Genomic DNA, 288,358 nt, shown 5'->3' with positions numbered 1-288,358 from the left:
TTCTGTTTCTAGAATTCCCTTAGCCAAATCTATGTCACCTTCACCACAAGAAATCAGGATATGGGAGAAATTTGGCATGTCTCAAATCCATGGGAAAAAAATGTGTCAAGTTTTAGAGATCTTTCAATGAAAAGGCCCAGTCAACACGCCCTAAGCTTCTAACCTGCCATCTCATGTCCCATTCTTAAACATGAATGGACAGTGATGAATCATCAGGCATTTCAAGAAAGTGCCCAATGTGAAAAAGGGGAACCAAAAGAGACAAACAAATATACAGAAAATTGAAGACAGAAAAAATACGGAATGGGAATTATAAAAATACTTCGTATGTTCTTCAAGAAATAAGAGGAGGTATTGCACCTGTCCTACATTTTAAAAAGAATGTGCTCCATGAAAGCAATAATCAGAGAATAAGAAAGGTTTCTTGAGAAATTACAAGAATTTAGTCAATGGCAAAGTGAACCGACAGTCCACAAAATACCCCTCTCACTTCTGAGATCAACTGCAAGTTCATGACGGTCCCACAACCACCCTCAGGTTTGATAATTTGTTAGAAGGATTCACAGAACTCATTGAAAGCTGTCATACACACAGATATAGTTTATTAGAGGAAAAGGCTACAGATTCACACCAGCCATGGAAAAAGCTCATAAGGCAGGGTCCAGGTAAAGTACAAAATGCCAAGTTTTTGATTTTCATAAATGCACTGTGGAGTCAAGATGCATTACTTTCCCAGCATCAATAGGTCACAATATGTATGGAGCTAACCAAGGAAGCTCACCTGAGCCTCAAGGTTCAGAGTGTTTATTGGGGCTCTGCTATGTAGACATAATCAGTCCATGAGGCTGATATTGGTCTTCAGTCCAAAACCCCTCCAGGCATGACCTAAAGCCTAACCCTAAATTACACTGTTGGTCTTTCTGGTGTGGTTTGTCCCCATGTTAAATATGAAAACACTCAGACTATTTGCTTCCCATGTACCCTTTTGAAGAAAATACTAGAATTTGTACTTTTGTAGAACTAGGAAGTAAACCAAAAAGAAAAAGCACATGTTTTAACATACTGAAAAAAAAAAGATGACAAATTCTTTACAGCTCTTTCTATCTTTTTCCCCACCCTTGAATCTGGGTGAGGTATTGCAAGTTTAACTTCATGAACTTGCAATTGATCTCAGAAGTGAAGGAGGAGTCTTTTGTGGACTGTGTCTGCTAAGTTGGCCATTGGCTAAATTCTTGTAATTTCTCAAGAAATCTTTCTCATACTCTGAGTATTGCTTTCACACAGCACACTATTCTTATAATGTATATATGAAAGACAAGTTCAATATCTTCTTTTACTTCTTAAAGACTTGCATCGTGACTTACCGTCTCTCTAAGCCTTGATGTTTTTGAAGAGTGCAGGCCAGCTATTCCATTAAATGGGCTGCAATTTCAATTTGTCTGATTTTTTCTCATGATTAGATCTAGTCATGAATCTTTGGCAGGAATATCACAAAAAGAATGTGAGCCTTTCTCAGTGTCATAATATATCCTTTAAAGAAAAAGTCAGTGGTTTTTTGTATACTTACTAAATTGTGCAACCATTGCCACCATTTAAATTTGACCAATAGAATGTGGCAGAAGTGACAAGCAATCCAAACCTAAGGCTCAAGAGATCTTTGTAGCTTCTGCTCTTCTGCTGGGAATTTTCCCATCACCATGTGAACAAGCCCAAGCTGGCCTGCTGCAGGCTGAAAGGCCATGCAGAGAGAGTCCCCAGCCACCATGGTCATGCAGCTGAACAGAAACTCCAGACATGGGAGCCTCAGCTGAGCCAGCCCAGACAAGAAGAACCACCCAGCTGACCCATAAAATCATAAGAAAAAATCAAAATCTTTGTTGTTGGAGATACTTAGTTTTGAGGTGGTTTGTAACCCAGCAAAAGCTAGTGGATAAATATGTGATCCAGCAAATAGGGGGCTTCTCCCAAGAAAGCTGGAAATAAAGAATTCCCACAGTGACAGCTGGGCCTACCCTTAACAATTCAGGGCCCAGGACAAGATTACAAATGAAGACCTACATACTTTATATCTAAATACTTACAAGACACAAATCAAGCAACACACAGTTTACTAAATATGCATACTCACACTTTAGCAAATACACTAGGGTAACAATCTGAAAGCAGGAGTCATCTTGGACTCCCACTTGGAGTTCTAGGTGAGATTGTGGAGACTTGGGGAGAGCCAGCCCCCAGCCCATTGTGGTGGTTGCTTTTATGTGTCAACTTTACTTGGCTATGAGAAGCCCAGAGAGCTGGTTACATGGAAGCACAGTAAGGGGGACGCCACCTTGCACTGTGCTTCCAGAGCAGCAGGCACTGCAAGACTCTTGACTGTCCTCCTGAAGCACGTTCTGTGTCCATGCCTGGGCCCCATCCCTACCTGTTTCCTCTGCCAGGTTGCCCTGGGTATTATGGGCAACTCCTAGCTGGGTATTACAGGCACTTATCTGGGCTTTTATATCTATGGTTAATCATAGAGTAGAAGTAGCTCCAATTTCCATAATTAAGTCAAGTCTCAGTATCTTTGAGTTGGAGCATACCTTCAAAATCACCTAGTCAAGGACATCTTCCCCCACTACCTCTTATGTAAAATAATGGCATGAGCTCTTAATTTCTACCAAGCAAGCAGGAGCTGTGCTGTAAGCCGCTTATTACATTTGAGGCATCAGATACACATGGAACTTCAGCTGTCACTAAGAAGTGCTGGCAAGGCAAGAAGACAGGGCATTGAATTGAGTCAATATCAGGGCACTGAGAGGAAAACACCTAATCACCTAATAGGTGAAGGGCCTCAGACATGGCCTCGATCCCTCTTTATTTTTACAATAAAGAGTTTTGTTAATTATTAAAATTATGTAGACAATATATGCTGACAAGAACATAAAACTAAAAGGGAGAAAGTAAAAATTCAACATTTGCATATAGACATTAACCTATTAATGATCGTCTCTTCATGTTTCTGTATATGAATGTGCACACTCACATACACAGATATCACATTTTACATACATGGAATACATCCATGCTTCTCATGCTGTAAATGCCTTTTATAAATAGTCCTCTTACTTTTTTCTTTTTTTTTTTTTTTTTTTTAATGAATGGGAGGTTCTCATATTGCCCAGGTTGGCCTTGAACGCATAGTCTTGCCTCCTCAAGTGCCAGAACAACTGGTTGGAGCCACTGCGGCTCCCCTTTTTTCTTATTTGCACCCCTCTGTACTAACAAAAGCTAGTTAACTGGTATGCATCCCTGCTCACCCCTCTTGGAGCTCATTTATGTATACATAAATATAAGTAGGGATTTGGGTCATTGTATGATAAAAGTAGATTTATATTCTATATTTTTCTCTACATCTTTCTCTTATCACTGAAGAATACATCATTACAATGTTTAATTTCATGTATCGACTTGACTGGGCCACAGGGTGCCCAGATAGTTGGTGAAAAATCATTCCGGATGTTTCTGTGAGGGTGTTTTTGTATTAAAATAGTGTTTTAAATCCGTGGACTTGAGTAGAGCACTTCCATGATGTGGCAGGCCTCATCCAATTAGTTGAAGGCTTGGATAGAACAAGACCAGCCTCCCTAAGCAAGAGAGAATTCTCCAGCTGTTTGCCTTCAGACTTCATCTGCATCATTGGCTCTCCTGCATGGCCCACACTGCAGGTTTGGACTTGCCAGTTTCCATAACCATGTGAGCCAATTCCTTACAATAAATCTCTTTCTATACATATATGTATCCTATTGATTCTGTCTCTCTACAGGATCCTTACTAATACAATCATGTTAAGCATAGAATTACTTTATGACCCAGAAATTCCAGTCCTATGTATATACCCAAGAGAAATGAAAACATATGTCTATACAAAAACCCATACACAATGTTCACAGCAACATTATTCATAATAGCCAAAGAGTGGAAATAACTCAAATGTCCATCAATGGATGGTTGAATAAATAAAATATGACATATCCATGAAATCCAATATTACTCAGAAAAAGCAGAAAGTATTGATACATGCCACAGTGTGGATGGACTTTGAAAATATTATGCTAAGTAAAAGAAGCCAGACAAAGAACCACAATTTGTATGATTTAATTAATGTGAAATGACCAGAATAGGCAAATCTATAGTAACAGCAAATTGGTTAGTGGTTGTCTAGAACTTAAGGATGGGATAATTGAGGGCAGGAACTATAGCTAGAGTTTGGGGTAATGGGGTTTCTTATTGGGATGATGAATATGTTCTAAAATTAGGTGGTGGTGATGGTTGCACAATTCTGTAAATACACTGAAAACCATCGAATTTTTTTTAAAAAGCATCATGCTACTGAGAAAGGCTAACACCCCTTTTGTGATATTCCTACCAAAAACACACAATCAGCACCTATCCATGAGGAAACATCAGACAAGCCAAAACTGAGAAGCATCCTACAGAATAACTGGCCTGCACACTTCAAAAACATCAAGGTCTAGAGAAAGAATAAAGGACTGAGGAAATGTCCCAGGTTGAAGAATATCAAAGAGACATGACAAGTAAATGCAATGCAGATCCTGGATTCAATCCTAGAGACCTACATTTTTTTCAGTAAAGGACGTCAGTGGGACAATTGGCTGTGAACTTAATAACAGTATTAAAACCAAATCTCATTTCCTGACTTTGCTACTTATACTATGATTATGTTTAAATATGACCTCACTTTGAAGAAATATATACTGAAATATTTAGGCAAATAGAAGAATAATAAAAAGTTAGTTATACCCAGAGAGACAAAGCTAGCACACAAACATGGTAAAATCTTAAGAACTGGAGCATCTGAGAGAGGAGGAATAGAGAAATTGTTTGCATCTCTTTTGTAACTTTCCAGAAGGTCTTCAATTATTTCAGCATGGAAAGTTAAAAACACATCATGACAATATTTCCTAGTCACTGGTATAAGTCTGACTCATACTTCCAGTGGCTGCATGACATTCTATTATCTGGATGAACGAGGATTTTTCAAACATTTTTCCACTGATGGACTTTGGTCTTGCATCCAGTTTTTGGCACAAGATTTATGTACATAAATCTTTACATGTTGATGATTTTATTTTCATTGGTATAGGGTGCCAGAAGTAAGATTGCTGGGAAGAAAGTTATGTCATGTTTTTATTTAGATTTTAAATAATTATTTAAGTTGTATATATTTGTAGTGTCCCATATGATGTTTTGAAATATGTATACATTGTTAATGGCTAAATTGAGTTAATTAACATGTGTCTTGCCTCACATACTTGTCATTTTTGTAGTGAGAGCACAAAATCTAACCTCCTAGCAATTTTTTTTTTTTTTTTTTTGAGATGTAGTCTTGCTCTGTCACCCAGGCTGGAGTGCAGCGGTGCAATCTCGGCTCACTGAAACCTCCACCTCCTGGGTTCCAGCAGTTCTCCTGCCTCAGCCTCCTGAGTAGCTGGGATTACAAGCATGCGCCGCCATGCCCAGCTAATTTTTTATTAGTAGTAGAGACAGGATTTCACCATGTTGACCAGGCTAGTCTCAAACTCCTGCAGTTTTTAAGAATACAATACATTGGCCGGGCGCGGTGGCTCACGCCTGTAATCCCAGCACTTTGGGAGGCCGAGGCGGGTGGATCACAAGGTCAAGAGATCGAGACCATCCTGGTCAACATGGTGAAACCCTGTCTCTACTAAAAATACAAAAAAAATAGCTGGGCATGGTGGCGCGTGCCTGTAATCCCAGCTACTCAGGAGGCTGAGGCAGGAGAATTGCCTGAACCCAGGAGGCGGAGGTTGCGGTGAGCCGAGATCACGCCATTGCACTCCAGCCTGGGTAACAAGAGCGAAACTCCGTCTCAAAAAAAAAAAAAAAAAAAAGAATACAATACATTGTTATTAACTGTAATCTCCATGTTGTAAAAAAAATGAGTCACTTGAGGCCAGGTGTGGTGGCTCACACCTATAATTCCAGCATTCTGGGAGGCCAAGGCAGGCAGATTGCCTGAGGTCAGGAGTCTGAGAGCAGCTTAGCCAACATGGTGAAACCCTGTCTGTACTAAAAGTACAATAATTAGCTGGGTGTGGTGGAGGATGCCTGTAATCCCAGCTACTCAGGAGGCTGAGGCAGGAGAATCACTTGAACACAGGAGGCAGAGGTGGCAGATAGCCAAGATCGCACCACTGCACTCCAGCCTGGGTGACCAGAGTAAGACTCTGTCCTCCCCATCTACCCCAAAAAAGGTCTCTTGAATTTATTCCTCCTTTCTAGCTAAATTTTGTGTTCTTTGACAAACATGTCTTCATGTGTGCCCCCCAACTCAGCCTCTGGAACCATCCTTTGATACTCTTTCTGCTTCTATGAGTTCAACTTTTTTAGATTCTAAAAATAAATGAGATCATGCAGTATTTGTCTGGCTTATTTCACTCACCACAGTGTCCTTAAGGTTTATCTGTGTTGTCACAAATGATGGGATTTCCTTTTTTATGGCTGTGTAATATTCCATTGTGTACGTATACACCACATTTTCTTTATCCATTTATCAACTGAGGGACACCTAGGTTGATTCTATATGTTCACATTTTTAGTTTTAATAGTCACTGCTATATTGCTTTCCAAAAAGTCTACACAATTCATCTTTCAGTGGTATATGAAAACTTTCCCCTAATTTTTGTCAATAATGGGTGTCACTCTTTTAATTTTTATAAATTACATTATTCTAATTTGCATTTCCCTGCTATTTATGAAGTTTTACATCTTTTTATATATTTATCAGCCTTTCAATTTGCTTTTGTGAATATGAACTATTAATGTATTTTGCCCATTTTCTACTTATTTACTAATTTTTTCTGGAATTTTATGTTGCTTTTAGCAATCTTTCAATGAAAACTTTCCTCCCTTCATTTTATCATTATCTGGTTGAATTCTACTTATAGTATAATTTGCCCTCCAGAAAATTTTGTGTAATCAAACATATCTGTCTTTTCTAATATACATTCTAGATTTGTTGTTTTGGCTTCAAAAAGTCTCTCCTATTGTAAAATATAATTGCTTCAGTTTTCTTCTATAATTTTTATTTAATTATTTTTACATTTGTGTTTAATTTAGCTGGACTTTCTTTTTAAATATGGAATAAGGAAGACGTTTAACTTTATTTTCCTTTGATGAGTGGAAAGGGTTGCAGCAACAAACAATAAATGAGTCACAAACCACCCAGAGGCACAGCTTGAGTAGTGGTTAGAGCCAAACAGCCTGATTGGCAATCCCAGCTCTGCCATTTTCTAGCTGTGTGACCTTACACAACCCACTTAACTTCTCTGTGCCTTACTTCTCTCATTTGTAAAATGGAGTCATAATAGATCCTGCTTCAGGGTTGTTAGGACAATTCAATAGTTAATAAAAGTGCTTATAACAGTTCCTAGACCATGGTTGGAGTGAAATTTAGTATTGCTATTTTTTCAACTGCAAAGCCTCTTACTTTACAAGTCTCTGGGTAGAGAAGTCTCAAATTCCTAGTCCACTCATGAGCTAGACTTGAGGCAGAAAGAGCAGCAGGTCCTCCCCAGGACTCACTCAGTCATCACTGACTCCACTCTGAGAGGTCCAGGATCTCCATCAACAAACTCTTTCCCTCCCACAAACTCTTTCCCTCCCACAAGGCCGCCCACCAGGACCAAGATCTGGCCCATCCCCGCCCACCTGCCAGCCAACCCTGCTATTGATGCTTGGCTCAAAAGAGGAAGTAGGTTGTTGGTAGGAGTGGGTGAGAAGAGCATTGAGGTCATCTCCCAAACTTCCCCTTCCCTCCAACCCTCCTCAGCTCTTCCTGGTTCCAGAGCCAAGTGGCCAGGGGATGGGCAGGGTGGGTGAGTCCTCCAAGACCTCAAAACTTGGCCCCCGTCTTTGTAGTGTTTTTTTATGAGACTGTGAGTATATGGGGCATATGTGCACCTGCATACACACTCTCTCCTGTGCACAATAAACCTCTGAACAGTTCTGTGAGGCTCTTTGTATCCTATGAAAAGATAGGTTTAAGGGCTAAGGTTAGGAATGAACAAAAGATAGTCCTTATAAATATTCATGTATTCACTGAAATAAAACAGTAATGTCCCAGGATGGAGGTGAGGGGGCAGTCACACAGGATGTCCTTTCCCTGACCTCAAGTAAGGAGCTTCTGCTCTAGAAACCACCCTCCCACCCACTCTCCACCTCCACAGAGGAAGGAGAGAAGCAAAGGGGTGTGGTGGGGCAGAGATCCATTGGTGCACAGCTCTCATTGAGTAGCTAGAACCTGAGAAATGGCTGCCATCACTGGAGAGTTGTCTGTGTTTTTGCCTTTTCATCCTAGTTTGGTGCCAGACAGTTATCCTGAGTGACATGCTTTGGCTCTGTGTCCCCACCCAAGTCTCATCTTGAATTGTAATCCCCATAATCCCCACACGTCAAGAGAGGAACTCGGTAGAAAGTGATTGGATCATGGGGGTGATTCCCCCTATGCTGTTCTCAGGATAGTGAGTTCTCAAGAGATCTGATGGTTTTAAAAGGAGCTTGTTCTCCTTCCCCTCACTCTTCTCTCTTGCCTGCCACTATGTAAGATGTGCCTCCTTCCCCTTCTGCCATGATTGTAAATTTCCTGAGGCCTCCCCATCCATGCAGAACCATGAGTCAATAAAACCTCCTTTCTTTATAAATTACCCAGTCTCAGTGTTTCTTTATAGCAGTGTGAGGATGGACTAATACACTGGGTAATTATGTCTGCTCTGCCGACCCTACGTTTTCCTCAGGTATCTAGAGCAGGAAGAGAGATCAGGGGCTGGTGCTGCTATTCTTAAGTCTTCTTGACTATAAAGTCAAGTTGTCCATGCAGAGTTGGAGGATAAATGAGCAACAGAAAGGAAGAGGCCTGGCACATGGCCCCACCTCTACCCAGACTTGCCATTCATGGTGCCCTGGTGCTAGGCACCTTTCTTCTGACAACTAAGGAGAAAGTTTAAAATATTTGGAAGCACTTTGACTCCAACATTAAAGTCTTCTCCAGCCCAAGAACAAATGAGAAAGAAGCCGTTTTAAGAAGGGAAATGGAAGAGCACCCAAGGGCTGAGATGATGTCCCCCGCCTTTCACTCCCTGCTCATCTCTGACTGCACAGTGGAATCACCTAACGATGGCGTCCAACTCAGGCAAGTACATTTGCTTTAAAGCCACCCAAGAGTTGAGAAAGCATAAATTCAACTGGCTGCCAGTGCTCAAACAGCAGAGTGGCATACCTGTTTTCTAATGAAGGTCAAGAAGAAGGAGTTCCTTCCAATCCCCTCCTGACACCCTGCCTGGGCACATTGGGGTCAGGCTCCTGTGAGCTGCCAGGAGACACATGGCCCATGCATCCTCTCCACATATGCTTCCTAGTCACTTAGTTTGGACTCAAGCCTGAACGATCCTGACAAGAGTCCACAGAGAATGAACACCTCCATCTACTGCAGCCCATAGACACACACACAATTCTGCCTTCTGAACAGCCCAGGTAAACAATTCCTTGGGAGACGCAAACTGTCCCACTGGTAGCAACATCTAAAATGGAAGAGGGGCCCACCTGTGACAGTCCCCACCTCTGCTCACCACCCTGGCTTCTCCCCATGCTCTGCTGACTTGAAGCCAGGGGCTTTGCTGCCTCCTCAGGGCTCATTCAGCAGAGCCAGCTCCAAGATCCAGTCACACAGCCTAGTGAGTGAGTCCCAGGCTCCCTGGGACTGCCCTTTGAAACCTGCTTTTCAAGTCCCAAAAACATTTTGCCCACAACAGTCTGGCTGTTCACTCCTCAGGCACCATTTCCCAGACACCAGAGACTGTTAATCAGCAGGGAATACCCTTCCCAATGGGAGTGGTCTGCTGTGGAGAAATTCTGGGAAACAGCAAATAGTCCAAAGGAAAACATCCCATTGTAACATGCAACTGTCAATGAGCATAACCTAACAGTTCCCAGAAGTCAGGTATTTCAAGGATTGATGTTCCTTTCCTGGAAAGAAAATGGGAGAAATATTTTATCCCCAGACTATATTTCCTAGATTCACAAAATACCTTCCTCTCATTAAAGCATGTGTGTGCAGAAGCTAATTTACCTTGCGCACTTAGTCTTTCTTCATGGTAGGACGGGGCATTTCACCACTTGTCAGTTTTGCTCCCCACATTGGTCATTTGAAACCTTTCCCTGTAAAGTATGCAAATACAACCCAGAGGCAGACACTGCCATCAACCACCCTGAAGCATAGAGCTGGTGCTCAGAAGTGATGCTGTCAAGAATATTGTCTCACATAGAAATTTTCAAAACATGTCTTCTTGTTCAAATTTAAAAATCAAGCGCCCAGATGGGTTAAGCCCTTTGCTCATCTCAGGCCCTCTCAGTGTGGCTGCCTTTGCCCACTTGGGCTGCTACGACAAAATGCCATAGACCAGTGATTTATAGACAATAGAGAGGTATTTCTCACAGTTCTGGAGGCTGGAAGTCCAAGATCAAGGCACTGTCAGATTTGGTGTCTGCTGAGGGCCCACTTCCTGCTTCAGAGATGGCTCTACCCTCAGGACCTAATCACCTTCCAAAGTTTTTCACGTAACCACTACACCTCCTAATACCATCATCTAAGGGTTGAGGATTTCAGTGGAGGAATTTTGGAGGGACACAAATATTCAGACTGTAGCAATGGCAAAAACAAATTATATGAGATGCTAGAAGAGCTCCAAAAATGAACTCTGTTACAAACCAAAGGACTCAATTCACCCAGTTTCAACCAAAGTGGAAGCTTCTCCACTGCAAACGATTGGCTAGAAGTGGGAAGTGAAAACAGGGGTGAGGCAGAGAGTGGGGAGTGAAGGAAAATGTAGCACAAAGGCCAGAAGGCAGGAAGGGAAGAGTTCACGGAGGCCAGCAGACAGAATTTAAAGAGACACCAATCAGTTCAGATGTGGGGTTTTTTGCACCCATGGTCCAATGCACGGGTGCATGGGAGGAGAGTTGTAATTGTATAAAGTGAGATGGGGCAGGGACTTGATTGTGTATGCAAGGTGGGGGTAAAGTTACTTACTGCATAGTTACTTACAGTAGTGTTGAAGCTTGGGTAGAATGGGAGAAAGACAAGTATGGCCCAGGGATAATCAAAGTTGCGATGGCTGAAGAAATCAGCTAGAAAGACAAAAATTGTAGTTACAGAGTTGGACACACAAAATGGAGATTATGAAGAATTTCTAGTTTTTCATATAACCACTCCACTCCTATTCCCCTACCATTTTACAGATAGGAAAATGGAAGTACAAAGAGGTTAAGTCAGTTGCCAAAGATCTCATGGCAGGGAAAAGGCCCAGCTAGGATTTGAACGCAGGCAGTTTAAGTCTGGCTATAGAACCCACACTCTGAACCATTACAGTATGCTACTCTTGAACCAAAAAGACTTAAGAACACTTCAAGATTTTCAAGTGCAAAAAACATACTCTAGAACTAAAACATATTTTCAAGTCAAATATTTGGTAGATGACTCCAAATTGTCTGTTAAAATTGCTGTTGGGAGAGAGATCCAAGATGGCTGACCACTAGCAGCTCAGGATTGTAGTTCCCAGTGAAAGTGCAGAGAACGAGAGGACGCCACGCTTTCAGACGAATTTTTGTTGCTCACGGACCAGGAGATTCCCAGTGGAGGAGCCCCACGGGTGGCCAGCGTGACTCTTGTGGCTGGCGCAGCGGTTTTGCTGGCACCTCAGCGCGGCAGTTCTTGGTGCAGAGTGAGTGGGACTGGGTCCCCTTTTGGCCGATCCCCGGGCAGAAAAGCACCATCAATCTTAACACCACTGTTTTGGCCAGCGCAGTGGATTGCTCGGATTTCAGCACTGGGAATCAACAAGTTGGATGTCCACTCAGAAACCTAATTTGAAAGTCAGAAATCACAAAGACGACAGGTGGATAAATTTACAATGATGGGAAGAAACCAGCGTAAAAAGGCTGAGAATACCCAAAATCAGAATGCCTCTCCCTCTACAGGGGATCACAGTTCCTCATCAGGAATGGAACAAGCCCTGATGGAGAACGAGTGACATATAAAGGAGCAGCCAGTATCAGCCTTTCCAAAAATATATCCAGCTAGCATCAAATGGCAGTATTAAACTCATATATATTATTAACTGGATAAAAAGCCAAAACCCATTGGTATGCTGTATCCAGACCCATCTCACATGCAATAATACACAAAGACTCAAAACAAAGGGACAGAGGAAGATTTACCAACCAAACAGAGAGCAAACATAAATAAATAAATAAAAAGCAGGAGTTGCAATTCTCACCTCTGATAAAATAGACTTTAAAGCAACAAAGATCAAAAGAGGCAAAGAAGGACATTACATAATGGTAAAAGGATCAATGCAACAAGAAGAGCTAATGATCCTATATATACACGTACCCAATACAGGAGCACCCAGATACATAAGACAAGTTCTCAATGACTTATAAAGAGACTTAGCCTCCCACACAGTAATAGTGGGAGACTGTAACATCACATTGTCAATATTAGACTGATCAATGAGATAGAAAATTAACAAGGATATCTAGGACTTGAACTCAGACCCAGAACAAGTAAACTTAATAAACATTTATAGAACTCTCCACTTCAAATACACAAAACATACATTCTTATCAGTACCATATCACACCTATTCCAAAAGTGACTACATAATTGGAAGTAAATCACTCCTCAGTAATCACATAGCATTTCATAGGTTTAAATGAAATATTGGTTGGCTGCTTGTTTGTTATTTTCTTCCTTTATTCCTTCCTGTCTCCATTGTTAAGCATAATTATTGGCATAAAAGAGGTTTCAATTCCCATTTTTAGACTGCATCCTAGCCTGGGCAATAAAGCAATACTCCTGTTCTCTCTCCCTCTTTCTCTTCCTTTTTCTTTCTCTTCTTCATTCTTTTTCTTTCTTTCTTTCTTTCTTCCTTTTTTTTTTCTTAAAAAAAAAAATTGCTGTTGAGGCCTGGAGCAAGCCAGCTGGTCACCACTGGTGCTGAGCAACATCAAATGGAGGAAAAAATAGGGCAACTATGGAGCCACAGTGCAGAAGGATGGCAATCGGGAGAGAAGCTGAGAGACCTGGAGGACAGATCCAGGCACTGACATGCAAGTGACAGGAGTTCCTGAAGGAGTTGGAAAGCAGCAGACTTTCAGGAGTGAGACAACAGACAACAGAGAGTCACTTACCTGAGCCAAGAAAACACTGAGTATGAGGAATGAGAAGACTTACGTATCCTATTTTAATGCCTTAATGTAACCTTATGCTTATTACTTATTTTGTTCTGTTGTTTATTATTTCCCCTCCTCGTGTTTGCTAGTGTGATCTCTTGGAGAAAACACTTGTTTTCTTTCCCCACTTTGTTAATTTGGGCATTCAGTTGTATATTTCCATTCTATCTGTTCCCTTTATCTCTTCTGACGTTCAAAATCAACTCTATTTCTTTATTATGTATGAAAATAATTTACAACTATTCCCTCTCCAGGAACTCCATTTCCTGTCTACTGTCAGCCCCCGGCATGAGACCTGTAGAGCACGTCATGTCCCTACTCTCTCCCTGTCGGCCTAGGCAAGATGTTTAAAGTGACTTACTTTCCCCTCTGCTTTTCCAATCCCTAACTGCTACATTTTTCTGAAAGCATTTAGTAATTATCATTTCAGAATATGATTGGAACTTCCCAGGAATACATGTTTCATATTTTAAGATTTATTGTGTGTAGACCCTATAGTATAAATTCTCAATCAGAGGCCAGGCACGGTGGCTCAAGCCTGTAATACCAGCACTTTGGAAGACCAAGGCAGGTGGATCACTTGAGGTCAGGAGTTCAAGACCAGCCTGGCCAACATGGTGAAACCCCATCTCTACTAAAAATACAAAAATTAGCAGGGCATGGTGGCAGGTGCCTGTAATCCCAGCAACTCAGAAGGCTGGGGCAGGAGAATTGCTTGAACTCAGGAGGCGGAGGTTGCAATAAGCCAAGATCACACCATTGCATACCAGCCTGGGTGACAGAGAAAGACACCATCTAAAAAAAAAGAAAAATGACAGTCAGACACACATGCACAGCCCCTCCAAAGATTTATTGATCACCACTGTTTCCCCTGTCTTTAAAAGCCATTATTCCAGCTACTGAGGAGGCTGAGGCAGGAGAATTGCCTAAACCCAGGAGGTGGAGGTTGCGGTGAGCCAAGATCGTGCCATTGCACTCCAGCCTGGGTAACAAGAGCGAAACTCCATCTCAAAAAAAAAAGCCATTATTAATGTGATGTCTCCTCCTCACATGGGATATGCAGGCGATAACACATCTTCCTCCTTGCTTGTCTCCATAGGCCACTCTGAAGAGTGGCTGGCATCTTAGCTGAGTGTAGGATTCTCCTCCTCCTTGCATATCTCTACAACACTTCCCCGAGTTATCTTACATCATTGCTGGGAGAACTGGTTGCCTCTACACACCTCCACTGGCAGAGGACACCTGGATTCCACACCATGCTCTTTTCCCTTTGTTGATTTTAATCACTCTCCTTTCACTGAGCCACAGCCATGAGTAGGACATATTTTCTCGTCCTATGAGTCTTTTTGGCAAGCTTCAGGACTGAGGTGGGCTTGGAAATCCCTGCATACAATAATAACATTAAAGATGGTTGAATTTAAGATTGCAAGTACTTAGAAGGACAAAAAGGGCAAAGTGAACATGATTGAATAATGAAGACAAAACATATTAAGAAGATTCTGCTGCTTTCCTATGCTGCTGTAGCAAATTATCACAAACTTAGTGGCTAAAAGTAACACAAATATATTACCTGACAGTTTTGGAGGTCAGCAGTTTTAAATTTGTTAAGAAATCAAAACAAAGTGTTGGCAGGGTGTGCTCCCTCCAGAGGGTCTGGTGAGAATTGGTTTCCTTGCCCTTTTCAACCTGCTAGAGGCCGCCTGCATTCCTCGGCTCTGGACTTTTCCTAAATCTTCAAAGCCAACAACAAATCATCGCCAGCCCTCTCATGTGCTTTCATCATCACATCACTATTTTCTCCTCTGTTTCTCTTGCCTCTTTTTTTGAAGACCCTTGTGATTGCATTGGGTTTACCGGGATAATTCAGGATAACCTCCCCATCTCAAGATCTTTGACTTAGTAATATCTGCAAAGTCCCTTTCATTAGACAAGGGAACATATTCACAGCTTTCGAGGATCTGGACATAGACATCTTTAGGGAACCATTAGCCAGTCTATCACGAAGATACAGTATGCTTTTATCAATGTATTCTAAACATGCATGAGAAAAACAGGTGAGGCAAAAATATTTAAAATGTAGGAGAGAAACAACCTAGCTGTCCATTAAAAGTAAAATGAATAAACAAATTGTATTTTATTTATATGATGGAATACTATACAAAAATAAGGATGAACAGAACTCTGCACTGAATGGAGGCATCTCACAAATAATGTTGGATAAAAGAAGTCAGGAGAAATTGTTACATATCAAATAATTCCATTTATATAAAGTTGAAAACAAGACAAAACTAATCTGTCATGTTAGCAAGGCGGTAGTAGTTACCTGTGAAGAACAGGAATAGTAATTGGTAGAGACACAAGGGATTTTTGAGTCACTAGCAAATTCTGATTTCTTGGTCTGAGTGCAGGTTACATGGGTTTGTTTAATTTGGGAAAATTTACCAAGCTGTATCCATAAGATCTGGCGTTTTTCTGCATGTGTGTTATACTTCAATAAAAGATCATACTAAGAAGTACAGGAGAACTTAATAAGTAAAACTTAATAAGTAAAGTAAGGATAACTTAATAAGATTACTGTTATGTTCTATTTCTGGGACAAGATAGTATAGTGCTGCTTTTCCTGCTCCTCCCATATAAATACAACTAAGTACTCTGGAGATAATTCAACAAACAATCATACAAGGATTCTGAAATGTGGAAAGAGGGTGGACTGAACAGGGTCCTCAGGTCTTAAAAGAACATCACTGAGTGCTCCCTGAGTTTTCTTTTTAAAAAAACAAAATCTTCCCCGTATCCCTGAACTGGGCATTGAAGAGGTCTATAACTCAGAACTGCCAATAGGAATAGACACAAAAATAATAAAAACAAGAAAATCCCATGCTATCTGGCCAAATAACTAGCAAAGGAAAAGCTCAGCAGGAACTTTGAGGAAGCACTTGTTCATAGTGGTGTGACACCTGACTCCCTGCAGCAGAGGGACCCAGCTCCTGCCCTACACAAGATGGCAGTAGGAGAACCCCTCCAGCTCACCAATGGCACCAGCAGGCCCAGTGTTTTCCAAACCTCCACCTAGGGCCAGAGAGCTTCCTAGACTCCATGGCTCCTGGCCTCTACCCAGTGGCAGAAGGCAGCCCAAGAGAGGCCTCCCTCCCTAGGAGTACCTGGAGAGATAGAGAGGGAAGCCCACTAGCACCAGTTGGCTTTAGGTCAAGGAAAATGTACTCCATCCTGCAGGTCCAGCATCCCCCATCCCACACCTAATAACACCAGAAGGACCAGGGAAGCACCTTTTGTTCCCTTGAGTAGGACCATTAGGAAGTTAACAGGAGCTCAAAAAGAACCAGAAAATGAATAGACCAGAAAAATATTGCAGGGTCTACACAAACTAAGTTGTCATTGGAATCACAGCCCACAAAAGTAGACCAGAATCTAAACATTAAACCAAACTAAAATAGAAAATTTAAGTAAGATCAAGACTCTCAGAAAATCATTCACTACACTAAAAACCAGGTAAGCCATAACTCAAGTGAATAAAAAAAAAAATCAACTGATGGCAATACTGAGATAAATCAGACAGTGGACTTATCTGACAATGATGTGAAGCTACTACCATAACATTGCTTCAAGTAACTACAAACTCATTTGAAACAAATTTAAAAATATAAAATACCACCAAAATAAAACAGAAATTATTTTTAAAATGAAAATGTTTGATATGGTTTGTCTGAGTCCCCACCAAAATCTCAACTTGAATTGTATCTCCCAGAATTCCCACATGTTGTGGGAGGGACCCAGAGGGAGGTAATTGACTTATGGGGACCAGTCCTTCCCATGCTATTTTCATCATAGTGAACAAGGCTTATGAGACCTGAGGGGTTTATCAGGGGTTTCTGCTTTTGCTTCTTCCTCATTTTTCTCTTGCCACCACCATGTAAGAAGTGCCTTTCACCTCCCGCCATGATTGTGAGGCCTCCCCAACCATGTGGAACTGTAAGTCCAATTAAACCTCTTTTTCTTCCTGGTCTTGGATATGGCTTTATCAACAGTGTGAGAATGGACTAATACAATGTCATAAGTGAAAAATATAATAACACTCACTGGATGAGCTCAGTATTAGAGATGAAAAAAGACAGATTCATTGAAAGAGAATTTATTCTATCTAAACAACAGAGAGAAAATAGACTAAAAAAAAAAAGTGAATAGACTCAGAGACCTAACATTTGTGTAATGAGCATTCTAGAATAAGAGGGGCAAGAATGTGAGATTGAAAAAATATTCAAAGAAATAATGGTTTAAAAATTCCCAAATTTTGTGAAAATCATAAAACTAGAGATTCAGGAAGCTTAGTGAACCCCAATTAGGATAAATCTTTAAAAATCCATGCCAAAAAAATCATAATTAAACTTCTGAAAATTAAAGGGAAAGAAAAATTCTGAAAAACAGACAGAGAAAGAAAAAATGTGAGCCACTGCCTAAAGAGAAACAATGATTTGAATGAAAACAGCTTTCTCATCTGAAGCCATGGAGACCAGAAGTCCTCAATATTTTGCAAATGAGTACTGAAAGAAAAGAAATGTCAACCAAGAACTCTATGTCCAGTAGAACTATTCTTCAGAAATCATGGGAGAATAAAGGTAAAGGAAAGGTAAATAAAACCAGGTAAAGGAAAACCAAGGTAATTTGTTGCTCACAGAACTACCATTGAAGACTGGCTAAAGGAAATTTTTTCACTGTGATTTTGATGGCATTTCCCTGATGATTAATGACAGGGAGCATATTTTCATGTGCTTTTTGGACATTTGTATATCTTCCTTGGAGAAATGTCTATTTAAGTCCTTTGCCCATTTTTATTTTTTATTTTTCTTTTTAGAGACAGAGACACTGTCTCTGTCATCCAGGCTGGAGTACAGTGTAATGATCGTAGCTCACTTTAGCCTTAAACTCCTGAGCTCAAGCTATTCTCCCACCTCAACCTCCTGAGTTGCTAGGACTACAATGTGTGCCACCATACCCTGGGTAATTTTTTTAAATTTTTATGTAGAGACATTGTCTTTCTTTGTGTCCAGGCTGGTTATGAACTCCTGGGCTCAAGCGATCCTCCAACCTTAGCCTCCCAAACTGCTGGGATTTCAGATGTGAGCCACTGGGCTCAGCCTCTTTGCCCATTTTTAATTAGGTTTTTGTTGTTGAACTGTAAGAGTTCTTTATATAATCTGGAAAACAAACACTTAGATATATGACTTGGAAACATTTTCTCCCATTCCATGGGTTGTCCTTTGTACTTTCTTGATGTACAAAATTTCTCATTTTTGATGAAGCCCAAATTATCTATTTGTTATTCTGTTGCTTGTGCTTTGGGTGGCATATCTAAGAGTCCATTGCTAAATTCAAGGTCATGTTATATCACCTTCTTTTTTCTTTCAAGAGTTTTATCCTTTTAGCTCTTAAATTTAGGTCTCTTATCCACTTGAAGCTAATTTTTGTATATGTTATGGGGTAGGGGTCTGATTTCATTCTTTTGTATGTAAAAATTTGTCTCAGCACCATTTGTTGAAGACTCTTCTTGCCCCATTGAAAGGACTTGGCACCCTTTTAAAATAAAACAATTGAACATAGATCTATAGGTTTATTTTTGGACTCTCAATTGTATTCCATTAGTATACATAGCTGTATTTATTTAATACCAACCACATCATTTTGATTATTGTAGCTTTGTAGTAAGTTTTTTTTTTGAGACGGAGTTTCGCTCTTGTTACCCAGGCTGGAGTGCAATGGCGTGATCTCAGCTCACCGCAACCTCCACCTCCTGGGTTGAGGCAATTCTCCTGCCTCAGCCTCCTTAGTAGCTGGGATTGCAGGCACGCGCCACCATGCCCAGCTAATTTTTTGTATTTTTAGTAGAGACGGGGTTTCACCATGTTGACCAGTATGGTCTCGATCTCTTGACCTCGTGATCCACCTGCCTTGGCCTCCCAAAGTGCTGGGATTACAGGCGTGAGCCACTGCGCCCGGCCCTGTAGTAAGTTTTAACATCAGGAAGTGAGAATCTTCCAACTTTGTCTTCTACCAGATTGTTTTGCTATTGTTGCCTTCAGTATGAATTTTTGGATCAGCTTTTCCATTTTAAGAAAAAGTAAAGGCTACTGAGATTTTGGGGGGATTCCACTGAATTCTTAGATCACTTTGAGTAGTATTTTCATCTTAACTATGTTAAGTCTTTTAAGCTGTAAACATAAAATATCTTTTCATATATTCAAGTGTTCATTAGTTTTTCTCAGCAATGTTTCATAACTTTCAATATAGAAGTCTTGCACCTCCTTAGTTAAATTTATTCCTAAGTATTTTATTCTTTGTTATTCTATTGTAAATGGAATTGTTTTCTTAATTTCACATTCGTATTGGTCACTTTTAATGTGTAGAAATAAAAATGACTTTTTTCATGTTGATCTTGTATCCTGCTACTTTGCTGAACTTGTTAATTAGCTCTTATGCTTTTTTGTGGATTATTTAAGATTTTATACATATAAGATAATATCATCTACAACAAGAGATAATTTTACTTCTTTCTTTGAAATTTAGATGCCTTTTATTTATTGTTAATTTATTTTTATGCTTGGTGGTGTTATGTTTCAAAAGAGAGTTTTAATTCATTATCCAAGCTGGAGTGCAGTGGCACAATCTCAGCTCACTGCAACCTCCACCTCCCAAGTTCAAGTGATTCTTGTGCTTCAGCCCCCTAAGTAGCTGGAATTACAGGTGTGCACCACCATGCCCAGCTAACTTTTGTATTTTTAGTAGAGACAGGGTTTCATCATGTTGGCCAGTCTGGTCTCGAACTCCTGACCACAAGTGATCCATCCACCTCAACCTCCCAAAGTGCTAGAATGACAGACATGAGCCACTGTGCCTAGCCTACTTTTTTTTTTAAATTATACTCTAATTTCTGGGATACATGTGCAGAATGTGCAAGTTGGTTACATAGTTATATATGTGTCATGGTGGTTTGCTGCACTCATCAACCTGTCATCTACATTAGATATTTCTCTTAATGCTATCCCTTCCCTAGCACCCCACCCACCAACAAGCCCTGGTGCATGACATTTCCCTCCCTGTGTTCAGGTGTTCTCATTGTTCAATTCTCACTTATGAGTGAGAACATGTGGTGTTTGGTTTTTTGTTCTTGTGTTAGTTTGCTGAGAATGATGGTTTCCAGATTCATCCATGTCCCTGCAAAGGATATGAACTCATCCTTTTTTATGGCTGCATAGTATTCCAAGGTGTATATATGCCACATTTTCTTTATCAAGTCTATCATTGATGGGCATTTGGGTTGGTCCAAGTCTTTGCTATTGTGAATAGTGCTGCAATAAACATATGTGTGCATGTGTCTTTATATTAGAATGTTTCATAATCCTTTAAGTATATATCCAGTAATGGGATTGCTGAGTCAAATAGCATTTCTGGTTCTAGATCCTTGAGGAATCGCCACACTGTCTTCCACAATGGTTGAACTAATCTCCACTCCCACCAACAGTGTAAAAGCATTCCTGGCCGGGCGCGGTGGCTCAAGCCTGTAATCCCAGCACTTTGGGAGGCCGAGGCGGGTGGATCACGAGGTCAAGAGATCGAGACCATCCTGGTCAACATGGTGAAACCCCGTCTCTACTAAAAATACAAAAAATTAGCTGGGCACGGTGGTGCGTGCCTGTAATCCCAGCTACTCAGGAGGCTGAGGCAGGAGAATTGCCTGAGCCCAGGAGGTGGAGGTTGCGGTGAGCCGAGATCGCGCCATTGCACTCCAGCCCGGGTAACAAGAGCGAAACTCCGTCTCCAAAAAAAAAAAAAAAAAAAAAAAAAAAAAAAAAAAAAAAAAGCATTCCTATTTCTCCACATCCTCTCCAGCATCTGTTGTTTCCTGACTTTTTAATGATCACCATTCTAACTGGCATGAGATGGTAACTCATTGTGGTTTTGATTTGCATTTCTTTAGTAACTAGTGATGATGAGCTTTATTTCATATGTTAGTTGGCCACATAAATGTCTTCTTTTGAGATATGTCTGTCCATATCCTTTGCTCACTTTTTGATAGGGTTGTATGGTTTTTTTTCTTGTAAATTTGTTTAAGTTCCTTGTAGATTCTGAATATAGGCCCTTTGTCAGATGGATAGATGGCAAAAATTTTCTCTCATTCTATAGGTTGCCTATTCATGCTGATGATCGTTTATTTTGCTGTGCAGAAGCTCTTTAGTTTAATTAGATCTCATTTGTCAATTCTGGCTTTTGTTGCTATTGCTTTTGGTGTTTTAGTCATAAAGTCTTTGTCCATGTCTATGTCCTGAGTGGTAGTGCCTAGGTTTTCTTCTAGGGTTTTTATGGTTTTAGGTTTTACATTTAAGTCTTTAATCCATCTTGAGTTAATTTTTGTATAAAGTGTAAAGAAGGGGTCCAGTTTCAGTTTTCTGTATATGGCTAGCCAGTTTTCCCAATACCATTTATTAAATAAAGAATCCTTTCCCCACTGCTTGTTTTTGTCAGGTTTGTCAAAATGAGATGGTTGTAAATATGTGGTGTTACTTCTGAGGCCTCTGTTTTCTGTTCCATTGGTCTATATATCTGTTTTGGTACCAGTACCATGCTGTTTTGGTTACAGTAGTCTTGTAGTATAGTTTGAAGTCAGGTAGCATGATGCCTCCTGCTTTGTTAATTTTGCTTAGGATTGTCTTGGCTATACGGGCTCTTTTTTGGTTCCATATGAAATTTAAAGTAGTTTTTTCTAATTCTGTGGAGAAAGTCAATTGTAGCTTGATGGAGATAGCATTTAATCCATAAATTACTTTGGGCAATATGGCCATTTTCACGTTATTGATTCTTCATATCCATGGTCATGGAATGTTTTTCCATTTGTTTGCATCCTCTTTTATTTCCTTGAACAGTGGTTTGTAGTTCTCCTTGAAGATGTCCTTCATATCTCTTGTAAGTTGTATTCCTCAGTATTTTATTCTTTTTGTAGCAATTGTGAATGGAAGTTCACTCATGATTTAGCTCTCTGTTTGTCTATTATTGGTGTGTAAAAATGCTTCAGATTTTTGCACATTGACTTTCTATTCTGAGACTTTGCTGAAGTTGCTTGTCAGCTTACAGAGATATTGGGCTGAGACATAGGGTTTTCTAAATAGACAATAATGTCATCTGCAAACAGAGACAATTTTACTTCCTCTCTTCCTATTTGAGTACGCTTGGTTTCCTTCTCTTGCCTGATTGCCCTGGCCAAAACTTCCAATACTATGTTGAATAGGAATGGTGAGAGAGGGCATTCTTTTGAGATACGTTCCATCAATACCTAGTTTATTGAGAGTTTTTAGCATGAAGAGCTGTTGAATTTTATCAAAGGCCTTTTCTGCATCTATTGAGATAATCATGTGGTTTTTGTCATTGGTTCTGTTTATGTGATGGATTACTTTTATTGATTTGCATATGTTGAACCAGACTTGCATCCCAGGGATGAAGCTGACTTGATCGTGGTGGATAAGCTTTTTGATGTGCTCCTGGATTCAATTTGCCAGTATTTTACTGAGGATTTTCACATCAATGTTCATCAGGAATATTGGCCTGAAATTTCCTTTTTTTGTTGTTGTGTCTCTGCCAGGTTTTGATATCAGGATGATGCTGGCCTCATAAAATGGATTATGGAGGATTCTCTTTTTTTCTATTGTTGGAATAGTTTCAGGAGGAATGGTACCAGCTCCTCTTTGAACCTCTGGTAGAATTCAGCTGTGAATCTGTCCTGTCCTGGTCCTGGGCTTTTTATGGTAGGTAGACTGTTAATTACTGCCTCAATTTCAAAACTTGTTATTGGTCTATTCAAGGATTCAACTTCTTCCTGGTTCAGTCTCAGGAGGATGTATGTGTCCAGGAATTTATCTATTTCTTCTAGATTTTCTAGTTTATTTGCTTAGAGGTGTTTATAGTGTTCTTTGATGGTAGTTTGTATTTCTGTGGGGTCAGTGGTGATATCCCCTTTATCATCTTTTATTATATCATTTGATTCTTCTCTCTTTTCTTCATTATTAGTCTGGCTAGTGGTCTATCTCTTTTGTTAATCTTTTCAAAAAACAGCTCCTGGATTCATTGATTTTTTTGAAGGGTTTTTCATGTCTCTATCTCCTTCAGTTCTGCTCTGATCTTAGTTATTTCTTGTCTTCTGCTAGCTTTTGAATTTGTTTGCTCTTGCTTCTCTAGTTCTTTTAATTGTGATGTTAGGGTGTCAATTTTAGATCTTTCCCACTTTCTCTTGTGGGCATGTAGTGCTATAAATTTCCCTGTAAACACTGCTTTAGCTGTGTCCGAGATTCTGGTATGTCTTTGTTCTCATTGGACTCAAAAAACTTATTTATTTCTGTCTTAATTTTGTTATTTACCCAGTAGTTATTCAGGACCAGATTTTCCATTTCCATGTAGTTGTGCAGTTTTGAGTGAATTTCTTAATCCTGAATTCTAATTTGATTCCACTGTGGACTGAGAAACTGTTTATTACAATTTTCATTCTCTTGCATTTACTGAGGAGTGTTTTACTTCTAATTATGTATTGACCACAGGTCAATTTTAGAATAAGTGTGATGTGTTGCTGAGAAGAATGTATATTCTGTTGATTTGGGGTGGAAAGTTCTGTAGATGTCTATTAGATCCACTTGGTCCAGAGCTGAGTTCAAGTCCTGAATATCCTTGTTAATTTTCTGTCTTTGTTGATCTGTCTAATATTGACAGTGGTGTGTTAAAGTCTCCCACTATTATTGTGTGAGAGTCTAAGTCTCTTTGTAGGTCTCTAAGAAATTGCTTTATGAATTTGAGTACTCATGTATTGTGTGCATATATATTTAGGATAGTTAGGTCTTGTTGCATTGATCTCTTTTCCATTATGTAATGCCCTTCTTTGTCTTTTTTGTTCTTTGTTGCTTTAAATTCTGCTTTATCAGAAACTAGGATTCCAACACTGCTTCTTTTTTGCTTTCCATTTGCTTGGTAAATATTCTTTCACCCCTTTATTTTGAGCCTGTGTGTGTCTTTATACATGCGATGGATCTCCTGAATACAACACATCGATGGATCTGGATTCTTTATCCAATTTGCCAGCCTGTGTCTTTTAATTGGGGCATTTAGCTTATTTACATTTAAGGTTAATATTGTTATGTGTGAATTTGATCCTGTCATTATGATGCTAGCTGGTTATTTTGCCCATTAGTTGATGTAGTTTCTTCATAGTGTCAACAGTCTTTACAATTTGGTATGTTTTTGCAGTGGCTGGTAACAGTTTTTCCTTCCCATATTTATTGCTTCCTTCAGGAGCTCTTGTAAGGCAGGTATGGTCGTGACAAAATCTCTCAGCATTTGTTTGTCTATAAAGAATTTTATTTATCCTTTGCTTATGAAGCTTAGTTTTGCTAGATATGAAATTCTAGATTGAAAATTACTTAAGATTGTTGAATATTGGCCCCCACTCTCTTCTGGCTTGTAGCGTTTCTCCAGAGAAATCTGCTGTTAGTTTAATGGGCTTCCCTTTGTGGGTAACTCAACCTTTCTCTCTGGCTACGCTTAACATTTTTTCCTCCATTTCAACCTTGGTGAATCTGACAATTGTGTGTATTGGGGTTGCTGTTTTCGAGGAGTATCTTTGTGGTGTTCTCTGTATTTCCTGAATTTGAATGTTGGCCTGTCTTGCTAGGCTGGGGAAGTTCTCCTGGATAATATCCGGAAGAGTGTTTTCCAACTTGGTTCTATTCTCCCTGTCACTTTGAGGTACACCAATCAAACATAGGTTTGGTCTTTTAACATAGTCCCATGTTTCTTGGAGGACTTGTTCATTCCTTTTTATTCTTTTTTCTTTAATTTTGTCTTCACACTTTGTTTCATTAAGTTGATCTTCAATCTCTGATATTCTTTCTTCCACTTGATTGATTTGGCTATTGATACTTGCATATGTTTCACGAAGTTCTCGTGCTGTTTTTCAGCTCCATCAGGTCATTTATGTTCTTCTCTAAACTGGTTATTCTAGTTTGTAGTTCCTCTAACCTTTTTTCAAGGTTCTTAGCTTCCTTGCATTGAGTTAGAACATGCTCCTTTAGCTTGAAGGAGTTTGTTATTACCCACCTTCTGAAGCCTACTTCTGTCCATTTGTCAAACTCATTCTCCATCTGGCTTTGTTCCCTTGCTGGTGAAGAGTTGTGATCCTTTGGAGGAGAAGAGGCATTCTGGTTTTTGAAATTTTCAGCCTTTTGTGCTGGTTTTTCCTCATCTTCATGGATTTATCTATTTTAGTCTTTGATGTTGGATGAGGTTTTTGAATGGGCATCCTTTTTGTTGATGTTGATGCTATTCCTTTCTGTTCATTAGTTTTCCTTCTAACAGACAGTCCTCTCTGCTGCAGATCTGCTGGAGTTTGCTGCAGGTCCACTCCAGATCCTGTTTGCTTGAGTATCGCCAGCAGAGGCTGCAGAACAGCAAAGATTGCTGTCTGTTCCTTCCTCTGGAAGCTTCATCCTAGAGGGGCACCAGCCACATGCCAGCCAGAGCTCTCCTGTATGAAGTGTCTGTTGACACCTGCTGGGAGGTGTATCCCAGTGAGGAGGGACCCACTTGAGGAGGCATCTCTCCCTTAGCAGAGCTGGAGCACTGTGCTGGGAGGAGACATGCTGCTGTCTTCAGAGCTGGCAGACAGGAATATTTAAGTCTGCTGAAGCTGCACCCACAGCTACCCCTTCCTCCCGGTGCTCTGTCCCAGGGAGATGGGAGTTTTATCTATAAGCCCCTGACTGGGGCTGCTGCCTTTTTTTCAGCAATGCCCTTTCTAGAGAGGAGGAATCTAGAGAGGCAGTCAGAGTACAGCGGCTTTTGGAGCTGCGATGGGCTCCACCCAGTTCGAACTTCCTGGCAGCTTTGTTTACACTGTGAGGGGAAAACCACCTACTTAAGTCTCGTAATGGCAGACGCTCCTACCCCCACCAAGCTCGGGTATCCCAGGTTGACTTCAGACTGCTGTTCTGGCAGTGAACATTTCAAGCCAGTCAGTCTTAGCTTGCTGGGCTCCGTGGGGTTGGGATCCACTGAGTTAGACCACTTGGCTCCCTGGCTTCAGCCCCCTTTCCAGGGGAGTGAATGGTTCTGTCTTGCTGGCATTACAGGTGCCACCGGGGTATGAAAAAAAAAAAAAGACCTGCAACTAGCTCAGTGTCTGCCCAAACAACCACCCAGTTTTGTGCTTGAAACCCAGGGCCCTGGTGGTATAAACACTGAGGGACTCGCCTGGTCTGTGTGTTGCAAAGACTGTGGGAAAAGCATAGTATCTGGGGCAGAATGCACCATTCCTCATGGCACAGTCCCTCAGGGCTTCCCTTGGCTACGGGAGGGAGTTCCCTGACCCCTTGCACTCCCCAGGTAAGGTGATGCCTCATTCTGCTTCAGCTCACCTTCCGTGGGCTGCACCCACCGTTTAACCAGTCCCAGTGAGTTCAGCCGGGTACCTCAGTTGGAAATGCAGAAATCACCCACCTTCTGCATTGATCTCTCTGGGAGCTGCAGACCAAAGCAGTTCCTATTCAACCATCTTGCCATCCACCTCCCAGCCTATTTTTATCTGTGTTTTTAAATGTTATTTTTGTTTAATTGCTCTGGCTAGAACCTCCAGCAGGATGTTGAGTAGAAGTGGCAAAAGGGGGCATTCTTGTCTTATTTATAATTTTAGGGGAAACTATTTCAGTCTTTCACTCTTGAGTATAAGGTTAGCTGTGGATTTTTCATAAATTCCTTTTATCATGTTGAAAATTTTCCCTTCTATTACTAATTTTTTGAGTGTATTTTAATCACAAAAAGGCATTGGAATTTGTCAAATTCTTTTTCAGCATCAATTGAGATGATCACATGGGTTTTTTCCCTTTCATTCTATTAATATCATTTATTATTACATGAGTAAATTTTATATGTTGAACCACCTTAGCATTCCTGGGATAAATACCACTTTGTCATCACATATAATTTTCTTAACGTGTTGATAGAAGTAATTTGTTAGTATATTGTTGAGGATTTTTGCATCTATATTTATAAGCAAGACTGGGCTATGGTTTTCTTTCTTGTAATAACTTTATATGGCTTTTATATTCGAGCAATGGTGGCCACATAGAGTGTGTTAGGAAGTGCTTCTTAATCTTCTATTTTAGGAAGATTTTGAGAAAGATTGGCGTTTCTAAAGGACAAATCAACTAGTGATGAACTACCTTGGTTTTTGTTATCTTGCAATATCTAACTTCTCCTCTACTTTTGAAGGATAGTTTTGCGGGATATAGAATATTGTTTGATGGGCTTCCAGAACTTTAAATATGTTATCCTACTGTTTTCTGGCCTCCATGGTTTCTGAAGAGACAGTGACTGTTAATTTTACTGAGGCTTCCTGTACATGATAAGTCATGTCTCTCTTGCTGCTTTCAAGGTTCTTTTGTTGCCTTAGTCTTAAAACAGTTTGATTATAATGTGTCTCATTTTGTATCTCTTCAATTTTATCCTATGGAGTTGGACGTGTAAATTCACATTTTTCATCAAATTTAGTGAGTTGTAGGCCATTAATTTAAAAAATGAACTCTTTGTTCATTTCCCTCTCTCCTCTTTTTATGAGACTTTCATTATGCATATATTGGTATACTTTATAAATTCCCACAGGTCTCTTGGGTCATGCTTTTACACTTCTGCCCCTCACACTTAATTATCTTAATTGACACATCTTTAAGTTTACTTATCTTTTCTTGTTTTTTTTATTTTAATTAACTTATTTATTATTATTATTATTTTAGAAACAGTGTCTCACTGTGTTGTCCAGGTTGGTCTTGAACTCCTGGGCTGAAGGAATCCTCTCCCCTTGGCCTCCCAAAGTGCTGGAATTACAGGCATAAGCCACCATATAGGACCTAAATTTGCTTGTCTTTTCTTCTGCTCAAATCTCCTCTTGAACCTCTATAGTTAATTTTCATTTCAATTATTATATTTTTCAATGCCAGAATTTTTACATGGTTCCTATTTATGGTTTCTACCTCTTGACTGACACTCTGGATACATTTATACTTTATGTTCCTGGTTTCCCTTCATTCTTTTACATGACTTCCTTTACCTTTTTTCACATTTGACAGAATTGATTTCAGATCTTTCTCTGGTAAACCCAACACCTGGGCTTCCTCAAAGATAGTTTTTATTAATTTCTTTTATTCTTTTTAATGGACTATATCTTCTTTTTTTTTCTTTTTCTCTTTATTTCTTTTTCTCTTTCTTTCTATTTCTTGGCATGTCTTGTAATTTTTTGATAAAGATCATGGGATTATTACTTGGTAACTCTGGAAATCAGATTCTCCCTACTCCCTAGGATCTGATGTTTCTTGTTTTGGTTATTGTTTTTTGTTCGTTTAGTGGCTTCTAAACAATTTTTGTACAGTCTATATTTCCCACGGTGTGTGGCCACTTATGTCTGGGTTCTGTTAGCTTACTGGTCAATTAGTGTTTTGACAGAGTTTCCTTAGATTCCTGAAGTCCCTAAAAAGAACAATTAAAAGGAAAAAAAAATCCCCGTCTTTAAAGATTAATTCTGTGTTGAGGAAGTATTTTAACACTTGGCTAGACTTTTTACAACTCTTCCTTAGCCTTCCTTTCTTGCTCGCATGAAGCCTGAAGGTGAGCTAGAGGTGAAAGCTTACTGTCTGCTCAGGCTTTTTCTGAGCGTGAGGTTAGCCCTGGCCTGCACATGGCCTTCTTGATTTCCCAGTGTATACAGGACATGTTAAAACCTTGTTCTCCCACAGATCTTCACTCCCAAACTCTTTTTCCCAGGCTGTCTATTCCAACTATTACCCTTGCCCCAGGCTGTAGCAGTCAATACTTTTGAATTTAAATACTTTTGGCAAATGCCGCCCAAGAAGTCACCTAGCACTGGGAATGCTCAAAGCTGAGTGAAATAAAGACAAGTCTTTTTACCAGCCCTTCAGGGAGCTGCCAAATAGGTCAAAGTACACAACCACAACTCTTGAGAATAAGCTTTGAATTGCTCCCCCTACAACCAGCAACCTGCACTAGAAGTGCAGGCTGCTATCTTCATGCGCAGTGGCCTCTGATCTGGTACTGGGAGATGATAGGTGGGCAATTTAAAGAGAGCCACCATGTCCTCTAATAGCAATGAAGCAACCTCTTTTTTTAATTAAGCTTTTCTTTGGTTAATGTAGGTTTTGAACTAGATTCCAGAGTTCTGGAAAAGTTGAATCTGACAGTTTTTGCCAGCTTATTAGTTGTTTTTGTGGTGAAATAAAGACTGGAAGTCCCTATTCCACTGTTTCTGGTGACACCACTCCTCAACATTTTTTCTTATGACTGTGTGTGAATGCATAATTAAATCAAAATTAAAAGTTTGAATTTTAAAAAATTAATTAAAATATTATCATAGAAGGAAATTCTAAAATGCGACTTACAAAATTGAATCACATTAGCACAAGTAAGAACATAGAAAAATATAATAAAATGATCAATGATCAAGAAAATCAATCAGTAGATGTATGTGGAATGTTACATTCCTCAAAAGAGGTATTCGTTTTTCCATTTGTCCATATAACACTGAAAAAGAATTGATGACATGTTAGACACAAAGAAAAGCTTAAGAAATTTAAAAATTAGGAATTTCACAAGCCATGTGTTCTAATAATAATTAAATAAAATTGTAAATCAATAATAAAAGGATAAATTAATTCCTTTAATTGGCAATTATGAAACAGAGCTAGATAAACTTTGGATCAAACAAAAATCAAACTAAAATTATAATTCATATGGAAAGTGAAAAAAATCAACAATTCTCCCTAAAAGTCAAGCATACGCAGAAGAAAATTTAGTCTTAAACACTTTCATTATTGAACAAAAAAAACTGAAAAAATAAAGGAATTTAGTAATTTTATTAGTTGACTAGACTGCCACAATAAAGTACCACAGACTGGGTAGCTTCAAACAACAGAATATATTGCTCCACAGTTCTAGAGGCTGAAAGTCTGAAATCAAGGTGGTAGCCAGGCCACACATCAAAGTTTCCAGGGAAAGATCCTTGCCTCTCCCAGCTTTTGATAGACCAAGCATTCCTTGGCACGTGGTAGCAAGAATATTCTAAGTTCTGCCTCCATTCTGCAGTATTCTCCCTGTCTCTCTGTGTCTTCACAGGGCTGTGTTTGTCTAAGACCTCCCATCACATTGGATGAAAGTCACCACCCTAGGCTAGTATGACCTCATCTTAACTAATTACATCTGCAATAGTCCTGTTTCCAAATAAAGTCACATTCTGTGGCCAGTGGTTAGGACTTCAACATGTCCTTTTGGGAGGACACATTTCGACCCCTAACAGTTCTCATTTTGAAAAATTAGTAAACGAAAGACAAACTAAACCACAAAGAATTGGGAGAGGAAGTCAGTAAAGATCAAGGCTGAAACTAATGAAATGAAAACTACGACACAGTAGAAAGGATAAACAAATCCAAAAGCATTTCATTGAAAAGACCAACAATGTAAACTTCTTAAGAGACAAATACGGGGAAAAAGAAACACAGTAAAAGTCTACATGAGTAAAATGAGAAAGTCAGATAATCCCAGACACAGAGAGAGGTAAGACTATTGCAAAAGATTAATACTCATGGCCAGGCGTGGTGGCCCACGCCTGTAATCCCAGCACTTTGGGAGGCCGAGGTAGCCGGATCACTTGAGGTCAGGAGTTCGAGACTAGTCTAGCCAACAGGGCGAAATCTCACCTCTACTAAAAATACAAAAATTAGCTGGGTGTAGTAGCACATACCTGTAATCCCAGCTACTCAGGAGGCTGAGGCAGGAGAATTGCTTGAACCCAGGGGCAAAGGTTACAGTGAGCTGAGATTGCACCACTTCTCTCTAGCCTGGGTGACAGAGCAAGACTTTGTCTCAAAAAAGAAAAGAAAAGTTGAACACTCATAACCCTACTGCAACATACTCAGAAATAGATGGTTTCCTTGCAAATATCAATTACCAGAATTAAACCAAGAAGTAGTAACCTTGAAGAGACCAATTACCACAGATAAGTCTGAAAAGATCATTTATACCATCAAAAAGGGCACCTGGAACCAGATGGTTTCATAACCAAGTCCCCGCTCTCAGTTAATTCCAGAGTCGTTTGATTTATTCCAAATGATAGAAATGTGACAATATCCTTAATTTATTTCACAAAGCTAGCGTCACTTTAATATAAAGTTTTATGACAATAATAACAATGATAAAAAGGATAGGTCAATATCTCTTATAAATATAGGTGGAAATATTTTAAAATACTAAAGATATGATTTAAACTGTTGGTCACCCTTGTGATACACAATTTGCCTACATAACAAACTGCACATGTACCCCTGAACCTAAAGTAAAAAATAAACTATTGGTAATGGAAAGTGCTAGCACAGTTGCACATTAGCTAAGGGGAGGAAACATGGATCTCCTAACTCACACCATATATAAAAATAGGTTTCTGATTAATTAAAACTCAAAAATATATATGTTTTAAATATCAGTCCAAGAAGAAAATCTAGGAAATTGTGCTTAGATACTGGGGGTTTAGGGGACCTCCTTAGGTAAGAACACCTGCCTTTTACACTGGCAGCTTGTGACAGCATATTGTGATAGATCATCGAGCTACTCGCACCCTTGCCTGGACTCTCACCAATCTCCTTGCTTTATGGCTCAGCTCCAAGACTGGCCAAGTGTGTCCTGTCCCCTCAGCCAGGTATTAGATAACATCTTTTTCTTGCTACTTTTACACAGGTTGGTTGATGTGGACTTGATGATCAGCCCATTTGATGGATTTTTATCAACTAAACAGTGAGTAAGGGGCCTCTGCTGGTGTGTCAGAGCGCTCTGTCCTTGATCCTCTCCTGTATCATGCATCTCATTTTGGGGTCTACCTCAAAATCAAAAGAACATATTTATTTCTCTTCCTAACCATGAACATGGAATGTTTCTCCATCTGTTTGTGTCCTCTCTTATTTCGTTGAGCAGTGATTTGTAGTTCTCCTTGAAGAGGTCCTTTACGTTCCTTGTTAGTTGTATTCCTAGGTATTTTATTCTCTTTGTAGCAATTGTGAATGGCAGTTCGTTCTTGATTTGGCTCTCTTTAAGTCTGTTATTGGTGTATAGGAATGCTTGTGATTTTTGCACATTGATTTTGTATCCTGAGACTTTACTGAAGTTGCTTATCAGTTTCAGGAGATTTTGGGCTGAGGTGATAGGGTCTTCTAGATATACAATCATGTCGTCTGCAAATAGAGACAATTTGACTTCCTCCTTTCCTAATCGAATACCCTTTATTTCTTTTTCTTGCCTGATTGCTCTGGCTAGAACTTCCAGTACTATATTGAATAGGAGTGGTGAGAGAGGGCATCCTTGTCTAGTGCCAGATTTCAAAGGGAATGCTTCCAGTTTTTGCCCGTTCAGTATGATATTGGCTGTCGGTTTGTCATAAATAGCTTTTATTATTTTGAGATACGTGAAAATGGCCATACTGCCCAAAGTAATTTACAGATTCAACGCTATCCCCATCAAGCTACCAATGACCTTCCTCACAGAACTGGAAAAAACCACCTTAAACTTCATATGGAACCAAAAGAGAGCCCGCATAGCCAAGTCAATTCTAAGCAAAAAGAACAAAGCGGGAGGCATCACACTACCATACATCAAACTCTACTACAAGGCTACAGTAATCAAAACAGCATGGTACTGGTACCAAAACAGAGATATAGACCAATGGAACAGAACAGAGGCGTCGGAGGCGACACAACCTATCTACAACCACCTGATCTTTGACAAACCTGAAAAAAACAATCAATGGGGAAAGGATTCCATGTTCAATAAGTGGTGTTGGGAAAACTGGCTAGCCATATGCAGAAAGCAGAAACTGGACCCCTTCCTGACACCTTACACTAAAATTGACTCCAGATGGATTAAAGACTTAAACATAAGACGTAACACCATAAAAACACTAGAAGGAAACCTAGGCAAAACCATTCAGGACATAGGCGTAGGCAAGGACTTTATGACCAAAACACCAAAAGCATTGGCAACAAAAGCCAAAATAGACAAATGGGACCTAATCAAACTCCACAGCTTTTGCACGGCAAAAGAAACAGTCAATAGAGTGAATCGGCAACCAACAGAATGGGAAAAAATTTTTGCAGCCTACCCGTCTGACAAAGGGCTGATATCCAGAATTTACAATGAACTAAAAAAGATTTACAAGAAAAAAACAAACAAGCCCATTCAAAAATGGGTGAAGGATATGAACAGATACTTTACAAAAGAAGACATACATGAGGCCAACAAACATATGAAAAAATGCTCATCATCACTGGTCATTAGAGAAATGCAAATCAAAACTACATTGAGATACCATCTCACGCCAGTTAGAATGGCAATCATTAAAAAATCTGGAGAAAACAGATGCTGGAGAGGATGTGGAGAAATAGGAACACTTTTACACTGTTGGTGGGAGTGTAAATTAGTTCAACCACTGTGGAAAACAGTGTGGCGATTCCTCAAGGACCTAGAAATAGAAATTCCATTTGACCCAGCAATCCCATTACTGGGCATATATCCAAAGGATTATAAATCGTTTTACTATAAGGACACATGCACACGAATGTTCATTGCAGCACAGTTTACAATAGCAAAGACCTGGAACCAGCCCAAATGCCCATCGATGATAGACTGGACAGGAAAAATGTGGCACATATACACCATGGAATATTATGCAGCCATTAAAAAGGAGGAGTTCACATCCTTCGTAGGGACATGGATGAACCTGGAAAACATCATTCTCAGCAAACTGACACAAGAACACAAAATCAAACACCACATGTTCTCACTCATAGGCGGGTGTTGAACAAGGAGAACACATGGACACAGGGAAGGGAGCACTATACACGGGGGTCTGTTGGGGGGGAGGGGGGATAGTGGGGGGGTGGGGAGTTGGGGAGGGATAGCATGGGGAGAAATGCCAGATATAGGTGACGGGGAGGGAGGCAGCAAATCATACTGCCACATGTGCACCTGTGCAACAACCTTGCATGTTATTCACATGTACCCCAAAACCTAAAATGCAATTAAAAAAAAAAAAAATTCAGATTTACTTAATCCCAGTTATATAATTTCTATACAGAAGTACATATGGGCACTATCTTTGAGTTACTCTGAGAAATGACTCCTTCAGGATATGCTGAATGAATGCATAATTTTTAAGCTGAGCACTATTTCAATAACTTTAAAATGCAACAACAAACAAGACAATTTGTAAAATATGTAAATATTTTAATAACTCTTTTAGGAGTTACAGTATGACCTATCCTTATTACCAAATAAGCAATGTGAAATGACAAAAACTTCAGCTTTTTAACTGGTTCAAAAGAAATGCAATGTGTTTATGTGCTCATTTGTGCTATGATATGTACATCCATGAGTATGCTTGCATACAATCACATATTTCAGGGCCAGAAATCTTTACTGAAAGGTTTCCAGGTGAACATTTTTTAGTGTCAGAACATCAGTAAGAGGAAATATAATCTAAGATCTGGAATTCTTATTCTCATCAGACATCTGCTGTTGACCACATAAACTTTTTCTTTAACCTTCTTCTTAATAGAGATTAATCAAAGGCAAGTAAGCTTCTCCTGATTTAGGTTTTTGTTTCAAAACTTTGGCAGGATTATTATTTTAATAATTATCTATCTACTGCTACAGTTAAAACTCCATGTTTAAATACATTTTATAATTCATATTATAATTTACATTACATTTAGTATATTACATTATAACTAGTAAATAATGATGTTATTGGCCAATTTGATTTATTTATTATGCCCCATTATTGAAATAAAACTTTGCATATGTTAAAAAAAAAAAAAAAAAAAGAACATATTTATTTCTCAAACGTGCAAAAAGTAATAATATGTTGGATGACAGGCTCAAAAGCAGGAACTTTTGTATGAATTAGGATTATGAACCTAAACTAACAAATTTAACAAATCCTGCATTTAAGATTCGACAAGCAAACGAAAACCTCGTAATTGTATCTATGACAGTTACAAAGTGTTGACACTGTTTACCACATGGTCTCCTTCAACATTTATTTAGAACAAATCCAAAATAATAAAATATATGCATAAAAGTAATTTATCATTTGTATAATTAGTAAATAATTCTATTATGAAATAGGGCTACATGCATCTAGAGATTATAGGGGCAATTTTTTTTCTCCACTTGTTTGCAGAAAGGATCGGAGAGGACAGCTTGAAGGGAACTGGAGGAAAAGAGCCTTGGGGATTTTGACTGACCCAACCAGAGATAAGTTCAGGTTGCATTATTGACACATTGTTCAGGTTGAAGGAAGGAAGGGACTGGCTAGCTGTGCCCTTCGCTGTTTGGAACATATCTAGGGTGGAGTGTCCCCATCACAGCAGGCTAGGGAAGGCCAGAGCAGCAGGCCAGTTGCACACCTTGCATGGAGCTCTGAGCTGCAATCAGGGAGGAGAGCTGTCTTCTGCAAGATGGGGCACCATCCCGGCATGCCACTGTCCCCACATATCCACATTGCTGGTCCTCAAGCCAGTGATCCTCTGGCTTGCCTCTGGGGAAACAGGCATTTGTGCTTCCTGATCCCCAGCATACATACCGACACTTGGCTTCCTCAGAGTTTTATTTAGGGCCCCTGATGGATGAAACTGCAATCAGACTACCTGGTTTTAGTAAAGAAAAAAAAAACTCAGAAAGTGCCGTTTCACTTGACGAAGGTGATTCTGGGCCTTCTTACTTCCTCCTCTCAGTACATTAAAAGGAAATACCTTCTCCAGAAAAGAAAACGCTTGGAAAACCTTTAGCTCCAGGGTAATTAATACATTTTCCAAGAAGGAAAATTTGGAGCTGCAACCACCTTACTGGCCTCAAATCAGTAAGCTTCAGTCACTCACTAGAGGTAACGAGTTGGATTGAAAAAAAAAGCTTTGTTCAACAGCCAATAGCAGCAAGAATTTTGGAAGGAGCCAATATCTGTTGAGATGCTTTAAGAAAGGAAGAAACAGATACCACAATTCAAACTGGCTTAAACCTGAAGGGCAGGTGGTGGGTCTTGGGCCTGGATGCCCAACGCCATCTAACCCTCAGGCTCTAGGTCAGCTTCCTGAGATCCTCTTGGGGACCACCCTATGTGCTGGCTTTATCCCACTGCAGCAGCAAAGTCTAGACCTCTCCACTTGCCACAAAGACTTCAGAGGAACAGAAAATGGCCATGTATTCTGTATTAGTTCATTTTCACATTGTTATATAAAGACATACCTGAGCCTGGGTAATTTATAAATAAAAGAAGTTTAGTTGATTCACAGTTCCACATGGCTCAAGAAACTTACCATCATGGCAGAAGGCAAAGGAGAGGCAAATACTTTCTTCACAATATGGCAGGAGACAGAATGAAGGGGAAGTGTCACTTTTAAACCATCAGTTCTCATGAGAACTCACTCACTATCATGAGAACAGCATGGGGAAAACGACCCCACAATCCAATCACCTCCCACCAGGTTCCTTTCTTGACACATGGGGACTACAATTCGAGATGAGATTTGAGTTTGGTCACAGAACCAAACCATTTTATTTCACCCCTGGCCCCCTCCCAAATCTCATGTCCTTCTCACATTTCAAACCACAATCATGCCTTCCCAACAGTCCCCAGAAGTCTTAACTCATTCCAGCATTAACACAAAAGTCCAAGTCCAAAGTCTCATCTGAGACAAGTCCCTTTTGCCTGTTAGCCTGTAAAATAAAAAATTAAAATTAAAAAAAAAAACAAGTTAATTACTTTCAAGATACAATGAAGGCACAGGCATTAGGTAAATATTCCTGTTCCAAATGGGAGAAATTGCCCCCCCAAAAAATGAGGCCCCAGGCCCCATGCAAGTTTGAAACCTGACTGGGCAGTCATTAGTTCTTAAATCTCAAAAATATATCTCACATCCAGGATACACTGATGCAAGGGGTGGTCTTCCATATCTTCAGGCAGCTCTGTCCCTGTGTTTCTGCAGGGTACAGGCCCTGTGGCTTCTTTCATGGGTTGGTGTTGAATGTCTATGGCTTTTCCAAGCGTGCAGTGCAATCTGCCAGTGTATCCAACATTCAAGGGTCTGGAGGATGGTGGCCCTCTTCTCACAACTCTGCTAGGCAGTGCCCCAATGGGGACTCTGTATGGGGGCTCAAAACCCACATTTCTCCCTCTGCATTGCCCTAGTAGAAGTTCTCCATGAGGACTCTACCCTGGAGCAGACTTCTGCCTGGACATCCAGGTGTTTCCGTACATCTTCTGAAATCTAGGCAGAGGCTCCCAAAGTTCAACGCTTGTCTTCTGCACACCCACAGGCCCAACATGTGGAAGTCACCAAGGGTTGGAGTTTGCACCCTCTGAAACAACAGCCTGAGCTGTATATTGGCTCCTTTGAGCCATGACTGGAGCTGGAGCAGCTGAGATGCAGGGCATCATGTCCCCAGGCTGCACAGAACAGCAGGGTCATAGGCCTGAACCATGAAACCATTTTTCACTCCTAGACCTCCAGGCCTGTGATTGGAAAAGCTGCTGTGAAGATCTCCAAAATGCCCTAGACACATGTGCCCCATTGTCTTGGAGATTAACATTTGGCTCCTCATTACTTAAGCAATTTTCTGCAGTTGGCTTGAATTTTGCCCCAGAAATTTTTACCACATGTATAGGCTTCAAATTTTCCAAACTTTTATGCTCTCATTTTCTTTTAAACGTAAGTTTCAATTTCAGATCATCTCTTTGTGAATGCATATGACTGTATGCTTTCAGAAAGAGTCAGGTTACATTTTGAACACTTTGCTGCTTAGAAATTTCTTCTACCAGATACCGTCAGTCATCGCTCTCAAGTGTAAAGTTCCACAGATCTCTAGGGCAGAGGCACAATGCCACCAGTCTCTTTGATAAAGCATAACAAAATGACCTTTACTTCAGTTCCCAAAATGTTCCTCATCTCCAGCTGAGACCACTTCAGCTTGGACTTCATTGTCCATATCACTATTAGCATTTTGGTCAAAACCATTCAAGAAGTCTCTAGAAAGTTCTAAACTTTTCCTCATCTTCTTGTCTTCTTCTGAGCCCTCCAAACTGTTCTAACCTCTGCCAGTTACCCAGTTGCTTCCACATTCTCAGGTATCTTATAGAAATGCCCCACTACCTTGGAACCAATTTTCTGTATTAGTCTGTTTTCATACTGCTATAAAGACATACCTGAAACTGGGTAATTTGTAAATGAAAGAAGTTTAATTGACTCACAGTTCCACATGGCTCAGGAAATTTACAGTCATGGCAGAAGGCAAAGGAAAAGCAAGCACTTTCTTCACAAGGTGGCAGAAGAGAGAAAGAGTTAAGGGGAAAGTGCCACTTTTAAGCCATCAGATTTCATGAGAACTTACTGTCATGAGAATAGTATGGTAGAAACCACCCTCCATGAACCAATCACATCCCACCAGGTCCCTCCCTTGACACATGGGTATTACAATTCAAGATGAGATTTGGGAGGTAGGATCACAGAACTAAACCATATCATCTTTCTATAGCAGCTGTTCAAAAGCTAGGACATTTTTTTCATAAGTCTCACAAACTTGCCTGAAGTTCCACTGCCCAGAGTTGGTTCTGTTCAAAAGCTAGGACATTTTTCTCATTAGTCTCACAAACTTGCCTGAAGTTCCACTGCCCAGAGTTGGTTCTGTTCAAAAGCTAGGACATTTTTCTCATGAGTCTCACAAACTTGCCTGAAGTTCCATTGCCCAGAGTTGGTTCTGTGCCCATTTCTGATCAACCACTTGCAGGTACAGGACACCCTCACCCAACCAAACCAAACCAGAGGTGACTGGGAGCAGCTCCTTCTGTAGCCATGGGCTGCCTGGGGTCACATACCTGAACCAAATCAGTTCAGTTTGGAAGGAGAAAAGGCAGTCAACGAGAAACCTCCTGTATTAGTCCATTCTCACACTGCTATAAAGAAGTACCTGTAACTGGGTAATTAATAAAGAAAAGAGGTTTAATTAGTTCCAGTTCTGCAGGCTATATGGGAAGTATAGCTGGAGAGGCCTCAGGAAACTTACAATCATGGCAGAGGGTGAAGGGGAAGTAGGCATTGTCTTACATGACCAGAGCAAGAGGAAGGGTGAGAGGGAAGTGTTGATCACTTTTAAACAACCATATCTTACATTAACTCACCCAGTTTCAGGAGAACAGCACCAAAGGGGAAATCCTCTCCCATGTGCCAATCACTTTCCACCAGACCAATCACTTTCTACTCACTTCTATCACTGGGGATTACAATTTGACATGAGATTTGGATGGAGACAAAGATCCAAACCATATCATTTCACCCATGGCCCCTCCCAAATAGCATGTCCTTCTCACATTTCAAAATACAATTATGTCTTCCCAACAGTCCCCCAAAGTCATAACTCAAAAGTCATTTTAGCATTAAGACAAAGTCCAAAGTCTCATCTGAGACAAGGCTAGTCCCTTTACCTATGAGCCTGTGAAATCAATAACAAGTTAGTTACTTCTAAGATACAGGCATTGGTTTAAAGTGCCCATCCCAAAAGGGAGAAATTGGCTAAAACAAAGGGGCTATAGGCCCCACACAAGTCAAGTTGAAAACCCAACAGGGCAGTCACTAAATCTTAAGCTTCAAAATAATCTCCTTTGACTCCATGTCTCACATCCAGGCTGCACTGATGCAAGGGATGGACTCCCAAGACCTTGGGCAGCTCCACCTCTGTGGCTCTGCAGAGCTTAGCCCCCATGGCTGCTCTCAAGGACTGGCATTGAGTGCCTGTGGTTTTTCCAGGAGCATGGTACAAACTGCTGACAGTGTATCTAGCATTCTGGGGTTCTGGAGGATGGTGGCCCCCTTCTCACAGCTTCACTAGGCAATATCCCAGTGGAGACTCTGTGCAAAAGCTCCAACCCCACATTTACTCTCTGAACTGCCCTAGCAGAGGTTCTCCATGAGGGCTTTGCCCGTGTAGCAGGCTTCTGCCTGGACATCCATGCATTTTCATACACCCTCTGAAATTCAGGAGGAGTCTCCCAATACTCAACTCTTGCACTCTCGGCACCCACAGGCTTAACACCACATGGAGCCACCAAGGCTTGGGGCTTGCACCCTGTGTAGCAGCAGTCCAAGTACCTGGGCCCCTTTGAGCCACTGGAGCTACAGTGTCTGGGATGCAGGGAGCAGTGCCCCAAGCCTGTGCATAGCAGCAGGGCCCTGGGCTTGGCTCAGGAAATCATTCTTTCCTCCTAGGCCTCTGGGCCTATGATGAGAGGGCCTGCTGTGAAGGTCTCTGAAATGCCTTGGAGGCCCTTTTCTCATTGTCTTAGATATCAGCATTTGGCTCCTCTTTACTTATGCAAATGTCTGTAGCCTGCTTGAATTCCTCCCCTCAAATGGCCTCTTTTTTCTACCATGCCTGGACTGCAAATTTGCCAAACTTTTATGCTCTGCTTCCCTTTTAAATATCTGTTCCAGTTTCAGATCATTTCTTTGCTCATGCACATGAGTTAGGTTCTAAGAAGCAGTCGAGTCATTTCTTGAATGCTTTGCTGCTTAGAAATTTCTTCCACTACATACCCTAAATCATCTCTCTCAAGTTCAAAGTTCCACAGATCCCTAGAGCAGGGCACAATGCCACCAGTCTCTTTGCTAAAGCATAGCAAGTGTGACCTTTACTCTAGTTCCCATTAAATTTCTCATTTTCATCTGAGACCTCCTCAGTCTGAACTTCATTGTCCATTTCAGTACCAGCATTTTGATCACAACAATTTAACAAGTCTCTAGGAAGTTCCAGACTTTCCCTCATTTTCCTATCTTCTTCTGAGTCCTCCACAATCTTCCAACCTCTAATGTTACCCAATTCCAAAGCTGCTTCCACACAGCCAGGGATCTTTATAGCAATGCCTCATTCCCAGGTACCAATTTTCTGTATTAGTCCATTCTCGCACGCTATTAAGAAATATCTGAAACTGTGTAATTTATAAAGACAAGCGGTTTAGCTATACCAGAAGCATAGCTGGGAAGGCCTCAGAAAACTTAAAATCACCGTGGAAGGTGAAGGGGAAGTAGGCATGCTTCTATGGCCAGAGCATGAGGAAGAGGGGCAGATGCTACTCATTTTTAAACAACTAGCTCTTGCCCTCATGATCCAATCACCTCCCACCAGGCCCCACATCCAACATTGAGGATTACAATTTGACATGAGATTCGGGTGGGGACACAGACCCAAACCATGTCAGTTCCTCCAGATCTACTATCCTGAGGAAATGTGAATGGATTTCCTTCTGTCTCATGAATTGCATGTGTATCGACTGTGGAAAATGTGGAAAACACAAAAAAGAAAAAAAGAAAGAAAAATCCACAACAAAGAAAGCAGCTTTGTAAATCTGCTTGTTTATAATTCTACAGACTTTGTTCTGTGAATATATGAACACATATGCTATACTTTCAGAATCTGAAATGTCCTGTGACACTGTGAGTAAACTGCCCTTCAATAAATGAGACAGAATGTCCCAAGAGTCCTAATGCTGCTTTCAGTTTTAATAATAGAAGTATCAATGTTATGAATTTACAAAATGGAATCATTTGAAAGATAAATTATTCAGATTTATTTTGCACTTATTCAGTTTTTTTAATTCAAAATAATAGACTTTAATTTTTTTGTTTCAATATTGCTGACTGAAGATGGCAAATATTGACCAAAAAAACAAAAGATTTAAAGTGTGTTATTCAAAATTCTCAAGTATTTCAAATGCATCGAAACAATCTTCATTGACTGAAACACTGCTATGAAACAAACGATTAATTGTTTTATATTTCAATTTTATCAGTTTTATAGTATTCCACCATAATTTATTTAACCAGTGTCTTATTACCAACTGTTTATGTTGTTTTTCCCCATATCACATATGACCTAAGTTGTCTTGTGGAAAGTGGTTTCATTGTAACTCAGTCTATCTTCTAAGGGAAAGGACTGTGGCTGTTCACCATGAAGTCCTCAGCTCCCAAGTTCCCTTCTTCATGCCTCACTTCCCCTCCCCTATTAGCCAGGACAGTGCCACTGTCACTTGAAAAGACCAGCTACAGGTATTTCCTAAGAAAAGCACAGTGTGTATACTGTATGTGGTAATGTGTTTTAAGGGAAGCCCTGGGAAATATTTATGCTGACAAATTTGCATTTTGAAGTAAAACCTATCTAACCTATTCTCTTAGTTAAATGTAGTCTGTATTCTCTCATGAAATGGAACTATAAAATGAATTGTTTCCCTGAGGTTTTTCTTTTTGCCATCAAATGTTTCATCGGGACACAAGGAATGTGGTAGTGATTAATTTTTAAAGCCAAATATATTTTTTCAATGGAAGCCCATGTAACAATGGTTTGAGGTCTGGGGAGCCTGTCCCAGTGTGGGATTAGACTCTGTATTGTTGATACTAAGTGATCACAGACATTACGTCACCATAGGTCAACACTAACTGTCATAGTGTCACGAGGTTTTCTGAACCATATTTTCTTCTTGAAAATACACTTAGATTATGGCTGTTTCTAAAACATCTTTGTTTGTTTTTTTAATTATTTTTGTAGAGATGGGGGTGTTGCTATGTTGCCCAGGCTGGTCTTAGAACCCCTGGCCTCAAGTGATCCTCTTGTCTCAGATTCCTAAAGCTCTGGGATTACAGGCTTGAACCATCCTGTCTGGCCTGAAACTTTTTGTTTAAGAGATGGGGTCTTGCTCTGTTCCCCAGGTTGGAGTGCAGTGATGCAGTCAGTTTACTGCAGTTTCTGTCTCCTAGGCTCAAGCAATCCTCTGACCTCAGCTTCTTGAGTAGCTGAGACTATAGATGCGCCCCACCATGCCTGACTACTTTTTTTAATTTTTTATAGAGATGGCAGCTCACTTTGTTGCCCAGGCTGGTCTTGAACTCCTGGTCTCAAGTGATTCTCCCACCTCAGCCTCCCAAAAATGTTAGGATTATAGACATGAGCTACCACACTCAGTCCCCAAAAACATTTTTTAAGTGATTTACCAAAGTTCATAGTGAAAGAAGGTTAAATTTAAGAGTATGGAAAGGAAAAAGAAGCAAATACGCTAATCGCAGAGACAGAGAGCTGTGCTGTGACTAAAGATCAGCTTTGACTCAGAGTTTCCTTGAGCAAAAGGGGAACAAGTTACATGGCTGTCTTCATCAGAAGGAAGAAGGTGCAAGTTCCACCCAGCCCTTCGCACAATTCTGAGACACTTGCTAAGTGGAGGGTTTTGGACAGTCAGGATCACAAGAGCTGATTTTTTTTTTTTTAACAGTATTGTGTAATAGGTGGAGACGTGAACTTTCTGTGCATCTGGTAAAAGCCCCTCCATAAATGTTTCTGTGTCAAATACTGTGGAGAAAGACTGGTTTCATCCAGGTGAAACAGGTTGATGCCTATGAGGCTTTGCTTTTCAGACATTTGGACAGGCAACTGCATTTGGTTAATCATAAGACTTTTGCTGGTGAAAAAACTATTAACATCCAGCAGTACTGGTGTTCCACAGAACATGTTTGGGAAATGCTGGATTAGAGGCTCTTCCTTTGGCTGTTTCTCTTCATCCTGGATTTTGGTCTGGATTACACAGCTGGCAGGCTGAGATCACAGTCTCTAAGGAGGCAGAGCGTCCTGCTCTTCCAGGGCAGAGGGATGATGAGCAAATGGGTGGCTGGCAATCATTTGTGAAAGTTCTGAAGCCGAACCAGTCTTCTTGCCCTGAAGAGAATGGAGTTGGTGGGTACAGTGACTCATGCCTGTAATCCCAGCACTTTGGGAGGCCAAGGCAGGTGAATCACCTGAGATCAGGAGTTCAAGACCAGCCCAGTCAACAGAGTGAAACCCCATCTCTACTAAAAATACAAAAAATTAGCCGGTTGTGGTGGCAGGTGCCTGTAATCCTAGCTACTTGGGAGGCTGAGGCAGGAGAATTGCTTGAACCTGAGAGGCACAGATTGCAGTCAGCTGGTATCTCGCCATTGCACTCCAGCCTAAGTGACAGAGGGAGACTCTGTCTCAAAATAAAATAAATAAAAGAGACTGGAGTTACAGGAGTACTAGTGATGCAAACCTGAGATTTCCTTGAAGAGGTTTTGGATTTACTTTACCACTCGGAAGAGTTGTTAAGATTTCACAGCCCAGAGCTTGTGAGCCCCAGGCAGCCTGGGCCTCAGTACTGAAACACGTAGTGGAATCAAATATCTTGCATGTGGAGATGCTGCCCTGGTGTTACTCATAAAGGACACAAGAATTTTTCTTCACATAGATTAATCAGCCTTCCCATAATCTCCTCAAATCTCTTTATAACACTGTGTCTAAATCTATTTCCACTTGGATGTTAATAGGACACTATAATTTTGGCAAACATTAGATTCAGCTAGTGAAAGAAGGATAAGTTAGAGAGTTTCATTTCAAGAGGGTAAACTGAAAACATCTGTTTTTCTCCACTCATCACCATTACATGTATGGAATGAATAGAGGGAGTGGTCTTTAGAAGACTTTACATTCTTCCGGGAGGAGAAAAGTGGTTAAGAGAATGATGTTGAAAGAAGTTGAGTGGAGGTAGCCGGAGACAAGTCTGTATGCAAAAGGGGCAACAGGGACCAGGGAGATCTTCCTGGAGAAACTCAGGAGCTCCGACTCAGAGGTGTTAGGTGCCAAGAGACTGGCCATCCAGTGTTTGTCACCAGGCAAAGAAGTCAGTGAGCTTGCCTCTAGAGAAATGGACCCAGTTGGGTGGGAATGAGATGGTGGTACAGGAATCCCGCCATTTTAGAGATTCCCAGCCAAAAGGCTGTCATCTGGCCATGTACCCAGAGTTCCCCTTTGGCTATGCCATTCAGATCTAATGACGAAACAAACCTACTTACACAACAGCAGAGGAAACTTACGTCAACCACCTATAAGCAATCTAATCCTAGGAAAACCTACACTCACCAGACATGTGTGGACACCAGAGTGAGAAAAGGTAAACAAAAAAGTGAACCTGGAAAATCAAGAAACATTAGTTAAAAGATCCTAATTTATATCACCATGGAGAAGACATACATCCATAAAACAAGAACTCAGTGCTATGTAAAAAGAATACAAGTCTATTAAGAGCTCAAGAAAATAATATATAATGCTTTTCATATTTTGTTGAAGAAATCTTTACCTGCCCCAAAGTCAAAATATATTCATTTGTCTTGTTCTTTAGGAGTGTTACTGTTTTATTTTTCACATATACAACAACACTGATTTTGCATACCATGTAAGATAAGTGTCGATATTTATTTTTTCACATGTGGATATAAAAGTGACTCAGTTTCATTTACTGTAAAGAACAGTCTTTCCCCACTGCTCTGGACTTTGTCATAAATTTAAGTGTCATACATGTATCAGTTTATTTCTGGATTTTTTTTTTTTTTTACTTCTTTGGCCCAATTGTCTATTCTTGCATCAACATCACACTGTCACTTTACAATAAGTTTTGATATCTGGAGTGAAAACACTCCAATTTTTCAACTTCATTATCTTGAATATTCCTATCTGCATCTCAATATACATTTTAGAGTCAGTTTGTCACTTCCAAAAAAAACATGTTTGCATTTTGATTGGGATTGCATTAAATCCACATAGATCAATTTGGAGTAAATTGATGTCTTTTACATTTTTTGGTCAAGAAACATAGTGTATCCCTTTGTTTAGATCTTTAAAATTCTTTAAAAGTTTTCTGTGTAGAGGTTGTGCACAATTTTCATTAGAATTACTCATAGGGGCTGGGGACAGTGGCTTTCACCTGTAATCCTAGAACTTTGGCAGGCCACAGTAGGTGGATCACGAGATCAGGAGACTGAGACCATCCTGGCTAACATGTGGAAACGCCATCTCTATTAAAAATACAAAAAAATTAGCCAGGTGTAGTGGCATACACCTGTAGTCCCAGCTACTCGGAGGCTGAGGCAGGAGAATCACTTGAACCTAGGAGACGGAGGTTGCAGTGAGCCAAGATCACGCCATTGCATTCCAGCCTGGGCAACAGAGTGAGACTCCATCTCAACAATAACAGCAAAGAGAATTAGTCTTAGGGTTTTGGATTTTTTTAAATCTCTTGTAAATAGTGTATTTATCTTTTTTTTTTAGTTTGGAATCTTTGCTGCTGAATAGAAATGTAATTTATTTTTAACTACTTTTTATCTTAATTACAGATTCACAGAAAGTTGCAAGAATAGTAGAGGGATCCTCTGTACCCTTCAAGTTGGTTTTTCCCATTCATAAGATCTTACCTAATTATAACACAATATCAAAACCAGAAGACTGACATGGGTACAATTTATTCAGATTTCTGTTTTACATGAACTTATTTGCATGTGTGGTGTGTGTATAGTTCTATGAATTTTGTTACATGTGTAGATTCATGTAATCACCCACCACAATCGAGAAACAAAAACGGTGTCAGCTCTGTAAAGATGTCCCTCATGTTTCTTTACGGTCACACCCACCTACTCCCACACCCTGGCATCCACAGTTTTGGTCTCCATTTCTAGAATTTTGTCACTTGGAAACTGTCAAATAAATGGAATTATACAGAGTGCGATCTTTTGAGATTGGCTTTGTTTTCACTCGGTATAATGCCCCTGAGGCCCATATAAGTTGTTGCATGCAACCATAGGGTCTTCCTCTTCATTACTGAAGAGCATTTCAGTGTATGTAAATATCACACTTCAACAATTCATGCAGGTTGTTTCAATAAAGCTGCTATGAACATTGGTGTATGGGTGTGTGTGTGTGTGAACATAAGGGTTTTTTTCCTTTGGAAGAAATGTTCAGAAGCTCAAGTGTTAGGTCATATGGCAAATGTGTGCTTTGATTTTTGTGTTTAAGAAATGGCTATTTTCCAGAGTGGATATAGCTACTTTACATTCCTACCAGTAATATAATGAGAGATCAGTTTCTCCATTTTCTCACTAGCATTTGGTATTGTTACTGTTTCGTATTCTAGCTCTAAAGATGCATAGTGATATCTCATTGTGGTTTTAATTTGTTTCCTAGTGACTGATGATATTAAACTTTATTTCATCTGCTTATTTGCCATGTGTATATCGTCTTTGGTTAAATGATTCTTCAGGTCTTTTGCCCATTTTCTATCTAACTGGATGTTAGGTGTTTTTTACTGTTGAGAGTTCTTCATGTATTTTAGATATGAGTTCTGTGCCTAATATATGGTTTACAAATATTATCTCCCATTCTGAAGTTTGTATTCTCTTTCTTAAGAAGGTCTCTCAAAGAGCAGTTTTTAATATTGATGAAGTTCAATTTACCAATTTTTTCTTTCATGGATCATGCTTTTGGTGTTACATTTAAGAACACTTCATCTAGCCCAAGGTCTCAAAGAATTTCTCTTATATTTTCTTCTAAGAGTGTTACTATGTTTTATATACACATTCACAATACATTTTGAGTTAACTTTTGTATAAGTAGTGTGGTTGTTGGAGAATTGTTTTTCTTGGCCTGTGGATGTCGAGTTTTTCTAGTATCATTTGTTGAAAAAGCAGATATTTCCATTATTGCACAGTTTTTGGTACATTTGTCAAAAATAGGTTGGGCAGTTATAATTGTGTGAATTGATCTCTAGGTTGTCTATCCTGTCCCATTGATCTGTGTCTATTTCTATGTCAACACCACACTGTCTTGATAACTGTAGCTATACAGAAAGTCTTAAACTCAGATAAATTGATATTTTATGCTGTTTTCTAAAATTATTTCAGCAGTTCCAGCTCCTTTGCCTTTCCATATTCGTTTTATAATAAGTTTGTCTATATCTACAAAAACGTCTTCCTGGGATTTTGATACAATTGCATTAAACCTAAATTTGGGGAAATGGGCATCTTTACTATGTTGATACCCTCTAGCTCATGAAGATGGTACACCTCTCCAGTTACTTAGCTCATCTTTGATTTCTTTCATTAGCACTTTATAGTTTTCAGCATATGAGTTCTCTACATGAATTGCTAGCTTAATTCCTAAGTACTTCCCTTTTTTGAGATTGTAGATGGTATTGTGTTTTTATTTTGGTTTTTGTGTGTTCATTGGTAGCCTAAAAAACACATTTGACTTTTCTGTGTTGATCTTATATCCTGTGACCTTAATGATCTCATGTATTCTGAGAATATTTTTAACAATTAATCCAATTTGTTTATTAGTTATAAGCCTATTTTAATCATCTATTTCCTATTCCATGAGTTTTTAGTAATTTGTGCAATTCAATTAATTGGCCTATTTTGTTCTAAAATATTGAATTATGTGTGTAGAGTTTTTCTTAGTATTCTCTTATCGTGTTACTCACTACTGGATCTGTGCTGATAATCCCGTTTATTTCTGATATTGGCAAGCTGTGCCATCTCTCTTTTTCTCTGTCAGTCTTGCTAAAAGTATGTCAGTGTTATTGATCTTTTCAAAGAACTAGTTTGTTTCATTGACTTTTTTCTGTTTACTGTTTCCAATGTAATTGATTTCTTGTCTTGGTTACTTTCATTCTTCTGCTTGCTTTGGGTTTATTTTATTTCTGGTTTCTATATTTCTAAGTTTCTAGCAACTTAGATCATTGATCTGAAATCTTTATTCCAGATTTATTTATTTATTTATTTATTTATTTATTTATTTATTTATTTATTTTTTGAGATGGAGTTTCACTCTTGTTGCCCAGGCTGGAGTGTAATGGTGCGATCTCCACTCACTGCAACCTTCGCCTCCCAGGTTCAAGTGATTCTCCTGCCTCAGCCTTCCTAGTAGCTGGGATTACAGGCATGCGCCACCATGCCCAGCTAATTTTGCATTTTTAATAGAGACAGGGTTTCTTCATGTTGGTCAGCCTGGTCTCAAACGCCCTACCTCAGGTGATCTTCCCATCTCGGCCTTCCAAAGTGCTGAGATTACAGGCATCAGCCACCGTGTCCAGCACTTTCTTTCTTTTTAAATGCAAACATTCACTACTAAAAGTTTCTTTCCCAGCACTGCTTTAACTGTTTTCCTCATAATTTAGTATTTTGTATGTTCATTTTTATTTTGTTCAATGTAGTTTTTTAAATTTCTGTGAGATGCTGGCGAGGATGTGGAGAAATAGGAATGCTTTTACACTGTTGGTGAGAGTGTAAATTAGTTCAACCATTGTGGAAGACAGTGTAGAGTTTCCTCAAGGATCTAGAACTAGAAATATCATTTGACCCAGTGATCCCATTACTGGGTATATACCTAAAGTATTATAAACCATTCTGTTATAAAGACACATGCACACATGTTTATTGCAGCACTGTTCACAATAGCAAAGACTCGGAACCAACCCAAATGCCTATCAGTGATAGACTGGATAAAGAAAATGTGGAACATGGAATACTACTCAGCCATAAAAAACGATGAGTTCATTCCTTTGCAGGGACATGGATGAAGCTGGAAACCATTATTCTCAGCAAACTAATACAGGAACAGAAAACCAAACACCGCATGTTCTCGCTCATAAGTGGGAGTTGAACAATGAGAACACATGGACATGGGGAGGAGAACATCACACATTGGGGCCTGTTGGCGGGTGAGGAGCTAAGGAAGAGACAGGATTAGGAGAAATACCTAACATAGATGATGAGGTGACAGATGCAGCCAACCATCATGACATGTGTATACCTATGTAACAAACCTGCACATTCTGCACATGTACCCCAGAGCTTAAATTAGAATTAAAAAAAAAATTGTAGGCCAGGCATAGTGGCTCAGGTCTGTAATCCAAGCACTTTGGGAGGCTGAGGTGAGCAGATCATCTGAGGTCAGGAATTTGAGACCAGCCTGGTCAACATGGTGAAACCCTGTCTCTACTAAAAATACAAAAATTAGCCAGGCGTGGCTAATTTTTTATTAAAACTATTCATGAAAATGACTTCAGCTACTTAGGAGGCTGAGGCAAAAGAATTGCTTGAACCCAGGAGGCGGAGGTTGCAGGTGAGCCAAGATCACACCACTGCACTCCAGCCTGGGCAACAAAGCAAGACAAAACTCTGTCTCAAAAAAAAAAAAAGGCCAGACACAGTGGCTCACACCTGTAATCCCAGCACTTTGGGAGGCTGAGGTGGGCGGATTACCTGAAGTTGAGTGTTCGAGACCAGCCTGATCAACATGGAGAATCCCCATCTCTACTAAAAATACAATATTAACTGGGCATGGTGGCGTGCACCTGTAATCCCAGTTACTTGGGAGGCTGAGGCGGGAGAATCACTTGAACCCAGGAGGCAGAGATTGTGGTGAGCTGAGATTGTGCCACTGCACTCCAGCCTGGGCAACAAGAGCAAAACTCCATCTCAAAAATAACAATAGTAATACTAATTTGATTATATGTAACAATCAATTAAACCATGGTGTATCCTGACAAGTTCAGGAAAACAGATTATACTCATAAAACTATGAAGTTTTAATATCAAAAATCAAAAAAATCTGTGAGACTTTGACCACCAGATTATTTAGAAGCATTTTGTTTAATTCCCAAATGTTTGGAGATTTTTCTGTTATCTTCTGTTATTGATTCTAGTTTGTTTATATCATGGTGATAAAACATACTCTCTATGATTTCAATTCTTTTAAATCAAAGAGTTGAAGTGAATTATCGAAGTGAATTTTACAACCAGGATATAATTTATCATGGCGAGTGTTCCACACTTTTGATAAAATTGTAGATTCAGCTGTCATTGGCTGGAGTATTGTGTACGGATTGATTGTCTCTTGTTGGTTGATAGTATTGTTTAGTTATTCTATATACTTGTTTTTCTGTGTATTAGTTATACCAGTTTCTGAGGGGGCTGGTGTTAAAATCCCCAACTATAACTGTAGTTTCTCTATTCTCCATTGTTCTCAGCTCTATCCATTTGTGAGTGAAGTATTTTGTGGCTGTGGTTTTTTTGGTGCATACACATTTAGGATCATTTTGTCTTCTAGGTGGGTTGATCCATTTTTCTTTATGTAATGTGCCTAATCCTTGCCCTTAATAACTTTCTTTGATCTAATGCCTATTTTATCTGATACTAACATAACTAGTCCTTCTTTATTTTAATTAGTGTTTGCATGTATATCTTTGTCTACCTTTTTCTTTCCACCTACCATTTTCGTTGCATTGGAGTGAGTTTTTAAAAAACACATATACAGTTGACCCTTGAACAATGCAAGGGTTAGGGACCAACCTAACAACTCTCACAGTTGAAAATCTGCATATGACTTTTGGCTCCCTCAAAAGTTTACTAATAGCCTACTGTCGACCAAAGCATTATCCATGACCTAAACAGTCAATTAACGCACACTTTGTATGTTACATGTATTATCTACTATATTCTTAATGCTAAAGTAAGCTAGAGAAAATAAAATACTATTAAGAAAATCGGAAGAGAAAACATGTTTACCATTTATTAAGTGGATCATCATAAAGGTCTTTATCTTTATTATCTTCATGTTGAGTAGGCTGGGGAGGAAGAAGAGGAGTTGGTTGTGCTATCTCAGGGGTGGCAGATGTGGATGAGGTAGAAGAGGTGGAAGGGAAAGCAGGAGAGGTCAGCACATTTGGTGTAACTTTTATTGAAAGAATTCACTTATAAATCGACCCACACAGTTCAAACTCATGGTGTTCCAGGGTCAACTGCAGTGGAGTCATGATTTTTTATACAATCTACCAATCCCCATATATACATCACAAATGATTTCCCAGCTCTTATTCACCCAGACTGGAGTGCAGTGGCATAATCTGGGCTCACCACAACCTCTGCCTCCTGGGTTCAAGTGATTCTTCTGCCTCAGCCTCTCAAGTAAGCTGGGATTACAGGCGGCCACCACCATAACCAGCAAGTTTTTGTATTTTTACTAGAGACTGGGTTTCACTATGTTGGCCAGACTGGTCTCAAACTCCTGACCTCAGGTGATCTACCCACCTTGGCCTCTCAAAGTGCTGGGATTGAATTACAGGTGTGAGTCCTGTACCTGGCCCTAGTCCCTATATTGTAATAGTACAACTAGATGATTTATATTTAAGGTAGTCATTTATATTAGAGCTGTTGTCTGCCATTTTATTACTTGCTTTTTGTTTGTATCCTCTGTTTCTCATTCCTGTTTCTCTTTTGTCATCATGTGGGAGATTTACAGTTTGTGTTTATATTTGTTTATTTTTAGAATTCAATCTTGACCTTTTTATAATGTTTTGAATATATCGTTTTGTGTAATTTTTTCTTAGTCTTTGTTCTGGTTTGTGGAAAGATTTTCAACAACAAATTCAATTTCTTTAGTAGACATAGGACCACTCAGGTTGTTATATTTTTTCCTGAATGTTGGTAGCTTTTGTCTTTCAAAAAAATTGGTTTTTTGAATTTTGAATTCAAAAACCCAAATTTGAAAAAGTTTTCAAATTTATGGTCATATATTTGGTTATAAGACTCCTTAATTATGCTTCCAACCTCTGTAAGGTTTCTAGTGATATCCCCTATTTCTTGATACTGATATTTGTGTATTTTTTTTTTTTGGTCAGTGTGGCTAGAAGTCTATACATTAATTTTTTTCAAGAGACCAGCCTTTTGCTGTATTTTTTTCTATGAGTTCTGTTTTCCATTTCACTGATTTCTGCTCCTACCCTTATTATTTCTTTCCTTTTGCTTTCTTTTGGTTTAATTTGCTCTGATATTTCTAGTTCAATAGGGTGGAAGAAACTTTATCTTTTTGAATAGAAGCTTTAACATTACACATTTTTTTCTCTAACCACTGCTTTAGCAATACCCATTTGTGATTAAAATTCTCAATAAGATAGAAATAGAGGGAAACTAATTCAACTTGATGAAGAATGTCTACAAATATCTACAAACAACATTGTACTTAATGGTGAAAGGCTGAATCTTTTTCTCTACAAGTAAGGTCAAGGTAAGGATATCCACTCTCACTACTCTTGCTCAGCATTGTACTAAAACTCTAACCACTGCAGTTAGGCTATAAAAGAAATAAAAGGCATACAGATTTAAAAAGAAGAAATAAAACTGTTCCTATTTGCAGATAACAGAGTTTTCTACATGGAAACCCCAATGAATCTACACTAAAATTTCCTGGGATTAGTGAATTCAGAAAAGCAGGATACAAGATAAACACACAATTATCAATCACATTTTTATATACAAAACATAAATATGCAGAACTCAGAAACAGAATACCATTAACAACAATGAGAAATAACCTCACACCTATTAGAATGGCTAAATCCAAAACTCCAAGAAGATAAACGCTGATGAGAATGTGGAGCAACAGGAACTCTCATTCATTGTTGTCGGGAATGCAAAATAGCACAGCCACTTTGGAAAATAGTTTGGTAGTGGTTTTCGTTTGTTTGTTTTTGTTTTTTACAAATTAAGCATTCTCTTACTGTACAATTCAGCAATCATATTTGTTGGTATTTACTTAAATGAGTTGAAAATTTATGTCTACACAAAAATCTACATGCAAATGTTTATAGCCACTTACTTTATCCATAATTTCCAAAAATTGAAAACAACCCAAATGTTCTTCAAGAGATAAAAAGATAAAGAAAATGTGGTCCATCCACACAATGGAATAATATTCCTCAATATAAAAGTGAGCTATCAAGCCACAAAAAGCCATAGAGGAACCTGGAATTATTGATAAAAGAAGCCAGTCTGAAAAGACTACATATTGTGTGATTCCAACTCTATGATATTCTGGAAAAGGCACAGCTATGGGATCAGTGATTTTCAGCAAATTTTTAATGATGTTTTCATGTGTGTTTTTCTTTGTTTATCCTCTGACTTAAGGATTATAGAGCTTCCTGAATATATCGCTTAATGTCTTTTATCAGTTTAGAAAAATTATTGTCTAAAACCTCTTCAAATATAGCTTTTGCCCCATTTTCATTTTCCGCTTTTTCTGAAACATCAGTATCTACCAATGTTAGATTTTTGGACTGTGTCTCATATGTCTCTTGTTCTCTTTTCCGTGTTTTCCACTCTTTATTTCTCTCTGTGATTCATTCTGTATATTTTCTATTGACCTAGCTTTTAGCTCACTACCCCTCTATCTTGCTGTACCTAACCTGCTGTTAAGGCCATCTGTCGAGTTGAGTTTTAAATTTTTAATTTTATTTTCTTTTTAAAACATATAACAAAATTTTTCATCTTAACTATTTTTAAGTGTTCAACAACATTAAGTACATTCACATTGTTGTGCAACCAGCCTCCAGGAACTGAAACTATAAGCATTCTATCCTTATCTTGCAGAACTGAAACTATAACCATTAAACAACTCTACATTTTCTCCTCCCCCAGCGCCTAGCAACCACCATTCTACTTTCTGCCTCTGTGAATTTGACTACACAAGATATAAGTGAAATCATACATTAGTTGTCATTTTGTAATTGGCTTATTTTAATTAGTATAGAGTCCTGAGGTTCATCCATATTGTAACATGTACCCAGAATTTCCTATTCCATTGTATGGATAGCCCACATTTTTTTTTTTATACATTCATCTGTTGATGGACACTGGGGTTCCTTCTTTTAGCTACTGTGAATAATGCTGCTATGGACATGGATGTACAAATATTTCTTTGAGAGTTTGCTTTTTATTCTTTTGAGTATGTACCCAGAAGTGGAATTGCTGGATCATATGCTAATTATATGCTTAATTTTTTAAGAAACTGCCAAGCTATTTTCTTTAGTGGTTGAACTATTTTACATTTCCACTAACAGGGCACAAAGATTCCAATTTCTCTAAATCCTTGCCCAAATTTGTTATTTTTTGCTTTGTTTTAAGAATAGCCATACTAATAGGGGTGAAGTGGTATTTTATTGTGGTTTGGATTTGCATTTCTGTAAAGATTAGTGGTGTTGAACACGTTTTCACATGCTTGTTGGCCATTTGTATATCATTTTTGAAGAAATATCTATTCAATTTCTTTGCCATTTTTTTTTTTTTTTTGAGACGGAGTTTAGCTCTTGTTGCCCAGGCTGGAGTGCAATGGAATGATCTCGGCTCACCGCAACCTCCACCTCCCGGGTTCAAGCGATTCTCTTGCTCAGTTTCCCAAGTAGCTGGGATTATGGGCATGTGCCACCACGCCCAGCTAATTTTTTTGTATTTTTAGTAAAGACGGGGTTTCTCCATGTTGGTCAGGTTAGTCTAGAACTCCTGACCTCAGGTGATCCTCCCATCTCAACCTCCCAAAGTGCTGGGATTACAGGCATGAGCCACTGTGCCCAGCCTTTGTGTATTCTTTAAACATTTTTTTGTTTGTTTCTTGTAATTATCAAAGTTTTTTGTATGTTCTGGATATTATCACCTTTCCAGATATGTAATTTGCAAATATTTTTTTCCATTCTATGGATTGTCTTTTCATATCCACAAAACTTTTAACAGTAGTTTCTGTTATCAAATTTCCATTTGATTCTATCTTATTGATTACATTTCTCTGAATAAATTTTCAATCATTTCACTTATTTTCTTTAACATAGTAATTGAATTTGAATATTCCAATATAACTCCAGTATCTGTATCACCTGCAGGTTTCTTCCTATAGTATTTTCTTTTTTTTTTTTTTTTTTTGCCATTCCTTGGGATATTCAATAATTTTTTATTGCATGCTGGATATTGTATATGAAAAATTATAGACAAAATTTAAGGTTCACTAATGTTATCTCCCTCCACAGATAATCGATTTTGGACCCTGGAAGGCAGTTAAAGCAGAGGTGGAACACCTTATCCAGTCTGAGATTCAGTTAATTTCAAGTTAGGTTTCAATTCTGAAGGAGAGCTCACCTTTTTCTGTCTTGCCCTTTAATCCTAGGTTGCCAACAGAATGGGAAAAAATTTCTGCAATCTACCCATCTGACAAAGGGCTAATATCCAGAATCTACAAAGAACTAAAACAGATTTACAAGAAAAAAACAAACAAACCCTTTCAAAAGTGGGTGAAGGATATGAACAGACACTTTACAAAAGAAGACACCTATGAGGCCAACAAACATACAAAAATGCTCTTCATCACTGGTCACTAGAGAAATGCAAATCAAAACCACATTTAGATACCATCTCAACCAGTTAAAATGGCAATCATTAAAAAATCAGGAGACAACAGATGCTGGAGAGGATGTGGAGAAATAGGAACACTTTTACACTGTTGGTGGGAGTGCAAACTAAACATTTGCAACCATTGTGGAAGACAGTGTGGCGAATCCTCAAAGACCTAGAAATAGAAATACCATTTGACCCAGCAATCGCATTACTGAGTATATACCCAAAGAACTATAAATTGTTCTGTTATAAAGACACATGCACATGTATGTTCATTGTGGCACTGTTCACAATAGCAAAGACCTGGAACCAACCCCAATGTCCATCAACGATAGACTGGATAAAGAAAATGTGGCACATATACACCATGGAATACTATGCAGACATAAAAAACGATGAGTTTGTGTCCTTCATAGGGACATGGATGAATCTGGAAACCATCATTCTCAGCAAACTAATGCAAGAACAGAAAACCAAACACTGCATGTTCTCACTCAGAGGCGGGTGTTGAACAATTAGAACATGTGGACACAGGGAGGGGAGCATCACACACTGTGGTCAGTTGAAGGGGGGCTAGGGGAGGGACAGTGGTGGGTAGGGAGGGTGGTGAGGAATAACACAGAAAAAAATCCTAGGTTGCACCTTTTTCATGGTACTTATAGGAAACCTGGGGTTTTTACCAGAGTCCCACCTTCTAAGTGGGCCATTTGCTAAAAGTTTTGCCTCCCTAGAATTATATGACTACCAAAATTCTTCATTATTTCCCAGGTTCTTAGTTTCTTGATTTCATACATCTATGGCAGAAAAAGTGGGAAAAAATGTTGGTTTATCTCAATTTGGCTTCTCTTTCTCTGGGATCTTAGACTTCCAAGTCTTGGCCTCCTTGGAATCTCTGACATCTACATTTTGTTTCCTCACTTACTACAAGGCTACTAAAAGCTGGCTACTGAAAGCTGAACTCAAGTTCCCAGGCTATTAGCTGCTATTTCCTGCTCTTTGGCCCATACCAATTTCAAATTAGCAAACCTCTCAAAAGTAGGTGCATTAAGGAATCTATATTCCTTAATTCCTTAGTGAGCTCTATAGCTCACTCCTATGCCCTTCCTTCTCTCTGGTAACCCCTTAAGTCTAGACTTCATGAGTGATTCTCCCAAAATAAATTTTGGGGGGGAATTTTTTTACAGCATTTCTAATTGTTTTTGGTGGTCTGGAACATGTAATTCAATCATTACCTTTTCCAGAGCTTAAAAAAATAAAATTATGATTGCCAAATGAAAACATAAATGAGTAGATAGGCTGAAAGTCAAAGTCAAGATTTTTCAGTAAACAAGCAGAAAGACAAGCCATAAACTTTAGTCAAAAAGATAAAGAGAAAAAGAGTCAATCTACCAGGTAGAACATCCAACTAATAGGAGATCCTGCAATGTCAGAGTCAGCGAAAGTAGGGATAGATCAGAAGACTTCAGGTTAAAAGAGACTACTAAATGTCAACTAGGATAATTGAAAAAAATCCAATAAATAAATCCAAAATGTGATGAAAGAATTCAGAACACCAAAAATTTTTTTAAAAATGTTAGATGCTTCCAAAGGGCAAAACTTCCAAGTACGAAGTAACGAGTCATTCTGGTAGGAATCCTCACATCAGCACCAATCAAGTGATAGAAGACAATGGAACAATATCATCACAATTCTATGGGAAACTTATGTTAATGTATAATTTTATTCCCAGGTAAAGTGTCAATTAATTATGTGAGATGGAATGAATATAGATATTTTCAGAAAGACAGGACTTAAAGTTTTCCTCCAATGTACCTTTTCTGAGGAAGTTACTCAAGGATGTGCTTCAAGAAAATAAGGAAGGAAAACAAAAAAGAGAAGGAAGTGAAATTCAGAAAGCATTTGAAATCTAACTCAGGTAGGGGGAGGAGCAGTGATCAGTGAAGGGAATTTTCAGAATGAGATCTGGTCAGCAGTTCTAGATAGCAACCAATCCAAGCTAGAACAGGAAGCAGCAGTGGTTTACAAGGGATGTTGCTAAAAAAAAGTGAATTGCATTCAATAAGGTAATATCAGTGAAAGATTGGATAATTCTGAAGATAAGATGAAGATATCTTTTTAAAAAGTACTTCAGGATTCTAGGAAAAACATGCTACTTAGAAAAACCACGGTTAAATGTCAACCAAGATTTGAGCAATTAAAATAAAGGAAAAGATCATTCATTTGATCCAGATATCAGATATATCTTCCTCTCAGTGGTATAGAGGTCATAATATTCAATTGTAAAGGGAAAGGTAATTCTATCAACTCCTTGACTAGGCAGAGAATAATATTTAGAATTAGAATAATGTAAATACTATATATCTACTTGCAACTTTCATATAAATAGCTTTAAATAACTTTAAATATAGTAACAACAAAATTCAAAAGTTATCAAGTGTCAAATCATAAAGATAGAATTTGAGAGGTGGAAGAGGGAAAGAAGTGGCAAAGGGTAGGGTGTGGTGCTAATGCATGCATCTCATTCCATGAAGAGTTAGCATAGGCTGACTAAATTGGATGCGACTGAAAAAGATGTCCATGCATTGTTTGTTTCTATAGACCTGGTAGTTACTAGGTACATGTTGTCAAAACTCATCAAAATGTACATTTAAAATGGTTACATTTTATTGTGTGCAAATTATACCTCCATAAAGGTGATATCAAAATGTTGTTTTAAAAATCAACCTTTAATTTATATTTAAAATAAAACCAATAAAAGAATAAAAATCTATAATTGTGAAAAGTTGGAAAGAAGAATAAGAAATGAGGGATAAATTAGGCAAAGCCTTGTTTTTCTTAACAGGGAGTTAATAAATATTTAAAGTTGATTAATCAAAGAAAACAGTGGTTTAAGATATAAAGTCCCTATTATTAAAATATTATGGCATTTGACTAATGAATGGAACAAAACAGAAGGTTCATAAATAGCCCCAATTACATAAATGTAGTACAGGATAAAGATGTCATCTTAAATCAGTAGTACTAAAATAGGCTTGCTAATATATGGTATATGCTATTAAGAAAGTCACATGGAAAAGATAAAATCAAATTTGTTCCCTAAACTTCATATCACAATTAATAAAATTAAACAATAAAATGAATGTTAAAAGAGAAAGAAAGAAGCAGTACCAATACCAGAAGCAAATATGAGCTAATTCCTTTCTAACCAGGATTGGGAAAACTTCTACTGACTCAAAATCTAGATGAAATAAATAAGGGAAAAGATTGATTGTTGATTACATAAAAACAAAATTTGTTTTATTTTGCATAAAAAAATTTTTTAAAAATAAAATGGATAAATAACAGACTAGGGTAACTACTTGCAACATATAACACACAATAAAACCATTACTGGAAGGAGGGCCTTGAGTGTCAGTTGTCCAGGTCCTTGGTGTTTTGAACAGAGAATTGGACAAAACGCACAAAGTAACAAAGGAACGAAACACAGGAACAAAGCAGAAAAAGAAAGGATTTATTAAAGCAAGAAAGCACACCACACGATGGGAGTAGGCCCAAGCGAGCAGCTCAAGGGCCCAGTTACAAAGTTTTCTGGGTTTTAAGTACTCCTTTTGAGGTCCCTGATGTGGTTTGGCTGTGTCCCCTCCCAAATCTCATCTTGAATTGTAGTCCCCGTAATCCCCAGTGGGAGGTAACTGAATCATGGGGATGGTTATCCCCATGCAGCTGTTCTTGTGATAGTGAGTTCTCATGAGATCTGATGGTTTTATAAGAGGCTTTTCTCTTTGCTCGGCACTTCTCCTTGCTGCCATCATGTGAAGAAGGGTGTGTTTGCTTCTCCTTCTGCCATAATTGTAAGTTTTGTAAGGCCTCCCCAGCCATGCAAAACTGTGAGTCAATTAAATCTCTTTTCTTTACAAAGTACCCAGTCTTTGGTATTTTTTTACAGCAGTGTGAGAACAAACTAATACAGTAAGTTGGTACCACAGGAAATGGGTGCTGCTGTAAAGATACTCGAAAATGTAAAAGCAACTTTGGAACTGGATAACAGGCAGAGGTTGGAACAGTTTGGAGGGCTCAGAAGAAGATATGAAAACGTGGGAAAGTATGGAACTTCATAGAGACTTGGAGGGCTCAGAATCAAGGAAGATGTGGAAAAGTCTGGAACTTCCTAGACGCTTGTTGAATGGCTTTGACCAAAACGCTAAGAGTGAGAGGACGATGAAGATGAGAAACTTGTTGGGACCTGGAGCAACAGTGACTCTTGCTATGCTTTAGTAAAGAGACTGGCAGCATTTTGCCCCCACTTAAAAGATCTGTGGAACTTTGACCTTGAGAGAGATGATTTAAGGTATTTGGCAGAAGAAATTTCTAAGCAGCAAAGCATTCAAGAAGAAGTGGAGCATAAATGTTTTCGGAAAATTTGCCTCCTGAGGATGTGATAGAAAAGAACAACCCTTTTTCTGGGAAAAAATTAAAGTCAGCTTCAGAAATTTGCATAAATAATAAAGAGCCAAATGTTAATCACCAAGACAAGGGGGAAAATACCTTCAGGGAATGTCAGAGACTTTCATGGCAGCCCTTCACATCACAGGTCCAGAGGCTTAGGAGGAAGAAATGATTTTGTGCATCCAGTCTAGAGCCCCCTGCTCTATGCACCCTCAGGACATGGTTCCCTGTATCCCAGCTGTTTCAGTTCTAGATGTGGCTAAAAAGGGCCAACCTACAGCTCAGGCCTTTGCTTCAGAGGGTGTAAGCTCCAAGCCTTTGTGGCTTACAAGTGGTGTTGAGCCTGAAGGTGCATAGAAGTCAAGAACTGAGGTTTGGGAACCTCCGCCTAGATTTCAGAGGATGTATGGAAATGTCTGGATGTCTAGGCAAAAGTTTGCTGCAGGGGCAGAGCCCTCATGGAGAACCTCTGCTGGGACAGTGCAGAAGGGAAATGTGGGGTGGGAACCCCCACACAGAGTCCCCAGTGGGGCACTGCCTAGTGGAACTATGAAAAGAGGGCCACCGTCCTTCAGACCCCAGAATGGTTGGGCCACCAATGGCTTGCACCATGTGTCTGGAAAAGCTGCAGACACTCAACACCAGCCTGTGAAAGAAGTCAGGAGGGGGCCTGTATCCTGTGAAGACCCAGGGATGGAGCTGCCCAAGGCCATGGGAGCCCACCTCTCACATCAGCGTGCTATGGATGTGAGACATGGAGTCAAAGGAGATCATTTTGGAACTTTAAGTTTTAATAACTGCCCTATTGGATTTTGGACTTTCATGGGACCTTCTAGACCCTTTGTTTTGGCCAATTTGTCCCATTTGAAAAGGTTGTATTTACCCGATGCCTGTACCCCCATTCTATCTAGGGAGTAACTAACTTGCTTTTGATTCTACAGGCTCAAGGTGGAAGGCACTTGCCTTGTCTCAGATGAGTCTATAGACTTGGAATTTTGGCTTAGTGCTGAAAGGAGTTAAGACCTTGGGGAACTGTTGGGAAGGCATGATTGTGATTTGAAATGTGAGGACCAAAGATTTGGGAGGGGGCAAAGATGAAATGATACGGTTTGGCTGCATCCCCATCCAAATTTCACCTTGAATTGTAGCTCCCATAATCCCTACATGTCATGGGAGGGACCCAGTGGGAGCTAACTGAATCATGGGGGCAGTTATCACCATGCTGCTGTTCTCAAGTTTTGATGGTTTTATAAGGGGCTTCCGCCTTTGCTCAGCACTCATTCTTCTCCTTCCTGCCATCACGTGAAGAAGGATGTGTTTGCTTCCACTTCTGCCATGATTGTAAGTTTCCTGAGGCCTCCCCAACCATGCGGAACTGTGAATCAATTAAACCTCTTCTCTTTATAAATTACCCAGTCTCTATAGCAGCGTGAGAACGGACTAATACAGTCCCTATGTGCTACCCCTTATCTAGATGAAGGATTTGGTCCGTGGCTAATTAAAGACTGAGGTGAATTGGTGCCCTATGCAGATGAAGGTATGGCCCCTGCTTGGCCCATAGCCAATTCACAGCACACTCCCTTTCCATCTGAGACGTGGTAGAAAGGGGAGGGTTGTAGTGAGAGTAGTCTTTGATCTTTTGCTACTTGGGTGTGGGGAGATGGGGTTTTTCCTTTTGATTTAGCTTTTGGAAGCTGAGGTTAATTTGCCTTAGCTTCCCTGCCCCCAGCCCCAAGTGTTTTCTCCTTTAGGGAGTTAGCAGGAATTGGCCTCAGATACCCTGCCCCCAGACCTTGGTGTTTTCTCTTTGGAGACGTCAGTACAAATGGACTTTGGATTCCCTGCTCCCAGACCTTGGTGTTTTCCCTTGATTCAGCTTTAGGAAGTTAGCACAAATTGGTCTTAAGTTTCCTGTCTCCAGACCTTATTTTCCTGCCTTAAAACTATTCCTAATGTATAAAGAGTTTCTAAAAATAATCAAGAAAAAGACTAGAGAAATGGACAGGAGATAGGAGCTGACATCTCTCAGAAAAAGCAAAATCTAGTCAGATTATTCAAGCTTCCCTGATTCCTCCAGTGGGGATGCACTTTAATGATTAAAAAAAAAAAAGCATCATGAATTTATACTGAAATTCAGGACAATATAATTTTTCTTTAGCTTGTTTCAGTCTCATCATCTGTATCTCCTTTCTCCCATCATGAGGGTCCTTGTTCCCAATAACAACACCAACATCATATGTTGGCTCTTAAGCTCGTGAAAAAAACACTCAACTTTCTTGACAGTAACATGAATGCAAATGGAAACTATACAGAGATACAATTTCTGCCGGGCGTGGTGGCTCACGCCTGTAATCTCAGCACTTTGGGAGGCCGAGGCGGGTGGATCACCTGAGGTCAGGAGTTCAAGACCAGGCTGGCCAACATGGTGAAACCCTGTCTTAAAAAAAAAATGGTACAGAGATACAATTTCTAAGTTTAACAACATATGCTGTTGGTGAAGCTGTGGGGAAACAGACACTCGAACATTTTTTGCTGGGAATAAAATACTTCAGAGGGGGACTTGGCACTATTTAGAAGAAGTACGTATTCATTTACCATTTGACTCAGAAACTCTTCTAGGAATCTGTTCCAAAGGTATGATGGCAAAAAGCAAGACCCGTGCACCAGGTTATTCATTGAAGGATTATTAAATTACTAATATACTAGAAACAGCCACATGCTCATCAACAGGCTGGCTGAGAAAACTATGGTACATCCACCCAGAGGGATACCATGCAGCTGTTCATTGCAGTGTGCAGAGAGAACAGCCCACTGAGATCAGAGGGTTGGCAGCAAAGAGGCAAGAAGGGCTTCCTGGATTGTGGCAATGCTGCATGACTCTAAAAATATACTACTGCTTATCCAGCTGGACATTTCAGATAAGTGAATTTCATGGTATGTAAATTTTACTTAAAAATGGTTTTAGAAAAGGAATGCAAAATATCTTTATACAAGGTGAGCAAGGGAGTGGCCTCCAGGGTATATTATTCCATAAACAAAGCAAGGTGGGGAAAAGTGAGGTCATCAAAAAGTGAAAATAAATATACAAACACATTTGTTTATATATTTTTTAAGTGGAAGGATAAACAAAGAACTAATAAAGATTGTTGCTTACAAAGATAAAGCGGACACTGGTGGAGGAGGGAGGGAAGCTTGAATACTCTCACTAGATTTTGCTTTGTAGATTTAGCTTTAGGACAAAGTAATATTTTACACAATGATGAAAACAGTTAAATTTATAAAAAGCAATCCCTAAAAAATCCAAAGCAACATGAAATACTCAGCTGGTGGTATAACCATTCTAAGGACAAAAGAAACAACAAAATCTAAACAAACCCATCTCATAACAAGCCTCAAACTGTTTTCAGTCATCATATTGTTGGTAGTTGGTGATAGTGCTGATGTTAGTTACCCTGAGCCTGTGGTGTACGTATTGTGATAGTGCTGATGTTAGTTACTCTGAGCCTGTGGTGTACGTATTGTGATAGTGCTGATGTTAGTTACCCTGAGCCTGTGGTGTACGTATTGTGATAGTGCTGATGTTAGTTACTCTGAGCCTGTGGTGTACGTATTGTGATAGTGCTGATGTTAGTTACTCTGAGCCTGTGGTGTACGTATTGTGAAAGTGCTGATGTTAGTTACTCTGAGCCTGTGGTGTACGTATTGTGGCAAACTCATGATGTTGGTGGTCTTATTGGGAAGAGGGATCTTCAGGATGGGAGAAAGGAGATACAGACAATGAGATTGAAAGAGGTTAAAGCAAAATCCTATCATCTCAAATTTCAGCATAAATTCATGATGCATTTTCTATTGTTAAAAAAAAAAAAATGGCCAGGTGCTGTGTGGCTCATGGCCTGTAATCCCAGCACCTTGGAAGGCTGAGGCGGGAAGATCACTTGAGCCCAAGAGTTTGAGACCAACCTGGACAACATAGTGAAATCCTCATTTCTCAAAAAAATTCAAAAATTAGCTGGATGTGGTGGCTGCGCTTGTAGACCCAGCTGCTAGGGAGGCTGAGGTGGGAGGATTGCTTGAGCCTGGGAGGTGGAGGTTTCAGTGAGACAAGATGCCGCCACTGCATACTACCCTGGGCCACAGAGGGAGACCCTGTCTTACAAAAAACAAAAAGAAAGAAAGAGAGAGAGAGAAAGAGAGAGAGAGAGGAAGTAAGGAAGGAAGGAAGGGAGGGAGGGAGGGAGAAAGGATAAAGGACAACACTTTACATTGAAAAGATGAAGAAAAATGACCTCTGCAACAGTGAGCAACACCAACACCAGATTGTGATTGCAAAATACCATTTCCCATGAAATGAACCCTAATTCCTGGAGAGGTGGCTGACTCCAGGGCTAAGGTGGGAAAAGAAAACAAAATGAGCCTGGAACTTGTCATACCAGAAAGCAAGAAAGCTATCACAGACTACTGTTGTCCTATCTAAAGAGCCAACGTGAAGAGGTGTCTACTGGCCAAAGCTGGGACCATTTGAGCATCAATAATCCTGATTTTTTTTTAAGAGAGATATATCAACCAATTACAATGTATCATATTTATTTAGATCTTGGTTCAAACATGTTTCAAAAAACCATATGAGACAATCAAGGACATTTGAATAATGAATGTTTACTAAAATTAAGAAATTCTTGTTAGTTTTTTAGGTATAGTAATGGTTGAGTGGCTTTAGAAATGAACACTGAAATATTTACAGATAAAACGCTATAATGTCTGGGTATTGCTTCAAAATAAGCCATGAGGATAGTGGGGTGGGAGAATAGATTCAAAAGATGGCCATAAATTGATAATAGTTGAAGTAGGGTGATGGATACATAGGGGATCATTCTATTATTTTCGTATATATTTAATTTTTTTCCGTAAGAAGTTTTAAAAAGTGCTATAAGCTTAGCCTACTATTTACATACACATTGTGTAGTAGATATGATCTTGCTCCACAACTTCAGGGCAAGAAGTGGCACATTATTTTTCAGAATCAGATCCAATCTGTTCCAAACCCCCACTGGTTATAATGTTGAGGAATTTAACCTACAATGTCTTTAGGGGACGGCTCCTTCCCTGTAGGGTTGCACCAGAACCTTTGGGGCTTTCGAGTTATCTGGAAACAGGAGCTAGGCCATGTACAAAACAAGCAGGGAGAGACAAGGGAGTCAGGTGTCAGTCCCCAATTCCTTCTTATTAATGAATTTTCTATTGAGGTTTAAGAAGTGTGGGTAAGTGACAGCCTGCACTCTCCCCTCTGGCAGTTCTGTTTCTGATCTTGAACTTGCCTCATATGGTTACACTTTTCTTAATGTATTTTCCAATGTCCTTAATTGTCCTGTTTCTACTAACAATTTCTATGGAACAGTGGTTCTCAAAGTGTAATCCCCATACCGGCCCTCAGCACCACCTGGAAATTTTCTAGAAATGCAAATTCTCCAGCCCCACGTCAGATCTTTAGAACAGAAACTCTGGGGTAAGCCCTAGGCATCTGCTATAACAAGCCCTCTAAGGAATCTGGTGCATGCTCCAGAAAGCTTAAAGGTTCACTCCTGGAAAGGGTATGCAGCCTTGCAGTTACTCCTTCTCGCCTGAGCCTCAGGCTGCACTGTTCCCAAGTGTTCCTCGCGATTCTCTATGCACTGTATCTTTTTAATTCCTTACAGCAAACTTCCTTTTGGAATCTGTGCTCAAATCAGACCCTCTTCCTTAACTTTTTACAATAACATCAGCATGGAACACAGTGGCTTGTACCTAGTGTGGTACTTCATATTGGTTGAATGGATAAACAAGTTCATGCTTACAATCATAAAACTTTTTTGATGCAGATCCTTTATGTTCAGTTTTATGTAGGTTTAAAAAAACAAGGATTCCAATAGTTAAACTTGATTATCTGAAATTAAGAGGAATGTTATCTAAGATAAGGTTCAGTCCTAGGTGATGGTAAGTTACTACTTCTGTTGGATTCCAGGATGAGCATCCTCTTGTGTTACTCTCAATTTACAATGATGGCTTCCCCATAAACAATGTGGTGGAAACACCTGCATCCAGCTCTCTAGACTGGCCAAGAAGCATTAAGGTTATAAACTAGGACAATGGGGTTGCACTTCAACAGTAGGGAGCTTTAGGCCTGGACTCTCCTAAGAGCTCCTGAGCTTTTCCTGCATTACAGAGTGATGCAGGAAGAATGGGACACTCAACATCCTGTTAGTCAAGACTAGGATACGTATGAACACGCCACGAGGGCACCAAGAGTTACTGTCACCTTTATCAGTTTCTACCACATAAGTCTGTGTTCCTTTCCTTCTTTGACATGTTACATGACAGGTACCAGTAACTGGACATAATGGTGGAGTGGGATTTTCCCCCACAACTATGAGAAGTCTCTGACAACTTCATTTCCAGGTAGGATGGCTCCAGCTCGCTCCCATCAGGTGACTCAGAGGTTGCTACCACCCCCTTCCCTGCACAAGACACGGCATCCTGTCTACAACACCCACTGCCTGCTGTGGGAAGTGCAGCCAATCAGCTGCATGGACCCTACAGCCTGTGGCATGTGACTTCTTGTGGGGACATGAAACACTTTAGCTGATACACCCTTTCTCACAGCATCGAGGAAATGAAGGAAACACGGTGCCATGTCTATCTCCAGAGGGGGAATGAGGTTTTCCGAGGCTCCAGGCACCACCACATTCACCCCCTCGAAGTTTGCAAATTGTGTTCCCAACACTTATCTTTGACTCTCTTGCATTTATTACAGGCAGGGAACACAAGCTTTATAGATTGGAGGGGTAGGGTGTAAAATCTATTTTCTAAAATCCAGGTTTCTTGATAAAAAGTGAATGAATCAAATGGGTCAATGGATTTATCAGGATCCCACCACAGCCTGCATTCCAGGTAACATTCGAATGGAACTGCATCTCAGTCAGCAAGCCTTTGACTCAAAAAATTAGTGTGTTAAAAACTCCTTGAAAACAGTAACCAAACTAATGTGCACTGAAGTACGTAAAAATCAGCCTTTAAAGATTAGCAGGCCAGGTTCTAATCCCGGCTCCTCCATTGATAAATTCTAAAACAACCTCCACCAGGTTATGTAACTTTTAGGAGCTCAGTAAGATGTAGACAACAATATTTACCTCCAAAGCCTCCAGCAGGGAGTAAACATAATAGCGTACATAAAGCCTCTGGCAAAATGGTAGCCTCCTGTGGCTACTGAGTGCTCAATGCAGCTAGTGGGACCTTGCAAATGCTGTGTAAAATACATACCAGGTTTCAAAATTTAGTATGAAGTGAAAAAAGTCAATTATCCTATTCTTTATAATACTGATTACATGTTGAAATAGTAATTTGGAATATATTGTGAATATATTACTTTAAAAAAAAGTGCACAATTATATATTTTATGTTATACTACAGACCAAGAAAAATGATAGCTTGTGTTGCCAGGTTGACTTATTTTTGTGCCTATCTTAAAAGTTTCTGCTACTCCTGAATCACTAAAAAGTATCCCCAGATTGCCGACTTCATGTACTTTTTAGGTTATCTTGCGAGGTTAACTATTTAAAACTTGTGATCATATACCTGTGGGCATCAGAATTTTCTCCATATCAGAGAACTAAAAGTTAAATTTGATATTGACATTGACAAATATTACCTATAAACTCCAATAGCAAGGCAATATCTATTCTCATTGCTTGACTTTTGAAGAATATTATAAATTCAAACTTAAAATCCACACTACTTCAATTGGCTTTATAGATGAGCACTCTAAACATTTTTTTAAATTAAAAAAAATATGGGCACTCAGCACTTAACGTTGTAAATCTGACAGATTTGGGTCTGGGTACATACAGCCATTTCCCTTTTGCCACCTGAAGGTTGACTACCTGTGGAAAGCTCTCCAGGGCCAGACAGAACTCTGCCTGATATCTGATCTAGAAAGATCTGCCCATTTCCTGTGGCGGGAAAGCCTGTAGATTTCCTAACCTGGTTACTGTAGGGTTCACTGGGGAGCCAGCCACAGTATCAGGAATAAAGAATCGAGTGTAGTCAGCCTTCCACAAACAGGCCCCAGAGAGGGCACTAACTGGGCCAGTGAGACATCCACATGTCCTGAAGAAGTCTCTACCTCTACCATAGCAGACCCCATTTCTGCTACATCCAGAGTCCATTCATGTTTACAAAGAATATCAAAGCCATTTAATGAGTTCAGAGGTGTTCTTAAGTGGCTCATGAATTCTCACACCACCTGCTATGGTTTGGCTGTGTCCTCACCAAAATCTCATCTTGAACTGTAGCTCTCCTATTTCCCATGTGTTGTGGGAGGCACCTGGTGAGAGATAACTGAATCATGGGGGCAGTTTCCCTCATACTGTTCTCATGTTAGTGAATAAGTATCATGAGATCTGATAGTTTCATAGGTTTCCTTTTCACTTGGCTCTCATTCTCTCTTGCCTGCTGCCACGTAAGACATGCCTTTTGCCTTCTGCCATGATTGTGAGGGCTCCCCAGCCATGTGGAACTGTGAGTCCATTAAACCTTTTTCTTTGTAAGTTACCCAGTCTTGGGTATATCTTTATCGGCAGTGTGAAGACAGACTAATACACCACCCTTACACCTATTTAGTCCCAACTTACCTCAAGGCAGGTGATACTAGGGAGTACTGAAGGGCCTTCAGATCATCTACATTCCATCAAAGTCTGCCTCAAGGTGCGTGGACCTGGCCAGCCACTGAAGTTGCCTGTTTCATCCCCTTGGATGACTCTGATTGTCTCTTTCATGCTGAGGCCAATTCTGCCCCTGGGGCACTCAACCCACTTTTCTCAGCTCTATCCTCTGGCTCCTGCATTTATATCTCTCCAAATAAATGCAAATTAGCAAATGGGTAGCCCCAGTCTCCTATTCTATAGGCTGAGAAGGCAAGCGTAAAAGCCCTTAGCACACAAGGCCTGGTGCATAGCAAATATACATAAAATCCCATTGCTATCATTGTTAATTACCCCAAAGCAGGATGGATTGATCAGTTGAATGATCTTTAAAGGAATATATGTTTGCTTCTACCAACTGTTCTCTTTTCTTTTGACCCATCTTCATTGGATCTAATCTGGAGCCCTGTCCTGCTGCGTCCCTCTCCTGCAATGAAGCCACAGGTTGTCTCTCTGTGAGTGTATCTAAGTGTGACCTGACTGGCAAAGGGGGTCATGATCTCTTACTTCACAATCCATGCAGTTCAAACCCACACCAGCTATTCTGGCAGCTGCATTCTGTTGTAGCTTAAAAGTGTAAGTCTCTTTTATACACACTTACTAAAGGCTCTGCTTTAACATCTAGAATATACTAAGCACCATTCCAAGTAACTCCTTTAGTTAATTCTGCATTTCTCCAAAGGAGCACCATACCTTAAGACTGTGCTCAGCACACAGTCTTGCTCAATTTGCTACACTGACCAGAACGCCACCAAGTTCCCAGAAGTTTACTAGTGTCTACACTTACTCAATGATGTACCCTGCAAAGGGCAGTCTGAGGAAATGTACTCTATGCCAGTAAGATGCATGAGGTGCCAACAGGACAAGATCCTTCTGAAATGTGACAGCCGCATGTGTTTGGCAAGGATCAGAAAAGGATCCCAGCTCAGCAAGGCCAGCTCTTATGTCCCTTCCTGGAGGTGAGCCCACTTAAGTTAGAGGGGACAACCTAAGAACACTGATTTAGGATCTGGACACAAAGAACGCCCACAGGTACCAACCTTTCTGGGTTGGAGGTTTGCTCTCCACAGCAGGCAGGGCCTATGTTGGCAACTGTGCTTCCAGAATGGTCCCCCATTCCAAAACTTGACCCACTGCATCTGACCTAAGATAAGCCTACATTTGGCACCAAGATTATCTGTGGGAAAGGAATGCCTGGGTTTCTAAGACCTTAAACTGAAAACACACCTAGCAGGAACCCATTTCTGGAGCTACTTTTTGGGCTGGTTTCCCTGAGGGGTAAAAAGATTATAACTCTGCGACTTTAGAGGCTGAGGACCCAGCTGACTGTCAGTGAGGTAGTTGGCTCTGAACCTGAAGTAGAAAACCAGCAACACAGATTAAGAAACAAGGATGGCAATATACAGAAATGAAGTGCTGACATGTGCTACAACATGGATGAGCTAAAACACACTGTGCTATGTGACAGAAGCCAGTCAAAAAGGGCCACACGGTGACTGGTTCCATTTCTGTAAATGTCCAGAACAGGCAAACCATAGCAACAGAAAGAGATAAGGGACTGACTAAAGCTTGGGAGGGGAGAGGGGAAATTGGAGGATAACACAAAGGGGTATGGAGTAGCATCTTGGGGTAATAAAAACTTGTGAAAATTGTTAGTGATGGTCAACTTTGAATAGACAAGCCACTGAATTGACTAAATGGGTGACTTATGCAGTATGTGAATCGTATCTCAATAAAACTGTTAAAGAATCAGCAAGTATTCAACACCATTTATTGTGGAACAGTTGCTTAATATTGGTTTCTAAGGGGTGTCGTTACATCAGGGTCCGAGCAGAACGGCCTTGCTTAGCTCTGTCTGTATCCCTCCACAGAACTCTGGTGAGCAACCTGCCTGAATTTTACACTTTCGGCCAAACTAGAAAAGCAGATTTTTAGAAAAGTTATTTTGTGCTGTAATATCGAATCCAAATTTCTTAGGACCAAGCAAACTAGGTTATTGGACTCAGAAATCAAGGGTCCTTGTGGTGTCATTCCAGCACCCAAGGGCACTGCAGCCTTCCTGGGGCCTGGCTACACCAGGGCGCTTCCCCACCCGTCCCACACTGCACTGTGGGGAAACGGGGGGGCTGTCTTCCCTTGGATTAATGGAGTTTTTATTTCATGCTACTTAAGCAAACAGCCAGTGAATTTGAGTGCCTGCTCTGTGCTAGCATAATGTGTGGTAGCTCGGGATGAACAGAGCAGAGTTTGAATTATAATAAGTGGTTAAATCTGAGAAACAATCTTGGTTAATATGTAGGCTCTGTATCCAAAAGGAAATAGTGAGCAAGATAACAGCATGCCAGGGCATCAGGGAATAGAAAAGGATATCCCCAAAGAAGCTGGGCAGGGCAGAGGCAAAGACAAGACAGTTTCCGGAAGAATTTGACACATGGATGCAGTCTGATTAACCTAAGAAAGAGGTAGACAAGGTACGGGAATGCAGTATTTGAGTGTCTATCTTCTCCCATAAGAAAATACAGTAACTACTTTCTCCAAGTTTTGATTCCTTAGCTATTTTACTTTATAGAATACATAAGCTACTTCTGCTTAAATAAAGCATGCGCTTTTTTTTAAGGTGCTAAGATGCCAGAGAATGCAGCAATTTTACTGTATTTTTTAACGTGATGCCAAAACACAGAGCTGGTGTTGGCTGAAGGGTCTGATTGGATCCCCATTGCTTCCTTTAAGTGAATTCTCAAACAGTGGATAAAGGTGGAATTGCAGGAATGCATGATGGTCCCAAGAAAACTCCACCCAGATTTTTATTCCTCGTCATCCACCAACTGCAAGGCATCAAGTAGGAAAAGAAAAATCTTACTCATCTGACAGCCTAAGTAGTTATAATTTTATTTTCACATTAGAGAAATACCATGTTTCTAGGATGAAGCACAAAGTGGTTTATTAACATACCTAACTGATGATGATGTAGCACAGGCAGCCCTGGAGGCTAAGGTGAGGTGCTGATACTGAGAGCATGGCCCCAGATCTCCCCGATGGGGATCATGCCTACCAGGCCTATGGGGAGTTATGGGGAACCCCAGAGCTTAGACAAAATGACCTTACATTGAAGGGGCTCCAATTTTTAGACCCAAGTTAGTATTTATGCATCAAATTGAAAAAGAGCTACTTTAATTGTCCTATTACAGGCATCATGCTGTTTACTTTTTGATCCAAATTCAAAATTTCAGAAATGCAATGTTATTTCCTTATTAGGGATAAGGACCAGCTTTACTCCATATTGGCTTCAGGAATATGGTGAAGGAGGTTCATCACCCATTTCATCTCTGAGATCTTTAGACAAACATTTGCTACTTGCATAATCTACACTCGGCGATCCCTTGGGCAAGCCCCTTGTCATCTGAGATAGCAGAATACAGGAGCCCTCTCTGGTACAGATAGCTCAGGGGAGGCAGGTGTGTATAAAATATGGATCCTCACATGAAGGAAACATTCTGAAGGGTCAGAACATATTTGAAACTCATGCCACATAAAACAGGTGTCATTTTTTACTTTATTTAAGGAAAAAAGGGTGGGGACAACAGTAATTTCATAATACACAGTAGACAAGTTAGCACTGCAAAAAAAAAAAAAAAAAAAGAGGGGGGTGGCTGTGTACTTGCCAGCAGTCTGCTTTGCAGCTTTTATAATTAGTAAACTTAATGCAGTTTGTCATTTGTATTACTATTTAGCAAATTAATAATTGGAAAAATTAGGGTGAATGTGCTACAACTAAGAAGAAAACCTAAATAACCCATAAAAAATCACTTAAAATAAACCATAAATATGTGGTGCACATTAGTGTAACAAAACCATTTTGTAAACATTTTCTTCAATATAACGTGCATGAGAAAAAAGTAAGCTGCACTCAATACAGAAAGGGTTACTCTGATTTTAGTACAGAAAGGTTATTACTTATGAAAGCTTTGACTAAACCTAGAGACATTTTTGTTTTGTTTGGAAGAGCGCTCCTATAATAATTCAATGTTCCATATGTAATGATATCATTACAATACTGTTTTCTTTTGTAATTCTGCCATATTGGCACTTCTGTGGAGAAGTCACTACCCTGTAAAAGGGGGGGAAATCATTCCTTTCCTAAAAGAATCTAAACACTTCAACGACTCCCAATCTTTTATGGAGAAACTTCACTGGGTACATGCATCAAGCTGTAGGCAACTAAATCTGGTTTACAAGGGGGTGAGGCCAAGAAGGGAAAGATAAACAGACCAGGAACCCCCGCCCCAGAAGGACAAAGGGCCGTCCAACTTCAGTAAGTCGAGTCCAACAATGGATTCAATTCAGTTCCCCACAAACACCAAGAGAGTGCCCACCAGGTGCCTGGACCTGTGCAAGCAGGGCAAGCATGACTCGGCATGAGCTCAGACCCCATTACCACCTACGGGAAAGCCAGTTTTCCTCAGGTTCTAAGTAATCGGTAATTCCAATGAAACACGACTTGCGTTCTTTGTATAACAACATTTGACTTACAGATATGGAGCTGCAAGTCTTCAGATAATGTAAGACCATCTTACCACATCCTTTGTTCTCTGCCTTCTCCCCCTTAACATCAGACATTGGGTATTTCTTCAAAGACATATGCCCACCTTTTACCATTCTCTAAAGCCAGGGAAGGAGCCACAATCACTTGTGCCTTTCTTTCTTCTCTTGATATGTACACAAGTGTGCTCACTGGGGCATGTTTCATATTATGAAAAGCCTAAACATGGATATAAATCACCAGCAGACATTTAATTCTAACTCAAGTCCTGTGGCAATGTAATCCAGCCTACCTCAAATCCCTTTAAAAGTGGGATAAACTTTTCAACTTTCTATACATTAACTACAAACCAGAAGAAGGCGTTGGCCTTTCAGCACTGCTTCAAATTCACACAAATGAAACATCCATTTCCATCTTCTTTTCCCTCCCCAAAAAGTAAGGCTTCTCAGTTTATCTTGTCTTTTAAGAGAATACACAAAACCACCAGCTGCTGTGTCTGCATTCATGAGTGGATGTACTTGTCTTACCAGATGTTTGTAGCTCAAAGGAGAGTCTTTTTCAAAAACACTGAACCAGGGGGAAGGGAGTGATAAGAGGCCAGAGTGGGTGCCAAGTTGGATGGGAAACAAACAGGTACAAATGGCTGTTGTGTTTAAGTGGGTGGGGGCAGAGAAGAATCCCTCATTTTCACAATATACAAGAAAATTAAACACAAAGGAAGAAGATTAAGCCTAGAAAACAGCAAGTTTCTTTTGGTGACCGAGGTTAAAGCAGTCGTAATGCAGTATTTTCACTCAGAACTCGACAAGAGGAAAGTAAGACGGCAGGACTGTGACATGGAGCCCTGATCCTTTCCCGAGACGGTAGCATCCTTAGGGGAGCTGAGTGATGACCATGAAGCCATGAAACAAATTCTTTCTCAAGACATTTATTACAAATGTCATGAATATATTCATAAAGTAAAATTGGTTTAAAAAACAGAGAACAAGAGAGCAAGTGAGAAAATGAGAAAAGCCAGGACTTCGATATTACACCTAAAACACAGAAGATGCCAACTTTATGAATAAGCAGAATTAACTACATTCTTAAAATAGTTTTAGTGCATTGCATTTTTAGAAAAGGGAAACTTCCCCGCCCCCAAGAAAAGGTTTCTGCAACACTGAACAGTTTGTGTGACTATTCTAATGTGACCACCTGTCTGCTACCAAACCCCCAAATCGAGAACAATGAAATCTCCTGTCATGGGCTACAGCTGCCCCATCAATCTCTAATGGTGAATCTGTTGAAAACAAAGCATTCTGCTTTCTAAACTTGGAAGTAAATTGCATCAGCCTTAAGGCTATTTTCCATCTTCATGGACAGTTCTTGTGCCTGCTGACTTGTGACAATAAAAGTCAAACTTCAATCTGATAGTTTTGGTATTACGATTAAATTAAACATTAATGGTTTCCTCCAAAAACATATAAACTAAATCACCTCTCAATGCATTAAAAACAATGAGGTAGGCAAAAAAAATAAACATGTGGTTTGAATTTTTTTTTTTCTTCTGCAAGTGCAGACTGTGGTAAAACTGTTGTTGCACTTCTAGGTTTAAACAAAAATTAAACCTTTAACTGAGGCAGTGCTAATACTGTCACACAACAAAGTTCTGGCCATTATACAAAATGCACACGTTTTCTTTTTTCTTTCTTTTTTTTTTTTAGAACCATCTGCACATGATTTAGGCAACCTGGTACACAGAAAAATGACTGGGTTCTTGGCCAGGACTCCCCCACCCCAAATCCAAAGAAACAAAATGGGATCCCTTAACCCACCCCACCCCATCTCCCAAGCCCCACCCCCAAAAAAGTTATCCTAGTAACTGTGTCTTTCACATTTTATAAATATTAACTTCTTAAACCTCCATCTTCTTCTTTGTCCACATATTGTCACATTACAAAAAAAGAAATGTCAATTAAATACACTGTTAATGTTACTATATTAAATCTGCTCTCTGCTTCAGCACTCTGCTCCGTTTACCACCACTTCTCACCTCCTTGTGCCCACACTGCCAATAAAACAAATGGCATGATCATCGTCGACTGTCAGACACCCACAAGACAGAGTCATTCAGAGACAAGGAATTCTGGAGCTGGAGGAAAGGTGTTTGCTTTCCAGTATGATGCTCAATCCCAAACACTTATAGCACCTGATGGTAGAATCGGAACAGCACCAGCTGCATTGCAGCCTTGATTTATTTTGGAATAAGGAAAAAAAAGAATGGGGATAAACTGGTAAAAGAGGAATAGGAAGGAGGGGAGAGAACCCAACACATGAGGTCTGCACACACAGCTGTCCTGGTCGCCCTCGGTGCAGCTCCGAGCTCCAGTTGCAAGGAATTCCAAGTTCTCAGGATCTTGAAGACTCTGGAGGCCAGTAATCCCTGGATCACACTACTTCTACCAGCTCAGAAGAGAAGTCCTGCCTAAGGTCATGAAATAAACCTGACTGCTGCCACCAGACCGAACAGAGGCAAAGAACACCTGCAAAAGCAAGAAAAGAGAGGCCATAATTAGTGTGGTCATGTAGCACTTCCAGCCAGGGAATCTAAGCCACCATCATCCTCAATACTGGCAAGTACATGAAGCTTAGACCCCAAAGAGCCTTTTCAAAAGAAACTCTGAGGCCAGGCGCAGTGGCTCATGCCTGTAATCCCAGCACTTTGGGAGGCCAGAAGTACCAGACCAGCCTGGCCAACATAAAAACACTGTGTGTCGTGGCGCACACTTGTAATCCCAGCTACTCAGGAGGCTGAGGCATGAGAATCACTTGAACCCAGGAGGCGGAGGCCGCAGTGAGCCAAGTTTGTACCACTATACTCCAGCCTAGGTGACAGAGTAAGACTCTGTCTCCCCCAACCCCTCCCCACAACAAAAAACTAGGACAGTATCAATTTATAATTGCAGGAGTGACCATCTGCAGCCAATTTTTATTACAACTCAGGCTTGTTACTACTAACTCCTTACACGTTGGCATATTGTGAGAACACAAAAGTAAAAAAAAAATGGATGTTTCTGAAGAGAGTTATTTCTTTCCACTTCCACTGTTAACACCTAAAAAATAAATGTCCTTAAAAAACACAATGAGCAAAAGGAAAGACTCCTTAACAACCTAATTTCTTTTTAAAAATCAACAAAAAATGTATTAATTACTTCATATAATCCATAAATAGAATTTTGTGCCTTTTATTAATAAATGTTAAAGGACATGACATGCATGATAAAAATATTAAAATGCCTGAAACAAAGAATCTTACAGTTACAGCTACAGTAAACATACTTAGGAAAGCATAAGCCGACAAAGCCAACAAGCTGACAAAATCTGAGGTTGTAGAGATTTTCAAGGTCACAGATTTGGGAGATATTCTGTAAGCAAAACTCCACTTGAAACAGAGTTGTAGGGTTGCAGAAGACAGTGGGTAGGGGTGAAGCAACTTTGTGTTTAGGATGTGTTGGGCAGGCAGGACCAGATGATGAGGACAGATGTATAGCTTCCTCTTTCTCACATTAAATTAGTGAATTTTTAAATCTGAGAACTCAACCTACTGGCTGACTACTAGTATGTCAATGTGAGGCAAAAGGCGGAAACATTCTTCAGAGCCAAGTTTCTAAGGCTTTGGTGTCTTGCCTCAGGTAGTCAGACATGCCTTTGTAAAGGGTAGGCTTGGTAAAACTCAGTTCCACCCTCAATGCCTTCACCCTTGGCAAATAGGGATGGGTCAATGCCCCTGGCCATCTATCTGCTCCACTCCAAAACTAGTTTGAAAGGGACTTCTTGGGAGGAAGTCACCCTACGAGTTGTCCCTGGAAGGGTATGGCCAGTTTTGAAAAGCAAAGGGGGTGTGATGCCATGGGATCTCACCTGCAGGAGGTACGGTATGTCTGTATAAGATGATTTTTACTGTGAAACATTTCTGACATGCAAACCTAGAAAGCAATTTCACTGCTCACAGACTAACAAGGGACATCTTCTTGACACACATTAGGTGAGAGGAACCTTTATATCTACCCAAATCACATGGGTGATTCCTTCCACTCACAAAAGGATTCCAGCCAACAAAACTGGCAGCTTTTATCTTCCCTATCTCTAAACTAATTATATCCTAGACAGGTCACCTAATAGGGTTTTATATATATATACATACACACACACACACACACACACACACACACACACACACACACACACAAACTTATATAGAGAAAAATATCTCTATCCCCTCATAGCAAAAAACAAACTATACCCCAATCCTCACGAACATGACTAAAAAGCAATATTTAAAACGTTCCTTATTATTTCAGAACCTATCAAAACTCCAAAGAAATTAATCATCAAACTCCATGGAAAATAAGCCATTACTAAAAGAAAGAGTAACTAAAAAGAATCCATAAGGAAACCATTACCTTGTCATTGCGTTCACACAAGAATTTTAGTCTCTGAGCCCTTTTGTGCATGAATACACCATCCAAGTGACCAGTTTCCACAGATCGGATCTCTATGGCCTTCTCTCCCCAGCCCATTGTCTGGTTGGATCGAATATATGCTTTGGGGGAGGGAAAAATTGCAAACCATTAAAGATAAGGAAACAGTCCTGAAAAGATGTTGCTTATGTGATAAAAATATATTTTCATACTTTTATATCTTTTTAAAATTTAAAATGTAAATGCCTAGCATTTAATTTGCTTTCAAGGAACTTTGCCTTTGTAATCACCTTGTCTATCCTGTGAAGTAGTTATTTGCATCAATGGTTGATCTATTTCATTTTCCTTAGGCCTTTCATGCTCATTTTGAGAAATGAACCACCAAGTTTAGAATTTAGTGCACATATTCTTATCATTCCAGTCATGAGAGAAGGCAGGGAAGAGACAGTGGCTTAATTACAAAAAATTCAAAATAGTTTTGGAATAAAAATACATGAAAATGTCAAATATCAGTCTTTATTACTGAATGCAAACTAGAAAACTACGCACAAGGCTGTTTATAGTCATGGCTCTACCATTCTCAAGAGCAAGTAACTTCCCTTTCTCTCTGTCTTCCTTTACAAATTCTTCACCAATTCTCTGTTTCCCTTTACAAAGTGCTCAACAAAAACATGTCCAATTTTTCTCTGGGTATTTTAAGGATTAAATGAGAGATTATGATAATAGGGTTTTTAAAATATAAAATGATTACTTGGATTTTGTTCTAAAATAGACCTATGACTATTTCCATGGCCTACAATCTAAGTTTCCACCATCTACTGCCAACCACTCTGTTCAATGGTGGCCAAAAGGTCTGAAGGACATACAAAATCAGCATGATAAATATATGCAGTCTCAAGCAAGGCTCCACTTTCACAACTGCTGCCTTTTCCCAAGTTCTCCATACCTACTGACGTGGGCATCTCTCCCCACTGTAGAACTACATCCTTGGTGATCCTTCCATACGTGTTTACATAAACCCCCTCATCTTCATAGCACACCAGAAGCTCCATCCCATCTGTGTTGGGGAGGATGATGATTGCATGGGGTTTGATGCTACACTGGATCTAGAGAAGAGGAACAAAGTACAGGGAAGAATGTCTGTGGTTATTTTCAGCCCTGTGAAAGTGCTCAGTAAGACTCTTGGTAAAGCACCGGTACCATATCCCAGGTAAATACATTTTAGAATACTTGTGCAATATATATCCCCAAGTCTGCCTTTTCCAAGTAATATACTCTACTGACTCACATTTTCTCAGGCTCATGAAACAAATTTGGATGCTGAGCTCCAACTGAGAACCACTCCCAACCCCAGGATGTTCTGGCCTGCCAGCAACTGCCCCATATCCATCCCATGTTAGTCAAAGCAAGGCCTAAGAGGTTTTCACGAGGGCTCCACAAAGCCAGGAAAGTGGGTTTCCATTTGTCTAAGAGCATGGAGCTATTGAAAATTGCATATCATTTAAATACTCACCCCTACACCAAGAGGAAATGAAGAATCCCTGCTTGTGTTAGTTCACTAAGCAGAGCAAAGAAAAAAGTCAAAACAAAATGAAGCCAGTCAACCAACCATAGAGTGTGGGTTCTTTCTTACGTGTGTTGGTAGATAAATGTCATAGACTGATCCTGAATCCACATCAACAGCATGGAATCCAGCACAGGATCCATAGATCACTTTCAACCTCTGGCCTTCCTCAACAGTGAGATCCACCAGTAATGGCTTATGTACCAATTCTCCAAATGACTGCAAAGAAGTCACAAGAGAGAAGTGGGAAGATGAAGGAGAACTTATTTCTAATAGATCAAACTAGAGAAGACCCGACATACTCAGTTATTCAATTACTGAGCCACACTGTCAACAACCACAAGGCAAAAATACTCTACAAAATTAGTCTTTATTATGGTTTTGCCTGTTAATTAGCATCTGGAAGACACTTCCAGAAGTTATGTTCCAAATCTGCCTATCCAGACCAAGATTTCTGCTCTGTCACTTACTGTGTTGGTTGTCTTGATCAGAAAAGCATGCAAAGTAAAATAGTGAGGACTTTCCTAAGCATACTACTCAACTATTCAAATGCACAGAGCGAGAGGCAGAGTTGTAGGAATCACACACTGAAAATTTTATCATTATTATTATATTAGTTGCTGTTTGAACTATAAAGATCTCTAACTTTCTGACTAAATCAAAATGGTGAAAAGGCTGTGTGGCTGTGTGTGCTACAACAGCCTGGACTGTGCTGGTGGTCTCCATTTTTCACTGACATCACTGACATAGTAGGACAATGAAACAGAGCAGCTTTAAGTAAGGTAATATTTATAAAACCAACTAGTACAGTGCTTGGTATATAAAGAATATCAAGGCCAGATCTCAGAAGATAATATAACCGTATAACCAATTATCTTTATTCAGTAACACTTGGACTTATTTTTTAAACAAATATTGTAACTCCATTTATCCTGCCTCACTGGGAAATCAAGCAATAAGCAATCCAAAAATATGAATCCTCCAAATAAATGAAACCTACCCCTTCAATAAAATATATCAAAACTATTCTAAAAAGTCAATCACCAGGCAAATGTGAGGTATATTTGTAATCACAATTCCATGAGTATTTGTGTGAACTCACAAATGAAAATAATCCTAGTTTTAAGACAAAGTACTCATTTACTTTCCTAAAACTTTATACATGCAAAATGGCAAAAACATCTTAATTTATATACATATTAGTTCAGATGTTATATCTGAGTTTTTATATTTAAGCAAAAATGAAATCATATTAAACATTTTAACTTGTTTTTTCACTTAATATATAATACATACATTCATCATTAGAATTTCTGTAATTTAATTTTTAATATTTTATGAACAGATATACCTTTAAACTGCCTGCTGTTTGACACAGTTTTGTTATCAAAAACACATCTAAATCTTTATACACATCCATGACTTAGGTGAAGGTCAGCCTTTTAACTGGAGGGTGGAAGTGGTGTTCTCTTTTCCTCCGTTACCATATTGCCACATTGATTAAAGTGTCTACTCAATATTAATCTTTCTCTCCTTCTTATTCTGTGGGCTTAGAAAGCAGATTAACTAAGCTTATTACATTACATCAGAAATGGTTTATTGTGATAAGGTTATATGCTACATTAGCACATAGCTTTTATATTAGCAATTTTAACAGTTCAGACTTTTTAAATGTATTCCCTGACTCTTGGTTGCAGCTTGCATGGCCAATGCTACTTTTAAATGTACTTGATGTTGTTACCTTAAAGGCCATAAATTTGTGATATGGCTTCGGTGCCCACGCATAGACTTCCACAGAACTCTTCAAAGCAATCACCAGAAATTTGATTCTTTCGTATTTTACTGAAAAACAGAAAATAAAGAAGCAAGAGAAGCACAGGTCAGTATCAACATAGCCCTCTAAATCGTTTTAATTGTCTTCTGCAAACAAATATGCCTTCTATTCATTCATCCAAACAAGCAGGGAAAAAATTCAGAGATCACACCTCACAGTTACCAAGTTGTTAATGTACAATCCATGCCGTTCCCATCTTTTCTGACTATCAATGAGTACTTTTGCTAATGATCCTAACCTTCTTATAATAAATTCCAAGATATTTTATAATCAAGGAAAATGCCAGGTACACCACCCTGAAGTGTTCAAGGGCTCAGTATTACTTCAAATAAATAGCAACATGATTAATCAACCAAGAGACTCCTGGAACAGAGAGAGAGACTGAAGTACTCCTTATAACTTTCCCTAGTACTGCATGGGGCTCACAAAGACTAAGGAAGAAAAAGAGCTTATACTAAAATATTCATGAGTCTTGAATTCTACCAACAGAAGTATCTGTGCACAAGTCCAAGTATCACTAAGACTATTTCCCGATCTACAGAATTAGTAAAACTGCCTCCTTCCCATAGCTTCTCTGGGGCCATTACTGCCAGGCAACTCTGCCAAAACAGGTACTCCGAGGGGTCCCTGACTACAGGTGACTTACTAGCCTGATGCAGATCCATGATTTCATTATAAGCTAACATCACACCACTGCTTGACTCCTTCTTTGTGTATGAGAGAGAACCTGTTAACTAGTAACCCTCCTTGTTAAACTCTATATATTACCACTGTTTAAAGAAATCAATAAATGAACATTAAGACACAAAGGTTTATAAGAGTTTGACAAAACAAGTACTGTTCCATAGACTTTTGCGATGATGGAAATTCTCTGTATCTGTACTGCTGATATAATAACCGCTACACTCATGGGACTACTGAACACTTAGAATGTACTAGTGCCACTGAGGAACTAAATTTTAAGGTTTACTTAATTTTTATTCATTTAAATATACATTTAAATAGCTCCCTGTTCTTGGTGGCAACCATAATGACAATGATTGAATGATATTACCCAAACTTATCTCCTGAAAATACTTGTGATTCATTCTGTAAGAGTGACAGGCTTGAAAGATTACTGTTTTGTTCTGGGGAAAAGCCCAACAGACTCTTAACACATCTGCCTCTTGCTCCCCCTGTAGGATAATCTATTCATGTACATTTCATCTGTTATGAGCTGTTTCATTACATTTATCCTTAGATGATTTTAGTTATGCCTCAACAAATAAAAATACTTCACATAAACACAACACAGAAAATCCTAATCCCAAAATCTATGCTAGGCAGATACTTCTACTTTCCCGTATCACTGGAATCGTTCCAGATGCTGAGTCAGCTCCCACAATCATCACAAACCAATGAGCTCATGGGTGCAGACAGACTACACAAACAAGACAATGCCAAGCATGACAACATCCCTGGGAACAGAGGAACTGATGACGTATATATTTTCATAAACATAGAAAAAAGAAAACACGCAAATAGAAACAAACATTCGATAAGTCTGTAACATTAATCCGTTTTAGGTATATAGACCAACTTCCTGTTTTAAATTCTGTGAGAATATTAACATCTTTCCTATAGAACTTTAATTTGGCTAAGGTCCATTATTTCCCCTGTATGTCTAACATTAGTCCCAGTATTTTGATTTTTTTCATATATATATATATATATATATAAATTCTTTTGATTAGCTGGATGTGGTGGCAAGCACCTGTAATCCCAACTACTTGGGAGGCTGAGGTGGGAGAATCACTTGAACTCAGTGGAGGTTGCAAGGAGCTGAAATCGCACCGTTGCACTCCAGCCTGGGAAACAAGAGCAAAACTCCATTTAACAAAAAAAAAAAGTTTTGGTTTTGTTCCTGTGAGATTTACCTCATGAGAATCACTGCTTCATGCCAAGGAGAAAGAAATAATACAATTGCCATAAAATACTGACTGGCCAGCTGGGCTCACTTACTAGTGAGGAGCACAGAGGCTCTGCATAGGCACTTAATTCAAAATGGCAGGCTGTAAGCCCTTGAGTCAAACTCTCAAATACTCTTTATCAGTGCCTGCCAAGGACCTTCATCAGCTCCCTTAGTGGAAAATAAGCCTGGCATGTAAAAAAGGACTCAAGTCAGCTGGCTTCCACTGGCAAGATTTCCTTCAAGAGGTTACTGTGAACCACATCTTACAGAGGGGAAGAATGTGGACTGTCAAAGAGGAGGAGTAAAAAGACTCCTCCTCTTCACAAGATGAACAGCGTAGGGGAGACTGAGGACGGAGTGAGTTGCAAGGACAAACTCTGTTACGCATATAGGTGCATAAAGGGAGTAAGGCAATGTCTAAATGAGACTTCAAGATTAGAACGTGCCTTGGAAACAGAATACCAGAAATGAGCCACATGTTTCAGAAACAAGTTTATTATTACAAACTTCAAAAAAACCTGTGAAAATTTAAACTTTAAAATTCAAACTGAACTCTAAACTCTGGAAAAACAAAACATGATGCTTCTAGAACTTACCAACTTTATAATGTACACATCCTTCCAAATCCCCTACGGTTGTCCATCCCTGCTTCTTCTCAACTTCTGGATCGTTGTGAAGTATTTTATTTCTCAACCAGGACAAATAGTAGACACGTAACTTATCCTTTTTGCCTAGCAAAATAAATATAAATATTTTACATGCCTATTCAGAAGCAGGTCTCATCATTAATAATAACAGTAACCAAAAAAAACTTCTACAAAGAGTAAATATCATTTCTTCCAAGAAAACCCCTTTGTATCAAAGTTTTACTAGAAACTCAATTCAAGTTGCTCAGATGGACTTTTGAAAATCCTACAGAATTATCAACGGATGTAGGCTGGGCTAGAGCGGAAGTTTTTAAAGAATAATAAACTCAAACTTATGTAGATGGACAGTATCAATAAACCACAAAGTAATACAAACACCTGCATAACAATACAACCAACAGAACTTATAATGTGCTTTCACATATATTATCCCATCTGATTCTCAAAATCCTTTACAGCAGTTACTATCTCCCATTTCAGAGATGAACACAGAAGGGTTAAATCAATCACTTAATGCCAGCACTTAAATCTAGTGAAAGGCAAGTCACAAGTTGGAGATGTGTATCACAGAAACAGCTGAAAAGGAGTCATAACCAGAATATGTAAAGAACTCCTATAAATCAAATAGAACAGGAGATAACCCAGTAGAAAAACTGGACATGCCACTATAACTGGAACTTCGCAAAAGAAAGTGATCTCACAGATACACAAAAAGGTGCTTGTTCTCAACAGTAATAACATGTGCTAAAACAATGAGATGATTTCATACACCTATCAGAATGTCTAGAATTTAAAAGACTGATGATATCAAAGGTAGGCAAGGTGTGGAGCAACTAGAAACTTTAGAAACCAGTGTTGTAAACTGTTAAAATCGTTTTTAAAAGTTTGGCATTATCTATTAAAGTAGGAAATGTGCATATCTTACATATGATCCAGTAATCTCTCTCCTAATACAAATATATGTGTATGCCCCCTAGTACATGAACAGGAACGTTCATAGTAGTATGGCTCCTAATAGCACCAAACAGGAAACATTAATGTCTGAATGGATAGTAAAATGAGTAAATGTATTATGCTGTAGTTATCTAAAGAAACAAAGAGAAACTACAGCTACAAGCAACAATAACAAAAAAAAATGATGGTGGGCAAAGGCAGCCACACACCCATATCAATAAGCTAAAGAAGAAAAATCACATGATCACATCAACAGATGCAGAAAATCATTTGACAAAACCCAACACTTACTCATGATAAAAACTTTCAGGAAAATAGGAATAGAGGGGGATCTGCCTCAATTTGACAAGCAAAATCTACCATAAACCCTTACAACTAACATCATACATAATGGCAAGAAACTAGATGCTTTCTTCCTAAGATAGAGAACAAGAGAAAAATTTCCCTTCTCATAACTCCTAGTAAATATTATATTGGGTGTCCTAGCTAACGCAATTGACAAAAACGGGAAGTAAAAAGTACAAGGACTGGGAAGGAAGAAATAAAACTGTCTTTCTTCACAGAAGACATGAAGTCTAGGTAGAAAATCCTGAAGAATCAACCAAAAAAACCCCAAAACCAACCAACCAGCCAAAAACCCTGCTGGAACTAATAAGCAATTATAGCAAGGATTATAGCAAGGTTGCAGAATACAAGCCTAATAAAATTAAAAAGTTGGTCACTTTCCTGTATTTCCTGTATACCAGCAACAAATAATTGGAATCTTCAATTAAGAATACAACACCATTTATACTAATACTTAACAAAGTAAAATGGGTATAATAAATCTAAAAAAATTAGCTCTTTGCTAGTTTTATTTAAGGAAAACTACAAACTCTGATGAAATCAAAGAAGAACTAAATAAATGCAGAGATACTTCCATGTTAATGAATAGAAGATTCAAAATTGTCAAGATATCAGTTCTTCCCAACTTGATCCAGAGTCAACGCAATTCTAATCAAAATCCCAAGTTATTTTGTACATATCAATAAGCTGACTCTAGAGGCAAAAGACCCACCAACACAAGTCAACACAATATTTAAAAAGAACAAAGTTGAAAAGCTGACAGTCCCTGACTTCAAGGTTACTACAAATCTACAGTAATCAAGACAGTAATTAGCACAAGAAGAGACAGATAAAAGGAAAATAATAGAGCCCAGAAATGGAACTATACAAATGTAGTAGTAATCTTTGACAAAGGAGCACAAGCAATTCAATGGGAAAAGGCTAGTTTTTTAACGAATGCTGCTGAAACAACTAGATATCCACATGTGAAAGAAAATACATCTACACAAACTTTGAAACTTTCACAAAAATCAATTCAAAATGGATCATGAACCTAAATGTGAAACAGAAAGCTATAAAGCAGATTCTAGAAGATAACAGAAGAAAATCTAAGTGACTTTGGATTTGGCAATGACTTTTTAGACATAATACCAGAAGCACAATTCATGAAAGAAAAAACTAGTAAGTTGGAGTTCACTAAAATTAAATACTTCTCTTCTGCAAAAGACATCATTCCACAGCATGAACAGAAACTGACAGAAAATATCTGCAAAACACGTAACTGATAAAAGACTTAGATCCAAATACACAAAGAACTCAACAATAAGAAAACAACAATCCAATTATAAAATGGATTAAAGATCAAATACCTCACCAGAAGATATACAGATGACAAAGGAAAAGATGTACCATACATCATTAAGAAATTGCAAATTAAAATAAATACACCTATTAATTCCTACACCCCTTCAGAATGGCTAAACTGCAAAATACTGAAAAGAAGTTTAGAAAATCTACTGAAAAAAAAAAAAAAAAAAAAAAAAGCAGCAGCCATCACCAGAACACATACTGTTTTACCACTATATAAAATCAGTTCAATGAAGGCAAAATCAAGCTAACATGTTCAAAGTCTGGACAGTGCTTGCCTCTGTGGGCAGTCCCTGGGTAGCTTCACAGGGCAGTTTGGGGTGCTGGCAATGTTTTGCATCTTCACCAGGACGGGGCCATCTGGATAGATTCTATGTGTGACGGTTCATTGAGCTGTATGTTTATCTGTACTTTCTATGTATTTCATACTTCAGTATGAGGAACTGTTTACAGGAAAATATTCAATATATGTTAAGAGAAGAAAAAGACAACATCGTTTTATATCTAATGTTTTGTTTCCATCTTGTGAGATATATTTACACAAAGCAGGAGAGGGAAATATAAAACATTAACAAGAATTATCTCTGAGATGGGGGTGATATTTTGTTTTATTCTTCTTAAGTTTTTTCTATTTTTGAAGCTTCCTACAATTGACACGTACTACCTTTATGATTGTGGAAACCATTAAAAGCTAATAAGGAAGGAAAAAAATACAGAAAAGTAGACCAAAAAATTATTACTGGTATCAGCTGATTATTTATTTATTTATTTATTGGAGACAGGGTCTTCCTCTTTTACCCAGGCTGGAGTGCAGTGGTGCTATCACAGCTCACTGCAGCTTCAACATCCCAAGCAAAAGCAATCCTCCTGCCTTGACCTCTCAGATTGCTGAGATTACAGGGATATGCCACCACATCTGGTCTGTTGATTATTGATCCCATGAATTGTCTTGCTTCACTGGATCACTAAATGTAGATTTGTTTTCTCCAACTTAAAAACCTACCATCCATCAGCACTCTAGTTTTAAGTGGCTGTTTTCTCATTTAAGTATAAATAATGAAATTTTTGCATTTCAAGAAACTCCTTTATTTAACAATCAAAAGCATATATGAGAAGTAAAATAACTGCAAGCAAGTATGTTACATAACAAGCTTGTACTAACAAGCAGATAATTAAATCAAAATCACTGAGGGTATCGTGATTATAGTATCATAAGCGACTATAATGGTGGTATATAAGACCCATTTATAGTCTTGCAATTTTGCATACCATTTGACCAAGCAATAACACAAATTATTAGGAAATTATGATCAATGCAACATGATATGTACCTAAAGGTTAAGTAAGCTACAAGGATATCCGTGAAAAATGTTTACATGTGAGGGAAAAAAAAGGAATATACCTACAGGGCAACAACAAAAGATAAATAAATACATTTTAATAGATCTATCTACACAAGGAAACATCCTCTAGCCATATAAAATGGAGGCCATGGAAGGATTTTCAATGGCAGGGAGAAAGCAGACTACTACGTGCTTTGGACAATCAGGCCTGGATGGGACACATCCCAACTTCAGGACAGAGTTCGCCATAGACTGGTAGATGGGGGAGGGACAGGGATGCTGACTGTATGTACAACAGTGTACTGTGACAACTGTTCAAACCAGCTAGTCAGTACGTGAATTCCTCACTATTATACCCTGTATGTTTGAAATAGTGTATAACCATTTGTATGTAGACATTTTCCCTAAAGTATGTAGTGAGTGTGGTGTATCCTTAAAAGAGTGAAAGTTAAAAGTTTATACAAGTTAAAAGATATGATCTCTGGATGATTTTAATTTTTATTTCTCCTAGTTGTTCTCCTGTGGTAGTTTATATTATACAATTTATACTAAGAAAAATGCTCTTCTTAAAGAGATATAATTATATTAATTGGCATAAAAACCATAATACAATACTTTTACAATAATGGCAAAGAATACTTCCTTTGGCATGTAAAAGTCTGTTGGGAAGGAGTAGACACAGCCCTATATATTGGATAAGGCAAATGAAATCTAACAAGCAACAGGGCAGAGAGGGCCAGTGAGAGATGCCAGTGAGAAAGCACACATTCATATGCTTCTCAAGACTGCTTTTGGAGGAGCCACAGATCAAATGTGCATGTGTGTGTCACATCTGAATACATCTTCAGCTCACATTATCAAGTCTCAATGCAGCTGTATCTTATTTAGCCAGTATATCAGAGAATGGGCTAATGAAGTTTAATGTGTAAAGCTACAATACTGTTAAGACAGTGTCACATATTCTGCTTTACAAAACAAACACTCACCAGATATTGTCACCAAGACATTCAAGCCCTCAAGTACATCCATTTGTTGAAATCGTCTTCGGTTGATCAGAGGATAGACCTTCCCTTGGCCACTTCTGTCCAGCAGCATCAGGCCACTCTCTGTACCCACTAGCAAATTCACTCCTGTTTCAAGGACAGAGAAAGGCCTCAATTTTATGCTGTGCTTGGAAACTACTCAGGATGTATAGAAAGGATGTCATCTATTTGGAAAAAAGTACAGTTTCCTAATTCACCCAGAAGAAGAAATGTTTACAACAGTCAGAGGTTAAATAGTCAAAGTAACCAATCCTGCAACACATCACCATGTAGCAGTGATGCTGACATACTGAAACATAAGAAAGGAGAAGGGAAAGACCAAGAAAGCCTCATCCCATTGATTTCCTTAATAATCCATTACTTTCCAGTTCTTCCTCAGTTCCTCAAGAATGTTATATGCTGACTATTTCCTGTCTTTACAATTCTAAGTCTAATTAGCCACATCACACATTTGAACAAACCTTCATCTGATACCATGGTCTTTTTGTGCTTCCTTATCTTTCACTGGCAAATCTCTGGAATGGGACATATACGGCCCTCAAATCCTTAACAGCTTATGATTTGGCTTCCATCACTCACATTTAAGCTTTTCTTAAAGATCACTTTACACCATCAAGAAACAGCTGCACTCAGTTCTCTTGTCCCTCCATTTCTTAGGACTATCAAAACATCGTGACCTCCCCACGTGACCCAACCTAGCTCTCTAACCTTGTACTGTCACGGTCTCCACACTCTTCTGATACGATGTGACATCCTTCCTTGTTTCCACACCTGCCCTCTGCTTCTTCAGTGGAGACATTTCCACTGCTATCTGGTGACACACACCTGCCTGTGCGTGAGCATGCCTCAGAACCAGTAAATCCTAACTCCACACTGCTACTTTGCCTCCTGCTTTCCACCCACTGCAGATCTCTACTGACACTATCCTCGTGACTTCTGCCATTTCTATCAATAGCTCCCAAGTTGCTCTGCAAAACTAGCTAAACTGGCCACTAGAACCAGATAAAACCTCTTCTCTGTCCCTCCTTTCCCTTTCCTCTACTCTCACAATTGTTCAGGCTTTGGCAACCTTGTAAGTGATGGATAGAGACTTTAATTAAGGTTGTTAAAGCAGCTTCTCTCCACTTTCTCATGAGGCAAATCCAATCAATCCTAATCTTGCTAAAATACTCGAGTCATGACATATCTTCAAAAACTACACATTCTATGTAGAAATTATTCCAAAAGCCCTGGACTGGCATCTAAGACTACCTGCCTTTGGGCCAAAGTACTTCTCCCTCTTGATCATTCATGTATTTACCCAAATGATCTTGTTCTTTAGAATCTTCAGTGTCAGAATCACCTTTGTAACATGTAGCACAGATGACCTTACACTCCTAGGGAACTGGGCACATACATGTTTGCACTGATTTCCTCAGTCATAAACTCACCAAGACAAGGAATAAACTATTTGTGTAGAGGGAGTGATGGCGAAGAATATCATGGTCATACATGTAGGCCCACACCCTATTTCCACAGAATTTGAAATGAATAACTGTGACAGCATCAAAGAACGACCCTTCTAGAGCCCCATCTCAGCTTGTGCCTGGTCCTTATTGAGTTGATTGAGTTGGGATTATCCCACCTTTTGGAGGAAAGTATCTACCCAAGCAATGCTTGTGAGGATAGTGACTTAATGCTTAGAGAAAAAAAAATGCTGTACAACTTAAAGATTATCAGTATAAGAAAAATAAATATGTAATATGTGATTCATTTTCATATAATTTTATTTTTGAGGTTAGCCATTCTGTCCTGCCTATATGCCTGTTAAGGTGGAATTTATTTGAATATTATGCTTAGTGTTTTCCTTGCATATACCTAGGCGAGTTGATCTAAACAGCTTAGAAGTTACTGGCAGAAAAAACACATATTTATTGATAGAACTGATGCCAGACAGATGCCATTCCAAATGTTCTATTTTATACAAAATTTTGGTACTTTCCTGGTCAATCTTCAGTATTAAGAAGATTTTTAAAAAATCCTATGTCAAGAATCTGGTAATAACTACACAAAATATAAGCCTTGTGAAGAAATGCTATTATTTGGTTATAAAAATAAACATATAAACATCAACTTCAAGACTTTACAGTGAGAAAGAATAAGGGAGTAACAAGATAATGCTGAAGACTCTTTTCAAACACACAAAAGCTACAGGTATTGTGGCAATTACACTCTATCTTCTACTTCTCCATGATGCATTTCCTAGTTGTATAATTGTACAGTTATGTAATTTTATAAAGTACTGAATGCCAACAATCAAAAGAATATACATAGTCACTGTAAAGTGCCTGGAAATTATGAGCATGAAAAATGAAAAACACTAGGTTGCATGTTGAAGTAAGTTTTTATAAATATACTTTTTCCACATTTCCACTGCTAGATATGATTTAATTTTATAGTGAAAACAGTCAACCTCAGGGTTCCGGGTACGATGTACACTATTGAGTACAATGTGCACTATTTGGGCTGATGGTTACACTAAAAACCCAGACTTCACCACTACAAAATATATCTACATAACAAACTACTAAAAATTTGTTTGATAAAAATAAAATGGAGATTGATCATTCCAATATCTGACAGCTAAAATGAGTGCAAGTGTATACATGTACCATACCAGTCTGCTAATATGCCACTCTGCATATGATAGCAGATGGGTATCATAGAAGTCTTCCGTCCTGTCTATCCGCAAACTATTCAAAGAAGTACTTCTCTAAAAGACCAGCCACCGCTCAGAGAAAAAATGGAAGTGTTGGAGTAGTGGCTAGACACCTACCCCATAAGGCAGCACACAGAATCTCAGAGTTAAACCTCTTCTTGTATTTACGAATCTCCGGGGTGTCACTCTGTGGCCTAGTGTTGGTGGGATTCACATTGACCACTGAGCCTTTCCGGGTAGGATCTTGCCTTATGGCTTCTGGTCTCATTCCATCACAGGAAAATCCCACTGAAACACAATACATTTGAAATTACTTTCTGTACACACACACACCATGCCTGTCTCCCTCCCCCAATATACTTCAAATAAATATTCATGTGCTATAACCAACACTTTGTCAAGGAGAAGTTTGTAAGCAATGTGTATGGAAAAAGGAAATGGACTCTGCAGCTCACTACAAATAAGGCAATGCAACTGGGATGGGAAGTTTCTGTACCCAAGGTCTGTGCCTGGGAACAACCATCAGCCACATAAGTCACCCTAAAGAGCAACTCAAAGATAAAGTCCCATTTGTCAGCTGCTTTCTTGTTGCTACTGTACTTACCCACAGAAGTCACTGTTGTTCCACTAGATGGAGAAATCTGTAGTAATCTGGGGTCTATAAAAGGTGTAAAGGAGGAGGAAGATTTGTGTTTCTGGAGTGTGCTACTAGCGGACTGAGTCTGCAATGTAAATTTCAATGTTATTAATATAACAGGCATTTAAAAAATGAACATTAAAAATATACATTACAATTTACTTCTATATTGCACTATTTCCCAATACTTTGCCCTATTTCTCTTGCATCATTTCCTAAAAAATGCTCTGCAGGGAGCTTCCACATGGCAAAGCAGCCCTCAGAGCAGGCTGCTTTACCTGGAACCACTGCAGGAGCCGTATCTCTACAAGACACATTGCTCGTCTACAAAGCGGTGCTGCAAGCGATCAACGAAATCTATACTTCATGTGCCTAGCTTTAAAAAAAATTAAGTAAATACTTATAATGAAAACTCCTAAAGGAGGTCTGAAATGTCTTGATCTCAATTCACCAATTTCTGAATTTATTCTCCTACCCAGAAGAGTCCAAATAATCTATGTTGGAATATTGGCAATTCTTAATAATTCTATTTATTTTGAATTGAGCCTCTTGCCAGAAAGCTACAGAAGCTTTGGCTACTATTGTTTTAGGTGCATCACCATTAAACCCATACCAAATGGGGTTCATTAGTGAAAGGTGCAAATGACAAAATAAGGCATATCCTTTTGATCTTTTAGGAGCACTAGTGTTTTGGTTAATAATGTAACTTAAGACAAAAAAACACAAAGAAAGTGAAACAAATTGTTAAGTGGAAATGTAATGACAATTAAAAACAAAACAAACAGAAAAATAAATTTGCTGGTTTAGTGAGTTAAGGGTTATAGTAAAATACTGCACATTAGAGTGAAATGGAGCAAAGTTTAAAATATAAATATAAGGAGGAATGTGAGTGTAGGCGGGATATATATCTTGGGAGAAAAAAGGAACATGTCTGATCAAGTGCTTTTGTCCTGTACCATTGGACCCCCTCCATGGACACCTGAGAGTCAACACATCCTAGAGCCCATGCCCTCCCCTTAGCTCCCCACTTGAACATCTGTCCCCTGGCAGCTTCCCTCCCTGTCCCATGAGTCAGTGGCCAGTCCAGCCAATGCCAAGCCTATCTAGGAAGCAGTCGACTTGCCCCTGCTCCTCAGGAGGAGAGGATTTTTCTGATTCTAACCTCCCTCAACTGGTAGACAAAGGCACTAAACCAAATCTCCCATGGAATCAAATCACTTGATTAATTAAATACAGGTGCTCAAGTGGGCTATGTCACTATACCTGGAGTATGACCCTGTTCAAAGAGCAAAGAATCACCCAGACTGAGCCAACACCCAGACCGAGCACCACAGCCAAGCCTTCAAAGGACTACACAGATTTCCCACACAAAATTTTAAATTAAAAAACAAGCTCAAACCTTTGTCCTTCTTGCTTAACCTAATTTTTTCTAGGTTTCCCAAAAATAATATGGCTTCTAAACCTCTGAGTGATTATAAATTTCAAAGAACGAAATCCTTAATAGGTTTGGTGAAAACAAAATCAACCAACGACCACCCCCCAAGAAAGAAAAAAAAAATTCAGCTCTGTTTGAAAGAGATTACTGTACAGGATAACAAGTTTGTCCAGATAAGGCCAACCCTGCTGAATTGAATTTTCCTGTATTTTATTTATTGGATAAAAAGAATGAAAAAGGCAGATTCCACAAATGAATATAAGAATTTCATGCCAAATACATAATGGGTCTGAGGACACAGCAATCATTTTACTTAGATTTTTAAAAAATAAACTAGATAAAGAAAGCCATGCAACTATACTTATCTACAGAACAGTAAACAGTGAACTGGCAAGTTTGGGGGAGCTGATCTAGGGTTAAGGGGTTTATATGCAGATCTGAAAAATGTTACTTGGGGTTGGGGAGAAGGGTAGGTGACAGAGAAAGCAGGGTGGGAAGGGAAGGGGATGAGGGTGTTGGAAAGGTCTCCTTTGCAAACTAACTCCTAGGCAGTGCTGGTCTAACCCCAGGAAAGCAGCCAGCTGTGGTGCGAGACATACCTCATTAGCAGTGAGCTTGTCCTGGGGTGTCTGTGGGGACATGGTGGGTGTCGGCTGGCTGGAGGATGGGGAGGAGGAGGTGGAGGAAGTGGAGGAGGAATGGCTTTGCTGTAAGAGATCTGGCAAGAGGTGAATGCGACCGGCAAAGCCATTGCTCTCATGATGGCTGGCACGCTTTTGGTCAACTGTACTCTGTAGAAAAAACAGGCACACTTGTCTCGCTCAAGCGCTGCTGAAATTGCCTATGGCCCTACTGATAACTGCTTCGTTTAAGGTGCTGTGTGACTTTTAAACTTTGTTAAATTACCAAGGAAAAATCAAATAAATTAGCCTGACTGCTCAAACTTCCTCACCAAATGCTTAACTTGAGCCAACAGAAATCAAAGTACCTCATCTGGTGGCTGCACGACTCGAGTAGTGAGTGTTTAATCTGGTTTACCTGTTGTGCTAGCTTCTGTTACCAAAACCAGTATCCTTTTTTGTTCTTTTTAAATCTTTCTTTGTAAAACTCCAGAAAGTACCTGTGGATTCTCTGAATCCTGGTCTTTTCCATGTTCTTCCTACTTTCCATCCGAATGCATTGCCATAGCATGAAACACACTTAGGGCAAAGTCCAAAATACTAAATAGGTGCCCTGTTCTATTTAAATGAGAAGTGTATCATTTTAATTAAGTCTAAGCTAAGAAACGAACAGACAGTTATAAAGTTTAGTGATCCAAACTGAGCATATCTGGGTGGCACACATTTAATTATTCAACAAGTGAGAAAACTAACATTTTGGAACATAGAAGAGAAACCTCCCAAACCCTTCTGCTCTCCAAGTCTCTGGGCCTGTGATGAGGCTCATCCTGCCTGCCTCACCCACTCCCGCTGTGGCACTGCAGACACTCAGAGCCAAGCATGCTCTGCAGAGCCATCGTGGCTGCTCTGCCAGACTCCAGACCTGCTTCCTCACTCTGCAAGCCTGTTTAAAGACTCCCTGTGGTTTCTCTCCCACTCAGACATAGACTGTGAGACTCAGCGCAGTGCTTGAATGAGGGCTGCCGCAGACATGCAGAGGAGCAGCAATGTGGGGTGGAGACTACTCACTACCTTCTGGGCATGCAGTACACACCTGCCTCCCTAGCCCCCAACACTCGACACTTGACCCTCTGGGACTTGTTAACATGAAAACAGATGATGATGGAGAAACAGCATGAGTGAGTGAATGAGCAAGTGGGTTAATGACCACAGGAGAAGCTCAGCCTCTGACAACAGAGAAGACACGGGTACCTGGCGGACGATTAGAGTGCCCTCCTTGGATGGGGTCATGGCTGGCTCACTTTCTACATCGTCATGGACAATCATGGTTTTCACAGATTCCGTTTCACCATTGCTCAAATTCAGAGATGACCTATGGAGATAAAATCCAGAAGTGAAAGGCCTTAATCTTTCAAGGAGTCAAGGAGATCCTGTTTAGGCTTTTTGCCTTCAAAAAATCAAAACATGAGGCTACCAGTATAAAGCCTCTTCCAAAAAAATAAGTGTTTGGCTTTTTCCCTTTAACAAAGAATTTCCTTCCACTGTCATTTGTTTCTGAGCAAACAATCAGAATGAATAATTAGGGCTAATTAAAGTAGTTATGCCAAACTGAAGTCTCCCTTGAATCACGTATCCTCAAATCAATAGGAAAAAATAAAGTATACACTGAGGTGCTGCGGGGAAGCACTGACACATGCACACACCAATGAAGAGAAAGGGAAACACAAAGTGGACTGCTGAATCCACGAGAACTACATGGTAAATGCTCATGCAGTCACGTAATAGTCTAGGAACAACTGGGTCCCAGCTGAAAGGAGGCTCCAAGAGAATACTCTCATCCTCTCTAAAAGAGACCAGGGACTGACGCTGCTCTGGTGTCCTCTGGTCCCGAGGTGGACTCGTCAGCTCCTTCCTGCTCCACATCGTCATCCTCCTCATCCGTCGTCCCCGACTCCTCACTGGATGAGGAGTAGTCCGTTACTTTGTGAGGTGGCCGAACATCTTCTACTGCTCGAAGCTCTTTGGCCAGTGCAGTCAGATCCTAAAGCAAAAGACAGAAAAGAGAGAGTAAGGCAAGGGGGGTAGAGGACAAGAGAAGATGAGAAGTTCTTTAACTATCAATAAATTGCCACAAAGTTAGTTTTGTAAAACTTTTGTAGTGTAGTGACCCAGTTACATATGAAAGTGAGCTCCTATGGCTTTTGATAGAAAAAAACAAAGTAAGTCAAGAGAGGGATAAAAAAAAAAAAAAAATAGAAGAGACCAAAAATAAAAAAGGTCAAAGATGTATTATACAGTTCAAATCCCATGACAATAAAGAAAAAACATAATGATATGCTTATGATAAGCTGATAGTAGTTGTTTTTTAATACGAGGTAAAATTCCAGATCAACAAATGTATATACACAGTTTTAGGCTTTGCTGTAAGGATATATCCCTATCTGACAAAGTCTCCTTTAGAGGATTCTATACCTAAAGCAAGCCTCTAGTTAAACAGGCCTGATATAAAAGGTTTTGAGGGACAAATTTTTATTTTACTTCAACTTTTATTATTAGAAACTTCAAAGCTCTAAGGGTTAATATTTAATAAATATTTATATTTACTATTTATAGGATATTTATCAAATAATAATTTAGTAATAAATATTAACATTTTAATAAAATCAACATTTTAGGTTTAATATTTTATGAATAAAATTTGTAGAAACATAACCTCCCTCCCAAAACTCTTTAAATTGGGCTTATTTAACTAGAGGCTTGCTTTCTGGACTGTACCCTTTAAAGAAGACTTTGTCATACAGGCAGGTGTCTTTACAGCAAAGTCTAAGGATCTGTGTATATACACATTTGTTGATCTAGAATTTTACCTCATACTGAAAAACAAAATCCTTCAAACCTACTTTAAAATCAGAGTGAAGTGAGCACTAGGACGCCATTTACATATTACGTGCCACATTCACAACCTGCCACATTCATGGACAAGTCCATGACTCATGAAGAGACAGCAGCGACTCTGCGTGCTGGGGGGCAGGAGGCTGTGGGCATCCCTATCGCCCTCCTTCAAGCCTTACCTACATCTCCCCATAATACAACCTATGAACAGGAACATCCGAAAGAAGAAATCAAAAGTGAATTTGTTCAAAGGGCTTCATTTCCCTTTACTCTTCCATACTGAGATGCTCTAAGACTCCCTCAATCCACCAAATATAATTTTCAAGAACGATTATTATTTATACTCCACATTTTCATATAAAACTCCAAATTCACCTTTTTATTTGGAAATTTAAGTAATCACTTTTTAAAAAGGCAATCTATATAGCTCTTTTTGTCTTTTATTTTTTGCAGTTCCAACTTTGTTTTCTTTCGTTTTTACAGTTGAGAATGTTTCTTTTCTTTGAGGTTGAGCCTCTAAGATAACAGCGATTGGGCTCTGAGTCTTGCTATTAGTATTTCATGGTTATAGCTGCAGTTTTTTAAACAGTTACTCAAAAAAGCTACATTTAATAACAAATACAGCAAATTTTATGTTAAGAAAGCTGGAGTAAAGTTTAAGGTTTTTAAATTCTAGAAAAGAACAAGAAGGCAAGCTGAGGAAGGAGCAGGACTGCAGCTCAAATATAAGCTGAGCTGACAGGTGGCCGGAGTGCTGCTCTGAAGTGGAACTTTCCAGAGATGGCGCTTACCACTTCGCCCTTCAGTACAGCGCAGTTTCATTGAGTCCGGGAACCCATCGTTGGCGAGGAATGCACAGTACGAGGAAGCACGGCAGAAAGAAAGGGAGAGGGAGAAGTACAGAAATCGGTTCAAGCAGGAAATGAAAACTCTGACAGGCTTAAAATTCTACAATGTGTGCACAATTATGCAGTCAGCTAACATCAGAGGGATTAAAAGTGAAGGGCGAGAAGTAGTCACAACTATCACCCCAGGTACCAAAAAGCAGAATGTAGGCAATGAGTGAATTTAAGAAAGTGATTTTTAAAAACTTACTCTAAAAGCCAGTATTGTAAATGCCAAACTCATGAAGAATAAGTAAAGGTTAATGCCAAGAAAGAGATAAAAAGGCTTTTCTTTCTTTTCTATTTTTTTTAAAAGCATCAGTTTCCTTAGAAGGAAATTTCATTAAATAAAAACTATGCTTTGCTCTGTGCAATTCTGTAAGACTAACTGTACACCAAGTGTGTGGCCAGAACAGTAGAAAAAAGGTTTAACACTCTCTTGAGACTTAATGCTGGAAAGGAGGTGACACCAATGGAAGGAACAAATATGTCTGGGGTTTAGGTCATTCTTCATAATTCTTCAAATCTGTAGAGGGCCCTTGCAGAAAAGACTGAAGGCCTCTCAACCACATATTTTTATTAGAAAGATCTCATTCAAGTCTGAAATAAGTAAAACTGATTCTGCACAATCCTTACAGCAGGCTTAAGGGGTCTGAAAACTTCCTTTTTATCTTCAGGTTTTTTCACTGCATTTTCCAGGCGCTGAGATGGAGAGCCTTCAGACTTGGATGACGCTGTTGGGTTCAAAAGGGACAAGACAGACGGATGCACATCAACATATCGATGTGTATTATGAAGCTGCCCTGCCCACCACACCCGCTCCTGTCTGCCCACTCATGGCAGGCTCTCCACATGCGGGTCTGAACTACAGGCCAGAGGGGGCCCAAGGAGGGCTCCAGCAGCCTTCTTGATTCTTTACTTAAACCCTCCATCATCACACTCACTTTGACACATGTCACAATGTATACTTTGTCATGGTGTGTCAACAACACAGTATACGGAATATTCACTAATCTATTATGAATATGTTAAAATATTCAATACTGATGACAGTATAGGCTCTGGAGCCCAGAGCGAAAGAAATGGGTTCAAATCCCAGCTCATACATTAGCCAATTACCTTGGACAAGTTATTTAATCCCACTAAACTGTAAAGCATTCACAGTGCTAGGTATATATAAAGCTCTAGCTCCTTTATGATTAAAATCAGGATGACTATTAGTGTCACTAGCAACCTATGCTAAAACTTTATTTTGTGATGTGCAGCTACATGCAAACCACAGGTCTTTTTTTACAGATAAGAACTTCCAATAGATAGACCACAGCCCAAAAACATTAGCAGGGAATGGGTAAAGGAAAGGCTGCCTACATCTCACTCTGAAGCGTTCCCCAGAACCAGTCTGAGACCCAGGGTGAGACCCGGGCTGGGATCCTGAGTTACTGGACCCTGAGGAGCTGCCACTGCCAGGTCTGGGCACCAGCTTTTCCACTCTCTCCCACAGAAGTCTGGGCTCAATACTGCTGTTAGAAAAGAAGAGAGAACAGTTAATGCATCATCTCAAGATGCAGTACCAACTTATAAACACATGCATGGTGTGCCCATCCAATGTCTTTAAAATGTAGGGAGGAGAAAAACAGTCTGTAAACAACACTCAACATTAAATTCACCAAAAGATATAATGACATTATTCATGGATTTTTATCTCATATGTTTTTAGTTTGTATGCTAAATGATATTCCACCATTAGTAGATCTAAAAATCATCAGGTGTGAGATATAACGCTACTGTTCAGTGTAGAAGTAGCAACCATTTCTGTCACAGCTACAATGCAGTTCTTAATATTAGGAAAACACTCCACATTTGTATAATTGTACACAAAATTATATTCTGTTTCTAGGCTGCTGCTCTCACCTGCCCATCATTATTCTCAAAAACTGACACTTACAAAGAATAGTCCTGTGTATGGGCTGTTGGAAATGGTACAGAAAGCATGGGCTGGGGTGGATTTCCTGCCATGGATGGACACAAAGCACACATGTGCTAGGTAAGAATTAATAACACAGACTTGGTCATGGAAGAACACCATGGCTCCCCTCCCATTAGCAATGCTGAGAGTTCTGTGCAGTTTCTGGGATATCATCCATCTGACACTTCAAGTCAGACCAAGGTTCCATGTGCAGAAGGCAACCTTTAGAGGTTCAGTGATGATCAAGAAATAAAACATTCAATATAATCATCTTTTCCTCCCTATGATAGTGCTGGCCAATGAAGCTTTCTGTGGTGATGAAAATGTTCTATATTTGAGCTGGATAATATCATAACCACTAGCTATATGTGGCTATAGAGCTCATGAATATAGGCAGTGCACTAAGGAATGAAGTTTCCATTGTATTTCATTTTAACTAAATTTAAACTTCAATTTAATTTAAATTTAAGGAGGCTTCTGTAGCTAATTGTACTGGACAGAGCAGCTCTAGAACCTAAAAGGGATATTATTTGGTTAATTCACTTGTTTACTGCAGACTGTCAGTCAACCAGTGACTTCTTTCGTAACCTGTCTGTGATTTTTGTTTTATGCCACAGGCCTTACAATATCCCTTAGATGAAAAGGTCCCTCTGATCACAGTTCTCTTAGAACCTCTCCCCCTTCCCTGCTGCTCCCTCCACTTACTCTTACAGAGAAAAGTAGTTTAAATTTCAGAGTTACTATAATACACATCCGGATTCAAACCCACTTTTTACTACACATCAATTTGATGTCATCTACGTTGATGGAGTTTATGGCAGCTTTTCCTTTTATAACTGATAATCTCTTTGCCCCAGAACTTCTGTGTTTAAGACGATTTTTATGAAACAGACAATGTAAGGCTGTGATAGACTGCACAGGAGGGCTGTTCTCAGTGTTCACTTGTCTTTTACCTGGTGGAGTTTCTCTGTCCTGCCTGGCTATTCTGCTGCCCACTGCCCTGCAGTGGGGAATCTCGACGGGACAGAACAGGGGAGCGAGATGTTGTTCTCACAGGAACCTTTGAGTAGAAAATATAGCAATTAAATTGTTGAAAACATGAGAAGGAAAAAAAATATTTCCCTACCAAATATATTTTAAAAGCAGTCCTAATATTTAAAAGCAGTCCTTCCTATCACCTTCACTCCCCACCCCTACTCCTTCCCTGGTCCTACACTGAAACAATTGGAGAGAAAATGTAGTCACAGGCATCCAAGAAGCCAGTACAAACAGTCTTTCTATGCTCCTAACATTTAAATGATGTTTGGACTGAAGGTTGATAGTAGGGACATACAAAGCATTTGCTGAGATAATATGAGAATCAGGAAAATAAGCTCAAAGAAACCAAACAATGGTCTATAAATGGATCGGGAGGAAGCAAAGACTGGCAGGAAGCAAGAAAATATTCAGAGGAAGCAAATTCCAAATGAGGAAAAATAAATTGATATGGGCTCTTTTGTTTAATTTCATCATTAAGTAAACACAAAAACAAAACAAAACCCCCTCCATTTAAAAATAAAATGAAATTTTTTTCTTGTAAGACCTTTTCTAAAAATTTTGACATGAGTATTATAAAACTGCATAGCTTCTGTATAAACATATAGAAAAACTGCTAAAATAAATTATGAATTTGTTTAAGAACTCTTTGTAGACTTACTTTTACATCATTTTGTTACCTTATTTAGAGTTAACAACAACAATAAAATGCTAACTGGCTACTGGCTAAATAAAACTGCCTAACTATGGAAATTTCTCCTCACCATTAAAAAGTCCCTTTGAAATTTCAATGCCCCTTTAAATATGGTGAAGTTGCCATACCCATAATTAAAATAAATAATCTTAAAAAAAAATAACAAAAAGGAAAAAAGCAGCACACATCTGTCTTTCTGCTCCTTACCCTTGGAGGCACCTCGTCACTGTCTGATCTAGACCAAGCCTTTTGGGTAGGGTCAGGCGCCTCTGACTTAGAGTCAGAGCTCTGACTGAGCACCTCACTGCGGGAAGGTGGACATGGGTCCTGAGAACGAAGATGGTGGTGTGCAAATTTGGGAGGAGAAGGGTCACTGAAGGAATGGGATCGCGAGACAGGGGAAACATTGTTCTTGAGAGATGCCAGGTGGGACCACTGTACCTTACAAGAAAACAAAACACAAAACATTCAATGCGTTCTGCATAAAACTGGCTTTTCTGGTCAATACCAAATCCAAAGCAGGAACTGGCAGAGGCAGAATACACACCGGGGTGGTACAGTGTTAGGTCAGTCACGCAGTGAAACAGTTATACTTCAAAGTGAAGAAGTGGTCTAGGAACACAGTATGTAGAAAAGAACAAATGTACATTTACAAGGAAAACTCTTTTTAATATCCAGACAAACATTACAGATAGCAGTTAATGTGAAGATTTTTTTTTTTTTTTACAAAGGCTGAGAGCTCACTGAAAGGGGGTACGATGTGTTGCATGCACATCCATGTCAAAGCAGAGACTGGAAAGGCAGAGAGAGGCAGAAAAATCAGAAGATAAAGAGCATTGCCGAAAGTGCAAGCCTACCTAGCCATCCTCACATTACCCGCAGTGTCAGATTTTACACCAGACCAAGTAACAAAACAGCATGTTCAACGAGCAAAGACAAACCCCTCATGTTTTGACGGACTATAATTATCTCAAGAATAGCTAATTTTTCAAATATACCAACAATTTTTCTTATTTTTCCCAAGTCTACAAACACCCATAACCTACATATCTCCATATCATACTAGTGATGAAAATAAAGAATTGTGATTTCTTTAAAAATATTTAGTACCATGGATTCTCTGAATTGACTACTGCTGGGGTATTCCTCCCACTTAGAGAATTACAAAAATATGACAATAACTTGTCAACTGAGTTTATCTGATTGCTTCTAAATTGGGAAAATTATCTCTGAAAAAAATCAATAAAATATTTTCATCAAATTATGTTCTATCGTTCCAAAATAACTGTTCAATATGGTAATTTAAATAATTATGGCTACATATCTATTACATCAATGTACCTGACAAAAACTGAAAATACTAAATTAATTTGTTCAACCCTTCCAAAAACAAAATGTGAAATTAGTTCTGGTGTATGATTTCTACAATATACAGGCAATATTTGTATAATACCAGATATTGGTATAATCCTAGACTTCTAAGATTTTTAGAGGTAAAGCATGTAATTCAAAAGTATTATCTGAAATTATAATAAAAAATGAGTTTTAAAATAGAGTCCTACATGAGAAAAGTTTCCCCCAAATAAAGAACAGGAGGAGGAAATGGGAGACTCTTTCTAGGCAATAAACAAATTCATGACAAACATAAAAATTAGTATAGCTAATTCAGAAACTAATATTTTCTAAACTATTAGTGGCCAAATAGATAAAGATTCTCCATTTATGGCAAGTTTAACTTTCAGTGTGAAAACTTTTATCCTATAAACTTCAAGCAGTACAAAGTTGGTAAAGAACCAAGTTGTCAGATCTATTCTAGCAGTCTCTCTTCTCTTCCCTTTTTAATTGTGTCCATTTATCCTCTCCTGCTTTCCTCTTTCTTTTCTATCTCTTCCTTTCTGGAGCTGCTCATCTACTAGCAGGCCAGCTCTCCTGGGACTCAAGAAACTGCTGGTCCTATGGAAATACCCACTCACCCTCACGTACCCCCCAGCCTCAGTCCTAGATTTTTTTTTTTAGATGGAGTCTTGCTCTGTCACCCAGGCTGGAGTGCAGTGGTGCATCTCAGCCCACTGCAACGTGCAAAGTCCACCTCCTGGGTTCAAGCCATTTTCCTGACTGAGCCTTCCGAGCACCTGGGATTACAGGCACCCACCACCATGCCCGGCTGATGTTTGTATTTTTAGTAGAGACGAGCTTTTGCCATGTTGGCCAGGCTGGTCTCTAACTCCTGACCTTAGGTGATCCACCTGCCTTGGCATCCCAAAGTGCTGGGATTACAGGTGTGAACCACCATGCCCAGCCCTTTTTTTTTAAACTCCTCTGGGCTGCAGATCCCACAGTTTCCTGTCACAAGAACATAAACTTTTGTCCCCCACACAGGCAAACACCAGTGAAAAGTAAACTCAAGCTTAAGAACTTGTTCCTAATATTCTGGATTACAGAGTGGCAAGTAGGAAAATGTCTAAAAGTCAGTAATTTTCAGCAAGAGAGTAGGAATCGGCATTTTAAGGATCTCTAAGATCTTTGGTGATAATCTTTGTTGCCTGCTCTCCTCTATGGACAGCACAGTGGGTTCTGCTCCAGCCATGAGGCATCAGCCCAATAGTTGCTGAAGCAGACCTAGAACGCTGCAGCAGACCCAAGGAGAGGTCATAGCCTTTTTCCCTGGCCTATTTCAGTGAAATCTACACCTAACCCACTGGATCTAAACTTTTTTGGATCTTGAACCCTTTGACAATCTGATAAAAGGTCATCCCACCCCCACCACCCCTACCCCCTGGAAAAATGCACATTTGAACAAATAAAGACACTTTGTGTGGAATTTCAGGGGTATCATCTAAGGCCCATTCATAGAACTGGCCAAGAGCAAGGGATCACACAGTAAAGCACTTACTTTTAAAATACTTGAGAGAAAATTTCTGGCTCTCCCTCACTAAACTAAAAGATCTTCGTATTAGAAAAAAGAGACCCTTAACACCTGAGGTTAGGGAAGGGAAATGGTTAGATGAAATCACTCAATACTCTTAATGAGAACACAAAATCTCAAAAAATAAAAAAGGAAAGAAAAAGATCTTTCCCTATCAACTGAGTGTATGTCTTCTTTTGGTCTAAAGTCACTCCTGCTAATCTCGCTTCTTTTTCCAATGTGGTGACAAACTAAACTGTGATGTTACAGCAAGCCTGTGGCTCGGTAAGCCATTGCATGAGTCAACCACAGCAAAGCTGGCTGTCACTACCTGTGGCTCCGCTGGTCTCTGCAGGACAGGATGCACAGACTCGGAGTTGCCATTGGAAAAAGACTCTGATCGGGAAGGCACTGGTGGCTCCAATACTCTGCCTGTCTGCTTAGACTGGGCTTCAGGGGAGCTGTGGTTAGTTTTCCTAAATCTATCTTCCACCTGTATCAGAGAATTAGAAGACATAACTCAGTGTTAGTAGGGGAAAAGCAGAAATATCAAAGAAAATCTGAAAGTGGAAGAAATCTAAAGAGAAGTTTTCTGTTTTCTTCTGCTACAAGAAAAGAGAGGAGCAGGTGGAAAAAAGAAGGTAGATAAAGCAGTGCTACAATTACATTCAGGAAAAAGAAAATACTTATGAAGATAAAAATTAGCAAGACAGTCTCTAAGCTCTCCTCTTTTATCAGAATTCTAAGACTGTATATGATGATAAAGTAGAAAAAAATCTGTCACAAGCAACTAACCAAACAGATTAAAAAACTACCATCAGAAATCCAGAATGCATTTCACTCCACCAAAAATAAAAGCACTCCAGAACAAACAGAATATTCATTTCTAGAATCTGCTGTCTGTGAGGGCAGACACAGGAGAAGGTTGTTGCCACCTGTGGGCCAGGACTCAACACCTCTGGAAACACACCTTTCCCCCACCCCGCACCCCCAAGCAGTCCCTGCAGCAGCCTACTCTGAGGCTCTGGCTAGCCCTAATGTACCAATCTAATAGTACATCCTGACATCTGCAAAGTCAGGAAGTTGAGCCACAGCCACACTTTAGCTTCATACCAGTTTGGGAGAATAGCTAACCAGACCACGATTTCTCTCATTCATATTTTTAAAAGTAACTGTGCTATGTCATCTTCTTTTTGTTTAGTTCCGTTTCAAGTTCTTTTGGGATATGTTAACTGAGGCACTCTGGTCCTTTATGGAAAAAGCACTGACTGGATATGAAACCTTGGGCAAGGCCCTCCACTTCTCTGAAATTCAATATCCTAGTTAGAAAATGAAGAAACTAGGTAATTAGCTGACCTCTATGGCCCATTCTAGAATTCATATGACACAGTTCTGAAGAGTCATTGTACGACTTTCCAGGACAATGTCTAAGTGACAAAGGAAAGAGGATACCTCTCGTGCTCGGTCGGTAGGCTCATAGTGGGCTTTGGGCTCGGGAGCATGGTAGCTTGGCTTGCTCCTTTCCTGCTGCGGTGGTGGCGGCTGCTGCGAGTGCTGCGGGTGCGGCCTCCTATGGTCATGCTGTAGAGACAGGAGATAGGCTTGTTCTTGTTGCAACTGCCTCTGGAGCCTCTCTGCCTGCCGGTGCTCCTCCATCTCCCGCCATCGGCACTCCTTGGAGAGGGAGAGGATAACACTAAATCTATGGGACACTGGAGAGCTCACCTCTTCTCTGGATTTGTTCAGCTTCTTTAAAAAAAGTGACCATACATTTTCCCTGTCTTTTGTAAGAAAGCAAAATGGCTGGGATTTTAAATAGCACATTACCTGTGGAAAAACCTGACAGCTGTTGCTAACCGTAATATCATGAACAGAGTAAGAGAGACTTCAATTAAATGTCAGGTTTAGTGGTATAGATACTAAGTAAAAATCCTGTGGCATGGGCTTTCAACCTACTGCCCTCAGCATTCTAGTGTGTTCACTGAGTGCCCAGTTCTGTTCAAAACCTTGTATCTACCAAAGGAGAACAATTAACTTATTAAAGAGAACTAAAGACCACCTTGCGATGTGCTAGCAATATGACTGTAAAATGGGCATCTCTTTTGAGCCTGGCTGCCCACAGCAAAACCAAAATGGTCTAGTGACCACCACAGCTTCCCGACTTAGGGGAGGGATGAACAAGCCCTGATGCTACAGAATGAGACAGAGGTGGGGCGTTACCAGTAACATGGCCTGCTCCTGGAGCAGTTGCTGCTGAAGGACTTCCAAGTGCCGCTGCTCCTCTTCTAGCTGTCGCCTGATATACTCCTGTCACACAAAAATCACCCAGCAATCAATTTATCCCAAAGAAAAGCATCAGAAACACCTAGAGGGAGCACCAAGAACTATTTGCTCCAATCATCTTTAGCAACGACTTACTTAGTGGTAAATACCTAAAGAAAAATCTATTGCTAAAGATTTCTCCAAGAACTTCAAATTGGCCAGTAAGACCTAAGGAGTCTAACAAATGATGACAGGCATTCCCATGATATACGTGAAGGTAGCGAAAAGTATTTCTCTTAGAATACAGTTGTTGCATACAAATGCAGAATTTTAAAAGACAATGCCATTCCTCTGAAGGTTGGTAAACCCCAGAGAAATCAAGAGTTTAATTAAAAAGAATCAAAACATTTTCATTAGTAAATATCTGTTTATTAGTCATTATTTATAACAAGTATGGATCACCAACTTTTGAAACCTAAAACCAAAACCTGTTTAGTATTAAAATACAACAAACATGATTCACGCTTTCGTTGATGATTCCAAAGGCACCTGGAATGATTACATTCTAAACTTGGGCAACTCTCCTCAAATGAACAGACCCAGGCTCCATGTTGAGCTTGTGTGTGTGTGTCAGAGAGACAGGGACAGACAAGGACAAGGGGAGAGGAGGAGGTGGGGATGGGTTGGTTTTTCTTTTCAATGAGAAGAGAATGATTAACTTTCCTAACAACGAAAACAGGTAAACACATCCCAAATATGTTATGGAGAGAAGTAAAACCCTATTTTGAAACTGCATGCATATTACAGCAGACAGGGATACCAGGAGGCCTCAATCCCTGTTCCATCAAGGACTGGCTGTATGATCTCTAGCATGCTCTAAAGCTCCCTTTTTCTCAGTGTCCTCATTCGAGAAATGAGAATCCAAAATCTCCTCTCCCAACTCTCAGGAATTTTTGTGAGGTTCAGACATGAGATTGATATGACATAACCCTGAAAAGCATAAAACATTTTACAAGCAGAAGAGGCATCCTTTCTTTTGGACAGGGAAAAAAAACTCTAGAAGAGGAGTGGACTAAGGACTAAGAGGAGACATTTTATACTGAAATTCAGATCCTGTCTACTGCTGACCATCCCCTTGTGTCATGGTGCACACCTTGTAACAAAAATAGCAATCAATATGGGCTGAATAGAAGTTTTAGTTAACCAGTAACTCTGGGAGAATATTGAAATTACAGCATATAAAAATCCTTAGAAATCCTTACTTTACAAAGAAAACTGAACCAAAAAGCCAATGAGAGGGGGCGTGCAAGGGCAGGGGCGGACTGGCTCAGAACACCTGGGGTCTACGTCTTATGTGTCTATGCCTGACCCTCCACGGTACATGCTACAGCAATACCTGCCCTAGCAAGGCTGCGTGGCCTTAACCCAACTGTGACTGAACAAAGGAAACTGACTTCCAAATCATTTTCTTTTTGAGCAAAACAGAATTAAATCATAACTTGAAAGATCAAGTCAGTACACTCATTTGTTTTCTGCTCTCAAACCACAGAGACAACTGGAAAAATCATGTCCTCTCCAAACCACAAATGTCCTAACACATAGGCAATGAACATATACAATACAACACACATCTATACAAACATACACACTTATGCTGAAATGAAATGTGTCCTACAGCGCTGTTAATACGAGGAATTACTATTTGACAACATAATTGGAAAAACAGAATAAAACTGATTTTAGAATTTTTTAAAAGAGGTGCCAAATACTTGCTATTCACAAAATTTAATGACTGCCATTAAAGCATTAAAGGCGACTTGCTACCATCATGCCTGCCTCTCATGATGGAATTGTAATCATTATTTCTAGGTGATTTAATTCTTAAAAGCTTAAATGTTTTCCTCTTTGTAGCCCCCAGGGATAAACATAAGTGCAGTGTTAAAACACTTGCACTATATAGTTAAATGGTTGATAATGGCCATTAGGTAACATAAAGAGCCTCACTGACATGCCTGGGAAAACACTGAGGAGCATGCAGACCCAAGGCTCAGAAAGCCCAAGGCATATGATTAGCATAAAGGAAGGCAGATGAATAGTCACATCTGAAAGTTAACACCATGGTTTGTAAGTTTAAAATACAGACACCAAATATTACTTAAACTGGTCCGCACATATCATTTTTTCTTTATTCCAAACTCATAAAAGATAGATCAATTCAAAAACAAGAAAGGCAAAAAGGCTAAGGGCAATTTTTGTTTGCACAGGTGGTTCAGCAAACAAAATTTCTAAAACTCATACCTGGCATTAATAAAATGCTGCAAATATTATTAAAACCTGGTCTTTTTTGGTTGAACAACTCATCATTAGTTTTTCTAATACTCCACATGTATATACAGAATTACATGCTGATATATATTACAATATTCACTTAGCCACTGGATATTCAAATATTTCTCATAAGAAACTTCTTACTGTTGGTTTTTAATTTCATTTTTTAAAAAAGTTAATTTATCATCCATGTATTTGGGCTCCACAGCATTTAAGCCAAGCCTGAGAAGATATATGCAGACATCTTTCAGGTATTATACTTTTTGGAGACACTTAACTTATTTCAAGAGGTTTCTGAAGTGTAATGATTTACAAACCCTTTTTAAGACAAAAGACTCAAGTTATTGGTGACATTCCAATTGTGTTTCACCACATTTATACATCTGAAGTTCTAAGTATACGTGTATATGCGTGTATGCATCACATGTGTGCGCTTTCTGAAAATCCCCCAGCTCTGCAAAGTAACATACTTTACAAATTTATGCCTGGAATGTTCTCTGTGAACTAACCTGTTCTCTTTCAACTCTCCTCTTTTCTTCTTCTGCCCGTCTCCTCTCCTCTTCTTCTTTGCGCCTTCTCTCCAATTCCTCTAGACGCCTCTTTTCTTCTTGTTCTCTCCTTCGCTGTTCACGTTCCTGCTGCCTTCTAGCTTCACGCTCTCTCCTTTGTTGCTATGTTAAGTAAAAATGTATAATTACCAGGGATCTTCCCTCCATGCCTCTCATGGTGCTATAGTTTGCTGATCAGTCAGTCACAGGTGGACACTAATGAGCTGAGAGGTTTATGGGCTCCATATCTACTGGCCAATTATTTCCACACTGCCCCTTGGACCCATAAGTAAGGGCTTCCTCATGAATACTGTTCAAAAGTATTGTGTTTCTGTGAATCCTTACAGGGTTTAGTTTCATTTTGATAACAATTATTCCCCACTGCTCGATGCACCACAGCAATTAGGGGACAGAAAATTCTTTATTCTTGAATGTCATTAACAGGGTTATCCAGGACCCTTAAGTCAGAATAAAAACACATTAGGAGAAAGAAGTAAAGGGAATTAGAAATACAGCAAAGAAAGGAAGACAAAGAATTAAAAAAAGGAAAAAAGGACACATCAGGAAAAGAACTAACATCAACAAGAATAACTAGCACTATAAAAGTATTTCAGAAACTGCCACTGAGCAAATGCTTACTATGTGCCTGGCACCAAGCTAAGTATTTGATATTTTTATTCCATTTATTTTACCTAATATAATTCCCTTAACAACCCAAGGAGGTCATTATTTCATCCCTGCTTTACAGATGAGAAAATAGCTTCAGAAAAGGTAAGTGACTTGCCCAAGTCACAAGCCAGCAAGTCCCCAGCTAAAAGAGCTGCTGCTCTGCCTCTACAGCCCATACTCTTAACCACACTCTACCCTGCATCCCATCAACAGATACAAAGGGTACTATTGAATCACCAGACTCACTCAGTCAGCCTTTCTCAATCCAGACTGTTCTATGTAACCCTACAGTACAGAGCAACATGACATACCAGATTAATGACAACTCACTCTTCTAGCCCAAGGCTGTCTGCCAGTAAAGCAGAAGCTAGACTCTGGACTCTCTGGGATAATGAAAATGTTCTATCTCTGCACTGCTCCATAGTCACGAGTCACAGGTTGCTAATCAGCACCTGAAATATAGCTAGTAAGAATGAGAAACTGAGTTTTTCATTTTGTTGCACTGAAGTTAATTTAAATTTAAATGGCCAAATGTGGCTAGTGGCTACTGGATAGCAACAGCTCTAGAGGATGGACAAGCCATCAAATTTCCCAGACACAGAGAGCCAATAATATTACCACAAACTTTATTTGTGACACTAAAATTAACCAATAGCAACAAAGTTTAGAGTAAAACTATCAGGGATATTAGACATGCATTTATAATGCCCAAAGTCACAAGCCAGCAAGTCACCAGCTGGAAGAGCTGCTCTGCCTCTACAGTCAGACTCTTAACCACACTCTACCCTGCATCCCATCAACAGGTATAAAGGGTGCTACTGAATCACCAGACACTCAGTCAGCCTTTCTCAATCAACACTGTTCTATGTAACCCTACAGTATACAAAATACGTATTTATTATAGTTTAATATTCCTTCTGGGTCTTCCCCCAACTCTCAACTAGTATTTAATCTGAAGCAGACGCTTAAAATGATGTCCTGGGAAATTTAAAGTAGTATCTTTCATCTGTAATAACTGGATAGCAACAATGATTTGGTACTCTGGTCTCTCTCAGTTTACTACTACATCCCCATTATTCTCAATGAAGTTCTGAGTCTTCTTTTGATCCCACCTCTCTTATTATATAGGTTTTCAATGAGGGAATCTTCTTTTCCCTGATTCTCTGCTCTACAAATTCAACACACAAAACTCATCGGCTTCCCATGGATGGGGATGGGGTCAGAAAATGAATGGCGCTTAGCCCAGAATGATGGTGCGCACCTGTAATCCCAGCTATTCGGGAAGCTGAGGCAGGAGACAGAGGCGGAGGCTGCAGTGAGCCAAGATCACACCACTGCACTCCAGCCTAGGTGACAGAGTAAGACTCCTTCTCAAAAAAAAAAAAAAAAAAAAAAAAAAAAAAAAAAAAAAAAAGAATGGCATTCCTGCTCTAGTGTCTAAACACTAAAACTTTAATGGCTATGACATCTTTATTTATCAAGGTATTATCAATTATCTCACTTTTTGTTTGTTCCACTGGGTTTCTATGGACCTATCACAAATAATCTATAAAGTCTCCTACACTACCATAACACTCCTTTCAACATGGTTAAACAAATCAGGTATTCTTTCTTTATTCTTGGAGACTGTTTTCCAGTCATTCTATATCTCTGTCCACCAACTTCCCAAGAATTTTCTTACTTTGCTGGAACACATCCTCCAGCAGCTTCTTGAGGAAGAGAAAAGAAGAGGTTAAAAAAAAAAAATACCTCTGGAACTTTGCAAAATTGTTGCTGTACACACAATTTTGGGTGAAGAAAATTAATATTCCCTCTGAGTTTCGAGAACACTACTATGTCATCTTCTAGCTTCTGATGTTGCTCCTAGAGATTCTGAGACCATTCAGATTCTTGATACTTAGTACAGGACCCATTCCACACTCCTCTACCTGCGCCCAGCTTCAGCTTGTAGGATCCTCTTTTCATCCTCAATATTCTAAAGATGATGATGTATGTACATTTAGGTATGTGTACATACACATGATGTATGTGCCTTTGTGTGAGCCCTTTTTCATTCATGTGCTGGGTACTCAACGAGGCTTTCAATCCAGAAACTTGTATTTCTTAGTTCTGGAAATTTTGCTTAAATGATTCCTGTATGTTCTTCCTATAGTATTCAGTTCCTAGAACATCTATTAAATAAAAGTTGGACATCCTGGATTGATCCTGTAAGTTTTCCTATTGTCCTATTACCCACCAACTTGTCTTTTCTTCCCCACTTTCTGGAAGTGTTGATTAAAAAAAAAAAAACTCAAGAATTCCTTCTTAATTTTTAAATATTCTTGTTCCATAAATATAGTATATTCTCTTTCCAAGGATAAGGTCTTGTGTCTGTTCATGTGTATATGTATGAGATGCTTTCCTCTGTTCCCTCACTGCCTCTATTTCCTTTGAGTTCTTTTTTCTACTTGTTTCAAAATCTTCCATGTTACAGATTTTCCTCATTGTCTAGTAATCTCAGTTGTCCATTTATATTTAAGATCCTAAAAAGCAAATTATAAGGACTGTATAGACAAATAGCACCTGGCAACTACTTAGTAATAGAGTAAGGTGATCATGATTCACCCTGATCATTTCACTGGGGCCTTATTTCCTTTGGCTGGTCAGTTATCTCCAGAGAGAAATCGCCACAGTATTCTGGGAATCCTTCCAATACCCTATGGGGTTGAGGAAAAGGTGGATGAAAAAGAGATAGCATTTGTAATAAGTGTGTCTGCCAGCATTTTGGGAGCTGGTGAAGTGAGCATGCTTGCAGTCACGCTGACTAGTATTTACATTTTTGACTTAACGCCCTTGTTTTAGTTCATCTCTTGCCACATACAGAGTTTTTTCCAAGTTAATGGTCTCTGTTGTTCACTTTTGCCTAGTAGTATATATCTGCTCCTGCTTGGTGTCGGGGATGCTCAGTAGACAAGCTGCACAGGACAGGGTAGTCTAACTGTGCATGTTTCTATGTGTGCATATCCTCTCTTTGTATATATGTACATTAATGTCAACATAATTACATTTTATTCAATTAACTAAAATGTATAAATTTAATTCAAAATATACTATCAAAGAAAAAATAGCAAGCAAACAACATCTTACCAACAGGATACACTATATAAAAAGTTCAACTGTCAATTGAAACCTTCTGAGAGGCTTTTTCTTTTTAATTTCAGGAGATACTACCACAACTTTGGTTACTAGATAAACACCAAAAAGACTCTAAACGTCTTGAGAGCAGGAACCATGTCTTATCTTTTTTGCCCCCTGCAGTAAATTTCACACATAACCTTCAGAAGAGAAATTCAATACTTTTTAAATTTGAATCTAACCTTTTTAAATTCGAATCTAACCTAGCATGTGACATCCAAACCAGAAACTTTTCTAAATAAAACTACACTGATAATAGTGAGATCTATTTAAATATACTCCACTGGATTTATTGGCTTCAGTGGAAACTAATAGATTTTGATAAACCAGTTAATTCTTTGGACTCCGCTATTTCCAAGAACTTTTGCGGTCACGTTTCTACATACATATACCATCAACCCTTGAGTATTTTTATTTGCAAGTTCTGATGAAGTCACAGTACAGAGCTATTTGTTTCTTCCCCATCTTTGGATAATAAATCATGTATGAGGAATTAAACTCGCTACAAAATTTAACTGCAAATATAACCAAACATAAGACTCGGATGCCAAGATAATATTTAAGAACTTATAAAGCCACCTTCTGCAAACCAACTGAGATGCTAGCTTGACAGGAAGCAAGGCCTTAGCTGTTGGGGCACTGGCATGCCAGGACACTATGATTACTGTATATATTAAAGCTGGAACTACTTTTTTAAGAAAGGTAGCATGTGCTAACATGTACTCCTGATGTTAGATACTACTAATGACTTGCAAAACAAAGGGCTTTTCTGTAGGAAAGGAAGACTGAGAAAATGGTTCCTATTTCTTCAAAATACATGGCGACTGCTGGAAAGTGCTTCAGAGTAAAAGAGTTCACTGCCTTCCTTCTAAATTTCAAAACCAAGAAATATACAATGAATACATGGCACAATTTATTAATTTTTTACTGAGAAACTTTTATGTTTTCCTAGTGTTATAATTTAATATCAATACTAATCCCATTTCACACAGAGTTTTTTTTCTCATGCTTCTCTTTGTTTTTAATGTCTTCTACTTCCACTGCCCCTCTAAAATTTTGCTTTGAGATTTGTAGAAATCACTTTGGGATTTTGTAGGAATGACAGAAATAAATGTTACTGTGTGTCCTCTTGATGGAAGAAAGGCCAAAAGAAACTGCTGCTGCTCACACTAACATTTACCCTCAGTTGAGGAAGTAGATTTTCCAAAGTCACAGGGATAAAGGCTTTGAAAGGAAAGATGTAAAAGATTTTTTAAAATACCAGCTAAAAGACTCTGAGACAGGAAAGACCTGAACATCCCATCAGGACGGTTCAAAAATAGAAGGAAAATTACAAGTAGCAAAAAATTAATCAGGTTTCTCCAGGACAACATCTTGTTTAATATTTTTATTTTCTTTCCTTCTTTTATCTTTTTGTTTTTTTATTAAATAGAGAGGGGGTCTTGCTATATTCCCAAGCTTATCTCAAACTCCTGGGCTTAAGTGAGCCTCCCATCTCGACCTCTCAAAGTGGCTAGGATTACAGGTGTGAACCATCACGCCCAGACTATTTTTATTAAACTTAGACAAAGAACAAAGAAAGCATGCTAACCAAATGTGTGAATGTCATGAGAGTAGAAACAGAAAAAGGATGCCAAATCATGATTCAATTAAAAAAAAAGAGCACAAAACTATTGGGATAAAATGACACCATAATTAAGTAAGCTTCATATTTCCTAAAAAGCAAATAAATACAGGATAGAAGAAAAGACTGTCTTATGAACAACATGAAAAAAAAATTTAGCTAGACCCAATGTCTGTTACGAGCCAAAGGTGTGATGATGCTCTCAATAGGAAAAGTAGTATTAAAAGTTTTTGGCTGGGTGCAGTGGCTCATGCCTCTAATTCCAGCAGTTTGGGAGGCTGAGGCAGGAGGAAAAAAATTAACTGGGTGTGCTGGTACATGCCTGCAGTCCCAACTACTTGAGAAGCCGAGCCATGAGGATCACCTGAGCCCAAGAAGCAGAGGCTGCAGTGAGCTGAGACTGCACCACCTCACTCCAGCCTGGGTGGCAGAGCAAAATCCTGTCTCCAAAACAAAACAAAATTTTGAGGGAGGAATAAAAGTATCCTTTTTAAAATCTGGATAATTTACTTAACCTGACAAAACATGAAGGTACCCAGAAGAGATGGACTCAAGGAGCACAGTCACACACATGAAGAGCAGCGGGGAGGGCCAGGGAAGAAGTGCTCAGACTCTCAGTATGAACTTGGCTGCTTGAGCCCAGCATTCTCCCCCTTTCCTCCTGGAACCATCCAAACAAAACAAGAAGAAAACCCAAAAACTTCATTTTCAGCAAAACTGGGAGACAAACTCCAAAAGAGTTAGTTGCAAGGACTTCCAAAGGAGATCCAGTTCACACAAGAGTCGAGGAGAAAGCAGAGTAGCAAAGGAGGGCGATAATAGCAGCAGCAGATTTCAGAGAGCACCAAGGGAGGTACAGGGTGGGAGCATATATACTTCTTAAAGATGAAGAACCTATGAAGGGCAAAAGCACCATCCCTTACCGCAAAGAGGGTGTAGAGACAGGAGTGTGCAGATGGCAGGAGAAATCCCCAACCTCAGTGGGCCTGGTTTTGTGGCATCTGCACTGCGTTTGCCCACAGCCTTGACTTTTTGGACCATGTTTTGCCAGTCTGCTGATAGAAAGTTTTCTCCTTTCTGTTTCAGTATCTTATGAGTAAGGCTGACCATCTTTACTTACTTTGTTTATCAAATAATCTCTGTTCTTCAAAACAGTTCTGACTAAATCCTTAATGCCAATAAAGGGCTACAAACCACTTATGGCTCAAATACAGTCAGCCCTCTGTCTCCACAGGTTCCACATCCTCATGGATTCGACCAACTTTGGGTCGAAAAATATTTGAAAAAATTGCATCTGTACAGACTTTTCTTGGTCATTATTCACTAAACAATACAGTATAACAGGTATTTGCATGGCATTTACATTGTATTCACTATTAAGTCATCCAGAGATGATTTAAAGTACAGTCATATGTTGCTTAACAACGGGGATATGTTCCTAGAAATGCGTCGTTAGGTGATTTCTTCATTGTATGAACATCATACAGTGTGCACACACAAACCTAGATGGTACAGCCTGCTACACACCTAGGCCATATGGTGTAGCCTATTGCTCCTAGGCTACAAACCTGCACAGCATGGTACTACACTGAATACACTAAGTAACTGCAACACAATGGTAAGTAGCTGTGTATCTAAACACAAAAAAAGTACAGTAAAAACATGCTATAAAATATTACAAATGCTATATCTCACCATTAATGGAGCTCGAGAGGCTGGAGGTTGCTCTGGGTGAGTCAGTGAGTGAATATGAAGGCCCTGGACATTACACTACTGTAGCCTTCATAAACACGGTGCATTCAGGCCATACTAAATTTATTTAAAAATGTGTTTCTTTCTTCAGTATTAATCTTAATGTAGCTTTTTCTGACTTCATTAACATTTTAATTTTATTCGTTTGTATTAATACACAAACAATTCATATAAATGTAAAAAATATTTTCTTTCTTTATTTCTATCCTATAAACTTTTTCCCAATTTAAAAAAAAATTTTTTAGCTTTAAAAATTTTTTTGTTAAAAAGTAAGACACAAACATACACATTAGTCTAGGCCTACACAAGGTCAGGATCCTCAATATCATTATCTTCTACTTCTACATTTTGTCCCACTGGAGGGTCTTCCAGGGCAATAACACACATGGAGCTGTTAGCTGTCATCTCCTATGATCACAATACCTTCTTCTGGAATCCTCCTGAAGGACCTGCTTCAGGTTCTTTTACAGTTAACTTGATTTTTTAACATGTAGGAGGAGTATGCTCTAAAATAATGATTAGAAAGTATAATATAGTAAATATATAAGCCCAGTAACAAAGTCATTTATTGTCATTATCAAGTATTACGCACTGTATATAATTGTATGTGCTATACTTTTATACAACCAGCAATGCAATACGTGAGTTTACACCAGCATCACCACAATCACAAGTAATGAATTGTACTACCATGTTACAATGGCTATGATGTCACTAAGCAATAGGAATTTTTCAGTTCCATTATAATCTTATGGGACCACCATCATACATGTAGTCTGTTGATGATCAAAACATTGTTATGCAGCATATGACTATATATGGAAGGAAGTGCATACGTTATGTGCAAATACTAGGCCACTTTATCTCAGAGGCTTGGGCATCTGCAGTTCTGGTATCCATAGTTAATGCTGGAACCAATTCCCCAAAGAAGGGATCACACTATTCCCAAAATAGCTTCCTGGGACCTGGAGTGTAAATTAAGCTTAACTACCCAGACTAATAATAAGCAGCCAGCTGACCAAAAATCCAAACCAGTGGATTCCACTCATGTGACTTTTCCCATTTCAATATTTTTTTAATCTTTCCTAATTATGAAAACCAGCTTAAAGAGATGACCCTGAGTTTCAACTTAAACAGAAAATCTGAAATTAATGAGCTAATGAAAACATGTTAAAGCAAAATTCTTGTTTTCACAGACATTCACTACCATCTACTTAGCTAATAAAACAAAATTCAGCTCTTCCCTGTGAGCCATCGCTCACCTTCACCTTGCAATCCTTACCACCTACCACATGCAAAGGCTGGATAATGGATACTCGTCTCACTAATGACAGCCTGAAAGATGTTTCCAAGACATGTGTTACAAATGAGCGCTAATTTGATCTGGTCCTTGATACTTCAAGTTATAAGCCACCAAAGTGATCTATGCCACCTGCTTAAGGAAAGTACAGGCTGGGATCAGAAAAGACAGTAGAAAACACCATTTCAAGAAATAACTAGAAACAGCTAAAGTCTCAAAACTCAAGCATTCTAATAAAATAAGTACAGTCAATATGCAACTTGAACAGATCTCTGAACCCATTCAAGATTTATTAGGTTCAAAGAACACTGTAAAGAGTCTTAACAAAAATACTACAGGGAGTTTGCAAATTAACTACAAAAAGCATTATATAAGCAGCAAAGTTGTCCCTACTACAGGGGAATGTATGTCCTGTTTTCTTTTAAAAGTCCTAGCTGAGTATTTGCAGGTTCCTTAGTTCAACAGGCACTGATTTTTCTAAACAAGGGGCAAATTATAGAGTGTTCAGAATCCAGACTACAAATACACAAAATGTAAGAAAGATTCCATGTCAAGATGTGCTGTTAAATAAGTTGGATAATATTTAATGGCATGTGTTGCTATTGAATAAATTAAATTCCATGGGATAATATCAATACAGGGCTTTACTGTTGTTGGGCCATTTTTCTGGAAGAAAAAAAGGTAAAACAGTAAGGTATGTGAATCAAATAAAAACAGAAATGACAATGAATAAGAACTTTGGGCCTGTGTACTATGCAGCAGGAGCCAGTCAAGAAAAGAAAATCAAAAACTCTTCTGATCCCCAGGCAAAATAGCCATGTTTTGGTCAATGAAGAACTGCATATACAATTGTGGTCCCATAAAATTATAATATCATATTTTTATCATACTTTTTCTATGTTTACATATACAAATACTCACCATTATGTTACAACTGCCTACAGTATTAGGCACAGTAACATCCTGTACAGGTTTGTAGCCTAGGTGCAAGAGGCCACACCACAGAGCCTAGGTGCGTAGTAAGCTGTACTATCTAGGTCTGTGTAGGTACACTCTATGATGTTCCCACTATGACGGATCACCTAATGATGCATTTCTCAGAATGTATCCCTGTCATTAAGCGACCCACGACTGTATAGGGAAATAATATATTTCTGCGCGTTAAAAACGTGAAAGCTGTAAGGTAACCACATTACCAATGTTAGTAATATTAATGAGTTAAATGAGCAGGTGGTGCAAAATGTACTTCTCCACCACAGGACATTACTACTTCCAGGTTCAAATTGTTTTCTGCATCCCTTACTCTTTTTTCCTTTCTTTTTTTTTTTTTTTGCTTAAACCTGTAGAAATTCATTTTCTCTCAGTTCTGAATATTGGAACTCTGAAATCAAGGTGTGAGTTAGCAGGGCCATGTTCTCTCTGAAGGCTCTTGGGAAGGGCCCTTCTTTGCCTCTTTCTAGCTTTGGTGGTTGCAGGCAACACTTGGCCTTCCTTCACTTGCAGACCACAATTCCCATCTTGCTTCCTTTGCCACGGCACACTCTTCCTGTGTTTCTGTCTCTATGTCCACATCTGATCTTCTTTTTTTTTTTTTTTTTTTAACCTTTAAGTTCTGGGATACATTGCAGAATGTGCAGGTTTGTTACATACGTAAACGTGTGCCATGGTGGTTTGCTGCACCTGTCAATCCATCACCTAGGTATTAAGCCCCGCATGCATTCACTATCTGTCTTCCATCCCCTACTCTTAAGTATACCTAAAGTTAAGGCATTTAGAGAAAAAAAAAATTTTCATATGAAAAAGTCTGAAGTTTCAGAAAAACATGCACATACAAACTGGGAACCAGAGGCTGAGAGTGGAAAAGCAATCAGGTCAAGCCTGAGCAAGCCAACTTAAACCATAATGCAAAGACTTCACAAAACTGGTCTGATGCCATCTTTGGGACATTTGCTCTGCATTTAACACAGTATGTTGATGAGTAACTGTGGGGTAGATCCCCAAAGTTTTTACAAGAAAGGAAAACATTTCTAAGGCCTCAAGGAATGCGAAGGCCTGACAGTCCAAAGCATAAGCTTTCTTTCATAAGTTATGTAAACAGCTGTGCCAGTGGATATGTGTTACACCAGGAAGGTACAGAGGATATTCCTTCGAGTGGCTCACTACCAGTGTAAATGCGGAAAGAGAAAAGACCAACCAACTTGGACATTTTCCTTTTGCTACCTCTTCTAGCCGTCGCCTCTGTTCTTTCTGCTGCTCAATCCGCTTCTGTCTCTCCGCCAGCAGTTGCCTTTTATATTCTTCCTGCTCCCGGAGCTGTTGCTCCTGTAGTAACTGTTGTCTCCGAAGAGCCTCAGAACGTTCTTTGTTCTCCTGCTGCAATCTCAGAAAATCTCGACGAAGAGTAGACTCACCAGGCACGTTCACAATGGAACTGCAGGAGAAAGTAGGGCTTTCAGGGGTGTGCACAGATCACACTGTCCTCTAAGTGAGACAGCAGCACCAGCATCCTATTCAATTTCTACATTCATACTCGAGTTCCTCTGACTCCAGAGAGGCAATTAATACATACAGAGAAATGACTACATCTACAAATAAATTGTTCCATATCTTCTTTTACTCATTTAGTAAATATCTTAAACGCTGTCCTAGACGTCTGCTTCACAAGACATTTCTACTTAAGATTCTCACAACAATTCAAACTCAGTAAAAGAACAGTTGAAATCACCTTCTTTTGCCACCTTATTTCTCTTCAGTAAACAGAACCATGAGACCACTTTTCAGTAGTTACACCATTCCTGTGTCTTTGTCTGGTCAACCACCAAGTCCTATCATGAATTCCTTCCCACTTTCTTAATTCCAGGTCAGCAGCTGAGCCCAAGCAGATCCTATGAATTAGCCACTGTACAGATCAATTAAACACACCCTTCCTAGCTATCTCCCCACTGAGTTACTTCTCCACTGCCATAGCATCCAGAGCAGCATGGCAAACATAGCTCCTTACATTGCCTCTTTCATCACACAGTGCTCCTCCTATTCAAAAACAATTATATTGCTCATGAAATCAGTTCAAATTCCTCTGAAATTCTTAGTCTAAAATGGATTAAAATCTTCTCCTACATAAGAAAAAAAAAAAAGGATTATGGAGTAGCTTCAATAAATTCTCTTCTCTCTCTTCCAAGTCCCATTCTCTGGCACATGGCTCCCCACAGTCTCTTGAGATGCCCTTCTACCCTCCCTTTGTTCAATTCATCAGCCACATACTGCAGCATGGACAACTGCCAAGCACACTCATCATTAAAATCCAAATATCCTCTATTCTCTGATTCATCAGTTCTTATGAAGTTCATGCAACCAATCTGACTCCTTAACCTGCTTTACTAAATCTTCGGAAGCCAGAAATAAACTAAAACACAGACCATAAAATAAATCAGGACACACATAGTCCTGCTGGTCCATGAGCAGGACAATTCTTTGTGTGTAGGCATGTTCTGTATACCACAAGAAATGGTGTTCAATGGCACCTTCACCATCTATGACTTCTGAAACAATAAATGCTGGGGTACTCTCCCTTGCCCAGGCCCACACATTTCTCAGTGATGGGGGGAGGGGACACAGTACAACCCTTGGTAAAGAACCACTGGGTAAGAAAATCCAGGGGAGAAAAATGTTAACAGGAATCTGCCAAGAATAGAGAAGAATGGAAGATAGAAGGCACTGTCTAAGTAATTTAAGATTTCTTGTACCACACAGGAGTCTTCTGAAATCCTGGTACAACATAAAGCTAAATCCCTTCATAAAGCAGAATATTAAACAGTGGCTTTGTGGTTACCTTGGCTCTCCTTCCTGTTCAGGCACTTCCTCCTCTTCTTCCTCACTCCCACTGTACTCATATTCAGTTTCATCTATGAAGAAAAGGAAAAGGTAAATGGGACAGTTCACAACTCCTGACACATGCCTGTTCAGACAAGCATCTTCAGGAGCATCATGGCAGAAAATAAACAAGTTCCCTGTGAAAACAGCATCTTGTATGGAGAACTTGGGGAGGAGGGGCAAGACATCACACTCTCATAGTGACAGCATCTATTCCTTGGCCAGCCTTACTCTCCATAGAAAAGCTGATTCCATGGCATTCGAGCTAACCTTGTATGGCGATGCACTGATGAGGAGGTGCAGGACCACAAGAGGGGGTCCAGAGCCCCTGACAAACAGGAAAAAAGACCTGAGGGCACTAGCAAATTCACCAAAATCCACTTTGATGCCAAAATTCAAAAAGAGATGTAACTGCTGAAACTAAAGCAACCAAGAGACTTTATTTGGTGATTGTTTGCAATTAGGGATCCACAGATAGTGCAGCAGAGAAAAAAGCCTGTGGGATGGACACAATGTGAAACATTAACTAGGTACAGGGAAAACAAGCCAAATGTACCCACAAACAAACCAGGCAAACCAGGGGAAAACTAATTAAACCATATAGCAAAAGAAAGACTAAAATTTGTTGTACTTAGGCCAGACTTCAAACAAACAAGCTGAAACTCATTTTCAGTTCTATAGGTTTTATACAAGTTTTCCCAAAAGACCATTTTACTGGTCCTTTAACTTAATGTCAATATCCAACTTTCAGTGAGCAATTTCACTCTAGAAATCAATCAAAAAACCAGAAAGGTTGAAGAGTTTTAAAAACAAAGTCCAGACACAAACACTTCTATTTTTTCAAAGACATATTATAAGACGAAAATCAGGCGAGGCACAGTGGCTCACACCTGTAATCTCAAGCACTTTGGGAGGCCAAGGCAGGAGGATCATGAGGTCAGGAGTTCGAGACCAGCCTGACCAACATAGTGAAACCCTGTCTCTACCAAAAATACAAAAATTAGCTGGGCATGGTGATGCACTGAGAAGCCTGTAATCCCAACTACTCAGAAGGCTGAGGCAGGAGAATCACTTGAAACTGGGGGGAGGAGGCTGAGTGAGCTGAGATGACGCCACTACACTCCAGCCTGGGTGACAGAGCAAGACTCTGTCTCAAAAAAAAAAAAAAAAAAGAGAGAGAGATGAAAATCAGTTTCCTTCACTCAAAATACGGTTCTATGCAAATCTGTCAGTCTACATATATAACATCAGTTCTTCTGCATTCTAGACCATCAAAGCTATATAATTTTAATATACTATGCTAGCTTCTAAGGGAAATTCCAGCTTAAATAATCTTCAGAATCCTTAAAATAGGTACTCTGCTATATTTATAATTTTAGACAACAAATTACTAATTATTGACAAGACGCTGATGGTATCCGGAAGGTAAACCTAAAGACAAAATAAAGAGGTCACTGTGACTTGAAGACTGAAATGAAGGGAAGGTGCTCTGCTCTTTCCATCTGCAAAATGTGGGTGATGAGGAAAATGTGAGATGATCTAAGTTTTCTGGCAAATGTTCCATGAATATTAGCTATTATTACTAAGTAAAGTCATGGGAAAACAATCCAATATGCAAATATTTTTTTCCTAAACAAGGCTTCCATGTCAATTGAGAGTTAAGGAAAAAAGTCTTGTTTTCAAGCTTTAGTTCACTTTGTTACAAGTGTATTGTTTTCAAGCTTTAGTTCACTTTGTTACAAGCTTTAGTTCACTTTGTTACAAGTTACTAAGCTTAATGTATAAAGCTTAATTACTTTTATAACTAAGCATATCAGAAGGAAAATCGTTATTCTGAACATTAATGATGACTACCCGTACAGGCAGAAAGGCCTCCAGACTTTGACCAATTCTTTTACTGCCTTGAATATGCTCTTTTTAGTTTCTTCTCTGACCTGGAAATTTGAATACCAAAAAATAATAGGAAACCACTTATCCAAGTGTTTTCTATAAAGTTATTATAAGGACCCACAAAAGAGAACGATCAATGTGAGCTAGCAGCCTCAGAGAAGGTGTTTTAGTAAAGATGGTGATGATGCTTGAACTGCACCTTGCTGGACAGAAGAACAGAGAGCATTCCAGGAAGGTGGGCGAAGTATGTGCAAAGACATAAAACAAAGATACTGGGAACAGAAAAACATCTTTACCATTTAGCACAAGAGCATGCTTGTGTTGTACATGCTACTAAAAGCAAAGTAGTCTGGCTACACATGTGGCCCATACCACCACACCACTTGTAACAGAGTAGAGCAGTAAAAAAGCCTGGGCAGGGGTTCTTGAGAAGGAGAATTATACAGAAACACACTGATGATGATGCTCACAGCAGACGTTAAATAAACTCCAGTGAAATACGCCATGAACACATCCATAATCAAGTAAAATGAGCAGCAACAATGACATGACCCTCAGGAACAAGAAAAGCATCCCACTGCAATACCTATGTATTTGCTACAAGCTTGGGGACACACGCCAAAGCTCTAGCCAACTCCACCTGAAGCCAGGCTGGAACCCAGGCCTAAGCACTGAACTCCAAGCAGAGAGAAACCAGGCAAGCGCTGGCCAATGAGCGCTCTCATAGCTTGGAAGGGAGTGGCCCTACTCTAGTTCACAAGACCTAAAAATAAAAATTTTAAAGGATGAAAACAAAAACAGGCTTAGTACCTTTCTCGCCTCTCTTCTTCCTGGTACGATCTATATGATCCTTAAGCTGGATTCTAACTTGCCTTTCATTTGGCTGATCCCTTATAAAAGGATGTTTCAAAAGCTGCTCTGTAGAGGGCCGCTGCATGTAATTCTTCACCAGGCACCCTTCTATAAAACTAAAAAATTTCTTTGACCTGTAAGAAGTGAAAAAAATCATCAAATTTCCACCACAAAGAGTAAAGATCCAAAATATGAGTAACTTACAAGCCTCAAAATAAAGAAGAGCTACATAATTCACTGTGAACATTCTGCAAATACATAGGAATAATGTATGAAATAAATAGGAACTTAGGACTGTTGAGGATCAGGAGCATTAAATTAACACAGTTTAAGTGGTGCATCATATCACTAACAACACACCACAAATAGGGATTTAAATGAACTGGGTTTAAATCTAATATTGCACATTAATCACTTAATTACATGAGTGGAGGAGGCAAGTGGGTAGAGGGAGGTCTTTGCTAAAATGAAGGCAGATGGGACAGATGTCTGGTACCTAGAAGACAAGGACAGACAATGAGATAAGAAAAGGAGCAGAGCCCATGTCCAAATACTGGGGCTCTTGAACCTGTTAATTTGACATTTCAATCTGAGTTCCAAACTGGTTGATTTGTCAGCTCCCTCTGTTTAATGTACAAAGATAGCAATTATAGTTGGTGCTTTTTTTTTAAGGGGTGAGAGAGAGAGATGAATCTGTCACCCCACACTTGCCATACTGGCCACTTTTACTTCTGCCTGTTTCTCCATGCTCGGCTCATGAGGACCACGGCCCTAGCCTTGTTCAAGACAGTCTTACCTATCCTATTTTTTGAGACTCATCTCAAGAATTACCACTTCTGGTAAATCTTCCTGGCAACACTCTGTCCTATGTGCCCCAAGTTAGGAGACTTTCTTCTGGGGTTATCTGCTTTTAACAGACTGCACACTTTATGTTTCTTTCCTGTTGCAAAGTTGAAATGGTACAGGCCAAAAACTGGTTCCTACATCTCAACCTGTAGGCAATGCTCAACACTAGGCATGCACACCACAATAGGTATGAAATAAATTTTTGTTGAATGAATGAGGTATTCAGTCTTTAAAAATGTGAGTTAGAAAATTAGTTCACTCTTTCCACTTACTTCACTGCTGTTTAAAAATCACTTCTATTGTATTTCCATTAAAACTTAATTTTTTTTCAATTCAACAAATATTTATGTATCAACTATTTGCATTTGTTTATATTAGGCTCTATTAACACATACACATAGGAAATAAAGTGGAGGAAATTTAGGTATACACAACAGCAGACGTACGTCAAACTTACAGAGGAGGGGAAAAAAAACCGTTACAGTGGATCAGACAAGAAGAAAAAGGAGGATACTTGACATTCATAAGGTAGGAGAGAGAAGACAACATTCCAGAGTGAAGGAATGATATGAACAAAAGTAGGGAAGTATTAGAGAATAATGAATTATTTTCTGATGCTAGTAGGAAATGTAAAAAAGAATGAAAAAATAGGTCAGGGTGAGGTCAGACAAAAGCCCTTAAAGTCATTCAAAGTAGCTGTTACTTTACTGTTTAATGAGGAACATAAAGATTCTATACAGTGTAGTGAAATACTTTAACACAGAGATTTCTAAGACCCAATATCCACAAAGATCATTTTGGGAGTTTATCGAAGATAAAAATACCTGAATCACTCCCCAGACCAGAAACTTGGAAACATCAATTAAAAGATTCCAAAAGGATTCCTATGCATTATATCCACAGACGAACATTTGGGAATCAATGACCTACAATATATTTTCTAAAATCAACAATCAAGTTCTACTGGCAGAAGGACACTGATCATCTTCTGAAAGCCATTTCTCAAAAAAGGGGAAAAAAAAAGTAGAATTTACATTAGGTGGATGATGGACAGCAATCACAAAGGAAGAGGGGTCTATAATTATCTCATCCTTTTAGAATACTCAGGTAACATGAGAACAGGGATATAAATGGATGAAATGTGTCATCTAATACAGTTTTAAAAAAAAGAACACAGGAAGCATTTATTGCTGTCTACCCCTGTCTGTTTGTATCACTGTATGTTGGACACACAGTGGTTAATACAAAACTGTAGCTAATGAACAGAATAATCAGAGTATGAGGTACCCTGAAGATACCATCAACTTAGCAATCCTTCCAGTATAGACTTCTGTCAACAAAATCTGACAGAGATAAATAAAGGAAAAAATGAGTACTACGTAGTTTAGCATGAACTGGGTAAAGAGTTACTTCAGCTCCATAGCTGATTCCTTGGCGATATCTGCTATACACATTGCGTTTCCCTACGGGTGGCCATCCATGGATGTCCAGAGTTATTATGTCTTAATACAGAAGACTGATTGGGCTAAAATCTCTAGAACTGTGTGGCAACTGGGGCTAAAATCCTTACAACTGTGTAGCAATAAAAACCATTCTAAAAACAGGTAAATGGAATTAGACAGCCATATGGAGCCATATGGAGTCAAATGTGATTAAAGACAGTGTATAAAAAATTTAGAAAAATCCTGCCAGCAGAAGATAGAGGGGAAAGAATGGTGAAATGTGTTGGGGGCAAGGACAGTGAGGTAAAGGAAGAAGTATGAAGAAAACTGGTGTGAAGATGGGTGTCAGTGTGCAACAATACAGGGGAAAAGAGAACTGCAAATCACCAAAAAGTGAGCAACCAAGAAGAAAATAGCAAACCAGAACAGTCAAAAGGCCAAATTCAGAATGGAAGCTTAACTGAGATGTTTTGCATATTTCAGAACAAGAGTCAAGAACCTAAGAGGAGGCAGCATCAACTGGAAAACTAGTAAGAACTGTTTCAAAAAGGAAAAAAAAAAAGCCATATACTAGGTAGTAATCAGTAAGATAGACGAGCCCAGAAAAACAGAAAGAGGAACACAAAAAGGAGGGAAGGCCATGCATGAAGAGCCAGAGTACAGACCAGAGCTAATGGGAAAGGACCCAGAAAGAAGTTCAGGAAGGAAAGAGGGGGTAAAAATCCTAACAGCCTTTCTCAGGGAAAGTCATCTTTCTCTCTCTCTGCAGGTATCAGTACTCTGTTTGACAAATGTATGCAAGTTACAGGGAGAAGGAAAAGTGACAGCAAAAGAAGATAGAACCATTCTGTGCTATTCTGCAGTGAGAACTGGTATGTCTAACTTCAATTAAAAAATAATAATTATAGTAAAAGCCTTCATTAATTTTAAAATCCTCCTTCATGGGAGGAACCGCAAGTCAACACAGCTTTCTTTCTTTAATGGAAAGATGTTTAGAAGTATATTACACTTAAAAGAATACCTAAATATTAAAATAGAACATTTGTGTTTAGCCATGTTATGGTGTTTCATATGGTCATTTGTCCCCATTTTGTAATTCAGAATTTATCAAGAAAAATCTCGTTTAAAAAAACCAATGCACCTTTTAATTGGTGTTTTGGAGAACCGGCTCTTGTGTTCCCCAAAATTAGAAAGGCCAGAATTTTATCTCAGAAGAAAGTATAACTAAAGAGAAACAATTAAAAAAAAAAAGGAAAAGAACAACAAAAAACCATATATAGCTTACCATTTTTTTGACTTCAGCCGGGGAGGAGGGTTTCTGGGAATGAGAAACAGTGCTCTCATTGGATGCATGTCACAGAGAGCTGGGGAGAGGAGACGGTTGTGTCAGTATGGCACTTATTTTACTCATTCTTGATTTCTAGGGCTCACTCATAAATAACATGAAATGCTCTGGCCCATCGTCTGACTGATATGCTTCATACCAAGCAGTCTAGACATCTAGTTATGAACTCCAGGGCATACCTTGAATGTCCCATTTAAAAATAGCAAAGTGAGAGGACAAGAGCAATGAGATGAATATACATTTTCAAAAAGACATTGGAAAGTTTTCATAAATCAAAGTCTTAAAGGAGCTAACACTTAAGTTGTTAAACTATCTTTAAGATTCCAATGAAAATGACTGTATTTTCATAGAGTTGCTGTTGAGATTAAATCAGATATGGCTTTCAAAGGCTTTCACACAATGCCTGGGAATAGAATGAGCATAGTTAGGCCCTCCAGAAATGCTAACTATTCATTGTTATAGCTAAAAATACTAGAAGGAACAAAAATTGAGTGTAAAATGGGATTGTTTAATTCTGTGCAATTGCTGTTTATACTCTTATCGCTCACCCAATAGAGGTCTATTAGGCATACATGGTAGGCATTACTATGTCACCATATGCAATGTGCATTTTCTTGTGTTTATTTACCTTCAAAAGACTCTTACAAGGCACCTGGGCAATGAGGAGAGGCAGATAATGCTATTCCCCTTGTGAACAAAAAATGAGACTAAGGATGAGGTGGTACTTCCCTGTCTCACTTCCTTAGAAAGAAGCACAAGGGAATGTATGGTGTTTACGGCAGATCTCTATTTCTGCATTAAAAACTAATTTTTAACTGTCAACAATTATTTTCATTCATTCAACAAATATTTATTGGGTAGCAACTATGTCCCATGCCACAGTTATACATTCTTTGTGTATACCTTTTTAAATGGGGACCAGCAGAAAATGCTATGTTTTTTTCTCTTTGTTCTCTGCAAATCTACCTCATCTGTGATCAGAAATGATTTATATCAAGTTCTCATTAATTGAATTCAGTGGAGAAGCAAACACAAAATTTCACTTAACACACACAAAAAAATTATACCATAAATAAAGTTATGCCTCCATTAGTTAAGTCAAACTTAAATAATATTAAAATTTCATGTGTTAGGACTAGTTTCACTGAATTATCCAATTTAAAATGTAAAAAGAAAACTTACTACTTACTATCTGATCTCGGCACTAGTACTTCAGGTCACATATGTGAGTACAACTTAAATAAAAGAAAATGTAGCCTATGGGACTCCTAGAGATCTCCAAAAGGAATAGTAACAGTGGTTGCCAAGAATTTCTTTTACATCTAAAACTTAACTATATTTATGATGCCTTCATCTAAACAGTCCACCAGAAATGCCTTTATCCATGGAGCTGAGCTGTTCTTTTTGAAGTCTTGGGAGGGGTTTAAGTTATACGTAACAAGTGAGCTAAAAAGAAAAGAAAATTACTTACGGGGAGCACCTTCTGCCATCTCAATGGCTGTAATGCCACAAGACCAAAGATCACTCTGCAAAAATAAAACAGTATGTATGGATACTAGAGTAGCTACAAAGCCACTAACTTACATTTCTGGCTATTTACACAACTTTGCTATATAAACCAAAAGGAAGTTTGCCAGAAAATTAAAAGCACAAACACATTTGTAGAACACTGGATGGATGGATGGATGGATGGATGGATGAACAGATGGATGGATGAACAGATGGATGGATGAACAGATGGACGGAAAGAGAAAATTGATTTGTTAATTAAAACCATTCACATCTATGAATGAACTAGAGTTGGTCTACTTAAAAGCCTCTGTCTAAATGTTCAGTGAATGGTCTACTGTTCAGTATGTTTCTTCATTTCTTCATAAGCATTTAATACTTTAGACTTCTGGCCCAGATTTATGTTTAATGTTGGTAATTCAAACTTAATAAAGATTTTAAAGTTTGAAGGCCAGAAAGCATTTTTTACAAAATGTTGACCACTGAATTCATAAAACCTAACATAGTTCACTAATTCAAATCATGCCACTAAGCATCCCCACCCCACCTGCAAACCAAACAAGTCAGCTGGTTTTCTGCACAAGGAATTTTTTTTTTCTGATTCACCTGAAATACTAAATTTAAAATTTGAATTAAACTTCACTTTTGCCCAAAAATAAGTTCCATGAAGGCAGGCGTTTTTGCCAGTTTTATTTACTTCTGTTTTGGCAGGTACTCACTAAACACTGCCTGATGTACAAAAGTCTTATCAGATGATATTTCTTAAAATCCAAAAAAAGACTTTTGGAAAGTAGTTAAGGATACTTACTGTCATTACTATATATTTGTTTATATGCTATCCTAACCAATGAATTAAACTTGCTCAGTTTAAGCATTTTTCTAAATAATCTATATTTACATTACAAAGTTCAGACACATATGTCTGAATACAACAAAAAGGAGAGATCTATCATTCCTCCCCTAAGCTTTCTATACTATTGGGGTACACAAAGGGGCTCATTATCCTACCCCAGTGGCCACTCCTGGCAACATGAGTGGGGGATGAGCAGTTCTGCATGCCGCCTGCTTTGAGGCAAAACAAAGCACCTCCACCTTCACCTCCCCAGTGGTGATCTTGCTTGACACAAATTAAGCCTTTCCAGTTTACAGGAAACAAACTAAATGGCATATAGAAGTAATGAGACAAATCTAGCGGGTAGAACATTAGATAACAGGTTCATCTAATTAAGGCATGGATTTTTAAAAATAGTTTTTATAAAAATAGTAACCTGAGAAATAAAAATAAAACCTGAGTCTGATAACAAATATAGATTTACATCTCAATTTTTTTTAAAGTGCATTATTGATTCAAGTCCCTAGAGGTCACTCTAATAATTTAAATAAATTTGTGTACCAAATCAAAGCTGTAAAGCTGTTTAAAAAAAATATATAAAATTTCACTCAAATGAAACTATTACTATAATTGGCAATATTTTAAAAAGAATAAATATTTGATTCTAATATATCCTTCAAGTTAAAAAGGACAGCAAATAGGAGCGAAAAGTTCTAGCCACGACAAAGTGCTCCAGACTGCTTTGAAACCAGTGTATTCCTTAGTGAGAACACAGTCACGTGATGCAAATGGACAAAAAAGATGGCATCTGAATACTGTCCTGGAAAATTTGCACCTGAAATTTTCCTCACTGAAGATCTTCCTCCCTGAAAAAGCAGGTAGACAAGGGGTGTGTAATTTGTAAGTAAAGCCCCCATCCCTCAGGCATGCCAGTGGCCCTGCAAAGGCCTATGGAGCAGGTGCCTCTTACTCTGTAATCATAGGTGGCATCCGGGTTCTCATCACAGGCGATCACCTCAGGAGCCATCCAGTAGGGAGTGCCTATGAAAGTATTTCTCCGCCCCACTGTCCTGTCCAGCTGAGCACTCACACCAAAGTCGACTGTGGGAGGAAGAGAAAGGAAGATAAAGTGAAACACAATTACAAACCAGATATACTTGGGGAAAACTCAAGGAGGAAATGTCTTCATAGTAAACCGAAACAGCAGTGCTTCATGAATATGCAATCCTCTTCAAGGTAGGCGACACTGGTCAGGAGTGCCCTTCCACAGTAAAGCAACCAAAACTGCGAGATCCTCTACCAAGTAGTCCAGAAGCTCCTGGGAGGCCTGGATCTGGCTGCCTCCCCAGCTTCTCCAACACTGACCAGCAGAGGGCCTTGTAAATGAACCACAACCTTGAGTGCTTTCAGAGAACTGCCACAAACAAGATCAAGTCACAGAGAGCCCCAGGTTCAGGAGAACTGACTCAGATGCACTTGACTTACCTTCTTAAGCAGTATACTTCTTATAAGTATATAAGAAATATACTTTCTTATATTTAATAACCATAAATATAAGAAAACCACAAATGTTTTCTTGAAAAGAACATAGTACTGAATCAAATAAAGAAAATCAAGCTAAATCACATGTTCATAAACACCCCCTAAAGCACCTGGGACTTCTGCTGATTTTTCAGTGACTTCTGCATCCCACCCAATTGGATGGTGGTGGTGGTCTAGAGGAAAGTTCAAAGATGGGAGGCAAAGCTGGCAGGAAGACCATGACCTCTAAGAGAATGCCTGCCATCAGCCGCTGCCAACGCTATCACTACACACACAGTCATTACCCCAGCAGGAACCTGAAAAGGTGGAGGAGCCCACGCTGAGATGAGTTACAGGGATCATAGATTCAATTTCTATGCACAGAACATGCTCAGAAAATGGCTTGTCCAGGGTGTGGACTCACTCACTGAGTGCTCCTCTAGAGACAGAGAAACACACAGGCCAGTCAGTGCAGGAACCAGAGACACATGGGCCAGCCAGTCAGTGCAGGAAGCCTAAGCAATCACAGAAACTTGGAAGACAATGGTAACCAATCACTAAGTGATCACTCAGGGACTATCACAGGCCAGGACCAGGAGACCAGTGCAGGGAACAAATAGCTCACTGAGTCATTTGGTAGGAGAACTGCTCAAGTGCTTCCTATCTTAGCCTTGAGGGGAGTTTCCAACTGGGCAGACTACTCCTCTACAGAAGACCAACAAACACAAACACTATGCAAGAAATTAACTATGAAGATCTTACTTTTACAGTACAACAGCTGTGCCTATGATTTCTAAAAGAAAGGTGGACTAGACCCATATAAATATAAAGAATTTTGTTGTGATGTATTAGTGGAAGAAAAATTAATACAAACTCTGTTTAAAAATTTGATACAACACTTAGATGAAAGTGATTCGAATAAGTTCAGACCCAGCTAAGGGAAACAGGGAATATAAAAGAACTCTTGCAAATAACTAGGAAAACACCGTGGGCTGTAATTATCTATCCAAGCAGAAATTTATCAAGCATCTACTACAATAAAGTCATCATGCTAGGTGCTGGGTAATACACTAGTTGCTGCATTCCCAGAACTCACATTTTGACAAAGGAGACAGTAACAGAAGTAAACAAACAATCATATATCTATAAATTGTGAATAATACTATGAAAGAAACAAGCACCAGGGCCCAACACAGATCAGAGGTTGGAAAGGCCCCTGAACATGAGAAAAAAAAACTGACTTCAAAATTTAAGTCAAGTCTTCCCAATGGGAAATAGTTATGCAAAGGCCCCAAGCTAAGTCCCAAGAAGTTTAAAAAAAAGAAAATAAGACAGCAATTGATGAAGAGAGAAGTAAAGAGGGACATAAAATGAGGAGGGAAAAGTAGCATGGGTCAGATCTTACATGGCTTTTTATGGGCAAGGGTGAGAAATGTAGGTTTTATCCAAAGTAAAGTAGGAAGCCATTAAGGGTCTATAAGTAGGAAAGTGGCATGGTCTGATCTGAAGATCAGTCTGGCTGCTGTATAGAGAAGGGGGAGATGGGCGGAGGGGTGAACAAACATACAAACATGGAAGTGGGAAGGCTGGAGCCAGGGTAAGCAATATGCTCGGTTCCCACATTCTTGAGAACAGAAATAGAAAACATGGGTAACAGACTGAACTTTTCACTAGATGGAAGCAGAGCTGGGAGCGCAGCTGGCTTGTGCCAGGTGCAAGTATGAGATCACGCAGCACATCCATTACATACCAAGTTTCACCTCTGCATTCTCGGTCAGTAACACATTCTGGCCTTTGATATCCCGGTGAATCACGTGATGAATGTGAAGATGTGCCAGTCCCTGAATAGAAAAGACGCCTAAATTTTAGTTTTCTGTTACTATAAATAAACAGCCAGGAACACACCTTTTATAAGAAAGTACATATGCGGATCAAAGGTTTTTGTGAGCTAATGAACATTAACTTCACTCTTAGCTAATTCCCAGGAAGATAGCACCAATACTACCACACACACAGAAAGAAGTCCTCCCCACCCTCCACATTCCCAGTAGGTTAAGTTCCCTGTGTGAGCAACATGACCACTTCTAGCTGTGCCTTTAAGATATACTGCAGATTACCATCTGCAGTTTCTCTGCTATAATTTGTGCTATTTGTGTACAGGGTGGTTCCTTTCCCACACTAAATGTCTAGAGGGTGACCCCATGGGCATATTTGAACTAGACACATCTCAGGGGAAAAGCAAAGGGCAAGAGAGGGTTTTGAAATCTGGCTCTTTAACAATGGCTAGCATTCCCAGTGCACAGTGACAAACTGCTAAGTGCTAATCAAACCCACCTTCACCCCAAGCATAAAAGGACTGTGCTGTCAGAAGAGCCTTGTGTTCAAATAAAATATCTTTCTTTCCCAAGGAAACAAACCTACTGGGCATATAACACTTTTTGATGACCTTGTATCTGGAATGAGGCCCAAAAACTTGTCTCTTATGAGAGGTGGTGGAAGAACAAAAACACATGTTGCATCCAAATATGGTCCATGAGACAGCAATGCATCATTCTCACAACTCATTACTTATTCTGTCCTCAGCTAGAGAAGCCAAACATACAGCTCACCTCCTTAACATACAAGCAACCCATTTACTCTAAAATGTCTCAATCCAAAAAGGGCAGATTACAAATAAGTGTTATTTGGTTTTTCCTGTTTACTCTCTTTTTTTTAATGGGGTTTATTGTTATCATTACTTTGTAAGATATGAATTAAATACAACAGCTCCTCTAGAATACTAATTTTTCTAACGGGGTTTCTAAACATTCATTTACTGGTCTGTCTATGAAACAGACTAGAGCTTATTTAACAGCTCTGTTTATTTTTCACAACACAGGATGTGCGGTATTATACCACAAAGCACTGACTAGAGAAAAAAGCACTAAAAATATATGGTACCTTACTGCTATAGTTAGGAACAAAGTCCCTCCTCTCAGCGTGGTATAACTTCAAACAGCAAAAGGAGAGACGCAAAAGCTAGCTTCCCTAACTTTTCATAATTACTTTTTCTATTACTTCACTTCATTTTTATTCTCTAACCTGCAAAACTTCCTTCTTAAACTTTTACAAGATTATCTTAACAACAAACAAAAGCACCCACATCTTCTCAAACAAATGTGGCTCGCATGCACTCTTTTGTTCATTACTAGCAGTAAATGTATGGAACAATGCCTGCTTTCCTGTCTATACTCTATAGGATCACTGCTTCTACAGGGAATTAGGTGTGTCTAATAGCTCTGCAACAATGTTAACTTGACTTATGATTATTCTGAACAGTAAGTACATTTTTCTTCCATGAAGTACCTGGGAGTGTATGTGTGTTCAACTAGTCCCATACCAGAAATGAGACCACAATTATCCTTCCTTAGCAGAAATGCCAAGTCCAAATACTCAGCGAGGAACCTATCTATCCTCAAACAAATCCATCAGTGTTTCTAAACTAGGAAATATTTTTTCCATAACTCTTTATCAGGCATTGTCACAGAATAAAAGAGCAATCAAAGGCTGTCATAGAGTATAGGTTACAGAAAGCTGTAAGTTCTCATATTCAATATGAAGTATTGATTTCAGCCAAAATGAGAAACTGCCATGTGGAACGTGAACATGGAAGTGGGCTGAAAAGAACATGCTGGTCTTGCTGTGAAGCCTTGTGGTTCAGAGGGTTATAGTGTTCTGGCCCCAAAAAGCACTTCCCTAATGGCTGAGGCCTACCTGCTTAGCACCCTCACCATTCAAAGGGTCTGATCATAAAAATCATAATGTCTAAATCCAACATCTAGTGAGAAATGAGGAAAGATTTTGCCACCACAGAAACTGTCTAATCCCAATCATCTTGAGAACACATGTTATCTGTCTGGGGGTGGCTGCATTCCTTTCTCATGTGACCTCACCTCCAGCTTATCATCTTGCCTTCTCTTTACCAAAGCCAACTCTTAGTAACCCCTATAATGAACACACACTACTGCATGACACATGAACTCTCCCTGAGGCATTCGTTTGTTTTAATTTAAACCTTTGTGACAAGGAAAATCTCCCATTCTAGATGAAATGTAGGCGAAGGAAGCTCATGTTTCAGATTCCCAGTGAGGCAAAAAAGATTTGCTATGTCTCAAAAATATGTCCATTCATGTACCACACTCAAGTTGGTTTAGAGGTGTTAAACAAGTTGGGCTTCTTTTAAATGTTACTGGAGATCAATGATGGTAAAATGGCTAAAGGTACATATTATACGTGATAGGTAAACAATGCTTGCCCAGGTATAGAAACACATTAAGTTGTCTTTGATGTCTCTGAAGTCTGAAATACATTTGATGTCTACGATGTTATGCTAAAAGCTAGTTCTCTGTTTGAGAGATCCCATAATAGAATTATATACAAAAAAGGTAGAGGTGGGGGTATGTGGGTGGGGATGTGTATGGCAGGGGAGTGGGTGTTTAAAACAAAAGAATAATGACAACAGTTAACATTTGCTGATAGGTAGTTATGTATCCACATACTACACTAAACGATTAATATACACTAACTCATTTCATTCTCCTAACAAAAGTAATTTCAAAGGGTTGGTATCTAAAATGTATAGATGAAGAGAAAATAAGTCCTGAAGGCTGAATAACACAGAGTGTGCTATAGGTAAGTAGCAGAGGCAGGACTCAAACACAGGTTTGACTTATGCTAGTTTCCAACCACTCAACCAATGTTCTATCCTGTCTACCATGCTGAAGAGTTTTAGTTATTAATAAATACATCTGGCACAGTACCTGACTTCCTTTACAGACGTATAAGGCAGGAAGCTTAGTTTCCACACTTAGGCTCTGCTTTCTATAATAGTCATAAAAGACCCTGATATTTTAATGACATTTGCAAGTGTTTATAAAAAGATGGTTCTCCTATCACCTTACCCCACCCCCCACAACTAGTCTTCTTAGGGGAATTGCCTAATTTCAAAGACTACATAAATATCCAAATAAATTTTAAAAAAATAACATTTCTCTAGGAAGTCTAGACATCAATTTTTAAACTTGCAATCCTCTATAAATCTTAAATATAAAAAGTGGGACAACTTTACTTATTAAAAAAATAAAATTAGTTACTTATAAGCCTTTTTTATTAGTAGGGGAAGCGTAAGAATTGGGTTTCAATTTAACTTCATAATCTTCATTTTAAAAATGTGTTAGGTAAATGAAATGCAACCAAGTAACGTCCGTGTGTAATTCAGGGATGGAGTACAGAGAAAAACTGTGATAGCCAAATGAAGGAACAGATTCACTGATAATATAACTACAAGCAACGCTCAAATATGAAATCCTAAAAACCCTCTGCCTATGCTGTCAACATGGCTTTTACTCAAAAGAACCATTTAAAAGCTGCTAAAACAGCAGTTCAGAGACTTACTCTAAGTTCATTAGCCAGCTTTCCAAATGGCTGTAAATAACATGAAACATTCGAACTTTACTTCATAAATATTATAATAGATTCTAGTAGCTAATGCCAAAGTCTTCAAGATGATTTTGAAAACCAGCATTCAGCACCATTAGTATTGATTTATAAGCATATATACAGGATTCCTTTAAAAACAACAGTTAGAGATTATTTCCCTTCCCCTCCACTCTAATTTCCTTTTAACTCAAAGGAAAGCTGCCAATAGGTATGTTGTGATGCCCTGGAAAGTAAATTCAGGTAAATACAGAAACACTATTTTTCTTAAGCCTACCTTATTTACATACTTGCCACCAGAGTCAAGTCATGATGTAGCTTAAATTACCGAAGCTATCTAGATATGTAGAACCCTTGACTGTCAAAGAGAATAACCTATATAGGTATAACTAATGCAAAGAAGTATTTGCGGCTGGGAAAAATAAAATGGAAGCAAAGGACAATGAGTTGGAGCACTGTAACCAGCCACTTTCCTTACCCTCAGGATTTCTCTGGAGATGTAGGCAATCCAGTCTTCTTTGAGTGTGTTCCCTTTGGTGTTCTTCACAAGGTCTGTAATGGACCCAGCCCCACAGAACTCCATAACAAGCTACAGGGCAGACAAGACACAAGGTGAGTAACACATCTTGGAGAAATTGGGAAAACCAGATTAACCACCATGCCCTCTCTTTTCTAAAGACCTGGAAATGTGATGCTCCTAAATAATTGATAACTTGGAGGCACCTAAATAACTGAAAGCTAATTTCATGGTCCAGTGTATTCACTCTGTATATTTGGTCCAGGAGACTGAGAGTCTCTGGTATTCTATGGCACACCCAAGTGCAGCAATTCTGAAGTGCTCATAGGCACAGGAGGACTATTTTGCTCTTCATCACTGCCCATTATCAAATATCTGATTCAAATATTCCCTAACATTCTTTTCATTTTGCCTCAAAAACATTCTATTTTTCACTTTTGATCCTCAAACTATTATATTTTATATTAACTGGGTTTAATACGAATAAAAATTGCTATTTTTAAGCACTTATACAATTGTTTTTGAGAAGGGAGTCTCGCTCTGTCGCCCAGGTTGGAGTGCAGTTGCGTGATCTCAGCTCACTGCAACCTCTGCCTCCTGGGTTCAAGTAATTCTCTTGCCTCAGCCTCCCGAGTAGCAGAGACTACAGGTGTGTGCTACCACACCCAGCTAACTGTTTGTATTTTTACTGGAGACGAGGTTTCACCATGTTAACCAGAACGTCTTGATCTCCTGACCTCGTGATCCACCCGCCTCAAACTCCCAAAGTGCTGGGATCAAAGGCATGAGCCACCACCCATGGCCTACAATTTTTTTTAATGCAATATTTATGGTATCTAAATGTTTGAACAATATGATCACAATGATATGTTTAAAGTACCTAGAAAATGAACTGAATTGAACTATTCTAAAATTTTAACTATGATCTGATTTGGGCAATGATAATAGGGGTAAATTTTTTCCCTTCTACTTAATTTTATAATGCTCTTTTAAAAAATATTGATAGAAAAATTATTAATCTATCTTCCTGTTTTATAAGTTCAATACCTTAAGCATAAAATAATGTGATTGTCACAGATCTGATGGTCATCTCAAGGTCATTATCTTGAATATAAATGTGTTCAAAAAGAGATAAGGTTGAATACGTCAATTCCAGAAATTTCCCTGGAACTGTTTTAATTAACTATTATCATTAATATTATTAATAAGTTACTGATAGAAGTTTGTTTCTTGAGATCTGTCTCTTATTTCCAACTGGTAAGCTCAATTGACTGAGCTTTCAAATTAATTTGGTTCCCATAAAAAAAGTTTTTATTGTACTGCTTTCAAGCTCCTGATTTCCTTGCTATTTGGTCACATTCCTTCTAGACGCTGCCATTTTACTTCTGAAACACAAAGTTAACTTTTTTCTATGCAATGTGCAATCAACATCAAAATAAACAACCAGTATATAGTCAACCCACAGATACAGGTCAAGGAAGCCTTTAGAACCTGCCAGCTACTTACCACCCCTCTTTGTTGTTTTTCTTCCCTCTCAGCCTCCATCCCAGCCATGCCCTTACAATATAAGCAAAATGGAATGACCATAAATGCTCAGGAAAGATCCACCTACCCAGAGTTGGTCATCATGTCCTGGAGGGCTCTTTTTGATGAAAGCACCATAATACGTTGCAATATTTCTGTGATGAGAATATTTCTTCAGCATATTTATCTCCAGTTTGATTTCTTCCTCTTCATCCTTAAGAAAAAATAAAAACAAAATGTGTGGCTACTGAATAATGTACATGATTCCCCCACACTAGATACAATAATGAAAGGAACAAAAGTTCCCCATCCTCCAGGAGCAGGAGCACATATACATTTGCTTTATCCTGGTGATAAGAACAGGGACCTTAGAGAATTCATCCTTTTAAGTGTGATTACAGGATGTGATGCATAGAAGGTAAAGACAAACACGGAGAGTAGCAGGGACAGTGCGAGGGGACTGCCCGGCCAGCTCTCCCACTAACTGTGACCTCAGGCAATGCACTCCACTTCTCTGAGCTTCAGTTTGTTCAGCTATAAAAATGGGACCAAAAAAAGGAAATGACTGATACTACCTGAACTTATCACTTGGAAAGTCTGTTTGCTTTGCAAACACAGATTATTTGGACCGTGTAAGTCCAGGAAACATTTACCTCTAACAGCCCTGCATGACAGCACCCTATAGTGAAGCCAAGGCAGAGTACTGAATACATAAATGCAGGCTAGTGGTATAGTCCATGACCGTGTGGCTCAGTGAGAATCCACTAACCCGAAAAGAGGTTCAGCTGAGTCCAGTGGGCCCCAATAACAAAACATCACTGAGCAGGTTGTTTCAGACTTGATTCCTAGACTCTTGGTTTACTGAAATAAGATGAGCAGAGGAAGAAACCCAGAGTTTGTGTGAGAATATTAGGGTGGGGAATGAAGGAAACAGATAGTGACACAGGTCTGGAAAATAAAACGTTGCCCTTGTGAATGACAAAGACTGAGAAGTCTTGTGATCTCCACCTCTCTCCCATATATACACCTGGGGAAGAAGCTGTGCACACCAGCCAAGTAGGCATTCTGTTCCTTGTTACATACACATGATATACTACCTGCAAATGGTTAAGAAAGATTTGTAGTTAGTACACAATGAGGGGAAAGCAGAGTTAAAGTGAGAAAGAAGAGAAACTGTGCAGGAAAGGGAAAATCAGCCTTGATTAGAAAAGCAAAGCGTAAGATCAAGCGAAATCTGATGACCAGATCTCCAGAATCCCCTATACCGTTTACATTTTCAAAAGGAAAAGATAACTAGTCTCCTAAAATGTCCTTACTTTTCTACACTGACACAACCATCCCACTCATAACTGATGTCCTTTTCTCTCCAGGGAAGAGTAGGGGCTCTGAGTAGCCTAGATGTGTGTGCATGCACACATGCAGGTATAATGCATGCACGCTCACACACACAGCTTGGAAGAACCCTACTTACTGCTTCTGTCTAGCACCTCTAGAACTACTCTTAAGGCCTTACAAGCCTAAAGGAAGTCTGATATGCAAATATTATACTTTAAGATAAAAGCTGCAACATCATTAATTAGCTATTAATGAGACCAAATGGAAAAAAATAATTTTTAAAATACAAACTTCAGTTGTACATTACTGCTTTAGAAAACAAATGTATAACAAGACATGTAGTCATCTTAGAACAGTAATTCTCAAGATGGTGGCTTTACAGCTTGGTTCCAAAATACAAACGTTACGATATTATAGTACAGCCATGCACTACGTTAATGTTTTAGTCAACAAAGGACTGCAAATACAACAGCGAACTCATAAAATTACAAATGAAGCTGAAAAATTCTCATCACCTAGTGACACTGTGGTGTTGCTGGTGTAAACAAACCTGCTGCACAGCTAGTCGTAGGAAAGTATTGTACATATAGTTATGTACAGTACATAATACTTGATAATAAATGACTATGTTAGTGGTTTGTTTACTAGACTATACTTTTATTGTTATATTAAAGTGTACTCCTATTTATTTATTTATTTTTTTAAAGTCAACTTACAACAGCCTCAGGCAGATCCTTCAGGAGGTATCCCTAAGAAGGTACTGTTATTATAAGAGATGACAGCTCTATGTGTTGCTACTGCCCTTGAAGATATTCTACTGGGACAAGATGAGGAGGTATCAATATCCCTGAAAACAGGGATATTGATAAGTCTAACCCTGCATAGGCCTAGAAGATATTCTACTCTATGCATTGCTACTGCCCTTGAAGATATTCTACTGGGACAAGATGTGGAGGTATCAATATCCCTGAAGACAGGGATATATAGTACTGAAGACAGGGATATTGATAAGTCTAACCCTGCGTAGGCCTAGGCTAACTGTGTGTGTTTGTGTCTTAGTTTTTACCACAATGTTTAAAAAGTTTAAAAAAGACAGAAAAAAAGCTTATAAAGATATTAAAAAGAAAATATTTTAGTACAGCTATGCAATGTGTATTTTAAGCTAAGTGATATTAAAGAAGAATCTAAAGGTTTTATAAAGTAAAAGAGTTACAGTAACCCAAAGTTAATTTATTATTGAAGAAAGAAAATATGTTTTTACAAATTTAGTGTATCCTAAATGTACAATGTTTATGAAGTCTACAGTACTGTATAGTAATGTACCAAGCCTTCACATTCACTCACTCATTCACTCACTGACTCACCCAGATCAACTTCCAGCCCTATAAGCTCCATTAATGGTCAGAGCTCTATGTGGGAGTACCACATTTTATCTTTCATAACATATTTTTACAATCCCTTTTCTATGTTTAGATACACAACTCCTTGCCATTATGTTACAATTGCCTACACTATTCAGTACAGTAGTATGTTGTACAAGTCTGCAGCCTAGGAGCAATAGGCCATATCAGGTAGCCCAGGTGTACCATCTAGGTTTACATAAACACACTTTCATGATGGACAACAGCAAAATTGCCTAATGATGCATTTCTGAGAACGTATCTCAACTGTTAAGCGATGCACAACTATATATTCTACAGGCACACTTGTCACGTGATTTTAATAGATGATGACTACAAATATGGCAGCAGAGTAACATGACCCAATACAGTTGATATAATTCTCATTCAAACCCTGCATATAGGAAAGTCCTACCAAATAGGTATGATTTCAATCTGAGATTTAAATATGACCATGTTGAAATCAGCAATGAAAAATGAGATACTCAACAACAGATAACCATCTTAATTCTAAACAAAACCGGTGTTTAGCTAGTAAAACACAGAAACACTTCTATTTGAGAACTTGTTTCAAAGGAACTTTATTCTAAAACAGAAAAGGGCAACAATTTTTATTATATAAAACATGAGAAAGCACACCCCAAATAAAAGTAGGAAACCTAATGCCTCAAGTTTTATCTTGTGCTCTGTGCACATACGTATCAACATGCATAGTATGACGAGCAACAGTGACCAGGGGTATGGGGCACATGGAGCCTGCTCCCTCCTGACTCACGACAACTCACAGTGGTATCTGGGGGTTTCTGAGAAGCCTCTTGACCAAGCAGTGAGTGGCCTGAGACAGCCCTAGTGAGGCTTGTCAAGTCGGGTAGGCTCCTAAAAAGAGTTAGCACATGGAAGCGGCCATAAACAGGCCCCGTTGAAAAGGCATGTGGTGTCACTCCCAGGATAAAGTCCATGGTTAAACATGTGCCCTAAAAAGCCAAACATCCCATTTTCCTTACACTGAACTGCAGCTGGGTGACCAGAAAGTGAACTAATAGTTTTTCATCTTTTATCCAAAAATCAGTAAATCTGTAAGGATTTGGGGTATTAAAACTACACAAAAACAAAACAACAATGTTGAAGTAGAATAGGGGAAAATCAAAATATTGATTTTAATTTTGTTCCTGTAATAAAACCTTCATACAGTAGTGAATTTTACTAGACTGTCCAGACTTGTTTTATTGATCCCTCCCTTACCCTTGCCTACCTCCAGTGCAGTGGCTAAATGCTTCGCAGGGTCATTGTTCCCTATCACACTCTGCCAGTAGCTTTCACTTCTTAACAGAAAGCAAATGCTACCTATGATTCTCCCATGAGAGGCTTCCTGCGTAATAATTAAGAATTACAAAATACTTAGACTAGGTTCCATTTACTTTTTTTCTTTTAGTGACACAAACCAATGCCTTCTAGGATCTAACCTGTTTACCACTCTATAAGAAAGAGTCAAGAGCACTTGATATTTTCACAGCTCACTGAGTTAAAAACCAAGCACACATTTTAAAGTTCTTATAGGCTTAAATTCAGTATTGTCCACTGGTATGAAAACTTCTGAAGAGGCACATTGATAAATACTGTTTGCAGATTACCTTGGCACAATGTATTTAACAGAATCTAAAGTGCCCCTGAATGGAGCACACCACTATTTTATGTCATGAAACCACGAAGCACTGTCAACCATAGAGTACACACACTACACCGTCTTCAAAACTGGGTTACAACTCAGAATCAATGATTTAGAAGAACAACTAAAATACAATCAAGTCTGGTAATAGCTTTTCTAATATGACAGAAATACCATTCAGAAATACAGTGATCACATCAACGTCACCTACCAGAATATTTCCCAGGTCTGAAAAAGTCAAATCCTGGAAGCATACACACATTAATTATGAAATATATCATAGAGAAATTATATTCTCCCCTTAAATTACTGTTTTAGAATAAAGTTGATATATACTTTGGACATTTCCTCACTTGATTTTATGATTTTAAAACAGATGATCATTAAACATCTTATGAAATAAAAAAGCAGTTATAGCACCACTAATTGTCATTTACCGTCTAATAAAGAGTGCCCACTTGGAGAAAAAAACACTAGAAATAGAGAATCTGCCAATGGCTTTGAGCCAACTACAACTGGAAATCTAATTATGACTAATGCTTATTATACAGTATTTTATGTTGTCTTTAGAGGAGGGTAATAATGATCAACTTCTGAGTTTCAGTCTCCCTTTGGTTATTATAGTTAAACACATGTTTGGTGGTCGCATCCCAACACTTAAATACATACATACCACCACCACCACTAGCACCACTAAAAACAAACACCTCATGTGGCCTGAGAAGATACAGCAGAAAACAGACTAGGGGCCTCTTAAAAACAACAAATCCCATATATAAAAGGAAAGTTGAGTTGGCAAAACTACATAGAGGAGGTTTATATATTCCATGTGTCTAGGCAGAGTCCAAGAAGCTACTGTGTCCTTCAGGCTCTTCTTTAGCAGGTCACAAGTATAAACAAATGAAAAACAAAATCAAAAGTAACTTGAGAAGAGAGAGAGGCATTTTTGGTAAGAAAGGCCCCCCTCCTTGTTATTCCAATAGTATGGCAGCTGCTAGCCCCCCACTTAGTGATTTAATGCAGCTGATGCCAATTAGCATTTTGGACTTTAACCAGTGGAAGCAAACTCTCAGAGAAAAGGCCTTTTGTCTCAGGCTGGGATCTGACCAGAAGATGAGTTTTTAGTCGACTTACAGGCTGTCAGAGGGTGGTATAGAGGTGGGGGCACACGCGGACATCTGCACAGTAGTGATTTGCACAAGCAGCAATGGGTTTGTCATATGACAAACCCTCCCCACTCCACCAGCTGAGCACACAGGAGTGCATGGTATGAGTGTTTTCTTGTATTTTAATGACCCCTTAAAATGCTGTTCAAACTTGTTACCTAAATTTTCTTTTATTCCATCAGTGGTAGTAACTATGTGAGGAGAGATGGGCAGACTTCAGAGAAGCTAACTGGAATCCAAGAGGACTGGACAATGTTCTGAGCATTTGCCAGGTGAAATGAAACATTTCATCTGGCATACTCTCTTTACAGAATGAAAAGTAGACTCAGTGACAGCTGGATTTAAAAAAGAAAAAAGGCAACTGATTGTTCACTCTATCTTTGTTAATTAGAGAGAGGCCTGATAAAATGAGATATACAAGTATCTCTGGAAGACTTCAGCACCAAAATGTACAAATGAGGCTAGGTGTGGTGGCGCACGCCTGTAATCTCAGCACTTTGGGAGGCTGAGGAGAGCAGATTACAAGGTCAGGAGTTCGACACCAGCTGGACCAACGTGGTGAAATCCCATCTCTACTAAAAATACAAAAGGTTTGGTGGTACACACCTATAATCCCAGCTACTGAGGAGACTGAGACAGGAGAATCTCTTGAACCCAGGAGGCTGAGTTTGCAGTGAGCCGAGATCGTGCCACTGTACTCCAGCCTGGGCGACAGAATGAGACTCCGTCTCAAAAAAAAAAAAAAAGTACAAATGAAAATACATTTAGAATAAAAATATCTGTTTATAAAAAACCTGTTTACAAGTTTGTTTTTGTCAACTACTACTGAACCTTTTCTTTATGTGACTGTGAACAGGTAGAAAAATAAGAACAGATCACTTTTTATCTGGTAAATCCCACTACATCTAAGAATATTATTCAGTACCACACCAATGAATGCAGCACAGAATTAATCAAATTTAATTTTTGTGGCCTCGAACAAGCACATCATCATACAACTTAAATTCACTGATTATTTAGCTCAACATAGATGAATATAACTATACAGGAAAGATTCCAGAACAAAATTAAGATAGGATCTGATCAAAAGGAAGAAATTACATGTTTCTTAAAATTAATCCGCCCCGCCTAAGATCAATCAGTCTCAGAATAAAAATCGACGGAAAAATTACAAAATTAACATAGCTAAAATGGAAATCAGACACTCATGACAGCCTGCTCAAGAAAAAACCCTGTTTTGAGCACATTTCAAACAAAAGCGTGTCCTCTAACTCTGCTACTGAACCAGTGAGCTAGTTCTGGGATTCCAAAGCCAGCATGCAATGGCCTAAAGCCCTGGACCCACTCTCTTCTCCATGGAAAGCACAACACGGAACTTTAACTATACACAGCAAAGCTCCCAGTGTGCCCTCTGGATCCCCTCCAACTTCGACAAAGTGACACCTGTTGAATTTTCAATGAGACTGCACTACTCAGCTGGTATCTAAAAATAATGTGATATAGAAGACAACTACACAATGACACCATTCACCTGGATGGATAAGAGTGGGGAGGACTTCAGATGCTGAATATAGTTCATTCTATTTTCCTCCACATCACTTGCCATCAACAACTTTGGGAGACTGGTGCTCGCCTGAATGATGCCAAGACCACAAGAAAGACAAAATACACCTCTATGACAAACCCCCACCAAAAAGCACCACATGGCAAATTAACAAACAATAAATTCAAATAAGATCACTATTTCCTCTAGGATCTAAAAAAACTATCAGATCTTTCCAAAGCTTCATGTCATCAACACCCAGAAATCCTAACAGTTGGCCTTGTCAAGCCCCAATCTGTAGACAAAATACCATGGGTACAAGTGTCTTCAATAATATACTTGAAATAGTTCATAATAGTACTTAGTTTAAATGAATGCATTGAGGAGGAGGGGAGAAATGTTACCACATATTACCTCTAGATTATAGCCTAACTTTCTACAATTGGCACATACTATTTTCCTAATTTGGAAAAAAAAAAATTAGAGTTTAGGATAGAAGAGTTTGGCCCCAAAAGAATTCAAAATGAGCTTTCTGGAACTCACAAGGTCCACCTTCTTCTGTCCCTGGACTGAGGGTCGTCTCCCCTCCTTGCTGCTCTAGGGTCACTGCCAATTTCCCAGCTTGGGCCACCAACGCCAAGGTCAGTTGTTCAGGGAGGCCTAGTAGAGCCTGAAGAACGAGAGCGTGGCTGTTTAAACTGCCTTCAACTGGCTCAGTGGCACCACAAGGCTCTCTCACCTTAGCCTAATGGTCATTTCTTCCTGTTTGCTACAATGTACCAATCCAGACCCACGACTTCTTAATATCGGCTCTTCCCAGACTTAAGTCATTTCCGGAGTAAAAGAAGGTAAGTGGAGACTCATCATCCTCTGTCTTCACTTTTCTGACCTGCCATAAGGTCCCTTAAGGAGAATCCTGCCTCAGTCTACTTATACCTTTCCCTAAGCCAGTGGTAAACTCCATGAAGCTTCCCACAGCACAAGGAGGGAAACATACATTGGACATACAACATACATTGAAAAGAGTGTCATCTAAAACCTTAAAAACAAGTCCAAAAAAAGAATGGCAATAACTAGTACAGCTCTAAAGGAGGGTGTGATAAGCAACAGTGTTTCTGCACTTCATACTGGATTCATCTAAGCATGCAGAGGCACCCAAGCTCATTTATGTATTTGACAAAATGTGTCTTCAGTAAAAAAGTATGAAGGGAACTCCGGCTCCTGGCCAAAATAAAGTATCAAGGACAGATGATTCATCCTCCCACCTGAACAACTAAAATTAGACAAAATACATGAAACAGTTTCAAAGACTTCAGGCCATAAGGACAGTGACCCTGAGGGTTGGGAAACACACGCAGACTCCAGCTTACTACCCTGACAGGGATTCCAAGCTGCAGCAAAGGGAAAGGAAACCCAAACGGCGCCCAGAGGAGTCTCTGAGTTGAAGAGACGGAACTGAGTCTGGGGAGGCCACAGCCGCTGCAGCTGGATCTGCAGTACAGAATACCAGAAGGAAGACAGCTGCACAGAGAGCAAGCAATCCTCCCTTGAAGACTCAGTAGCTCATTATCAACACATCCCTATGCAGAAAACACCTGAGGTAAGGGGGACAGCCTAATCCCAAAGGATTCCTCAGAACTGTACCCAGTGCTCAAAGGGATGGGAAGCAATGCCTCCTGCTGTTGGCTAGACTGGAAAAACTCATCTATGACAGGACTCAGGACATTCTGGCCTCGATAGTGGGACCGAACAAGCCTAGACTACATGATGGTACAATCTCAAAATCAAATCCTCAAAGGATCAAATTGTTCCCAAGAACTAACTTCATCCCAGAACAAAGGTCAAGTATGTTATAAAAAATATAAAATATCCAGTACCCAATAAGGTAAAATTAACAGTGTCTGGAATCTAATTAAAAATTACCAGGCAGCCAAAGAAGCCAGAGCACAGACCTATGAGAGAGGGGGGAAAGAAAATCATCTGAAACTCACCCAGGAATAACACAGATCACAGAATTTGCAAAACAAAAAACAAAAAAAATTAACGAAAGCTACAACCTACACCTCTATGGGTAAAAACTATTATGTCTTTTGGACATCTGCCAATGAAGGTACCTGAGACCCAAATTTGCTTTACATGGTCCATTAAATTGGAACCTAGCTCATTTAGAAAGAAATAACTTGGATTTAAAGATGTTTCAATCCTTCAACCAGAGTGGCAGAGTAAAAAGCCCCACATTATCATACAGGTCATCTGTTCCCACTTTCCCACCACTAGAAGAATATAATCATAATTTAAAAAAAAAAATTAAATCACACATAGGAAAATCTGTCTACAAAAATGATGTCTGAAATCAGCTTACTTTTGATCCAATCATTTAAATAATTTTTGTTTGATCTCAATTGCTATAAACAAGTTTTAATGTGTGAATCAAAGTATTGGCTGTCAAAATGAAGCTAGTACCTATTCCACAGACCCCTTGGAAAAGCACTGACTTCAGTGGACGGGCCCAATAGCTAGGATTTACACAGCTCAGTGACTTTCTAACTCTGAACTTGAGGACATTAGAAGCCAAGCACCAATTTCTGGTATATCTCATGGTTTACCTTACCCTTTCCCTCATTCTTCCTGTCTCCTTCACTATAGCTTCTTAAGCTCCCCCCCAACTCTTGCTTATGTATTATTCTCATATGTTTCATGAAACACCATAGTACGTGAGTAGAAAAAAGAAAACAGTGATCACCTGGAGAAAAGAAGTGAAATCTTTCCTTGGAAAGCTATCTTTCAAATGTCATGATATTAAACCAAAATCATCCTAGCTCTTGATGCTCAAGTCGAAATTTGCTATAGTGTACCAATATGGTAATAAGGAAATAAGCCTTAGTTTCAATGTGTATACACTACCACTTTGTTACTTTCAAATAATTCTCTTCATTGTGGATAATTTGCAAATCTGGAAAGGGATCCTATCTATCTTATAAAATGACAGTTTCCACTTCAAATACAATTGAGTGACCTCTGTATCACAGCTCACATGCCTGGAGAAGTCTCTGGAAGAGCCTCATGGGAAACACATATGAAAAACCATTCCCTTTGCTCTAAGAATTCAAAGATGCTTTCCACAAAAGTTACTCAAGAAGACCATGAATAAGTGTCACAGACTTGGGTAATAGAAAATAGACTCAAGATATATTAATTCCTAATAGACATCCTTCATTAAAAAAATTTAGGTAACAAAATTCAGGTACAAGCATACATTTGACAGTATCATACTGCATCTACCCACATTCTCTGAATGTGACAGCATGTATCTGGAGGTCACTCAACACTTCTCACAGCTTCTCACCTGTATGAATCATTTCCTAATACTGTGGTGTGGAAGAAAACTATAGGGTGGCACCAGTCATCATGCCTTCAGTAATTTAACATCACCTCCTACTTTTCAATTCCAACTAGGAAAATAATTTAAAGTCTCTCTCTCTCAATTTTCTCTACTTCTTAGAAACATATCAAACCATCTGGTGGGAGACAATGAGAGAAACACAAAATCAAAAGCTTCAAAGTCCCAATGGAAAAACGACTACACTTGACCAGGTTCTGAGAAAATCTGTCTCTCCAGGGCTACCATCTGCATTAAACTAGTTATTCAAACTGACCTTAACTAAACCCAAGGGGAAGTTTTGCTCTGAACCAAACCAGTATATTCAGTTCTAGCCCACTATGTAAGTGGTCCTTATGGGGAAAGTCTTGTTAGATGCTTTACACTTTGCCACAGAAAGTCATAAAAATGTGTCCCATAGCCTCTCTCCTAAACAACAATCAGCAATGTGTGTCCTAACTGTGCAAGCCATTACTTCTGTTCATTCAAGATAGTGATAAACCACAAGTGCTTCTCTTGGAAAAATGTGAAAAGATGTCAAAAATTCACAGATACCAAAAAGACTGAGGGAGAAGAGAACCAGTGACCTTCAATATGTGATTCAATTGGAAATAATACCAGCAGCTGCTGAGACTGGCATTGCTAAACTGTGCCCCAGAGTACTGAGGAAAGTGGCCACCATGGGCAGCCACACGCTGCAGGTCCCCGGCTACAGTGCCCTTTGTAGTGGTTTTCCTCTGAGACATTTACTGCTGACATTGAGAACTATTTGTATTTTATCAAAGTAACTTTTTTTCTTGAATGTAACTTTTAAAGATTATTGCTGAAAATACACATTTTATTACACACAGGAAAAAATGTTTTCCATAAAATAAGCCTAATTTCATAGTGGAAGTCTACAATATAGGATTAATGTAATCTAATTTAAATAGGTAACAGCTTCCTCAAATTTGAGACAAGTTGGTGCTATTTTATCTCACACTGCTTTTACTTCAGTAGAGTCCCCTAGCATCCCACCACCCCATCCAGCACCATAAGCATACTATATGCCAATTATTTACAGCAAAGATGCACATTTAAAAAAATAATCACCAGAAAGATACTGTAAGTAATTAGCAAAAGTTTTTTTCCTTTGGTTATTAATCAGTTTATACAGAACTTTAAGGTTGTCTACTACCTACACATTTCACAAAGCTATAATAAGTCATTGTGGTCTTAAAACAGCTCACTAGCTTGCCATTGTGTTCCTTAATCTTTACTCCATCTATATGCAAGTACACAGGGAAACACATACATGCCGTGAGGAGGTAAACTGGAGGCTGCAGGAGTGGCTGGATGAAAGACATGAAAGGAAGTCCTTAAGACAATACAGATGCCCTCTGTCTGCCAAGAGTCAAGCAACATCACTCCCTAAAAAACAACACAGTCCTCCCTGTCTTGTGATCATCATCTCCCTGTATTCTGAATGGTTATGAAGCAAAACACATGCAAAGTCTGCCTGGAGTCCTGAGTCAGGATGGCTAACTTGAAGCAATTATTTTAAAACTAGAACTCACACAGGGGGCAAGAAAAAGAATGTAGTTGTCAAAATGAAGGAGGATCATAAGCTACCACATACCTATCTTGTATGTAATGGGGGAACTAAATTTCTGCACAAAAGAAAAAGTAAACTTATTGTCGTCATGAAAATACAAAGTAAGTGTCTCAAGTGGTACCTGCTCCTCTAAGAGTATGTATTGACTTACAGAGATAGAGACAAAAACTTAATTCAGTTAATTATACATGTAGATGTCTCCAGGAAAGACCCTGAAAGCCATTTACCAACCCAAATTCACAAGCACAAAGGATATTACCATGTTGGAACCTGCCCAAGTTATCCAGCTCCAACCAACAATACAAACTGCCAAATTTACCATCTGCCATTACCCAAAAAATGAAGGTCAAGAAGTTGCCATCCCACTTTCCTTGGCAGATTTTAACAAGGGGCCCTTGTATAAATGCATTCAGTAAGATTGAACTGTGGGCCCACTTCATAGCAGATATCATGTGGGGCACCAGAAAGAGCGAGCAGGGGCAGGACAGAGAGACAGATGGCTCATCAAAGAGACACATGGGCCAATGCAGATACAGAGGCAGGCAGAGCACAGGGACAAGGAAACGCAGAGAGAAAGGCGGTCAACACCTGGGGGGGTGAGGAAAGATAATTCCAGGTGTACTTGGGCAGATGTCAAGAAGGAGCCAAGAAACCTGGGTAGAGTCAGCATAAAAGAAATCAGACAGAGAATGACACCAGACAGAATGAAGCCAGGGAGCCCAAGAACCAGCAAAACTACTTTCACATTCTTAAGCCTAGACTAACTAAACTTAATAAAACAAAACAAGTCTGTTAGGAGAAATCAAGAAAATGCCCTCATTTCCTGCCAAGCTCAGTATAAATTGGCAGCCTCACATCTGAATCTATCAGCAGTGTGCATAAGGCACTGTCTTGTGCATGGATGCTTATAGACTTGTGCACATTCAACAGCTAGTGTTTCTATTGAATACTAAGTCTTGGTCAAAAAGCTGGCACACAAGAATACTGTAACCTGTGCTTGCAGAATTAATTGGGTTTATCCATTTTTCTAACTAAAAACAGACACAGAATGGGAGAAGAATGAATTTAAAACTTAAGATTCTCCAAGGCTTAGCACCTTTAAAAAGAAAACCTTAAAACTAAAAGGAAAAAAAGATATGCCTTTTGAGAGCCCAGAGTAAATAATGGGTTAATTTGGGGCTTGCTATTCAGGGCTAAGATCCTTCAGTGGTAAATTTCACTGAAGACATCCTTAATTACTTGAGGAAAAAAAAATCATAAAACCTGCAGGATATAATAAGTAACAAATCTTGGAAACCTTTGTGCTTTAAAATGGTATTATGAATTTTTTCAGATATTTATAAAAATAAGAGCCAATCTAGAGAAGACTCTCACCCAGTGCAATTCAAGAGGCTAATGAGGCTACTTGTTTATATATTAATTATGGGTACAAATTAATTATAATATATAAATTCATAATATATAATGCAAATATAATTAAATACATAAATTCATATAATATAAATATCATTAAAATATGCACAGTAATTACCTATATTTTTTTAAAACCCACAGCAGTACTATGGAATCTTCTCTAAACATCCCTTAAAAAAATGTACAGGAGATGCTGAGAAATGCATCTTAAACAAAGCAATTCTTGCAAGATTTGATTCAAACCAAATTCACCCTGATGGTTTAGCCAAAGGCTTCCCTCCTGTTTTTGCTACCTATTATACCAAACCAGCCATTTCCTTCACTTAAAATGAAGAAAATTAGCATATCCATGGCATGTGATGTACTAGCACCAGACTAAGTGATACAAGTACACACCAATTAGACAATGAATCTTCCAATTCACTGAAATCTTTGAATCTGCATAGAAAATCATGCTGGGCTTCTGAATCACTTATGTGTTCATGTCAAGTAAGTATACTTGGCATTATCCCATTATGCACTAAATAATTTACATACAGTTGCAAGAGAAGAGAACTACATCTTTAGACCAGATGTTTTTGAAGTTGGTGCTGCCAAGCACACAAAGAAATCGCACAGCTGTGTCTATCAACCACAGACACGATGTCAGAGTCCAGCTTTGAGGTAGGCTCAGCAGCCGGCTCTCTTCCTCCCAAACAAAGCAACAGATGCTGACAATGATATAATAAAGAAATATTGGGGCTGAACCACCTTAACTAAGCAACTGATGGAAGATTTGAGTCAAGTTACCAAAAACAAGCAATCTATCAAGAGGTTTCAAATAGTACTTAAGTCTTAAACAGGCCTTTTCTAAGTAATATACTGCTTCCTTTCCCTAACTTTCAGTCATCAGACCTTTTCTAAGTAACATACTGCTTCCTTTCCTTAACTTCAGTTTTATTTATATTCAGATGAGTTAAAATAATAAAGACAATGACAAATTATCATTTAAGAAGCAACTATCAGTGAAAATATATTGATTAATCCACCATATGTACAGTGGTGATTAGCACCCACCTTTCAAGATCTTCTAAGCCAACAATAACAACAACAACAACAAACAAACAAACAAAAAAACCAAGAATAAAAAGTGCTTCTCTGTTCAAACAGACAGTACTATGAAGTTATTAAAGTGACCTGTTAAAATCTAAAAGCCACATTTTTCCAAGTGTATGATCAGGAAAAAAAAACCACTACATGACTATAACATATATACACACTATTCACAAGCTCAAAGTTGTAGAAGTGTACTGTGAAGTGGTGACTAGAAAAAAGTTGCATAAAGTATGTAGCTGAGACTAAACAAGATTAAGTAATTTACCATCTGAATTATTCAGGAGAAATCTTTCTAAAATAAATAAATACAAACTAATTTTTAAACTAAATGCAGCCACACAGATAAACACATTTGACCGGGGGCTTTCCCTGAGTGACTGGCAGCCCTAAGAAATAGCTTTATTCCACAAAAGACAGGAAACACACCAGAATGGAGGTGGGGGAACTGTAAGAAATTTTTTTTCCATTTTCCAGTTTTCTAGATGAGTACATTACTTTTACTGTTAGAGAAAAAATCTTTCCATCATTTTTTAAATAACTTTATCTACACACACACACACACACACACACACACACACACATATATGCAACTAGAAAAATATACATTAATGTCTTAACAGGCGTTAAGCCAAGGTGATAGAATTATGAGTGTCCTTTTTTTCATCTTTTTACTTCTCTATATTTTATCCTTATAACATATTTCATAGAAAGTAAAAATTAAGAAATACGATTTTAAAAGTCACTTAAATTTTTTGTTCCAGCAGCTTTACTCAGTTATAATTTATAAATCATAAAATTCACCACTGTAGGTATACTAAATTGGGGGGTGATGTAGCAGGGGGAATACATTTTAATTTTCTTACCATCCTGATAAGCAGAACTAACCAGTAAAGTCAAAGGCCCAAAAAGCCTTGAACTTTTAAACTAGCATAAAGAGAACAGTTAAGAAAACATTCACTACCTAACATGACCTCACTTGAAGCAGCATGCACCTATGAATTCTGCTGTGTTAGAGACAGAAGCTGCCCACAGTCACGGATTCTGGGGCTACAAGGAGGACGCAGGGTCCCTCACTTGCACAAAACCAGCAGTTCCTCTGTGTAAGGTCATAGGTACAAGCCCACACAGATAGTACCCACATCACAGAGCCCTCCCTCATCATGTGCCATGTTGGGTTAGAATACAGGTGAGATGGCCAGGAGCAGTGGTTCATGCCTATAGTCTTAGCATTCACTCTGGAAGGCCAAGGTGGCTGCATGAGCCCTTGAGCCCAGGAGTTTGAGACTAACCTGGGAACATAGTGAGACCCTGACTCTAAAAAAAATGAAAAAATAAAAAATCAGCTAGTTGTGGTGGCACATGCCTGTAGCCCCAGCTACTTGGGAAACTGCAGTGGGAGAATTGCTGAGTCCAGGAGTTCAAGGCTGCAGTGAGCTGTGATCACACCACTGCACTCTAGCCTGGGTGACAAGAGTGAGTGAGACCCTGTCTCACAAAAAAAGAAGGGTAAATGAAAGACTCAGAAAAGGCTGCAAAGGCTGTGAGCCAACACTACTCCACATGTGCCCAACCACACAGAATCACCAGGGCCAGCTAGGCCCAGGGAGGTGTGCTGCTTTAATTGTAGATCCAAGTTTTAATCTCTTCTATCTCAACGGCCTTCTTCCTCCTTTCCCTTTTGAACAAAAACATCTGTACAGTCACTTTCCAAATAAACAGTTTTATTCTGCTTTCCAAACAACTTAAGGAGGAAAAAATAACCAGGGAGTCTTCTTCAGTTCTAGCTTCAGGGAAGAAAAATCCAGCATTTTCAGTAAGTGAACAAAAGTTAAGTTCACCGGGCACATTAAAAGTGAAACAGCTGAAATGAAGGCATTCACTCTTCTCTTGTATAAACACCTTCCCTCACTCATTCAAGAAAGAAAGATCCCCAAGGAGACTCCGGGGAAGATGACTCATCATCAGGAAATACCACCTAACTAAAGATTCCCTCAACCAAGCAGTTACTGCTGTTATTGTTGCTCTCCTAGGTATGACAAAATATCATATCAAATATCTTGTTTTTAAAACATCCTTCTCGTTAAAAACAAGAATGAGTAGAACCTAAGAGATTTCTTACTTCATCATCTGTGAAGAGACAAAGTGGGGACAGGAGCAGGGTATAGTGGGTAGGGTGGGGCAAGAATGCAGGCTTGCTTGGAATTTTATTTATTTGGTTGTATCTCCCCATCTTTATTCCACCCCAAACCTATGCTACCTTAAGGGAGGAGGGGGAGCACATGCTGCAAGTGCAGCAGAGTCGGTAGGAAAGCTAGGCAGCCTCACTAACAGGGTGAGAAGGAAGCAGCAGTGAGACACAGGCCAAAAAAATCCCAAGGAGTGCTGCACAAATTCTTTGCAGAAGACCTGTAATGGGGAAACACTCTGTAAGCTAGCCAACAAAGATAGCAGAGAGTAAAGTTCCCAAGTCATCAAATGCTAGCAACTTTCTCAGGACTCTTGCAGTTAAGATAATACAATTAAGTCAGAAAAGAAGAAGATATTTAATCATGCCCAAACTATGAGAAATAACAGAAGTGAGCATTTTCCCTATAACCTGTACCTCAGCATCTCTTATCCATCACAGAATTTCCTAGACTAGGTAAATTCCCTTCTATCTCTGCAGCCATTCAATTCAGCACCTACTATATAACCAGTATTACAACAATGCCAGGAATATATTCACTTGGAAGTTAGTGGGACACCAATACCAGAAGCCCCGCAATACTAAAAGTGATGAGAATAAATGAGCTCTCCCTATATGCAGCCATATAGGTGGACCTCACAAACATAACGCTAACTGAAAGAAGGCAGACACAGAGTATCATATGATTCCATTTATATCAAGATCGGACACAGGCAAAAGTAATATATGATGACAAAAGTCAGGACAGTGTCACCCCTGCACAGAACAGTTAGAGACTGAAAGGGGCATATGAGGGCACTCCTGGGCCACAGCACCCAGCCCAAAATAAAAAAATTTAAGAGTTACTGAGGGTTGTATATATGAAGACACTTCTCCTGAACTCAGTGCTCATATAGAAAAAGGCAAGTAAACACAGCTACCCTCGGGAACTGGCTTCCCAAGACCTGTCAGCCATGCTGCTACAGCACAGGTATGTTAAGGAGAGAGAAAAAGTGTCAGAATGTCTAGACAAAAAAAATACGGGTAAAGAAAAACTGGCAAAAGGTTCCTGTGCTCAGAGAAAAGCCCCCTGGACCACTGGGGACTTCAGAGCCCCAAGGACATCATGATAACCATCAGATAACTAACAGACAGTGGCAATCCCGTTTCCGAGGCAGGTTTCTATCTAGGCAGAATTTGCACTCAGACTCGGAGACCAATCAGCACCTGAGAGTACTAGGGAGATGAGTCAGGAAATAAAATTCTTTCACCCCACCAGGAAATCATTTTCATAATTCTAAATATCATCTAAAACCTCTAACACATACTAAACTACATATAATGCCCAAGGTTCAACGGGACAATTGTTTTGCAATTAAAACAAATTTTTACATATAAAAAGAAGGAAGGGGAGACACTGTTTATTCAACAATAATTAAATGCCTACTATATGCTAGGCACTGAATTTGCACATGGATGATACGTCACTAAAAAATTAAAACAAATGCAATTAAAACAAAGTGCAAAACAAAATGCAAGCTTGTGGGCAGGTTCACAGCCAAAATATAATCTGGATTCCCTGTTAGTGCACAGAGTTAAAACCAAGGGAGAAAGCCTGACCTGTGGCACGGATAGATGTTGCAGGCTAACGTAGAACAATAGGACAGAGGGACTGCACTCTCAGAGGCTGCTCATTCATCAGAAAGCAGCTTTCTAAGGGGATTTTCTGCCCTTGGAGCAGAGAGAGCCTGGCTACCTGCAATGCTTAGGCCATTTATGAATTAACAGCAGCATACTACAATATGGCAAGTTTGGATGCTAAAAACCCAGCCCATCAACTAGCTGGCTCCCTAATCCCATTTTCAATCAAACTCACAGAAGTCAACTCTCTTGTCTATAATGTTAGTACAAAACTCAGAATAACTAGGAGATTTCTCACTAAAAATGTCTTTCCTTATGTCAGGGTATGATGCTGATGGGAGTGGAGGAGGGCGGGGATCCGTTTCTCTAACTAAACAATTAGATTCCACTGTCATATAAACGTTTAAGATCCTGCGTATGTTGTTACAATAGATTTTCACGAGATGTTGACAGACTAATAAAACAAGCAATTCCAGAAAGCTTTATCATATGGACAGGTTAGTTTAGGCTAGAATTTACACCCCAGTCCTATGAAGAGATGTAAACTTGAAAGCAGTTACTGTAATTAAATTCAGGGGGCAAAAAACCGGGCAGGGTTGCTAAAGAGATCCTTTTAAGAAACTTCACCATCTTAAATATTTCAACGGAATGGGCACAGGATATCCAAAACCTTTTTTTTCCAACTGTACTACTTCACCATTTTACCACATCTCAAGGGGCATGTCATTATACAATTAAAAGACAATTAAAACTGTTTAATCATCAAATAGTTTCATGGACAAAAGTGTGTGTGAGTACACACACACACAAAACCATCAACCAAGCATATGTAACTTACCTGAGTTTTGAGTTTTTTACATTTTATAAAAAGAAGGAAGGGGAGACACTATTCATTCAACAGTATTTATTAAATGTCTACTATATGCTAGGCACTGAATTTGCACATGGGATGATACATCACTAAAAAAACTAGCCAGGCACAGCAGCTCACACCTATAATCTCAGCACTTTGAGAGGCCGAGGTGAGCAGATCACCTGAGGTCAGGAGTTCGAAATCAGCCTGGCCAACTGGTAAAATGCTGTCTCTACTAAAAATACAAAAATTAGCCAGGTGTAGTGGGAGACACCTGTAATCCTAGCTACTCAGGAAGCTGAGGCTGGAGAATCGCTTGAACCCAGGAGGCAGAGGTTGTGGTGAGCGGAGATCACACCATTGCACACCAGCCTGGGCATCAAGAGCAAAACTCCATCTCAATAAATAAATAAATAAACAGACAGACAAAGACCCCTGTCACTATGGGGCTTATATTCTAGGAGGAGAGGCAGTTAGTGGCATAGTGGAGGCAGTGATATACATTAAGTAGAATAAATAAGCCAGTTATATATATATGGTGACGTGGATAAAGGAAACATAGGACTGGGCAAGAGTTTTAGGAGTAAGAAGAGGCCATTCACTGTGTCAAGGCATGAAGAAGGTGCGGGAGTGAGCTGGATGGCTGTGAGGGAGTGGCATTCCAGGCACAGGGAACAAACAGCAAGTGATAGGTCTCTGGGTGGGATTGGGTATGCAGGGTGGAGAAACAGTGAACAGGCCTGTGTGCTTCAAGTGACTGTGGGGAGAAGGAGAGGAGGGCTGAGAAGGAAAGGGCTGGGAGGCCAATTAAGTAGGGCCCTGTTGTGTCAGCCAGTGTAAGAACCCGGGCTTTTACTCTGAGCTAAGTAAGCAGCCTATAAAAAACTGTATTCTTTGTTTCCCAAGCTTCACTTAGCTGCTACAGTGAGAAGTGACTGGGGAACAAGCACGGAGGCAGGAGGCCCCTGACAGGGGCTACAGTAGAAATCTAAGCCACAGCGATGGCAGCAGAAACGAGAGGGGCAGTCAAGGGTGGCAGCACAGAGGCTGTGGTGAGAAGGGTCAGATTTGTGTGTGTTCATTCTTACAGACTCTCACTGACTATGAGGAGACCATCAGACTCATTAGAACGTATTATGAATTTCAAAAACACTAACTAGTAGTTACTAACTTGTAGTCAATCTACCCATACCCACTATCTACCAAGATTATTCTGACACAAATGACATTGTTTGAAGGCAGAACCAATAGGACTTCCTTACAGATGAGCCCAGCAGTACAGGACAGAAAGCAAGCAGTCCACCCCAAATGCAAAACCTTTCTGGGCCTGAGCAATGAGGAGGGTGGAGTTGCCACCAATTGAGAATAAAACAAGGCTCCAAGTGGAATAGGCTTAGGGGGAAGAACAGGAACTTACATGAGGCATGTTGAGTTTAGTCTATCAGACATCCAAGTAGAGATGCTGAAGAGGCAGGTGATATTATCAATGCAGCACTCAGGAGAGGTGTCTGTTTAGTCCTGAGGCCTGAAACCATCCCTAAAAAGGCCAGCTTGCAAGGGTGGCCTTAGGCTGACATCTGGATTCTGATCTGGGTAGAGTTTCTACCACTCCCAGAACTGGTAAAAGTGGCTCACTGTATCTAGAATGTGGTTTACATCAAACATCTATTTTCCTTTTGGAAGTCTGAAACTTTGGGTACATGCTAGGCAGAGGCTGCTTATACTGTCATCGCCAAATAAAAAATTCAAAGTACTGAGTCTCTAGCAAGTTTCCTTGGTAGACAATATTTCACACATGCCATTACAGCTCTGCTGAAGGAATTAAGCAGGGCCTATGTGACTGCACTGGGATAGGACTCTGGGAAGTCTGTGCCTGAATCCCTTCAGACTTCCTTCCACACGCCTGTTCTCTTGCTGATTTTGCTCTGGATCCTGTCACTGTACTATAAATCACAGCTGAGAGTACACCTATGTGCAGGAATCGAAATTGAGGATGGTCTTGGGGACCTCCAACATGACATTCTTTTCAATACATTTGGGGGAATGGAAGCAAAAATGGAAGTGTCAAGATAAAAAACAAAACTTTGCATGTATACCCCAAAGCTGAAAGAATAAGAGGAAGAAGAGGAAAAGGAAGAAGAGAAAGAGGAAGAGAAGGAAGAAAAGAGAAAGAGGAAGAGGAGGAGGAGGAAGAGGAAGGGGGGAGGGAGGAGAATAGGAGGAGGAAGAGGAAGAAGAAAAGGAAGAAAAAGGAGGAGGAGGAGGAAGAGGAGGAGGAGAAAGAGGAGGAGGAGGAAGAGGAAGGGGGAGGGAGGAGAAGAGGAGGAGGAGAAAAAGGAAAAAGCAGAAGCAGCAGCAGCTGGGGAAAGGAGATGGGATGGTGAAAGGACAGTATCCATTTTTCAAAACAACAACAATTTAGATTATACAAAATTTGTTGGGTGATTTTTTTTTATTCAACCATTTATTTTACTTTGAAAAAATGCCTTTAGTTCATCGTATAAAACGATGAAATTAAGAAAACTGTGGATGTTCAATCTGCTTGAAGAATGCTCGTTAATAATTACAAAGACCATCCTTTCACAGCAAGTTTTAATTTACCAAGAGATCAAGAATAGTCATTCCTAAAGCATAATTAATGTTTCTATTCTGCCCCAAAACTGAGAACAGTGTTTTTAAAACTAAGTGTTCAGTACTTTTTTAAATGAATGAATTAGTGCAACTCCATGAATAGCATTAAAAACAAAGAAACTACAAAACATGGTTTACACTTGCCATTTCCAGTCCCAGTGAACCAAAATTACATCTGAACAAAGCAATTAGTACTTAGTCATATTTTCAATAAGAATAAATGATGCGTCTCACCATTCCTTTTTAATATTTAAAACTAGCCTACAAATTAGTAAACGTATGATTATTAAAATAGCACATAAATATTAACATAAAGTCTGTCTCTAATCTTTTAAAAGGGACACTATACATATTTTTTGCTACTGCTTAAAACACTTTTGGAAATTCTCCTGTTAAACTGCCTTTTGGCCAGATGTGGTACCTCATGCATATAATCCCAGCACTTTGGGAGACCAAGGTAGGAGGACTGTTTGAACACAGGAGTTTGAGACCAGCCTGGGAAACACAGGGAGACCCAGTGTCTACAAAAAAATTTTAGTCCCAGCTACTCAAGAAGCTGAGGTGGGAAGATCTCTTGAGCCCATGAAGTTGAGGCTGCAGTGAGCCATAATCATATCACTGCACTCCAGCCTGGGGGATGAAACAAGATCCTGTCTCAAATAATAATAATAAGGAGAAGAAGGAACAGAAGGGAGGGGGAGGGAAGGGAGGGGAGGGGAGAGGAAAGGAAGGGAGGGGAGGGGAGAGGAAAGGAAGGGAGGGGAAGGGAGGGGAGGGGAGGGGATGGGAGGGGAGGGGAGGGGACGACAATAACAGCCTTTTGTCTTGAGGCATTCTTCAGAAGAACAAATATAAGCTAAGCACCACCCATGTGAATGAAGGGTGCTGTCATGAACCTAGAAGGGCTAAGAGAATCCTAAAAGAGAGTATGATCTGGAACAGAAAAACATACACATAAAATGAACAACATGTGGCCACTGTTCTCTAGTTAACAATTAAAATAGCAGAAGAATCAGCAGGGCTCGGTGGCTCATGTCAGCAGTCCTAGCACTTTGGGATGGCCAAGGCAGGAAAAGAGCTTGTGCCTAGGAGTTTGAGAACAGCCTGGGCAATATAGTAAGACCTCTTCTCCACAAAAAATTTTAAAAATTAACTGGGTATGGTGTCACACATCTGTAGTCCCAGTTACTCAAGAGACTGAAGTAGGAGGATCACTTGAGCCCAGGAAGTCCAGGCTGCAGTGAACCCTGACAGTGCCACTGCCCTCCAGCCTGGGTAACAGAGTGAGGCCCATCTCAAAAAACAAAAATCAAACACAAAACAAAAAATCCACACACACATACACAGGAGAAGAGAGTTCACAAGGCAAAGGTAGTTGTCAAAGGACCCAACAGTGATGGTTGTAACCACAGGATGAAGGAGCCTACAGAGAAGAAAGACAAGGCAAAGAGGATCGACACAGGCAAAGGGAGACAGGTAGGGAGTGGATTCTTTGCTCTAGTGGCTGAGGAGGGTATCGGGGTTTATAAAAAGTCTTCAGCAAAAGTGATATTTTTAATAAGGAGAAGGTAACAAGAAAACTCACATTTACCATGTAAAAACTAATAGACTAAATACTCTTAATATTGACAAAAGCCTATGAGGTAGGCATTATTATTCCATTTTACAGATGAGGAAACTGAGCTTTATCATGCTTAAAAATATGTATTGCTGTCTTGGAGTAAAAGGCAGGTTATGACTAATAAATAATGAGGTTGACTGTCTAGGAGGCTCATACACTATAAACTCACCTTGAAAATTATTTATGGGCCTCAAATTTATGTTCCTAGAAAAGATGAGAAAAAGGTTCAATCATTTTTATTAGTTCAGTGACAATTCTAAAAACAAAACCCAGAAATGTACTCACTCCTAACTCTCCTTCTAATAATTTTCTTTCCTAGAGGGATGAAATTTAAATATAAAAGAGGTCTTGCTATTATTTATGAGTAATGTTAGCATCTAAAATGTAAATATTTGTGATTATAAAAAATGACAGGGAAATTACAAAAAAATGAGAATGACATTAAACAATGAAACCAATATTGTATATCTACTATGTTTTCTCCAAGTGCACAGAAGTAATGCAATCACCAAAAATGGAACACCCCATTTAATTCATCAAATATTTGAGTGTCTACTACTTATATAGCATTGCTTCTTGTTAGGTACTACTACTTTAAAACCCAAATACAGAATACCACTGCTATACTCCTGTAGTGAACTGGGAGATGTGGTGTAATAAAACCAAGTCCAGGACCCTATTTTGACTTTAGAGAGGTCAGTCACCTCTCTGAATTCCAACTGTTGTCATCCATAAATTAAATGAAGGATTTTCAATATGAAAAATATAAAATATCAGAGGTATAAAACTAACCCAGTCTTAACCTTCCTCTACTTACTGACTTACTAATGGGTTAAAATAGCATGAGAGAATTTTCAAATTCCCAGTTTCAGAATGACATTAGAATGAATTAATCCAAAACAGAAACACATTCTGACCCAGCCAAAAGCAAAAAACCCTAATCTTTCAAGAAATTTTACTATGACATCATCACCAGTATAGCTATTCTTAAAACACTTCAACAGCTTATTTCTTGAACAGTTCAACCTTAACCCTAAATTAACTATTTATTACTTTGGAGAAGAGAAGAATAGAGGGATTCAGAAGAAAGAGGCATAAGCTGCACTATCAGAAAAACCTGGATTTCAGTCCCAGGATCTGTTCTTTCATCTAGAGAGAAGGGATGATAACATCTGTCTCAAACACTATTGTGTACCCTAAACTAAATGTGTGCACCATACCATACCTCACACAATGTATAGTGTCTAATGCAATGTATGATGCCTAAAGCATATCTTTACCAAAAAAAAAAAAAAAAAAAAAAAATCCAGTCTACACTTTCACAGTGAATCATCTCTATCCCTGAAGATTAATTCTAATATCTAGTGAATTTTTTAAAAAAAGAAAACATTAGAAATAGTAAAAATATTATTCTGCCTCATTTGTGAAACTTCACTGTGTTTATATCTCTCTATACCAAGTGTTCTCAATGGGGTCGATATTGTCCTCAAGAAGAAAATTTACTACTTTTAGGCATAAAGAAAATTTACTACTTTTAAGCATATACACAGTACATAAACATATATACAGTTATATACAGATATATAGTGTATCTATACTATTAAAATTTCATAGGGAATAATTAGAGAAGAATGCCTTAGGGCGGGTTATATGGCTCATACCTGTAAATCCTAGCACTTAGGGAGGCCAAGACAGGAGGATTGCTTGAGCCTGGGAGTTCAAGATCAGCCTGGGCAATATAGTAAAACCCAGTCTCTCTCAAAAAAAAAAAAAATAAAAAAATTATTACAGGTGGCACACTCCTGTAGTCCCAGGTACTCAGGAGGCTGAGGTGGGGGTATCACTTGAGTCTAAGAATTTGAGGTATGGTAAGCCAGGCTTGTGCCACTGCACTCTAGCCTGGGTGACACAGTAAGATCTTGTCTCAAAAAAAAAAAAAAAAATGTTTTAAAAAGCTTCATAGGGAGGAGACAGTGAAAAAAAAGGGAAGTTAAAAAACACTGCTGTAATATATGAGGATACAGTGGAACTATTCTCAAAATCACTATACTTGTTACTTCAAATAAATCAATAATTAAATAAAATGTAGTTGATTTTAACTGATTTTAAGAGCTTTTCTTCAAGGTCTTGTCTTGTATCAATATTTTAAAAATAAATAAATAAATAAACGTGTAGCCTTTATCTACACAAGACTGAGTGAGTAAGGAAACTAACCCAAATTAGGAAGTTAAAATTTAAGATCAAAGATCATTCAAACCAGGTTAAAAGCTGTCTAAGATAAGAAAATACCAGACAAGGAAATTTAGCATCCCACAAACATGGCACATCAATTTCTCTCTCAGTAGCTAAGGGAAAGAAGGACGTTCCTTTAAAAAAGCAGAAGATAAGGAGGGAGGGGTGGTACAGGAGGGAGATACAGATTGTCAAAAATTGATGCATTTCTGGCTCACCCTGACAACCTTGAATGATCCTGTGGTGAGTCTGTCAGAGTTATGCAAAGCAAAGGGAGAAAGTGCCACCAGCTGCCTAACACAGAAGAAGCCAGTACCAAGCTGTAAGGCTCGTAGCGTTTAACTAGCATCTGACGAGTAACAGTGCAGAACAACAGGTCCCACAGCCCACAGAGATCTCTCCCTCCCTTCCTTTTGTTCTTATTTTCAGTCTAGACAAAAACAACACATTCATTACACTGTGCTCCCCTCCAGATGAAAAAGGTAAAATTATTCAGTGTTACATGGCCTTGTGCTATCACTGGAATACATTTGTTTTGCTCCCTCATGCCAGAGCATGAACTCCCTAAGAGCAAGCTGTCCTACCCATGCATGGTCATAGCTCAGAAGACATTCAAAAACCTGTCCACCAGAAGTGACATATATTGCTAAGCTTCTTATATGGCTCTTGCCTTTCCACGTATGATGACAGGCAGAGGTCAGGTTTTTACTTGGCTACTGTAGGGAATTTCGGGGCTTTTACACAGCTTTTACTTCCACAGATCCATGGAATGTGGTTCTGGGAATACTAGAGGATGCTCAATCTACCAACTGGCTCCCAACAGATATCATGCCCAACATCTTCCTGTCCCCTAAGGAATATGACAGAATTGCCATTCACAAACACTGTAGTCTTAACACTAAAAGGAAGTCTGCTCTGACAAATCTGCAAAAACAAATTTTAGAAAGGAGAAATGTGGTAAAGATCCACCTATCCATTAAGGTTCAGATTAAATCAGCTCACTCAACAAGCTTGCTTAAAAACCTGGTGTTTGAAATAGTTATACTTTCACAAGTACAGTAAGTAGGGAATCAAAGATCCAGTTTCTAATTCCTACAGTGTCTAATTAGCAATGTACTCTGGACCAAGAAGTATCAGCATCTCTGAGCTGGAGTTCTTCACCCACAGACAGAAGGGAGTGGGCTCTTTCTAAGATTCCATTAAAAAGCAGGGGGTTTCAAACTTGAAGGTGTATTAGAATGTTTTGGAGGGCTCCAGTCCAGAGTTTCTGATGCAGTAATCTAGGATGAAACCAGAAGCTGTATTTCTAATAAGTTTTCAAGTCCTTTCAGCAGCTGCTAGTTCAATAGTTACATTTTGAGAATCCCCTGCTTTAACACCATCCTATGCCAGAGTGGCTGAGAAAAAGGACCCATTGTTGGAAAGACCACTGGACAGGCCAAAGACTAGACTGGATGCAGCTCTGCTACTCAGTGCTGCTGAAATGCAGTCAAACATCATTCATTCCAAAGAGCACTGTTTCATCCCCATCTGACATAAAACACCAAATTTTAAGTTTGCCTCTGTTCTCCATGCATTAATCTAAGTAATGTTTGTCCTTGATTTGTCCAAAGCAAAAAAGGCCAAAAGAAAAGAAAAATCCTAAACTTCTCCCCTCCATGTCTATTTTAAGTAGTAATACTGTTATAATACTGAAATGATTGTATGTTCACTGAACATTAAAATGTGTTGTTTTATTAGGAACCAAGATTTTCAGTATAAAAGACAAAGAAACATGAGATATACAAGATAGAATTTAAAAAAAAAAAACTCTGGTTTTTGAAACAAAATGTATTTCTTAGCTCTGCCTACTGAAAGGGCCTAGAAGCAATAATACCTCAGTAGCAATGAGCATACTTGGCATCCAGATACTAGTCTTTAAATACATTTCCCACTCAACAGAACTAAGGCTCCTCAGAGGAGAGCATTCTATGTCTTGGCAGGTGAGTTCCAAATATCTACTTGTCCCAGAAAACAAAGAAGTACTTAAAAACTAATAGGGGCATGTCAAAAGGCTACAGACTCCACTGGGGACCCACTAGTCCCCAGTGTACCGCCAAATATGGTACAACTTGATTATATAATAACAGCTGTAATTGATGGAAACACATTAAATAAAACCACCCATGTCCACAGCAATATCCAGAAAAAGAGAGGAGGGTAGGGAGAGGTAGGAGGAAACTCTTCTATAGACTGTTGTTGACTAATAAATACAGAAGGAAGAACATAAAATCATCATTTTGCAGTAATAACTAACCTAAGCAAGAATCATTAAATGAATGCCAAAGCCATTAATTGAAAGGCTGCTCTTGAACAGAATATTCACACAGTGCCGAAGTATCACCCTGGAGATGGATTATTTAGGAAATGCAAAACTAATAATGCACCCTTATGGTAGAGAACACTAGCAGTCACTTCTTTAATCAAGTGACCCAACTTGGCTTCATTAATAATGGGAAGGCTAGGAGTGAAATGGGCTTCACCTAGAACTGATGTACCCCCTGATATGAGGCAATATGAAGTACCTAATACCACCACTGATGTGCTCTTGCCAAAAAAATATTTAATCTGCATCTAATCAAACCTCTTAACATAATTCCAGTTTATATGAAATACAGGAGAGAACGCAACAAGTTAAAGCATAACATGAGGAAACTATCAAATCCAGAATACAGGATATTTTACAAAACAATTTGGCTGAACTTTTACAAAAGTCAATTTTCTTTAAAAAAATAAAAATAAAAATGGAGGCAGGAAGGTAAAGAAAAACTTACTAGCTTAAAAATAAGTTAAGCAATAAGATAATTAAGTATAGTGCATAAAACATTCTTGACACAATCAAAGATATATGAATGTAGACTGAACATTAGGTGAAACTTCATGACACGTAGAAGACTGTCTTTATTTGAAGACAAGCATATTCAAGTATTTTCAGGTGAAGTGTCATGGTGATAGCTGTAATTATTTTCAACAACAATACACATACAACACACATGAACAAAATGTTAACAAATGCTGAGTAAGTGAAAGGTTGAGAGTGTTCACTCTTTCAACAGTTCTGGATGTATAAACTTTTTCATAATAAAAAGTTGGGGGAAACTATTAATATGCAAAATAAAATTCTGTTCTCAGGGACAAACCTCTCTTAAAGAGTTTATGAACTCCAAGTTGAGAAACACTGGTAAAAATCATTTGCCTTGCTTTGTTTTGTGCATGTACTTAAGTTGTAATATTGTACTATTGTTATGCAAGATTTTATCACTGGGGAAAATCAAAGGGTACATGAGATCTCCCTATACATTTTTCTGCAAATCCTCTGACTCCACCATAATTTTTAAAAACACACACACACATTATAAATCTGCTGTCCTAGTGTCATTCACTTTGAGTACATCCTTAATCTGTTCCTTAAGCCTTCCCAAAACCAATCAGATAAAAGACATGCTTTCCTTAAAAAGAGCCTTTCAAAATCCTAAGGACAGTTGATTCTTAATACAAGTACTCACACACCAAATTTGAAGAGACCTTTACATCTCTTGCAAATAAATGCCTCCTCCCTTCCTAGACCCCCTGGTTTCCTCCATAGTCCCTTGTCACTTCACCCCAGGATGAAATCTGAATTCTCAGCTGGCTTTGTTTTCCAGATTCACATAATCAAGCAAAGCAAGCGAAGTGGGCCCACATCTTTGCGTTGTCTGCAGCCAGCTCCAGAGCTAGATTCCTTCAGCCTGCCAATAGCTGACAGCTCGGGAGAAGAGCAGCCACACCATTCAACTTCCCACACCTGCTGCTCTTCTTATTTTCTGGGCCTGAGGAATAACTAGTAGCCTGGTAACTGCCTCTCACTTTCACCTAAAGAGTCAGAACAAGTCTGTGATTTTTCCCCAAAACAAGTATTTGCATCTTTTTGCTTCTGAGATGAAACTAAGTGGAGGTAAAAAAAAAAAAAAAAAAAAAAAAAAACATAGAGAATCCTGTTCTCATCAAGAGAACCCTCTCCAACAGCCCCTCCTGCTGGAGTTGGAACCAGAAGCACATGCTGCAAAATCTCTCACTCGGCCTGCTCCCACTTGCTCCCATGTCCCAGCCAGGCCAATGCCTACAAGTGCAAAAGAGGAGCTCAGAGGAGCTTTGACATGCAGGCTCGGCAAGGGCATGTTTTCCAGGCTGCCTGCTGCACATGGCCCTCTATCCATAAACAACACTTACTTTGGGCACTGACGTGCCCCATGCTATAGCAGAGGTCACTGTATGAAAACAGCACAAAAGAAACATTATTGAGTGGCCAGTATGGTAAATGGTTGATTGGATTTGTATATTTGTTTGAGGACTCACCATCTGGTTTTCATTTTACCTGATTACATGGGTTTTGCAATAATTACTTTTAAAGAAGCCCCCAAAAATACTTATATCATGCATGTATCCAACATTGCCTGATTGATTCTTCAGGCAAGAAAATACCTTTTGTACACAACTCAACAAAAGTAGGATACAAAAGCATCCATTACACATAGCAGTACATACTTTATAGCTATGTTCACAGAACACCAAAGCACTAACAGCTATTATAAGGTAGCAGAAGGCCAGGTATGGTGGCTTATCACGCCTGTAATCCCAGCACTTTGGGAAGCCGAGGCGGGTGGATTGCTTGAGGTCAGGAGTTCAAGACCAGCCTGGCCAACATGGTGAAACCCCATCTCTACTAAAATACAAAAATTAGCTGGGCATGGTGGTGCACACCTGTAATCCCAGCTACTTAGGAGGCTGAGACAGGAGAACGGCTTGAACCCAGGAGGTGGAGGTTGTAGTGAGCTGAGATTCCACCACTGCACTCCAACCTGGGCAACGGAGTGAGACTCCATCTCAAAAACATAAAAATAAAAATAAGGTGGCAGAAGTATATGGATTTAACTTTTTCTTTACATTTTCCCATAACTTACACTTCTTTTTTTTACACTTATAATCAGAGCCAGGCTTAGGTGAAGAAGACCTCTACAGAGAAGGTAAACCCCATTTAGATTCCATTAAAGATGTGAAAGAGGACATATCCTGATCGGTCACAATAGCTATATCAGGGGAAACAGCACAGGTTGAATGACACTGCAAAGGTGAACACTCAGTTCATAAAATTCCAAAAGATTACATTTAAAATGGTACCTACAAGTCTGCCAGTAAACAAGTCAAAAAGTGGTAATAAAAATGCAAAGACCGTATTTGCCAGCAACACCATTCCCAACACAGCACCAGCAAGATAAACGGCATTCTGAACGGAGACTTTGGTAGGAAGATGTTATTGATCATTCTATTCACAGAGAGAGCACTTCATAAATAGCTCAACTATTGTATTTAAATTACAATAACCAAGAAGTTACTGTTTCTTCACCACTCTTTAAAATCATCTTAAATAATATTTAACTGGAAAGCATCCAATTTCCCACTGAGCAGTACACCAAGATAGGATCACTATAATACAACAGAATAGTCTACATCAGAGTATGTTAAGGAGAATCTTTTGGCCATTCAAGTTCGCCATGGTACATACTCATTTTAAAGCATCCATTAATCTGTTTTAACAGAGAAAAGAGGGTGGTCACCTCATAAAATGTCACATCTTCAAATATTTATGAAAGGCTCTATCAGCTGTCCCATGGTCCAGAGACAAGAGTGTTTTCTAATTCTTACTGACACATACTCATGAGGAAGATGACCATGCTGTCAGAGACCAAGCAGAGAGCAAGGCAAAGAAGGAGATTTTGCTCTCTGGATAGACACTGGAGATCAGGCTAGCCATTATCTCCCTTCACAGACCCCAGACTTGGAGAAATTATGGCTGGATTTAAAGTTATCCCAAGTCTCCAATGCTGCTGGTTAACTCTTTCTAGAATCTGTGAAATATGATGCTGAATCCTACTCATAATTAACAAGTTAGAGGCAAACATAAGCATAAAGTAAAATTTCTGATAAAAAGAATTTAAAATGAAATTGATTTAGTTCATTATAATCTATGAACATTTTTAAATAACTTAAATATGGGTTCGTGCATATATTACATGCACACACACAGGCACACATACACCTACTTTTTGTCTTGGTCAAGTTCTCCTCTTTCTCATCTAAAACTGCACAGTAAATGCTCATGCGACCATTTCAAGAACTATTTTTTGCTACTAAATTTTGCCAACAATTTGCTCAGCATTCTAGCAGATGTTTCTGTTTTCCAACCTCTGGGAACTTGGCTGGGACTGTTTTCTTCTCCCATGTTAAAAATAAAAGAAATGGCACAAATGTAGCCTAATACCCTAGAGAAGCTTTTCTCCACTCGAAACCCTCAATCTCCCTATTCATGTGACCTCCATGATCCCTTTTCAAATTTTTTCTTTTCCATTAGAGAAGATGTTTCCAATTATGGCCCATTACGTTGCCAAGGATGACATCACTCAGATGTGGGTGTGCACTGAGTGTATTCTGAGAAAATGCTACTGGCGTTTTGTTACGTGGAGACCATGTACAACAATTTAGGCTAACTAGTCCACTGGACCTACGAACCAACAATGTCACAGAAGGGCAATGTGTTCAAGCGATCAGATTTTCCAAACAGAATAATACTCTATGTTGTTGGAGGAATCCTTATCTTCCATCTAACATAAATTTAAATAAATTTATTTAAAAACATGTGTGACTTAATCTTACCTCAGTGACATCCATAACTTTGATGGCCGCCAACTGACCCGTTTTAACATGTCGACCCTGAAAAACAGAAAAAAATCAATTCGCACCAATTTTTATGCACAGCCATTAGAACAAAATGGCTGGAGTTTCCAACAAATTGTATCTCATCTACTTATCTCTTACTAACCAAGAGTGATGATGAAATAGTCCTGTGCTCTCCAATATAACAAAATGGTTTATAACGAACCACACTTAAAAAACAAGACAATTTTTAGAACAAGTGAGTTTTTGATAAAGCATCAATTGCTTCTTTCCTTCACAGGTTTAATTTACATAACATTATCTCCAAGACACTGTTTTTTCTATACATTAGGTTGGCCATCCTTTATTGTCAAAAATGGATAACTATAATTTTTCCCTTTGTATTCCCAATACCCATTACTTGATTTCACAAGAATCATATTAAAAGTTCTCTTTGAAGTTTTCCTGCAGTCCCAATGTAGGGACTGCAAGAAAGAAACAAGCTAAAGCATAACATGAGCAAACAATCAATCCATTTTTTAAAATTCTTTCTCTCTTCCCCCCAATTTCTTTATACAATCCTTTAAAATTCTGGGTTTTTTTTTTAAAGTATATCAAGAACTGGGGAGAGGAGGGACACAGGCTTCTTACAGGTGTATTATAATGTCTTACCTAGAATCTAAAACTCTGTAACCCATTTATATCATTAGATATCAGACATCATTCTCCTTTTACCTAGATAAGAAGTACTGGGTTTAATTACTGTCAGTCTTGTTCCTCTCTACCCACTCTTTGCAATGCCCTGCTGGTCATTTACTAGGCCAGTAGCAAAAAGCATCCACGTAAGCTGAGCATGATCTACTTAAGGACTTTGTGAGAAGTGGTCCTTCTGCAACAGATGTAAAACAGGAAGAACATCCCCATATTTTCCAACAGCGTGTCTCTCTTGTGGTCTCATGATTTAAAGAGTTGTGAACTTTAAAACTTCAAATCTGAGGAGGAGAGTCTGTGCAGGAACTCAAGTTACAACGTGGACAAAGCAATGACACTATATTACAACTATGACACTGAGTAACTGTACCTGGGCAAGATACCGCTTGGTGTGCCTCAGGCAACTGTCTGTATAAGTGAGATCACAGTGGTGCCCACTTCATAGGACTGCTGTGTACAATTGTGTGGCACATGGTCAATGGCCAAGCACATCGATGGAACCTTGTTTCCCTAAATTAATGAGAGCTCCTATCGTTGGAGCTAACAACTAATCAATTATTTTGTGATGAGGCCAGACCATGTGACAGCATCAGTCTTCATTATCACATACTAGGTCTCCAAATTAGGTCCATTTTAAATTTAAATTTAAATCAGAAAATCATCTGAGAATTCTGCCTCCCTCTTTTCAAACAAGACACTGAACCGGGAAAAATGAATTTGGGACCCATGTAGCCTTGAGCTCTCATCCCTTGTCCATCACCCCATCACTGTATTTCCTCAGGAAAGTTGCTTAACTTCTAGGAGTTTCCTAAGATCACTGGATGACCTCCTGTGTTCAGGTGCCTCGCCCTTGTTCTAGTCAGGCAGGTGGCAGATAAAGTACAGAGAGTCCGTAAGGCCCTGGCCCTGGCACACAGAGGGCTCTCAGCAGGGCTTCATCAATCCACTCCAACAAAGGCCCATGCCAATTCCCTGCTCCTTTTTCCTTGCAGACTGCAATTGTCTCAAATGTAGTCAATGTAGGCCCATTTCTAATTTCTGAAAGGAATGGCCAATATAAGGGGAGGGAATGGGGTTCTAAAATAATGTAGACAGGTAGAAAGGAAGGAAGGAAGGAAGGAGGGAGGGAGGGAGGGAGGGAGGGAGGGAGGGAGGGAGGGAAGGAAGGAAGGAAGGAAGGAAGGAAGGAAGGAAGGAAGGAAGGAAGGAAGGAAAAGGGCCAGGCGCAGCTGCTCATGCCTGTAATCCCAGTACTTTGGGAGGTCAAGGCAGGTGGATCACCTGAGGTGAGAAGTTCAAGACCAGCCTGAGCAACATGGTGAAACCCCGACTCAAATAAAAATACAAAAATTAGCTGGGAGTGGCAGCAGGCACCTGTAATCCCAGCTACTCAGAAGGCTGAGGCGGAAGAATCACTTGAATACAGGAGGCAGAGGTTGCAGTGAGCTGAGATCATGCTACTGCACTTCAGCACTTCAGCCTGGGTGACAGAGCAAGATTCCGTCTCAAAAAAAAAAAGCACACTTCTAAATTTGAAACTAATAGTAATCATCTATCTGCAAAGCAAACTTCTAAATTTGAAACTAATAGTAATCATCTATCTGCTGAGATGGGTCACCTTTGTATAATGGAACCAAAATGGCCAGCAAAATAGTCTTGGAAGAAAAACTAAAGCTAGGACTCAATGTACTGAATGTTCATATGCATACAATCGTGTGCTAAGGAAGCTACACAAAGAGTTTTTAAAAGAACAAAAGTTTGCCTGTCGTTTATTAAATAATACCCAAAAGGGAATATACTGACTCTTCTCTCCGGGTGCGCTATACAAGCTTAAGACTGCCCAAGCTGGGTGGCCCAACTCATGAGGGAGAACTTACCACGCCTCTCCTGGCATCTCTTTAGCTACAACACATGACCTTCCTTCATACCACCTGAAGAGTATTTGAAGAGAAAATGAAAATGTACTTAACCATAAATGTACTGCATTATGCTGGGAACTTAAGGACACAGAAAAAGGCATTACTCACTGACTTCTGGGGCTAGACACCTATCATATCAATTCCATTTTGGTCTCTACAATGTCTCTTAAAGGCTGCTTCAGGCAGCCTGCTCATTGAAGATGAGCAATATAATCATGTTCCTTCACCTAACTCTGGATTACTGGATCACTCTGGACCCACCAGATGTTGGATCACTAAACCACCTAACTTGTGCATGAAAAGATTTTGAGCTTAATATTTAACATGATCTTTTTTCCCTTGTATCATCCATTCTTAAAATATACCAGTAAATTACTCGTCAGTATTAAATATACATACCTATCATCCATGTTACTCTCTTGCCCTATTATCTACATTTCCTGGGCACAATATCCCATCCAGGGTTATAAAATGCCACATGGCAGAGATTAAAGATTCATGGCTTCCTTTATTTATACAGCACTATGTAAACATTAATGTGTTTATGAGACAATTACTGATAAAAAGCCCCCAAATACTATTCACATCTATTTTCTCAACAGATCCTAAACAACCCTATGAGGGCAACAAAGCAGGTCACAAGCCTATTCTACCGATAAGGACCTCTGAATTTTCTTCAGTTATCTGCCCACAGTATAATGGCAGCAGGATCCCCTTTCCACAGTGATTTCACATATATACTTCAAGAGAGGGATTCCTACTGTTTCTACTAACTCGTCAAATTCCTATCAAAATATTTTGTTTCCAAAGAAACAGCTTAAATTATTTCCCCTCTATGCTTTTAAGGGTTAGCAGACACAGCACAATTTAGAATTAAAATTTTCCTTCCAATCAACATCATTTCATATAGCTTGAATGCCTCAAATAATCAGGACCACTGTCCCCTTTGGTAGAGCAAGCTTCTTAGTTTCTGGTTCATTTTTAGTCTTTAAATTTCAGAAAAATGTATGTTTCTTTTTTTAAGAAGAAAACTCAAACTATTCTTAATAGAGGTTCAGGCTGAAGAAAATGGCCTGATTTTCAACTCTCTTTTATGTTCCTAACCAAGTCAAAATTGCCACCTCACACTTGCAAATATACGACGCATGTTCCTAGAAAAACCATCCCATGTGGTTTTAAATGCAGGGCACTATGGCAGCCTATCTGTCTGCCTCTAATGAAATCTGTCCCTGGCCCACAGAGAGGAGCTTAGAGGTAGAAGGAACAGCATTCAAGGGAGGCTTTTAAATCCCAAGACAGTGGCCGAATGCAGTGGCTCATGCCTATAATCTCAGCACTTTGAGCGGATCACTTGAGATCAGGGGTTAGAAACTAGCCTGGCCAACATGATGGAACCCCATCTCTACTAAAAATACAAAAATTGGCCAGGCGTGGTGGTGGGTGCCTGTAATCCCAGCTATTTGGGAGGCTGAGACACAAGAATTGCTTGTACCTGGGAGGCAGAAGTTGTGGTGAGCCGAGATTGCGCCACTGCACTCCAGCCTGGGTAACAGAGCAAGACTCCAACTCCAAAAAAAAAAAAAAAGAAAGTAAGAAAGAAAGAAAGAAAAAAGAAAAGAAAAGAAAGAAAGGGAAAAAAACAAAGATGGCAATGTTCCTATCTACCCAAATGTTCTACTATCACTAAAGGCTAGGTAACTTCATGCTGCATAATCTTTACCTAAATTCCAATTACCCCATTAAAACACATTTGAAGATTAAGTATGTTCATTGAGAGGCAAATTCCACTGGCCTCATCCATATTAAGAGGAACTTTGAGGAGTGAATGAATTCAAGAAATGAAACAGCCTTTGCCTCAGGACTCCAATCTGAAGAGATGGTCTAATACCAACCACTCTATCAGAAAGTTTCACCACTCATCCTCCAACCTTCCCTCACAGAGTCCTGATATTAAATGGTACCACCACCTCACATCTTAGCAAGAAAGTGCACATGACTCAACAGCACTTTTTCCATTCATAGTGCTTTCTCCCCTAAATCTTGCCTTTTTTCAGAATCATAACTTTTGTACTCATACAGCCTAAGAATAAATAGGAGACAAGAAAAATTTATCATGTTTATGACACTATGTCAGATATAAACAAACAAATTAGGAATAGCAAGTGCCTTCTTCCCTTAACAGTCCAGAGGGGTGCACACGCCGAGCCTAAACTCCAGCAAGCATATCCTGTGACACTGGAGAGCATTATAGACCTGAGGTGAGACTGTAAGAACAGGACACAGGCACCACATTGGCCCTACTCTCGAGAGTTAGTGAACAAGCATTTTATATGCATTGTTGTTTACTCCCCACACAACTCAAGTATCATCATCCTCATCTCACAGATGGAGAAACTAAAGCTTAGAGAGGGCTATGTTAGCAAGCTCAAGGGCCGCACCTACACTCGCTCTCTATACCAGGCTGCGTACCTGAAACAGAAAAGACCACAAACATCCTATTAACCAACTTACATAGGAACTGCCAAGTATTCTACTCTACAACGTATTTTAATTGATATAATCAAACATGGCAATACAGTAACCAATAGTAAAAACTTATTTTCAACCCCTGGCCTTTTTCCTCCTGTGATAAAGAAAGAACATCCAACAGGAATTGTTTAGGGAGCATGAAGGCATGTGTATGCACATTCACAAGCCACTCTAGTCCATGGCTTTCTGAAACTGTAATAGGCTTTTACTTGTTCCCATCTTTATCTCATCATAAATTAATGCTTCTTTTTATCTGTTGAGTTTAATCTGAAACAAAAATTTCAAAGTTAATTGCCTGGAATTGGTTTTTTATTTGCTTAATAGTAAAGCCTATTAATGCACATCTCAGTAAGCTGAAGACTACCTTTAACAAGTGCTCAGGACATGCGCCACACTGCTGAGGAGATAAAACACAGCAACCTGCCTGCAGGGAGCTTACAATTTAGAGAGGTGTTTAGGACACATACACACACAAGAAGAGGATCACAGAGATAGGAAAGAGGACAGTGTGAAACCAATTGCTCTGCTCTGCTGGGATGTGCAAAAGAGCTGTTAAGGGAGGAGATATTACTATGGGGCTAGTGGTGTGGACCCATCATGGAGGCTGCAGCTGAGCCTTCAAAGACGCCTGGATGGCGCTGAAGATCATCAAAGGACAGAACACGGATCTCTCAAGATGTGAATTGCCAATAATCCTTTCCAAATTCCAGCAGTTCCTGGACAGTTGAGGTAGCAACTAGCCAGGAAAAAAAAGGGGGAACACAATGATTCCCTTCAAGACTAGAAGCTGTGTCACAAAACCATGTCATATCTCTGCAAACACGCAAGGACCAGAGAAGCTTGTCATACACTGCACCTCAAGAAGACACCAGTCTCCGTCACTAAGTCAAAAGAGAAGATTCCATGGTGGTGTGATGTATGCCTACAACAGAAGGGAAATACCTGGCTGCTTCTCATTCACGACCAACTGGGAAGCTTTGTTTCTTGATATTTGTTAGTTGACTTTTTAGTGGTGTGCTGTTGGTTTGGGAGTGTCAATATTTTGGATTTAAGAGATTTATTGGGGGCAAAGTATACTAAGTTTTTCTATTAAGCATGTCAATTTCAGTAACAAAAATCACTCCCTTTCACCTGTGACATGCAGACTTCCAGGCTCTATCCCAGGCCCAAAGTTATATTCCAGTGTAACTGCAGTATAGGAATCCATGCCTTTTTAAGCCAGTGTTCTAGTGATTTATTACACACTCTGAAGTTTGGGAATTACCTCTTCAAGATTACAAGAAAAGTCACAAACTCAAGTTCTCTTTCCCCTTTCAGACTACATAGTATTTATTACAATTATATATGCAACTTACTGTCTTGGCTGGAGGTTTGGTGTGTGAAGGTTAGATTCACAACAAGTAAATTCTAACAAATATCAATTACGTTTTTTTGTTCCAGAAAAACACATAGCTTATGTTCTGAAATATCCAGGAATTGAAAGGACAGGTAAGCCTACTTCAACAAAATAAGTGATTTTACAGATTAGAAAGAAATTCCAGAGAGCTAGAAGAACACTTACCTGGTTAGCTAAGCCAAACCTGGTCGTCCACTCTCTCCCCAGAATGTCTCATCCACACCAATCACAGTTCAACTTGACAATTCCAATCTACTCCCCTTTCCAAATATTCTTATGTTTACTAGCAAATATGAAAACCTATGTGACCATGAGTTCAATGGAATGAGTTCAGCACTGGGAAATCTACGGACCACTCTTTCTATATCTATCCACCCAAAAGGCAAAGACCAGCTTGACTGGTTGTACACTGTGAAACCCGGAAACCACAGGCCTCATTCCAAAAAGGTGCTCTTTTCCAAAAAGTGTCTGCAAAAAATCCAAAATTACCAAAGTAGGAGAGCATATTAACCAGACAGCTCTCCAGGATCCATCTAAGATAAGAAAACATGTAATCAACCTGAGAGAGATGGCTCATTGTACTTCAGGAAACATCTCAGTCTTCTAAACATCTCCTGGTTGGTAATAGATGATCCCTTCAGACTGGAGTCCTAATAGAGCAGGAGTCAGGAAACATGAGCCCATAAATACACTGCTGTCCTCGTCATGTGCCTCCAGACCCCAAACGAAGCCTGAGGTGAGAGCGCTCCTATTTGTGCACATTTCATCCTCGTAACTACTATTTATCTACTTCTCCCTTCCTTCTATAATCAGGGTTGCGGATGAGCAGGCAGGCAAAGGAAACACATAAATATGTCTGTGCTATGAGATCAGTTGGGACTTTCCAAATAATAAGACAGGGCTTCCATTCCCTAAATAGTGTAAAATTAAAAAACTTAATATAGAATTATTCCTTTCTTAGGTCGCAGCTACCTTATCTGAAACACCACTCCCTTTTAAGAAAGTTATACCTCAATTGCAGGGAATGTGTAGACTTCTATTAAGAATGAAAGAGTCAAAACAGACAGTATGGTAAGACTCTACCTAATGCCACCACTCACTCCCCAAAAAATGAGTCATTTTGCATAGCTGCGTTAGCAGATAACTAAAAGTAAAATAAATTAGGTACCATATATTTTTTCTTTAAGGAGCCAATCTGGATGGAAATCTTTCTATACCCTGAATTCTTGAGCACATTAAAGGTACTTTTCTTAACGGCCCAGGGAAATCATTATGAACACCAATTACTATCCAGTCCTTGCAATTAAAGGATAGCCTCCGGGAATATTACGTCAGACAGTAATATTCTGACTCCAACAAAGAAAGAGCCCAGTCATCTGGGCTCTGCATGCCTGTTCAGTCATTTATAGCTGTGTTCTAGGACAGATGGCAGGGCGGGGGGGACCAGGCAGCAGGATCGGTTCCAATTTGATGAACTATCACCTGTAGCGAAAAATCATCTCTGTGTTAGAGAAATGGAGACAATTTAAGTGAACAGATAATGAAGGGTGCAAGAGAAGAAATCCAGCCATGAGAGTTTATGAGTAATTCTTTCAAAGGGGGTGCGCTACGGTTTGCATGTCCCCAAAGTTCATGTGTTGGAAACTTGATTGTCAATGCAACAGTGTTGGAAGCTAGGGCCTAATGAGAGGTGCAAGGCCATGAGGGAGGAGAAAAAAAAAGTTAATCTGAGAGGGGTTAGTTAGGTTCAGAGTGAGTTCATTATAAAAGGGGGAGTTCAGTCCCCTTCCCCATCCCTCTTAATATTTGATGGCTTCCACATAATGATGCAGCAAAAAGACCTTCACCAGACATCAGATGCTGGTCCCTCCACCTTTGGCTTCTCAGCCTCCAGAGTCATGCATGAGCCAATAAATTCCTGTTCATTTAAATTACCCAATCTGTGGTAGTCTACTACAGCAGCACAAAATGGACTAAGACAAAAGGGGAGGGAAGATCTGGCTGCGCAGTGGGTCAGGTGGGGAAAAAGGACAGATGAGTTTTAGAGATACCTGCTGAAGATGCATTAAAAAGGACAGCACTCCTTGCAAGGGTGGTAACAGCCTTGCAGTCTGGACTACATCATCAAGTGTGAGAAACATGTTTGAAGAGGGAACCTGACAAATTAAAAATAATCAACTAAAGGGTCCGAAAATACAAGGAAGGACAAAGGATTAGCACATGCTTTCTTTCATCAACAGTAAAAGGGCACTGACAAGTCTTCATGTCAGAGCATCTAAAACAATGGAGAGTTCAGATTCTAGAAGCACCTACCACTAGTATTTATTACACATATGCAGCTGCTCTTTGCTACTTGAAAAACCCAACTGTCTAAAGACTCAGCAACTTTTGTTTAATAGCAAGAAAAATTTCTCATTCTTTACTATAGGCAAACTTACATATAAAGTTATTCATTTATTTTAGCCAGTAACAAATACAGCATTCAACAGCCAAGTAATTAGTCAGTATGTTAATATGAACCGTGAAATTCAATCATATATATGACTGTCAACATATGTTAAAAATACTCTACTATCATTGAAGAGTATTTAAGTCAACATTAAATAAAAGATCACTAACTGACCAATGAGAAGGGAGCTCTTCCCAGGTGGCAAGAAAATGGACTGTGCCTCTTAGTGACCCAGTGGGGAACCCAGGTTACACAAGAAAACAGACACGTTCTGAAGCTAGGGCAGACACAGCACTGGAACCCAAGAGTCTATGATCCACATGACATCAGAAGGTATCATACACAAAATAACTGAGTAGATTTTAAGAAGCTTATTTATTTTAATGGCTAAACATTTATCTAGAACAAAAGACAAACACAGATTCTGTCGGGTCCCCTTCCTCAATCCCAAGAAGTTTCTCTACATTTCTCTCATGTGCCTTCACAGTATACTCGATTTCTCCTAATTATATCCACAGTGTAACTTCAATATTGAAATATCACTTCAAGCATCACTAAAACACTCAAACTGAACTCTTCTCATTGGCTTAGAGAAAAAAATTGAAAGTTTCATACACAAATCAAAATGCAAGAGATAAAGAGATGAAAGGGATTCAGATTCCATTCTGGGCTCCTGATCCACCCATGGTCCCTTCCCACTCACTACCAACTCAACCTTCAATTAAGGTTTCAAACTGTTTCCTAACTTCTTTCTCAGCACATGATGAAACTAACTCTATAATACACTGCCCATGAACCTATGTATATTTACACTATTCATATAAAGTCAACTCTAAGAGGCTTTGTGTGTCCCTGAACTATTGTAAAAACAAGTATATTCTGGTTTGTGTGTCTTGCAGCCAGTAGCACAGTTTAGAAGACATCATCTTTTCCTGCATGTGGTCTCTGACAGCAGTATTGGTTTTCCTTCTGGTATTCAATGTCTGTATGCAGCTCTTAATTTGCCTGTGCTGTATATTCACATTTCACTCATTACTCATAACTGTATTATCCCTCCTTAAAAAAAAAAAAAAAAGAGGTGAAAGAGAAACCCCATCTTTTGAGTTTTCTTTCGAGGTTACATGTGTTAGTATCCTTTATCAGAAATAATGCACCCATGCCATCAACTCACGTTTCCAAAGTCAGAATACTCTCATGCAAACTCATACCATGTCCATTGAAAATTTAACTTGGCCAAAATTAAAAGAAAAAAAAAAACTGAAGATAGAAATAGAGTTCTTGTCTCAGCATTTGAAACAGAAAATTCCCTCCTCAAAGCATCATCTTTTGTTAAAAATAATCAGTTACAAGTAACCATATTATTATTAAAACAGGATAAGTTTTCCTCAGTGTTATATAACCATTTCTTTTTGAGTAGTACACTCAATCCACATGGCTTTCTCAGAATAAGAATCACAAAGAAAAATCCTAATAAGTAAACAAAAGGGCAGCTTTATAGCTTTACTAAGGCTTAAATAATCTAGTGGTGTTGATAAAGTCAGTGCTCTAACCACCTTCCCTGACTACTCTGCAAAATGAGGCCATGCAATAATCACATTGTATAACTAAAAGAACAGGCAAGGGGAAATGTTGATGAGCTTTATGCTTCCCTCTATTTTTCAGTACCTTCCTCTTCTCCTCCTCCTTATCAATAAACAAACCTCCTTTCTCACTCCACAAAGGAAGGGCCGATAAAGAAGCACTCACTGTATGTTCATTCTCTCAACAAATATATTTAATGAATATGCATTTATTTATTGTGCCTGGCACATATAAGTGTACAAATACTTTAATACATAACACAGGAAGTCGTTGCAACCAAGTTACAATGAAGAAAAACATCCCTATTTCACAGAAAAAAAGTGGAGAGTCCATGAGATTAGAAAACTAGACCAAGGTCACACAGCTGGAAAGAGAGGCATGGCGGAATTCCGACTCAGGAGTGACTGGCTTCAAACCTCCAGGTACCAGATCACTGATTTGGACTGGCACTTTTCCTTACAGGCCACAGGAATTTAAATTCAAAATTTAATGTGTTCCAGAACCTGCTCCCATCCCACTCAGGCACTGACAACAGCCTGCAGGATGTAAACCCCGAGGAGTAAAAAGCATCGAGGCAGTCAGGGACTGGTACGTCCCTTCATATGAATTTCTGCCCTTCCTTGGGTGCCCTTCAGGCAGTCAGAAGCTTCTAGTGGCTGTTTTCTGAAGACCTTCTCCAACTCCTCTTAATTCTGTCCTTGCTTTTCACTCAATCCCTGACTCAGTTCACAGCCTGGGGCACCCGAGGCACCTTGAGAAGCCTGCCAGCTGCCAAGGAATCCTCCCAAATCAACTGCCCCCTACCTCACGAGACATCTTCTGCATGCTATCCACCCTGTGCAGGGTGGGGGCAAAGCCTGGGCTATCAGTGTAAACGAAACTACTAATTTCACAACTGCCTGGGGATTAGGTGGGGGCCCAGCACACTGTGCTGGCCACATGAATCAGAGACACACGCAGGTGAGCACTTACAGCCCTACAGAACTGCCCAAGGAGCTTCAGCATATTAAACTTCCGATGACGGGAGAAAAGCCAGTGCCACTTCTTCCCGGGGATTCAGAGCTCCATTTTGTGGTTCCCCCCAGACTCACAGGCCCCCTTCATCAACCTTTAATGAAAGGGAGTCTGTCTGACTTGCTGCTCCAGGGAAATCATTCCACTGAACCTACAGCCACAAGCATCCAAAATTAACCCTACGGAATTACTAGTAGGAAGAGAACACTGAATTGAAACTCTTCCAGCAGTAAGTACACCAAAATCAGTCTTCCTAGGATAAATCCATAATGTTAAAAGTAAAAAGAAATTCTGATCATGTGAGTCAACTGCTCTGCCACTAAAGTGACTGAAGAACTTGAACAAGTCTCTTAACTTTTTGCAAGTATGGCCATTTCAATATAAAATGATCGTGGTTCTGATGTCTATTCCCCAGGTCAACATTCTGATTTACAAGACACTGGTCTAGATGCTAGGGATACAACAGTGAACAAAAGTATGCAAAAGCTGTGCTCTAGTTCTTGAAGGGGTATATAAGCAAAATCAAGCAATACATCTTCTGCTCTTCTGAATATATTCTCATAGTTAAAAGAAAAAGGAAGGAAACTACAGGGAAAACCCCAGCAGAGCACCGAGGAAAGGAAATGCAAGAGACAGGGAGGTTGCATTTACACTGGGCGGTCAGGGAGGCCTCTCTGATACCTTGTCATTTAGCCAGAGAGCAGACAGAGGTAGTGAGTGACTTTGTCTTGCCACTTGCCCTGCAGGACTTCGTGAGCCAGAATTAATCTACACAGAAAAACTTGAACCAGCACTGAAGGTGGGCTACGTTAGCTCTACTACCTTTACTGCCTGAAGGTAATGTGGTGGCTCTGCTCCAGCTTCACGTGGACTCCTTTTTTTGACTCCTTCTTGTCAATAGCAGACACGGTGCCCAAAGGACACCCACTGCTATGTGCTGCTATGAAAACAGGCATTGCACAGAGCAGGACTCTCTGTGTGTGCATGTCCAGCCATTCCCAACGGCAGCTACTTCCTCACAAAAAACTCAAGCTTGGGTTTATAGAGAAAGAGCCATGTGAGGCTTTAGCTTAAAAGTGCTACTAGATTTCTCCATACCTGATTACAGATCCCTTCAGTAGTCACTTTTCAAACAGAACTTATATTCACAGTTAAGGTCTGAGGCCTCTGTTGGCAAAGCCTGGCTATGACTTTGTAATTAAGCACAGAAAGTAAAGTCTCCCTTCTTTCTGTAAGGACAACAGTCAGAAAAAGAAAAAAATGTATTTTTTAATTTAAAAATAAAATCCTAAATTTAGGTCCATACATTGTATATTATTATTTGATATGTAGTTACTTGGGTTAGGAGATTGCAAAATTCAATTGTGAAATAAATTAACAGAGCCATATTAAAAATAGCCATATTAAAAAAAGATTAAAAATCTCTTACAGTTGCACTTCTTCCACTTCAAATTACCCTGGCATCTGATTAAGGCACTTGGCTGTGAATTTACAGCCAGAAACTACTCTCTAGATGCTAATAAGCAGGGTTCTTCTCCCTGGTAATAAATACTCCCTAGTAATTCATTAAACTGAACACAGCATTTCCCATAGAGTTTTTTTTTTTCCAGGGTGGTGGCAGGGGGTAGGGTGCACTTTCTGACTTTCTTAATAGAACATTCCAAAAATTAGAAAGTCGTACATTTTTTAAAAACCCAGATTTCTCACTTCTCTTGAAAAACAGATTTGTTAAAGCTGAGCCTCTAGACTAGACCCCAGAAAACTATGTCCAGAGTCCAGCAGAACCTGCCCCTTTAGACCGGCAGGAGTTCTCCAGCATCCCCACAGGCCTTATCACTCAGAATACTCACACGTGAACCTGAAAGGCATGGGCTCGATATTTCTGAGCATAGAACAGCAATAGTTCTTCAACCTTGGCTGACAATCCGTCACTAAGAGAGCTTTTTGTTGTTATTGCTGGGAGTTTTTTGTTTTACTTTTAATTAAATATGTCTGGGCCTCACCCAGATGTACTGGACCAAAATTCCTAGGTGTGGGACCTGAGAATCTTTATCAACTTCTAAATAATTCACAGTAACTGCAACTACAGCTTGATGGGAAATAATGTCAAAAAGACTCCAGTACATATGGACCACCAAAACTCACATTCTCAATAAAAAATTAAAAGCCCTCCAAAACACCACCACCCTGGATCCTGTGTTACAGTAAGTTAGGTATCAGGCTGCTAATTAATTGCATATCTATCTCCTGGACATGTGAAAACAAACAGGTATGGCCCTGACAGCATGGGAGAAGCCCAAGTAGCAGACGCCACATAACACTCCAACAAAAATACAGACCTACAGTGAGCGGCTACGCAAGTACCCTGACTCTTTCCCCACTTCACTTGCCTGACCACACTAATCTATAATCCCAACAGGACACTTGAACGTGAATAGGGCACCGAGAGTATGCCAGGATAGCAGGTGTGAACCAGGGCTGCCTAGGGCACACAGTAGGTATGGTCACCCACCCTTTCCTGGGTTTCAGGAATTTTTAAGGAAAAAAACAAAACAAAGCAAAACAGATGGCAAGTCACTAATTATTGGATTCTAAGTTCTCACCTCCAGCACTAGCCCAGGGCCTGCACATAGCAGGCCCTCAGTAAATCGTTTTTCAAAGAATAATCAAGAGGCTAACAGGTGTTGTATGACAAACATATTCAGTAATTATTAAATACAGAGCTTTACAAACAATCTCAAATAGGAGGTACAACCTTCAAACCTCTCAGATGATCTCTCCTTTAAGAAGGCTTCCTGGCAAGGCCACCGCAGCAGTTACCCCACTTAAATAGGCCATTCCAAAATAAACTTGGTGAGATACAAATTTTTCACAGGAAATACAAGCAAATAGAGGAGGCTAAATATGACCTAAGAGTTGACTCACCAGCCTCTGCAATGGACAAGGCTTCTCTCTCTAGGGCCAAACACCCCATGTTGTTCTTTGTGGATAGAGGCAAGCTGCTCCCAGAAACTCATCCTCCTAAACTGTAGTAATAATGTCCCTACAAAGCCACTCAACAACAATACGCAGGAAGCGTGAAGGTTAAGACTGATGCAGGGATGTCCTGAAATACTGCTACAAAATCCATGAATGCCTGCAACCATCATTCAGCCACTTTAAAAAAAAAAAAAAAAAAAAAAAGAGGGGACAGAAAACCCTAGGTTTTCATTAGATTGATAAACAAAATGGGGGGAAGTGATAAAATAAGCAGGACGACCTAGATGGAGAGGCCTTCAGTCTGCCTGAGCCTCTCCAGGTCTCTAGAGAAGTCCTTCGGGGGCTGCCCAAATTCCACCACATCCAAAACCTACCTAGGAATGCAAGTCTCTTCAGTACTAAGACGTGCCTTTGAAATCAGAACCAAAAGGAACGGCCTGAGAGGAGCTTTTGGGGTGATGAGACTGTTCTGTATTCTGACTGTGGCTACATAAATCTATATACATGTTAAAACTATACTGTCAATGTAACTTTATGATAGTTTTTTAATCAAATAAAAAACTGAAAGAGACAGCAATGATTCAAAACTCAGGTTACCTCACAAGCACAGGCACCCAAAGGCAACATGGACAAACAGGACCACAGCAAGTTAAAAAGCTTCTTGCACTGCTTGTGTACCAACAACGTGAAGAGACAACCCACAGAATGAGGGAAAATATGTAACTATCCATCTGACAAGGGATTAATAACCAGAATATATAAGGAGCTCAAACAACTAACTCTATAGGAAAAAAATCTAATAATCTGATTTCAAAATGGGCAAAAGACTTCAACAGACATTTCTCAAAAGAAGACATACAAATGGCACACAGGTATATGAAAAGGTGCTCAATATCACTGATCATCAGAGAAATGCAAATCAAAACCACACTGACATATCATCTCACCCCAGTTAAATAGGTTATATCCAAAAGACAGGCAATCACAAATGCTGACAAGGATGAGAAGAAAAGAGAACCCTCGGCCAGGCGCGGTGGCTCCCGCCTGTAATCCCAGCATTTTGGGAGGCCAAGGCGGGTGCATCACGAGGTCAAGAGATCAAGACCATCCTAACCAACATGGTGAAACCCCGTCTCTAAAAATACAAAAAATTAGCTGGTTGTGGTGGCACGCACCTATAGTTGCAGCTACTCAGGAGGCTGAGGCAGGAGAATTGCTTGAACCCGGGAGGCGGAGGTGACAGTGAGCTGAGATGGCGCCACTGCACTCCAGCCTGGCGCCTGGTGATGGAGTGAGACTCTGTCTCAAAAAAAAAGAGAAAAAAAAAAAAGAAAAGAGAACCCTCATACACTGTTGGTGGGAATATAAACTAGTACAACTACTATGGAGAATCGTTTGGAGGTTCCTCAAAAATCTAAAAATAGAGCTATCATATTATCCAGCAATCCCACTACTGGGTATATACCCAAAAGAAAGGAAATCAGTATATCAAAGATACCTGTACTCCCATGTTTGCTGCAGCACTGCTCCCAATAGCCAGGATTTGGAAGCAACCTAAGTGTCCATCAACAGATAAATGGAAAAAGACAATGTACTTATACACAATGGAGTATGAGATCCTGTCATTTGCAACAATATGGATAGAACTGGAGATCACTATGTTAAGTGAAAGAAGCCTGGCACAGAAAGACAGACATTGCATGCTCGCTCACTTCTAGGAGCTAAATACGAAACCAATTGAACTCATGGAGATAGAGAGTAGAAGGATGGTTACCAGAGGCTGGGGAGGTAAGTGTGGTGGGGGAGGGGCTTAATGGGTACAAAAAAGATAGAAAGAATAACTAAGACCTAGTATTTAATAGCACAACAGGGTGCCTATTGTGCTATAATTATTAAATGTAATTATTAAAATAATTGTACATTTTTAAATAACTAAAACAATATAATTGGATTGTTTCTAACACAAAGGATAAATGCATGAGGGGATAGGGATAATACCCTATTCTCCATGATGTGACTATTACACATTGCATGCCTGTATCAGAACATCTTCTCATGTACCCCATAAATATATACACCTACTATGTATCCATAAAATCTTTTCTACTATGTACCCACAGAAAAATTTTTAAGGCAAATGTGGGAATGGAGAGCCCAGGTCGCCTCTGGGCCTTCCGCCTGTTTTCCTGTTTGCTCAGTGAGAGGCCCCTCAACAGACAGACACATCCGCTCAGGGATTTCGCTTTGTTGGCATTGTCTTTGTTCCCTCTCCCTTGTTGCCCTCCCTTTTCCTATTCTTACCACATTGTCATGCAAGAAAGTTGATTCATAGTCTCTAGTGATTTAAGGTCTTGAGTTGGGAAAATATGAATGCCAGAAAAGGTATAATTCCTGCCTCTGGTGCTGCAATCAAGAAGTGCTGCAATCAAGGAGGGGTCCATTAGATCCAAGGGGAAGTGCCGAGGGTCCACTAGGGCACAGAGAAGCCCAAGGAAGGGGGTCCTGGAGTCAGTAGCATTTACAAAGCACTACCCTACACCAATGTGAAGAAGCTGTACTCCACTTTCTAAAAGCCCAATGCAAAGAACCTGACCTGGTCAGCCCAGATAAATCAAGGAAGGGTAATATACCCAAAGGCAGTGAGCAGCATGGGCTCAGACAGAGAGGCAGTGAGGAACATTACCAACTTCCAGAGCCCAGTCCCCTCATCTGTACCCACATGAAGGAGTGAAGATGAAGACTGACATCTTCATGTGTGTGAAGTCTAGCACACTGCCCAGGTGCAGGGCAAGATAAAGAAATGTTAATTACCAAAAAAAAAAAATCAAGCTGAACAATGAAAGAAAAGAAATGTTAATTACCATAACATATGAGCAATTCTTTATATTACATGAAATTGATGAAACACTTTGCAACGAGAATGCCAAAAAAGGACTTCATTTAGTTTTGATTTATGCACACTTGTCCAGTCTAGCCAGAAAGTGAAGCACGCTACTATTCAAGACTAAGTGGATAACTGAGAAAATCAGCAATAACTTTTCTTTCTCATCCTTTCCTGGGTGAAGACACATAAATAATCTCATTTAGGTCTTTGGAAAGGGAGTCAAAATGGTCCACAATTTAAAAAGAAGAAAATTCATGTGGAAACAAATATTTCTATATCTATGCCCCTTTTCAATAAGCAGGTGTGTGCCTAAGCTGTTACTTAGATCAAAGAATTGTTCGCAGCATTCACTGAAGTTCACCAAGTTTAAAGAATTTTTTTTGGATATCCTTTTTCAGGTGTGCCAACTGCAACTTCACACACAGGCAGGGTTTAAAATGGGGGACACCTAACCGTAAGTCCTGGGGAGACAATTTGCTCTCCCAGGGAATAAAAACCAAGGAATTTATTTCTGTACGATTGTAAGGTGGCTGAGATGTTGAATACAAATCTGAGCTTCCAATATTCTCCATCACGGGCCATGCTCAAGTAGAGTCCAAGGACAGCAATGTTTATTTGAGCAATGTTCTTTCAACACACACTGAACCAACAGCCTTTTGAACCCTGGTAGAACAATCACACAGCACAGGGACAGTAGGGCTCACCGGAGGCCTGGCCTTGCCAGGCTGAGGGAGACTTGAGAGGCCCACAGAGAAACCCTGCTAATCCACCATGAACCACAGCACAGGACCACCAGCAATTAGATTTCCAAACCATCAATCACCAGTCATCAAGCTATTGTGCTTCACTCTTGGTACTTGGTATGTAGGGATTTTGCTTCTATTTAAAGAATGACAGTGAATAGGGTCAATTGGGAATCTTCTCATTATAGTTTCCCACTCTTCAAATGATGTGTCCATCTTGGAGCACTATGCAGCTCAACTCCTCATGTAAATGAGGGAACAGCAATGATGAATCTGGCCTCATTAATTGCTGGAGTCATTGTACAACTAAACTTCAGGTCTGTAAGTTGCCCAGGCTCCGTGCACTTAATAATATAGTGAACATAATGAAATTCAACTAGGAAAGTTGAGGGCTAGGAACAATGTTGAGTGAAAACATGTTCCCCCTTTTCTCTAAAAGGCACCTGAAAAATCTCAGTGAAGATTAAGGAGCTGGTTCAGAAGAAAACATATAAAAGAAGAATATGCTTACATAACTGGGCAGAACAAAAGGGGAGGTGCTGGTATGCTTAAAGGCAGAAGCATAAGCACAGAAAAGGGGAATGCAACTAACTAAAATGGCACAGTTCCACTGCCATCTTCTCATCTCACTTTAGATCCTGGTGGTCTAGCATATTTCTCCTTAGCATGTTAATCAGGACACCAAAAGGTTCAAGAAAGTTTGCTCTGGCTCCTTCCTTTTCCCATTCTGCTCACCCAATTTGGTATCCGCATTTCCTCACTACTATAGATCCAGGCTTTCTGGGTTTTATAAATAGTTCCCCTCTACCATCCCCCAACCTCAGGATAGGCTGAGAGCAGGAAAACAATGTGGAGAACTCAGTATGATAAAATCAAGGTGTGCTATTTAATGTGAACATGGTGATATATCCAACCACTACTTTATTACTTTTTTTTATTACTAAAAGCAGATACTGTTTTAGTTGTGTAAATTCCTGCCATGAGGCTGTAAGTGGGGTCCAAAATATTTGACTTATATGGTTACTGAATGAATCAATCAGGTAGAGCCTACACAACTGGCAGATAGGACACTTGAAAGGCATGGCCTGGGGGGCTACACGTGCGATACACATTCATCTGGATTCTGGTCACAATTTGGCGCCATCTGGTGACAGTTGTCTGCTCCAGCTTAAATGTTCACTGGGACAACTCTGGGTCCTGTGGCTGGCTGCCACACAAGACATCAACAGCAATTCCAAGAATCCCAGGTAAGACTTCTCAGTTCAATCCACTGGCAATAGGCAAGGAGAATACTGGAACATGAAGACCTACTCTCTATTTAAGAAACGAGGCTACAGGGAAGATGAGCCATTTCCATTATATTATTTGCATTACTGAGCTTTATATTATATATTTATATTCTATAAAATTTAGAACGAACAAAAGTATAATTTTTTTAATATTTAGACCTAAGACCAGTTTTAAATGTTCATCTTTGAAGGTGAAAGCTACACGTTAATGATATCTCCACAACTTCTTTGTTGAAAAAGAACAGGTGATATGATAAACCCACTGTAACTGAAGAGATACAAATGAAGCAAGCTTAACCTCCTAGTAAATGTTTTTGAAATATAATTTTGCAGATAAATTAGTAAAGGCCAGAACATTTACCTCACTGATATACCTCAGCTGTTAGGGTTGGTGGTTGTTCCCTATTTCCCTCCAGACTTTCCTTTAAATAGACAATCCCCAACAAATGGCTCAAAATCACGACTCAAGAAATTTCTGGGCCGGGCACGGTGGCTCATGCCTTTGGGAGGCCAAGGCGGGGAGATCGAGACCAGCCTGGCCAACATGGTGAAATCATGTTTCTACTAAAAATACAAAAATTAGCTGGGCATAGTGATGAGCGCCTGTAATCCCAGCTACTCGGGAGGCTGAGGCAGGAGAATTACTTGAACCCAGAAGGTGGAGGTTGCAGTGAGCCTAGATGTCTCCACTGCACTCCAGACAGAGCGAGACTCTGTCTCAAAAAAAGAAAGAAAGAAAGAAAGAAAGAAAGAAAGAAAGAAAGAAAGAAAGAAAGAAAGAAAGAAAGAAAGGACGGACACATTTCTGGATGAGCATCATAATAACACACTCTCATTACGGCTTAGTATCCAAACATATGAAAGAATCAAATTCACTTCAAATAAACTGTAGAGGTACATATTACAAAAATCTTGAGTAATTTTCCCACTCTACCCCACTCCTATTAACTTATCCTTATTTCTTCTCAAAATTCTATCTGTCATGACCACTTCTATCCCTCCATTTAAGAACAAATTTTCCTGTCTGTAACAGGATACCAGGGACCTTACCTTGCTGAATTTTCACTATTACAGCTCTAGAACCAGCTAATAGTAAATTACAGTTCATTAACTGAAATTCATTCTACCTTTTTATTTAAATAATGACACAAGAACAAATGACACTATAATAATCAATCAGTTAATTTTCACATTTTAAAAAAGCCAAGTCACTTAATGACAATTTAACAGTCAATGAACTGCAATTATTTCCAAGAAGTGATATAACAAACATGGGCACAAGATTTTGGCAAAAGCAAAAAGCAAAGGTTTTCTTTCTCATCTAAAAGTCACAAAATTCACACACAAAAACAATCCCAGACCCTCACAGATTCTTCTTTTAGCTTTATAAACTAAACACCACTACAGTTGCAAATTAGAAGACTTTGAACAGGCTTATACCAACTGTGGCCACTGACATCCTGTGCCTATTAAGAACTGGAAGCTTTTCACCACAGAGCAAATGAAAGGCATTTGTGCCTTCTGCTAAAAGATGAAGAGACAGCACTGAAAGAAACACCAAATGAGGGTATCTTCTTACCACTTAACTAAGTAGGCTCTTAAAACCCTTAGATTGTTCAAGAAGTACCAACATAACTGATACTGGCTGGAAACACCCTTTTCTTTGGAACAAATCTAGATGCTCACCTAACCCCACTTACATACTGCTCATTCCACTAAAAGGGGAAAAAAAGACACTGCATACACTATTATTTGGAGTATGGGTAAAAGATAAATAACTGCATTATCTTAAGGTCTGCAACAGAAAAAAGGAGACTGTGGGGTTAATATTAAGAAAATGCATACAAAACCACAATGTCAGGACTATAATCAAAAGCATATAACACCTAAGCAAAATCTTAATCAATACTGACAACAGCAATGTGGTGTTTTAGAACTGCATGGAGGAGTCATTTGCTCCTTGAGAGCTTTGTCTTCTCTTAATACAACGCTGTGTTCCTTGGTAAAAGCAGTTAGTAGTATCAAAAGAAAAGCAATATGTATTAAATATCATGATGCTCAGTTATTTCCCAAGCCTACTGGGGTCAACTGTAGAAGAAATAGATCAAAATTTTACTGAAAGGGACATGGTATACCCCTTAATTAGATGCAGAAATGCAAATTTTTAAGTCCCTTTATTTCCCCCGACTATTATATATTAAAATATTACTATCATTACGATACAAGGTAATCATATACTTAGGCAGCTGAAGTAATCGCAGTAATAAGCTGTGTGTAAAAAGGAAGTATACAAATAAGTACAATGAAGAAAACAGTAAGGAAAATCTGTGTTCAATTACCTTCTCCAAAAGACTCCTGAAACCTAATCTTTCATTTTGGAACAACAGTATCAACTTATAGTAATTCCAACAAATCCAAAAGGCCATTTCATTTGTGGGAAAGTAAGGGGGGAAAAAAAGAAACAGATCTGAACACAAGCAACAGAATATTATAGTTCATTCTAACCCAGTTATTAGCAAGCTAAGCAGTCACAGCAATTATTAAAGCAAATTTCCTACCTAATTAAAGGCCATGACAACCTGCCATAAACTCCACCTGGGTGTGAGAGGGGAACATTTCTTTCTGAGAGGAGACCAGTTTAACTCTGCCTGCTGAGGACCCTGAGCTGGATAAAAACAGAGGCAGACTCATGTCCAAAGATGAGACACTGGTTCACACCAAATGATTAGCACTGGTGTACTTTCTGAGTTCTTAGAGTTAAAGGCAAGGTCACTCTGGAGATAAACAGATCATAGTGCAACAAAAGCCAAAGATACGCCAAAGCAAGCTGTCATACAGAAGGAGAGGCGTTGTGTTCAAAAGCTCCCTCTGAAATTCCTAACTGAAGAGCTTTGAAAAGACCATACTTAGGGGAGAAGAGATAAACTCTTCACAATTCTGAGATAATAAAAAATATTCTAATAAAAGCCAGGTTAAATTATAGGGCCTCTCTACCCAACTCCCAAAGAGGTAATATATTTGCAAGTATGTGTGGCTCTCGGTTTGCTCTTCCTAAAGGAGGATACCAAACATGTCACTGTGGCTTCTTTCCACCATACTGAGCCACTTGCCCATTGTTTCCCTTAGCTATCCCCTTTTCATTGTCAACAAATCCCTCCAGTGGAAAGTAAGGCAGGAGAATAGGTTGCACTCCACAACCAATCAGAAGTTTGCATAGGGTGTAACTTTGTAACTTCACTGCAGCCTCTGATTAGTTGTGGAAAGCAGCCAATCAAACTGACTGCAAGCCACTACTTCATTTACATATGGTGTACACCAAGTAACCAACAGGAAACCTCTAGAGGGTATTTAAACCCCAGAAAATTCTGAAACCAGGACTTTGAGCCTGCTTGCTTGAGCCCGCTCCCACACTGTGAAGTGTGCTTTCATTTTCAGTAAGTCTCTGTTTTTGTTGTTTCATTCTTTCCTTGCTTTGTTTGTGCGTTTTGTCCAATTCTTTGTTCAAAGTGCCAAGAACCTGGACACTCTCCACCAGTAACAGAAAGAAGGTACCTCAACCTATGCAATAGACAAAGTTTGAAATAATTATTTCCTAGGACAGGAAACATAAAGGGAAATGAGCTTAGAGATGCCAAAGCCGGAAACAAGTTAGGAAAAAACATCCAGTGTTTAACTTTTTGTAAAGAAAACTTTGAAATAAAAAAATTTAAAAAATTTCAAGACAAAAGGCTCTAAATCTGAATAAAATTGGAAATTGGTAGCTTAGGGTTTATTTCCTCCAAAATCACCCAACCAATACAAATCACAAGTGAACTGTATTTACATTGCTGTAAGGCAACTTTTAAAAGGCCACAGCTACACCCCCAAAGACTGTGAGCCAGGGCCTGCTCTAGGTCTCCACAGTCCTCCCATGGACCACCTATAAGACATTTATAGTAACGCTTATCTTAAAGCAGAAATCCAATCAACTTATTTGATTGACCTAACTTCTAAAGCAGTGACATCCTTTCCACTAAGTCCGTCCAAGTGACCACCACCAGTTTAACTCCTGTCCAGCCCCCAGCACTTATAAAAGAGGAAAAACCACACCAGTCAGTTCATTTTTGTGCAATTTCAGATATTCATAAGATGTATGAATTCTTACATATGGATGCACAGAAAGTGGTACCAACATTAGTTCAATTTATCAGGCAAGGGATAAAATTTTCTCAGAAGTAGTCAAAGATAAAAAGGGTCCCTTAACTTTGGTGAAGGTAAAACTGGGTCTGTGAGATGGCCAGGGCCAACGAAAGTGTCCATAAACACTTTCCATCCACCCATGTCTTTGTATGGGTATAGTAACCTTTCTTTATTTCCATTTTTTAAATTTTTTTTGAAATGAAGATGAAACAAGCAAGCTGAAAAGAGGCAAAGTTTACTATGGCAAAGAAATGCCTTTAGAGAAATTCAAGTGGGTCTACTCTTTAAAATATACCTCATAGAGTAACTGTCTCGGAAATGGAAATACTATTTTGTCTACTTTTAACTGTGTAATTTCTAAACATACAGAAAAGTAAAAGGAATGGTCCTAAATGAATATCTGATTACTTAATACCTAGATTCAATACTTGTTAATATTTTTACTAACTTATCTATTTCTCCTAATAAGATTTCATCATTGAATCATTTCAAAAAAATAAAATGCAGAGATCAAGATACTTCATTTCTAAGGCCAGGCAGAGTGGCTTACACCTGCAATCCCAGCACTTTGGGAGGCTGAGGCGGGTGGACTGCTTGAGCTCAGGAGTTTGACACCAGCCTGGGCAATACCATGAAACCCCATCTCTACAAAAAATACAACAATTAGCTGGGCACAGTGGCACAGGCCTCCCAGCTACTCAGGAGGCTGAGGCAAGAGGATCACCTGAGGCCAAGAGATGGTGGCTGCAGAGAGCAGAGACTACTGCCACTGCACTCCAGGTTCAAAATAAACAAACGAATAAAAGATACTTTATTTCTAAAAACAGTTACGAGTAACAAGCTATTATCACAGCTAAGAAAAACAACAATCCGCATATTACCCAATATCCAGTCTACATTCAAACATTCCCAATACCCAATCCTCCCTACACACATTTTTTTTTTTTAGCTTGTTTCTTCAAATCCCCCTTTGATTCCATAGTACTGACTTTTTAAAGAAACTGGCCAGTTGCCTTATGGAAAAGTCTCACAATTTGAATTTATCTGATTATTCCTTTGCATTATTTACATTGTTAATTTGTTCGTCTATCCTCAAGTTTACCTTGTTTACTTAAATTCTGATTAACATTTTTTGGACCATCTGATAATGGTGTATTATCTACAGCACTGCAAGGGATTACATAATGTTAGTTTGTCCAGCTAATAATGCTCCTAAATTTCATCACTTAAGTAGGGATATAAATATTTTAATCTCAGATTATTTCACTTAAAAAAGTATTTAGGATTTCTAGGGATATGTTTATAAATGAGAGAGAATGCTGGAGAAAAGAAAAGGAAAATATTAGCAAAAATAAGAGAAACAGATGAGCCAAAATATCAAAGAGGTCAGGTCTTGGTTATATTACTCTAGGTTATGAGCGGCAAGAAAGTGCAGGCCTTGTATTAATTCAAGAATAATCTGCTTTAGAGAAATCTAAGAGTTTTAAAAGCAGACACAATTAGTAGATGATTAATAACAATGCAAAACTATCCCTAAAACTAATTCCTCAGGTATCATTAAAATAAAGGTTTGAAATGTAATACATATGGCATACCATCTTCTAAGTCATTACATACTTTTCAAACATGTCCTTGCACACAGTAATATATTCATACAATGGATCATCATAAATCAACCTCAGAGAGGTAGGCAGAATGAGAATGTTCTCGTCTTAATTTTACCAATGGGAATTTGGGCTCAAGGCAAAGATTCAGCCAGGAACAGTGTCAAAACTACGGTTAAATTCCAAGTCATTTTACACTCAGTATAATGGGCTTTCTAATAAAATGAACTATGAATTTAACAGCAAGGTTCAATTTGGGTACAATTTTTCAGAAACAACTTTATGTATAACATTACAGTGCAATGCTATATTTGTATGACACTCATATTTTATAAAAGGTAGACCCTTATGCATATCACATACATACATGCACAATCTTTTTTTTTTAACATCTCAGTGTTTCCTTATTTGAGGAAACAATATTTTAAGTATATTAAATCCTCCTTAGGGAGCACCAAACCCACAGACTTCCCTGTAAATAAAGTTGTGTCACTATAGCTCCACATGACAAAGAAGAAAAGATGTGACAGCACTGTGGTCAATTCCTATTTCACAGGCAAAATCATACTTAGAGCCACACTGCATGCACCCTGACCTCTCAGGGTCCTCTCCAGCCCGCTCTCCAGCCACAGCCTTGTGATGACACACTGATCTTTTTTTTTAAGTCAGATTATGTTGTAAATGCACCTGGAGAGAGCTTTTTAAGTTAAAGGCATTTCCAAAATTACAAACTAACTCTATTTAACAGCAACATTCACATCAGAATTCTATGAATTCCTCACCTTTGCTTCTCACAGAAATTGTGATAAGACACTCTTCAAGTTACTTCCTCTCACTGAGCTGCTATTAAGTCTAGAGTCCATGAATGCCAAGGCCTTCTGTGCCAGCACGGCTGGTATATTTAAAACCTTCTGGAAATTGTTACTTCACTCACACTTCCTTTTGCTACAAGATGCAAGGAGGACTTGTGGACATATCTGGACATTCTCATAACAACTCTGGTTATTCTTCAATCAAGAAAAAATTAACTTAAAACTTATAAGCTCACTAACTTGGCCGCTAAAACCCTAGAAAAATCACAATCATCAAGATAAAGCTCAAAAGAAAATGATATGTATATACAGTATCCAAAGTCATCTGACCTGGTCATGACTTATAAAGTGGGTATATATTAATAACTTAACTGTGTTTTCTTACTCTTTGCAAAGTGGTTCTGCCATAAACTAACTCGTGTCTAGCTCTACAACTATCCTGAGAATAGTGCCTTCATCAACTGCTGGTGTGGTAGGTAAGAATAAATGCTACACAAGTTCTGCTTCTTTTGTCTCTCAGTCTCACCGATTCTTGTGTCTCACAGGATTCTTCCCTGGAAGCCTGTGCTAAGCATAAAGTAGACTTACATATCCTACCCCACCCAGGTGCATTGCCCGAGGTCACAGCAGGGGCTAGGAGCAGTAGAGCAGAGGTCTGGCCCTGCATCTGCGGCTGCAGAGCTGGGGCCCTTTGCAGCTATGCTCTTCTGGCCTCACATTCCTCCCGTCTAGCTACCTATCAGTTGATGACATGTTGTCACATTTCAACAAATGGCGGCCACTCAAATTCACCACCACACACATAACACCCCAGCCCCCACCAGCAAAACAGCTGCTAAAAACTAGCAGAAAGCAGACTATTGCTTTCCATAATCCTTTCCTCTCTCAATTCCAATTACACCCACACAGGGAGGGCCAAGCACTAAAAAGCCTAGGAGGAGGGATTTTATCAAGTCAGAGAGAGCTTCACAGCCCTCTGCTAGCCCCAATGAGACAACAGTACAGCTTTGTGCAACACATGCTTGGGGGGGTTTCTTCACAGCAATTTCGAATGAGGAAATTCCATTTATTGCCAGATTTTTGTTAAAGAGCTCCCATTTAGATGGCCATGCCCTTAATAGTCTTCCCCTGTGCCACTTAGCTGTTTTACCTCCACAAGAGCTGACAACTCAGCAGATGGTATCAAAAGTACTTCTGTACTCAGAGTTGAATGGGAGTATGAGGGCCTGGACCGGACAGAGGTTCTATTCAGAAAGGCCTCCTTTGAAAACTCCTCGGGCGTTCCAAATCCCAGGAATTCAAGTCACTGCAAGGGAAAATCTTCACTGCCCAGAGGGGACAAGGGTGCAGGGGACACGACCAACTGGACTACCTATGCCAGGCATGGATTTGTCACGACAGCGAAGATTAAGGGTAGATTAAGCATCTGCCTTACTGAAGTGCGGCAATTTGCCAGACTCCATATTCTCTTAGTGAAAATTTCTTCCAGACATTTTAAATGAGGTGCCTCTAAATGCGGGATACACAATTTCTGATGCCAGAAGTCATCGCCAGGATCACAGCAACACCATCTACTGAATACTTAACTAAAAGTTAGTTCACTTTCCACCCATATACTTTCTAATCCTGAAAACAATGCTGCTTGGAAGAGACTCCCAGCTCTATTTTTTCAGACAAGAAAATAGACTGAGAGGGGTTATGTGAGCTGCCCAAGCTTACAGACCTACCTCAGTCTACCCAGGTCTACAGACTCACATAGCCTAACTCACTGTTCTCCAACCATGTCTGTGCCCTGACTAAGCACCAGCGCTGAACGTAGCTCGGTGAGGGTGGCAAAAAGGACAGGATAGGGATTAAAATGCTCCCATACTCAGCCGGGTGCAGTGGCTCAGGCCCATAATCCCAGCCGTTTTGTAGGCCGAGGCAGGTGGATGACTTGAGGTCAGGAGTTCGAGACCAGCCTGGCCAACATGGTGAAACCCTGTCTCTACTAAAAACACAAAAAATTAGCTGGGCGTGGTAGTGCACCTGTAATCTCAGCTACTAAGGAGGCTGAGACAGGGGAATTGCTTGAACCCAGGAGGCGAAAGTTGCAATGAGCCAAGATCGTGCCATTGCACTCCAGCCTGGGCAACAGTGAGACTATGTCTCAAAAAATAAAAGATGCTCTCCTACTCCCGGTAATCTGTAATTGAATTACCTGCCTGTAAAGTGAGAGAATCCTGAAGGCAAGAACTCTCCTCTCTATATATCCCCACAACTAGTGTGATGCCAAACACACAAAACACACCAAATTAATGTGTGCTAGATTCCTGGGCCCAAGCAAAACCTCACACAAGTCACTGGAAAAGATCAACACTAGCTAAACAATCTACACCACATTAAAAAAAAATTTTTTTAAGGAAAAATATATCTAATAACAACAAACCTGAAAACCTTAATTTCCATAATTTTAAATATGAAGTACTTCATTTATACCAAAACCAAGTGAAAAGAAAATCACATGACTACAATAATATCTTTAACTTCTATAGCAAGTTCACAAAACACATATGATTCACTTTAAAACTGTGGTTATTATAGCCTTGACATTTTGTTCTACGAGGAACTATAATTCCACATTTTTTTAACTTGGTTCTTTGGATTCAATCTAGTCTTTTTTATATAAACTGCCAACATGTTAAACACTCCACTTTGAGCTAAAAAAAAAAAAAATTATATTATTCTAACAGAGAGTAGCTTACCTCTGCCTCTCACAACTTTATTTTTTAAATAGGACATCTAGTTCAAATACAAAAGTCTCAATATGTACAGGAGCAAGTTTAAGAACCAAAATAGTGTGAGAACAAAAAAATATTTTAAAGACTTAAGTTAAACATATTATAAATCTCAAAAAAAAATTAAAGAAAAAGCTGGCTGGCACGATGGCTCATGCCTGTGATCCCAACACTTTGGGAGGCCAAGGCCAGTGAATCCCTTGAGGTCAGGAGTTCGAGACCAGCCTGGCCAACATGGTGAAACCCTGTCTCTACAAAAAAATACAAAAGCTTAGCCAGGAGTGGTGGCACACACCTGTATTCCCAGCTACTCGGGAGGCTGAGGCAGGAGAATCGCTTGGGCCCAGGAGGGAGAGGCTGCAGTGAGCTGAGATTGCACCACTGCACTCCAGCCTGGCTGACAGAATGAGACCCTGTCTAGATAAAAAAAGAGAGAGAGAGAGAGAGAGAGAGAGAGAGAGAGAGAGAGAGAAAGGAAGGAAAGAAAAAGCTAATTTCACTTATGTTACAGCTCCCCTTCACAAACGAACCCCTTCCTCTTGGTTGGGAAATTCAGGACCGCCAACTCAGAGGAAATGCCAAGGAGATAGATGGTGTCATGAAAGACTCCTTAAAGAAAGGAAAACAGTTAAGAGCTCTTTCTAGGAGAAAAATGACCAAGGAAAGCAGAGGAAGCAAACTTTGTTCACAGAGAGAAAAGCCTAACTTAATTGAATGACCCTTTATAGTCTACTGAAAACTAAAACAAGAACCCCAAAACCAAATGGCAACCCTACTTTATAGTGGCCAACACCCATAAGAGAGCAATTTCATTTTAACTGCAAGAAAGCGTGCCACCTGGGATGTGAGTGTGATTATTTCTAATGCCTATATTCCTGACCTTTGCAAAATTTCTCATGTTTTTTTTCCTTTCTTCAGATCACATGCTTCCTGCTAAAAGGAAAGCTATGGGATCAGTCAGGGTTATAGTTATCAAAGGGCACAGCTGGAAAGCTAAACTTCGTACACAGTCCTCCTTTGGTAGACTTCGGGGAATGGTTCTAAGACCCTCAAGTATACCCAAATCCGCACATACTCAATTCCCATAGATGTTTTGTGGAACTCACCTATAGGAGAGAACTCACCTATAGGAACTCACCTAAGGAGGAGAGTGGAGAGTTGCTCCTCCTTATATACAGGTTTCACATCCTGCATATACTGTATTTTCAATCTGCGTTTGGCTGAAAAACATCCGAGTGTATATAAATGGACCCACACAGTTCAAATCCACGTTGTTCAAGGGTGAACTGTACTATACTGCCCTTGGTCATGGACCTGACGTGAGCCACATTCAAAAAGGGAGTAAGACATCCCTCACGATGTGTCCTTAAATCCTTCCATAGCATCCTTTTTCAAATAAAAAATGTAAAATAGCTACAGTAACCACAATTTGATACAGATAACTTTGCTTTGTCATCTTCCAAGAACAGAAGGTTCCATGACTATATTCATTACTATAAGATAGACAATAGCAGTACCCTCCTTACCTGAGGTTTCACTTTCCATGGTTTTAGTTATGCACAGTCAACCATAGTCCAAAAGGATTATAAACAGTAAGATATTTTGAGAGCCCACATTCACATAACTTTTCTTACAGTGTATTGTTACTGTTTTTGTTTGTTTTTTTGAGACGGAGTCTCCCTCTGTCACCTAGGCTGGGGTGCAGTGGTACGATCTCATTTCACTGCAACCACCATCTCCTGGGTTCAAGCTATTCTCGTAGCTCAGCCTCCCGAGTAGCTGGGACTACAGCCATGTGCCACCATGCCCAGCTAATTTTTCTATTTTTCATAGAGATGGGATTTCATCATGTTGGCCAGGCTGGTATTGAACTCCTGGCCTCAAGCAATCTGCCCACCTCGGCCTCCCAAAGTGTTGAGATTATAGGCATGAGCCACCGCACAGTGTATTTTTGTATTTTATTATTAGTTTTAGTTGTTAATCTCTTACTGTACCTAATTTATAAATTAAATTTTAGCTATGTATATATAGGAAAACCATAGGATTCAGTACTATCCTCAGTTTCAGGCATCCACTGGGGGTCTTGGAATGTATCACCCATTGATAAGGGGGGGACTGTGGTATTTTTAAAGTTTTATATACCCATTGAGTCTGTAGTAAATAATCTGTCATTATTATTGTATTACTGTATGTATGGCTTATTTTTAAAAATTTGATCTGGATTCAGATCTTGACTTCTACCATTTGTGAGCTACAGATCTGACTGGTTTTTCATAGATCCAATCTATTCACTATAGTATTTACCAATGATTTGCTAAAAAGGTGTTCTCAAATTTTGTAAAAAAAAGATAAACACAGTAATACAGATTATATATACTATTTCTGAAACCTGTAACAAGTGTTCCAGAGTTACCAACAGAGAATGATATAAAAGTATAAAGTTAACATATCATTATTCCAAAAACCACTTGTCAAACTGTAATTATTTCAATGAGTTTATAATAGCACTGTAATTGTATAAAAAAAAAGTCCCAAGGCTCTTATGCCCCAAGCCTCCCAGGTATACACAGTTCTGAAGCAATTTCAAGAGCTGAATGAGACCTCAGAAGTCCAACAAACCCTGTACCACTGTGCTCTGCATGAAGCAAAATGAAGAATCAATAACGGTGTTAAAGATCCTTCCTAAACACAAACCCCCAACAAATACTCATGTGAAACCTTTTCATAGCCGAGTAATTTATTTCTAAGTGATGGAGGTCATTCTGCTAATAAAATATCCCTGTATGGCTAGGTGGAGCAGCCAAGCCTATAATCCTAGCACTTTGGGAGGCTGAGCCGGGCAGATCACTTGAGCCCAGGAGTTCATGACCAGCCTGGACAACATGTTGAGACCCTGTTTCTACAAAAAATACAAAAACTAGCTGGCCATGGTGGTGCATGCCCATAGTCCCAGCTACTCAGGAAGCTGAGGTGGGAGGGTCACCTGTACCCAGGAGGTCCATGCTGCAGTGAGCCATGATCAAGCCACTGCACTCCAGCATGAGTAACAAAGTAAGGCTGTTTCAAAAATAAATAACAACCAAAAAAACCCATACCTGTAGTAAAGATGAACCAGACCCCAGAGGACACAGGTCAGATTCCAGTCCTGTCACTAATGACCTGGGTGTAACTCTGACCTTCAATAATATATCAACAGTATTTTCAACTACTAGAGAGCAAGCACTGGTAGTCCTAACTGCAAACTAGGAACAGGTTAGAATAAATGACATCTACTCAGCTTCCAGATTCCCTCTTGGCTTAATTCAATTTGTATTAGCACCCACAGTAAAATCTTGCAGGAGGGTCTGGGCAGCAGCACTTGGATGCTATGACTTCATTAAGATCCAGGGATTGTCCTGGTTTTCTGAAACACAGCTGACTCAGAAATAGGGAAGGGCAGTACCCATTATTCTGCTTTTACATTGGCTGAAAGAGAGCATACCTTTCTACTCAAAATTGTTCACTTTACTGAGCTTTCTTTAAACCTCATCAACACACTGCCTCTCCTCACCCCACTCCCACCAAGAACAAAACAAAACCTCCAAGACCAGCAAAGTCCAGGAAATTACCTTCATGTGCCCAGGAAGTCTAGGCACACAACCTACTCAACACAGTGAACAGAAGGCAAATCCCCACCCCACCCACCATGTGTAGCTCTAGCACGCAAGCGAAGATGGCACACTATTAAATCCACTTCACAGGGAAGCAAGGACAAAAGGGATACTATCTGGAATTGCTTCATGTCTATCTCAGTTAACGAACAGGAAAAGTGCCAAGAATTGTTACTTCATATATGTGCTTACAGTTCAGCACCAAAGCATTCATAATGGCAAATATTTTTCCTTCCAACAAAAATGCTGAGTTGTATTTTAATAGCCCTTTTTCCTACTATAGAAAAGCGATGTAAACTAAGAATGTCCTACAATCAATTCTCAAAAATTCATGACAAAGTTCAGAGACTTGCTATCTGATTTAAGGTTACAATTCAGTTTTGTCCTTTCACATTATTCTCATGATTTAAAAAATCCTTCTCAAAAATGCAAACCATTTATGAGCCTACACTAAAAATAAACACTTTATTTCTTACTTAGAAATAAACATTTTATCTAAAACTGCTTAGAAGGAAAAATAGGCAATACAGAGAAAATGTGTCTGAAAAATTGATAAACTGTAATGTGGTCCTGGTGCAACAGATTGCTGATAAACAAGTTTCAGAGGACTAGCCAATAAAAAGGGAACCAACTCAGAGAACCTGTAACATAAGATTTCATACTATAAAGTTTCCCTGCATGCATCAAAACACATCACAGCTACTATAGACAGATGTGCACCTACTAAAGTCACCTAGTGAAAGAAAAAACGGGCAGTAAACACAAGTACCTGTTTGCACAAAGTACCCTGTCCAAGACAAGCCCATGTAACAAGGCAGGGGCCAGGCCTGAATCAGCTATTGATCTCAAGTTCACAACAATCTACTCTGTCAAATGGAAAAACTTAAGAGGCCAATGAGGAGCAGAAGAGAGCAGATTAATGCATAAATAAATAAATAAATAAGAAGAAAAAAAGGGGCAGCTGGCAGGAAGGAGAGAGGGACAAACAGAAAGAGACCAAAAACTTTTCATCTGTCAGACACAAAGATGATACTCAGAGTATCATTTTCTGGAGTTTCTGTTCCTTCAACAGTTGTCTCAGGTCGCCCACTAATTTCAGTAAAGCTTTTTCTTCAACAAGAGTTTCTCTTGGGGTCAGGAACTCAGGGTGGGAAATAAACAAGCATGAAAGGAGTAAGAAGACCAGCCAGCCTTTCCCTTTGCCGTGTTTAAGCAGTTATTTATTCCCTAGCAGTGGTCATGTGAATTCGGACTCTGCATAACAGACAAAGGGCCTTTACTAGGAAGTCCACAAGAAAATCTTTAAGAATTTTAGCCCAGAATACAAGAATTTTTCACTCTGCTTTTAAGGCAAAAAAAAAAAAAAAAGCAAGGAGGGGGCATCAAAACAACTAAATTTTTAAAAAGTATTTGACAAACATTGTCATTCTTAGTCATTTAGTGATTCCCAACTCTAGCAAGCAAGGTCAATTCCTCGTTAACTTTTCTTAGCTTATATAAATGAAACACCTGCCCGTATAGACCTTAAATTATTTCTAGAGCAAGGCACAGATAAATAAAAACAAATATTTACACTTCGTCACATCATGTTAATTCACCATTGTGAGACCTTGTACAACTCACTGGGTTTCTGTGACCATGATCAACACCACTCTGGACTCTTTCCCCTAATCTTCACACTTGCCTCCCTTCCATCTTCATGGCTTTCCCTCCTAACAATTCATGAAGCAAAAAAAGCCTTTCCCGCTCCAACATGGAGCTGCTGAGGACTGAGGAGTTGGCATTTCTTTTACTGCCAGCCAATAAGCCACCTTACATTCTCTGGGCATATTCCTGGGGCTATGTTTGAATTACTCTGCTTGATGAAAACTTACATCAACAATGCTTCCCAACTCAGCCGGGCACAGTGGCTCACGCCTGTAATCCCAGCACTTTGGGAGGCTGAGGCAGGCAGATCGCCTGAGGTCCGGAGTTTGAGACCAGCCTGGCCAACATATAGTGAAACCCTATCCCTATTAAAAAATACAAAAATTAGCTGGGCATGGTGGTGCACACCTGTAGTCCCAGCTACTTGGGACACTGAGGCAGGAGAATCGCTTGAACTCGGGAGGTAGAGGTTGCAGTGAACCGAGATTGTGCCACTGCACGCCAGCCTGGAAGACAGAGAAAGATACCACCTGTCCAAAAAAAACAAAAACAAAAACAAAAAAAGCTTCCCAACTCAAAGCTTCTAATATAATAGAAAGATGTCATAATGCACACCTTGAAAGTAATTTCCCAGTCTGGCAGAATCTGGTCAGTACTATGAAGACATGAAAACATACAGACTGGTAAGTGATGCCCTGCAGAATCTCTCTCCCCTTGTAGGCATTTCACATTCACATATAACAGAAGATGCAGACAGTACTAGATTAATATTAACTAGTGTCTAACACTGACAAACAAAAGCAATGTCATTATTTGATTGAGCCATTCCAACTAACAGAAAGAAAACCAAATGCCACATTCAGCTTGTCAATCATCCCCTTCACTTCCTTTCACTGGAAATAGCCACTACTAATAATCAAGACCCCAAGGGCTAGCTGTCCACCCTTCTGGACAGGGGCCATGGTGGGGGTTGAACTTTAGTGGTTCCTGCAAAGCCCACAGAGAAAGCCAACCTGAAAGAGCCATTCACACCAAGATGAACTCTTTACGCCACAAAAGACTGAAGTAACTTTCCTAAAAGTGCATTACTGGTTAAATCCAAAACAGTCACCAAAATCCCTTGGCAGTTTCTATAATGAACACTCCTTGAGACAAATGAACTGTCTTCCAGACTAAAGCCTGGAAAGGTTTTTGCTGGGCTAAGGAAAAAAAAAAGTGAATACTTCTGGACAAAAATGTCTAAAAGGATAATTCATAAAATGCTGAAAATGGTTCCCATACTTGTTGAAATCCATATCTCACTGTGTTTCATAAATCAGAGCTAGATGGGATCTTAGAATGCCACTGACTTGATTTTTTGGACTCCAGGACCTCAACAAAAAAAGATGAGTATCTACCCTATTTTGCTAAATCCTCCAGGGAATGCATTTCCACAGCCTCCTGCAAGCCGCACAATGAGAATGTTTATGTTCAAAATGCCAAAGGCACATTTCGAAAACTATTTCAAACAAAGATTTTCTTTGAAAATGCATGTCAACGGAGAAGGGGCAGGTGGGGAGGGTGGCTGTAGAAACTGATTAACTCTTTTAAGCAAAGGCAAATTTGGGGAGGCATTTAATCTTAGCAAGGAAGTCAAATCACAGCTCTGCTACTGACTAGCTCTGTACCTATACATAGACAAACTGTACAAATACCTCTAAGCTTCAGTTTCATCATCTTAAAAATGGAAATAAAAACAGTGCCTGCTTCATAGCATTTGGGTGATTAAATGAAATACTGCATGTACAAGTATGCTTCACAACTCCTGAAGTACATAAAACACACAATAAATGCTGACTATTGTTACTGTCATCATTTACTCTGCAATAAACACAGAACTGGCATTGTCCTGCAGTCTGCTTTTGCCTTGAATGCCATGACTATCTGTGTAAGGCTGCCAATGCTCCCTACAGCTGGAGCCTGGCACCAGTAGAAATAGGAACACGTCTCCTGAGCCTGACACGGTTTCATACACAGACGTGGACAGTGGCCGGTAGTGATAATAATGTGGAATGTGGACACAGCCAGTAAAATTCTTGGTGCAGTTTTATGGAATAAGCTTGAATTCCAAATCAGCACCTCCAATCTGTATGACCAAAGGCAGGTAAATTAACCTTGCTAGGTCTTCGGTTTTTTCTTCAGCTAAATGAAAATATTGCATTATCTCAAGTTCATCCTCACAGGTGAAAGCACTAGCACAGTGCCCAGCTGAGAGCACCATCAATGTCATCCTCTTTCTTTCCCTCCTTTACCCTGGAACTTCCTAATGCTATGTGACTTCTGGCACACGGGGTGAGCTTAGCTGTGATCATCAGAAAATGGGCTAGGTGCTATATGAATAAGAACGTGAGAAAATGCAAATTGATATAAGGAGTGGCATTCTCTCATGAGCTAATAATGAACCAATTCTATTGAGATAATGGCACCCTTCATTTAAGAACATCAACTGCTGAGAAACTAAGCATTCTGTAAGAGACAAGCTGGTGTACTGTGAATACAACCTGATAAATTTAAAACTGTATGACCAAGTGTGTGATTGCTATGTTACTTTATTTTCACCAACTTTCAAGAAATCTTTCATTCACTACCTTGTTGTGAGCTCATTTACCCTTGGGCATGTCATAAAACTTTCCATTTTGATATATAATTAGTTTTAATCCACTTCACAACCCTGGAAAACCAGGGAAGTTCAGAAGAAACAGATAACAAAAAACAAATAGGGAACTGAAACACCATAAACTTTGGAAAGTGCTGCTCTCCCCCAGCAGCCCCAGAAGACGTTCACATGGCTCACCCTACAGACACAGAGGTCACCTGCTCTAAGAGAATCAGAATGCTCAAAACTAAAATGTAAAACATTGCTAAGGAAACAGTAGAATGACAGCTGACACCTCCCCCTGAATGATGAACACTGTGCTGGCTCCTTTGGAACTAAATTGAGACAAAACAGTATAAAGGAAAGCAACCCCAGTACATACATAAATGTGACACGCTGTCCAGACCATAGCAAAGATTCATACCTTGAAGGTATGAAAGGTGCAAAATACTTAGTGTGTGAAACACAGTTTAAAGGGATACTTCTGAATCCATTATAAATTTATTCTCCACTGCCTTTCTCCTTCCTCCCTTCCCCTCTCCCTCTCCCTACTGTCTCTCTTCCCCTCCCCCTCCATCCCACTTCATTCCCCAAGTTTATCCAACTCCCTCCTAACCCATTTTAGAGAAGCTAGGTTAGAAAGAACACTTTAAAATACTATTTTCAAAAAATTAAAAGACCCTGGAAAAAAGAGATGACTTGTCTATTCCATTGACCATTTCTCCCAAGTTCTCCCAAGAAGGAATACACTTTAAGAGGTGTTCGTCACAGGCGATACACAAGTACCAGGCCAGGAAGCTGGTGTTCAGAAGAGCCAGAGGACATTTGCAGTGATATCTTGACCACAGTCCAAACTCAAGCTGACAAATGGCATCCCTACCCAACCCCAGGTTATTCCTTAGAAATGTGCTTCAAAGCTGTGCTATTTAAAGCCTTAAAAATAAGAATATGGCAGGGCGTGGTGGCTCACGCCTGTAATCCAAGCACTTTGGAGGCCAAGGCGGGTGGATCACCTGAGGTCGGGAGTTCAAGACCAGCCTGACCAACATGGTGAAACCCTGTCTTTAAAATAAAAAAATTTTAAAAATAAGAATATATGAACATTTCATAGATATATGTCCACAGGCTTGGGACAAGAACACCCCTTTACCCACATGGATTTATAGGATTATGGAGTGAAACATTTTCACTCCCAGTACCTCAACTTTTATGACCACCAGACAATTTTCTCTGGCTAGAACTATCCTTGAAGCTGTAAAAATGTTCCCCAAGCTGTACAACTTCAAACCTCAAATCAAACAAACAAAAAAAGCTTTTAAAAAATGTTCATTAGCTAAACACTAACTGGCCTGACACTCAGGAAACGAAGAAACCTCAAAAGTAGCCTGGACAGACAGAATAGGACTGGCCAACCGTGAGAATCCCAGCAACACCTCCATTTTGACAGCACATTACCCAGAAACTTCAGATGCTGGAGATCCAGGGCATCCAACTAGGATTGACTCACACAGTCAAAGCTTGGTAGGGGCTTGACTACAGACATCTATAGAGTGCCTAGTCAACCCTATCTACAGGTGTCTATAGTCGAGACCCTACCAACTCACCTGTCTTTAAATGAAGGCCAGTTTCCATTTTAGCACCTCCTAACAGTTCCTTAGCTTACATATCATGTAATCATTGATTTAGGAGCTGTCTGCTTAATGCTCGTCTTCCCTCTCTGCTTCTTGAGGTCAGGCAGAGGCCACGCCTTTCCTTGAATACATGGGAATAGCAGCAGTGCCTAGTACTCAGTATGTACTCAATAACGTGCTGAATGAAGAAAGGCACCTTAAGGTTTCACCGCCTCTGGCCTTTTGCTGAGTCCCGTTTTACAGATGAGACATTGAGACCCTAGGGTACGCTATTTGTGTTCTCAACCACAAGCTAGGACTTGGGAGCAGCACTGGGAAGCAGGAGAAGATCAGTCTCCTGTCTGAGTATTCTGCCTCTCTGACTACAGACACCCGTAGATAGGGTTGACTAGGCACTTCATAAAAGTAAAAGGGGAGGAGAAAGATCATTTCTACAAAGGTGGTATCCTAGTTAATATGTTCCACTGAACTTTTACCAGTTTCTTCAGTGTATTTTCTCCTTTCCTTTTAGTTAATTTCGTGCTTCTTCACCTGATAAGAATGTGTGTATGTACAATTGTTAAACACTGAATTCTTTACAAAAATGCAATCACAGCTGAAAAGCTGTTATTAAAACCCCATCATACTTTCCCGACACACCAACAGGGAGATGGAAGTGGCACACACATGCACGTGCGCACACACACACCCCAACAAAACAAAAAAGACTACCTCGCTTCCCAGAGGCAAGTGCGGGGCCTGGACTGGTCCCCAAATTCAAAACAAAAGGAAGTGAAATTTAAAGATAAAAAGGTAGAGAACTTACAGCAGAAGCAAACATTACCTGGACACACAACCTTCATGACCCCTCATTCCTTTGTGAGATCATCCTGCTAATCCTAGATATGTCTCTTCATTCCTTCTTTTTTTGTTGTTGTTTTTAACACAGGGTCTTGCTCTGTCACCCAGGCTGGAGTGAACTGACAAGATCTTGGCTCATTACAACTTCCACTTCCTGGGCTCAAGTAATTCTCCCACCTCAGCCTCCCGAGTAGCTGGGATTACAGGCCTACACCACCACGTCCAGCTAATTTCTGTATTTTTTGTAGAGATGGGATTTTGCCATGTTACTCATGGCTAGTCAGTCTCGAACTCCTGGGCTCAAGTAATCCACCCATCTCAGCCTCCCAAAGTGCTGGGATTATAGATGAGAGCCACCGTACCCGGCTTCATTCCTTATTTCTAAAAGCAGTCTTGTTGTATTCCAAGGTCAGAGTCAAGAAATGGGAAATAGAAATCATGTGGACACATAAAAGCTCTTCAATAAATTCATCATCTGACAGAAAATCCTGCTTTCCCAAAGCAGAACAGTGGAAGCTGTTTTGTTTGGCTTTCTTGCTTTTAAAAGGCAAATACCAGAAGCATTTGTTACTTCCATATACATACAGAGGCACATACCCACACATACTTTTTTGAAGATGTGCAAATGGAAATCTATTTAGGGTGCTTCCTTGCTTAATCAGCTTCACTTGGTAAACTTTAGACTATTCTTCAGAAGCCAAAAAGCAAGGTACAGTATTTACAAACAGAGCCAGCCAACATTCTCTCAAAAAAAAAACTCTATGAAATACTAAAATACTCTGTTTTACACCAGAGACTCGGGTTGTGGCTACACCTCTGAATAACAGAATATAGAAAACACACTACAGTGTATACAACTGATATTGCATATCAATATGCTACAGACATTAAAAGTCATTCTGCTTATCTGAAGGAAAGAGCTCGACCCTTCACTTTGATGGTGCTATTAATCACAACTCCAGTTCCTCAAGTACCTGAAGAGCATTTCTTCACTAGAAGCACAAGAAATGCCAAAAAGTGTAAGCAGTTTACCTCCTTAGTATTTCCATTTATTCTCAAAGGCTGCTGCAAAGATTAACCAAGTCTATTTCATTGTACCAAACCAGACACAGTATTAAAATGATATTTGGGATCTGTTTTGTTTGCTAATTTGTTTCTCAGACAACTTTTCTAATCTCTATCTAAAGCTAAGACGGAAAAAAAAAAACCCTTGGAAGGAAAAAGAGATGAATAAGGCTGTTGGGACATGACATCCAATCTTCTGTCCCCACTGAGCTGTTTTAATTTGTGGCCACTTGCAGTGCAGATCTTCTCTAATTAGAAGGTGAGAATATCTATTCCATTAAAAAAATCTTTTATTACTCTACCCTTGAAAATTCCTAGCCCTGCTACGGGGACCAGATACATCACTCTCCCCTTCTCAAACCTAGAAGAAATACACACCATACGGACATAAGGCTAGGCACGGTGGCTCACGCCTATAATCTCAGCACTTTGGAGGCCTAGGCGGGCAGATCACCTGAGGTCAGGAGTTCAAGACCAGCCTGGCCAACATGGTGAAACTCTGTATCTACTAAACATACAAAAGTTAGCTGGGTGTTGGGCACCTGTAATCCCAGTCACTCAGGAGGTTGAGGCAGGAGAATCGAATGGACCCAGGAGGCAGAGGTTGCAGCGAGCCAACAATGCACCACTGCACTCCAGCCTGGGCAACACAGTGAAGACTCTATCTCAAAAAAAAAAAAAGAACATGGATACAAAATCAGTCCCAGGAGAAGCCCTCAGATGTCTCTCTCCTGGTCTTGTCCTAAACTCTCATAGCCAACTCTACCCTAAGGATACCAGAGGGAAAAGAGTAGCAGGACACAAGGGCAAAATATTTTGTCTACCTAAGACAGTTGCTAAGAACTCTTCCTGTAAAACCTGGGTTCCTCGATATTCTATGTTTAAGCAACAATACATCCTGGGCTAGAAATCACAGGTTTCTATAAAGAATTTGGGGCAGGGTAATGACAAAACCTACCCACCAAAGTCAAGGGAGAAAAAAAAAAAAAACTTAAGGAAACAGGTCCACATTTGGCCTAAAAATCTTTTTCCCAAAGGGCTGTACTGTTCTCTGAAACAAAATATAACTTAGTTTTAATGTGAACTTAAAATCTCCTTAAATAAATATTTACAGTTTAACACATAGTCCAAAAATGTACAAGATCCCAAAGACAACATTTTTATAGCAAGGTCTCATTCTACTATAAGAGAAGTAATCCCACAAAATTAAAAATTCTAGAGGACAACAGGGAGAATCAGCTTCCTGTCTGGGACTCAGCTGTGAGAGGTAGTCAATTCTCCTGAATATAATATATATTACCATGGCGGAACAACAAATCCAAATCCAGCACAAAAAAAGCCATTTATTAAACTTACAAAACATGAAAAAATTAAGTTTCTCAATAACAGGGCACCCATGTTCATTCATCATACCAAAATTTAAAAATCAGTATACACTTATATTTCAAAAAAAAAAAATCAGGGCCAGGCACAGTGGCTCACACCTATAAAGCCACTGCTTTGGGAGGCTAAGGCTGAGAACCCGCTTGAGCCCAAGAGTTCAAGACTAGCTTGGGCAACACAACAAGAGCATGTCTCTACTAAAAATAAAAAATTAGCTGTGTGTGGTGATGTGCACCTGCAGTCCCAGCTACTCAGGAGGCTGAGGTGGGAGATCACTTGAGCCCTGGAGTTCAAGGCTGCAGTGAGCTATGATCACATCACTGTACTCCAGCTTGTGTGACAAAGCAAAACTCTGTCTTATTTTTTAAAAGATTAAAAAAAACACACACGAAGGAAACAGGATTTCAAATAGCTTGTTCTGAGTATAGACTGACAGGTATCAACCACAGCAGAGAACCAGGTGGGGGCCAATACAAGTAAGAAGCTGAGTAGCAGACTCATTTAAGGAAAATAAAAACAGTAGGCAACAAACTTTGTAAAGGGTTTATTTACATTCTAGGGCAGTGTTTTGCAAGCTAGTGGATCCAGAAATAATTCAGTAATGCACAACCAGTCAGGCAGTTTTAACCACATCTTTACACACTGATGTTCGGCTGGGCACTTAACAGCTTATAGATGGCTGTTTGCACACATTCTATGCTAATAACTAGAAGGCACTTCAGACTCAATACTCTAAAGGGCCCCCAAAAGTGTGTGGATAAGTATGGCTGTGGCATTTCAAATAGACACATCAGAGTTACATATGCAATAAGAAAAAGCTTAGAACTGATGGCCCAAAGATAGCTATAAAATACAGTCGAAATTTAGGATTTATAGTCAGAAGATGTAGATTCTATTACGTTTGTTTTTTTACCTGGGGGCAAATGATACTACACTTGACACTGTATGTAGAAATCACCAGAGACCAGCCACTATGCTTAAATAGTATTATTTGGGAGAAGCGGGGAGAGCAGTATTATAGAGGGAGAGGTGATATTTTCACTTTTTTCTGTATTTCTGATTCAATTTATTTTATAATATGAAATTTACAGAAGAAATCTTGTGAAAATCTAGAACCACACAATTTTATAGCCTGCATACACATATGCTCTATTTCACCTTTGAAAATGATGCAAATAAACCAAAGGAATATGCCATCGAATACTTCTTAACAAAATCAAGTCCCAACATCATCATTCTATCTATATTCAGCTCTTGATCTCACACTTTTAAATCTGCTACACTAGCTACTCATCCAGTGAAGCAGAATATTTAAAAGGTGATACTGCACCATCAACAAAGTGAAATTAAAATTTTCCACCCCACAGATGACAAAAGCACCTAGAACACTCTTTGAACTCTTCCCACCATGAAAGTTACTAACCCCTGGTGCTTAAAAAGAGTTGCTCTTTGAGAAACTCTGGCTATTCAGAATAACTCATTTCCCGCCTTTATTAAATAACAGCGGCTTTAGAGGTTTGGAGGTTTGGAATTATAGGCTAGCTATACTTTGTTTCATGCATTTAATTTTGTTTTTAGGAAGAACAGATCACAAAAGAACAGCTGGTCAGAAAATGCCCCTGCACCCCGTGTCTCCAAGTGAGGGAAGAGGCTGGCAGGTCTCTGAGAGAAGGTAAAGGTCAACTCGCATAGGCCCTGCCAGTGAGGTCCGCTGGCCCCACCCACTCCTCACACACCCCCACCCAAGGAGAAAAGACCAGACCTGCTCAGGCCTCCCTATGTCTCCCAAGCACAAGAGACATCAGAACCCCTTGTGCTGGTCAAAAGATAGGCTCTACAAATCTAACATCTAGAATTCAGTAACCAGAAAAAAAAGAAAACTAAAATAAAGTTCATTAATTACTAAGAGTAAGCAATGTCTCTTAACCTGCTCTGTTGGATTTCAAGAGCCATTAATCCACATGTGGCTAGTGGGCACTTGGATAGTGATGGGTCCCAACTGAGGTGTGCTGTAAATGTATACTACACACTGGATTTCAAAAAAGAACACAAATTGCCTAATTAATATATGTGTTAAATGATGTGTTGAAGTGACAGCCGTATGGCTATAATAGATTAAATGAAATCTATTCTTAAAATTAATTTCACTTCTTTCTTTTTAGGTTTGTATGTGTACACTAGAAAAGTCTGTATGTGGCTCATGTCAGTTCTAGTGGGCAGTGTTGCTCTGGGGGCTTTAAGACTTCCCTGCCATTTTGTTTTACAAGTTTCATGCTAATCTTACACTCAGTCTTTAAAAGCCAGATTCCTCATCGCCCCTAGCAGTCAAGAGAAGTACTAGAAACAGCTTAAGAAAACAGGCAGTCCTACCTTCATCACATTTTTCTTCTTAGGCATGGTGGCTCACACCTGTAATACCAGCACTTTGGGAGACTGAGGAGGGCGGATCACCTAAGGTCAGGAGTTCAAGACCAGCCTGGCCAACATCGTGACACTCCCTCACTACTAAAAATACAAAAATTAGCCAGGCAAGGCGGCAGGCACTTATAATCCCAGGACGGTTATACAAGGGGTGGGGAGGGGGTGGGGAGAACAAGAAAAAAAAGAAAAGAAAATGTGGGGTGTTTTCCCCCCAGCAAAAACCATGTCTGAAATGGGGAGGGCAGAATGGAAATAAAGGATGACAGCATCCTGTCAGTGAAAGGCAACTGCCCATGAAAAGCTCAACGTGGCCCTGTCACATGAATAGGGAACAGACAACACAGACTGAAAAGGATGGCTATTACTGAGAGTTAAGGCCTTAACAAACAGTCGATCTAAAAATGAATGGCCCAGTCAACGCTATTCTTGATTATTGAGTTAAGGGTCATAGTTCTGTTACAGAGAACTCTGTCATTTTGTTCCTTTTACTGTGTTAGGAATATTGCTTACCAAATGTAAACCCCCAAAAAAGCCACAAAACAAGGCAAAGGAGAGCGTTAATCAACATCTATCTGCTCAGGTCAGACAGACGGAAGCATCTGAGTTGCCCTGAAAATTAAGGCAGCCCACCTTTCCACACTCCCCACAAGGTATGTTAACATGTGTTTACCCTACCTTCTGCTCACACATCCTTAACGGTCTTTCATCAAGAAAACTGAGTGTACCTTGCTCTAGTCTCACCAGTCCTCTCAAGCAGAAAACCTGAAGCCAAGATAGAAGTGAATATAAACAGATTTCTATTTTTAGGAATTTATTTAAAGCAAATAAAATCTCTTTCAAAAGGGAGAGCAAGATGTATGCCTGATAAAAAGCCTCTCCCTTCAGAATTTAAAATCTGAAAAGAAATGGGTTTGCTCTTTCAGACTTCTACATATAACCGACATGCTTGGGGAGAGAGGTGGAAGCTAGTTCTTGCTACCCTATTTATGGAGATATTAGTAACTCATTCTTCTTTCTCCCATTCCAGGAAATACAATTAGGAGTAATATGTCTACAGATCTTAAGTAGTCAATAATCTCTCTCCTTTACCTGCTTGACCCTGCAATGAAACCACGGCAGAAAGAAGGTTTGCGACCAAGACCTCCAGCTGAAAAACAACTAGAGACAGGACTTTTTCATTAAAAAGAAAGTGGGGCCAGAGGAAGTGGGAACGCAGTGATAACTTTAGTTCTCATTCATTTTATTCAAGTCAAACTTTAAGTCACAGGGGCTTCACTCTCTGGCACACATTTATTTGTAAACATCTTAGAGGGAGAAGTTAGACAGGCACAAAGAGGCTGAGAGAGAAGAAAGCCCAGGGTGGGCAGGCAGGCAGCATGGCTCAGGGAGCCAAAGAGCAGGAGAGAGGCAATTTATTCTAAAGGCTTAAGGAAAACAGTGCCAGTCCTAAGAGGCCACTGAAGACAAAAGACACACCCTAGGTTACCAATCCGCTTTGAGTACAGCTTTGCTGCCTCCTCAGTCTGCCTAAAGGAGTCAAGGTCAGAACCTGCCCGTATCTGCCTGGGAAGACTCCAAAGGAAATCTCAGTTAGGGCTCAGATTCTCTCTTGGACAGCACTCTGCCTCCAGAGTCAGTCTGAGCCCAACCCAAGATTGCAGGACTCTGAAGGGTCCTGTACAATCCTTCCTCCTGCCCAGATGACCCGCTGGAGCCCAGGGGCCCTGGAACCAGGTCACACAACCCTCTTGTACTTTTGGCAACAGTCTCTTCCCAACCAAAGAGATACAAAGGACGTGCTCTTCACTTACAGCCCTCACTAAACCATCTACAAACACACTTACCTTTCAGCCCCACTATCTAGCACAGCAGCATGGCATTCCTAAGAGCACCCAGCCCGAAGTGAAACACTTAGCATGTACTATTTAGTTCCCACAACCCCACTGGTTACGACTACTGGCTCCATTTTTCAAATAAGTACACTGAGAATCAGAAAAATAACTTTCAAAAAGGCCCTTAGCTAGTAAACGCTAGAACATGGACTCAAACCCAGGGCCTGCTGACCCAAAGCCTATGCTTTAAACACTAAATCAGTGGTTCTCAAAGTTTTTAGTGTCAGGACGTTTTTGCACTCAAAAAAATTGAAAACTTCAAAGAACTTTATGTTTAGGTGTATTATATCAATATTTACCACATTAGAAATTAAAACTGAAAAATAAGGTTTGGGGCCGCAGGGGTGGAATAGAGTAAAATGTCCTTGATCTAATTTAGCAAGTGGGCAAGGAACTCCTCCTCATTAACATGGAGTCTGAGATATCCTTAAGAAAAATACCTACTACTTTCCACACTTCCCCACGTACAGCAGAGGAGAGTCAAAATTTCAAAGTTTCTAATACAGTAGTGTTCCGGCCAGGTGCGGTGGCTCACACCTGTAATCCCAGCACTTTAGGAGGCCGAGGTGGGCAAATTACCTAAGGTCGGGAGTTCAAGACCAGCCTGACCAACATGGAGAAACCCTGTCTCTACTAAAAATACAAAAATTAGCTGGGAGTGGTGGTGCATGCCTGTAGTCCCAGCTACTCAGGAGGCTGAGGCAGGAGAATCACTTGAACCCAGGAGGTGGAGGTTGCAGTGAGCCGAGTTCATGCCATTGCACTCCACCTTGGGCAACAGAGTGAAACTCCATCTCTAAATAAATAAACAAACAAACAGTAGTGTTCCAAGAGTCCCCAAGCATCACAAAATTGAATTGGATACTCAGATCTACTTTTTACCTCTTTATGGCCTTAAGTAATAAATAACCTCTCTAGACCTCAGTCTCATCATCTGTAGCAGGGAGAGTAACAACTAATGGAAGTATTTTCAGGGTAAACACTCAGTCCACGGTCTGTCTCATAAACATTCAAATATTGACTGTAATCATTGCTATTGTTGTTAGCTACAGAAAAGGAGAGAAGGACCAAGGAGAGAATTTTCCACTTCCACAAAATTTAGCAAGGTTTTCTCAACAGACTTGCTTCCTTCCCTTACTCTAAAAATAAGGGTTTTTTCCAAAGCGAATAAGGGAAGGGCTTTGCTTATGCTGACAGTGCAAACTGAGACAACTAAACCCTATCTTCAAATATTTATTTTCCCATTTGAATGTCAACATTCCTTTCTGTCTTCTCAGCAAGCTTAAAAAGAATAGTTACTGCGGACATCAAGGTCAAAAAGCATGGCTTCGAGTTTTGATTCTACTGGAAACAGCAAATGACCTTATTACTGTCGAATTCCAAATTCATATAATAAATTAGAGGCATAATACAGTAAGGTAGGCTTTGAATTATGATGGTGGCAGGGGGGGAATATCAAGATGATATAAAGCAACTTTGAACCCAAAGAAAAGGACAGATGTTCTGATGAAGATTCAGTAGTATTTTCCATCCTCCCAGGATACTCAACATCTGCATCTCTGGGGCCTATGATCTGTGGTCAACATGCCCAAAAGCAAAAGTGTCAACAATTCTGCATAACCCTTCCTCCCTTTAGTGTAAAATAATGGGTGGCCTTCCCCAAAGCATAGGAAGGGCCAGAATCTCAGACATAAGGAGGGATGAGAGTGACTGCCCTACTAACAAAAGATTCATAGGGTCTGTCTCATTTATAGGTTAACAGGCAGAAGCCATTCTGATGGTCCCAAGGTTGGTTCCCTAATAACTCTATAGCTGACTACTTAAATAATGTTGGCTGAATAAAGAGGTAATTAATAACTATAGTCCGAGTGAATTCTGAATTCATTTCTGGAGTTGAATTTAAAGATTCACTGGAAATTACCCTATCTACCAGTTGTAAAGGAAACAAGTTATCAGAGTAAGCATAGGGGTTTTTAATCTTTTATTTAGTCAATAGAGTTTAAAAAGTAAATATATACAATAAGCCCTAGTTCAATTAGGCACTGAGCGCTCAGATTTTTCTGAGAAGGTAGCTGACAACCTCTAGAGCATTTAAATTACAACCACTAAGAACCCAAAGCCCAGCATACCAACTATTACAGAAGTATTGTTCTGCTTTGTATTTCTTAAATTGTAAGAAAAGTAAATAGAAAGAAGCTTTAGAATTAAAATGCTATTTTAAGGGGGAAAAAAAAGACCTTAAGACTCCTATCCCTGAAGAAAATAAATGTTTCCATTTATATACTAAAATGACTTCATAAATGTTTTTACTTTGGGGTCATCCACGCTATAACTTGAAGGCAACTGAAGTAACACCTTTGGGAATTACTGTCCACATTTAAAGATCTGTTTGTTTTCTGAACATCAGCTGTGTGCAAGGAAGAGAAGAACTGTGTTGACTGCCAGCTTTATTTGAGTCAACTGCAAAGATGCTTGTGAACCGAGTAGGTTCGCCTCCTATCCTGCCTACCATGCCCTGTACTCTTGGTAACTCACAGATTCTACCTTCTAGAAATTATGTGTAACAGTAAACAACCATGCAAAAAGAATAATAAAGCAAATGCCTTACCAGAGGTACCAAGGAATAATGATGGCCAACAACAACTGTATTCATTTGACCATTACCTATGTGTCACTTTATGAATGTTGTTTCGTTTAATCCTCACAATCACCTCATGAAATAGGACTATTATAAACAACCCTAATTTGCAACTTAAAAAAAATGGATTCTTAGGTTCAGTCACCACCAATAGGGTGGCAGCCAGGCAGACAGTGATCTTTCCACCACTGTACTTCCCTTAAACTGCATAAACACAGGGACAGGAACCCAGAAAGCAAGCAGACAGCAAGAAAAGAAAACACAGTCAGCAGATATGCAAGGAAGTAACACCTGAGTCAAGGTCCTCTTACAGCAATCCAAAGCATAGGAGAATAAGACAGACACAACATGTCTTCAAAAAATCCCTGGGCCAAAAAAACCTTCTGCAGATCATTATTCTATTTATTTCACTCTACAAATCTCAAAACATTAAATCAACTCCCAAAGGCAGTAACTATCAATTCTGTTCAACTCAAACTGACTTCAATTGCCCCATATTAAAAAAATTTTTAAAGGCATCCTATTGCTTTTTTAAAAAATCTGCGTGTAACTTACTTCTAGTACTGACTGAAGGCATTTCTTTCTCAACATATGCTGCCTAAAATTGTTTTACCCCTCAGGTTCATTGGCTCTAATGTTCACTGAGAGTCCAAGTCGATTTCTGATCAGAAGCTGTTTACCTAAATTTTTTTGTTCAATGTATTAAGAGAGAAACCAGATATGTGTAGATACTCTTCAGTGTTGGAAATATCCCAGTCTTTACCTAGGAATGTATTTTTGTGACTTCAGAGAAGAAAAAGTGAAATGGGCTTCCTCTTCTTGGGGGCGTAGTTGGTGGGGGGTGACTTTTAATAAGACAGTTTCCCCTTGGTTAAACCAGGATGCGATGAGAAAGCACTGGAGGCAATATAGTCCAGAAATAGGTCCTGAGTCAATCTTGGATTCAAGCACATCCCTGCCACCTACAAGCCATATGATGCTAGCATGTTAGGTAACCTCTCCGAATCTCAAAATACTTCCAGAGCCTGCCACAGAGCAGAGGATCAACAAATATTAATTCATGGCATTCCTCAACATTTCCATTCATTCCTGACCAACTTTTAAAAAGAGTGGTGAGAAAGTTAAAGGTGTCAGGTGCCTAAGTAAGGGAGAAAGAAGGGGGAAAGAGTAGAGAGGAAAGGCAAAATCTGGACCCTGAATGATAATGAGTAACCAGAAAATGACAGGGTTTTTTTCCCCCTTTTCAAACTTTATTTCATCTGAGTCACCTATTCCAGACATAGGATCCCAGCCTTGAGCAATTCAAAAGGAGTGGCAGAGAATGGAAAGGAAACAGATTATCTTGAATGTGTACATTCATCAGTATGGTTAATAAAACACTAAGCAGCCCTACCTCCAGCCCTATGCCAGGCCTGTCTCTTTTCCTGACATTAATACGTAACATTTCCCAATCTTATACTTTGATCCATCAAATGAGACAACAATGACTAATAGTAAAAAATACACACACACATACACATATATATATAGAGAGAGAGAGTATATATATATATATAGAGAGAGAGAGAGAGAGAGAAAGAGAGAGAGAGAGAGACCTCACAATAGGTAAATCCTAACTGACAAGTAATCTGGAGCAATACTGTGCATTCACAAGTTCTTTGGAACCAGGTAATCAGTACAATTTATCAAAAAATTAAAAAGAAGGCATAAGCCTCATCACCAAAATAAGGGTGGCAGCTTATTAGTGCTGTAGAAAACCAACAGCCCTGGCCCCATTTTCAGGTCTCCCAGAAACCACACACCCATTCACAATCTCTGACCAATGTAAGTACATACACACTTGACTGACTTTAAAAAGCACTAAGTGTCAGAATGGCAGCTCTCCCAGGTGACAAATAATTTTAAAAGATTAAATTTTACTAGAAGCTTTATCATCTGTGTTTCATGGCTTTGTCATAATGACTAACTTTTCATAATCAAAACTCCGATTGCCCAATAACCCCTTTTTCCTGTATATGGACAGCTCATGATAACAGAGCAAGTATGTAAGTAATACTGTGATAGTACAACAAATGAGTTGTCAAAAAGAGAAAGGAAGCAATGAGGCAGGAGGGAGATTGATGAACACTTGTGTTTCCAGGGCTTTAACTGCTTTAAATTTTAACAGAGAACTTTCTAAACTGTTCTTTTAGTCAACAAAGTTATTAAGTACCACCAGGTACCAAGTGTCAGAAGCACTAACTCTGCAACCCAAAACTTAAATTCTAGCAGGAAGAATCAACAATTACTTATAAGAAGAGGTGAGAAGTGTTACAAAGTTAGAACAGGGTCCAGAGGGTACAGTGCAAAGGGGCTTACTTGTATAAGACAATCAGAAAAAAACATAGTGAATATAACATTTTTGAATAAGGGTCAGCAATAGAACAATTTATTATATTCAAAATACATAAGGATCAGCTACGTGCCAGGCACTGCAATAAGCAAGTGATCCCTCTCCAACACTAACCAAAGACTGCATAAACAAATGTAAAAACACAACTGTGCCAAGTGCTATGACAGCAAGAGACACAGTGCTCAGAGTGCCTGTATTCATGACCAGAACCCAGTTGGGGAAGGCAGAGAGAGGTGTACAGAAGTCCTAAGTGCCTGACAGGCAGGAGATGGGCAAGAAGCAGGGGCTGGCAGAGGCCAGTGTGGCAGCAACAAGGAGATAAAGAGGGCCATGCATTAGGTGGGCCTAGAGCTGTAGTAAAGAAATATCGCAGAGGCTGGGAGTCAAAAGAGCTAGGCCCAGTTAACTAATGTTTTGACTTGTTCATGGGCAGGGTGTTGTTGTTCAGAAGACAATGAGAATGCACCAGACTAAAATTATATTACCTCCCCTCTCACTGGTTAGAACTTAAATTTATCTGGCACAAAAGCCCTTTATTTTCCCTTAAGAGGCTTAATCCTTGGCCTTTATCCTATCAGCAATCGGCAACCACTGAAGAAAGGGAACTGTTTTGGACAGATTGAACTAATTTGGACAGCTGAAAGGTAGGGAGCAGATCAGATGTAAGGGCCAGCTAGTGTGGAGGCTATTGCAGGGGACTGTGTAAAAATAAATAGGAAGGAATTCTGACTGCAGCAGCAGCAGCAGATCTCTGTAATTTTTAACATTCAAAGTATTTGATGTCAATTTTGCTTTTGGTGGAATAAAACACCTGTAACTAGTAGGCTTCTGGAAAGTTTAACATGGAAAACACCATCAGTAAATAGAAGGCTGAAGGAAACAGATGTCTTCCCTGTGGAAAAAGTATCACTCATATCATTCATCCTGAGAATATCTGTTAGCAACCATTCAAAGCCATTCTGAGACTTTTGTGTCCCCATCACAATTTGACCTGTCAGCCAGAACTTACTTATACCCTTCTATCTACTTCTATTTCTATTTTCTTTTCTAGCTCCTAATCCAACGTCTTAATTGCTCTCCTTCACTCAGTCATACTCTGTTCCATGGGACCTACCCCACTGTTGCTGGAGTGGTCTTCACAAACGCAAACTTCCCTCTCCTGCTTCAACAAATTCTTCATCCTCAGGCTTCAGAATGAAGCCTGAATTCCTTGGTTTGAAAAAGAGGGCCTCCCATGAGCAGGCCCCAGCCCGCCTTTTTGTCTTGACCTTGGTCACCCCCAACAAATGACTAAGAAGAGTGAGTTAGAATATTCTGGGAGATGTTTACTCCAAAACCTACAGATGTTTTCATATGATCTTACCAGAAAACCCTAGTACAAAAATAAAGCAGGCCAGTGGCCACTACTTGGTGCCCTGACTGGGCATTGAACAGAAGAAAACTGCTCAAACGCTGTCCAAGAAATAAAGACCATTGGCCCTCTGACAACTTCCAGCTGTCTAGTACAGAGATGAAGATAAATAGGACTAGCCTTGGCAAAAATGGTTAGTCCAGAAGTTTACCGTAGGTAACCATTTGCCCTGTAAGAAAGCCCCCACATACTTTCTACACCACCTTTCTGCCCTAGCACCAGAACCTTCCTGCTTTTCTGACCTAAATCCTCCTTGCCATGTGTGGTAACAGTGATCTCATTTATATAACCACTGAAACTCAGTCACCACACTGTATATTTGCATATTAAGCCTCTTAAGGGAAAATAAAAGGCTTTCGTGCTCGACAAATAAATTTTATGTTCTAACCAGTGAGAGGGGAGGTAATACGATTTTAGTCTAGTGCATTCTCATTGTCTTCTGAACAACACCCTGCCTGTGAACAAGTCAAAACATTTGTTAACTGGGCCTAGCCCCTCTGACTCCTAGCCTCTGTGATATTCTTTTCTGAGTCTTAGATGCTGAGGACTTCTGAGTCCATTTTCCCAAGTGCCTTCTCTCCTCCACAATCACCCCAGGCTAACACTCCAGCCAAATCCCAGCATGGGGATGGTGCTGCTCCCTGGACAGCAGGCCAAGAGCACAGACCCAGGATTTCTACTGCCTCAATCTCTCTGCCAAGCAGCAGCAACAAAGGCAGGCAAAGAAGAGCTGGCTCATAGAGACAAAGCAGCCAACCCACTGGCCACCAGGCCATGCACAGGCTGGAGTGTGGGAAAGACAGGCCAGTTCTCACAGAGCAACACACAGGAGCTGGGAGTTCTCTGATGTGTGCACAGGTAGATGGGTAACAACCAAGCACTATCTGTCTGACAAACTCATGACGGCTGAACTGGTATGTATCTGCTGATATGAAAAAAATGTAAATTTTTAAAACTTTGACTTGCAGTGTAATAAGGATAATTACAATCTTTTAAGTAAACTACCTGATATCCATACTAAATTACCACTCAGCACAACAGTCATAATATAATTATGTACCTCAGATTTATCTGAGACGTTTTAGTTTTGTTTTAAATACAGTAGTAAGTTCTGTACACATAACAATCAGCTGCTACACAGTAAAAGACAAAATGAAGTGAGGGTGCACACTTTATCAAGTTACTATATTCTTTACATTTTCCTTAATACTTTACAGATTTTCAAGTAAGAGTAATTCCAGAACTTCAACCTTTTCTATTATTAAAGAAATTGCAGTACGATACCTTGTATAATGGATAAGGAATCAACTCACTCATGGGATTTCTTTTCTATCAATAGTGTTAATAATAATGGAAAAAAGAAAATGAAGAATTCTCACCAGACACTTGGGGGGTGCGGGGAGAACCAAACTCTGTCGAATTTATGAAACGTACACCAGGTGCCACATAGTGTGCTAGGTCCCTAGTTTCATCCCCTAACCTTTCAGGCCAGGACTACTGCGGCCAGGCTGTGGTTCAGGGAACAAGGCTCCAGGAGGTTAAATGCCTTTTTCAAGGTCACACAGCCCCTATGTGAAAGCACTAGCTCAGAAACATCAGACTCCAGATCTGTGCTCTTCCTGTAACAAGGCCTGACACTCCTCTCACAGAAAAGCTGCCCTGGAGCCAGAGAGCCTTGGAAAAGGAAACCACAGGCTAGCACTACGGGAGGCCACCTGCACACAGAGCAGTTCCTCTGAGTAAGGCTTGATGGGTTTGTCTGGCTCTGAAACCCCCGTTCTTTCCAATGCCCCATGCACGCTCCATACATTCTGCCCTTTGGTCTGACAAGGCGAGAGCCTCAGGGAGCTGACAAGCCAAGCAGCTATATCTCCCCTGGCTCTTCTCTTCTCCTTCAATTTCAGAGTGTCTGTGGTTGCTCCTACAACTACCACCACACCTAATGGCCACTGCTCATCTCCCGCTGTCAGGGTCAGAGACCCAAGTTCTAATTTTAGACTTGATGCTAACTTGCTACAGGATCTCATGAAAGAACTTCACCCTCTGGGCCCCATGCAGCTAATGGAGCAGCTGACCTCTCAAGGTCAGCTGTAACAACAGCCTTTTTGCTCAGTGGCTTCCTGATATCCTTTCCCTTTCATCACACTCTCAAAGAGTCAGGTCTTTCCTCATCATCCCTGCAGTGTCACCAGCAACATCGCCATTTCCTTCCTCAGAGTCAAAGGCTCAGGTGCACCCTGCAGGACTGGGGCCAGCTGCTTTCATGTGTCTTCAGACACAGAGACCCCAGGCCAGGGCCAAGCAATCCATAAGCCTGTGAGTGACAGAGGCTGGCTCCTGGAATATCTCACAACACAGGTAGGTCATCGGTTCCAATACAGACCTGGAAGCCAACTGAAAAGCTTCTTAGGACATAGTAACACTGGCAGAGAGGCCAAGTGACACATGGCTCAGGCTGAAAGGACAGCTGCTAAACCCTAAATACATGAAAGACAATGCTCCCAGAGACTACATGTACATCTTTCCAAATCCACCAGCACTTAAAATGGGAGCAAGGAGATGACTAACAGGTACTGGAAACCATGCTACAAAACTAAGAAAGGAGAGGCAGCTTTCCTTTCTCTCAGCACAGAGGAGGGGAAATGCAGTTGCCTGGGGCTAGGGGACGGGGAATGAAATCGGGTAGAAGGAAAACTCCCCTGAATTTTATACCATCCCATTTCACAGCAGCTAAAACTTTAAACATTACCCACCTCAAGATGGTAAAATCACTTTCTGAGACAGTTGCCTGCCATTCCTTTGGCCCCACCTCACACAAGCCCATCTTGATTACACTCCTGAGAGGTAATCAGATCTCAAAGGAATAAAATCAGCATAACCTAAATAAATTCTGGAAAGTTTATGAAGGAAGGGTGTGTGGGTTACTTCAGCCCCAGGGCCATGGTAAATTACACGCCAGCTACTTCTGTGGGTTTTCTAAGCCCATTTCATCTCCCGCAGAGTTTATAAATAATAATAAATTATATTAAAATCTGTCCCTACTCCTTCAGTGCTGTTTTACATGCATGTTACCACAAAAACTTGCAGAACCAGCTTCACCTCTCCAACTGAAGAATAATTCAAAATTAAGGAAAGGTTCACAATATTGGTAAATCCACACAAAATTATGGGACTTTTAACAATTTTCCTAGTTATTTCTGAAAAGAGAGAAGAGAGATATCCACTAACAGGAACCAAAACTTTTACATTTAAAAAGAATCCTGAATGATGAAAAACATGAACAGGGTGCATTATTCTGGCTTATTTTCAAAAATCCTTTTCTTTTCCCCTACTCCTCCCCTCCATCTTTTTTTTTCCTTTGAGACAGGGTCTCCCTTTGTCACCCAGGCTGGAATGCAGTGGCACCAACACAGCTCACTGTAGCCTTGACCTCCTGAGCTCACGCAATCCTCCCACCTTAGGCCTTCTAGCAGCTGGCACACCACCACGCCAAGCTAACCTTTGTATTTTTTTGTAGAGATGGGGTTTCACAGTGTTGCCCAGGTTGGTCTCAAACTCCTAAACTCTAGCAATCTACCCACCTACCCACCTTGGCCTCCCAAAGTGCTTGGATTACAGGCGTGAGCCACCACACCCAGCCCATTTCATTTTTTAAGATGATTCTCTGCTCTTTGCTTTACAGTTTTTTAAAAATTACTGTCAGCCAGGGGCAGTGGCTCACACCTGTAATTCCAGCACTTTGGGAGGCCAAGGTGGGCGGATCACTTGCGGTCAGGAGTTCGAGACCAGCCTGGCCAACCTGGTGAAACCCCCATCTCTACTAAAAATACAAAAATCAGCCAGGCGTGGTGGCACACACCTGTAATCCCAGCTACTTGGGAGGTTGAGGCACGAGAATCACTTGAACCCAGGAGGCAGGAGTTATAGCAAGCCAAGACAGAGCCACTGAATTCCAGTCTGGGCAGCACAGTTAAACTGTGTCTCCAAAAAAAAATTTTTTTTTTAATTAATGTCACATTCAAATCAATGTAAATATATACATTCAACATATGTTTACGTCAATGTGAGTCACAGGAATTAAGTTTTAAGGATTTATAATAGTCTTGAGGGGGAAAAAAAATCAAAAACATATACTTAACCCTACTGAAGCCATGTCAATGTGCTCTGCAGAAGACGGAAACAGCCCCTGACTGAGCACATGTCCAGTGCTGCTGGGCATTCACACCACCGGAGCTCTGTAGTTAGTGACCTGGTGTCTGATCTGCAACAGTGGCCCATGGGACAACAGGGCACAAGCTCCTTCTCCCACCTAACCTTCTTACCTAGGCATGAGTTTAACCTCTGCCTTCTTTTGCTATAAACAACATATAATCTGAAAAATTCTCTTCCACAACACCAAAAAGGAGAGCAGGGCAAGACAGAAGGTATGCCCTTCAGTCTCTAGTCATGGGGACCTGGCCCCCATTTACAAACTCCTCCACCCCAGACTCATGATCATATCACAAAGCAGGAAAGGAGTTTTAAGTCATGAATATAATCCCCAAAGACCATCTACCAACTATTTCAGAAACCTGACACAATGCCATACAGCCATTTCAAAGAAGGAAGACTAAGAATATGAAAAAAGGATTCAGATACAAAGTACATAAATGAAGCAGAATCTAAACTTTATAATAAGCCTTCCCTTTCCCCCATCCTAGGTCCACAGACACATCTTAAAGAGCGGCCCCCTGGACCAATTCTAGCTGCCCTAAGTGTTCTGTCTCATGCTGGGACACTCATGTAGGCCCCATGGAGCTGTGGGAGGAGACACGAAGACAGCTTCCTGGCATCTCTGCACACCATCTGATGTTGTGCTAAGGGTTGTAGGAAACACCAAGAATGAAACCTGCCCTCAAAGCTAGTTAAGATAATCCTCAAGACAGGAAAACACCCAGAGTACCAACAGAGTACGTCACATGGAAAAGACAGGAGCTGTAACAAGATTCCAGAGAAAGACCTCTGGCTTGGAGACAAGGAATGCCAAATCAAGGAGCAGGTGGTAGGGGTCCTTGATTAGACACATGTGGGCAAGAGGAGTTACCTGGAGGGATACAGCCAGAGTGAGTCCCTGAGCCAAACTAGAACAACACGAAAGGATCACACTAGAGTTAACAGTGGGCAGTATGGCTGGATTTCATTTGAAAATAAATGTTTATTCAGTTGCTTAAAAAGTATATATTTTTAAAACCATTCTTCACTTTTGCTAAAAGGAACCTAGCATCTCCCAGTACAGTAGCTTTCAAACTATCTTGACTGCAGCCTATAATAGAAAATACATTTAAAACCACCACTCAGGACACATATTACATGTATTTTTAACCAAAATAAAGGTTTCACAAAACACTCTTAGCGCATGTGATGCACTCTACTTTCTATTCAATTAAAAGATGCTAGTCTTGACCAAATAAACTGGCTATACTACACACAAATAGATTTCACCCTACAACTAGAGAAGCACTGTCCACTTTGTGACAAGCAGGCAAAAGTAAAGGGAAGAGACTGTAAGCATAATATTAAATAAAAATTATATTTTCTGAATATAATGTCTTCTACAACATCAAACAAAGAAATTCCAGGGAAGACCTTCCAGGAAAAAAGGATAGGGAAGGAGAGTGGAAGTGGGACACACAACACACACACACACACACACACACTCACTCTCTCTCTCTCTCTCTCATCATTTTCTGACCCATAACTCTTAAGTTGCTTCTGCTTTCATCTGTTTCATTCTTAACATCTTCACAATTTCCTGATAACTGAGCATTTGTGTGACACTCACCAATTTTTCTTCATGTCAACAGATTGATTTTATTCTTAATTTTGCCAGGCTTCTGAATACAGTTTCTTTCACATACTCCAAGACATAGGAGCATCTAGAGCAGGAGTCTCCAAACATGTCACACATTAAAATCAACTAGGGGACTTGTTTTCAAAAATACAGGCCTGGGCCTCATCCCAGATTAATCAATGGGGACCTGAAAAGATTAAGTTTTCAGAAGTTCCCAGCTGTGATGACTGTGTTCTGTATTTTGACAGGATTTTGGATTACACAGGTGTTTACACTGTCAAAACTCATCAAAATTTGTGTATTTCATTTGTTTTATTTTCCCTAAAAGAGAAAATAAACTGTAACTAAACATGGAACTCCATTTAATGACAGGCAAGTTAAAATGTATCCAGGTAAGGGATACTGATTTCTGCAACTTACTTTGAAGTACTTAAGAAAACAGGACAGACTGACAGATAGGCAAATAACCATGTAAGGAAGCCAACCTAAGAGTGTTAATATAAGCCAGACGCAGTGGCTCATGCCTATAATCCTAGCACTTTGGGAGGCCGAGGTGGGTGGATCACTTGAGGACAGGAGTTTGAGACCAGCCTGGCCAACATGGTGAAACCGGTCTGTACTAAAAATACAAAAACTAGCCAGGCATGGTGGCACATACTTGTAGTCCCAGCTACTCAGGAGGCTGAGGCAGAAGAATCGCTCGAACCTGTAAGGTAGAGGTTGCAGTGAGCCGAGGTCGCACCACTGCACCCCAGCCTGAGTGGCAGAGCGAGACTCCATCTCAAAAGAAAAAAAAGAATGTTACTATATAATTTAGGAGGTGGGTATTCATTTTATACTTCTCAACTTTACTACAGCTTTGAAATTTTTCATAATAGAATGTTGAGAGGAAAGCTTCCCAGGCAATTAAAATGTACGACATTATGTCAAAGTGTGGTCTCCAGACCAATAGCCTCAGCGGTGCTTCATTATTTGTTAGAAATGCAGATTCTCAGTTCTACCCCAGAATTACTAGATCAAAAACTGTGGGATGGGGCCCAACAATCTATGTCTAACAAGCTCCCCCATGGGAGAGGAACCACTGATAAATATCTTGCCAGCCTGCTGCAGAGAAATATGCTAAAACAATTTGTACTTTGGGATCCAAGCTTCAACAGTGTTCTAAACTGGGAAATCAGGATATTACTTAGGCTGTAATCTTAAAGTCAGGTAACCTAGGTGTTTCCTCAGTTATTTAATGAGAACAAGTTTACCATGATAACCTTCTAACTCTGATGCTACACATTTCCTCCCTAGAGTCCTTAGTGGGGTCTTATTTGGTCTTACCACCTTCTTTTGAGATGGAGTCTCACTCTGTCACCCAGGCTGGAGTGTGGTGGCTCACTGCAACCTCTGCCTCCCAGGTTCCAGCAATCCTCCTGCCTCAGCCTCCTGAGTAGCTAGGACTATAGGCACATACCACCACACCCAGCTGATTTTTGTATTTTTAGTAGAAACAGGGTTTCACCATGTTGGCCAGGCTGGGCTTGAACACTTGACCTCAAGTGATCTGCCCACCTCGGCCTCCCAAAGTGCTGGGATTATAGGCGTGAGCCACTGTGCCTGGCCATTACCACCTCCTTTCTGTTTCACAATTTTTAACATGAGAGATAACTGCCAAATCAAGAGACAATTGCCTATTTATCTTTCATTTTATATCAATCTGTATATATTTCCCCAAAAAATGTTAAAAGTCTAAAACACAGACTCACAGGCCAATCACTAGGCAAGCTATGTTGGACAAAAATCATTTTATTTCAGAGAAAATTGGCTTTATCTTTAAGGTGTTCTGCAATTACAATCAAAAGACAACCTCACTAACTATACAAGATTCTTTATACTTCCGGGTATTTTGAGATATTAATAGTATTTGTGGAAATAATAATTTTGTATTATTGTATTGTAATTTTGTATTATAATAATTCTCACAGGAGCTTTAAAATATAGTCCACTAAGTTTTACAGAAGCAAATCCTTTTCTTTTTGAAGATGGTACTACATGAGTAAATGCTAAGTGTTTTCACGGTTTGCATTTCTACAGATCATCTGTATACCATCCAAAGATATATCATTAGAAAGTTATGAGAGGGTATGATGGCTTGAATATGTCTCCTTCAAAATTCATATTGAAATTTAATCCCCAATGTGGCAATATTGAGGTGGGGCCTTTAAGAGGTGACTAGGCCATGAGGACTCTGTCTTCATGAATGGGTTAATCTATTCATGGATTAATAGGTTATCATGAGAGTGGGACTGGTGGCCAAGAGGAAAGGAGACATGAGTTAGCATGCTCAGCCCCCTCACCAGGTGATACCCTGCACCAGGACTCTGCAGAGAGCCACCACCACCAGGAAAGTCCCCCACTAGATGTGGTCCCTTATTCTTGAACTTCTCAACTTCCACAAATGTAAGAAACAAATCCCTTTTCTTTATAAATTACCCAGTTTCAGGTATTCTATTATCAGCAACAGAAAATGGACTAAGAATGTTAAAATGAATTCCTCTTCTCATGTCAAATGATCCAGTCAAACGAACCACAAAACATTTTGCTCTTTCTCATGTAGTTTAAGGAATATATTCTACACTCCTGTCCATTAAAAGGTTCTTTAAGTCCAAAATAAAGTTAGGTCTAAGTAAAACTTGAGGTCTTGATAATGAAATATAAAGCATCAGCTGAACTAGGCCAACATCAAGAGAGAAAAGTAAACTGAAGACTACTTACTAACCACTGAAGGCCTGAAACTAACTCAGATAATTCATGAATATTAGCTGATATTTAACTAGTAATAATGGACTTTTAGTCAAGAAAATCAAAACTAAAATACTAAGGAAGAAAGAAGGCTCATAAATTAATTGCTGGCAGTTCTCTGTGTCACAGTGTACACATTTACCTGTCTACCCACCCGTGACACACTACTTAACCTGTAATAGTGCAGTGATGCTTACATCAGTTTTTAAACCCACATTAATTCAGAAGCAGTAATCAAAATTCTGCAAAAGTCCTTGAACCACTAGAAATAAGCGCTAAAGACTCTTTATAATTCTGAACTCTTAAAGTTAATAGTTGCAAACAGCTTCAAAACTCCTAAATTTGTAACTAACACATAAATCAATTTGATTGGTTTAATCTTCACAGTAAAGAGTAAGAGATGAAATGGCTAAATGAGTTATCCCAAGCCAAAGTCCACATTCATTCTAGCAGCAATACCCAACCTAAGGAAGCAGTGAAGCTAAAAGACACTCCACATAAAGGACCCCCCACAAGGGGCACTAGACATGCAGGACACTCCTAAGAACACTTAGCTTTTATCCAGATTTCTACCAAAATAAACATGAAGCAGCCACAAAAAAATAGACTATAAGGGGAAAACAAGGTGGGTTTATGTGAAAGAGATGGAACCCACCACATAAACTACAGAGCCTGTCCTTAAGAGGACAGAATGCCATCTGAGACCACAATGTGCCCATGGGCCTTCTGGCCCCTCTTCAAGTCACCAGCCAAACATGCACCTACCAGAGTGTGCCTGTCACACCCCAAAAGTGTTGAGATGCTGACTTTGGCACAGGGCATCATGTGAGAGAATGTCTAGTTTCATGTTATCTTATAGACTTGAAGCCAAAATGGTGATGGCCATCATGACATTCTACTCACCCAATAATTCAAGTGTACTGCACAGAGCCAACACAGAGGCCAAAGGGAAAGGCTCAATTATCTAAGGGATGTAATTCAAGTCAGTCTTAAATGAGATGAATATGGTACATACCTTACCATTTAACTTTTGTGATTTAAACACAATAGACAAGAGTAAATGGTTTCAAAAAGTAAAACACACGGCTTTTTTGCTTATCTTTTTAGTCTGGAAAGCTTCAAGCATACAACAAAAGTAGACAGTAGAAGATGAACCTTGTGCATCTATCACTATAGCTTGACTAATTATAAAAGTATGGCTACATCTATTTCATCTTTATTCCTACCCACACCTCTTCCTTGTACTGAGTTATTCTGAAGCAAATCCTAGGTATACATCATGCTCTTTGCAAATACTTTTAAAATCAGTACAGTCACATCTTGCTTGACGACAAGGACATCGTTCTGTGAAAGGCAATTTCATCCATGTGAGAAGCATCACGTCATAGAGTGCACTTCCACAATCCTCAATGGTATGGCCTACTCCACACCAAGGCTACATGGTCTAGCTATTGCTCCTAGGCTACAAACCTGCATAGCATGTCGATGCACTGAGTACTGTTTACAATTTGTGTATCTACACATATCTAAACATAGAAAACATACAGTAAAAAACAATATTATCTAATAGTACACTATTATCTAACAGTACCACCATCATATATTAGGTCCATCACGGACTAACACATCCTTATATTCACGTAACTATACTTCCCAAACCTGGCTATGCAATAACTTGCCACACTTTTTAAAGAAATACAGATTTCTGGGCCTCATCCATAGGTCTATGTAGGAGTAGTACTAGAATCAGTTTGTTCTATAATCTATCAAGGTGAATCACCCACAGGTGGAAGAGAACTACATATTTCTTAAGTTCTAAAAGCAAAGCTGATCCTGTTTTCATCCTCTCCAAAGAGACAGTGTGGCAGAAACACCAAACCAAATGACAAATGAAAACTTAAAACACCGTCTGCTGTTAGCCTTCGAGTGGAACCAGGTGCCCAATAAATCCCAATCACCTTCTATTAAATCCATGTACTAGAAGTTTCAAAAATAGCTGCCTTTTGAAAGCACTGAACATTTTAAAGAGGAATGAGAGCCCATACTGACCCACTCCTCCCTTTTGTATAAAAGGAACCTGAGGCCCAAACAGATGACATAATCTGGCTCAATATAACCAATCCTGCTGGTGTACTACTGTGGAAAATTCCTCCTAGCCCCTTAAGAAACTGCCACTCACTAACCTCACAGCTTTGCCTGTTTACCTGTCATCCTAGGCTGTTCCACTGTCCAGAACTTGGCAAGCAAGTGCACAGGACACTGCACACTGGCTGGCTGGAATGCTGGGTCCATCTCCAAGCACCACCATTTTTAAATAAGTCATCATCAAACTAAAGTATATCCATAAGTATCATGTAAGACAGAAAAACAAGACTTTTTTTCTGTAAGACATAATAAGAAAGAACCAAAGATGCTCAAATTAAGCTAAGAAGCCTTAGAGAAACATGACTGAGGTCTTCACTATCTGGCTAGTCATCACTTACTACAGCAGAAGTTACAGGGAAGGAAATGTCAGACGACCTTCCTAACTGTGAGTGATGTAGTAAACAATGGTGGCCAGGAGCCCCAGTCCCTAGGAGTTTGCAAGAGAAAACGGCAAAGGACTGGCCTGAGATGCTATGGGAGGGTTTCCTGAACCTAAACAAGAAGTTTGGCTGGTTAACCTAAAATCTCCTCCACCAATTCTAGGCTTAAGAGCTTACTTAACTCCACCAGACCAGCTTATGGTTTCTTCTCAATCGCTCTCGAAGTGTAGAAAACAAAGCAAGGCTGGCAATAAAAAGCATTTAAAAACAAGTAGTTAATGCTTCAAACCTTCAAAAGATCATTTCTAAGCTTCTTAAGGTGAAACCTCCAGTCTTACTCATTCTTACTGAGAACTCACCTGGATTCTGGCCCAGGAGCTCAGCCACTCAAGGCACACAAGCTACACAAGGGGAGAGGCTTTCTTAAGCCAAACCCAACAGAAGACAGTGACTCACAGTTCTCCAGAGGTTGGTTACTTTATCCACCTTCTGTGCTTACCCAAAGCCTATTTTTCTTACCCTTACTATGTAAGATATGCATCTAAACATCTTCAGCAACTCCTCCACTTAGTACAAATATTTACAATACGTTACTAGTGTATTAGTTTATACAAAGAGATGTTGCATTATATGCAAAAAGGAGAGGGAACATCCTCAATAAAACACTGATATGGTTAGGCTGTGTCCCCACCCAAAATCTCATCTTGAATTGTAATCCCCGTAATCCTCAAGGAAGAGAGCAGGTGAAGGTAACTGAATCATGGGAGTGTTTTCCTCATGCTGTTCTAGTTATAGAGAGTGAGTGAGTTCTCACAAGATCTAGTGGTTTTATAAGTGTTTGGTAGTTTCTCCGGCATTCATTCTCCCTCGTGACACCTTGTGAAGGAGGAGTCTTGCTTCCCCTTTCCCTCCTGCCATATTTTAAGTTTCCTGAGGCCTCCCAACCATGTGGAACTGTGAGTCAATTAAACCTCTTTCCTTTCTAAATAACCCAGTCTCAGGGAGTTCTGTATAGCACTGTGCAAATGGACTAATACAGATGCTGTAAATGTCTACTACAGTGCCAATGTTTGATGTATGCAAGATCAACTCAACTACGTGTGATTCTGTACAACATGGAGAACATGGAGGGGAAATAAATTCTGAAAACAAAATTTTAGTCCTTAGCCTTTTGAAGCCTCTTCCTCCAAAAACAATACAGGTATCCTTTAGAAAGTGTCCCCTAGTAAGGTTACGCGTAAAGTTGTATTTATGAGATAAAGACTTTACAAACTATAAAAACTAACAATACACTCTCAAAGGAAGAACCTCCAACATAATCCTAGTTGAAAACTTTAAGCTAATTAGAAAATCAACTGTAACTCATGACCTTTCCATCCTGGGGATGGGGGAATGAGGGAGAGAAAAGAAAAAAGCAGACCTTTATTTACCTCTTTCTCTCAAATGTAAAACTAGCTAAGAAGCAAATTTCCACAGTGAACTGAATCTGTTTTCCAAAACTGGGCTATCATAAATGAAGGTAAAAGAAACAAAAGGAGAGAAAAATGTACAAAAAAACTTCCAAATTCACCCTTCATCAGAGTTACAGGGCCAATTCCAGTAGACAGATGTTGTCCAAACTCAATGGTTTAAAAGCTCAAATGCGCATCAGAATAATCCATGAGGTTTTGAAAACCCCAATACCCAACGCTAGGGTTGCAGCAAAGGCATCAGTTTTTGTTTGTTTGTTTGTTTGTTTGCCTCCCCAACTGACTGCAACTTACAGACATGGTTAGGACTCTCTGCTTTAGAGCAAGACTTTAAAGCTCTCCAACATATACCAAGATGAACCAGAGCTGACAGCCTCTGCCACACTTTTCCTTCAGATTTCTCACTCCTACTGTCTTCCTCTACTGTAAACCAAGGTCAGGTTCAAGGCTCACGGGAAGGTCTCAGTAGGAACTCTGTTAATCAGGTGTAGCAGGAGCTACAGACTACAACTAGCCAGAGAAGCTGCTATTAGCTGAAGGTGGCCTTATTGTCTTGCTGGCTTTTTTTTTTTCTCGTTTTTCTTAAGTTTAATATCACAAAAAACTTTCAAAGTCTTGCTGGCTTTTATTGGGTTTAGGGGATTTGCAGGGGCTCTGCTCTAAATACTGCATTTGCTAGGGAAAGCTGAAGAAAACATAACCTTGCTTTTTAATAATTCTTGAATTCTGAGCCAATTACCACCTCCTTCTGAGCAGGTGGGTTGAAAGGCTTTAGTAAAAACAAAAAGCAATTTCTGAGCAGGTGGGTTGAAAGGCTTTAGTAAAAACAAAAAGCAATATACTACCCCCACCTTTAACACGCTACTCAAAGATATTTCAGACAGGCTATTTCCTCCGGTCTTCTTTCCTGCCCAATCAGCTATCCCTACTTTACAAAACTTAGGCAATCTTCTCTCCGGAAATGGTTTTTCACACTGCCCTAGAAGAAAAAAAATGCACCTCTCCAAAGCCATTCAGATGTGGATTTTGAATTCTCAAGTCTGCTTTAAGGGATTACCTCTGTATCAACGTCTAGTATGATGTATTGACAATTTTTAGTTATCAGTTTTTATCCTTTTTTAAACCTCATAGTCTACTGACATGTTTATAGTAGAAATTAAATTATAAAGGCACATTTGCAAAATGAGAATGTTATTTCTGTACTTTAAAATAACTCGACGATCTGAATTAATGCTAGTAAAAATCCTATGAGTAGTGCTAAATGCCATTCAGCTACAGTACAGTGCTTTGAAAGGACAAAATTTTAAATGCGGTTTTTATTAATGTGACTCATAGGAAAAATGGAATATTAAAAATGTTATTCTCTAAAGACTGACCTGATGCAACAAGATGCAAAATGTGATACCAACTATGCCCAAACCAAAAATTCAGCAGTAATTCAACTTGTTTTTCCAAATTAAGACCTACAACAGCTAGATCTAGTAATTATTCCCCATCAAGAAAACAGTAACAAAAGATTACTTAATTTGAATTTCTGAATTTTCGGAAAGCACAATCTAAAAATCAAAGAAAAATGTGAAGGTCCATTTGGCAGTCTACTATATGCTGACATATCTTTTAGACAGTCAGTCCCTCCACCTCACTGGGTCCTTGGAGGTTTCTCTAGGAAAAACAAGAGAGATGCATAGAGGCTCTCCTAAGTTCCTCTCAGAACTATCATTCTATAGTCTAGGGCTACAACATAAAAACCACTGACCTTCAGGAGTTCAAAACCAGCCTGACCAATATGGTGAAACCCTGTCTCTACTAAAAAATACAAAAAAGTTGTCCGGGCGTAATGTTGGGTGCCTGTAATACAAGCTACTCGGGCGGCTGAGGCAGGAGAATCGCTTGAACCGGGGAGACAGAGGTTACAGTGAGCTGAGGTTGCGCCACTGGGCGATGGAGTGAGAATCCATCTCAAAAAAAAAAAAAAAAAAAAAAACACTGACCTTACCCACCACTGCCCCAAAAAACACAAACACTTAAGTACAACTGTGCTATACAAATCTCTGTCCAGACTGACTATTTTCCTTGTTTCTTTCTCAACAGTATTTTAAAGTTTCAAGCTCTTCCTGCCTTCCATCCACTGTTCTCCCCGTTTTGAACTCTTATTCTCACAACCAGACGCTTGAATTTTCTACTCCAACAATGACACTTTTTACTGCCTGCTTTCCTAGGTGCAAGAGAGACCACAGAATCAAGAACCAAAAAACTTGCCTAAAAGTATTTCCCCAGTTTCTCCCTGATTGTATTTATAGCCGCCCACTTACCCCCTCTTTCCTGTGGCCTCAAAACACAGCTGTTGCCTGAAAGCCTGCCGCTGTCTGGGTCTGCTGCCTTCTCCAAAACACCACAATGGTTGTCATCTATTTTCGCTAGAAACTTACTGCCATGACTTAGAGGCAGTCCTGAACTCTAACCCATTCTATGAGCCACCCCAGAAACCAGCCCTTTTATTCATTCACTCTCTCGAACACTTACTTTTGTTCAGGAAATGCACCACAAACTGAAATGGAATATGAGAATCATAATCCATTTATGACCTTGTCATGTCACCAAATCATCAAATAGTAGGGGAAAGGCAGTAGCACTTCACTGCACTGCCTTCCAACCCAATCCAGACAGACGGAGAGTGAAAGCATAAAAGAGACCAGATCTGCGACCCTACCTCTGACTACACCACAAAGTCCCTCACTCTCTGTAAGCTAAGGGGTTGAGCTATACGTTCTCTAACACCCCGTCCTACATCAACATTCTGTGAGCCTCAGAAAGACTATAGTCCCAACTGAAAGTTATAATCTATTCACAAAATCATCGATTTGAAGACACTTTATGCCACATAGATAAGATATAACCCTAGCCCAAATAAGCCACCCTGGCAGCTGTGTTCCAGTAAACTACCAACACTTCCCATGCCAACTTCTTTGCCTACTACTCCTTATTATTCGAAGTATGGAATCACAGTAACATCACTAGGGAAGCACATTAGAAATGCAGAATCCCAGACCCAGTGAATAAGAATCTGCATTTTCACAAGCTCCCAAGGTGACTGAGTGCACATTAGAATTTGAAAGGCTCTGTGGAAGACACAGAAAACTACAGAAAAAGGAAAGGTTCCAGAATGGCAACTTCTGCTCCTCTCAGAACCTCCTATGCCTCTCAATCCCACCCTAAATCCATTCACCCCTTTCCCACTGGCAGCCCTGGCCCTAAACCCTCACAGCCTCTCTCTGCCAAATCACATCTTACCTACCAACCAAACCTGTTGATACCCTGGGAAACAATGTAGCAAAGAAGAGCTCAACTTAGAAGTCAGGACTGAAATGCCTCAACACTTGATTACTCCAATTGCTTCCTAGCTATGTGTCTTTAGGCAAGTTATTTAACGTCTCCATGCATATGTAAAATAAAAATTAAGGTGAGGAAATGTACATAAAAGAGATCAGGGACCATGTCAGTACTCAAGATAGCTTTTTTTTAACAACACACGGTCAAGGGCCTAGTCTCCCACTCTTTACTAATTCAACTATATGCTTATTCAGCTAACAGCTGAAGCACATTGATTGCAAAACTCTCACCAGTCAGTCTAGCTGCCAGTGTCATCCTATTTTCTCTATGCTCCCGAGTCTTCACCCTCTCCATTTTTGTTAAGTTATATAGTCACATTATCAAAGGCTAATGAGTCCTCATTGAGCTTAGCACATCCTAATTCTTTTCTAAACTCACCAAAATCATTGTTTGCAAGACACCCACACCTCAGAAACAAATGGCTTGTGTACTGCAGATGGCACACCACAGACGGTCCCATGTGTCATCCACTAAAGCTAAAAAGTCACCTGGCAGTGGAGTTCAGGCCAATGTTTCCTCTAGTGAGAGAAGGCTATGATTTTTTAGAATAACTGACTGATTCAAGGCAAGAGTTTGTTCTTTTCCCAACACAAAAGAGCCTTAAACTTAGGCACTTAAACCTCAAATCTCATCATCTGTTGTATTGGTGCTAAGAACTAAAACTCATCTTCAAACTTCATCTTCCAATACATAAACAGCAGATTCAATATAGTTTACCTGTAGGTATATCTCATTTCCTCTTCATTATCAACATTTTGGGGAAGGAGATGAGCTTCGTTTGCTCTCCTAAACAACCAATGAGAAGGCTGCACACTGAGAGCTGGGTATGCATGACTTCCTCTTGCCCAAGCCCTACTCTCATTTCCTGTTGAGCTAAGAAAAGCAAGTAGAGTGCTGCCATCCATGAATTCTTGTGTTTGAGCACCAAAAGCCCAGGCAAAATTCATGACTTATTTATCATTTTGCTAGTATCACCCTACCCAAATAAGTGGAGGCAAAACCCTAACTCCCAGACATAGCAGGGCATGCTATAACATTGCGATTAACAGTGATTATAGATTCTTTTGTAAAATGAAGATATTAAATGTTCATATTTATCTCCATTTATTATATCTCCATCTCAATCCCCAAAAGTTGAATCTTTTGTAATATTCAAAACTTTTTTTTTTTTTGAGATGGATTCTCACCCTGTCGCCCAGGCTGGAGTGCTGTAAGCAGTCTTGGCTCACTGCAACTTTTGCCTCCCATGTTCAAGCGATTCTCCTGCCTCAGCCTCTGAGCAGCTGGGATTACAGGCACTTGCCACCATGCCCAGCTAATTTTTTGTATTTTTAGTAGAGACAGGGTTTCACCATGCTGGTCAGGCTGGTCTCGAACTCCTGACCTCGTGATCCGCCTGCCTCAGCCTCCCAAAGCACTGGGATTACAGATGTGAGCCATGGTGCCCGGCACTCAACACTGTTTAAATATTCCTTAACGAACCACAAAGGAAGAGAGGAGACAAAGAAAAAACTGAGAAAACTGAGAAAAGTCTGCCAACCCAAGTCACATCATGCAGCCTCCAGTTAAGGGCCAGCTGACTTCAGCTTCTGGAGGGATCCTAGAAGAGATCGACAGAAGAGCCACCACACTACCACACTGAATATGCTCCAATCCAAATTAACTGACCTATGAAAGTATGAGCAAAGAAGATGATGCTTACACAACATTAAGCCAGCAAGTTTCAGGCATGGTTTGCTACCCAGCAAAGGCTAACTGATTTATTACCACCATCTGATGGGTTTACTTCCTGTCTTCTTAAACCCCATGAAAACATAAACTTTATTCTTTTTTGCCAATTCTGTATCTCCGTCATCTAGAATAGCATCTATAGTATTTTCGTGTTAAATGAATATACTCATGAATATGCTATATATCTGATTAGAACAGCAGTCGCAACCTTTTTGACACAGGGACCAGTTTCCACAGAAACTATTTCCACAGAAGTGGGCGGGGGATGGCAGTGGTGGGAGACAGTGACAGATCATCAGGCATTAGATTATCAGAAGAGTGTACAACCTAGATCTTTCATATGCACAGTTCAAAACAGGATTCATGCTCCCATGAGAATCTAATGCCACCACTGATCTGATAGAAGGTAGAGCTCAGGCAGTAACGCGAGCAATGGAGAGTGGCAGTAAATACAAAGCTTCACTCCCTTGCCCGCTGCTTACCTCCTGCCTTGCGGCCTGGTTCCTATTAATTAGGTCAAGGACCAGTACTGCTCTGAAGCATGGAAGTTGGGGACCCCTGGATTAGAAGACCCTATGTATGTTTTAGTTTAAAAAAAAAACAAGGTTTTCTATGAGAGCTGATGGTAAGGAAAAAAAAAAAACAAGGCTCAAAATTTACACGATGAGTATCCCTAATCCAAAATTTGAAACCATCTGAGCATCAACATGACTCTCAAACTGAATGTCCACTGAAGCATTTCAGATTTCAGACTTTTGGATTAGAAATAGTCTACCATTAAGTATAATGCAAACATTCCAAAATCCAAAAAAATCTAAACTACTTCTGGTCCCAAGCATTTCAGACAAGGGATATTCTACCTGTATTAGTTAATAAATCATTAGCACTTTAGGGCAGTCTTTAGTACAAGAAAAACTTTATAGTATTGTTATGGGCTGAAACCGTGCCCCCCAAAATTACTGACATGTTGAAACCCTAATCTCCAGTTCTTCAGAAAGTGATCAGAGTTAGAAACAGGGCCTTTTGAAGAAGTGACTGAATTAAAATAAGGCTGTTAGAGTGAGCCTTAATCCAATCTGACTGCTGCTGTCCTTGTAAGAAGAAATCTGGAAACACACAGACACCAGGGAGGGCTACACAAAGGAAAGGCTATGTAAGAAGGTAGCCACTTGCAAATTAGAAAAAGGAGGCTCAGGAGAAACCAACTCTGCCAACACCTCAATCTTGGACTTCTGTCCTCTAGAACAATGAGAAATGATTTCTATTACTGAAGCCCCCAGCCTGTGACATTTTGTTATGGCAGCCCTAACAGCCTAATAATGCAAGTATGGAGTTCACATACATTTGTTCTTGAGGGTCTTGAAGCCTCATAATTTTACCACATTCTCTGAATAGCGAAAAATTGAGAGACTCGTTTAGAAGAAAAGTTGAATGGCAAGAATTTCTTAAACTGGGTTTTTTTACCTAGGAGAAAGTAGGTTTTAGTCCCATTTCGGTGACTGACAAGTTCTGTGATTCTGGAAGCGGTCTGCTATGTATGGAACAGATTTTAGATCCATTCTTTTACCAGAAAGTTTGAACAAGACAATCTTCAAGGAGGAGTCCTAGTCCTAACATTTACATATCAGAATTTACATGGAAATTATCAGAATGTTCAAATAAATTCTGCACATAATTTATAAAGGAATGTTAATTTCCATTTTGATTCAGAGTTGGCTGGTAACCGTGTTGAACTTCTTCGGAAAGCTGGTTTTCTCATGGTTTTTTGATAAAGGGGAAAGCAAGATTCTTAAAGTTAGTTATTTGTGGAAAATAAAATTACTATGAATAGTTATATGATATAGTTGTAGAATCGATTTCTCACTAAATAAGGAGGGGTTTTCTAGCTGTTTTTGTCAAACAACCTCTTTTGAAATGTAAGATAATTATGTTTCTTCACTATATAAATATGTTGCATAGAGATGGCATAACTTTCTCAAAGCTAATTTCTCAACAAGTTTCTTCACAAGTAGAGGAAATGCATTTTAGCAAAACCTTCCTTCCCTATAATTTATTCTAAACAGGTTGCTTGGATAAAATCTGTGTTCGGATAGTTCCTCTTTTACTAACATTTAATAAATAGTTGAAAAAAAATTAAATGAAAATGGTTTTGAAAGTATAACTATTAAACTAAACCTGAAAAGACTTGATTGTTTAAGCTAGCATTCATGTAGCACCATCAGACGTCCAACCTATCTTAAAAGTCAACACTGTTCCTTGAAGCAATGCTCTGGATTGGATTTGAGGTTTGTCTCTATTGTATGAGTGAAGTCAGTCATCTGAGTTTTCAGATTGTAAATAAAATGAAAAATTCCCTGGGTATTTGTTATTTTTGGTAGGGTCAGATGATGGGCGATTAGAAATTCTTTTTTTTTTGAGATGGAGTCTCGCTCTGTTGCCCAGGCTGGAGTGCAGTGGCGCGATCTTGGCTCACTGCAACCTCTGCCTCCCAGATTCAAGTGATTCTCCTGCCTCAGCCTCCAAAGGAGCTGGGATTACAGGTGCCTGCCACTGCACCTGGCTAATTTTTTTTTTTTTTTTTTTTAGTAGAGACAGGATTTCACCGTCTTGGCCAGGCTGGTCTCTAACTCCTAAACCTCGTGATCCACCCACCTCGGCCTTCCAAAGTGCTAGGATTGCAAGCATGAGCCACTGAGCCTGGCCAATTTTTGTATTTTTAGTAGAGACAAGTGTCGCCATGTTGAATTCCTGACCTCAAGCAATCCACTCGCCTCAGCCTCCCAAAGTGCTGGGATTACAGGGGTGAGCCACTGTGCTTGGTCTTTTTTTGTTTGTTTGGAGACAGGGTCTCACTCTGTCACCCCAGGCTGGAGTGCAGTGGCGTGATCTCAGCTCACTGCAACCTCTGCCTCCTGAGTTCAAGGAATTCTCATGCCCCAGCCTCCCAAGTAGCTGAGATTACAGGCATGCACCACCATGCCCAGCTCATTTTTTTTTTACTTATCGCAGAGACAGGACTGCACCATATTGGCCAAGCTGATCTCGAACTCCTGACCTCAAATGATCTACCCGCCTCGGCCTCCCAAAGTGCTGGGATTACAGGCAAGAGCCACCGCACCCAGCTGGAAGATTAGAAATTTTTTGATTGATCACTGTCAAACTGGAACTCAGGGGGATAATAAAGTACATTTTTACTTAGATTAAATATTTTAAGCACAATCAAGATTTTGGTTTAAGGCCAGAAGCAGTGGTCCATGTCTGTAATCCCAGAACTTTGAGAGGACGGCAGACGGATCACCTGAGGTCAGGAGTTGAAGATCAGCCTGGCCAACATAATGAAACCCCGTCTCTACTAAAAATACAAAAATGAGCCAGGTGTGGTAGCACACGTCTGTAATCCCAGCTACTTGGGAGGAGGCACAAGAATCGCCTGAACCTGGGAGGTGGAGGTTGCAGTGAGCTGACATGGCGCCACTGCACTCCAGCTTGAGTGACAGAGTGAGATGCGGTCTCAAAAAAAAAAAAAAAAAGTTTTGGTTTAACAGAAACTTTTCATTAATCCTTGACATTCAAGGTGAACTATTTCTTAATGTTTCAAGGTCAAGGTCTTCGATCTTCCTTAAGAAACAAATTTTTCAGCCGGGCACGGTGGCTCCCAGCACTTTGGGAGGCCGAGGCGGGTGGATCACGAGGTCATGAGATCGAGAACATCCTGGTCAACATGGTGAAACCCCGTCTCTACTAAAAATACAAAAAATTATCTGGGCACAGTGGCGAATGCCTGTAATCCCAGCTACTCAGAAGGCTGAGGCAGGAGAATTGCCTGAACCCAGGAGACAGAGGTTGCGGTGAGCCGAGATCGCGCCATTGCACTCCAGCCTGGGTAACAAGACTGACACTCCATCTCAAAAAAAAAAAGAAAAAAAGAAAAAGAAACAAATTTTTCAGCCTGGTACAGTGGTTCATGCCTATAAATCCCTGCATTTGGGGAGGCCAAGGCGGGTGGATCACCTGAGTCCTAAGAGTTCAAGACCAGCCTGGCCAACATGATGAAACCCCACCTCAAAATCAGCTGGGTGTGGTGGTGGCCGCGCCTGTAATCCCAGCTACTCAGAAGACTGAGGGAGGAGAATCATTTGAACCCGGGGCAGGGGAGGTTGCAGTGAGCCAAGATTTCACCACTGCACTCCAGCCTGGGCAACAAGAGCAAAACTCTGTCTCAAAGAAAAGAAAAAGCAAATTTCTCTATACTTTTGTGATGACAGGTATATTATCTAGGAATGAAATTTCTACATATTCTGAAATAGACATTATTTTTAACAATAAGAAATTATTGATCTAGGTAGAGTTATTCTGCATCTAGTATTCTTGGTGTGGTTCCTTTTCCTTAGGTGTTTTGTGGTTCCTTTTCCTTAGGTCTTTCATTTATTCCTCTTCTGTACTATATGGTCCTTATTTTACAGCACCACTAAGATTCTGAAAGAACCAGTGACATTATCAAATTATTTCTTGATGTATTTTCAGGGGGAAGAAGATTTGGGAATGTCTCCAGATGGTCCTATCATAAATATGTGGGAGCCCCCTGTATCTGTGATATGTACATAGGTATAAATGGACACTAGTCTGCAAAATAGTAGAGACTTTAATTGTGAGAGGAGTAAGTACCAATTCATAAAGCTTTTGGCAACTACAAAAGAAAAGCTCCTTAAAAATGTGTTCAGATCAGTCGTTTAAAAAAAAAAAAGCAAAATCAATAGGTTCTTCTGAAGAACAAAATTGGAAGGCTCATTTAGACTTCCTAATTTCAAAACTTACTACAAAGCTACTACTGTAATCAAGACAATATGGTACTGGTACAGGATAGATACAGAGATCAATGGAACAGAATTAAGCATCCACAACAGGCTCAGAAGCTCACATCTGCAATCCCAGCACTTAGGGAGGCAAAGGCAGAAGGATCACTTAAGCCCAGGAGTTTGAAACCAGCCTGGGCAACCTAGTGAGACCCCATTCAACACAAAAAGGAAAAATAAAGAATTACAGTCCAAAAATAAAAGAAAAAAAGAGTCCAGAAACCTTCACATTCAAGGCCAACTGACTTTCAAGTACTTTATGTCAAAACAATTCAAAGCGAAAAGAATCATCTTTTCAATAAATAGGTCTGGGACAACTGGACATCCACATGCAAAATGAATTTGTATCCCAACTTCACAACATACACAAAATTAATTCAAAATGGATCAAATAACTAAATGTTAACAGTCAAAACTACAAAAGTTTGTGGAAAACATAGGAGTAAATCTTCATAACTTTGGATTAGGAAGTCATTTTTTACATGTGACACCAAAAGCACAAGAAAAGGAAATAGATCATTTGGACTTCATTAAAATTAAAAATTAATGTGCTTCAAAGAATACCATGAAGAAAGTGAGAAGACAGCCAGAAGACAACAAATAAAATGGAAGAAAATTTTTGCAAATCATATACCCAGCAAGGAACTTATATCTAGGACACATAAAGAACATTTACACCCCAAAATTTAAAAAACGTTATCACCCAATTTTAAAAATGGGTTAAAGAGATTCAAATGACCAACAAACAAATGAAAAGAAGCTCAACATCATTAGTCACTAAAGAAATGCAAAATGAGACTTCATACCCAGTAGGACAGTTCTAATGAAAATGATAGATAATTACAAGCATTGGCAAGGATGTGAAGAAACTGAAACCTTCATGTATAGCTAGTGGAAACATAAATGGTACAGCTGCTTTGGCAAACAGTCCATCAGTTCCTCAAAAGGTTAGACACAGTTACTATATAACCCAGTAGTTCCACTCCTGCATATATACACAACATAATCCACACAAAAATTTGAACACAAATGTTCACAACAGCATTATTCCTAACAGCCCAAAAGTGGAAACAATCCACATCTCTATTAGCTAATGAATGAAAAAAATGTGGCATATTGAAAAGTGTTATATTATTTGGTAATAAAAGAAATAAAAAGTACCAATACACGTACAACATGCATAACTTTTGAAAACATTATGCTAACTGAATAAGCCAGTCACAAAACATAGTTTGATTCTACTTATCTGAAACATCTACAATAGGTAAATCTACAAAGACAGAAAGTAGATTAGTGTTAGCCTAGGGCTGAGATGGGGAAGGAGGGGAGGTAGTGACAAGAGGATTAGGGTATGGGGTTATTTTGTAAGTGATGAAATGTTATAAAATTGACTGTGGCAATGGTACAAAATTCCATGAATATACTTAAAGGTATCAAACTATATAACTTAAATGGGTGAATAGCGTGGTGTATGAATTACATCTCAAAAATCTGTTACTGAAAAATGTTCTTTTAAAATCTAAGGTTGTTCTCCTTCTTCCCATTACCCACATCAAAAAAAGAAGAGGGGACTGCTTTCACAGAAACAGATTAAAAACGGCATTGGACTTCCACTTCTGCCCAAGATGAAGTCAACTGATTTAACTTTCCACCTGAAACAGAACAAACCCACACAATATTTATGCAACAATGGTTTTCAAGAAACTGAACATCAAGCAATGAAGAATAATGATCCCTCAGAGACAGGAAACAAATGAGTCATCTAACTACCTAGGCTTACTCCCCTTACAGAGTTTTTATTTAGGCCATGGCACAGGGAGAGGAAACCCAGGCACAATCAAGCAGACTCCCTTAGCTGAGGAGAGGAGCTGAGAGTCTGGACAGACCAAGAGGGCTAAAGTTCAAGATGGGAATAAAGAGACAAGAGCTGCACAAAAGAAGAGAAGGACTCCACAGAGATGTGCAGATGAGCCTCTGTGTATTCAGCCAAGTACTGATCAGCACCCACATGTGACAAAACCCACCATCTGAGGCTGGAGAGGAAAAAAAAAATTCTAAAGGAAAAGTGACAGTGTTCACACAATGATGGGAATAGTACCTGTTCCCCTTAGAAAGACTGGGAAAAAAAATTTATAAACGATGGGAAATTGAAGAGAGTACTCAGAAAGGTCTTGCCCAAGCAGTGGGAAATAACCAGCACTACCACTGCCCCAGACCTACTTAACAAAAATCATGAAAGTGGGACCTTACAAAGCTCAAAGAACACAAAATAAACACAAAAATACCCAGCACCAAACAAGGTAAAATTCATAATGTCTGGCATCCACTCAAAGCCTACAAGAGAGCGAAACATAACCAATAAAGAGAAGATTGATCAATCCAAAACTGATACAGATGTTACAATTACAGACAGAGACATTAAAACAGCTATTATAAGGCCAGGCGCGGTGGGTCACGTCTGTAATCTCAACACTTTGGGAGGCCAAGGTGGGCAGATCACGAGGTCAGGAGCTTGAGCCCAGCCTGACCATCATGGAGAAACCCCATCTCTACTAAAAAAAAATACCAAAAAAAAAAAAAATTAGCCAGGCGTGGTGGTGCGCCTGTAATCCCAGCTACTCAGGAGGCTGAGGCAGGAGATTTGCTTGAACCCGGGAGGTGGAGGTTGTGGTGAGCCAAGATCACGCCATTGCACTACAGCCTGGGCAACAAGGGCAAAACTCCATTTCAAAAAAAATAAAAAATTTTTCCGGATCTGATGAAATTGCTAAACCCATACAGATCCAAGAAGCTCACAAACCACAAGCACAAGAAACATGAAAAAAAGTACAAGGCACAACATGTTCAAATTGCTCAAAACTAGAAACAAAGGGAAAATCTCAAAAGCAGCCAGAAAAGAATGACATGTACATACAAAGGGACACAATAAGGATTGACAGCAGATTTCTCAGCAGAAGAAATTCAAGTAAGAAGACAGTGGAATAACACATCTATAATACTGAAAAACACTATCAACCTAGAATTCTATACCCAACAAAAATATCTTCAAAAATGGAAATGTAAAAAAAATGTTTTCAGACACACAAAAGCTGAAAGAATTCATCACCAGCAGACTTGCACTACAAAAAATGTTAAAGTCCTTCGAGTAGAAAAAAAAGATACCAAACAGATATATGTATCTACACAAGAAATGCAGAGCACCAGAAATGGTAATCATATGGGTACGTGTGTTAGAGTTTTGTTCCGTACTGTAAGATGACTGTATAAACAAATATATTTTTGATTTATAATACACATATAAAAGTAGGTTAGGCGTAGCAGCTCTTTTATATTTTCCAGATCTCTACTGGATTTTTTTTAAACATATGGAATACAGTTATAATAGCTGGTTTTTTTGGTTTTTTTTTTTGAGACGGACTCTCATTCTGTCGCCAGGGTGGAGTACAGTGGCATGATCTCGGCTCACTGTAATCCCAGCACTCTGAAGGGCCAAGGCGGGTGGATCACTTGAGGCCAAGAGTTCAAGACCAGCCTGGCCAACATGACAAAATGCCATCTCAACTAAAAATAAAAAAATCAGCCAGGCATAGTGGCACACATCTGCAATACCAGCTACTCAGGAGGCTGAGGTACAAGAATCACTTGAACCTGGGAGACGAAGGTTGCAAAAAGCCAAGATCACGCCACTGCACCCCACCCTGGGCAAGAGAAGGAGACATCATCTCAAAAAAAGAAAAGAAAAGAAATAAAAGTAAAATGATACTAAAGTACTATAAGGCCAAGTGGGTACAAATGGAAGTATACCGTAGTGAAGTATAATATCATTTGAAGGTAAACTGTGATAAGTTAAAACATGTGCTACAAACCTAAAGCAACCTATAAAATAACCTAAGTAGAAGTTATAGCTAATAAGCCAGCAAAAAGAATCACTAAATAGCAAAAACAAAAACAAAAACAAAACAGGAAAGACAGGCTACCAATGAAATCAAGTCCTCTGCTGATAGAGTCAGCAAGAAAACAAACGGAGAATAAAGAACAAGAATAAATAAGCATCCTATTTAAAATAAATAAGCATCATATTTAAAATTCAACGTTTAATTCACTTTTTTCATATAACAATAAGAAGAATATATTTTCAGCTAATTAGAAAACTCATGAATTGTCTAATGCAATCTTCAAGTTGATGACTGACAAGGCCCTTAGTTTTACAAAATAAAGCAAAAAGAATTTCACACTTTGAAAGCCATCATTAGTAACTACAAGGTCCCATTTTTCCAGTATGATTAGAGAATGGTTAGAAATATTTCACTCAGAAATGCCAGATATAGGTGACGGGGGATGGAGGCAGTAGACCACCTTGCCATGTTAAGTACCTATGCAACAACCCTGCATGATCTGTATATGTACCCCAGAACCTAAAGTACAATTAAAAAAAAAAAAGAAATATTTCACTCAACATTTAAAAAAAAAAGCCACAACATCATTTTACCTAATAGGATTAGAAAAAGAAAATTCTCATTTGTTCATATTATCAAAAAGCAAGGCCAGGCCCAATAGCTCACACCTGTAATCCCAGCACTTTGGGAGGCTATGGCAGGTGGATCACTTGAGGTTAGGAGTTTGAGACCAGCCTGGTCAACATGGTGAAACCCCGTCTCTACTAAAAACACAAAAATTAGCCAGGTGTGGTGGTGCATGCCTTTAATCCCAGCTACTTGGGAGGCTGAGGCAGGAGAATCGCTTGAACCCTGGAGCCAGAGGTTGCAGTGAGCCAAGATGGCGCCACTGCACTCCACCCTGAGTGACAGAATGAGACTCTGTCTCAAAAAAAAAAAAAAAAATTTACCTTTTAATCGTTTTTTATATAACCTGAACTACAGAAACTTATTAAAAACTATGTGAATACCACAAACGTGTACACCATTGTTCCCATTTTACAGAGGACCCTTTCAGCCTTAACGTCATGGGAACCAACAGCTGAATAAAGCAGTCTCCCCATGTGTGTAACATAGGGCAGAATGTGGCCTACTTCAGGCCAGTCATTTACCAGATATTCCAGATATTGCTCATAAGACAATCTGAGTCCTGATGAAGGCCCCTCCTTCACCCATACGGTAATATTCAGGGTGCTAACTCCTGATACAGGAGATTCAAAAGCAAGGAACACCAAACGGTGCAGATGTAGAAGGCAGGCTTCCTGAGAGACAGCTGGCTCAAGGCAAACTAAATGGAGGCAGTCAATTACCATAATCAATGGAACACACCCCTCCTATCTTTATTCAAAGTAGTACTAACCAAGATGATGAATCATCAGCTCAGTGGCTGGTGTTAACTCCTAGCAGACTGTTCACTGCTCCACATACATCTATACCGCATCTAGAGCATATGAATTGAAATCATAAAGCTTCACTGTGCATACCACCATATCTGTTTTATCAGCTCTAACTTAGCTATCACGTCACACACTCCCATAGGCCCCTGCTGTTCCCCATCTGCAAAATCACCTTCTTTAACTGTGTGTTCATTTTCTGCCTTCCACATTAGGCTATATGCTACACAAGAGCAAAAGCTGACTGCCTTTCTGTCCACTGTCACCAGTGAGCAAGCCTCACATGGTGCCTGGCACATACTATAAACACATTAAGTACTAGATTAATAAATAAATAAAGGAAATCTTGACTAGCAGAGCAGGCTCAAAATATCTGTAGACTGTGAAACAAGAAACAGAAACCAAGCCTTGAAATCACTGAAGACTAAAGAGCTGAACGAACACCTGTCAGATTTTTCTGGGAATCAAGGGAGGGAACAAGAATAGATGAGAAGGCCGGGCGCGGTGGCTCAAGCCTGTAATCCCAGCACTTTGGGAGGCCGAGGCGGGTGGATCACGAGGTCAAGAGATCGAGACCATCCTGGTCAACATTGTGAAACCCCGTCTCTACTAATACAAAAAAATTAGCTGGGCATGGTGGCGCGTGCCTGTAATCCCAGCTACTCAGGAAGCTGAGGCAGGAGAATTGCCTGAACCCAGGAGGCGGAGGTTGCGGTGAGCCGAGATCGCGCCATTGCACTCCAGCCTGGGTAACAAGAGCGAAACTCCGTCTCAAAAAAAAAAAAAGAATAGATGAGAAAACGTGTACATATAGAGAACTAAGATGCTATAATATCCCAAGCTTAAACTGGAAAGGCCCTACAATTTGAGTCATGCCCTAGCAGGAGAATGAATACACCCAACGAATTGTGTGTCACTTAAATGTACATACTCAAACTCAGGCATTATTCAGTGTCTAACCTGGGATCTCCAACAAATTATAAGTACCTTGATGCACAGCCCTAACTCAGATAATTTTCAGTCTTTGACATACCTCTCAAAATTCAATAGTCATAAAACTACAAACCAGACCAGGCGTGGTGGCTCATGCCTATAATCCCAGCACTTTGGGAGGCCAAGATGGGCGGATCGCAAGGTCAGGAGATCAAGACCATCCTGGCCAACATGATGAAACCCCGTCTCTACTAAAAATACAAAAATTAGCTGCGCGTGGTGGCACACACCTGTAGTCCCAGATACTCGGGAGGCTGAGGTAGGAGAATCGCTTGAACCCGGGGGGCAGAGGTTGCAGTGAGTGGAGATCGCACCACTGCACTCCAGCCTGGGGACAGAGCAAGACTCTGTCTCAAAAAAAAAAAAAAAAAAACTTACACACCAATTACATAAAGAGGGTCTCAAAAAAAACTGATGGGGAAGGGCTCTGGTAGTCAACAGCACTCTGTCACGGTCATAGCAGGTTAAGAATGAAAACTCTCCAGTATAAGAATTTTCAAAAAGTAACCTATTACTTAAAATATAAGAAAATACTCTGAAAAATACACTTGAAACACATGAGCAATCTTATTCCCCCAAAACACATAACAAATCATTTATTTAACTTAGGATACATCCTTCTGACCAAAGATAACAAATTTTGCTTTGTTTTTTTAAAATCCTGGCAAATTAATAGCTTCTGCTTGAAATAAAGAGAAACTGCAGTCTAGCATCGCATAGTAGATACCTGGCTATTATACAAGGGAATTCTCCCAGAAAAACAGAAGGAAAAATTAGTTTGGCCTAGTTCCTGATACTAGTGACCTTGCTGATAGTGAATAGTCTGTCTTTACAGTGGTAACAAATTATATTCATATTTTTTAAAATGACTTAAGACCTTGCCAACACCGTGAAACCCTCTCTCTATTAAAAATGTAAAAATTAGCCGGGCGTGGTGGCTCACACCTGTAATCTCTGCTACCTGGGAGGCTGAGGCAGGATAATTACTTGAACCCAGGAGGTAGAGGTTGCAGTGAGCCGAAATTGTGCCACTGTACTCCAGTCTGGGCAACAGAGTGAGGCTGCATCTCAAAAAATAAATAAATACACAACAAAGCCACAGCTCATATGAAGAAAGAAAGAAAGAAATAAACTCACACTCATAACTAATAAGAGTGGAGAAGATAAAGGATTCAGGGACGCAAAACTTCCAACTGCTTTTCCCTCATCCAGACGGTCACCCAGGGTCATCAGAACCAAGTATTTGGTTATACTAACAAGAAAGGAGAAGACCCAAACAGATAAATTCCCCCACCTTTCTCCCTTCTGTGGACAACTTCAGATGCAGTTCCATCAATGTCAATCAACTGGTGAACAGGTAACAAATGTGGTACAACCACAACCAAAAATTCAGCAATAAAAAGGAACAAAGCACCACACTGTGACATGGTCAAACCTCAAAAACATTAAACACAGAAGACCACACATTGTAGGATTCCATTTATATGAAATGTTCAAAAAAGGCAAATAAATACTGACAGATTAGTGGTTGCCTAGGGCTCTGGGTTAGAATGAAGATTATGTAAATGTAAATCAGAATAAGGAATCTTATTGGCATGATCAAAGTGTTCCAATATTGATCTGTGGTGATGGTTGTACCACTCAGTAAATTTACTAAATATCACTGAAATGTAAGCTTGAATTGGATTAATTTCATAATACAGAAAATATACCTCAATAAAGCTGCTTTAAAAAAAATACTGCTGAACAAACTCCTTTATCTCTGAAAGGCTTGTTCAGAGCAGCAGCCAACATGGTAATTAATACATATCATGGCACTGCTTGGCATTTTGCCTCACTTTCCTTCCTCCTCATCCTCATCTCCCTCGGCTTGCACTTCCCAAATTAAGTATCTCTGACAGACATCATGCAGTAAGGTCAGAGAGGTTACACACTGCCCACCCTTGTTTTCATTTTTTGTTGTTACTGTTAATGTTTTGTTGGTATTGTTATTGTTCTGGATGAAAAGAAACACCTGAGCAAAACCCTAAGTTCAAAATCAAATACATAACTTTTGGTTAAACGTGGTAAACCGATCACATGAATTATTAAGGATTACTTCCCACAAAAATGGTTTTAAAGTAAACAGAATAAAGAGTAAAGAGGGAAAGAGGTAGTAGAGATCATTTCTGTCAGATTTTAAGAGCTAAAAAGTGGATGGTGAGAGGCCAAGGTGGGCAGACCACTTGAGCCCAGCAACCTGGGAAAGATGTCAAATACATCTCTACGAAAAATTTAAAAAATTAGCTGGGCATGGTGGTGCACACTTGTAGTCCCAGCTACTCAAGAGGCTGATGTGGGAAGTTTGCTTGAGCCCAGGAGCTCAAGGCTGCAGTGAGCTGTGATCACACCACTGTACTCCAGCCTGGGAGACACAGCAAAACCCTGTCTCAAAAGATGATTGACTGAGAGGAAGTGGCTCACGCCTGTAATCCCAACACTTTGGGATGCCAAGGCAGGCAGATCACTTGAGGTCAGGAGTTCAAGAACAGCCTGGCCAACATAGTGAAACCCCGAAATACAAAATTCGCCGGACATGGTGGTGTGCACCTGTAGTCCCAGCTACTCGGGAGGCTGAGGCATAAGAATCACTTGAACCCAGGAGGCAGAGGTTGCAGTGAGCTGCGATCATGCCACTGCATTTCAGTCCAGGCGACAGTAAGACTCTGTCAACAGAAAGGAAAGGGAAAGGGAAGGAAAGGGGAAAGGGAAAATGAAAGGAATGGAAAGGGAAAGAAAAAAAAAGAAAGAGAGAGGGAGGGAGAGAGGGAGGGAAAGAAAAAGAAAGAGAAAGAAAGAGAAAGGGAAGGAAGGACGGAAGGAAGGAAGGAAGGGAGGGAGGGAGGGAGGGAGATGGAGTAGTAACTGACTTAGTAAGAGGAAACAATGACACCCTAAGTGCCTACTAAGGATACCAAAAAGAAGCGAGACAGTTGGACCTACAAAACCATAAGAAGATCATCATTTGGAATAAACCAATACCAAGTGAGGTGCAAAGACAAAATCAGAACTGATCAAAGTTTGCATATTTAGTGGTTGAAAGCCCCAGGTACCCTTTGCCTTACACAGTCTGGCAATTGTCTCACATCACTCCACACCCACAGGAAACCAGAGATTTAGTCCCTAAAAAAACCAAAAGCAGTATGTTCCAGACAAGAGATGAGGCAGTGATGGGACAAAGGGATTTTCAGCCATACAAGGACTTAAAACCTTAATACCCATATACTCTTTCTTTTAAAAACCACTAGAGGACGTGCTTCAGGAAAATAAGATAGCAAACCAAAAAGGAAGACTGTGAAATCCAGGAAACAGACACTCCAGGACTACAGCTACATGCCAGGTCCCGGGGCAACCATACCTGCCCAGCTATGAGGAAACTCCAGGGAGAAAAAATGGAAATCAATAGGTTATCTGCAACAATAAATTATCTGATATGTGGTGTTAAATTAAGCATTTGGAAAATGTAATAAAGATTAAATTTTGCTAGACATTTGTTATACCTTTAGGGTATCTGAGAGGGAAGGCAATGATATGTACTAATGATAGAAAACTAAGCAATGACAGAAAACTAAGCAAATGAAAAAGTAAAAGCAATGTGGGGGCAGGGGGCTGTTTAAAAAAGGAAATGTAATCGTGTAAGACTGCTTGGCTCACATATAAATGGTATTTACATTGTCATGATAAAAGAAACAACTATCGGCCGGGCGCGGTGGCTCACGCCTGTAATCCCAGCACTTTGGGAGGCCGAGGCGGGTGGATCACGAGGTCAAGAGATCGAGACCATCCTGGTCAACATGGTGAAACCCCGTCTCTACTAAAAATACAAAAAATTAGCTGAGCATGGTGGCGCGTGCCTGTAATCCCAGCTACTCAGGAGGCTGAGGCAGGAGAATTGCCTGAACCCAGGAGGCGGAGGTTGCGGTGAGCCGAGATCGCGCCATTGCACTCCAGCCTGGGTAACAAGAGTGAAACTCCGTCTCAAAAAAAAAAAAAAAAGAAGCAACTATCATTTTAACCCAAAATTATGATACATCCATTTAAGGGAGGTAGCAAGTATAGGGGTTCAATATTCAAATACTATTGAAAAAAGTAGTTCAGTAACTATAACTACTGCTAGAGGAAGTTAATAAATGTATAAAACTGATAAATCAAGAAATAACCACATAAGTATATAATTTAGAAATATAGCAGTAAATTTCAGATGTAACAGCTGAAAGAATTGAAAATAGATGCTTCGGGAGAACTGAATGACTCCGACTTTTGATATGAGCACTTTAGTATCATGTGATTACAATTGCATTCATAACTGGTAAGTTAAGACCCTATTTATCATATAAAGGATTTTTTAAAGTTACAATGTAAAAGTGGGTTTTTTCTTTCCTTTATTTAAATTTAATAGGATAACTTGTTCATAATTAGCCATATTTGAGACAGTTCCAAAGCACAGGGGTCAAAGATGTTTTGGCACTTAAGCACAAAGCTGTAAGCAGCACCTGCTCTAGCTCCCCACTGTTCAAGGGTGGGAGAACCAACTACTGGGCACAGACAACAGCCCTCAATTCTTCAGCTCACTAACGCACCAACCACCCAGAGCTTACTAATTCAATCCTGCCAGTTCAGTGTTCCTCAAAGCGTGGTCTCCTGACCACATCGAGGTCATTTCCAAAATTAAAAATAAGGGTATAAAAACTTTATCACCTGAGTTTCTTATGCTTTTAAAAAAGAAAACAAAAACAAAAACTTTTACAGCAATTTGACTGGGTAAAACTGTCTTTTGATTCTAATAGAAAAAAAATAGACTGATATTCTACATGTCTACCTTTTCATTCACTTTTCTCTTCTTTTTTTTGAGACAGTCTCACTCTGTTGCCCAAGCTGGAGTGCAGTGGCGCGATCTCAGCTCACTGCAACCTGCACATCCGGGTTCAAGCAATTCTCCTGCCTCAGCCTCCTGAGTAGCTGGGATTACAGGTGCGTGCCATCACACCTAGCTAATTTTTGTATTTTTAGTAGAGATGGGGTTTCACCACGTTGGTCAGGCTGGTCTCGAACTCCTGACCTCGTGATCCTTCCGCCTCAGCCTCCCAAAGTGTTGAGATTACAGGCATGAGTCACCGTGCCTGGCCTCATTTCACTTTTCTACTCATTTGTTTTTACTATAATTTAAAGCACAGAGAAGCCCTGCTGAGGTTGAGCCACTTAAAAAGAATACATTGCAGCAGGTGCCATTTCCATGTGTCAGTGCATTCATTGTGTCTGAACACAATGTGCTGGGCAGGGGACCCAGGGAGATGCAGACAACACAGAATGTATGACTGACTTTCCATATCTGGCATTTTGTGTCCATCCCCGTTTTTCTTGAATTCCATTAGGGTAGATGGATCATCTGCTTCATTTACCACTGAGTATCTAACTCTCAGGAGTCAGCCAGCACACATCCACAGTACTTGCGTTTGGTTAATATGGTTAATCGTTTTTCACTTTGTCTCCCCAATTTAGTTCTACCTAACGCTACCTAGATATCAAAGTTTCTAAGATTCCAGTTTTTAAAACCTGGGATGTCCTAAAACTTACCATTGTGACTTTTCCTTAGAGATTCTTACAGAAAAAAACTACCTCCCAATGTATCACTTTATTAATTACTCAAGAGTCATGTTTTCTTCTGAATAATGCTCACCAACTCTTATTACTGAATCAGCTCCATAATAAAAGAACAAATTCTGTTTGGTGAGTGGTGATATAACATTATAAAACCTAAGAACCACTGCTGCCACAGTGGTCACCAGTAATAAATATAAGATTACCTTGGCCTGCATTTTCTTCCTAGTCATCTTTCCATGTCTAAAAACTTTACCCTGACCTGGGTTCAAGACAAGCCTGGTCTGTATGGTGAAACCCTATCTCTACTAAAAATACAAAAATTAGCCAGGTGTGATTGTACACGCCTGTAGTCCCAGCTCATTGGGAGAATCGCTTGAACCCGGGAGGCGGAGGCTGCAGTGAGCCGAGCCTGCACCACTGCACTCTAGCCTGGGCAACAGAGCAAGACTCTGTCTCAAAATACACACACACACACACACACACACACACACACACATTTATAAAATATTGGTTTAAAAAAGGCAAAATACAAGTTTGCAGCTAAGCAAATGAATGTACACTTATCAAAGTTTCAAGCAGTAAGGAGTTAAAAATCCATCATCAGCAGAGTTTTGTTCGGTCGTTGTATTTTCTGTAGAGCTTTTGATGTTTCTAAGTAGAATAGTTTTTAAAAGTCTGGAGTTGAAACTCTAAGAGACTAACACACCAATACTTGTTCAACAGGGCTGATTTCTTTCCACCTTGCCCAAGTACAGAATCTTCCAGCATGAAGGAAATCTATGTCTCAGAACAAGCCTGAACATGCCTCTCAGAGGCAGATCAGCTGACACGATCTCCTCCTAATGACAACATCTAGTTTTACAAAATTCATTTTGCCCCACTGGATGTCTTTACCTCCAATGAAGAGTAAGAGATGCTACACCTAAAAGATAACACTTAGAAAACCCCTCACAAAAGTTTAAGTACTTGCTCCAAAATGCTAATGATTTTTTTTTTTTTTTTTAAGATGGAGTCTCGCTCTGCTGCCCAGGCTGGAGTGCAGTGACACGATCTCAGCTCACTGCAACCTCTGCGTCCCAAGTTCAAGCGATTCTTCTGCCTTAGCCTCCCAAGTAGCTGGACTACAGGTGCGCACCACCACACCTGGCTAATTTCTGTATTTTTAGTAGAGACGGGGTTTCACCATGTTGGTCAGGCTGGTCTCAAACTCCTGACCTCGTGATCCGCCTGCCTCAACTTCCCAAAGTGCTGGAATTATAGCCATGAGCAACCACCCCTGGCCCCTAATGATTTTTAAAAGCCAGACAATATATATGGCACTTAACCACTGAGCAACTGAAAGTAACTTTAGCACTTTCACCTCTTTTTTTTTTTGAGACAGTCTCACTCTGTTGCCCACGCTGGAGTACAGTGCTTCGATCTCTGTTCACTGCAACCTCCGTCTCCCAGGTTCAAACGATTCTCCTGCCTCAGTCTCCCAAGTAGCTGGCATTACAGGCGTGCACCACCACATCTGGCTAATTTTTTTATTTTTTTAGTAGAGACGGGGTTTTGCCATGTTGACAAGGCTGGTCTCCAACTCCTGACCTCAGGTGATCCACCCACCTCGGCCTCCCAGAGTGCTGGGAATCCCAATGCTCCTCCTAATACCGTGGGCAAAGAGTTTACCCACTTAAAGGGACATACCAAAACCTGCAGAGAACAGTGAACTCAACAAGTTAAACCTAGCAAAAAGTAATGCCCAAGTATCCACCCCACCCTCTCCTCCTCTCTACCACCACTGCCACTATCCTGCCTCGGCTTTCCCCTCCTGTCAGTGGACCACTGCCCAAGGCCAACCATCTTACCAGCTCGTTCCCAACACACATCTGGATCAAGTCCCCTACTTCAGGGATCCCCAATTCCAATGAAAACTTTCCGTAGCTCCTCAATGCTTAAAGATGTCTCTCCTCAAGTCCAAATCATATCTCCTTGAAATTCCCACTACTCCCTAACCTTCCTACCATTCCCAAAGGTCACTCTTAGCCCCACTGCCTCACACACACACACCACCCCTCCCCTGCCTTTCTTCAATAAATGAGGGGGCTACCATTAGCGCAGTGTTGAATGGACGTCAAATGAGCGAACTCTTAGTGTTAGCTCCCCTTACCATCAAGGTCTTTGGGCCTAGGGTACACTCGTCCTCACCTCCAGGGTCCACCTTATACCCTTCCTCCAATGACAAGATCAGAATGGGTCAGTCTTCCATAAAGTCTATGAATGATCCCTCCTTTGAGTGAACCTTGATTTCAGACATTTCACCTGCTGAATTCTGAACTCCCTGACTTCCATGTTACTGTTACTGGATTTTCCCTCTGGCCCCTTACAGTCCTTCCAAAACTCAGAATTGTCCTCAGGCTGACAATCTTTTTTTTTTTTCCGAGACGGAGTTTCGCTCTTGTTGCCCAGTCTGGAGTGCAATGGCGCAATCTCGGTTCACTGCAACCTCCACCTCTCAGGTTCAAGTGATTCTCCTGTCTCAGACTCCTAAGTAGCTGGGATTACAGGAACCCACCACTATGCCCGGCTAATTTTTTGGTATTTGTAGTAGAGACGGGGTTTCACCATGTTGACCAGGCTGGTCTTGAACTCCTGACCTCAGGTGATCCGCCCACCTCGGCCTCCCAAAATGCTGGAATTACAGACGTGAGCCATCGTGCCCAGCCAGCAATCTTTTATTCAAGACATTTGGAATACCAGCCATCATATGCTCACAGAAAGCAAAATAACAATAGTTACCCCAAGAAAAACACAAAAATTGTCAAATAAATACTTAAAATAACAATAAGGCCGGGTGCAGTGGCTCACGCCTATAGTCCCAGCACTTTAGGAGGCCGAGGTGCAATCACTTGAGGCCTGGAGTTGGAGGCCTGGAGTTCAAGACCAGCCTGGCCAACATGGTGAAACCCTGTCTCTACAAAGGATACAAAAATTAGCTGGGTGTGATGGCACACGCCTGTAATCCCAGCTACTCAGGAGGCTGAGGCAGGAGACTCACTTGAACCCAGGAGACGGAGGTTACAGTGAGTGGAGATGGTGCCACTACACTCCAGCCTGGGCAACAGAGAGAGACTTCATCTCAAAATAAAATAAAATAATAAAATCCAAAATAACAAGGAAACAAACTTGATTTACGTCTGGTTTTAGTTTTTCACACTATCATTGTCCCCACTGATCATACCACAGACACTTCTTTTATAAACATATGGTATTCTGAATGTAACCTTGTGAAGAAAAATTTACAAATTTTTTTAAGTTCATTGAGTATTCTTCTCTCAAAAACCTAAGGGTGAAAATAAATTTCTCTAAACAGAATACACAGTTTTTCACCTCGCTCTGTTAAGATGAAGTTATATACTGTTCAACTATACCAGACCATTTACCACTGTTGTCAGAGATACAGAAAATTCAAAGTTTTCCCCCAAAAAAACTGGATCAAGTCACCTACTCTCAAGGATCCCCAATTCTAACTAAACCTTTCAGTGGCTCCTCAATGCTTAAAGATGTCCCTCCTCAAGTCCAAATAATATCTCCTGGAAATTCCCTCTACTCTCTAACCTTCCTACCATTCCCAAAGGTCACTCTTAGCCCTACTGTCACACACACACCCCACCCCTGCCTTTCTTCAGTAAATGAGGGGTGTACCATTAGCACAGTTTCACAGGGAAGTTGTTTACTCCAAAAATAGCTATTTCATAGAACCTATCAAATCTCAGAAAACTCTCTTTTCAACTCATTCACTTCATGTAAATGTAGATGCCTCAAAATAAGCAACCTCTGCACTAATGAAAAATAGAAAACGTGACACTAAAATAAATTAGGACTACAAATTCTGCTTACAGATTTAACCTGAAATTATGCTTAAAAATAAAGACATTTTTATAAATAACAAATCAGTAACAAGTATCTTTCAAACTTTAATGCTATTCATCCTAAAGGCTGTTTAGCAGCAATAAACAAACTCTGGAGTGTTAATAATCTAATCCCAAAGCTACCACAAGCAAATCATACTGACAAAAATCCTAAATTAACCCCTATGCATAATGGCAAATGGTTCTAGAAATCAAATACTTAAAAAGAAAAAAAAAGAGGTGTTCTGCTATTTTCACCACCTCTAAGACTGAAGCTCCCAGTACCTGCTGATAAACATTAAAAAACTTCTGGTTATAGTAAAAAAAAAAAAAAAAAGTATAGTAAAAACATTTTTCTTGATGTATGAGACAATCAGGAAAATGTTAACACTGAATATATGACATTTTTCTAAGTGTGATAACAATGTGATTGTGTAAAAAAGAAACATTCTCAAGTATTTATGGCTGAAATGGCATTTGGGGTTTACATTAAGATAAAGGAGGAGGAGAAGAATACAGATGAGACAAGTTTAGTCATGTGCTGATAACTTAAACTTAGCTCTCTAGTCATTATGTTTGAAATTTTCCATAATAATATAAAAATGAAATTGCTTATGAGCAAGATCTCAGGCACTATTTTGTTCTGTACTGTAGGCAACTTTTGCACAGATTTCTTAATTCCTTAGGTTTGCATCATTAGAGAAATTCTCAACCTATGTAGAGACTTTATAGCAGACAGCTGTGTCATGCCGGTATCCCAAATACTTCCCAAACGTAGTGCTCAGCAAATCTACTTCAAAAGCTTGGGAGGGTGGGGGCGATGGATCTAAAAAGGCAATGAGGGGAAATAACAATGAACCTGCCCAAACCCTTAGCATAAACAGCTCCCACCTCTTAAAACCAACAAATACAAACTGGGGTTTCCTTCTTTCCTTTAGTTTAAAGACTATGTTGCCTTCTAGCTTACTTCTCTGCCCTTAACATCCATGCTGACCAAAAAAGACACAAACAATCCAACTACTGTGTAACCAGGTCAAAAACAAGCTCTGGCTAATTCATTTGGAAGACTACACTCACCACTCAGATTTGGCCAGAAAAACTGGGTTAGAAAAAAACTGGTGCTTAAACAAACAGCGGACGGAGGAGGTCTTTTAGCCAGTACCAACCACTCAGTGAGTTGCAACACAATCTTTTCCAAAATTTTCCAAAGCCTTCCAAATTCAGTTGAGCCCGGCAAGCTGAGTTAACAGGGCTCTCTTTCAAATTCAAAAATCTGGCCTCGGCCCCAACAGTTAACCAACAAAACACATGCTAATTCACTTGAGATCACCTAAGAATACTGACCGAAGTTCGGACCACAGTCCAGTCAGTACATCGCCCAGACTAAAGAAGTTTGGGCTGAGGAGAGGCGTTCAAGTGACAGATAAACTCTACTCATAAAGGAGAAGAGACAATAAGATCCACACTTAATCTGGTCTAAGAAAACGTCTACACTCAGCTTCCAACCCCCCACTCCACCCATTTTTAATGAGACAATGACAATTCTTCATGGTGAACCACAAAGCCCTGCTTCCCCAACCTTGTACCGACTCTAACAGAACACTCCCCCAGTGCAGATAACTTTTAGAAAACGTTCAGTAATGAGAAACAAATCAAGACAGGAAGAATTTAACATTCTGTTCTGAATTTTCATGGCCTGCGCCTCCATCCCGTACAGGTCTTTCATAATCTCTAGAATGTGCACTGGATAAAATGAACAGTTAGTCACATCAGGTGTCAGCTACTCAGCGCAGACTCAGTCTCCAGATTTGCTAGTTTCATTTGTTGTTGGGGGTGGCGGGTGGGTGTTAAATTTTTTTAAAAGAGAAAGACCTGGGTGGGTGTGAAACCAGGACATCCTCTATACTCCGCTCCCCATCATTTCTGTTTCAATTACACAGCTGTCAAACAGGTTATTCCTGGAATTCAGATTTTATAATCCCCACACTGTAATTCTTCCTGCTCCTGTTGCCCAAACACACACTCCTCCCTGCTTCCCCAAAATATGTATCCATCAATAGAAAGGATGACAGCCACAGTTATAAAGTATTCCCAGGTAATGCCAAACTCCCCACCTTGAGCAACTGGCAAGCACTGAGTGGAGGCTGAAACATGATGACAATTTTCACAAAGGCCAAAGCAGTGGTTTAGGATCATCAGAGGCAAGGCCCGCCTCCACGGGATTTTAATTCACACACAAACTCAAAAGGCCAGATATAGGGAATAAAAAGAAAAAATTCAGATTGTCTTTTTTTTTTTTTTTCCATTTTATTGAAGGAAAGTGCATACCTAAGAGTGTAGCTTATTTCCTTATCTCAAAGCCAGGAAATGAGGTCTTTTAAGGCCAGTCTGAATATAAACTCGGTGTGCAAAAACAGAGGGACTGCAAGGCGAAACCCCTTTCCCAACTTTGGCCAAGCGGCGTGGCCTCCGGTCAGCAGCGTGTTTATCACCCTCTCCCTGTCTCCCAACAAGAAGTTTCCACATGCCACGGGAAACAAAGAAGGCGCCCACACCGACCTTATAGACTTGTCCATAGGTGCCATTTCCAACCACTTCCACCAGCTCAAAAATCCCAGCAGGATCCTGGAGAGGAAGGAGGGAGGGGTTATCATTTAAAAGAGGCAAAAAAAAAAATGAATAAATCAAGCAGGGCAGTTGGAGAGAAAGGGCGGTGACAAAAGAGATGGGCTTCGCCCGGCACCGTCCCCCGGCGCTCGGGGGTCGTGCGGTGGGCCCGGGGCGTGGGGGCGGCGGAGGGTCGCTCCCGCCCTGCACCAGCCGGCACAAGCAGACAAAGGGGCCGCCGCGCCCGCGGCTCTGCCCACGGCTGCACCCGAGCGCCCAGCCGGCCAGGGCGCGGCCCCGGCTGCCCACTGCCCGCTCCCCGCGCGCCCGCCCGCGGGCCCACTCACCCGCAGGGAGGAGAGGTCGATGTCCACCAGACTTTTTGCAGGGGAGTCGTTCGCCATTTTCCCTTTTTGCCACCAAAAAACAAATAACAATAAATATCCCTGTCGTTGTGGATATCCCCGCCGCAGGCCAGGCCGCCGAGGGCGCTCCTCGCGCGGCAGCCGGCCGGCCCGGGACTCTCCTCGCGGGGTCGGGGGCGGCGGCAGCGGGCTCGGCCGCGCTCTCGGGCCGCTCCGGGCTCTCGGCCGGCCGGGCCGCGCGGCGGGCGGGAGCGTGCGCGGGCGGTGGCGGCGGCGGCGGCGTTCACACCATGGCGCGGGCCCGGCCGTCAGGCCCCCGGGCGTCGCCCGCCGCCTCAGGCCCCGGCGCCCGCGCCCCGCGCCGCGCGCCTCGAGGACGGGCCTGGAGCGTGGGGCCGCGGCGGCGCCGAGAGTTGAACGAGTGAGCGCGAGGCAGCGAGACAAAGATAACCCGGGAGGCGGAGGCGGAGGCGGAGGCGGGGAGCGAGGTGGGGAGGGAGGGGGCGGCGGCGGCGCGGGAGGAGGAGAAACAGGACACCAAAAATATATTCTGAGAGAGAAAACAGCTCCCCCTTTCCTCCTCAGGCAGGAAAAACGGGCGGAAAAGCACTTACACCCCGAGCCTTGCCGGGGAGGGCGCGGGTCGAGGCGCCCGCGCGGCGTGAATATTCATCAGGGGTGGGGCCCGAACAATGGCTGGGCCGAGGCGGGCAGCAGCCCCAACTAGACGCCGGGCGCCCAGGGTGCGGCCTCAGCGCCCGACCCCGCACGGCGCTCCTGAAAACGGCAGGAGGGGGAGGAAACGGGCTGGGGTTTCCCCGGGGAGGAGCTGGGGTGGGGAAACGCCCCTACCTCGCGCTAACAACAAATGACATGAAACTGAGCTGGACCGACACTAAGAGGCCACCGACCCTCGCGTCTCCCAGGTCGAGGGTGTGTCCCTCTGGCCGCGCCCCGGCTCAGGAGAAACGCGAACCGGGTGTCGCCGCGCGGAGGAGGGGCCTCTCACCCCATCCCCCACCCCACCACCACCTCCCCAGAGATGGAGACCCTTAAGTCCCTCGTTTCCGTCTTCTCTGCACGGTTTTCTTTTCCTTTCTCTGCTTTTGCAGACTAAATGTGCAGTACGATTGTGGTTGTAGTTGGGGGATTCGCTGAGCATCGCTGGGCTGCCCGGTCAAATCCAAAACAGCTCCTTGTAACTGCCTGGCGCTGCGCTCCGGGCTGCGCTCGGTAGGTGGGCACTGTGTTTGGGGCCCTTAGTACCAATCTGCATTTTGTAACCTGGAGATTACTAAGGATCAACAAACAGGTTTCTTCCGGCAACATCGGAAGCCAGTCGGTAGTTAAGCACTTTAATGCCAGTGAACCGACAGTCATTTATGTTGCATTCCTCCACCGTCTGAAAACTTTCAGTGGCTCCCTGTCACCTGACAGGTGTTCTCAAAACGTGAGTACTTCAGACAAAGTGCCGATTGCCGGGCCCTGCCTCCAGAGTTCCCGTTTCAGGACGTTTCCGATGGGCCTGAGAATGTGCATGTGTAAGTTCCCAGTGTAGCTAAAGTCGCTGTTACGTGGATCACTCGTGGAGAACAGTGGCCTCCGGCTATTCATGATTAGATTTTCACAGACATCACCATTATCATCTACCAATTCTTATGCACTTACTGTGTCTCCCCCACACAAATGCGTTGTGATGAGTGCTTTACACTACAGCCTTGAAGGAATGTTATCCTTTTTTAGGTAAGGAAAGCAAAGTACTGAAAGATAAGGAATATGCTCAAGTTCCTTAAAAGCACAGCCTGGAAGTGGAGCAGGGATTTTCGCCAGGTTAGCTATTCCCAAAATCCTAATCTCTGATTCTGCCAAGTTAGTCAGCTCTACCCAGAGTATGCATAGCACTCTCCTGCTTCAACAGTTTGGTTTCTGAAATTTTTGACTACGAGAATCCCTGGGAAGGGTAAAATATATTGAGGGGCTCCTGGCATCATTTATAAGGAAAATTATAGTAACCTAGTATTCTTATGAATGTACTGGTGCTTTTAGATAATTTTGGTTTTTTTCAGTCAGCAGCAATGGCATTATCTATGAGTGTAAATAAAATAATTTACTCAAAGAACTAGACAGAAACACATCTGAACTTTTCAGCCTGTCTTACTATTGATAACATTGTTTCCTTTCTTTCTTTTTTTGTTTTTTGTTTGTTTGTTTGTTTGTTTGTTCTGAGACAGTATATTGCTCTGTCACCCAAGCTGGAGTGCAGTAGTGTGCTCTCAGCTCACTGCAACCTCTCCCTCCTGGATTCCGGTAATTCTCCTGCCTTAGCCTCCCAAGTAGCTGGGACTACAGGCACCCACCAACACACCCAGCTAATTTTTTATTTTGGGTAGAGACAAGGTTTCACCGTGTTGGCCAGGCTGGTCTCAAACTCCTGACCTCAGGTGATCCGCCCACCTCAACCTCCTAAAGGGATTACAGGCGTGAGCCACTGTGCCTGGCCTATTGATAACATTTTAATAGTGTTTATTATTAATAATATAATTAATAATAGACAATGTGCTAAGTCCTTCATATGTATTATCTCATTCTGCTCTTAATTTCCAAATGACACTCTTATTTTTCCCACTTTACACATTAGAAAACCAGCATTTCGGCCGGGCGCGGTGGCTCAAGCCTGTAATCCCAGCACTTTGGGAGGCCGAGGCGGGTGGATCACGAGGTCAAGAGATCGAGACCATCCTGGTCAACATTGTGAAACCCCGTCTCTACTAATACAAAAAAATTAGCTGGGCATGGTGGCGCGTGCCTGTAATCCCAGCTACTCAGGAAGCTGAGGCAGGAGAATTGCCTGAACCCGGGAGGCGGAGGTTGCGGTGAGCCGAGATCGCGCCATTGCACTCCAGCCTGGGTAACAAGAGCGAAACTCCGACTCAAAAAAAAAAAAAAAAAAAAAAAAAAAGAAAACCAGCATTTAAAGAAGTTAAGTAACTTGCTCGCTATGCACAACTAGACCTGATGCAGAAATGCCAGGGCCTCCCCAAAGCAGCCTCCTTCTACAGGTTCAACTCCAAACCCATGACTCTGAAGCCCACCTCACACCACCCCTTCCTCTCCATCTATCCAAATTCCTTCATCACCTCAAGCCCAACTCAAAATCATCTCTTCCTTCTCCTTCAGGTTTTCTTTAAATCGGTCTCTCTCCTAAGCTTCTATTGTCTCTATCACCATTGTGACCGTTATCTCCTACTTTCAAGTCAGTACCTATTCTGGAAATGCCTACACAGTGCAAGGCACTGGCTTAACTATTGCCTGGGATATCAAAAGATCAATAGAGTCTACCCTCGAAGAGCTTACACATTGATAATTGGCATAAGACAGCTTCATAAATAGCCATAGCACAAAGCAGAACAGTATAGATTTTAGCAAGATGGAAACAGCACTAAACAGGTCTAGTGGAAAGTATGCTGGATTTGGGGCAAAATTGAACTGAGTTTGAATCCTTGTGATTTGTCAGTTGTGCAACCTTACATGTGCTTCTTCTGAGCTTCCCTTTCCTCTTCTGCATATCAGATGAAGACTGGAGATGGGAAGAACAAGCAAGAGGCAAGAGCCGATGCCAGGGTAATAAGTAATGAGATGACAGGAGATGTTAATATAAGAGGTCTTGAGACAGTAGATTATCTAAGGCTTGGCATCTGATAGGATGCCAGAAGGCAGTGTAGACAAGAAGGTAAGAGACTTGTTTGTGGTTCAGAGCCTGGGAGGATGTCCACACTTGGGAGGATGTTGTCACAACAGAGTAAAGGATGGGAATTACTAAATGGTAGCGATAAAGGAAGATTTTGTTTTGAACCCAAAACCAAAGTTAATTACCTTTACATGCAGGAGCAACGTACACATGCCTAGCTTGAAACTCCACTCTAGCGCCCAGCGTAGGGGTCATGTTTTCAATCAACACCCATGTATTAGCTTGGGCTGCCATTACAAAATACTACAGCCTAGTTGGCTTAAATAACAGAAACTTATTTTTTTGCAGTTCTGGAGGCTAGAAGTCCAAGATCAAAGTTCTGGCCAGCTCGATTTCTGTTAAGGGTTCTCTTTCTAGGTTGCAGACAGCCTCCTTCCTAACGATGTTTACACATGGCCTTTCTTCAGCACTTGCTTGAGGAGAGAGAATGAGCTTTCTAGTGTCTCTTATGAGGCACTAATCCTACACATCAGGGCCCCACCCTTAAGACCTTGCTTAACCTTAATTACTTCCTTAGAGCCTCTGTCTCCAAACACAGCCACACTAGGGATTCAAGCCTCAACAAATGAATGGAGAGATTGGGGGAGGGGACACAAGTGCTCAGTTCATAATAAGCTGTGTGTAGTACATGATGCCAGGAGGTAGTCTTGCCACTGCTTTCATCCTTAATAATCTGTTGAGGACACAAATCCACCCAAAAGGACAATCAAGACGATACACTGGAAAATAAATACCAATTTGACATTTTACATGGGGAGGAAAACAATATAGCTTGCTTGGATGAAGAATGAGAAGTTGAAAGAGTAAGCAGATTGGCCCCACTGGGCAGAGGACTCAGTTCAAAGAACCTTGAGAAATACAGCAAGATGGCCGGGCACAGTGGTTCATGCCTGTAATCCCAACACTTTGGGAAGCTGAGTCTGGAGGATCACTTGAGCCCAGGTGTTCCAGACAACCTGGGCAAGGTGGTGAGACCTGCCAGACACAGAAAAATTTTTTTTAATTAGCTGGACATGGTGGTGCACACCTGTAGTCCCAGCTACTCAGGAGGCTGAGGCAGGAGGATCCTTTGAGCCCAGAAATTCAAGATAGCAATGACCTATGTCTTCACCACTGCATTCCAGCTTAGGCAACAAAGCAAAACCCCATCTCAAAAAAAAAAAAAAAAAAAAGGAATAGTATTTTAACGTGTTTTTTTTGGTTGTTGTTGTTTTTGTTGTTGTTTGGGTTTTTTGTTGTTTTGTTTGTTGAGACAGGGTCTCTATCACCCAGGCTGGAGTGCAGTGGCACAATTGTGGCTCACCGTAGCCTTGACCTCCTGGGATCAGGCAATCCTCCCACCTCAGCCTCCAGAGCAGTTGGAACTACAGGTGTGCAGCTCCACGCCCAACTGATTTTTGTATATTTTTTTGTAGAGACAGGGTTTTGCTGTGTTGCCCAGGCTGGTCATGAACTCCTCTCAAGCGATCTACCTACTTCAGCCTTTCCATGTGCTGGTATTACAAGTATGAGCCACTGCACCAGCCCTGAATAGTATTTTAAATGCAGAGGAACTTGCTATTTATAGAAGACCTATCTGAAACATTTTTTAAGGAAAATTGCTGTTTCTTAATTTATCCTTTTTATAAATTTATATTTTTATATATCAGGATTGCCTAAATCAAGTTAAATGATATAAAGTTCTTTACCAGTGAAATCCTCAAAGGGCCTCAAAAATTGGGTCAGAGATAGCCCTAGCTTTCGAAATCTAGATGGGATTGTAGGAAGTAGTTGGGCAAAGCTGGATGGGGATGATAGTAATTGTCAGGTTTATCTGGTTTTGTTAGGTGCTTGGGTGAAGGGAATCAGGAACTCTGCCAAGGAAAGGCTGAGTTAGACCTGCTAGCTAAGGAGATAATGGACTTTTATTTACACTTGATCAAATATTTGTGTTCTCAGCCTGTGCAGCTAAATCTCAGTATTGACCAGGCCAGTGGTCCTCTCTTATCCTCAGACATTTAATATGTTACAGCTGAAATAGAATCATGAGTTATAACATCATGCATCAGATCCTGACCGCATGCATAAGAGCCCTCACTGAAGAGGAGGTTCAATCATAATCAAGTTGATCCCTTTAAAAATGAATGAACCACAAGCCTCCATTAGTAATACTGAAGGCTCGCCCATCCTATTGATTTAGTTTTCAGTTAATTATAGTGATTGCAATCTCAAAGCCTTCTAAAATATGTCCTATAACAAAAGATTAAGTGGCGACATACCAACAATAAACTATGAACTGTAAATGCCATATTTATGAATTAGACTTTGAGGTCTTTCTTGCTCTTGCTCTTTTAAATTATCATCTTCATCTTCTTTTCCATATCTTCATTCTGTATTCTGTGGCCAACTAGTTAGAAAAGGTAGTCAAAACTGGGTGAAGAGACCATCGGGACTGACATGGGTCACCTGTATTTGTCCTAATTCTTGGCTACAGACAGCTCCAGGAGGTTATTTGGGAGTCGAGGAGTAGGGAGGTGGTAAAGCTGGATGAGAAAGTGTGTCTGGGCCAGGCGCAGTGGCTCACGCCTGAAACCCCAGCACTTTGGGAGGCTGAGGTGAACAGATCTCCTGAGGTCAGGAGTTTGAGACCAGCCTGGCCAACATGATGAAACCCCGTCTCTACTCAAAATACAAAAATTAGCCAGGTGTGGTGGCGGGTGCTTGTAATCCCAGTTACTCAGGAGGCTGAAGCAGGAGAATTGCTTGAACCCAGGAGGCCAAGGTTGCAATGAGCTGAGATTACAGTGAGCCGATATCGTGCCATTGTACTCCAGCCTGGGCAACAAAAGCAAAACTCTGTGTCAAATTAAAAAAAAAAAAATGTCCAGATGGGCACAAAGTCTACAACTCCTGGAAACGCACCTCTGAGTCACAAAAGGAAGGGCCACTTATTCTCACAGCATTGCATCTTTTATTGGATTAGAACTTATCACTATTAGCTGCCTGGCTTGTAAGAATATATTTATTGAGATTTGAAATAGTACTTGTGGAGAGTTGTTATACAAGCATTATCTTTAGCATCACAGCTTAGCTCTTTAGTTATATAGAAAGGAGAAAATGCAGAGGAAGCTGGATGTCAGTAGATAGCAAGAAGAATTAAAGATGGAACGATCTGGATATGGCCACTTATAAGCTCATTTTGAAATTTCAAGGAACTGAGAACAAGTCAGGCACTCAGAAGAGAGAACCAGTTGCCTAGGAAAAATTTCAAAGCTATTTTTCAGAACTATTAATTGTTTAGAAAGAATCAGACCTCTAAGAATGTCCCTTTCTGCCCTGCCATTCTATGCAGAGTGGATGAAAAATAGAATATGTATTCTGTTGTACAGACGGTTCCTCGGTGCCCTAAGGTTCCCTAGAGATGGTTCAAGTCTTCCTGAATATTCCAAGGGAGGTCTGAAGAGTAATAGGACTGTTGAGCTCACTGCCTGGCCCTCCCTTCTTCCACCACCCAAGTTCTGCTTTTTTAGATTTTATAAATTTGGAATGTTTGTAATATTTTTTAAGATGACATTTCCACTGCTAAGAGAAGTTTTAAAAACCCTGAGTTAAAGTGTACTTGAAACCAAGACTTACATAATCACATGGCAGAGATATCTATTAAATATATTTCTGCTGAGTTCAAAACTAAGTAACACTTTTGAAAGGATAGGCTGTTCTTGCTTTGCTGCAAAGAAATACCCGCGACTGGGTAATTTAATAAAGAGGTTTAATTGGCTTACAGTTACGCAGGCTGTACAAGCGTGATGATGACATCACTGGGCTTCTGGGGAGGTCTCAGGGAGCTTTTACTCAGGATGGAAAGCGAAGTGGAAGCAGGCACATCACATGGCAAAAGCAGGAGCAAGAGAGAAAGAGTAGGGGGAGAGGTGTAACACACATTTATCTTATTATTATTGTTAGTATTATTATCTTGGAGACAGAATCTCACTCTTTCACCCAGGCTGAAGTGCAGTGGCCCTGTCTCGGCTCACTGCAACCTGTGTCTCCTGGGTTCAAGTGATTCTCTTGCTTCAACTTCCCAAGTAGCTGGGACCACAGGTGCACATGCCACCATGCCCAGCTAATTTTTTTCTCCTTTTTTTCTCTCCCTTTTTTTTTTTTTTAAAGTAGAAACAGGTTTTCACCATGTTGCCCAGGCTGGCCTCAAACTCCTGAGCTCAGCAATCAGCAATCTACCCGCGTTGGCCTCCCAAAGGATTACAGGCATGAGCCACCATGCACAGCCCTGCAACACACTTTTAAAGGAGATCTCACAAGAACTCACTTACCATCTCAAAGAGAGCACCAAGCCATGAGGGATCCACCCCCATGACCCAACACCTCCCACCAGGCCCCACCTCCTGCATTGAGGGGTTACAATTCAACATGAGGTTTGGGCCAGGACAAATATCCAAACTATGTCAACTTTAAACATTTTTTGGAATCATTGCCGTAACCTGAGAAGAGAAATAGAAATGATGGAGGGGAGGGAATCTGGAAACCTGGGCTTTGGATTTGGTTCTACCAGAATCTACCGTGTCATAGTAGTTACATCACCCAACCTGGTATCTTGGGACTAAGTATGCATTAATTATCTGATGCTTTGTTAACATACTAACACATAGATCTGAGAGTGAGCTGTGACCCCATTCCAGTTTATTTAAGTGTGAGCTCAGTCTATTAGGGTCTATTTGGTAGCCTTCTTTTTAATTAAATAGCCTACCTGTTGTGCAGAGAGCACATTTTAGGGAACTGACAGATAATGAAAAGCATTTTTAACTCCTTCAAGAGTCAGAGCCAAGAGACTGTCTATAATAATAAAAATAGAAATATGAAAGAAAGCTGCCCAACAATAATCTAGGCAACATTGACTGTATTGAAAAATTTAAAGGATGTTTACAAGAGATTTGTAATAACATAGAGAATGAATGTTATAATATGAATTGAAAATATCACTGTACAAAATTTGCATGAGATTATGGTCACAGCTATGTAAAATTTTTAAACTATTCAGAGGAAAACTAATGGCAAGAAATGCATGAAATTTTGGTAGTTTTTCACTGACAAAACTGTTTTCTTTCCTCCTCTTAGGATGTGGTTTTTTTTTAAATAGCGTTTTTTTTCTTTGAGATGGAGTTTCACTCTGTTGCCCAAGCTGGAGTGCAGTGGCGCAATCTCAATCCACTGCAACCTCCACCTCCCTGGTCCAAGTGATCCTCCTGCCTCAGCCTTCCCGAGTAGCTGGGATTACAGGCACATACCACCACTCCCGGCTAATTTTTTTTTTTTTTTGACAGAGTTTTGGTCTGTCACCCTGGCTGGAGTGCGATGGTGCCATCTCCTCTCACTGCAATCTCCTCCTCCAAGGTTCAAGTGATTCTCCTGCCTCAGCCTCCGTAGTAGCTGGGACTACAGGTGCATGCCACTACGCTTGGCTAATTTTTTGTATTTTTTGTAGAGACCAAGTTTCATTGTGTTAGCCAGGATGGTGTCCATCTCCAGAGTGCTGGGATTACAGGTGTGATCTGTCACGCCTAGCCTTTTTTTTTTTTTTTAGTAGAGACGGGGTTTCACCATTTTGGCCAGGCTTGTATCGAACTCCTGACCTCAAGTGATCTGGCCACCTCCCAAAGTGCTGGGATTACAGGTGTGAGCCACTACACCCAGCCCTAAATAGCTTTTACAATAAATGAAATAAAGTAATTAAATTAATTTCCTAGGGCTACTCAAAGTACCATAAACTGAGTGGCTTAAAACAGTAGAACTGTGTTGCCTTGCAGTTCTGGAGGTTGGGAGTCCAAGATCAAGGGATCAGCAGGGCCTGCTCCCTCTAAACCCTGGAGGGGGTCCTTCTTGCCTCTTCTTGGCTTCTGGGGGTTGCCAGTATGTGCTGTTCCTCGGCTTGCAGCTGCATCACTCCCATCTCTGCCTCTGTCATCCCATGCTGCTCTCCCTGTGCATCTGTGTCTTTACATGGCTGTCTTCTTACAAGGACTCCAGTCGTATTGGATTAAGAGCCTACCCTACTCCCATGTGACCCATTGTTACAGCAGGTAGCCAGTCAGGTATGAGCAAGGCAGAAGAGGGCTTCCCCAACTCTCACCCCACCCCACTTCCCCACTTTGACCCCCACCCCCACCCCTGCACACACGAGGAATGTCAGGGAACCATCAAGTGATGGTCAGGCGGTTACTGTCTCTCTAAAATAATTGGTCACAGTAGGCACCAGGGAAGGACTATCTCCCAAAACATAGAAAACACCTGACACTGGTGATTAGCAGCTTCCCCTAAAATCTCAGGAATCAGGCAAGTGGCTCAATCATGAACGTTAAGAGGCAAAATGGCAGAGTTTAATTGGTACATGACCTTCCTCTAGGAATACTAGACTGGTAAGGGAAGAACGCCTCAGGCGAGCATGCGTCCAACTCCAGTAAACACACTGCGCATGCTCCCCTCCCAAGCGTTAGCAGGCCACCTCGCATGCAAGCAGCCCACCTGAAGGGAAGAATCAGGAAAAAAGGGAGGCAACTCCACCTCCACCCCACACCCACCAAGGCATGCCAACACATAGTCCACAGTCAAACTGCGCACTTGATCTCTCAAGTCGCCCACTTGGCCCTCTTCCGAGTGTACTTCTCTTCCTTTCATTCCTGTGCTAAAGCTTTTTAATGAACTTTCACTCCTGCTCTAAAACTTGCCTCAGTCTCTCCTTCTGCCCCTCAGTCAAATTCCTCTGAGGAGGCAAGAACTGAGGTTGCTGCAAACCTGTAGGGATTTACTGCAGGTACCACCATAATTATACCTGCAATTTTACTCTGTTTCCAAATGAGATCACATTCTGAGGTTCTGGGGGTTGGGACTTTAACATATCTTTTTGGATATGGGGGAGAGAAAATTCAAACCATAGCAGTAATTTAACAATTTTGATGTTTCTTTTCTTTTTTCTTTTTTTGAGATGGATTCTCACTCTGTTGCCCAGGCTGGAGTGCCTTGGTGTGATCTCAGCTCACTACAACCTCCATCTCCCGGGTTCGAGTGATTCTCCTGCCTCAGCCTCCCGAATAGCTGGGACTACAGGCATGCACCTCCACGCCCGGCTAATTTTTGTATTTTTAATAGAGACGGGGTTTCACCATATTGGCCAGGCTGGTCTTGAACTCCTGACCTCATGATCCACCCGCCTTGGCCTCCTAAAGTGCTGGGATTACAGGCCTGAGCCACCACACCCAGCAAATTTTGATGTTTCATGCAGAATTGAAGACCCTTATTCTTTCTCACCCTAATGTAATGTTTTCCACGCTTTGGCACACAGGTGGTTTAGGAAAGTGGTGCGTTGGGTAGTTTTTGCTGTGACCCCTCACTTTCTCCCTAGCCACCCCTCTCATTATCTAATATGTCCCCTTATTCCCAGGGGACATGTTCCAAGATACATGGAGACACCTGAAACCAAAGATAGTACCGAACCCTATATATATTATGTTTTTTTCCTATACATATATACCTGTGATAAAGTTTAATTTATAAATTAGGCATAGTAAGAGATTAGCAGCAATAACTAAAAATAGAACAATTATAACAATGTGCTGTGCTTGGGTCATGGGGGTGAATCCCTCATGGCTTGGGGCTGTCTTCATGATAGTGAGTGAGTTCTTGCAAGATCTGGTCCTTTAAAAGTATGTGGCACCTCTTTCCTACTCTCTGTCTCTCTTGCTCCTGAATATAGGAGAGACCATATTCATTAAGTTATGTGAATATGGCTCTCCCGCTCTCTCAGAATTGTTCTTGTGTGGTAGCCACTTTTTTCAGACCATAGTGGACCACATGGTACCTGAAACCACTGAAAGTGTAAGTGTGAATAAGGGGACACTTATTCACATGTTGACCAGGATGGTCTCTATCTCTTGACCTTGATCCACCCATCTCGGCCTCCCAAAGTGCTGGGATTATAGGCGTGAGCTACTGTGCCCGGCCAAGGGGACTATTATAATTAGGCACATACCAAGTTCATAGCACTGTGCTAATCTATCAAAATAAATCTCACAAAACTCTCTTCTAACCATCAGTTGCTTTCATTTATACTATAGTTTTCAAATAGACTGAGTTTTAAACAAGTAACTACAAGACTGGGCGTGGTGGCTCACACCTATAATTCCAGCACTTGTGAAGGCCAAGGTGGGCAGATCACCTGAGGTCAGGAGTTCGAGACCAACTTGGCCAACATGGCAAAACCTTGTCTCTACTAAAATACAAAAATTAGCTGGGCGTGATGACAGGTACCTGTAATCTCAATTACTCAGGAAGCTGAATCAGGAGAATTGCTTGAATATGGGAGGCAGAGGTTGCAGTGAGCCAAGATCACGCCACTGCACTCCAGCCTGGGCGACAGAGTGATGCTCCCTCTCAAAAAAAAAAAAAAAAAGAAAGGGCTGGGCGTGGTGGCTCATGCACTTTGGGAGGCCAAGGCCAGCGGATCATAAGGTCAGGAGATCAAGACCATCCTGGCCAACATGGTGAAACCCTGTCTCTACTGAAATAGAAAAAATTAGCCAGGTGTGGTGGCATGCACCTGTAGTCCCAGCTACTCAGGAGGCTGAGGCAGGAGAATCACTTGAAGCTGGGAGGCAGACGTTGCAATGAGCCAAGATCACCCCATTGCACTCCAGCCTGGGCGACAGAGCGAGACTTCGTCTCAAAAAAAAAAAAAGACGAAAAACAAACAAACAAAAACCAACAGAAAAAACAAGTAACTACAGTTTGTGAATCGCTATAAAGAATATCTTTGGCCAGTCAGGGTGGCTCAAGCTTGTAATCCCAGCACTTTGGAAGCTGAGGCAGGAGGATCACTTGAGGCCAGGAATTTGAGACCAGGCTGAGCACCATAGCAAGACCCTGTTGCCACAAAAAGTAAGAAAATTAGCTGGGCATTGTGGCCTGCACCTGTAGTCCCAGCTACCGAGGAGGCTAATCCCAGGAGTTGGAAGCAGCAGTGAGCTATGATTTTGCCACTGTACTCCAGCCTGGATGACAGAGTGAAATCCTGTCTCTAAATAATAATATTTAAAAATTAGCTTGTAAAAAAATTTCTTAGACCTTTTTATAAGCATATAACAGAAGACAGGGAAGAGATTAATAGGGAAGAAAGAAGGAAGAAAACTAAGATAGAAATAGATGGAAATAGAAGTTGATTTTGCCAAAGGGAATATTTTTTGAGCATTGAGTAATGTCCAGTTTGGTGGAGATATTTTTGAATTAGCTAATGTTTTAAAATAGTGTCTTACTGGCTTTGAACTTTTTTGGGTGATTTTTTCTACTGCCGTGTTAGAAATAATTTTCTTTTTTATATTGAGATCTAAGCATGTTTATTTAATTTTTTGGAAGAATCATGTCTGTTGCTAATTTTGACAGAATTGCTTGACATAAAAATATAAATAAAGAACTATGGTGTGGCTTGGATAAAGCAAGCATGACTTTATGTTCCCTGAATATGGTTATACAGCTGCTGCATGCCTTTGCAAGTAAAAATATTTATTTTGTTATATACATTTATTTATTTTCATTTTTATTTATTTATTTTTCTTGAGATGTAGTCTCCCTCTGTCACCCAGGCTGAAATGCAGCGGCGCAATCTCAGCTCACTGCAACCTCCGCCTCCTGGTTCAAGTGATTCTCCTGCCTCAGCCTCCTGAGTGGCTGGGAATACAGGCACATGCCACCATGCCCAGACAATTTTTCAATTTTTAGTAAAGACAGGGTTTCAGCATGTTGGCCAGGCTGGTGGTCTTAAACTCCTGACCTCAGGTGATCCCCCTGCCTCGGCCTCCCAAAGTGCTGGGATTACAGGTGTGAGCCACCATGCCCAGCCTGCATGCATTTATTTTAATGAGTAATTATGAGAATGTCAGTGACATCTTGAAATTGGCATGTGTATTCCATTGTGCAGTTACACTCTTTTATTTCCATTTTTCTTTTGGGAGTGCTTTGTGTTTAAAAAGCTAAGGAAATTAAATTCCTTAAATTGGCAAAGCTATGCCAAATACAATGAAACTTTACTATATAAGCCAGGAAATTAGAATTTGTTGTTCTCCCAGCAGCTGGTATTTGGCTATTCTGCACATTACATGACAGAAAAGTTAAAATGGGGCAGTTTTTCCTTGCATGAATTTTGCTAGAAGACAAGACTATCACTTCTCTCAACTTGGTGCACAGGACATGGGCAGGACCGACCCAGCCAGATGGGGAGAGTGTGCCCACCAGCTCTGGGTCTCCTGGGACCTCAGCGTCTCGCACTCCGAGCTCCTTTTGTGTGTCCTACAAGAAGAAGGCCAGAAATTAAACTTGCAGAAATTAAACTACTCATGCTGATGTGGCATGGATAGTTGGCAGCAGAGTGCAGTGGCTCTCCCAGCACTACTATTACTATTACTAGCAGTCCCCATTTATCAGGTGCCAGCCACTCTACACAGCACTTTTCCTGCAGTATTTCATTTAATCCTCCCACTACTCTGTGTAACAAACACTTCTGTTATTTCTGTTTCATGGAGGAGAAAACCAAGACTTAGGGACTTTTTTTCTTTTTGAGACAGAGTCTCACTCTGTCACCAGGCACCAGGCTAGAGTACAGTGGCACGAACTCCGCTCACTGCAACCTCCACCTCCCAGGTTCAAGCAATTCTTCTGCCTCAGCCTCCCGAGTAGCTGGGACTACAGGCGCGCGCCACCATGCCCAGCTAATTTTTGTATTTTTTTAGTAGAGACGGGGTTTCACCATGTTGGCCAGGATGGTCTCGATCTCTTGACCTCGTGATCTGCCCGCCTCGGCCTCCCAAAGTGCTGGGTTTACAGGCATGAGCCACCGCGCTCTGCCAACTTAAGGACATTAAGTAACTTGGCCATGATTGCACCTTTATGGAAAACAGCAAATCTCGGATTAAAAACCAGACTCATCTGGACAACTCATGGTTTTGACTTCTAAGTTTCAGGTAACTTACGCTTTTTTTTTTTTTTCTTTTTTTGAGGTAGAGTCTCACTCTGTTGCCCAGGCTAGCAGTGGCACCATCTTGGCTCACTGCAACATCCATCTCCCGGGTTCAAGGGATTCTCGTGTCTCAGCCTCCTGAGTAGCTAAGATTACAGGCGTGCTCCACCGTGCCTGGTTAATTTTTGTATTTTCAGTAGAGATGGGGTTTCACCATTCAGCCAGGCTGGGCTCGAACTCCTGGCCTCAAGTGATCTGCCTGCCTTGGCTTCCCAAAGTGCTGGGATTTTAGGCATGAGCCACCACACCTGGTCAACTTAGGCATTTTAAGATCCAAGACTTGGAAGATCCAGTTCCTTGACATAAAGGAACATAAAAGAGGAACTTTATGAAGTTTTTTCTCATTATAAAAATAACACATATTTGCTGGGCATGAGGGTCATGCCTGTAATCCCAGCTATTCAGAAGGCTAAGGCAGGCAGCTATTTCAGCCCAGGAGTTTGAGGCCAGCCTGGACAATGTAACAAGGCCCATTATTTTAAAAAGTAATAATTTAAAAATAATATATTCATTGAAGAAAATAAAGTATAAAGTAAAAAATAAAATTCACCTACAACCCCTACCAACAATCATTAACATCTAATACATTTTCTTTGTTCTTTTTCCTAAGCATGTTAGGTTTATTTGTTTATTTATAAATGTAATCAGAAATGTACTGTTTGGTAACCCACTTCTTTTGACTTCATATATTGCTAACATTCTCACATCATTCAATACCATGTTACGACCTAATTTTTAGTGGCTGTATTGACTGTAATGTAATTTATTTCACCATTTCTGTGGTTTTGGGTAGTTAACTCATTTCTCATCAGTCACTATTTTAAATACCACACATGCTAGTAATTTCCGTAAGCAAATTCTTGGCATGGGATGGCAGATTCAAAGACTACGAGGCTGGGAGCGGTGGCTCACCCCTGTAATCCCAGCACTTTGTGAGGCCAAGGTAGGCAGATCACCTGAGGTCAAGGGTTCAAGACCAGCCTGGTCAACATGTGAAACCCCATCTCCACTAAAAATACAAAAATTAGCTGGACGTGGTGGCACATGCCTGTAGTCCCAGCTACTCCGGAGGCTGAAGTAGAAGTATCATTTGAACCCGGGAGGCAGAGGTTGCAGTGAGCTGAGATTGGCCACTGCACTCCAGTCTGGGTGACAGAGCGAGACTCCATCTAAAAAAAAAAAACACATGCACACAAAGACTATGAATATTTGTTAGGTTCTTGGAACATTTTGTCAAACTCCCTCCAAAAAGGCTCTGCCAAGTTATAAGAGGAGGAGTTTGGTGGGTTTTTTTTGTTTTTTGTTGACGGAGTCTCACTCTCACCCAGGCTGGAGTGCAGTAGCTGATCTCGGCTCACTACAACCTCCACCTCCCGGTTTCAAGTGGTTCTCCTGCCTCAGCCTCCCGAGTAGCTGGGATTACAGGCACTCACCACCATGCCCAGCTAATTTTTTTTTTTTTTTTTTGTATTTTTAGTAGAAACAGGGTTTGACCAGGCTGGTCTCAACTCCTGACCTTAAGTGATCTGCCTGGCTCGACCTCCCAAAGTGCTAAGATTACAGGCACGAGCCATCACGCCCGGCCTGAGGAGGAGTTTAAAGGTGAGGAGACTTCAGTTTCTAGCTACAGGCTTTTGAGGGAGATATCACGGAGAACGTAAACCATCACTTCTCAAGATATACCTTATGGGCCGTCTGCCACCTGCTGTCTTTCTGTGGGGTCCAAGAAAGACCCTCGGTCTGGCAGAGAAGACCTGGAATAGAGGATGTGACATCAGGGCTCTGCAGTGCCTGCCCACTCACGGCTGTAAGTTCAGTGGTCCCTGAGAAGCATGGAGAACCATAGCAGTAGGAAAGCCAGAAGATGAAAAGGCAGTTCCTAGGTAAACAAAGGGGTTTCCTGCCCACTGTTTCCTCTGAGCACAGCCCTGGAATGGTGCCGCTTTACAACCACTGGTATTTTGCTGAGAGAGATTCAGATTTAGGTGAGGTCACACTACCCCATGCAGAGAAGCCCGGACCCTGTTCCATTCTCCTGCATAAGGCTGTCTGTCTCTCCTCAAGGAAAAAAGCCCCTGTGTCAAAGATTCTCCCCCTCAACAAGTGGAAATAAATACTCGGCATTATATCAAGGAACCCTTGAACTTTCTTTACAAGTAATTATCTCTATTTTTCAACATTTGCTGAATTCCAGCCGCACAATAGATGCTTTCCAAGATACAGAGGGTCTCAAGCTTTTTGGGTTGCAATCTTGAGAAACCAACAAGCCTGGCAAATGTGAGAAATGAGGGGAATGCACTTAGTTGAAATGGGGTCTGAAAAAGGGCACTCTTGGTAATTATATGTCTGGTTACACATTCTTGACAACTATTTACAGCTCTGACTGACTGTGCAAAGACAATGCCCAGTTTGTTGGCTCAAACAAAGGCAAACAAGGCTCAACCCCAAGTATGATTCTGTGTGCCATTTTGTAACATCAAAACAAGAAAGGCAGGAATCTTGGTGTGTGGTGTGTACTTACGTTCGCTAAATGTGGAGAAAAACAAAACCTTAGATTTCCAGATTTGCCTATTCACTTCAGATGTGGTTAATACATTATGCGCACACATGATTTAGACTACCAAATACCTGCTTTTCTTACCTAGTATTAAAGCAGATCAGAAACAAGAAGCGTGAGACACTGTGAAAGAAGTGAGTTGTAGCCATAGTCTCTCATAGACTTGGCTGCTATTCGGGATTGGTTGCTTCTGCATTCAAAGTGACTGTGGTCAGGTCGGATGCCAGTGGCTCATGCCTGTAATCTCAGCACTCTGGGAGGCCAAGGTGGGCAGATCACTTGTGGTCAAGAGTTCGAGACCAGCCTGGGCAACATGTGGAAACCCTGCCTCCACTAAAAATACAAAAATTACCCAGGCGTGGTGGAGTGCGCCTGGAATCCCAACTACTCAGGGGGCTGAGGCAGGAGAATCACTTGAACCTGGAAGGCAGAGATTGCAATGAGCTGAGATGACACCACTGCCCTCCAGCCTGGGTGACAGAATGAGACTCCATTTCAAAGCAAACAATAAAAAGAATTTAAAAAAAACAAAAAAAACCAACAAAGTGACTGTGGTCAGTACCTAAGAAAGGAGAACAGCATGTTAAACTCTGACACTGATTCTGATGGGAGGGAGGTGGTGGTGAGTAATAAAGTGTGCTAATACAGGGGCCTTAATATATTTTAATCTGCATATAATAAAGCATGTTTAATTACCATTAAAATATATTTTGTCATGGTGTTTCTACATAGATAGCTTCATAAAGCACATGCAAAGACAATAATAGTATAGCAAATCTATTATTCTGACTTCTAACTCAAAACTGTGGTAGAACTCTGCATCTTTCTTGCATTTTATATATCAGGTCATATTACAGTGAGCTGCTCACTCATTCTAAACTTATTGGTGGTAAAACACTAGGTTAGCCTGTCACTGCTAATGTATTCTATAACTTAATCTGCATGGTGGGTTATATGGTGGTATACAAATGCAAAAATTTATCATGGTGTACACTTAGATTAGTGCATGTTACTGTGTTATACTTCAATTAAAACAAACAAACATCGGCCGCTCATGCCTGTAATCCAAGCACTTTGGAGGCCAAGGCGGGCGGATCACCTGAGGTCGGGAGTTCAAGACCAGCCTGACCAACATGGTGAAACCTCATCTTTATTAAACAAACAAACAAACAAACATCACTAAGTGTTTGATGGAAATCAATAAGATCAAAAGTGTTTGATGGGAATCAAAAGTCAGCATGGGCAACATAGTGAGATCTCATCTCTACAGAAAGAAAATTTTTTTTAATTAGCTAGGTGTGGTGGTGCACATTTGTAGTCCTAGCTACTCAGGAGGTTGAGGTGGGTGGATCATTTTGAGCCCAGGGGGTTAAGGCTGAAGGGTGACAGAGCAAGACCTTGTCTCAAATATATATATATATTTGTTTATGATATATAGATATATACACCATATATATAAATATGTATCATATACAAATACATATTACAAATATATACTATATATATATACACATATGTGTATATATATGGTTATATATGTGTATATATGTATGGTAAGGTCAAAAGAACTGTGAATTAGGGGAGGGTAGATTAGAGTTGTCTCCTCCAAGATCACCAAACTAATTATGTGAAAATGGACACGTAACCTTCAATCAAAAACACACTAGGGAGCCTCTGTTCTGACACTTCTTCTTTACAGAGGAAAAGAAGCTAAAGAGTGGTAAAGCAAATTGTCTAGATGTTAGGGTAAAGCTTGTTTTCAACTCAGAACTTCTGACTCAAAACCAAATACATAGCCTGCTTCCAAATTCCTGTTTTGGCCTGTTTCTTGGCCAAAAAAAATAAGGAGATTGAGTTCTTCTTGACAAAAATACTTAATAAGAACTAATCAAGCTTTGTAAAGACTGAACCTCTTATTTACAAGAAATACAAGGAACAGAGGAACAAGTTAAATGACAACATGAGGAAACATGGGATAGCCTACAAATGGCCTGGACTCACCAATGAGTCAATCTGAATTTACAGTAGCACTAACAATGTCAGATGTTTCAATCTTGAGATAATGAACTTCCAAATGCTATATTTTCATTTCTTGACTTGGTTGGAAGGGAAAAATAATTATTACTAGAATTAGCTGATTTTCTATTTGAAGTGTCATTTACAAATGTAAACTGGTATCATTTAAAAATCTTTTCAGATTTCTTCTTTTATTAAGCCAACGTATTAACAGTTACCTTTTTGTTTTTCCACTCATAAAATAAATTTAGAAGAACCATTTGATATAAATGAAAACTCATGTTTCACAGGTAATATGTAAATGCTCATTCTGTATGACCCAAGTTCAAATGTTGTTTTGGAGCACAGTAATTTTAACATACCTACTAATGGCTGGGCTCAGTGGCTCATGCCTGTAATCCCAGCACTTTGGGAGGCCAAGGTGGGTGGATCACGAGGTCAAGAGATCGAGAACATCCTTGTCAACATGGTGAAACCCCATCTCTACCAAAAATACAAAAAAAATTAGTTGGTCATGGTGGTGCATGCTTGTAGTCCCAGCTACTTGGGAGGCTGAGGCAGGAGAATTGCTTGAAACTAGAAAACGGAAGTTGCAGTGAGGTGGGATCACGCCACTGCACTGCAGCCTGGCGATAGAGCGAGACTCCAAGACTCCGTCTCAAGGAAAAAAAAAAAAAAACCCTGCTAACATTCAAGTACATGCTGTTGCGTCCTCAGCAGACACGTGTCTTTTGGTTTGCATTTCACCAGTGAAATCATTAAACTTAGTAGTAAGTAAGGTCCCCATGGTGGTTGGTCAATGTCAACAAATATTTTGTGCAAGGTTATAAGTTCATTATAAGTTCATCATTAAAATTAATGAAAAGTAGAAATTTGGTATTTAATTTCTTACTGAACATGCAATTTTTAGCCTCATTCCTCCAAAATGCAATGCAGATACTCACTGAATTTCTCAAAATAAATAGTTATAGATTTACACCGTACAGTAACGTACAAGTCCACTGTAGCAAAAGTGTTCAGACTACTTTCTAAATGCTCTATGGGGGACTGCTCACCTATTTCCTGTCCATATTTTAAGTGCATATTTCCTATAATTTCCCATATTTCCCAATAACCATGATAATGACACCTCAGAGATCACTGTGGGTTTCAGTACAACTGGCTGGTACAAAAAGTGGCTGGCAAGGACAAGAACATTAAATATTTCTCCCATTATCTCCAAGACCAGAATAAATTAGCTGTCCCCAGATGTTCCTTCTCTGAGAACTTTGTTTTGTCAGCAAGTGTGCTTGCAAGCCTTCCTTGAAAGGGAGGTGTTAAGTACAGTGAGTCTGAAAAGGGTTACCTTCCAGATGCGATCATATGTTGAGGCCTCTGTTCACAACACATGGGTCTCAAATACTTCGAACAGAAGCTAGAAATGCAAGGTGGAGTGATATCAATATCAATATTAATAACAATGGCTTAGTAACAATATTAGTTAAAAAGTAAAAAATCTAGATTTTTAAAACAAGCTAAACCAGATACGATGTCAGTACAACTAACGCAAACTGTCTTGGGCAAACCATGGCGTGCTTTTACCCTAGAACTGGGGAGCAAAGGTGAACAAAGCTTTGATGAATTGAAGCAGTTTCACAATGAATAGGATAGGCTTAAATATGGAAGTGAGTTGTTAAAAACTCAAAGTGACAGGAGAGGTGTGGAATCTGGGCGAGATGTTAAGGTACTTTCCTCCCAGTGTAAGGAGGATCCTGTAATTGAGGAGAATTATCAGAACTAATTAGCCTGTTTTGTGTGCACACTTCATTGAGTTGACACTTGCTCAGTAGGTT

General features: G+C 40.0%; 1 protein-coding gene across 36 annotated transcripts; it reads right to left on the bottom strand.

The window, feature by feature from the left end:
- Positions 1–75,185: 75,185 nt before the first annotated feature.
- On the bottom strand, positions 75,186–267,247 carry MAP4K4 (mitogen-activated protein kinase kinase kinase kinase 4). Of its 36 annotated transcripts, none has more exons than XM_021677407.2 (32): positions 267,132–267,247; positions 266,737–266,802; positions 173,270–173,326; positions 140,896–141,021; positions 139,245–139,355; positions 135,042–135,132; positions 132,741–132,871; positions 130,901–130,955; positions 129,370–129,448; positions 125,755–125,930; positions 123,014–123,086; positions 121,405–121,615; positions 110,627–110,788; positions 107,748–107,834; positions 106,980–107,201; positions 105,859–106,020; positions 102,830–103,063; positions 101,847–101,953; positions 100,296–100,447; positions 99,564–99,661; positions 97,017–97,192; positions 96,403–96,523; positions 95,131–95,322; positions 93,064–93,181; positions 92,577–92,747; positions 89,705–89,848; positions 84,679–84,813; positions 82,039–82,139; positions 80,367–80,516; positions 79,680–79,839; positions 78,716–78,855; positions 75,186–76,795 (listed from the first exon to the last, which is right to left on the bottom strand). In XM_021677407.2, the coding sequence occupies exons 1-32, from the start codon at positions 267,186–267,188 to the stop codon at positions 76,712–76,714; spliced, it is 4,149 nt and encodes a 1,382-aa protein (XP_021533082.2). In that variant the 5' UTR covers positions 267,189–267,247; the 3' UTR covers positions 75,186–76,711. The 36 variants fall into 36 exon arrangements, with proteins under 36 accessions (XP_021533082.2, XP_064227437.1, XP_064227438.1 ...); XM_064371367.1 differs by having other exon boundaries at positions 100,296–100,444; XM_064371368.1 differs by having other exon boundaries at positions 102,830–103,057.
- Between the last annotated feature and the right edge of the window lie 21,111 nt (positions 267,248–288,358).

This window comes from Aotus nancymaae, unplaced genomic scaffold, assembly GCF_030222135.1.
Source record: "Aotus nancymaae isolate 86718 unplaced genomic scaffold, 86718_ANA_hifiasm-v0.15.2.pri h1tg000131l, whole genome shotgun sequence".
Classification (NCBI taxonomy): Eukaryota; Metazoa; Chordata; class Mammalia; order Primates; family Aotidae; genus Aotus; species Aotus nancymaae.
Note: the sequence above shows the minus strand (reverse complement) of the source record. Positions and strands in the feature narration are given on the sequence as shown.

Excerpts from the sequence above, each read along its gene's own strand:
- MAP4K4 (XM_021677407.2), bottom strand. The coding sequence starts at position 267,188 with ATGGCGAACGACTCCCCTGCAAAAAGTCTGGTGGACATCGACCTCTCC. Across the intron at positions 130,956-132,740 it reads ATGCCACCTATGATTACAGA|AGTGATCTTTGGTCTTGTGG; the intron begins GTAAGAGGCACC and ends TTATTTTTGCAG. Across the intron at positions 125,931-129,369 it reads CGGCTGAAGTCAAAAAAATG|GTCAAAGAAATTTTTTAGTT; the intron begins GTAAGCTATATA and ends CACTTCTTACAG.